At 35.6% G+C, this 288,358-nt stretch overlaps 1 protein-coding gene and 1 pseudogene across 2 annotated transcripts; one reads left to right on the forward strand and one right to left on the reverse strand.

Moving 5' to 3' along the window:
• Window positions 1-16,706: 16,706 nt before the first annotated feature.
• Window positions 16,707-209,840, forward strand: LOC149535017 (putative rhamnogalacturonate lyase B). Of its 2 annotated transcripts, XM_089807207.1 has the most exons (15): window positions 16,707-17,163; window positions 17,238-17,359; window positions 17,441-17,491; window positions 17,770-17,892; window positions 18,310-18,429; window positions 18,505-18,646; window positions 35,196-35,366; window positions 91,391-91,543; window positions 91,713-91,819; window positions 108,758-108,848; window positions 109,028-109,169; window positions 137,806-137,962; window positions 165,505-165,621; window positions 209,219-209,345; window positions 209,449-209,840. In XM_089807207.1, the coding sequence occupies exons 1-15, from the start codon at window positions 17,122-17,124 to the stop codon at window positions 209,689-209,691; spliced, it is 1,908 nt and encodes a 635-aa protein (XP_089663333.1). In that variant the 5' UTR covers window positions 16,707-17,121; the 3' UTR covers window positions 209,692-209,840. The 2 variants fall into 2 exon arrangements, with proteins under 2 accessions (XP_089663333.1, XP_089663334.1); XM_089807208.1 differs by lacking the exon at window positions 165,505-165,621.
• Window positions 112,597-112,715, reverse strand: LOC149535018 (5S ribosomal RNA; annotated as a pseudogene).
• Window positions 209,841-288,358: the final 78,518 nt, after the last annotated feature.

Below are 288,358 nucleotides of genomic sequence, written 5' to 3' on the forward strand. Positions count from 1 at the left end.
CTTATGAAAGAAATGTAGTATAGTGAGCTATACTCATGGCTTGTGTGAGATCATTTCTTTTCAGCATATCATTTCATTTCATTATTTGAAAACGTCAATGTATATTTGAAAGTAAATAAATACAAGGACATTTCTATTTGTTTAAATGAAATGAAAAAATAATTCTATACTTTCATTGCATGCATGCTTAAATTTTTCCACATGTGCAAAAATTAAGTAACAGTGATAATTATAGAGCTCTTATATAATGATGTTTTACATAACAATGTTTCTTGGCACTTGAAATGTCTTTGGTTGCAAATTGGCTTGATTGAATACATGCACTTTGATGAAGAACATCATCAAAGGAGGAGAGAGACTCAATGAAGAGGTAGAGATCAATGAAAATCTTAATAATTGACATATTGACACCTTTTCTATTGATGTGAAAGGTGTACACTCGAAAAGGTGCACTTCTCTAAATCATTCTATCCGAGTTTCTCCATAGATTGGAAAGCTCGAATGCCAACTTAGAGCTCCCTAGTCATGGAGTGCAAGGGGCATACAAATGACCATATAGGAGCTCTCAGCTGAGCCTTAGAAATACAGTCCTTGCTAGTAAACCACAAAATGGGAGATTCTTTAGACAAGAGCAAGAGTGCTAGTGTCAAAGAACTCTTGGATCATGCAATACAAAAATGAAACTAAATTAGGATGAGATGCACAATGCAAGCTATGCTAAAAATGAGATGGGAATGTTACAAATCCAACTATTAAGCTATGTGATCTAATTATTTGCAAAGAAAACTACACTATCATGCAATATGATCTTAAGACTAATATGAAGGAAATGAGAGAATGAGACAAGGAAGAGAATTTCTCCACAAAGCTCCATGGAAACCTGTTAGAAAACTTGCAGCATAACAATATTCAAAAGATGGATTCCCTTTGAGGGGGAAAGCTCTCTCCCTTTTAAAGATGTATGGATGGTGGAGATCAAGATGAAGATGGTGGATGATCAACGGTGGAATTCAAAAAGAGGAGTGATCCATGTGCACACACAAGTCAACCAATAGAATATAAGTTGACTTGTCATATAAGACAAAAGTCACAAAGCCTTTTATTTTAATTGCAAAATAGAAAAAGGACTTTATGTGTGCACTTTAAGTGGGTTAGAAGAATGGGGTCTTTTATTTAATTAAAAGGGGACATGTTCTTTTAATCAAATAATGAACTTAGGATAGCATAGTCAAACTATAGGTTATAATCAAATAAATTGATTATTAGCAATTTGGCTTAGGTAAGTGATTAAATTAATTTAGCCAAAAAGTTGAAAAGGGGGCTAATAGTCTAGATGACCATTTTTAGGTGATTAGATTTGCCCCTCTTTGACTAATGCGTGATCAATCTGGGACAACATTATATCAAAGAAAATCGAAGCCAAGCAGGCGATGATAGATATAGATGTCTAAATCCGAAGAGTGAAATGCAGAAATAGATAGCAAGTCCTGAATGCACAACCTGATAGCAGTAGTACTGAACACTAGGAAGAGATGATATCAGAATTCAAGAAGAATACTAACACTTAGAAAAGCGGATAGAGTGAGAGCAAGTGAGAAGATCAAACAAATGCTCCTAAGCAGTGATAGAGTATTTCTGCCCCCTCGGGATCGAAATTGAAATGAGGTAAGGGAATGCAAAAACTGGCTAGAAATGAGAAAATTAGAATATAGCAATGTCCAAGATGACAGATAGATGATTAGAACCCAAGAATGACTATATAAAAAAATTGATAAAATGCCCCAGTTTGACTAGAGTTGACCTTGAAGGATATAGCATAAAAATAAGGTCGAAATGAGTAGAAAGGTGATTTTAGACATGAAATAGTGAATTTAAGTAGATATGAAGTATGGAAATGATGAAGACATGAATTAATGAAGATGCCCCAGTGATGATTCAAAGATTAGACCTCAAAAGGTCAGCTAACTGCTCAGAAGAAAGTAGAATTTTAAAAGACAATTTTGACCATCAAGATGAACTCGAATTTGGATTTCGATCCCGAAAATGAATCTAGGACGTCAAAATTATTTAAGAGGTCAAAACTTTATATAATGTGATGACCAGATAGAAAAGAGATGAAGCGAAAGATTAAGAAGGTGAAAAGATATGAACAAGAAGAAAGTAAAGAAATATATGAAAGGAGTTAGCTGATATGTCCACAAAAAGATGAAGAGAGAGCTCTCCCCATATGCAAGAATGCAAGACTAAGCTAGAAAATGAACCTAAAATGGAAGCTAATATGCAAAGTGGTTTACCAGCAAGAAGCGCATAACATTTAGACTCTTAATTTCATTATTGAGCATTTATTAGGGACATCATGAGATCATACAACCATCACAAGTATAACTATGAGGATATGAATATGATCGATATCAGATAGGTATGTGGAAATCCAATCTAAGCATCAGAGACATGTAAGTCAAGATAACTACGTGATTAGATTCCCTAAGTTTAATTTAGCAAGATTACACCTATATCAAGGCATAAGTGCCAGGATAAAACCCAAGTGCGATCTTGCGAAACAGTCAAGGATGATACATTTGTAAGTCAAAATGTTGAATAGGTCAAGCATAAATGCTTACAACACTATAGACAAATAAAGTATACCCACAAGTAGAAATCAAGAAAACATGCCCCATGCCCCCAGTCTTCTAGTCAATGACATCCTTGAAAGACTATTAGGGATGGAACACATGGCAAAGAAATCATCATAGACAACACACAAAGTAGATAAAGATTAGCATAGCTTAGTCGTTTAAGTGTTAAAGTGTGTGTGTGTAAGTCACTTGGCCATTTCTTCAAGACTTGATTCTGATAGTGAGAAATATTGCGACATTGGATACCATAGGTAAACTATCTAAAAAGTGTTGAAAAACACTTGATGTCAAGGTGGGGGAAGTGTTGAGAAACACTATTTTGTGAGTTGTCAAAGAAACCCTAATGCACAAGAATACCTCAATAGGCTAAGTAGCTATGCCCCCGAGATGAGGACAAGAAACAATTCCAAGCCAGGAAATGTGTAGCTAAGTAGGTGATTGAGACTGATAGACATGGGTGCAAGGGTTTCAAGTAGTGCTTGTTTCCATGTTTTCACCACTTGGTAGATTTTTTCAGGACTTTTTTTCAATTTTTTGTATTTTTGTGGTGATACATCAAAGCACCTATTGCTAGGTTTTCACTAAGATGATCATTTTTTAAGGACATTTTCTAGTTTTTAGGATTTTTTAGAAGGTTTTAAGAGATTACTAGTTCTCAAGCAAGATCACATCATTTTCTCCCAATGTCTAGCAAGGTATAGGATATGATGGAGCAACGAGCCAGTGGATAAACAAAGATGGATGAAAAAAGAGTATGAAGCAAGTGAAAGTGATCCTCAAGGACTGACTCCTCAAGAGTACCCAAGCTAGGGAAAGAGGTGAAATAGTCATATGAAGCATATTTTGGATAAGCAATGGAACTAATGAGAAAGATAGCATGTAGGATAAGAAATGAAGACAACAAGTGAGATAGCATGAAGTGTGTAGTCCAAAAGAGTAGCCATGTCAAGAGACCTATGAGAACCATGTTTCATTTATTATGATCAAGACCAAGGGGTCAACTAGATAGTATAGCAATGGGATAGATCAATAAGAATAAAGCTCAGGATAGAGGCTATGAGTGAATGGGAGAGCACAATAGAAAATTTGGTGGATAAGATAGCCAATATGCAAAGATAGCTCAACATTGTCAAGATCAAAGAGAGAAGAGGGGATAGATGGACGATGGAAGAATTACGCGTGATGCCTGTTTGCCAAGTTTTCATCATGGTACTTATCCAAGGTGCCACAAGAAGTAGTTTTCACCATAGGATAAATTTATTTCTCTTTATTTTTGCTACCAAGGTGCCACAAGAAGTTTTTTTCACTGAGGCACATTTTCATTTTTCTTTTTTTTTGAATTTTTAGAAAGAGCTGAAGCTGTTTGAATGTAGATAATGCTCCTATAGAAAAGATAAGTCATGATAAGCCAAGACCATAGAAAGGTATGCTCAAAGATGTTGATAGGGTGATGAAAGAGAAATGGTAGTAGGAAGAGTATATGGAGGATAATAGTTCATGTATAGAAAGTTAGTGTAAGCTTTAGAGGATTTCATGAGGGTAGTTGAAATATTGTACAAGATCAACATTGACACACACCTTGAAGGGTATTGGAATGATGGAGGAATCATGGATGAAATAGCTTGAGGTTTAGATGTATGAGGTGGTAGAAGAGATTTGGAAAAAAGTGGAGTGGAAGGCTTTGGAATAATTTTAGGAAGATTTTTGGAAGAAGATAGAATGGAAGCCTTTGGAAGCTTGAATGTCAACTTTGAAGTATTTTCAATATTCAAGTCTTTTAAAAGAGAATTGGGAATCCACATAGCTTTAGATTTTCCTTAGAGCTCGAATGCCGACTTAGAGCTCCCTAGTCATGGAGTGCAAGGGGCATACAAATGAGCATATAAGAGCTCTCAACTGAGCCTTAGAAATACAGCCCTTGCTAGTAAACCACAAAATGGGAGATTCTTTAGACAAGAGCAAGAGTGCTAGTGTCAAAGAACTCTTGGATCATGCAATGCAAAAATGAAACTAAATTAGAATGAGATGCACAATGCAAGCTATGCTAAAAATGAGATGGGAATGTTACAAATCCAACTATTAAGCTATGTGATCTAATTATTTGCAAAGGAAACTACACTATCATGCAATATGATCTTAAGACTAATATGAAGGAAATGAGAGAATGAGACAAGGAAGAGAAGTTCTCCACAAAGCTCCAAGGAAACCTGTTAGAAAACCTGCAGCATGACAATATTCAAAAGATGGATTCCCTTTGAGGGGGAAAGCTCTCTCCCTTTTAAAGATGTACGAACGATGGAGATCAAGATGAAGATGGTGGATGATCAACGGTGGAATTCAAAAAGAGGAGTGATCCATGTGCACACACAAGTCAACCAATAGAATATAAGTTGACTTGTCATATAAGACAAAAGTCACAAAGCCTTTTCTTTTAATTGCAAAATAGAAAAAGGACTTTATGTGTGCACTTTAAGTGGGTTAGAAGAATGGGGTCTTTTATTTAATTAAAAGGGGAACTCATATCGTGATTCATGCTCTTGTAATTGGAGGATAGATACTAAGGTGGCCATAGCATCAGTAGCCTTGTTTTCTGCTCTAGGAATTTGTTGGAATGTTACAAAGGTAAAATAATTCCTTAGAGCATCTATCAACTTTTTATAAGGGATCAATTTATCATCCTTTGTTTGATATTCATTATTCACTTGGTTCACAACCAGTTGAGAATCCCCATAGATGTGTAGCTCAGTTATTCGCCATTCAAGGGCCATTTTGATCCCATTTGTTAATGCTTCATACTCTGCAATATTGTTTGTACATGGGAACAATAATTTGTAGGACTTTGGGATTGTATAACCATGAGGGGAAACAAAGAACACCCCTACTCCTGCTCCATTCTATGTATGGGATCCATCAAAAAACATTTTCCATGTTCTGTCAGTAATGTTCATGATTGAGGCATCTGGAAACTCAATTTGCATAGGTGCTACATCTTCAAGTGGGAAGTCAGCCAACTGGTCAGCTATGGCCTGTCCTTTGATTGCCTTACGTTCAACATACTGAATCTCAAATTTGAAAAGAATCATCATCCATTTAGCAAGGTGACCAGTAAGTGCAGCTTTACTTAATAAACATTTCAAAGGGTCTATCTTGGCAATCAAGTGAACTGTATGGGCCAACATATAATGTCGAAGTTTTTGGGAGGCAAAAACTATAGCAAGGCATGCCTTCTCTATACTTATATAATTTAGTTCATAAGCCACCAAAGTTCGACTGATATAGTATATGGCTCTTTCTTTACCCGTCTCATCACTTTGGGCTAAGAGTGCTCCTAGAGAAGAATCTGTAGCTGAAATGTACAGAATCAAAGGTTTTCCCAGAATGGGTGGCATCAAAACTGGCGATTTTGCCAAGTAGCCTTTGATTTGGTCTAAGCTTTGTTGACAGTCACTGTTCAAAATATGGGTAGATCCTTTATGCAAATTTTTATTGAAAGGTTGAGCCTTATCAGCTAATTGAGAGATAAATCTTCTTATGGATTGTAGCCGTCATTGCAAACCTCTAAGCTGACTGATAGTCTTTGGTGGAGGCATATCCATGATAGCTTGGACCTTTTCAGGGTCAACCTCAATGCCTTTTGCTAAAATGATATAACCTAGCAATTTTCCAGAAGTGACACCAAAGGCACATTTTTTTGGATTCAACCTAAGTTGGAATTGTTTCATACGGTCCAATATCAAACTAAGGTCTTTGAGATGTGTGTCTCGTTTCTTTGATTTCGCCAATGTGTCATCAACATAGTCTTCCATGTTTTTATGCATCATATCATGAAAGATGGTTGTCATTGCTCTTTGATATGTAGCGCCAGCATTTTTGAGCCCAAAAGGCATGACATTCCAGCAAAAGGTACCCCATGCACATGTAAAGGCTGTCTTTTCTTGGTCTGCTGGAGCTATCTTTATTTGGTAGTACCCAGAAAATCCATCCATGAGCGAGTACATCTCATAACCCGCAGTCATGTCCACTATCATATCGATGTTTGGTAGTGAAAAGTCATCCTTGGGGCACGCTTTATTGAGATCTCTAAAATCAGTACAGACTCGTATGGATTTGTCATGCTTGGAGACAGGTACAATGTTGGAAATCCACTCAGCATAATCAATGGCCCTAATGAAGTTTGCATTCAATAGTTTTTCTAACTCTGTCTTGACCAGTAGAGCCACATGTGGATGCATTTTTCTTAACTTCTGTTTGACAGGCTTGACATCTGGTGAGATTGATAAGTGAGGCATGATGAGATATGTATCAAGCCCTGGCATGTCAAAGTATGTCCATGCAAAGTTGACCTTCTTGTCTTGAAAGAACTGAGCAAACTGTGTATTTTCTTTGTCTGACAAAGATTGAGCTACATGGATAATCTGAGGACATTCTTCTGTTCCCAAGTTGATAGGCTATGTAGGTTCAACTAGAACCGAAGATCTATCCTAGAAATAGCTTGGCAGACTACCAAGTACCTCATCCGCAGGTGCCTCAGAGAGGTTTTCACCATTAGATACGTCTTTATTTTTACTTTTTTGAGGGTCAGACACCGCCACAATGTGGTTTTCGCTGTCTGATCGCTTATTTTTCCTTTTAATTTTTTGACTGAGGTACTTGATATCCGATTCTGTCATGTTAACCGCGGGTTCGCTGGTGGAAGAAATAACAGGTTCAATTGCATTTAGATAACAAGCGATTTAATAGTCATTTTGGAAAGACCGTATTTTAGGTCTTTGATTTTGGATAGACCAATCTATGAGATCTGGGTAAATTAGTGAGAGTGAGGGAGAAGTTTCAATGTGATTGATATGGAAGGAGTCATCTTTGGTAACTTGTGAAGTTGAGTCTATAGAAAATGTCGCAAAAGAGCCCAGTTCAGGAATAGTCCTAGAGGAACTAGCGTGATCCATTGAGACATGTTGTGAGTCAAACTCATCCGACCCCATACTAGACCGTTCAACTACATCGGGTTGGGCTGCATAGGCATGAATGACATCCACCCCTAGCTCGCAAGATGCATCAGAGAGGCTTTCCCACTCATACTCATGAGAATCTGTACTTTGACCCTTATCTATGAGATGAGCAATATTCTGCCTAATTCGTCCTCTATTTATGTCCTCAGAAGTAGACCCTTCTTGTTCCTGTTGTTGGGAGGTAGAAGTTTCTTCATTATTAGCAGTAACTATTTCTTCTCCCCAAAGGAGGGAACTGAGAGGAACAAAGTCTTCGTCTTGTGCAGTAGTAGCAATTACGGGAGAGTCATCATCCTCCGATTCACTAGACATGAGTAATCTTCGATTACAGTTTGGTGTATTATTGTCTAGCCCAAAGCCTAGACCAGTGGTGTCTTGAGCATCATGACCTTGAGTGTGACTTAAAGGTTCAACTAGAGCGTTCTTACAACCAGTTAAGGACTCGTGGCCCTGGTAGCCCATTTTTGTCAAAAATTTATAGCCTTTTCCATATTTTTTGGGAGAAATAGGGGTAGTCTTTGTAACCTCCTTGTCTTCCTCTTCTCTGTAGATCCAGTCCCTAATGGCTTGTTCTTCCTTTTCTGCTTCCAGTGGTATGGAAGATTGCACAAAAGTGCCAAAAAGTGTCATAGCAGAAGCAGAAGCAGAAGACTTCTTTGCAATAGTTGGTTTTCTATAAGATCGAGGGGAAATTGGTAAGGCAGCAATAGAATCCAAAGTATACTCGCCCATACCAAGGCTCATCATTTTCAGTTTTTGTTCACATTTTATGAAAGATGGTGCTAGCTCATGAGAAGAGCGATTGTGTGGGACTAGCGTTTCGGCAGCAGATAATGTGTTGATAGACATGGAGTTATCGTCGGGGACAACCACTTGAGTACCATTAAAAGGGAACTTAATGCACTAATGGTATGTAGAGGGTACTGCTTGCATATCGTGAATCCATGGTCGTCCCAACAACAAGTTGTATGCAAGTGGTATGTCTAAGACTTGGAAAATGACATTCTTCTCAACTGGACCAACTCTGATTGGAAGTACAATTAGACCTTTAGAAGGCCTTTCAACCTCATCATAGACCTTTATAGTGATCTTGCGCTTAGGATTGATGGCAAATTCAGACATGCCCAATTGTTGGATTACATTGAACGAAATGATATTTAACCCTGCACCATTGTCTATCAGGACTCGACGGACACGGGTACGAAAGATTTGAACTTCGATATGAAGAGCAAGGTTATGGGGATGACTGAGAGCTCGGTCATCTTCTTTAGAAAAGGTGAGATAGTGAGGCGAGGAGATATGGTTCACCATAGCTTGGAATTGTTCCGCATCAATATCTATGGGAACATTGGCAGCACGTAAAGCTTTCTCAAGGATATCCTTGTGCAAAGGAGATAACTCTAGCAATTCGAAAATGGAGATTTCTGACTTGTCATATAAGACAAAAGTCACAAAGCCTTTTCTTTTAATTGCAAAATAGAAAAAGAACTTTATGTGTGCACTTTAAGTGGGTTAGAAGAATGGGGTCTTTTATTTAATTAAAAGAGGACATGTTCTTTTAATCAAATAATGAACTTAGGATAGCATAGTCAAACTATAGGTTATAATCAAATAAATTGATTATTAGCAATTTGGCTTAGGCAAGTGATTAAATTAATTTAGCCAAAAAGTTGAAAAGGGGGCTAATAGTCTAGATGACCATTTTTAGGTGATTACAAAAGGGAGATAAGATCAGTGAAAAACCTTCTCTAATGAATAAAAATAAAGAAGGTATATACATGAAAGTATCATAAATAATCAATGAAGTTATATTCATGGGTGAAGACTATATATGTTGAGGATATTCAGAAATTTATGTTTCATTGATTTTTTTGGATTGATAGTTTTTTGCCATATGTTGCCATGAATGTCAAAGGGTGAGATTTTTAGGAATTGATGTGTTTGTTGGCATTTGGATGAGACGCAAGGATGTTGTATTGATGACTAGTTTTATTATTGCTAACAACACATGTTATTGTGTTCATGACAAACACAAACTCTGTATATTACAAGATATTTATTAGTTTGATGAAGTTGGTAGTTCACAAAATTATACATGTGAGCTTACATGTATATAGAATAATGAGTATAGACAACATATCCTTGTTTTCTAGTCTTTATGTGATGATTTGGTTAAGTTATAATTTGTGTTCGCAAAGATAGGTAGCAAACTAATAAATAGGAAGTAGTAACAATGGCAATTGCAATCATTCTTCTTATATCTTATTGGAAAACAAGAATTAACCTTAATAAGCTTAGAAGGTGATATATGAGACTTGATTACATGTGTATATTTAGGAGTGAGAAGCATTTGAATGATTTTAATAAGGTTTCTAGTATGAAACATGAGGTATATTTTACTAGCAATTGAATGTGTTGAGCAAGCGTGTTATTTATCATTGGAAAAAATATATAAAAAATTGTAATGTGTGTGAAACTTAATGTAATGGTTATAATAATTCTTATAAGGTATGTATGCCTTCGTATGGTCCTATGTAATTAATTGTATATTGGGGAAGCTCTAACAGCCCGACCTAATTAACTATTTGTAAAAGGTATAAATGAAACATTGTTGTCCTTGATTGAGAATAGGGAGCTTGAGGTTTGATGTTGTATGGACTGATATAATTTAAGATTTTATGCTAGATGATCCAAGTAGAGTTGAGACAATGTTGGTTGGTTGAAGTGAACTTCATAGGAGCTATTTTGACAAGTAAATTGTGGATCAATCAGTTCATGTTCTTGGGTATGCTACCCTAAAAGTATTGCCTTTCACATTTATTGGAGCATTTAGGCAGTGGGTCTATTTGTTTCTTAATAACCTTTATCAAGTTTGGAACCTTCTAACAAGGATTCAAGGTCCCCTAATAGGGATCTTTCCTCTAACAGAGATAATTATACTAAATGAATTGTATTTGACTCCTAATAGAGTCACACCCTTTCATAAGGAACTTATATATTGGTACATTATCTTGTGGGTATCATCCCCACAGTTTTTGCCCCCTCTAATCAAGGGTTTTCCTATTCAACAAATCATCATGTTATGGTGTATGGTTTCTTATTGTCATGCAAGTGTTAGTCATTGGAGATTAGATTTATAATTTTGGGTTTAATTATATTCGCTCACAACTAATTCAGCCCAACCCCCTGTCAATTGTGTGAACATTACTCCTTAACAAGGTGCAACAGTTTTCATATTCCACTTTAGATACTTTTCTTGAAGATCAACCAAGTTCTTTTCTTTTATAACATGCAGCTTCATGATTCCCATCCTAATCTCTTGTTTGGTGGAAAGTTGAGTAGTAGTGTTGACCAAGGGTAGAATCATGTTCATAAAGTTGTTTTGCATAATCAAACCATTGAGAAGTTGAATTTTTTTTCTATCTATTTTTTTCTCACTTGCAACTCTTTTCAAAATAATGTGGGATTATTTTTCCCAAGGAAGACTAGATCTCCTTTGTGAAAATGAAATCTACTTTTTCTTCTCCTCAAATCTTGTTTGTATGCTTTAAGGTGTAATCTTTTCTTGTTTGAGCATTTCAAAGTTCTCCTTTCCTTTTTATATTCCTCATTAAATGAAATTTAAATAGAATACAATTTTTTTCAAAATTCCTATTTTCAACCCCTTTGCACTCAACAAGTGCACTTTGAATATGTTTCTTAAAGTCGTGACTATGAAGACCATGCAGTGGAATATTCTTTTTCTTAAAAAGCTTCTCTAGCGTCATTTTGAATGCAACATAATTTTTAAGTAAAAAGAATTTTACCTTTGACAAAGATTGTTGAAAAATTAAGTTTTTGTCTCGAGTTGCTTCTTTTTAGTCCATGTGATAAATAAATTAGTTTAAGATTAGAATTGAAATTACAAAATTGTTTGCTAATTGAAACTTCCTCTAATTTTTGAAAAAATAATAATAATTTTTTTTGCACAATCCACTACACTTGTACCATGTATTACATGTAAAATCACCATATTTCTCCCACCTACACAAACCATTGCAAATGACCAAATCACACATCCCACAAAGAATCAATGGTTGCTCCCAAAATAAATTGCAACATTTGTTGTCTTTCGAGACTCGTATCCATTGATGATTACTTCATCTATATAAAAAATATGATTTGAAGCTTCCTTATAACAAATAACAATAACATATTAATTTACTGTCCTAGCATTGATATTAGCCACTAGAAGAATTGAACACTTAATCAAGATTATAATGCAATATCCCCCTTTTAAGGTTGCAAAGGGGCATTTTTGGTCAAGCCCCCTACCTTTGTAAGTTTTTAAAACTTATAGAGAACAACAACACATGACAATCCCAATAAGATTTTAAATCAAATGAATTATTTACTGGAGTCTTCTCTTTCTAAATGAATGAAATAACCTTCCCACTAAGATCATAAGAGTCTCTTGTGTATGCCAAAAAGTAGGCACACTTCTATAAACCCTTATACTTGAGAATATCCATGATGAAGAGTATCCCAAGAGGCAGCCTATAGTTCTCTATCTATGACATGCAAAGGTGCAAATAGAAGTATGATGGCTCTCAAATGAATCTAGCTACACAACCCTTGCAAGGTGCATCATAGAACAAGAGATTCAAAGATGAGAGCAAGAGTGTTAGCATCCAATAACCAATATGCAAATGCAATGCAAGCTAAATGAAAGATGAAAATGCAAGCTAAACTAGCAAAATGAGAGTATTACAAAGCTTTCCTACTTAAGCTATGTGAGCTAATCTAGATCATAAAGAAAGCTAAGCTAAAAATGGCATAATGCAAGTAGAATGAGAGTTAAGCTAAAATGCAATAGTGCAAGAATCCTCCAAGTCTTCAAAGCTCCAAAAGCACCTAGAAATCTTGTAGCATAATGTTAGTACAAAGCATAAGGTTGACAATGAGGAGAGAGCCCTCTCTTTTAAAGATAAATGGACGGTTGAGATTAAAAGTCAAGAGAGGCTTAATCAAGGGTGGAAAATACATCTTGAGTGATCCATGTGCACAAGCATCTCACCTAACCAAGATAAATGGTGGAGTTCAGAAAGATGAGAGATGTGTGGAGAAGAATGAAGATTCCACCCACCTTGGAAAGTGTGCACCTCATGTGAGACAAAAAGCTTCTACTTTATTTTTAAAATAGTCATAATATTTTATGTGTACACACTTAGGATAAGTGGGAAGTGTAACTTTTTATTTAATTAAAAGGGAGCAAATTCTTTTAATTAAATAAGAGACTTGGGATAAGGTGGTCAAGCCATAGGTTATAATCAAATAAATAGAAAAGTGACGATTTGATAAAAAATTAGTGAAGGATAAATTATGCAAAAATGCTAGAAAGGGGGCTCATAGTCTAGATGACCATTTTTGGGTGATTACACCATTTTCTTTGTCATTCCCTATTGCCTTGTTCTACACCACCATCTTCAAATACCCTTCAACCAAAGTTTCCTTACATTCTTCATATTCATGTGTTTCTATGAGACAAACAACGTCTCTATCTTTCACAAGTAGTCTTAATCTAGGTCCTAATTACCTCCAAGGGTAACCTCTACGATTCAAATAAACTAAAGGAACTTGAGTAGAACTAGATTTCTATTTTTTGTTATACACGAGTTAAAGTTAAGTCTTTATCGTTATTTGCACATTATAACCTTGTTATAAAGCTTCCCATTAAAGTATTTGCCACCACTTCTTTTCAACCAAATTCTCTTTCAAATTGAGAATGGTACCGAAAAGAGGAAATACTTACTTTGTATTTGTAAAACCATGCCTTTTTGCCCTCATCCATTGCTGGTCTAGCCTTTGACATTTTCTCTCTTCTTTCCTTTGGTTGCTTAGTATTCAAATCTTCGTCTATAAAAAATAAGAGCCTTTTAAGAGTTGTTCCTTATCTAGGAGACTTTAATTTTTATGTACATACAACAGGATGATTTTAATGGGCCTAGTTCCCTCATCATTAAGGTTTCCCACTCTCCACATTTGCCAAATTCATAATTTCCAAAGCATATTGACCCTTAAAAAGTCACTTGCAAGATCAAGAGTATATTCATTTTTTCCACAAAATTTCACCCCCTTTGATAATTTCTTGTGCTACTTAGAATTTATTTCCTTTTTATTTCTCTATCTTGCATAATGTCAACTTGGGTGTTTGATTCTTCCATATTAGCATATTTGTTAATAACTTATGTCCAATTTTTTTTTAAAAATAAAATAAAACCTCCATGCTTTTCTTCTATTTCGTTCACTCCATGGTTGTTTGCTTGATAACAATTTCCCCCTCAACTTGAGGCACTTTAACACATCTTTCATTCACTCCATGTTTGTTTGCTTGATAACCTTTTTCTCCTCAACTTGAGACGCTTTAACTCATCTTCATCTAGAAAAAACAAGAGCCTTTTAAGAGTCATTCCTTGTTTAGGAGACTTTAATCTTTATGTACATTCGACAAGATGATTGTTATTGGCTTAGTTCTCTCATCGTTAAGGTTGCCCACTCTCCACATTTGCCAAAATCAACATTGCCAAAGCATCTTATCCCTTAAAAAGTCACTTGCAAGATCAAGAGTATATTCATTTTTTCCACAAAATTTCATCTGTTTTGATAACTATATGTGCTACTTAGAATTGATTTCCTTTTTATTTCTCTATCTTGCATATGTCAACTCAAGTGTTTGATTCTTCCATATTAGCATATTCGTTAATAACTTATGTCTAGATTTTAGATTTTTTTGTAAAGCCTCCATGCTTTTCTTCTCTTTCGTTCAATTCATGGTTGTTTGCTTGATAACCATTTTCCTCTCAACTTGATTTGTTTTAACACATATTTCTTTTCTATTACTGATTCTTTCATGATTTGCCAAGTAACCTTCATCTCTTTCCATTCATTCTTCCCTACCAAAAGAGCTTCTTGCAACAATGTAACACATTCCTTCAAAAACTAATTATTTTTTGCTAACAACTAATTTGCAACTATTAATGCATTGATTTGTATGTCTCTATCATATTCTTTGACTTCTAAAACTTCCAAATCTTCACTTGGCATTTAACAACTCTTGCACATTAAGTTCAAATAACCAAATTAGAGGTGTGTATGTGGGGTTATAGATGACAGAGCCATCAATTTTTTTGTTGTCTTTAGGAGGGCGAAAATCTTTTTCTCTTGTCTCCTCCCACTCTAGATAAACAAGTCTATGTTTTAGGATACTTTGAAATTGTTTGACATTGATTGAAACTCACTTCTCCATTTTTACTTGAAAATGCTATTTGACCTTAAATGTTAGAAACATGTATCCCTTGCCCATTTTAAAAATATTTTGATGATGGGTGCATTTCCATTGCCCTAAGACAAGAAGAAAAAAATAAAGAGAGAAAGCATAAGTAACTATCTATCACTTTCTTATTTGGACCCTCTCTTGAGATTATTTTATGCCTTAACTAAATCGATGTTTAATTCCATAGCTCCACTAGCATGACAAAGACTCAACAAAAGAAACCTCTCCTCTCGATACCGTTCAAGAACTCTCCTTCGAAGGATTCAAAGCATCCCCCTATTCCACTCAGAAGCTTGAATCCGCCATTTCCTGTCTAGGAATGCTTCCGAATATGATTAGTCCAAATAAGTATATAAAGGGTAGTTGAATGAATGAATGAAGATATTTTAATAATGTCCACGAGACCAGCCAACCTATGGGACCCTTTTCATGTTCTTTTCAATGTCAACTCAGCTGTTATGAATTTGTTTCAAGAAACTAGTTGTTTTGTGTAGTTTTGTCTCCTCGAAATGCTGATGTAATTGGCCCTCCTTCAAATTGTCCTTGAACTATTCCTAGATATCTTGGTAGGCAACACACTTAAAGATGAAGTGCCATTTCGTTTCAACACACCCTTTACTGCAGTAGATGCACTTTCTTTCTTCCCAATCTTCCTTGGGTACCATACACCTATCTATCTCACACTGTAAATGATGAGATCCCATTCATAACTATGCCACTAGCAGCCTATTTTTACCTTTCATGTCTACTCGTAGGTATCTTTAATCTCATGGCACCACGTGAGCTTGAACTCTTTCACATGGTGGCCTTTTTCTTTCCCATTTGTTTAGTCCACATGATTGCTTTAATTTTTTCGAGCATGAGTCTTTTTATCTCTTCATTGGTGTTGGGGTGCTCTAGCATGTTAATGTCCCATTGACTTAGCCATTTTTCATTTTGCTTCTTCTACGTTTTCTTTCTTCGGGCTAGCCCCTCTTCAACCACAAACTTGAGCCAACATTGTGGGTCCATATTTTTCACCTTGTTTAAGTGGCTTAACAGACGAGTAATTGTAGAGGCCTCCATTGGGAACCTCCTTGCTTCATCTAAGAGGATCTTGTATGGTATTGTTAACCTGACTTTAAGGGTATTATAATGATGTTCTTCTGTATTATTCTTTCTATCTACTTCCATTTGTGACTAAATAGGCTCCCCCAAACCTCACATCCATATATAACATGATTGAGTAACCAATAACCTAAAAAGAATCTTTTTAGTTTTCAAATCCAAAAATTCAGCATGTCTATGCTTGTTATGTTATGCAACACGAAGGAAGCCCTCCAACCCCTTAGGGCTCATTTGGTGAGCGGAATACAAGTGGAATAGGCATATGTAAATTCTAAAAATTTTGAATTCCTCGTTTGGATGCACCAAAACGGAATTGGAATACAAAGTAAAATAGGAATACGTATTCCAATTTTTGCCCAAAAATGGGGTTTTGCAAATCCACCCAAATAGGTGTTCTTAGAATAAGTATTCCTATTCCACTTGTTTTTATTTTAGAAAATATAAATTTTGGAGTCCACGAATTCCCATCAAATATTGGCTGAACCAAACAGTTAACAGAAATACGTAGCCCCATTTTCTATTCCAAAATACGTATTCCTATTCCCGCAGCCAAACGAACCTTATATTATCTTAGTTTTACGATTTCATCAGTATTTTATTTGAATGATTGCCTCAAAAGAGCATAGCTATGCCAATTTTAGCATTACGAGGAGAAAAGATAATGTGAATTCACGGGAAAGCAAAGCACGAGTCGGCCCCTCACATACACTTATCCTGTACAGCCTTTGAGGTGCTCCGGATTTGAATCAGTTACCAAATCTCTGAAAGCAATGCAAATCCCTGGGCCCCAGTAAAGCTAACGTGAAATTCCTTTGTTGCCTCCTTGGCCCTGCAGCGATGTTGCTTTCCACTCACAGTCCTAATGCTCCCTCGTCATTGAGTTTCAACGTTAGTGGAGGATTAGTTAGTTTTTCAAGCTCTGGAGGAAAAAACAAATAATTAGGTGTTGAAAGCAGAGCCTACAGCCTACAAATACAGACTAGAGTCCGGTGCTGGTCGGATACAGAGCTTGCATAATTTCCATTCTCCCCCATTGTACTCCACAATTCATCGTGTAATGGAGAGCGGAGACGTGGTGTTGAGTGTTTTCGACAGTCACGTAAGCTTCCACTTTCTCATTCTCGTTTGTTGTTCATTGCTTGGCAGTTACAAATTGACAGTGGTTTTGTGCAGGTGATATTGGACAATGGTATTGCAAGGGTGACATTGTCGAAACCAGGAGGATGCGTGACAGACATTCAATATGGCGGTATAATCAACTTAATGGAGACTCTCAATTTGGAATCGCACAGAGGGTAAACGAATTTCTTCTTCTTCCTGTATGTTTTTTTCAGAAGGAAAATGAGGAGCATGACGAGTAATTAGCTGCAATGCAGGTACTGGGATCTCAATTGGAACGAACCAGGAGGCCCACTGAAATCTGATTTGTAAGTTGAAGCTTTAAACCTTTTAATTCCACTGAAATCCACTTTTTAAGATGAAGCTTTAACATTTTAAGTCCACTGAAATCCAATTTTTAAGACGAACTTTAACCTTCACTGAAATCTAATTTGTAACCTTAAAGGCACTGAAATCTGATTTGTAAGATGAAACTTTTGTCTTCAAGTAAACTGAAACGTAATCTTTAAGTTGAAGCTGAAACCTTTAAGCCTTCTTCAACTGAGGTGAAGAGGTAAAAATCTTATCTCGATAACGTTCCATGCAGGATCCAGGGAAGAGAATTTAGTGTGGTTGTGGAGACACTAGATCAGGTGGAGGTGTCCTTTGTTCGGAACTGGGACTCTATCTCTTCACCGCACACAGATATTCCTCTCAATATAGACATAAGGTACCCCTCGTTTGTTGGATATGCGTGAAATAAAACGACTATGCATTCTAATGTTTGAAATGAAATGAGTAGGCATAGGTTCGTTTGAAATGAAATAATATGTGCATCCTTATGATTGAAATGAAATGATTTGTGCATTATTATGTTTGAAATGAAACTGTTTGTTCACACTTATGATTGAAATGAAAAGATTTGCGTACTCTTATGTCTGAAATGAAACGTTTTGTGCACACTTATGTTTGAAATGAAAAGATTTCTGCATTCTTATGTTTGAAATGAAACGATTTGTGCACTCTTATGTTTAAAATAACAAAAATTGTAGATACTTACGTTTTTAATGGAGTGATTTGTGCATGCTTATTTTCGGAATGATTTGCCTATGCCTTGGCATTTACATGTAACGATTTGCCTACTTAGGTATATTTTACTCCGAGGGAGTTCGGGATTCTACGCGTATGCCATCTATGAACGGCCGTCGGGATTTCCCGATTGCGATCTTGTGCAGACACGAATGGTTTTTAGACTCAGCAAGGACAAGTAAGCTCAGGCCTCGCTCTATACCTCTATCTTCCTCGTTTAATTTAGGACAAGAATAAGGTATTGGTATTTCAGATTTCAGTACATGGCAATAGCAGACGACAAACAAAGAGTTATGCCAATAGAAGACGATAGATCACCAGCGAGATGCCAGACGCTTGCGTATCCAGAAGCTGTTCTGCTCACCAATCCAAAAAACCCAGCGCTCAAGGGCGAGGTGGGTATTTCATTTTGCTACTAACGAGTATTTTTAATTCTTGGATGGTAAACTCATTGTTGTAAGCACAGTTCATGTCTCCTACAATTAAAAAAATTCACAGATAACTATCACGATTCCTTTATTTGTAGCAAATTAAAATGCACTGCACCTTTGAATAGTGAATAACAGGTGTAGCGGGGAAAATCTTAACCAAACAAACTTCACAGTTTACATTTTGGGCACCGCGCACGGGTAGAATCAATGGCTATTTGTGAATATACGCATGCGTAGCATAATCGTCGTATTAAAGCAGAGTTTGGCGGGAATATAGAGTGCAACAAAACAGCAAATTCCATGGAAAATATATTTTAAAAGAGGCGAGGAAGCCCTTCATGAGTAGTGACCTGTCGCTTCACAAAATGCGTGTTGTGTTGTACATTCCAATGCATAAGGGCTCGTTTGGTTGCTGGAATACAACTGGAATAGGAATAGAAAATTAGAATATGATTTGTATTCTTTGTTTGGTGCGTGGAATAGGAATAGGGAATAGGAATACGTATTCTCATTTTAGCCCCAAAATGAGCTTTTGTCCATTCTAAAAAATACCTGTAATTGGAATTGCTATTCTTGCATTCATTTTAACTTTTTCAAATTTGATTAAATTTTCAAATCCGCTTTGACCTGGGGTGAGCACTGAAACTTTGTTTTGAATATTTTCAAATATTTTAGCGATTTTCCAATGCCGCCGATTACATTTTCAGAAATATTTTCAAATGGCGTCGATTGCAAGTTAATCCTATTCCAATTTAAGCTTGCATAACCAAACAAGGGATAAACAAGATTGGATTGCATTTTTCCATTCCTATTCTTCATTCTCCATTCTCATTCAAATTTTCTATTCTAATTCTCAATTCCTACGCTTGCAACCAAATGGGCCCTAAACGTTTTCAAAAAGCTTAGCTTACATTATTATTGGAGAAGGCTAAAAGAGGTGCCGGAAGATAGATAGATAAAATTTTAACGTCCACGAGGCTAAAAATAGCCTATGGGACAGCAAGACAACTCAAGCAAACTTAAGTAACAATGTTCGTTGCTTGTGTAGGATGATGATGAGTCCACCCAATTGCTCAATGTACTCTTCGTTGAATAGGTTATGCCAAGAACTGTCACATATAGTGTCCGCAAATTTATCTCTACTACTATTGTAGGCTTCACATTCTAAAATAAAGTGCTGTTCAGTTTCCACTTTCCCAGAATTGCAGAATTTGCAAATTCTTTCTTCCCAAGCCTCCTTTGGCCTCTTCCAACGTCTGGTCTCACAACGAAGTTGGTGAGAGTTGGTTCTCAGCTGAGCAATAAGAATTTTAGCCCTCCAAGAAATGTTGGCTCCTATGTATGCTTTTTGGAGTTGATCACAAGCGGGGTTGAACTCATTTATATAATATAATTTCTTCCTTCCTATCTTGCTTCTCCAATTTCTCTTGTAGAATTTCTCCATGACAAAGCCCTTTATTTCTTTATTATTTGTGGTGCACATATTGAATTGAATATTCCATTTACTCATCCATTTGATGTTTTGTTGCATCCATGTCCTTTTTCGCTGACATAGTGTGTCACTAAAGACCACTTTAGGCCATCTATCCTCTTCCATTTTTTCGATTCTTTTTAGATAATTTAGAAGGTGAACCATAGCAAGTGCCTCAATAGGAGCAGCCCCCATTTCACTTAGCATGATATCATATGGAACAGTGCTTTTGATTTTAAACTTGCTTGTGATCAAGCGCTTTTGGATTCCTTCGATTTGTTTCCATTGTGCTATAGTAGTGTTGCTGGCCCATTATTCACACCCGTAAAGAACAATTGGCAGCACAAGAAGACCGAACAAGGTTTGAATAGTTTTCCAATCCCACAACTCTGCTTCACGGCACCTATTCTGAAGAGCATAAAAAGCCTTCCACCCACCTAATATCCTTTTATACCTGCAGCTAGACCAGCTTAGTTTTTTGTTGAAGTCGATGTCAAGGTATTTATACTCCGCAACTTCTTCAAGAACACTTCCATTGTAATAAAATTCATGTTGGTGTTGTTTTTTATTATTAGAGAAAATCATAACCTTAGTCTTGCTGATATTGACCTGCATCCCCACCATTCCGCAAAAGCGCTCAAGAGAAGATAGATGATCTTGCAAACCATAGGCAGATTTGGCAATTAAAATGAGATCGTCCGCATATAGGAGCAGCTTTATAACAAATTCACCTAGCTGAATGCCTTCACCCTTTTGCATGTTTAACCACTCTTCCAGTTTGTCAATATATAAACCAAACAAAGTAGGAGATAAAGGGCAACCCTGTTTGACCTCGATATCGCTCCTAAAACATTCTGAAATGCCATCTGAAGTTCTGATTTTAACTTTCACCTCTTCGTACATCCTATGAACAGCAGCTCTGAGATGCATAGGAATCCCCAATTCTTCCATCCTAAACCAAAGCTTGTCTCTCGGGACGGTGTCAAAAGCCTTTTTAAAGTCGATAAAGCAACAAAATACCTCTTCCTTTTTCTCCCATTCTTTTTCAATAATGTGTCTCAAAGTGACAGTGATCCACTGTCGAGTGCTTTGGCCTAAAACCAGCTTGCCCTTTAGCACGTTTATGGTTTTCTTCTGCCCATTTGCTGATCCTAGTTTCTATCATGCTGCCAAAAAGTTTAGCAAAGAGGGGATTGATCATTATAGTCCTGTAGTTGGAGGGATTGTTAACATCACCACTCTTAAAAAGTGGTATTGCAAGGCTGATTGTCCAATCTTTCGGAAACCCTTCTTGGCAAATTTTGTTGAAAATTTCAGTGATGTGCGGTGCAAGAGTTTTCATACCCCACTTCAGATATTCTTCTTGGAGCGCAACAAGGTCTTTTGCTTTACCTCCACCTAACTTCTTAATCCCTGCCTCTATCTCTTGCACAGTGAAAAGATTTGTATCATCATTGACCAAAGGTGGCTGTCCCACTCCAACCTTTTGTTCATAAAGTTTCTTAGCATATTCAAACCATTGGGTGGCAGTAATATTATTATTTTCAGTTTGTTTTCTCCTTGGTTGGAGTTCTTTCCAAAAACGTTTGGGGTTATTTCTGCCCAAGAAAATTAACTCCTCTCTCCTTGTAAACATAAAATCAGTTTTTTCCTTCTTTAGGATCTGTTTGTAGGCCTTAATGTCAAGGTTAGTTTTATTTGACTCCCTTAGGTTTCTTCTAGCCCTCTTGCATTCCTTATCAAACCAAGCATTGGCTGGAAAACAATTAGTTTCAGATTTTCTATTTTTTGCTCTCTTGCATTTTGAAAGAGCCTCATGAATCAAATTTGATAAATCATAACTGTTAACACCATGTTTATACATAGGGTGTCCCATACAAAGTTCCTCAAGAGTAGTTCTGAAAGTGTTACTGTTTTCTGAAGTTAACAAAATTCTACCCTGAGAAGGGGGGTATTGAGGGCCTTGGGTTTTTTGCTCCAATCCGCCTATCCTTTGCCCAATACAAATTTACGTACAGTGGTCTATGATTTGATTTGAGATCCCAAATGTGTTCTCCAATTGCAACTTCTTCAATATTTTCATACAAATTCTGCGAACAAATTACATAATCTACCACACTTGCCCCGTTGTATGTGTTGCAAGTGAAAGTGCCTGACTTAGCCCATCTAGCCAAACCATTACAAATTATGAGATCAAATGTGCCACATAGAGTGATCAATTCTTCCCCAAAATGATTGCAGCCTTTAGCATCTTCGGATATTCTTTCCCATTGATGATTTCTTTCTTCTGTGAGCCAAATAGGGTTATCATTTACTTTGGAGCTGAAAATACTTGCTTGCCAATTTGCCGTCCTAGCATTGAAATCTCCAACAAGAAGAACATCACCATGCTGCGAAAAAATAGCAACATCTTTTTTTAACGCAGCATAGGGGTCATTGTGATTTAAGCCACACTTTTTATAAGTTTTAGATACTTGTGGAGCAAAGTAACAGGCTGCAATCCTGATAAGAGTGTTATTTTCCACAATTTTGAGCCATATGAATTGTTTATTAGAATCAATCTTTTCCAACTGAATGGCACGACCTTCCCTTTCTTTTACTAGAACCATTATACTTCTATAACCTTTACCATTTCCCACTACCTCATTCCACACTGCCATCTTCCAGTAGCCTTCAAACAATGGGGTCTTACACCCCTCATGCTCATGTGTCTCTATGAGACAAATAATGTCTTTGCCTTCCGCAATAGGTCCTAACCCAGGCCCACGTCTCTATGGATAACCTCTGCAATTCCAACAAACTAAACTTAAGGACGCTTGGGTTAAGTTTGATTGCTATTTGTTTTGATGTGAAAGACTCGAAGTTGAGTTATTATCGCTAAGCGTGATTGCTGATCTTGTTGTATCGCTGCATGCTAATGTGTTTGTTGTCACACCTTTGTTGCCTTCTTGCTGCCCTTCATTGGAGCGGTAGCCAAAATGAGCAATAATTGCTTTTCCTTTGAACATCCAAGCTCTTTTGCCTTCATTTCTAGCTATTCTGATTTTTTCCATTTCCATTCTTCTTTCTACTTGCTGTCTCATGGTTAAATCCTCCTCTATAACAAAGCGAGAACCCCTCAAGAGCTGTTTTTTGTTAAGATAAAGATAGTATTTTTTGTGATTCTATTGTGGAAGCTGAATAATATTTTATTGTGAGTGTGCTGCTAAGGGACAATTTATGAATATTTTAATAGCTAGCTTGTGACCTAATTTATTTGACGAGGATTAAATTGAGAAGTTGGAGGCACCCATCATCAACTTGTATAAAAAAATAGCTGTTTTATTGAATTCACCAATGTCCTATAGGCTATGTTCAGCCTCTTGAATGTTAAAATCTTCTTCTTCTAAACAGTGTTATAATTTTTCATATTGCTGAGAATTATTTTAAAATCATAACTTTATTATTATATAATTCGAATAGACTTAGAGTGGCCACATGTTTAAAGATTTCAAATTTAATGGTCTATATGTGTGTCCTTTGCGGGTTAAGATTTCTGATTTCATTCAATTTTTGTATCTTCATCTCCTTTGGGAGATTATGTTTCTTTGTTTGAAAAATAGGGCAAGTCCTCTAGTTGGGTTTGTTGGGATTAAGGTGTATCAACCTTAGAGTCCTAACATGCTGATTTTTTGATTTATCTTAATTTATTAATTTCCTAAGTTGACATTCACTTTTTGGGACCTCTTGGTGAAGTGACATCCTACATGGCAAGTGATGAGATGGCATACTCCATATTTTTAGGAAGTTGATACTCACTCGGAAGTTTCTAAGCTATGGGAAGATAGTCATATATTTCCATTTGGTGTGGAAATTGTTTTGGCAATTTCCTATGTAAACTAAAGAGTCTTGGTTGACAATTTCTATTGTGCATTGGAGTTGTATTTTAGCAACAGCCATTTATGGTGGACTTCACTTTTGACAAGTGGTGTGAGTTAAGGAAGGTGCCTAATCTTGGTCATAGTAATTTCTATGTTGTACTTGCATTGTATTTGGCAAGATGACCGTTATGGATGAGATAGGTGTTGTTGCCTTGGAAGTTACTATGAGCAACATGTCATGGAATTAGCAAGTTTCTTCTCTTGTGAGACAAATTACCTCTTATGCATTGAAGATGGTTTTGGAAACCATGGGAACCTACCTCTTGTTTTGAGCTCTATATATGTTGGTGACTTTGCTGATTTATAAAGTGCGTGAGAGAGTGAAGGAGTTTATTTCACTGGGTTGTGCTGCCAGATATTCTCTAGGATGGAACAAGATGTAAATCTCCATGTGAAGGCTTGGAAGCTGAAAATGTATTGTAACTTGTTGCTAAATAATGCATTGGCTCGATGTTTTGGAGGGCGGGGTTTTTACTTGGAAAGGTTTTCCCCACGTATATCTGTATTCTCTATTCTGTCTCATTCTTCTAGTTTCATGATTGTAGAATAATAAATCCGTATGTCGTAATGCTTTTGAAATTAATTTAGATCTGTAAACTGCAATCACTTTCCTTTAAGGTTTTAATTGTGGGAAATCAACTATGTTTGTTTCCGCTTTTATGGCATAGTAGTATGTACTTGTATTTGCTTATTAGAAGCTATTAAAGAAATCATTGGTTGCAAGATGTGCATACTGATCTCATATGGTTTTCTAGGATGTTCTCATTTCCCTTCAATTGGTATTAGAGCTCAATTGTGATTCGCATGTTGCTTGCATGTGAGGATTCACAGTGTTTCTAGTTCTGGTTATATCTTCTGTTAAAGATATCTTAGCTCGTAGAGCTTGAAGAAATTTGTTTTGAAGGAATTAGATAATAATTAATCCTTTGATGAGTGAATGTCGTGCAGTTGATTTAGTTTTTTATGAGACAACAAACATTTTTTGAAGGATGGCAAAGACAGAGAAAATAGAGTTGGTCTTGTTGAAATGACATTGATCAAGAGCTCTTTGTTGACAGCTGAATAATTCTTGATGTATGGGTATTGGAAGGTGTCTCTTTTGTTACCTGGAATGCATAGAGGTTATGGAGTTGATCATTGGATGATCTAAAAGCTTTTGGTTAGCCTCTCTCTCTTGGATGCATGTATTAGAGGTGGTTGTGTAGTTGGTCTACAAGTGGGCCTAGAGCTCCTGTACTACTTTTTCCTCTTGGATATTTGTACTTGCATGGCTTAAATTCTTGTTCGTTGGATTTGAGGGGTTATTGGATTTTCCTTTAAAATCTATGGTGATGCTCATCTATGATAATCCATTATTTTGGGTTCAGTTGTTTGGTGTTTTCATACTTTTGAGTGTTCCAGATGAGAAGCAGGTGCGGATTTGTTGGAGTGTTTTTTGAACACTATGGTTTTGCATGTCCAGAGAAAAACTTGTAGGTTTTGTAGATCTAGTAAAAAGCTATTTTCTAGACTAGTTCCTCAGGGTGTTATTGGATGAGATAGTTGTAGTTCTACATGCATGCATGATTTGTGCATGACAAGAAGAGGTTTCTTTCTTTCTCTACATGGAGATGTTGGTACATAACCGGTGACTCAACATTTCTGTGGTGATGCTTTTTTGAATTCCAGGACTATGATGCTCAATGCAGACATAATTGGCAAATTATATCTGTGCTTGATTTGGTGTTTGAGTCATGCTGTCTACATGTAATGTTTTGTGCTAGCAATGAAGTGTATAAAACACGATTAGCAAATTGTTTGGTAATAGTGTCTATATATGTGTTCCTGAATGGGGTCTGTACGGTGTGGGAGGCTGCCTGGGAAGTATGTCGTACGGTGTTGAAGGAAGGGATGTGCAGGTGGTGTACAGATGAGTCTGTACGGTATGGATTGAAGACCATACAATGACAGGTGGAGGGATGTAGTACGATGGGGTTGAGGGAGAGAGTGAAGGTACAGTGGAAAACCTTGGAGGCCGTATGATGTGAAATAAGGAGGCTATACAGAGTGAGTAATGAGGGCCGTACAGTGGCTTGAGGAGGGTTGTATGGTGGTTTATGATGGCGTATGGTGGTGATGGAAGGTTAATTGTATGAGGTGAGTGCCAAGATGGCCGTACGATGGATAGATGAAGGATGAGAGGGGAAGTACAGTGTGTGGGGAGATGGTAGGAATGAATGCTGTATGGGTAATGAGGAAACCATACGGAAATGTCCAAATGCCACACGTTTACATATCTGCGCCACACGGAGAATGCAATCTTGCTCCTACATAAATAGATTTAGACATGATAATAGAAAACTTGAATACAAACAATCCTTCAATTAATATATGCCGAAAGATGATACTCCGATTTGCCAGATCTGAGCGAAGTGTTACAGGCGACGGAATAGGGTGAGAGTTTAAATCCCACCAAAATCGGATAACCAAATAGGGAAGGTCTTTCGCTTCCGAAATGGCGAACAACAAAGAACCCCAATAGGAATTCATAGTACAGAGAAAATAATCCAAATTGTGTACCTAATGACTACCTATAAGACGTGCTTAAATACCCATTGGAGATAACTTTCCGAGGGTGTACAAAGATAGCTGACGGCGACACAAACTACGAAAACAAAAGTAAAAATGGGTCCGTGATATATTAAATCAATCGGCCCATTAATAATAGTTTGATTAATGATTTATTTTATAACGGGAACATTACAGTCCTCCCATCCCAAATTTTGCTTGTCCTCAAGCAAATGCAATGCTAGGTGTTGGAGAATGTGCTTGCCCTTCCACGTTGTGTCGTCTAATGACAAGTGTTTCCAATGCACCAAATATTCCTTCACTGTGCGATTCTGCAAGGTCTTCTCATGTACTTCGATGATCTCAGCTGGTTCCAATATGAGTTTTCCTTCTTCGTTGAGCGATGGAAGGTCTGTGGCTACCGTGATGCTCTGCCCTATGGCCTTCTTCGGGCATGAAACATGGAAGACATTATGAATACAACTTCCCTCCAGAAGTTCCAACTCGTAAGCGACTTCACTAATACGACGGACTATGCGATTGGGGCCATAGAAACGCGGCTTCAAATTTTCTTTTCCCTTTTCCTTCAATGAGGATTCTCGATATGGCTGGAGCCTGAGATAAACCAAGTCCCTTATTTTGAAACTCCTCTCCATTTGGTGTCTGTCAGCGTACATCTTTTGTTGATTTTGTGCTCGTTGTAAATTCTCCTTCAGGTATTGTAGAATGTCCTGTCCCTACTAAAGCCAATCCCTCACCCTTGGTGCACAATTGTCTCCCAGCACTGTGTCGATGAAGGAGAGGGGTTCATACCCTTACAGAGCTTTGAATTGTGCTATCCCGATGGACATGTGATACGTGGTATTGTAACAATATTCTCCTATGTGTATCCACTTGACCCACGCCCGTTTTTGTGCTGAAACAAAATTTTGAAGGTAACCTTCGAGCCACTTGTTCATAATCTCTGTTTGTTGGTCTGTTTGAGGGTGGTAACTAGTACTTGGTGACAATTTTGTCCTTGCCAATCGAAATAGTTCTGTCTAGAAGATACTGATGAATCGCCCATCCCGATCGTTGACAACGTTTCGGGGTAACCCGTGCAGATGAAAGATTTCTCTAAAAAATAGATTGACAACTTGTGCAGCCTAAAAATCCTAGGGGATGGCGAAGAAATATGCATACTTTGTCAATCTATCAACCACCACGAAAATACAATCCTTTCCGTTCACCTTGGGAAGCCCTGTTATGAAATCCATCAAGATACATTCCCACTTATATTCTAGAATCGGCAGAGGTTGCAGTAACCCAATAGGTAGAGTATGTTTGGATTTGTTTTGTTGGCAGACCGCACACTCTCTTACATACTGCAACACGTCTCTTTTAAGTCCTTTCCATGAAAACCTCTCCCAAAGACTTCTATAAGTTTTGAGGAAGCCCAGGTGTCCTGCCAAGGGTAAGTCATGTATCTCCTTTAGGATTTTTTGCATCAATTTGGATTTCGGCACTAAAAATATCCGACTCTTATAGTAAATGATGTCATCCACCACTTTGTACCAATCATCCTTGGTGTTGCCATCCAGTTGGCTAAAATCTGGGTTAGTAAGCAGATGGCAAGTTTCCGAGACAAAGCATCTGCAACCACATTGTGCTTTTCTTTTACATATTCAATGTCAAAATCAAAGGCCTGAACCTTGCTTACCCATTTTTGTTGTCTCTCATTCAAATCCCGTTGCTCTAGAAAATATCTCAAACTATTGTGATCTATGTGGACGACAAACTTGGCACCTACCAGATACTGCCGGAACTTGGTTAGTGCATGTACGATGGTCAACATCTCTTTTTCGTAGATGGAATATAGGCATTTTGTTTGCATAAGCTTCCTGCTCTAATAAGCTATGGGATGTCTATCTTGCATCAGTATCGCGCCAATGCCCTCTCCGGATGCGTCGCACTCCAAAATGAACGGTCGAGTGAAATTAGGTAATGCAAGTATGGGACAAGTGCTCATTGCCCGTTTTAGCTTATCAAAAGTGAGTTGTGCCTTTTCATTCCATTGGAAAGACCCTTTCCTTGTCATATCTGTTAAGGGTGCGCTGAATTGAGAGAATCCTTTAACGAACCTCCGGTAATAATTGTATAGTTTGAAAAACCCTCACAAATCTGTGAGTGATTTTGGGGGAGGCCAATCAAGGATAGCCTGAATCTTCTCCTACTAAACTTGAACTCCATATTTACTAACAACATGCCCCAGGTACAATATTTATGTCATATTGAATTCACACTTGGATTGCTTGGTGAACAAGGACTGCTCCTTCATGATCCTTAGGACTTCATCCAGATATTTCAGGTGCTCCTCCTATATCCCGCTAGAAATAAGATCATCAGAAAATATCGATAAGTACTTATGCAATTGTTTGTTGAAGATGTGAGTCATGCACGATTGGAATGTAGTAGGTGCATTTGTTAATCGGAACGGCATGACCAGAAACTCATAATGACCAGAAACTCATAATGCCCTTAGTGACAACGAAAAGCCATCTTTTCCATGTCTTCCTCCCTCATGCAGATCTGATGATATCTAGAACGGTGATCTATTTTCAAAAAATAGATTGCACCAAGCAATTCATCTGGCAACTCCTCTATCCTCAGAATGGGGTATCTATTCTTTATTGTTTTTTTGTTCAATGCATGGTAGTCTAGACACATGCGCATTGTCTCGTCCTCCTTTTTAACCAATACCATTGACGACGTGAAAGGGCTAGAACTGGGACGGATCCATCCTTTCTCTAGCAGTTCTTGAATCGTGTTTTTGATCTCATCTTTGAATTTCTTGGGATGGCGGTACGGTGTGGTTATGACTGGTTTGGCTCCTGCTTCTAATTTGATAGTATGTTCAAATCCTTGATGCCGTGGTATGCCGGTAGGAATGTCTATAAAATATTTATCATGGTTGCTCAAAATCTTCTGGAGATTGTCATTCTGAAAAGGTGTCCTTTTCCCTTTTATAGGTTCTGTCGAAACAAAACAATGTGCGACCCAAGTAACGTCATCATGTCGAAAAATTGCCTCCATCCGATGTGCAGAAACTTCCTTCGGATCCTCATTTTCCATTTTGCGGAGAACAACCTTCTTTCCATCGACAACAAAAGTGAAATCCATCCGTTTGAAACTCTGAGTGTATTCATCCAGTGTTTCCATCCACTGTATGCCTAGAATAACCTCCATGTCATCAAGGTCTACTATGAAGAAATCCTCGGTCACCATGTGATTCACCATTGTGATACTTAGCTGAGGAACAAGGTGTGTGCAGGGTAGGAGAGTCCCTCTGGCAACTTTGACCTGAAATCTTGCGTGTCTCCATAGGTAGTCCTCTTCGCTTCACCAGAGATGAGTTTATGAAGTTTAGATTGGCTCTGCTATCGAGCATTACCATAACCCTTTGTCCTTGAAGGGTTCCCCGTACATGAAACATTGTACACCTTTGGCTACTGGCTAGGGCAATAGTTCCTCCGCGCTGTACCAAAGCTGCAATTCTTTCCATACGGTTCAAACTAACCATGTTGGGGTCATCGTGATGTTGGTTGTCTTCGGCAGATATTTCTTCCTGTTCGTCCTCATCATTGGACATGACCTCAATATAATGGATCTTCCCTTTTCCAAGGCATCTGTGGCCAGCCTCCCAAGGTCCCTTGCAATTGAAACATAGTTTCTTCATTCGGAGCTCCTGTCTGGTGGCTTCGTCTAACGATGGCTTCTTGGGCAAAGGTTTATATCTCTGTCCCTCGAAAACATCGGCAGTTTGGAATGTGAGTAACTTCGTGAGGATGATGCTGATGATGATGCCATACTCTGTGCCTTCTTAGTGGCCTCCGACAGGGTGGCAGGATTGAACCCCTTTACCCAACCTTTTAGTGGTTTTGTTAGTCTATCCATGAAGAACACTATCTGTCTTCTTTTAGAAATGTTTGTGACCAAAACAAAGAGTTTTTGAAATTCCGCAATTTATTGGTCAACCGATCTAGTTTGTCTCAGCTGTGCCAAATCTTTGAAATTTAGTTCTGGATTTTTAGCGCAAATCGATCTATCAATCTCTTAGTGAATTTCGCATAAGTATTTATTTGATCATGCCCTAGTGTGATGGTGTCATGATGCCACCATTCATGTGCAACTCCCTCCAAGTATAATGCCACAAATTTGATTGCTTCTTCTTTTGGCATGGAATTAAGCTGGAAGTAAGTATCAACCTTCATTACCCACACTTGCACAGATATGGATTTGAATCCGTCAAATGGAGACAAATTTACTTTTCTCAACTTCCTCTTGAGATCATCATTAAAATATCCTTTGTTTTCGCCTCTTGAATATCTCATTCTTAGATCTACATAATATTTGTAGGATATATCTTCCTCAAAATTTGCATTCTTCCAGTCTTCTCTTAGTTGTTCTTGCATTTCTTCAAAGGTCGGCTGCTTCCCTCCGGGTGGTGTTTGAAAAGATGACATTGAAGGTTGAGAGCACGCTGGATGAGCATTTGTTTTACCCGTCACTGAGTCCACACTGTGACCATTTTGTTCTCTGGCTATTTTATTGTCTGCCAATTTCTTGAGAGTTTCTTCAATGAGTTGCTGAGTATCATTGACCTATGCCTGATTCTTCACAAGTTCTCTTAGTAGTGCCATGAGTTCGACAATTGTTAGTTTTGGTTCGGCAGCCATTTTCTCAACGAAATAGGTCTTTTGTCTCTTTCGGCTATAAACTCTCATTCACTGTTTATAGGCTGACAGGATCGAAGCACTCTAATACCACTGTAATGTCCCGTGCTAGCAATGCAGTGTATAAAACACAATTAGCAAATTGTTTGGTAATAGTGTCTATATATGTGTTCCTAAATGGGGTTTGTACGGTGTGGGAGGTTGCTTGGGAAGTATACCATACGGTGGAGAAGGAAGGGATGTGTAAGTGGTGTACAAATGAGTCTGTACAGTATGGATTTAAGATCATACGATGATAGGTGGAGGGATACAGTACGGTGGGGTTGAGGGAGAGAGTGAAGGTATGGTGGAAAACCTTGGAGGCTGTACAATGTGAAATAAGGAGGCCGTACAGAGTGAGTAATGAGGGCCATATGGTGGCTTAAGGAGGGCTGTATAGTGGTTTATGATAGTGTATGGTGGTGATGGAAGGTTAATTGTATGAGGTGAGTGCCAAGATGGCCATACAGTGGATAGATGAAGGATGAGAGGGGAAATATGATGTGTGGGGAGATGGTAGGAATGAATGTCGTACGGGTAATGAGGAACCATATGAAAATGTCCAGATGCCACACGTTTACGTATCTACGCCACACGAAGAATGTAGTCTTGTTCCTACATAAATAGATTCAGACATGATAATAGAAAACTTGAATACAAACAATCCTTCAATTAATATATGTGGAAAGATGATGCTTCAATTTTCCAGATCTGAGCGAAGTGTTACAAGCGACGGAATAGGGTGAGGGTTTAAATCCCACCGAAACCGGATAACTAATTAGGGAAGGTCTTTCGCTTCCGAAATGGCGTACAACAGAGAACCCCAACGGGAATTCACAGTAAAGAGAAAATAATCCAAATTGCGTACCTAGTGACTACCTATAAGCTGTGCTTAAATACCCGTCGGGGAAAACTTTCCGAGGGTGTACAAAGATAGCCGATGGCGACACAAACTATGGAAACAAAAGTTAAAAATGGGTCCGAGATATATTAAATCAATTGGCCCATTAACAATAGTTTGTATTAATGATTTATTTTATAACAAGAACATTACACTACGTGATTGTTCTTTTTGAGATCTCTTTTTACATGTCACTGATGTGATTGTGGGTTCTCATGTTGCAATGACTGTATCTACAAGTTATGCAATCAGCTTGGTAGGCCACCCATTTAATTGTAGTGGGATAACTTGGATGTGGACTATTTATATCCACCAGATTTGATTTAGTGTTTGTGCAGACTTGTTAGCTGGCCTTGTTTGTGGTCACTTATGCATTGGTGTGGTTGCTTTGGGATGAGAGGATGGATGATAAGTGAGTACTTGAATAGTCAATTATGGTGTCCTATAGCATGGTGAATTTCCTTAGTTTAGAAATCTTGGTTTCACTTGGTGTGATGCATGGGCCTATGATTTTCAGATTTGGGGGATGGTGTGTCATATGCTTGGAGAGCTCAGTATCAAATTTTTAGTGGGAGCTTTAGCAGTGACTGTGTTTTCATCACTTGGTGATGAAGGATCTTCTTTACTGTTGCAGATGTTGGAGGATGCCTTATCCTGTTGTTGCAAAAAGGTCTTTCACATTTGTTGGTTCACTAGTTGGAGATGGTATTTTCATTTGATTGAAGATATTGACATCTTTAGGATTCAAGTGATCCTTGGCAGAGGTGTGGTTTATGCTTTCATATGATATGATCATATGGAGCATGTTATCTCTTTGGAAGAGATGTTTTAGATCATGTTGTCATGTTTATGTTCCTCATTCTGTGGTTGGAGCTTTGACATTGATCTTGGTTTAGTTTCTTGGTATTGAGTATTTTCTTGATACTTCATGACAATGCTATGTTGCATTGGAGTTTGGCATGGTTGATTGATTATTGGTGCTCATGGATTCTTGGAGACTTAGGTGAGGTTAGAGTTCTCTTGATATGAGAGACATGTTGTTGAGATGTATACTCTTGATGAGATTCAGCTGAAAGTCCGAGGAGCCTACACCTTGGTTGGATGTGAGTTCAATAGAGACCTATGAGGAGATTGTTGTAGAACATCTACTATTGTATTATAATTGTTTTCAATTTAGTCACAATACCGCAAGTTCTACACTAGGTATTGTAACCTGAATTTGTAGATCAGACATTCACTCTGAAGTAATTGTATTTTGTATAGGTGATAATTGAATTTATCTCTTATTAACAAGATATCAATTTTATCATGATTTTTCTACTGCAATTATTTTCTTATCTTCTCTTATATCAAGTCCTTAAGGCTTACAGTTTCTTAAGCATATATAACTCCTCAATTCCCCTTTCACCATTCCGTTTAGTTCATCATGGTAAAACCCTTCTTTTCCTTGCAAACAATGCTCAATATGATAATATGCTTGTGCTCATCTGCCTTATTTGGACTTCATATATCACAAATTGTTTTTTCTTGTCTTTCTCATGGTGGCGTTCCTTTTGCTACTAATATTATAGGATGATAGATTTCAATTTTAACTTCTTTCTTGCAAGATTCTTTTGAGTGATTTGGAGGGCCATGCCAAAAGTTTCCAATTTTAAATTAGGGAATATATTTGAAGGACATTTATTTAATATCGTACAAAGTGAGAGCAACTTTGAAACAATGTAGAGGAATGAAAACCATGTTGGATTGATGAAGGATACTCCCCTTATCAACACAAACACACAACAAATAGAGGAAGGAAACAACAATTTCCAGAGAATAGAAAATGGGCTTGTTATTATCTCCACAAGTATGGAATTACAAATTTCAGAAATGCAATATGCAAAGCCACATGGGCATTTTTCCTTACAATATTCTGTATGTCAAAGCCACCACCAACAACTCCCAAAAGTGTCCTAGACAACCCAACGGGCCTTCTTTATATAGGCGATTTTCCACCACCCAAGAAGGTTCAAAAAATTTAGCCCTAGACCTTGAGGTCGACTAACCCCAAATTATTATTATTTTTCATATTTTATTACAGTAGAGTAGGCCCCAATAACTTTTAGAACTCAAAAGAAATTTCGAAAGAATTTCATTTTCTTTTACTTTAGGTAGCACAACTTCCGAAGACCATACCTCATCAATCATTGTTCCATTTGACTATTATTATCCCTAAACTAGAAATGATACAGTTTGATCTACAATTCTTGACTTGCATAAGCTTGAGTTAGTCGAAGTTTGACCCCTTTTTGGAGCCTCTAAAGCCTTCAAAACTAACTTCAAATTTTTTATACATCTAAAATGAATCTCCATGGATGAAATCAGAACATTCTAAGCTTGAATGACCAACTTACCAACAATAGTAAGCTTCCAGAAATAGCAAGTCTACACTAAAATAGCCTTTATTGAAAAGACAAAATATAAATATTTTTTGGGTGATGCAAGATTCCCTTACACCCAGGATGGTCCTGCATCATGGATAGCTACCAACAGTTTTAAATTTGATAAACTCACCTTGAGTGACACTAAACTTAAGCTTCTCCTTTTTTCAAACAAAATTTAATTAGTCCATCAAACTTTATATATAAAAATTTATTACTAGAAAAAGTTGGTTGTATATGATCATTTAACTAGAAGACAACAAAAGGGTCATAATTTGAAGTAGTACAACTCATAAAGCTCAAAATCTAGCTCAACCAAAAATAATATAGATAATGCAAAAGTTCTTCCACAAAGTACTTTAAAAATTACCATTGGCCCTAATCCAAAGGTATATTGTACTCTTTTACCATATAGGGATTTATTTCCAATGTCACTTAATTCTCTTTATATGTCTTTTTGAGTATTACCATTAAAATTTACATGTTGCTTGTACAAACAGGTAGATGACAAGTACCAATATTCATTGGATAATAAGGATGGAGGAGTTTATGGATGGATTAGCTTTGATCCCGTGGTAGGTTTTTGGATTATTTTTCCAAGTCAGGAGTTTCGAAATGGAGGGCCTACAAAGCAGAGTTCAACACTACATGCAGGACCCATTTGCCTTGTTGTAAGTGTTTCCAACCTAAATTACGATTGTTACCATATCTTGAGCATATCATAAATGTTTAGTTTTGTTTCTTACTTCTTATTTGAGTCTTAGGTTTGCATATCTAAAGTGAAACAAAGTATTTTATATGTAAATAATATTTTGTTTCTCAATTGAATCATCATTATCAGCGATTGGAAATGATCTAAACAATCGATTCTCATTTCTCTATCATAGGTCAATTATTTGGTTTTTTATTAAACTCACTTAATGTGATTATGATCACAACCATATTTAAATATTTTTTTATGTTTTCATTTTCCAAGTTAAATTCACCTTTGGAATTAAATTTCAATTCAAAAACAAACTTTTGGCAGGAGTTGATAGTTATGAAATTATGACATTCACGACTTCTAGAAATATGGAAATAGGGATTCATCACCAATACTTTTAGTGCCAACTCCAATATTCAGTTGTGGGTGTGTAAACACATATTTGTAGGCATTTAGGGTGATGGGTTATTGGAGTGAAATTCTTACTACCTAGAATTTATTTCTTCTTTGATTCTAGGTTCATTGTAGCTTTGGAATTTGTAGTTATAATGGTTTAGTAAAGTTAAATACATTTCCTTTAAACCATTGTAATATTAATTTAATACTTCTTTATGTAGGTATTGAGAGGTAGTGCCTCTAAATAGACAACAAGAATATAAAAATAAGCTAGAGTTAAATTTGAAATATGAAATACTATCAAGGATTAGAATTTCACACAATAGTTCCTTTCTCAAAGAGAGGATGGCTGGATGGATGTCTTGTAGACCTTGCTTGTTTTGTTAATTTCATATCTTTCCAAAATTACTATGAGAGTTTTGTTCTATTACAAGTTTTTTTCTATTTTTCTTTCCATTTGAGCGGCTACCCTTTGTTTATGGCATTAAAACATTATGATGCTAATGTTAATGTTTAAGTGGTCGAATGGGGAGCTATACACAATGGCTCCACCTGGAAGTAAAAAAACTTAGAAATTTTATTTCAAAGGTCTTTCTCTAGGTAAGTATTATAAAATTCTTCTGCATGATGTTCTTGTTCTTGATGTTGGTAATGTGTGCGAATGTTTATAGTAGTTTATGTTCACGGGATACTTCGTTGGCAGAAGAATCTCTAAAAGCATTCTAAAATAATCGGGTCAGTTCAGCTTGGCTCCCTCATGGGATAAGCTACACATAGTCTATAATTTAACCAAAGGTCATTTTCTCTTTTTCTTTGTTAAGCCAACCATGCATACAATGTTCTGAGGCATTACCTTTGTCATGTGCACAACTATATTTCCTACTTGGACTAGGGATTTTGTGTTTGTAGATAAGCAGTCCCTTAAAGTGTTAGATTGATTTTACATTCCTAGTCTTCCTTTACTCTGCTAGCCATTTCATAACTGCATCTCCTCATTTCTTATATAGGTGCTTTGAGTTGAGGTGGATAATTTTGTTCAACTTATCATCAGTTGTTTGTATTGAAGTTCAACTTTCTGTTAACCTTAAAGAATACATTAACATGCACAGTAATAATTGAATCATGTTCAATTTGTGCGTCACAACACTTGTTTCATGTTTGAATCTTTTGACTACAAAACAAGATCCATCTTTCAGTCAATCACAAAATGAATAACCTCCAATCTAGAAAATGATTATGCTAATAATGATGGATTAATGCTAGCAATATAAAAGGTAGCTAAAACAAACACAATAGAGAAGCTAACGTAGGTTCCAAGTTTCCAACAATTGGGGAAGTTTATAATTTGGAGAATCGCCACTAAAACTCTGAACATCTATTCTTAATGCTTGCCCAATTTTCAGTGACAAAGCTTGTAGCTGGTTGTTGCATTGAAAAGACCTTCTAATGAGATTTCTGAGGATTTAGAAATCTCCCATTGCTCTAGAATGCTGCTACGCACAAGTTATTTGTCCTTGTAGAAATTAAGTTCAGGACCTGTTTTATCACTTCTCTTCTTCAGTAAAGCATTATAGGGGCTTTTGTAGCTCTCTTTCGATGGAAGATAGATAAATTAATGAACAACATCTATAACTTGGAGAATTCTCTCTTAAAAAACGTACTAGATTTTTTGCAAAATAGTTACTTTACACTGGAAAGGTTGGAATCCAAGGATATATTTCTAGAAATTTGGTTTCATTAGTTATTCATGGAATAGAAGGGATAGAGCTTTTTCTTGGACATTCTTTGTCTTTAGCAGGTTGGCAAGATGGTTTTTTTTTCTTAATTCTATTCTCTATTGTGTCATTTGTCTAGATAGTTATTTTCTCCTGAGTTATCATGATGAGGGTTATAGAGGCTTGGTGATGTTTGTGTATTCCAATTGGAAGCTCCACCATATTACACATGGTTATGTCCTATCAAGTAGGGATTTGTGAGACCTTTTCCAACTTGGATAACAAAGCCCTTGAATATCTTAACCCCCACCTCAAGGGATGCAGATAAAAGGACTCATAGTGGTGCTGGCAGGTAAATGAGTTGTTTGAGGTAAAATAGGTTTTTAATGGTGACTTTAATATGGTTAAGATAGCATGTGACAAGTAGGGTCATCTTCCACTGAGATGGACATTAACAAGCATAAGGTATGATTCTACATATGCAATATGTTTAGTCTTAATGAATCTAATAGTGGGTTCCAAAAGAATCCTTTTCCATGGTTTACCTCATCCAACTTGCATAGTGGGCTTGACAAAGTGATCTAATGGCTCGATCATATTGTGATTTAAATAAAATAGTACTCCTTTGCTAGCTATTTCACTCTTCTAGTGATGCCTTGAGCTGGATTTTGTGCTTTTTGAACATGTTTTGATATGCATTTGGATTGAATGGTGTTCAAACAATCCCATAGTAGAAAAGACACTATTCTTAACATGTTATTTTGATGCACGAGGCCAATCTTGCTGATATTTGATGCATTTGGAATCTTTTTCCATGCTTGGGAGATGCATTTAGCTAGATTAATTGTTGGGTTGATGGTATGACATGCATGACTTGCTTCATGTGAATCTATGACCACCAAAAGCATGTATCTAATTCAAATGCTTCAGGACCTTTATTTGGATCTCAAATCAATTTATGCATAGTTTGAAGTGATGCACTTTCACAGTCCTTTGCAACTCTTTATGGCCAAACATCATCATAAAGTGTATGTTTTCAACACCTACGTGCCAAAAGGGCCAAACTTCAAGCTAGGCTTCATTGGTTGAAGGTTAGTAACAAATCGTCTAACAAAGTTTTCAAATCCATGATCTTGACATACAATCCAAAAACAATGTAAACGGGACATCATAAGGCCTCATGAGATATTTAGTTTAAAAATGCTTTTGGTAGTGCATTGCAATGGCTTGAATAATTTACTTTGATAGGTTATTTTTTCGGGAGGTTTCCACCTAAAATCATACTTTGTGATTAGGTTGCCGAGACCTAGGCCCCTTATGGTGCTTGTCTTGATGATATCCAAAACCTAACCAGAAGTTTCTTTTTGTTTCGCTTTGCTAAGTCTAAATATGTCCATGCCATGCTCCAACATGGGCCTTGGTATATTCGGTCTTCCCTTCTTGTTTTCCAGCCATGATCATGAGACATCTAATGATAAGAATCTTAAGTTCCCCATTTGGATTAATTCCTTTGCCTTTCCTTGCTTTGTTGGCCATTTCTATAAACCATTATTCAATTCATTGACAAGGCCTAATGAGTTTTTTTATGCTTATCCTTAAAAGAGGATCCATGTTAAAATTGATTTGTCTTGACTCTCGACACTTCAAAGAGACTACTAATGTTCAAATAGGTCTTTGTCACTCTCAAGGAGTGTTATATTTATATTTTCTTAATAATTGTTTTTGATACCGATCTTTAAATCACAAGATTAAGGATTACTCTATGACCACTCCATGGGTTTGTTGGGTGGATATTTTGCAACTGACAGTTTTGGGTAAAATCTAGTCGCAAAATAGGATGAGTAACTACAATGTGTGAGATAGAGTCTCTCCTAGCTTAATGGGAAGGCTCCCCCTTCTCACCGTTCCTTGGATCAACTCAAGGTAAGCAAGAAGTTGAGAGATTGTGTAAAGCGGTGTAGTAATATTCTTTCCTCTTAACTTTTAGGAAAGAATCCACTTACTTGTGGTGTGAGTAATGGGCAAGTGAAATCTCTAACTACACTTCTATCTAATAGTTGGAAATGGTGATACCGATAAACCAACACCAACTCAAAGGCTAGCTGAAAGTGTACCAATTTGGTTCCAAGTCCAGTCGTAATTCTATATGAATAAGCCTTACTATTGGGGCATAAAGACTTCCAGAAGTGAAGATATCCTAATTATGTTGTGAATCAAGAAAGAGATATAAGCTACAGACAAAGCTTCTAGTTTATGTATCTCTACAACCACTCCCAGTCAAAGCTTTGGATCCGGTTGTTTTCTAACTCTTTTTTTTAAACTCAATTATCAAGAATGCAAAACATGTGAATCAAAGACAACAAATGCAAATCACAGTCAAAACTTCTAACTTGCACAAGTAGCAATCTCACTCAATCAAAGTTAAGTCTCAATTGATTCTTTGTATTCACTTTTCTTTCAAAATGGTGCCACACAATCAAAGTTATGCTTGAATAATTTCTCTAGAGCTCTCTTGCATACAATAAAAGATAGACTTTACAATAAGAGATCACTCCTTTATATAGGCAAAGGAGTTGAGAAAAAGATGGAGGAAAAAGTGGGAGCAACTCAACCAACTTTGACCAAGTTTAACTGAAAGATAAATTATTGGATTACATGTCATTACACATGTAACTCGTATTACATGTAATTACATAATATTTTGCAATACATCCTCTTTGATCTACAATTATAAAAACAAAATAACAATCTTAAAGATTGTTCTTTAGTGCCTAGAATTTGATGATAACATCACGCACTGTAGGAAGATCATAAATCTCCATTGTCTTTGATATGGCTTCCATTATAACTGCATCGGCATATGCTGATTTCACAATCTTGGAATTTGCCGCCGGAGAATCTCGCATGTGCTTTGCTAAAGATTTATACAAGGTAAACTTGTTCATTGTATGAGAACCAAAATCTTCAGAATCTAAATTAGCATTGATCCTGATCATATATTCTATAACTCTTCAACTACAACCAAATTACCATGTTCATCAAGAATTTGGCATCCCATTTGTTCTAAGTCACACTTGATCCCAACTTCTATTGCCTGGCAATCTCCTAAACTAGCTTGCAACTTTGCTACAAGCTTTCTCAGTGTCTCTTCCTTGTAACTCATGAGTCCTTGACATCTGTAGAATATTTCACAAGATGGAAGAACGTCACATGTAACCATGGCATCTAGATCAGATTTAGTGATCTCATCCCAATCAATTAGAATTTCTTTCAAAGTATTAGCCTCCTGAGCCAAAGATACAGACAAATCACTTATCATTTCTTCAATCTTGATACGTCCAAGAACTCTAGTCATATCTATAATGGCTTGTACTCCTTCAGAAATGACTTCTCCCATCCAAGAATTAGTAGCTTCTACTACCCTTTCCTCCTTAGGTGTTTGAGATACAACTGCATGTTGTGAGGATTGTTGTTGAATAACCTCGTTTAAGCGAGTAACCCCCTGCATGAGCTGATTTTTCTTTTCCCATAATTCATGATGTTTCTTTGACACATTAGCAAGTGCGTCTTGAGCATCTTGTAAGCAACGTAGTTGTGGCTGTTTTCGAACTTCTCCCTTGGTGAATTTGTAATCAGAACGAGTAAATTCTTCAATTGGCTTGTTCACCGATGGCTCAACAGTTTCAACAAACTTGGTCTTTTCAGAATCAACTAAGATCCTTGAGACAATCTTATCTTTCAAAGATTTGGACTTAGTTTTCTTAATAGGAAGATCATTTTGGGGGTACGACAACCTTTCTTCTCTTCATTGCGATCTTTCTTAACCATGCAGGCAAACTGATATTTTCATTTGTGGAAGTAGGTGGAGTGGAGACCATTGGCATTGATCCTGATTGTATCTCCATTGTGATTGAGCAAGATTCAGTTTGCACAGCTGAGTTCATAGGTGCATGATAGGAGGAATCTGTCATGAACAACTCAAACCAGTCAGGAATATGTCAAGTTGAGAAACTTGGCCTTTTGTAATAGTTGGAAAATCCTCGAACACATTCCCTAAATGTTCACATTGGTCGGCTGTTAAAATGAAAGGAGCTGCTAAAGATATAGGAAGAGCCAATGTACTGACTTTCGAGGTTGGGATAGAAGGTGTGAAAACAGTGGAAAATGAATCCACATCATCATCTATCATACTTAGAAAAGACGCTTCCTGAATGGATGGTTCCTGAGTTTGTGCAGGTCTTGGAGGAGATATGATCATGACTTCTTCCTCCTCATCTTCTTGGTCAAGTTCCTCCTCAAATTCTTCTTTTGATTCATGAACTTGTTTAGGGATTTGGGATGATTTAAATCCCTTTTCACCTTTTAATTTGAAGTTGAGCGATTTCTTTATATCAGAAGAAGATGCTCCATCTTAGCCAACAATTTATAATTGCGACTTTCTTCTAGGAGGACCAAAACTTTCACAATCCAAACCCAACTTTGGATTGTCCCTTTTTAAGACCTTTGATTTTTAACCACTTAGTGTTTGCTAGAATGGATTGAAATCTATCAATGATAGAGGGACCTTCCTTTTTCTGCCATTGAATAGGGAAAGGGCATTGTTTATCAAAACCAACTTGATGATATCTTGGATCAAGAATATTACCATCATCTTCTACTTAGAAATCAAATGGGATCTCAAGCATATTAAGATCAATGATCTGCTACAAAGTCAACCTGTAGTAGTCCATTTTCATTATATCCAACTCCACGCGCATGTCAATCCAAATATCTTCTATACGATGGACATGAGTAAATGCTCTCTTGATTTTTTGAATTCATCTCTCTGTAGTCAAATTTGGCTTTGAACTTCTTCAATGTAACCAAGTAAAGTTCTGCTTCCATGGCCTTCTCTATGTACAAAATTTATCATGTAATGACCAATCACCAAGGGCTTAGCAGAAGAAATACCAAAACTTGGTCTATGCAGAGTATGTTGATCAGATTGAACCTCCATGAGTTGTCTGGCTAATTTCATTAAAATGATCTTGTCGAAGCATACCTAGGTAAGGTATATGGTTCTCCCTTGAAATACCCAACTCTCAAATAAGTAAAAGTTGAAAACTGGATAAAGATGCAACCATATTGATTAATCTTGTCCCAAGCTTCATCAGACACCCTTTTAACTGACAACTTATCAAACAAACATCGAAAATGTCCAAAAATGCATTCTGAACTCTTTTGTAATGGTAATTACTATTAGTCAGAGTAATCTGATCATATTATTCCCAAACTGGAATTTGAAGATTATCTCCTTCGGTTGAAAGCCCAGGGAAAATATCCCATAGCGGCAACGATATAGACAAGATAGGAATTCATGTAAAACGGTGCTGATGTTCCTACATTGAGCAACTGCTCACAAAGTGCAGTGTTGATAAGTTCTCCCAAAAGATATGTCCCTTATTATCAATAATTTCGAAAATGAACTTATACATCCATGGTTCAAAATCATTAGAATCCTTGAGACCACATATCCTGCTGAGAAGGATAATTAGGTCTTTGTATTTTGGCTTGCAACTAGATCTGTGAATGGTTTTGTGGCCATCTTGAGAAGTTTTTTCTCTAGGAATCCAACCAATATAGATTAACATACTTCTGGTAATTTTCCTTATTTGCATTTCATATCTCCAAAGATGTCTCTTTGGTCAAATCCACACACTCTAAACTTTGCAGCACTTTGAAAATCTGCTCAATAACCACAGGATCAAGGCTTATAATAACATCACCATCAACATCCTTGATGGTTTTTGTCTTCAGGCTGAAACGCTTTGCACATTCGAGAACAAATTCCAGTTCCATGACAACCATAGGAAAAAGAAGACACCAAATGAATATTACTTCTTTTAATGCATTTCATTTCATGACTAGTAGGAGCCTATATTTGTCGCAGGAAATCAGTCATATCTACATGCCCGATCTTCGTATCTGACACACTATAAAGAATAGATGTAACCTAGGGTGGAGTTGTGTGAGCCAACTCTTTATTATATTGATATTTCATTTTGCCTTTTGATCTTGTAGATCAGGGCATCCGTTGTGCTTGTGCTGCAACAAGAAAATTCCAAAATGTGAACACATTATCAGAGGATATTGCTTCCATAAAAGCGTCGATTCTTGATCAACAACAAAGCTTTGGAGAATAGATTAGATACTTCAAAGATCTAATGTGATGATCATGAAAAGAGACAATATGCATAAGTGAAAGTTGGAGTATGGCCTAGGAGGATGAAAACATGAAGTGGAAGTGAACCTTTATGAATATGCTTTAAGACATAGAAGTAGAATGCATAGGAATGCTTGTAAATGAAAACTTTTGACTTTTAAAAAGTGACTTAAAGTAAAAAACGGGTTTTCAAGATGTCATTGCATGAAAAGTGAATTCCATGTATATGTGACATGTAATTAGGAATGAAAAGTGAGATTGCATGTAAATGTAGATGAATAGTGAGTTTATATGTAATTGCATGGAAAAGATGAGATGCAATGTATTTTGACATGAAATGGGAAATTACATGTAATTGCTCATGAAGTGTAATGGCAAATACGGAACGAAATGATGCAATGTGCTTTGGCATGTAAGATGGAGGTGGAATGAAATGATGCACTTGCATTTGTTGATGGAAGATGGAGTGAAATGAAACGTGATCAAGCTCTTGGTAAAGAACTTGCAACTTCTTCCAAATGAATAAAAACAAGAAAACAAGCAAGCGAACAAGAAAACAAATACAAAAGAAACACATACCTTCAAACATGTCAACAAGCAAGATACCTCAACATGCAAACTCGAATTTGGAATTTGGGAAAAAACCAAAAGCATGGATATGAGATTTTTCATCATTTTTAAAGGGAAAATGCACTTTCATGGCATCTATATCAACAATTATGAAACATCAAGCTAAAACATGCATCAAATCAGCTAGATAAGCTTGAATTTATTAGCAAAAAGGAAAATGTCCACTTGAAGATTAAAATGCCAAAAATGAAGGGAATGAAGTTCCAACTTTGACAAATTCTCAAACAAACTTGGACCTCTTTAATCTGTCAATGAGGAATTCAAAATGAGCATCCAATGATGCGTTTTTGGATGAGAATGCCCAAATCGTGCCCTAAAATCTCTCCCACTCCAACGTTTTCAATGAATGCAAGTTATTGGGATGTTTTTAATTAAAAACGAGTTTCAAAACTGCCCCAAATGAATCGTTTTTAGCATTTGAAATGAAAAAACATGCTTCCCAAGAGCAAGAATATGTATGGAAACTCCAAAACGCCTCTTTATTAGATAAAAACGTGATCAAAATCACCCAAGAATGGAGGTTTTTGGTAAAAAGCATGACTTCAATCTGCCATTAAATGCATCATTTTTTACAAGGAATCCACCATTTTATCAAGGAGAATGTATGAAAATACAAAAACGCCCCTTGAGGAAGAGATTTCAAGACATCTCATGAATAAATCTAGGCAAAATTATCAAAAACGTGTTCTTGGAAGCCATAATCATGGACATTTTGCCCTTGGAATGCAAAAACGGGTTCTTAGAATGCAATAACATATGTTAACAAGTTCAAACACACTTTAGAGGTGCATTGACATGTTTTAAAAACGTGCATCTTTGTCAAAAATGGGTTTTCAAGATGCAAATGCATGTCTTATAAGCAAAACACGCCTTTTTGGTGCAATTACATATTTTAAAATTTTAAAAAATGACCTCCATAAGGCAAAACACACCTTTTTGGTGTCATGGCATGTTTTAAAATATGCATCCAAGGTAAAATGCACCTTTTTGGTGCAATGACATGTTTTGCAGTTGACCTCCAAGGCAAAACACACCTTTTTGGTGTCATCGCATGTTTTTGCAATATACATGTCTCACCTTTTTGATGTGGTTGCATGTTTTAAAACATATGCAATTACATGTTTTTTGTGCACTTACATGCATTTCCATTCAAAATCGCACCTTTTAGATGCAATGACATATTTTGAATTAAAATGTGCTTGTAGACATGTTTGCACAACTTAAGTGATGAATTAAGCACATGTTAATTTAATTTTTTAAACAAATATTACTCAAATGAGACATAATATTTACACTATATAGTTAATATAGTATATGCAAATATCTTTTTAAAAGTAATATTTGCTAGAGCATTTGATTTAAAACTAAAAAATTAAATCAAACTATATAGTTAATATAGTCACTTAAGTGAAAAATCAAAAAACAACTCAAATAAAAAATATAACATAAAGTGCACTATAGTAACTTTAAGTGAAAAATCAAAATGAAAGTAACTTAAAAACATAACATAAAATGAATTCATGTTATATTTTTCAAAAAGTGAATGTCAACTTAAAAATATAACATGATATTTTTAATTCGTGCACTTGCACCTAAAAGGTCCACTTTTTGGGCACTAAATTGGTCATAACTTTTGATTGCCAATTCCAACTAAGCTTTTAGATAGATCAAATCGAAGGGAAAACCGAAAGCAATGACTTGAGTAAAACCAAAGGACTAAAAGTCAACAAACACATGGTCAAAAACAAGGAAAAAGACGTTGAAAGCTTCAAAAATCAAGCATAGGCTCGAAAAATAGAGAAACTAAAGGACTTGACTAAAGCCTCCAGTAAAAGGATTCATTATGTTAATTGGAATCGATTGGTTGATCAATATTAACCAATTAAATAATGAACTTAACTTAGAAAAATGCGAAACTAAGTTGAAAAAGTTTCATACTCTTACTTGCATTTTGTGGTGACAAAATGCAGGACAACAAGGTTATGATTCCTCTTAGAGAGTTAGAACCTTCATGATCTTCCAAGGACCCTAAGGTCGAGGATGGATGGGCTACAATATCTCGCAGCAAAAAGGGTTCCTTGTCTACTTTGTCTTTTCATGAGCATCAAAGTTCCATTGCTCCATTACTGTGACAACAATTGCAGCCATAGTTGCGACCCATTGTTTCAAACCCATTGGTTATAGAGGATCTTAATGCTCTTGCAATTAGTAAGGTGTTGTTTGCTTTTCGTTGAATTCCTCAGCCTACCTCAGCGTTAACCCTCAGCCGAACACTCTCTGCTTCTCTCACAACCCTTCTAGGCGTGCAGAGGATGATGATTGAGCTCTAAAAATGTGCACGGTTTCCTATCCCAACTTCTAGAAGACATTTGATTTCTTGCTGAATAGCTTCTCCTCTCCCGAGGATGAGGATGACATGCAAGAATTTGAACCATTCATTTCATGTCCAAGGTTTTATTGACATTGCCAAAGAAGTATTTGGTGTGGGATACTTGATAATAGTATTCTAGTATATTTGTATTTTATCTTCAAGAAATCAAAATTGCTTCACTTATGCTTGCTTCTACATGATGGGTTATTTGGCAAGGTGGCTTGATTTTTGCTTCCACTCACAAGGCAAGTTGGGGAGGTGTTGCCACCCTTCTGGTGCAATGTTGGCAATCTTCTATTGTGGCTTGTGGGTGGGATCTAACTTAGTGTCTAGTTTGGCTCCTTATGTCAATTGATAACCATTCCTTTGGGCATTAATGTTAATGCTCCCAAAGATGTTGTGGAGTGATCTTTCACAGCAGTGGATTTGTGATTCTTTATCACCAGCTACTTGGATACCATGTTGATTTTAATATGGCTGAGATGGCCCGTGAAAAAGAAGGTTTAATTCCTTTCCATTGGATAGTTGAAGCAGGAGAAGTGTGGTTTAACATATGCAATAAATTGACGCTTTTTGATTCTAACACCGACTACCACCAGCCTCAAGGTGTTTGAAACACATGGAACAATTTTTGGGCCTGTTCTTGCAGAGTTTTTAATTGGCTTGATCATGGCATGATTATACACAATCTATTTTCTCTTCAAGATCTACCGGTTTTACCTCTCCCCAAGGTAACCTTGTTAGACTACCATCCATCAAGTTTATCATTGAATGGAATGTGGATAGTGTATGACCACCCAAGACTCGATTGTTTGTGAATTCCTCTTTGTTGGGTCATCCGCCCATGATGGCCCACATTCGATGGGTTCGGAATATGAACTGCTGCCCTACTCAACAATCTATTTGGATTTCTTGGTGGAATCATGCTATTCAATGCCAATTCGCTTTCTCTGAATTTATTGTCAACAATTGGCCGTGTACTGCCAATGGTCCTATGATGCTACCACCTTGGCTCTTCACCATGCCATGGAGGCTCTTGCTACCAATCCATTTCTCCCAACCTAGAAATTAGGGTTACTCAACACCATCAACAAAATCAAATTGCTAACAATCATACTGTCATGTCCCCATATTTATAAGGTTTAATAATAAATTAGAAATATAATAGAAAATTAATAATATATAATATGTATTGCTTGATATAATCATACTATATAATCATATGGTTATAATGTGATTAATATGATCAATACCATAATATGAAAATAAATAAATTATAATATAATATATATGTTATAATTTAGTATTATCAATTAATAAAATAATAGTTAACTAAAATATATAGAATTAGCAATTATATTCTAAGTTAGTTGATAAACAACTATCATAGGTACGATACAATAAAATATTAAATAAGTAATCACCTATATTTTATATATTCTAAAGTATAAATATAATATACGTATCAAAGTATAATATGAAAAATAAATAATAACAAATGCATATTTAAATGAACTAAAGTCATTGCCCAGGAGGAGTCGGGACTCTTCCCAGTCACACAAACATATATATGAAGAAGCGGGAGGATCATTGTGGAGGACGAGTTACATAGTAACCAGTGTTAAAGAGGAGAAGTCGATGCCAGATTTATTATAAACATGGCATCTATTACAAGGCAATAACGACAATACTGATCCGTAGTATGGGCTGTATCATTCAACACCAGACCAATACGTACAGGTAGAACGATTTGATAGGAACAAATCATTCAGATTTATTGATATAAGACTCAACAAAAAATGGGAAACGATCATCATATATAAGAGATTGAAGATGTCCGTGGAATGAGTAGAGGAGAGGACATACCCTATAATTTATATCCATGCCAGTAGAAGTCGTACACGATCAAAGAAAAGGAAAATAGAAGAATCATCAGCCGGAACACACAAGCATACAAGCAAAATATATATACATTCAACAATTCATTACAACCACCATACAGCTAATGACAGTAAGGAGGATACGTATATGGATTGATTTAAGTCAGAACAATATATCGACAACATATATTTCTATTTGGTTATTGTGGAAAGACTAATATAGAACTACCGCACGTAGAAACCAAGTACTGGCTATTCAAATGCCATCAGATATACTATCAGCAAGTAAGACATATAGAGGACAAGAGAGGTGACTGCTTGGCAGTTCCAATTAGCATACATGAAAACTTAGAGATAGAATGGAGAAAAAGAGCATTCAGATCAGATATCATAAACAATTTCAGACACAACAGGTAGGAGGCTCAACTATTCAGTAACAATTAGCATTGGATTCAAAATTCAGAATCAAATGAGGGAAAAGAAAGATAGATCCAACGGTTACGGTTAAAGAAATAAAGAACCCAATTGAGAGAGGACGGTGACAAGTACCTTGTATTTTAAGTACATAACTAGAAGATAATAAAGATCATTTTTGAAGGAAACGAATCTTTAGCAATCACCTTTACTAGTGGTATAAGTCACTCATCAATACACAGATCTTAATAATATTTGATCGAGGAAAATGAATTATATCAAATAAAAGACTGGCTTTGTTCAACTCATGATTCTCAGGCCAATAGATAGATCAGTTTGAAGCAAATAAACTTTCTGTATATTCATATTTACCTTTACTGCCTCAATTTACCATTCATCAGAATTTGGAATATAAATCAATCTTAGATGGTGAAGGGGGTCTCTATTGTAAGGAAGTTATAACATCACCAAGGATTCAACACAAAGGATTGTATTCTTATCAAGGAGATTCAGAGATAATTGAGTATCTATATACATGATCAAAATACCAATATCAGAATTCTAAGGGAAGAAGTTTCTTGTAAATTAAAGTTATAAGTAAATAGTCCTCTAAATCCTAACAGATAGAAAGGAGACATTAAACATACTTCTTGCAGTGCCCATATCAAAGCTAGGCTTTAGTAACGTAAGGTGTGGGATTATGCTTCCAAGAAATTATTGGGCATCAAAACAATCGAGGAAGGTCATCCACTGCTCGCTGAGCTACTAGATAATTCTCTAGGCTTTTGTTCACCATTAAGAGAAAGTCTTCACTGCTTAGAAAGATTCCCTAAGCGAGATAGGGCTTTGTACGAGTGTCTCATTGTTTTTTCATAAGCCCAAAAGTTTTTTCATAACCAATTACTCACCATTACGAACCTTAAGGAAGCAATTTTTTTGGCTAATGACGAGGCCCTAGGTTTGATGGCTTTCCTTGTGAATTTTATCCTTATGAATTTTACAAAGCATTCTAGACTTGTGTGGCACTTGATTTGCATAAGGTCTGCATGGAAGCTTCCACTCTCAATCTATTGGTTAGACAATCAACAAAGGGGATATTATGTTCATAACTAAAGTGGGTTATGCTGCTGATATTTGCAATTGCCTAATGTCTCCTAGAAGATTATAGCCTTGGCCATGGCTCCAAAGATTTGTCATTTTCTTTTGTAGACTGTCTATCTTGAACATACCATTTTCATTAAATTTAAATTGATTCTTAGATACTATTGTTGCAGTGTGGAAGGGTATGGAATGGACTCACCAATCTAAACAATGTTATCTTTGTCAAAATTGACTTTGCTAAAGCCTACAACCAGATTGAATGGCCTTTCAATTTACCCAAGCTACGAGTTCTTGGTTTTGGCTGTCATTTCATCTAGTCTGTGAAAATGTTACTTTGGGATACCTCTATCTGTATCACTATCATTAGCCACCAATCTTGAACTTACGGGCTATATAGATCTATCCGATAGGGATGCCCTTTGGATGCTTCATTTCATGCTCTGGTTACTAAAGGGTTTGGGTATTTGTTGGCAAGCTCTGTCTCTGTTGGGCAGGTCAATGGAATTTCCTTGCTTGATTCACCTTCACAACTTGTTAATGATCGTTATGTGGATGACTCTTTTCTCACCCTCATTGAAGATGAGCACAATGTCTAGGAAATACTTTAGAGTCTCGACACCTTGTGTTTGTCTTCTGGGTTGGTGAATCAATGACACAAAACCTAGTGTTATTGAAAATCTTTTCTCCTACTTCCTTCTTGGATGCTTTAGTATGGGTGGAAGTGGATAGATCATGGTGAACTCTTTCAGCTTTTGGGAATTCCTTTTGCTCTCTAGGGCTCTCTAGTGGGCCTTTGGAATGTAGTATTGCTAGAGTTGAGAAAAACTTGGCTTACTAGATGACCAAGCCACTCTCTTTTGTTTGTAAATTTCAGGTTTTCTCTATAATTCTTGTGGCCAGCAATGTTTACTATTTATCTTTCTGGGCTTCCTCAGAAGCTTCTTATAATAAGCTTTTGAGAGACGCTTTATGTGCCTCTTGTATTGATCTATCTTTCAGAGAGGCTCTTGACGTTCTATTGTCTCTTGCATGACTCTGGAGGTCTTTGGCTTCGATCTACTCAAAAGAAATGTAAAGCACTTGTTGATGTGTGCTTTATTCCACTACAACATGCAAAATTGAAGACACAATATTCCAAATGGAATACCAAATATTCAACTCTCTCTTGAACAAACACCGTATATGTTGAAGATTGCAAAGAATGATCACTAAGGTGGCTCCAAGGTTCCTCCAAATGATAGATACTTGGTAGTAATAATGTGATATGTTGTTACCATGACGAGACTTACGCCATTCACTAAGGTTTATCAACTCGACTTTTGAATGATATACCTTAACAATTTACAGTGAAAATATAATGAATTCTAACTTGTTATGAACTTGAACTTACAAATCTAGAATAAATTCTACTTCTATCCTAGGATAGAAAAACTTGTGAATATCTTTGCGACTCTACTAGGTGTAGTCTTGTCATGAACTCCGCCCCCCTTGTACAATCTTCTAAGAGTAAGGTTTTCTTGAAAGATATTCAAATCACTACCATCTCACCATCTCCATCAATGGATGAGAGTCAATGAACAAGTGCGAATTGAAGTTAAGCTTATGATCTTATGCTATTGACCATGCAAGGTGTACTTACGAACAACAAGCAACTAGTGGTTTGGTCTAAATGAGTGCACCAAAGATAGTTTGACAATGACTTTTATCAAATCTAAACTAATTAGAGCAAGTTCTAAGCAAGCGTTTCAGAGAAAATCCTATTCTAATTGAAAGATGTAAAGAACCATGCAATATTTCAAAATGATCATAGGTATCCACCATGCAAACACAATAATGATAGAGATAAATTGTAGTAGTACTCTGGCAAAATTTTTTCAACATAACTCTTTTATAAATGCCGAGAGCAAGCCTTTATATAGAGAGTTCAATTACAATGAATGACCAAGATTAAATCAAAATCAATCACTCAGATTAATCCAAAAGTCCTAATTAAGTTTTCTATAACCATTTCTAACAATAATTAAATGCCCACCCACTATCAATTAAGGATCATCATGGGGGCCCATAGAAAAATGAAATCTCTTTTCAAGGATCAGTGCAAAAATAGAACAGGCATAACTATAAGATAAGGTGCACCAACAAATGGGCCAATGAGAAGAGAGATTATGTAGAGGTTTGTAGATAAGATAAGATAAATTTAGTAATGTCCAACAAGACACCACCAAAAGGGTCTATGGGACTTAGAACTTATAATCAAAGAAACAACCAACTACAGGAGCACCAAACAGTGTCTGGGAAAGAACAAGCACAAAAAAAGAACCGCTAAGACGAGGACTAGGGAACCTTCCAATTCTAAAAGAAATCCAGCACCGATGGGTACATTCTAGGATGCCCGGGAGCCTCAGACTATCATTGAGAACCATTGGAGGAGTGTCACTGTCGAGTAAGACCACTACGAGGTCTCACAGATCTGGAGTGGCAAGCGATAGTAGCACTGGGCAACCTTTTCACACCTCGAGTTTGAGACATGGGCCAAAAAAAGGGTTCTTATGAGTTGATCGAAGGTCTGGCTCCAGGGGAATAAGAGGTGGAGAGTGTGATTGCAGAGCTACATGGTCTCTCAGAGGTAGAGCGCAAGGCACTGCTGATCCATGTAATCGAAGAAGGCCGAGAGGGAATCACAATCTCTGAGAAGGCAATAGAATCTCCCTTTGATCTTGTAATAGATGGGGCAATGGAAAATGAAGTGTGTCTCCTTCTCAACTTGAACCAAAGGTGCACAATCGACAAATCCTATCCTCTATTAGTGTGGTGATCATCTTGGATCCAAAGCCAGTAGGAGCCAACTTTGAAAGATCCCAGAGAGATACGCAGGACATGGCACCAATGCCGAGACAAGTAACTAGGGTGCACAATATTCCCATCTCGGATATCCAAAAAGTGCTCAGCATAAAAGGCCATCCTCAGACATAACCCACCATGAGGCCAATCCATGTCGTGATGATGTACTATTTGTAAATATCAAGTCTCACATGCCCATTCAACTCTTGTCGTGAGGAGAGGAGTTGAGCGGGAGCGTCCAAAGAGAACTGAAAGGGAGGAAGGCGGCCAATATCAATCCCAATTGATCTCAGCAGAGAAGTGGCCTGAGCATAGCAATAACAAGCCCTAGAGGCGGTATCAAAACTTGCAACCACAATTGAGGAGCAATAAGCCAAGTAGGAGTATCTGTGTCGACCATTGGCAGAGTCTGCACAACCACGAAGGCTATGTAGAAACCAAATTAAATCAAAGATAGCTTTGAGTGTGAAGGGATGAGCCTCGAACTCGACCAAAATAGTATTGTGCAAAGTGAACCAAATCTAATAATACGTCATAGAAATAGAGCTTGGATGCGCTCACGAGGCCCAGTTTGAGTCAAGAAGAGAAGGCCCCCAAACTATTAAACCATAAAGAACTGTCGGTTTGACTAAGGAGTTAAGGAGGCACAACTTAGACGTAGTGTTCTAAAAATGACGTCTGAAACACTGTCTCTCCAACATGGTGTGAGAGCCCGTACCTTTGTTGACTCTGGGTTGGATGACAAGTCTCATATTGAATCAGAGCCCAAAAAACTTAACCCTGAGGTACGTGTAAGATGAAGCGATCTCTACCTCTTGGCCTTGAAAGTGGAAGTGAAGATGTGAGGTCTTCAAGTAGTTGAAGACCATGGCCCGAGTCTTGTCCAAATTCACCACCAGCTGCCACTGGTTGCAAAAAGAAGCCAAGCCATCAAGAAGCCTCTGAAGATCCTCCAGAGAGGAGACCAAAAGAACCATATTGTCGGCAAAAAGGAGGATGGGAATCAAGACCTGATGCAAGTAGCCACCATCTCCAAGTAGTGAGGAATCCCTGAGAAAGCCCTTAATCTTGTCAACATAGAAACCAAACAAGGTAGGGGAGAGAGGGCAACCTTAATTCACCCTGATAGTACTTTGAACAAGAATTGAGAAGCCCTTTGGAGTCCTGAATCCGCCCACCACAGTGTCATAATAGCTGTCAGTAACATCTTTGAAATCTCAATGTCTCTAAGCCTTTGGAAGAAAGCCACCCAGGGGATGGATTGAAAAGACCATTTCTAATTAGGAATGCAACCCCCCTTGAGTTGCAGACACCACCAGATGCATGAACGCTCTCTTTACAAATTGACAACCATTGGTATCCAACATATCCTGAAAGAGGACGTACAGGGCTCTCATGAGTCTCAGTGATCACCAAGATATGAAAAACCTCATCGCATCATAAAAGACCGGACAATGACTATAAGGAGCCATTGCCATTCCAATAGTTGACAAGTAGAGAGCATGCAGATGGCTCACACTTGCCTGATTGCTGGTGAGATTGTCATTTGGCCTTAGAGGCTTGCTTCGACTCCTAACCACTGGGAGGGGAGTCACAGATAATTGCACTAAGATTCCAGATAATTGTCAATTTCCCATTGCGCCTAGCCTCAACAACAAGACCTTTGGAGTGTTTCAACTCTACCACCTGTGACTTCGTGAGATCCCCATCCAAGAAAATCTTAGTAGGAAGAGAAAACAACTTCCTCTTCGCCCTAAGAACTCGTAGCCTATTGGGAAGGGAGAGAAACTAGAGAAAGAGGGCACCATCCTGGGTAAACCAACACCTGTCCAATGTGCCCGACTGAAGAGGGGTCAGTAGTGGGAGGAGACCTTGGACCTACAGGTTAAGCTCATGAGCCTGTATGTAATGTCCCTTTCTGGGGACATTAGAAATATTAAGGGGGTCATCCCTATAATATTAAAATTGACTAGGAGAGCTGAAACTTCGTTAATTAAAAGTCAAATTAATATTCCAAGTGGGCAAAAGAGGACAAGGAGAGTTAAGACGAAAAGATAGAAAGGTAGTCGAAGAGTCACAACTGTGAGAATAAAAGGAGAAGAGACCCCTTAATTCGTTATGCTTGATTTTTCTATTCAGTTCAGTTTTCTCTCTTGGAGAGTTTTAGAAAGCTTTAGTTTTCAGCCCATGTGAGGATGTAGCCCCTCGTGTAGGCAGGCAGTGGACGCAAACCCATTGCCCGTGGAGATATCATCCCAGGTGTCTCATTGAGCTTACAGGTTCTTATCCTATCATTCCAACCCGACTGTTGAATCTGTATTTAGGATTGGTGTTCTATGTATAGGTTATTGTATTGCTGTTGTATAATACAATAATGTTTAGTTGCTGGTTGTTATATTGCGGTTGTAAAAGGCAATATCATTGTTTAAGGATTTATAAGAGTTTTCTGGTTTTATCATACCAGTTTGTAATTCATGGTTGCATGTTGATATTCTGAATGTTATAGCAAAATAGCGAGTTATATTTATCAGAAGATTCTTCTGGTTTATTATAGCACTGTGTCTCATTTTTGTGTACTCCCGAATCTGAATGTTATATCTGAGAAAAATGAATTAATTGGAAAATTCTACTGGGTTTCTCGAATGTGCTGTAAATTATCTGCAAGATTTTATCTCTAAGTGTATTGTTAAGGAAAATCCAACAAATATCCTATTCAGGATACTATAGTGGTATCAGAGTTGGTTTTCTTGCTAGCCGGAAGGATTACATTGAGACGAGGATATTCTTTTCTGAATTCTAGAAGGAGAGTAATAATTTACCTATAGAACTATAGATATTGTGAAGCCTATGCCTCTGCATGTACACTCGGTTATTACAAGGATATGCATTTCATACATTGAGCAGGTCATTGCTGGAGGAGTACACTAGAGTGGCTGGTCGAGTTGTGAAAGAATCAGTCATATCCTGCCTGCTAATAGCCCAATCTTCCTCTATTTTGCAGTTTACATTGGTGTGGGCAAGTCAGCAATGGCATGAAACTGGGTAAGTTCAGTGCTTATTATTTCTAGAAAAGAATCGTTGTACACAGGAGAAATTGCAGTACAGTTTAGTGGATTAAATTGCATCTAGATATCTGTATATGACTGAGTTAGAATACAATTAGAAGTTGCACTATTTCTCTAGCCGCAGGTTTAAATTCATTCTTGGGTTGGGCTCACTATTCTGCTTTGGAAGTGGTATTAGCAAGTTGGAAGACACGGCTTAATATAGGGTCCAAACATTGCACAACACTATCTAATCCTTGCGTAAGACACACAAACATGGCATTTCGAGTTTGGCAATGACCCTTACAGCAATACACTTTCAGTACAGTTATTGTGTGCTGACGTCTCAATCAGCCCGTGGTCCAGATTACCAGTCAATTGTGGGTTGAAAACGTGGAATGGCCTTTGAAAGAGAGATACTGGCCGTCAGTTCATAACAACGTTCAAGGAAAAACCCTTTCCGCCAGCAGTACAGGGATCATATCCTACCACAGTCGGAGGAAGTGAGCCAGAATACATGATTATCACAGTCGAATAAGGAGTAAGGGAATGCATTATCATTCGTCATAAGTCAAGGTCGGGTTACTGCCCAGGCATGGACGAGATTGGAGTATCATTACAGTCGGACGTGAGTCAGCATATATTTCGAGTGTAGTCTTGGAATCCTTCCAGTACGGATCATACTTCTAATGCTTGGCAACACTCTTAAAATTGTTCAGGATGCTTAAAGCAGACGCAGTCTGGTTGAACAGGTTATATACGTCAAGCTGGTAGCAGTTTTAATATACCGTGTGAGAGGGCATCTCACGGATTGAACCTAGCCAAATACGACCAGACACGGGTAGGAAAATCGCAGGTGGCCAATGTCCGAACATTGCTTACTTCGTCCACAACATAGGCCAAGACAGTGATTGCCGTGAATAACAGGTTTTTCGGGGAGAAGGAACACAGGGTGCTCAGAGTCGGCATTTGAATGTGAGTCGATTTTTCCAGTGATTGCAGCTTAAGAGTAATAGAATATACGGTGGAAAGAAGGCGTGATGTGATAAAAAACCATCACTATCGATAAGTTTGTAAGCAACACGCTTGGTGTACACTTACAACATTCTAGAGTTTTTGTTAGCATTTACAGCTGTGGTGTTCACATGAGGGATATTTGAAATGTGAGTGCCTATGATTAGTTGTGGCCTGGAAAATTACGAGGAATGTAGACCACGTAGGTGTTGAGTGGCACCCAAGTAGAGTTTTTCGTAAGCCAGAGATATTTCCTGACCGCACAAACACTTGAGTTTTCATCGCGTGAGTTTGGGAAGTGGGGGCCCAGCGAATGAAGTTATCATTCATGAGAGTGTAACCGACGATGACAGATGTTCGAATATTGCCATTGTAGATGAAATGCCATCAAGGGAGGTCAGACAAACATTGCCGTTATAGCTTGTAAGAAATTTTTGACACATCATTTCGACTCCCCATTTTGTTTTGGTGGGAAGTTTTTGGCAAGGCATAAAAACATTACATTCCTCAATTTAATTGCTCAGACGCATTCTCCAAAACACCAATCTCTGAAGAAAAATTGTTCTAGGAATCTGTGAATTCTGATTGATTGCACAAAGATCCTTTATTTTGCCGGAAGATAGTGGTAACGAGGAGGTAGTCAGTAGTATTCAGTGGCAAGTATTGGCTGTTACAAACACAGAAATTGTAATTGAAGTCATACAGGTTATCGTGAATGATAAAATTGCTCATTGCGGGGAATAAGTTCTGAAGATACGTTCATAAGAGAAAGGTGTTATACACATTCTCAAACATAAGAGTGGAAGAAGGGGAGTCGGGTTACCCGAGTCGGGATTGAGAGTTTTGGATAGATGATAGTGAACTTCAACAACAAACACGTTAGCAGACGATGCGGGTGTAGCAATCTATCCGTGTAAGGGCAAATAGCTGGTGGTGGTCATGAAATGTGACATGCACATATGACTGCGTTTGGTCTTTATAATGGCTGGATGATTCTAAACTCAGCAAGAGAATAATATGAGGAATGATGCAACATGTCTTTAATTAATGTGTACACGATATCGGAGATGCTTATAGCCAATACCCCTGAAACATCTCACTGAAGGATTGAAAGCTAGAAAAGCATCGAAGATTGATACCTTGACGAGGGAACAATAATTACAAGGAGTCTATGGGTTACATACTTTTTGAGGTCCTATGGTATTAAGAGGAAGAACATATAGTTGAGTCGCTTTTTGCTCTGGTCAACTATCAATTTAAGCAAATACAGGTTGCAAAGCATTGAGATGGTCGACTTCTCCATCCATCAGTCACAGCAATTGCAGGACTGCGAGGAAATCTGGGAGATACAATGAGGAGTTCTGTACAAAGGGGATAAAGAATTCAAGTGGTGGTAGTCGAAGATCATGGAAAGGTTTGCTTTCCTGTCTTGCTGATCAAGTTTTACAATTTGATGTTTCTATTTGCGCGGGAAACAAGTACTGCATTGAGGCTGTGTAGAGTTGATAAATTTATTATTGTATAAGGGACTGCCAGTAGATACTCCTAATGATGCTGGTTCACCACTAATATGGGCTGCTGACAGTGATAGATTAGAAGCAGTGAAAGCATTATTGGACCATGGAGCAAATATGTCATGCAGTACTGAGGAAGTGTTTGTAGTGAAGTATATCTTGTGGTGTGGGAAGTAAAGATTTTTGAATAAAAAAGTCATACGTGAAATCTTGTGTTGCAAAGCAATTTTAAATTACCTCTTGCTAAATGTAGAGACTGATGATAATGTCACTGCATTTCACTTGATTATGTTGAACTTCTTGTGAAGAGTGGTGTTGATGTCAATGTTACTGCAGGTGGAGCCACACCCTTGCACATTGCAGTAGTTTAAGGGAGAAGACTCAATTATATCAGCAACACGATAAGGAAATAAGTCATGACAACCCTTGATACTGGCCATATAGAATAAAAGATCAGGCGGCATGTTCTGAAGATTGGACATAATTAAGCATCAGTGGCATACTGTTATTTTCAGTTTGGTATAATAGTAGAATAACTCCACCTCAGTTGAAGTAACTCTCAGAATTGCAACTCAAAGATTGATACATTTGGAGCTTCTAGGAAGTAGAAGCTAAATGGTAGGAGGAAAAGTAGAAGGTTGAAACCGTTTTATTAGCAAGTACAATTCCCCTATAGGAGGAAGTTATAATTGCAAGCTAGTAGTTTTATGAGTACACTCTATGCAAGAGAAAAATTAGAGAAAATAACAGTCAGATTTATTAAATCGTGTTCAATAGTAGAGGACTGTTATCGAAGACGCTAGTGTATGAGATCGGATGTTACTGGCAGATGTGGGAGCCAAGGTTGCACAGTTTGCAAGTTGCAAAGTTTCCACACTAAATTTGGCAAGCCCTCTAACATAATAGATTTGAGAATCTCGTGATTTAGTAGCAATATTTGGTAAGCATAGAGTTCGGATAAACCAGGGAGGGTACTATGAAGCTACAAGTACAAATAGGCCAGAATTTTGACTTTGACATAAGAACAAAAATAGTCGGTGTTTATGGAGAGTACAAAGGTTTTCCTACCCGAATCTAGAATGATTTATCATTCAGTGACTACTTAGATTTTTATCTAGGGCAGCTAAATATGACTGATACGACAAAACGAAAGTATTTGGAGTTGGCCCAGGATCTTTTTGCAAAGGAACAACACATAGGAGTGTGTGAAGAAATTTTGATAGGTCAGAATTATCTTTTGGATGATCTTGAAATAAAGGAGCAAACAACTTCTGGAGATGGGCAACCTTCCCCTGATCAGATAGAGGATGTTACACGAGGTACAGGTTTCTTCGTTGGTGACTTGGAGGTGAGCTTGGTCAAGCAAATTAATGAAACAGATTGCACACAAGGTAGTAGCAGTTTGGGACCTTGGTATCATACACCATATACTCATGATAATCAGAACATGAATTTAGAGGAGCAACCTAAGATGACATTGCAAAACAATGAACAGTTTCAGCAAGAAGATAAGGAAGTACATGCTATACAAAGTCAACTGAAGGTTAGTGAAGACATGGTTGTGGCATCCTTGGTGCAGTTTGATAGCACCCACGAGTTGGTCGAGCAGCTCTACAGGAGGGTCCCAAGGGAAGGGGAAAGTGACTGGCATATGGCCGAGTTACGGAAAGTCAAAACAGCCCTCGAAACTATGAAATCAGATTACTTGTATTTGCTGACCGATAGGGATTATATCCTTAAGATTGCTGAGATATATGCTGAACAGTCAAATAGAGGGAAGGATGAGATTGACAAACTTAATAGAGAGCTGAAGCATGAGGCATTGGATGAGGCTCGATTCTCTCTTCAAGGAGCAGAAAATCAGATCAAGGTCATGAATCAATCTCGGGAACATGAGGACAGAATGAGATAGGAATTTTTTATGGAAGTCATCGACGAACTTGAGAGCATTCAGCAAACTTATGACTTGGATAGCTGCCCCAAACGATTAAGTAACAAAACTTCAGATCACTTTCAACTGATAGATAACCCTTTGTTTGAAGTGGCTGCTGACTGGACGTCCGATAACCCACTTTTTATGATAGATGAGGGAGTTTCTCTTGTTTGCCTTGAGGAGGAAGAAATTGATTTCAGACCCTGGAATGTTGATTCAGATCGTAACAGTGATTCAGGGACTCAGCTTGGGAATGATGTTGCTTATCAGTTGATCAACCCCAACATATTTTACGAATTCAACCCTCTCAGGAGTTGGGTGATTTTCCTTCATCAGCTGCTAAGTAATTCTTGGTGGAGTAGCTATATGAGGAATGTGGTTATATTTCCAGCATCTTTCATATTCATAGCACCTATGTACTTGGGAGTTCTCCAGGTTGATGACGATGGTATTGGTTTTGATGTCCTTGCAATACTGGTTTTAGCTTATTAATAGCTCATTTCCTACATCGCCCATTTAGGGCAGGTCTTTACACTCTACTGGGTTACACATGGACCTTTGATATGCTTCTACCTCATCATAGTAGCGGAACGACATAACAAAGTTTGGGATCCAGGTGTTGGCAGATTGTATCTATGGTTGGACGAGGATTTTATTGTGGTCATGGTGCTGATCCGTGCTGATCAGTTTACAGGTGCAGGTGCCAAGTTCTTCCAGAGAGTAATATGGGATCCAAGAACCCGGTTGACAGGTGGTTTACAGAGTGACACCTTGCGTCACAGTTTGGCCGAATCTGTTTTCAATTCAGGTTACAGGGTCAACTGCAGATTCATAGGGGATCCTAGTATTAATTGCTTTAGGGAAAGCAATCATAAGGGGGGGAGACTTGTAATGTCCCTTTTTGGGGACATTAGAAATTTTAAGGGGGTCATCCCTATAATATCAAAATTGATTAGGAGAGCTGAAACTTCGTTAAGTAAAAGTCAAATTAATATTCCAAGTGGGCAAAAGAGGACAAGGAGAGTTAAGACGAAAAGATAGAAAGGTAGTTGGAGAGTCACAACTGTGAGAATAAAAGGAGAAGAGACCCCTTAATTCGTTATGCTTGATTTTTCTATTCAGTTCAGTTTTCTCTCTTGGAGAGTTTTAGAAAGCTTTAGTTTTCAGCCCATGTGAGGATGTAGCCCCTCGTGTAGGCAGGCAGTGGACGCAAACCCATTGCCCGTGGAGATATCATCCCAAGTGTCTCATTGAGCTTACAGGTTCTTATCCTATCATTCCAACCCGACTGTTGAATCTGTATTTAGGATTGGTGTTCTATGTATAGGTTATTGTATTGCTGTTGTATAATACAATAATGTTTAGTTGCTGGTTGTTATATTGCGGTTGTAAAAGGCAATATCATTGTTTAAGGATTTATAAGAGTTTTCTGGTTTTATCATACCAGTTTGTAATTCATGGTTGCATGTTGATATTCTGAATGTTATAGCAAAATAGCGAGTTATATTTATCAGAAGATTCTTCTGGTTTATTATAGCACTGTGTCTCATTTTTGTGTACTCCCGAATCTGAATGTTATATCTGAGAAAAATGAATTAATTGGAAAATTCTACTGGGTTTCTCGAATGTGCTGTAAATTATTTGCAAGATTTTATTTCTAAGTGTACTGTTAAGGAAAATACAGCAAATATCCTATTCGGGATACTATACTATATCACACACTCATTGTCAAATTTCCCTTGGACAATCTTTGCAACACTTGAAAGTGGTGTAACAGTAGCATTGTTACATATTGATGCCCACGAATTGACTTTATGTTCGGTTTCAAATAATAGAGAGGAATGCTTAACAACCATTTTGGTCTCCTTGTCTTTGATGTTGTCTAGTTCGTCCATTTGTCTAATGGCAATACCAGATTAGATTCAATGTCCACAGCCTAGGAAGTGAAAGTGGTGGAGAAACTAGCAAGGAGTGAAGAGTTAGAGCCTGTGATTTGTTTGAGTTCAACAATTGTCTTAGAAAGAGAGTGTACTTTATCTCTAAGTTATTGGTTGTCCATCTCGAGCTTGGTTAGGTGATCAGAAAGCCTCTGATAAGTTAGAGACAAAGTCTATGATAGAGTTGTGTTGACAACATTACAAGTTGCCATAGCAATTTCTTTGTAGTGCTCAGAGAGATTGGCGTGCAAAAGCAATACTACACACACAAAGAAAGAGTCCAACAACAAAAGGTTCATGGTCAAATTCCAAGGGCACAAGGCGCACAGTGAGCACTGGCAATGAGCGACACAACAGCCAGAGAAGAACCTGCACATAAGAAACAATATTGAATGTAGGAGACTGAAAGCCAAACACCATCCACTACACTCAGGATGGACAGAGCTAGTAGAACAAAAATGACAGAAGAGAGTGAGCGAGATAGCCAAGATACCAACACACAGGAAAGAGCTAAAAATGGGAAGAGCTAGTAGAAGCAGGAACACACAACCAACAACTTCCAAAAGCCCAAGCAAGTTGTAGAGAGCGGGAGAAAAAGCTCTGAGCCACAAAAAAAAGTGGTGTGACAACCAAAACAAACGGAACAGACAGAGACGACAACAATCGGTAGCGCACATCAAGCAAGGATAAATAGGAGCATAGACCAAATCAACAACAACAAGCAACTCGCGTTGGGCAAGAACAAATGGAGACATAACCCAAAGGCAACACGGGCAAGAGCAATGTCGAGAAAAGAAAGAGACGCAAACAAATGAGCTAACAAACGAGAAGAAGTCATTAACTAATGGACCAATAAGAAAATCAATTTTCTTTCAAAATCAAATAGAAAGAGGGTTAGGTAGGGACCCTTTACAACTTGGTACTGAATGGGTCCATGAGGACGAAGCATCTATTCATTAACCAATGGGTGAATCCAAAGCTACATGAGCCTATATGAAGTCATCTCCTTGAGAATCGTTCCCTAATCCTCATCCTCTTTTTCATATTTATTAAACTTGGATATTATCTCCTTGATCTCCTCCATGGGGGACACTTGGCACTAATCCAAGCCTATAATCATGGTATCCCACATCCCTTGTACAAGTGGCACAAGTTTTCTTGCAATAAGCTGCATTACAAATACCCATGAAGTTTGGAAACTGTGAAATTGCTTCCAAATGTTCAAATATAAGTGGATTCCTTTCTGTGAAGTAGACATTTTCATCTTTCTTTGTAGTTGTTCAACACTTAATTATTTATTATGTTCCACCTCTATGTGAAATATGGTCCTTGCATAATCTAGTATATTATTTTTGACTTCCAATATAGCATCCCTCGTACATACACAATCTGATTCAATTTGTTTGAGTACATCACCCTTGTGAGACAATACACGATACCAAATTAGAAAATCAACACTGTCCTTTCTTCAATACTTGATTCTTTACCAATGCATGCAATTGCATCTCTATGAGGGCTTGTAAGTGGGAAAGAGATTCTTCTTGACTTGATGAAAAATCTTTACATTGCTTCACAATCCCTTGAACTCATTCTTGAAGAGAGAACATAGTGTCGTAAACTTTGATGAACTTTACAATGAACTTGTTTGTTTCCTCAAATATCAGTGCCACCCATTTCTTGGCTTCTTGCCTTGTTAGTCTTCCTAAACCATCTATTTATCCACTAGAATAAGTGACTAGGGGAACAAATGTTTGATCATCCCATTGAAGTGGATTCATTATCTATCTAATATACTATTTTAGCTGCTTATTCACTTTGTATTTTCTTTTTTTTTTTCAACTTCCTCATTTATCCTTTCCTCTAAAGCTTGAATTAGTCCATGTGCCTTTTCAATATCTTGCTTCCTGGTAGCATGCCTTAACTAGTGTTGCTCAATGTCAAAATCTTGTGGAAGCATATCTCCTCTAGCCCTATTTTACTTTTGGAATCGCAATTTGCACAATGCGCACACGTGTTATTTTTATGAGCTTGTAGAATCTTTAGGTTGGCATCTTGTCCTTTTCATTGTCATTTCTCTTCACAATTTCCACTACACTCTCAATTGGTTGTGCAGTTGTCATCTGTCTCTTCTTTATCCTTTCTATCAACCATGAGTGTGCATAAGCTCTCCCAATTCATCTTCCTCATTTTCCTTTTCTTGGTTTTGATTTCTATTCTTCTTTGCTGATATCTTCATTTGTGTTGACCTCTTGAGGTTAAATTTCACCGTCATCTAAGAGGGCTTTTATGTCAATAATCTTATTTTGCTCACCCTCATGCTCATTAGGAGTAAATCTACCTCTTGCTTATTAAAATCCAAAGGAACATGGCTAGAACTCTTGCTTTCAAATGAATTGTAGTTTTGGGTTGCACCTCCTTTTGTAGAATGGAAGTTGCATTCGCTTGTTTTAACCATAGTTGAAAACATCATTATCAACAACTTACCGTTGAGGGCAATAAAATAGGATATCATCAAATATCATAGATAAGTCGGGAACTTCTTAGGAACTTAAAAAATTGCTTTAATTCAATTAGAAATGCATTGTCTTTTTGCAAAATCCACTACAGAGATGCATCTAATGAAATGAGTAAACAAACCAAACAAGCTGATCTAGATATATATAAATTCAAATAGGATCCAAAATTGGATCTTCATGTAGAATGTTGATGGATTGTAGCCATAGTATGATAGTCTGAAATTTGAAGCAAACTAAAAATACCAAATTGTCTTTGTAAAACTATAAGAAAATACAAGTGTCAAGTACAATATCAAAATTGTCTACATCTTCCTCTTCCCCTTCCTAGCAGCTTTTGTAAAAACTACTGGAATGGGAGGGTATCTAGCCCTAGAAGTCTATTGTGGTTGTGGTTGTGACTTGACCTCCATCCTTGATGTAGATGGTGTTGATATTGGCAACGACTCCTCATCATCCATATCGTCCTCACTCTCAATGCTGTCATCCTCCTCATGAATGTTATCCAAACCCACTGCAAATCCACCCTACTCCATAGCCTACCTCTCCAAATCGTATACCTCATCCTTTGTAAAAAATGGAGGTTGCTCTTGTGATGTCCAATCATAGTAAAGATCTATGTCATCCAAATCAAGTGGACTAATTGGTGCTAACTCTACTTTTTTTATACACAACTTAAGGTTATATTGCACAAAGAAGAGGTCATTTAGGCATTTTCTGCTAGCTTTCCTCTTCTTTGTGTGGATGGCCTCGAATAAGCTTCAATTACGCTCACAACCGAATGAGGTACAAGGCTGACATAGGATGCAAATGTCAAAATTTTGTAAACTTGGGATATTTCCACCCCAATTTTGCCACCAAGCATCTGCAAGATAAATATTAAGGAGTTAGAAAGAAAGGTGAAAACACATTTTTGTAACTTAGGTTTTATCTACTTATCATGCATGTGAAAGAATCAACTATTGTACCTAGAATTTGAGTGTTTCTTCCTCTCCTTGCCACGTCTGAGGAGAATAGCTTGCTTGTTGCTTACTGGTGCACTTCCATCTCAGCCACAATGAGCTCTCTCACCTCAACCTTGGGAACCAAGATTTGAATACAATCTGTAAAGGCCTCCATGATCTCTCCATTGGGATCCACATAGGATGTACAAAAGCTAAAACAAGGGACTAGGAAGTACTCAGCAATATGAATGGATTGATGGAGCTGGTTGTTCGACCTCTTCTTAATAATGTCCCATACGGGGTCAAATTTGAGGTTGCCCCCCTTGTAGTAGTATGTAATGCTCTCTTTGGCCCTATCCATGGCCTCATAAAGATACCTCATTAGGGTTTGATCTCCATCTACCAAGAGAACTTTAACCAAGGGGTCCGTCACCTACAATTGAAAAGTAGAAATTTTTTATCATTAATCACTAGAGACTAGAGATACAAATCAATAATGAAAGATTTGAATGCAAAAAAAAATTCAACTTTTAAAGTTTCCAAATTACTTTCACAATTTTTGTAGCACCTTCTAAAAAGTGGTTGTTAAAGATGATGTATGCAACTCTCTCTGCATCAAGCTTCTTTGAATAAGTTGAGTCTAGCCATGGTTTACTCTCAAATATTTTCTTCAAAGAGGTCAAAGAAGTAATAACACTTCGCAACATTAGGAAAATCGTTGCAAACCTTACAACTGCAATTCTAACCAACTACTTCTCATGTGTGCGTTCTCTCATCAAACAGAGAGCCCAAGGGTAATTATATCTACATATTTTGTCATCTTTCTTGTATCCTCTACATTCGGTCTCACCCAATCCAATTTTCCTATGTCCTCTGAAAGATGTTTAAGGACATGTGATGTACAAGGAGACCAAAAAATTGTGCTTTATGCTGCTGCGTGTGTTAACTTGAAGAATCCTACCTGCTGCCACATATGCCGCTGCATTGTCGGTTATGATTTGTAGCACATTATTAACCCTGACCTATATTCTAGCTTGCTCTAACATTATTGCCAAAGTTTCAACTTCCTTACCTTCTCTAAGGCATCCAAGGATTTCAAGGAGGCCACTTGATCCTTTCAAGAAATTAGAATACTGATAATGGTATTGTTTCTTCCATCCTTCCATCCATTTGAAAGTATGGTGCAACCATATTGTTTCCATTGTGATCATTGGTCTTCTACCTCATCTTTGGCTCTAGAAACATATTATAGCAACCTACCAGCACAAAGTAAAATAAAGTTCACAATTTTGATTAAAGAAACTTACATTCAACAAAGGTAAGTAAATTTTAAAATTTTAAAACATTTAAATACTAAAACAAGTGAACTAACTTCCCACCGAAGTCTGCAAGAGTAGGCACCTTGTAGCCTTTACGTATCACAATCTTTTCCATCACAAATTCGGCCAATAGGGACCTACTGCAACATTGAAGGGGATGTTGCTTAAAAACCAGAAACCAACACATTGAATGTCAACTTGCCAATGCACATCACTATTTCACCTAGTACCCTCTAGTGATGATTGTGCTCTAGGCGTATTTTTTTGCACAAAAAAACTATCTATAGAAAGTGTGTGTGGCTGTGGTCTACTAGGAGAAACAAAAGTGGAAGCCAAAGGGATGGTAGATTTGGGGATCCATGGGCCATGAAGAGAGCCCGCTATGCCCTCAAGTGCTTCTTCTTTTTCTTCTTCAAGGGTTGTTGGGATACTTGGTCACAACCCACATTATTTTATTATGCTCATTGTTTAAGAAAAATCTAAAGTAATGATGGTGATTACAAAATAATAAATGATTCTTAAAAAAGAGATAGTGTGAGATACCTTGCAATTTAAAAATGGCTTCCATTAGGGCTAATTTCGGCCCTTCCCTTTGCAATCGTTTCTCTTCTTGGGCAGCGAGCATGACATTCATCTCTCTTTATTTCATCCAAATTCTTCTCGCAAACCATCGTGTCATGTTTTTTGATTCCTCCAAGGTAGTATTTCAAATGAAATATGCCTCCAGTAATTAGTTTTCACATTTTGTGCATATCACGTTATTCAATTTGCATCCAAAGCATATGTGTAATAACCTTAGCTAGCTATATCTATAACAATCATCAATTTTCCTTTGCTAATCAATAGTCTAACATTTTGTCAAACATTTGGTAGTCTTTATTGTTATTGTTGCAAATTTGATAATTGGATTTTCAAAATTACACTAGAGAATGCAACTGGGCACTTACAATTTCAGATCAATTTAATACTAAGAAGTTTGTATGAATGCCAACATTAATTCATAATTCTGCCCTACGAATTGTGCAGTTATATAATTATGAAAGACAAATGATTTGCTGCAGCTTTAATTCATTACCAACAATGTTTCAAACAAGTAGTAGCAACAATAATATTTAAAATGCCAAAAACCTGGAAATATAGATTGACTTTGACTTTTAATTTGCAGTCCAATGTGAATCTATAGCAGCCCCAATAATATATATCATAGGCCATATAAATTGAATGCAGCTCTTGAAAATCGCAACACAGCCCATGAGAAATGTCACACAAACCCTCTTTAGGTAAACATGACCTTGCAATTGATAAACTACTGCCCTATAGTGAAATGGCAGCCCTGTAACACTCAGATTGAACTCCTGACGTAGAAGCATAAAATTAATAATTCAGCCTTCAATTCGTTCTCCAAAATTCAGTCTTCAGCACTTGTTCAATCAACTTCTCAATAATAGTAGATACAATAGAGAAGCAATTACAATTTTCTTTACCTCAGCAACAAATTGCAAGATAAACTTAATATCTAACCCTTATACTTCAGCAAGGGCACAAAACTATAGACTTAGAATTGTCACAAAGTGAACAAGCAAAGAGATAAACAAATAATCAGATGCTTTACTCATCAAATGGGCTCATATTTATAATTTTCAAATGGCACAAAGTTTCCCAAATGAACTTCACTTAAGAAGCTTCCCACACACAACATTAAAATATAATAAAGTGCCTTTATAAACTAATTTATTAATTTGCTTTTGGCTCCAAAAATGATCTTTTCTACCATAATATTTTGACACGTAAGGCCATTGTTTTTCCCACAATTTAAAACTTTTCGTCACAATTCCAACGAGCTATGATACTGAGGTGACCAAAAAACAACACCAACAAAAACAACCACCTCAATGTATTTAGATGAATAATAATAATAATTCACCCATCTTGCGAAAACAACTAAAGAAGCAACAAAATCAAAATTTGACAACACCAAAGTGATCCTGATGATGAAAGATGATTAATGAACTTGATGGGGTGACTTACTATAAATAGATGCTCTCTCCAAGATTCTTTGAGCTCAAACCAGAAGCCTGAAATAAAAATTGAGAGATCACCAAACTCCTCTAACTCAAGTGAGCTCATCGGAACCAACAGATTAACTTACTATAAATAGTAAGGCCCTCAAACAGAGCCACAATACACCATAGGCTACTGGAAAGCCTATAACCACACAACTGAGACCCTCAAATCCTATTGTCAGCTCATGAGGGTTGCAATAGTGAACTAACCTAGCCAATTGCAAGAACCTGCTAAAAATGGGGACATTACAATATGTGTATACCTTGTCTTTAGCCCTTTTAGGGCGCATGCCTACATATCCAAATGGACGTGTCTATTGGGTCACTAGCAGACTCTGTAGCCGACTTAGTTGTGAGGTATTCTTATTTGCCATTTAATGAAGAATCAATATACGCATACATTGAAGGCACAAACTTAGAAATTTAATAAACAAATTAAATTAGTTTAACCCATTAAATAAGTTTAAACATAGGTGAAACTTGAAGGAAAAAAACAAAAAAAGTGTTAGTTTATGAAATTTTTAAGAAAATATGGAATTATAGAGAAAACTATGAAAAGCTTGTAAAAAATGCTAAAATGTGGTGTTAAATCTTGTTCATTACACTCTAAAATTAGTTAGAGCACATTGGAAATGGTATTATAGAGTTTGTATAAACTTAGATGCAACTAAGACAACACAAAATGATTTAGAAAAAACACTGTCACGGAGAAAATCTGGGCACAAATTATAGTTGTTAATTTGTTGCGATAAGTTCATGATTTATTACTGATAAATTGCACTTTTCTTTGCGATAAGTTATCAAATTATCTGCAATGACTTGACATGTTTCATTGTAGAGTAGAACTTATCGCGATAATTTCATTTATCGTATATATATCTTCAATAATTTGAACTATGGTACCAAGTACCTCAAACTTCTATATGGCTAGAACCCTTGCTTGAAGTTTCTTGTGGTTGCTGACTTGATTCTTCCTCAAGTTCTTCTACATATTTCATCAACTCATACGTCAAAGGCAATCCTTTTGCGTGCAACTTTGCCACTTGTGTAATAATCCTGCTCAATTCTGACCTTAAAATGCTGATTGAAGGCTCAAAGGATTTTGTCAAACACTTTGCATACAAGGGGTCATATGACTGATATAACTTTTCAGATTGCTGCAATGACTCTTGTTCGATTTGCATCAAAGAGAATGCTTACAAAAAAAACTCCAGATTTTCTAAACAATGACCTAACATGAATGTGCAACTAATTTTGACAATATTCAATACAAATATGAGACTTAACTACTTGCAATATGCAGCTACAACAACTAGTGATTATGACAAATACTTTGGATGCAACCTAAGATGGCATTAATGCACTTACAACCAAGTGTCATTAATATAAACACTTAGTATGCAAAATTATAACATTATTTATGCCAAAAAGAGAACTTACAGCCAATTGACATTTTGTCAAACAATTGGCATGCAAACTAATAAGCTGATCATCAAACTCTAGGTTTGCAATATAGATAGTCTAAAAATTACAATGCTCTTTCAATTGCAAAATCGTAGCCTTCCTTTGATACCAATAATGCCAAATGGCAAACAAAGACAAGTACAATGTGAAATAGTGAAGTGCTGAAGGTATATTTTGTACTCAGCTGAAAACCTACATTGCTCAGAAAATATGCCAAATGAGAAGTGAAGAACCTGATTATAGATGGCTGCAATAATTTCCTTCAATGCTGCCCCTTCTGCTTTGTTTTTTTTTCTGATCTGCTTTTTCCACTTGCTTTTTCCGGATTTGCTTTTTCGTATTGCTTTTTCGGCTTGCTTTTTCGGTTATGCTTTTTCGGACTGCTTTTTTGGCTTGCTTTTTCGGATTGCTTTTTCGGCATGCTAAAAATGCCTCTTGAAATGCTGAAATGCTAAAAATGGCCTTAGGCTCGATGATGCCCTAGCTGAAGTGACTGAATCATCACCTCCAAATGTGCAACCCTTCAGAAGATATTTCACTTCCTCAGTTATGCAAATCCAGGAGAGTTTTCGTTCCCAAAGATCAACTAACTATCTGAAACGACTTGGCTCCACAATAGACTATGTGACTGAATCACAATTTGATGTCAAGAGAGAAATAAACAATTGGATGATTAGAATGAAGCCCGGGGTGCCTATTTATTCTATTTTCTCCACTTTCTCCAGAAGCCTCTAGAACATTATTTTATTTGATCTATTAAGTGACTTTATAAAATATTTTATAATTCAAGTGACTTTATTAAATTAATTAAATATAAAGTTACCTTTTAATATTTATTTATTTGATAACTTTATAAATAATTAACTTAATACCACTTATTTATTTAATTAAAATAATTAATTAGTCATCCTCATAAAATATTCATTATTTTGGATAACCTAATTAATTAAATTAATTAAATCAAATTGCCTCCAAAATGGGGACATGATAGTCCGCCCTTCCTGAAATTGCTTGTCCCCAAGCAATGGCTGAACAATAAACCAATCAATCCGCCTGGATCCCAAATGTCGTCATGAACTATACTACTGTCAATTAACACAGGCTCCTGTAATATCCTCTGCAATATAACCAAGAGGAATCCATAATCAAACTGACAATTACAACTCAACCAAACTCCAAAATCACAACTGCCACAGTTAGAAACCCACGAGACACAAACTCTTAGAAAATCAAAACCTAAGTAAAGTGGACAAATCAAACTGCCAACACAGTAAATACCATCAACGCATCCCACTGGCCTATACGGAATGTACAATCCAACTCTACAACAATGGTGAACGCTCCCGAATGAAACTGTACCAAGTATGGAGAATCCACACATTGTACAACTCCTGTAGTCAACACAACTCTGTAGATCACCGGCCATTGTCTCATAACCATAACTCCCATGCACTGCTGATAGTGAAAAGATATCACAAGATAAATAGCAAGAAATGGAACCCGAACCAAATTTTCCTGCCATCAACTCCTCAACACAAGGATCAAATGCTAACTGATGTACATACCCTGTAGTATAATGCTGATAAAAAGAACCAACCTCAGTCAATAGCTCACCATGAACAAGTGATAGAACCCACTATGACTGATCACCAACTAAGTTAGGAGATGTCATAGCCAAAGGAGTAGAATCAATAACAACAACCGCTGAAGCATCGCTCCCAAACTCCTGCTCTAAGTCATGTATTATCAAGCTGTTAACCGCAGAACCTATTGCCATGTCATGCCCATCACAACTCTCATCCCGAGGCGTCAAACCGTCCCATTACTGATGACGAGCACTAGGAACCAAAGTACATCTCTGTATCATCATTTCATCAACATGGTCATCAAAGGTAAATTGATGAGCATACCTCACAGTGTAATGCCGATAGAATGCGCCAATCTCAATTAGTGGCTTAGACTGCAATCCAGATGAAACTAACTGCAATTGATCATTAACCATGTTGGAATTGACTACTACCTCCGAAGATATCACCAAGGGAGTAGTATTACTAGTAGGAATCATGCCAACTGCCGGTCCACCAACATCACACATGATCTTTGATACAACATCTCTAGTCTCCGTGCCATCAGTACTAGAGGCCACCACCATGTCAGGCATATCACAACAATTTGCTGTAGCACCCAACTCAACTGAACCTGACTCTAGTGGGAACGAACCCGATATACCAATGTTAGTATCAAGGATGGATGCATCCCCATCTCCACTGTCTTTGACAATCTCGACCATGGACATCCTAGGATCACTAGACACCACAGCTTGTGACTGTACAGAATCTGGTAAAGACTGCAGTCGCTCTAACTCCATGGTCACCTTAGCCAAATGAAAGTGTGACTCCTCGAAAGCCAACTGTGTACTCTCAAGAATCTCAGAAGTCACCTCGAGTTGCTGAGTAAGCTCACTCACCTAATCTTCCTTGGCTAGTAATGCATCGTATGCTGTACTCCCTCACTCTATAAGATAATCTTTGTCGGCTACCAACTGTATATAATTCTGTCTCAAAATCCGAATAACCTCCCATAAAGAGTGGATCTCTGTCAAGGAAAGATAACTGCCTCCCTGCTCATCACTAGTAGGAGAACCCCATTCATAAACTGCTAACAACTGACGAGCAACATCGAAATGCTGACAAGCTATAGCAATGTCTCGTTCACTAACTCTCAACTGACTAGACACATGATGGCACTGACTAGACTGTCTCCTACAAACATCCTTTGACACACTGTCTAAGGGAGTATCCTCAAAGTTACTGGTCTCTAGAGTATTACCAACCATATCCTACGAATTAACTCCAAAGCTCATATCAACATACGGAGTATCAAAAACTGTAGCACGGCTATCCAACTCCTCTGTACCAAAAGAAACTGCCAAGGAAACTAAGTCTTCAAAACTGCCCACTGCATCCTCCTGGATGTCATCAATGCCAATATGATCCTGGGACTCATCTATACACACTGCCAAATATGAAAGATCATCAACACATTCTAGTAAGAATTGTCGACTGGATATATGAACAAAGCCCAACACCGGTGTATAAAAACTAATACCAACATCGGACAAGCTGCTGGCACAAGAAAAGACAACACCGTGCTGTCTGCTAATCAAATCCATGATAGCACGCAAACAATCACTACTACCAAAAAGTGTTAAAGATCTCCAGTCAACTGAATCTCAAACGCCAATGAAACAATCTTGAGTCCATATCTGTAAACTAGAATCAGCTGGTAACTCAAGCAAACTCCTCAGCTGAGTAATATGACCAATACCAACTAACTCCACATACCTGTCTGACATTGTCCCTGTATCCTGGATGTGAATGCAAGATGAATTCACAACATTATCAACGACTACATATGATTTACGTGCCGCAGAAAGCTGAGTATCAGGAGTGCAAGATGAAACTAAACTCAACTCCATGCCATGCTTATCCCCATGTCTCTCCCAGTCCTGTAATGCCAATGGAGTATTCACCAAAGAAGCTCGAGTGTCCTCAAGCTCGCGAGAAAGCCTGTCCACTTCCTCCTCCTTCCTCCTCAAGGCATTTGAATAGTCTCCGACAAAGCTAAGAAGATGGTCACGATCTAATAGAAGATGTAAATAACTCAACTTCATCGTTCCCATTCCTTCCCTAATCGCCTGTAAGTCAACACAAGAAGAACCTGTTGTGACTCCTTTCTGTCTCTCCTGCAGTTGAATCATCCAAATGTGATTCTCAATCAATCCATGCATCCTGTCATGATGAGATAAAGCTGCGAAAATATCCTTGTCCCTTGTCTTCAGCTGGCTTGCCAAACCAAGTGAAGAGCTACTAGCCTCTATCTCATGTGAAGAAACATCCAATCGTGCTTGATACTCATTTTCTGCAAAGTCCTGAATGCTCACTTTTTGATCAACTGTACTATCCTCAAACATGACAGTATCCTCAACTGCTGTAACTTCATCTAGCCCAATTGTACTGTAATCACTATTTGTGTCAATCACGCAATCCGGTGTGCTTGTGATATCACCTTCTAATGCAACTGGCTCAACCTGCACAACATCTGTAACCCCTTCTACCTGTGAAGATGATGCAGATAAACCATTACTTGAAGATGTGCTAATGTCTCCTTGTATCGAATCCGCATGTTTGTTAAACTCCTCATACAAGTTTCTGCTTGTCATAGGGAAGGTATGATCCTTAGGCCTATCAATCAGGCTCTTTAACCACGTACATGCCATAGGTGACAAATTCCTCTCTTTTGTCTAAACATACCATAAGTCTTTTGCCAAAAGTTTAGAAATTTCATCCTCCTCAAACAGGATTGTGAACATGATGGAGTGCATTTGTTAGCCGACTGGATAGTTCTGGCAGTATTTCTAGTCTGTAGCCGATGGCCCGGCGGTGTTTTTGTATGCTGTAGCCGACGTCGTCGGTAAATAGTCTGTAGCGGATAGAATAATTGTGGCCAACGGACTCCTTCGGGAAGGTTCGGCAGTAGTATTTATAGCCCGTCTGGGATCATTGTAATTAATCAATAATCTACTATTGCGAATACAATTCTGCTGTTCGTGTTCATTGTCTGTATGTGTTCATTTTTTTTACCTGTACGGTAAATAGCATTGATGCCAATACCTTGCTAGGATGAAACTCGTCCATAATATTCCAAAATGTATTAAACATCCTGCGAATGTCACCAATACAACCTATTGCCAGCATAATATTTTCAAATCTACACCTCGCAAATACTTCAAGTAATCTTGCCCTCTGTGTAAAATAAGGGTCCCGGATGTTGTCCAACTTTTTGAAGCTTTTTACCATGGCATGAAGTATCTCTCTCATAATGTGATCGTCATAAGAATCAAGGCCAGCTATTATCCTCATGATTTCACTAATGCAAGAGAGAGCTGTAAGTCTTATTACCTCATCATGATGTCTCAATAATCGGGGCTTAACCAACGAACCAAATGCTGGAGATAAAGTTGTTTGCATAGCATCGGGTCTTGATTGATCAAACTTGCCTAAATAAGTTTCCAACTCCTGCAAAGTTTTTAGAAGGTCCTCTGTTTGCTGAAATGGACAATCTAATTTCTTCTTTACATTGTGCATTCTTTCTTCCAAATCCTTGTCTCCTGTGAAAGCCATACTGATAATTGAATTCAATCTGAAATAACCCAATCAGGCTGGCAGGAAACTGCTCTGATACCACTGTAATAATCTTGCTCAATTCCGACCTTAAAATGCTGATTGAAGGCTCGAAGGATTTTTGTCAAACACTTTGCATACAAGGGGTCATATGACTGATATAACTTTTCCGATTGCTGCAATGACTCTTGTTTCGATTTGCATCAAAGAGAATGCTTACAAAAAAAACTCCAGATTGTCTAAACAATGACCTGACATGAATGTGCAACTAATTTTGACAATATTCAATACAAATATGAGACTTAACTACTGGCAATATGCAGCTACAGCAACTAGTGATTATGACAAATACTTTGGATGCAACCTAAGATGGCATTAATGCACTTACAACCAAGTGTCATTAATATAAACACTTAGTATGCAAAATTATAACATTATTTATGCCAAAAAGAGAACTTACAGCCAATTGACATTTTGTCAAACAATTGGCATGCAAACTAATAAGCTGATCATCAAACTCTAGGTTTGCAATACAGATAGTCTAAAAATTACAATGCTCTTTCAATTGCAAAATCGTAGCCTTCCTTTGATACCAATAATGCCAAATGGCAAACAAAGACAAGTACAATGTGAAATAGTGAAGTGCTGAAGCTATATTTTGTACTTAGCTGAAAACCTACATTGCTCAGAAAATATGCCAAATGAGAAGTGAAGAACCTGATTATAGATGGCTGCAATAATTTCCTTCAATGCTGCCCCTTCTGCTTTGTTTTTTTTCTAATCTACTTTTTCCGCTTGCTTTTTTTGTTTTGCTTTTTTCGAACTGCTTTTTCGGCCTGCTTTTTCGGACTGCTTTTTTGGCCTGCTAAAAATGCCTCCTGAAATGCTGAAAATGGCCTTAGGCCCGATGATGCTCTAGCTGAAGTGACTGAATTATCACCTCCAAATGTGCAACCCTTCAGAAGATATTTCACTTCCTCAGTTATGCAAATCCAAGGGTGTTTTCGTTCCCAAAGATCAATTGACTATTTGAAGCCATTTGGCTCCACAATAGACTATGTGACTGAATCACAATTTGATGTCAAGAGAGAAATAAACAACTGGATGATTAGAATGAAGCCCGGGGTGCCTATTTATTCTTTTTTCTCCACTTTCTCCAGAAGCCTCGAGAACATTATTTTATTTTATCTATTAAGTGATTTTATAAAATATTTTATAATTCAAGTGACTTTATTAAATTAATTAAATATAAAGTTATCTTTTAATATTTATTTATTTGATAACTTTATAAATAATTAACTTAATACCACTTATTTATTTAATTAAAATAATTAATTAGTCATCCTCATAAAATATTCATTATTTTGGATAACCTAATTAATTAAATTAATTAAATCAAATTGCCTCCAAAATTGGGACATGACAACTTGCTTGTTCAACCAAGCTTCTGTAAATGTCTTAACTGTCATCATGATTGCATCAAAGCTTCCCTAATCTTTATCTACCTAATCACTAGGGGGTATGCTATCCTTTCTTTCTATCTCATAGTTTGCTTGAAGACAATTCCCATCATCTTCAATCTAATCAAGAATTTCAAACCTCTTGGTTTTACAAAGAAGTTGTTTGCGAGTCCACAAGATGCGGTTAATGCCATGTAGATGTTGCTGAAGATTGTAGCTGCGATAGAAATCTTTATCTCTAAATTTTCTATATGTTGGGTCAATAGCTAGAAAAGCTATTTATGATGATATTTGAGATAGTATTATCTGAACAAACATGTGTCATGTGAAGAGTTGTGCATTTGGAAATGTTAAGAGACTTGTATTTGGAAATTGAAGAGATCTTTGGTTGTGATATGAAGGGTCTTTCAATTATATATATAAGATTGTCTTTTGTGATTATTAAAATATCAAGTGGAAAGCATTGTACTTGAACATTTATTATCAATAAAGGAGATATTTTTCTAGTATGCATGGGTTTCTCCCTTCAATCTGAAGGGTTTTCCTTCAATAATTTCTTGTGTCCTTTTATTCTACTTTTTTTCTTTTATTGCTGTTTATCACTTATTTCTGGGCAAAACTTTTAACATGTTATCAAAGCCAGGATAGATAACAACATTTAAGGGTTCTAGTCATTGTCTTTATTGTATCTTGGGATCATTATTGGGTGATTCATTCATTCTAGGAAGACGTTGATGTGGTTTTTTGTGTGCTCCTAAATGAGCAAAATGTTCTCTTTTAGCTTTGCAGATTGAAAGTTTTAAGGTTCTTGTATCTTGCTCATGGAGTCTTGCATGTATGTCTACATCAGTTAACAGGTTAAACATGTATTGTTTTGTTTCCGTTTAGAGCTCTCTCCACTTGTATATGATCAGTTTACTATGTTTGATTGTCTTCTTTGTGTGAGTAAAGATAAGTTGCGGTCTGAGATTTTGTCTTTGTGTATCATGATTGATTAAAGAGATATTTCGTATTAAGAACATTGACCAAAGTTTGGTAATTAAGTTCTAAAGATTCCTTTAATTGTAGAGATTTTTGGAATTTGTTTAAAGATTCTTGGCTGATAATTTTGTTTATATTATGTCATTTGTGAAGGCATCAATTCATATAGTGGATTGCCATTTGAAGTATCATTTCATTGTTGTGTATAAATCTCAAGGAGAGCGATTGTGTTTCCCTCAGGTGAATTCAAATTGAAGGCAATATGATGGTAGACTTGAGCAGCTTCTTAGGCAAAAAGTTCGATGCAAAGAAGTGGATGAATGGGGCTTGCAAGGTGCGACATCTGAAAGAAGTGGTTGACAAGTTTCCAGGAGATTTGGACATGAAATTGTAGGTCGCGTCCTAAGAAATCATAGCTTCATTGGACAAATAGGGTGCTTCTTCATTGCTAAGGGTGCCTCGGGCTTCGAGAAATGTTATTCACCTCAAGGACACCACCCTTGTTCTTAGATCTACTGTTTCTAGAATTCTTAACAAGCTTAAAAAGCATGCAAATGTATTTACTACATGTGTCGATGATTCCTTTTAGCTGTTGTAGATGTCAGTTTCAATATCGCATTGCTTCATTTTCTTCTACACAGTCTTTTCTTTTTTTATCATTTTTTGGATTGATTGTGCCATTTGACATGGGCGGTATATGTTTTTTAGCATTGATTGTATTCATTGGAGACTCATGACATATCATAACCTATAGTAAGACTAGGAGGATGAAAGATCCCAAAAGGATCCTTTCACTGAACTTCTGTAAATTTTAATTAAAATAATAGATTTTCTTGTGCTTTCCTTGTGGTCTTAGAGAATTAGATAGAAGTTGCAGAAAGATTGTTTCTTCTTTTTTTGTAATTTTCAGATATACGTAAAACAATAATTAGCAATAACAACAAATAATATAATATTCAGTCAACCAGAATAGCTACAAATTGTACTAGGCAAGATATGTAAACAATCTGCTAGTAAAGGTGTTTACAAACAAGGAATGAAGACACCAACTTCAAGAATGGACCAACCACACACCAAAAGAGTAGAGATGGTTGACGTAAGCCAACCAACAAATCATGTGCGAGTTGAAAGGCAGCCGTACGGATGCTATAGTCATGCCAAGGCAACAAGAAGATCCCAGCATGCCAAACAAGACCCTCAATGTGCAATGCACAAGCACCCGCAAATGCTAAACTTAACAATCTTTGTCAACTACTGAAACGATACTGTAGAATGCTACTGAAACCATCTATTGGGGTTTGCGTCCCAATAGCTAGGCTCTAGGGTTTCCGTCCCAGTCCTCTAGAATCGCTCCTCAGAGAAAAAACAACAAATACCAAGAATGAAGATGTAAAAGATAATGAAAGAATGACCCAACATCTCCTTTTATCTCCCTCTCAAAGCCAATCGAACCCTAAAGGGAGAATATGCCGTTTCGTTTATTATAAAATGACATCTTCTCAATTAAAAGGCCTTTATGTGTAGGAAAAACACCCCTTTCCTCAAATAACATAACTCTAGGTGCCTGAAGGTCTCCGGATGATGAAAATAAGTTATAATAATTCAAGACCTTTCCAATGAGCTATAACACATAGGCCTGTCGGACCAGATGAAGCCAAAATCCCCTTATTACTCCAATTAGCTATATAAATAGCTTTATTTTAATTTATTTAAATGCAAACTTAGGAAATATTAAAAATATTTCGTTTTGTTCAACTGAAAAGCCAAATTCAATTGGAAAGCCAAACCAACCAAATAATCAGTGAACGGGTCCTATTACGTGCCTGTGATTGATGCCAGGCAATGTAGGCCAACTAGTAGTCCCATCCGTAAAAACTAAGGATGCTCCTAGAAACTAGGGAATATGCCCTGTCACCCTAAAACTGAAATTGTATACTGGTCCTATTTGATCACTGCCACACCCTCCTAAATTTTAGGAAAATCCCTAAAATTAAGGAACTGCCCTGACTAGCTCTCAAACTAACTGTAGAATCAACTCTGGATACTGAGTATCCAGTGTGAGTCTCTATCCACCACTGCTAGCCTATGAGACTCCAATAATAGGCCAACTCTCATGACTCTGCTAGTCACACTACAGAGGGGACATGACAGAGGAATATTTCTGAGTATCGTGTTGGAGGATATGTGGCATATTTGTCAACAACACTAGGTGGCAAGCAACCTTTGAATGTGGTCAAGCAATATTATTCTTGTTTTTGGAGTGTCATATAGATAGGATGTGCATGCATGGTGACAATAATATTTATGTTTTGGAAAAAAATTTCTAGGCGACAATTTTTTTCTTTGAGAAGATTTCTTAACCGCTCATCATAAATATGATGTAAGGTTAAAATATTGGGCAATGCCATAGTAATCTTGTCGGGCTTTTTATGGGATGAAATATTATTAACAGAGGCATATTGCTAGTCAAGGGAATACATACTGCTGAAGTTCCTAGGTGTTGTGTTGTTGTTGAAGTTGGCGTGAAGGAATATCTCTAGGTGTGTCTAATGGAAGAAAACCAGTTTTAGGCACTTGTTATTGTAGAAACCAAAAATGAGGAATGCACAATTCTTTTAATTTGTATCTATTTCCTCAGAAAATTATTAGCTTGTTGGTCTTGGGCAATGAAACAAGATTGAGTAGAGTTGGAGCCGATCTGCAAGCTATAGGATAATATATGTACACTTTGTGTAAGCTCTATGTTATTTTATAACTAGTATTAAAGGACTCCATATTGTATAACTTTTTGCTATTGTTAATTTCAAAGAAGGAGAAGGTCAATCGGGTCTCTCTCTTGTGGTAAATAAGAAAGAACAATTTAGAGAAGATAATTTTATAAAGCTACAGGAGGTGTTTCCCAACAGATTATGGATAGGCACCAGCATAGAGATAAGTCTTCTATGATTATACTTTTTAGTATAGATCATAAATTTTTGTTATTTAACTGGAAATTGTGTATGCTTTAAGCATTGATATCTATGATAGGCTGAATTTATTTATCTCTCTTGGTTGTAGGATGCATCAAGAAGCAATGGGACGATGAGAGATTATGTGCAAAAGCCTTGAACATAGGGACATTGCTTGCAATTATGAGATTAAATTGATGATACATATCTTAATTGAAAGAGGAAGATCATATTCAAAGGGAGTCTATTCAGCTTCAGAGAGAGGCTACAAGGGAGAGAGATATGTCTGATTCTTGCATACTTATGTGGTAGTGTAACTGCTAAAGCTCTTTGTTTGGTTAAATTGGAATCAACTATCTTATTACGGTGATCAAAGCTGTCCTTGTTGAGAGGGAGTCTATGTTGGGAAAGAATCTCATTCATTCTCATCCATATTGTTAATGAGGTCTTCTCTGTGAGAGAAGTGCAAGGTGAAATCCCTTGCTAATGATTTCCTCTATGTGAGAGAAGTTCAAGGTAAAATCCCTTGTTAATGAGTTCTTTTGTGAGATAAGTCCTAAGTGCAATCCCTTGTTAATAAGTTCTTCTCTGTGAGAGAAGTTTGAGATGCAATCCTTTGTTAATGAGTTCTTCTCTATGAGACAAGTTCAAGGTGAAATCCCTTGTTCCACCCTCTACGAGTAGGTATGGTGGACCACCCTTTGCAAGTAGGCATGATAGAAATGCATTCTTCTCTGGGAGATGTCTAAGATGAAGTCTAAGACGTCAGTAAAGTTATAGAATAGTTGACGGGTAGATTAGTATCCGAATGGGTGCGACGGTTGAGTCACCCCTTCGAAATGATATATGTACACCGTCTGGAATGGACTTTGGATCATGGTTGTAATCATCATTGGAAGCATTATGTAATCTCTTTGGCATATATGTGAATAATAAAAGGAGTACTGCTGTGTACATGTTCTTGTCTATTGTCTGTATGCATCAAACTATTTACCTCATACGGTAAACATTTGGCACCGTTGTCCAATGGACCTAGAATGAAGGCAGAGGAATGTAGACTAATGCCGAATCAGCTTAACAAGGATAGGAATAAGATAGAGGAAAAAAATGAAATACGCACCACACAAGAAATTTAATTTTGGCACAACAGGCCGAGCATAGATGGAAGTTTTAGTAGACTGCCGACATACACCGAAGCACTGAGGAATTGTTGGAAGAGACCCGACAGTGGTTGAATTTGGTGGAAGAAACAAGAGAATAATTTCTTAACCTGTATATGCTGAGGGAAGAGAATCCAGACGGAAGGGAATTAACTCGCACGGCTCGGAGGGCCGAGGGAGCACAAGTGTGGAGTGAACTCTTCATTCGCGATACACTTCCGAAACGGACAACTTCGCTTGAGGAAAACCCTTTTTCACCAAGTAACGCGGTTGTTGGAAATAAAATGACTGTCCAAAATAGCACGGGTGTGCAGAATAGCGCGGGCACACAAGAAGTACCTCCAACTCGAATAGTAATGGCTGAACCAAAGGAAAAATTGCCAAAGTTTGATGGTGATGGAACGGCCAATCCAATCCGACACTATAAGACATGCGAAACAATTTGGACAGCGAATGGTGTAACCGACACAGATGAATGGGTCTGACAATTTTCAGTAACCCTTAGGGGTGTAGCAATTGATTGGTTTGCCGATGCCGATCCCCAAAAATTGACTTCTTGGGCAATAGTTAAAAAGGAGTTTATCTCCGAGTTTCAATTGCTGCGAAACGACAATGAGATCGTAGCAGAAATCTACACCACAAAGCAAGGGAAAAATGAAACAGTCCGTGTATATGCCAGAAAACTAAAAGAATTAATAAATGAAATAGAAAGTAAGCCGGTAGATGGGCTGAAAAAGAGATGGTTCATTGAAGGACTACGCTTGGAGTTAAGGAAGAAAATGAAGATTGTGCCACCATCATCATACCCCAAAACATACAATTGGGCGATGGACATAGAGAGTGAATAGAAAATGAAAGAGAAGAAAAGTAGCTCATTTGACTTGAATGACTCGTCTTCGAAAGAAGATAACAATGGTGACAAAAATGACAGTAAGAAGGTCCAAGCTCTCTAGAAGGATATGATCAGAATGATGAAGGAATTTAAGAATATGCAGAAAGAGACGAAGGAAAACAAGCTATGGTGCACAGAATGCAAGACAAAAGGTCATACCTTCAAGGGATCCTGTCTGAAGAATCAGTTCTATGATATTTGCCAAATTATAAGACATTCCACAAAGGAATGCCCGTTCAATATGAAGACAAGAGGGCATCCAAAGGTGCTCTTGTCATAGGAAACTTTCACTTCAGGAGAGATCGAAAACACAAACAATGACGACGCCACCTCGGGTGGGTACAGAAACAATAGAAGGGGACAAAACAACAACACCAATAACACCAATAATAACAATAATAATGGGGGCCGTAGCCGAATTCAGTACGATGCGAACAACCGCCCGATGGTTCAATGCCGAGCATGCAATTTGTGGGGCCACTTTGCACGGAACTATACATCAACAAACGCACCAAAGTTGTTATGCAGATGGTGCGGTCTTGGAGACTATGAAGATGCCAAGTGCCCAAAATCAAGAGTGAATTTGATCAGCATCGACACAGATGAAGAAGTCTTAGCAATTACTTGTAAACAAGCAAAACTGCACCCTGACCCGATAGAAGAAAATAAGAGATTGGAAGAAGTGCGGGCAAAAATTGAGAAAGCAACCCAGGCAGAGAAATCACAATTGAAGGACACTACCGGTACCTCAATGAGGAACTACATAGAACAAAACATCATAAGGCAGATATTACAAACTAAAATACCAGTCAAGTTAAACGATCTACTACTTACAATGCCTCAACTTCGATTGGCACTCACAAACATAGCCCCGACTGCTAAACTACTAGGAGAACATGGAAGGGAAAAGGAAAGTGGAGCAAATGCAATGGACCCAATGCTGTTAGCGCTCACATTCAGACGACATCTGGCGGTCATAGAGATGGGTATATTAGGAACAGTCCTCTTAGACACAATTGTGGACGGAGGTTCTGAGGTAAACGTCCTACCAGAAGATACCTAGAAGAAGTTGGGACAGCCAACGTTGTGGCCACCTACGTTCCAATTACTAAAGGCAAACCAACACGGCATTAAACCTCTTGGGGTCCTAATGGCACAACTAGTGACTATTAGAACACAACCATTCTTACTCGATTTTGTCATCATCCTGCTGAAGAGAAGAGGATGACGCCATTCTGGGCCAAGGATGGCTCGTACAAGCAAGGGTTAAGCATGACTGGAAGAAGAATACCCTATCAATGGAGCACGGAGGTAGAAAATTCATAATTGACCTGCACACACAAATGGTAGGTGAGGAGGCAGCGTTGTCGGATTTCGAAGGTGAAGGTGGAGGGGATGATGAGAGGAAGAAGAGAATTGAACCTGATGAAGAGGGAGTATTGAGACTAGAAGGAGGGTCAAATGAGGATGACCTAGACTCGTTGAACTGCCTTTTCGACTTGCAGATGGAGGATTACGAGCTCTTTCCGAGTTGTAATATGTTAAAGGTCGACGAAGGTGAGAAAGAAGAGGGAAATGAATGTCCGAAGGAATATAGAGAAGCGAAAGAAGGAAAGGCAATTAGGACTGAAGCCGAAGGGAAGAACATACATTACGAACCAAGAAAAAGGAAAGATTCCATCATATGGTACACAATAAACAGACCGTGCAGAAAGAAAATGTTACGTTGAACCACCAATATAGTAGAAAGGTGCCGGAAGCAAGGAAAACACATCATACGGTTTGCACAGGAAACAAAAAGGAAGGGTTTAATAAAAGGTTCGGTAGTACGGAGTGAAGGCTCTAAAATCAAGAATATAGTTATTGACGGCAAGGAGTGGCAGTCGATGGAACTCATGGTACCAAGTTTCGAGAACAAATTGGGCAATATGGAAAACTTGAGGGAAAGATCGTGTAACTTAAATAAACTTGATGAGCGACGATTGTAGGTACAATGTGCCATGGAGCTAACACAGAACAGGCACAAAGTGTGGCATGATAAGCACCTAAAACTGAACAAGTTCCAACCAGGACAGCTGGTGTTGAAGTATGGCAGACAGAATGAAATTAAATCGGGGAAGTTTAAAGTCAAATGGGTCGGGCCATACCAAATACGGGAAGTAGGTGATAATGGAGCAATAAAGTTATGGACATTGGATGGGTAGGAAATTCTAGACACAATGAACGGTTCCAAGTTAAAAATGTATCATGCAAGAACTGTTCCCCCTTCGATGAATAATGAGGAGCAGTAGTAAAGAAAAAGAAAAAAAAGAAAAAAAAAAGAGAAGTTGAATATAAGGAAACTAAAAATAAAATAAAATAAAGTGTTATAAAAGACATCGTATGGTTTTCCCAGCACCATACGACAAACATAAAAAAAAAGTGTTAGTGAAAGACACTGTACGGTATCCTAGTGTACGGTCCTTCCCTCACCATATGGTAAACTTAGTATGGTAGCATGAAACCACTGTACAAAATCTTCACCAAGCCTTTCACCGTACGACATCTCAGTGCAACATAAGACCCCGCACGAAATTTCACAAGCCATTTTGTGACCACCGTACAGACCTCTCAGAGCTCTACAAATCCGTATGGGCATTTGGCAAAACAGTATGGGCACTTGGCTAACCATACAGTGCAAAAGTAAGGAGAAATTTATGAATTGTTTTTCTATACCATGTCAGTTACCGTACGGTCACGCTTAAGACAACAGATGACAGGCATTAGCACCATATGGAATATGGATACTGTGCAAACATGTGAAGCATGGAACAGGGTTGTACGACTCAGACACGAGCAAGTGTACAGGCAGTAGGGTATGAGGAAGAAGGGAATAAAAGAAGGCACAGATGGTATACCATATAGCAAGCAATCTTGAGCACCATACAACTACATACAAATGCCTTGTTGTACGACTAAGGGGAAGGTAAAGACATAAACAGGTAGTAAAACATAAGCAGTTGCTAGAAAGAGTGTGGGAATCGAAAGAAAATCACAAAAATGGTATATCCCATGGAATTTTGTGTGGCTTTGAGAGTGCTAATTTGGACCCTGCAAAAAATCACAAAAATAGTGTATCCTCAGGACCCCACGGGGGCATTGCCCCTCGACCTCGCTGGGGGCGTTGCCCCCTAGACCATAAGGAAGCAGTCAGAAGAGGAGCAAAAAAAAAAAAACGATGACAAATAAAAAATGTTTAGAATAAATAATACATTATGCCCAAGGGAAGGGGCAAACATAAATAGGTAGTAAAACATAAGAAGTTGCCAGAAAGAGTGTGGGAATCGAAAGAAAATCACAAAAATGGTGTATCCCATGGAATTTTGTGTGGCTTTGAGAGTGCTAATTTGGACCCCGCAGAAAATCACAAAAATGGTGTATCCTTAGGACCTCGCCGACCTCGTTGGGGGCATTGCCCCCTAGACCCCCAGTCGCTTCAGTAATCAGTCGTGGAAAGTATGACCAATTGATGAGACCTGGAGCTGCTGCAGGCATGGAGCGATTGTGTACCAGAGGTGGAGGGAACAATAGAGCAAGCCTTTCGAGAGGGGTGATACACTTTGAGGCACTCAAAGTAAGTGTTGGATGTGAGGCTGTCTTGGTGGATGCATAGAGAGCTTGGGAGGAGCTGATCGTCCAGTTGAAGATAGCATCGCGACACTTGGCTCAGTTTACCCAAGAGTTGGAAGTAGAGAAAGCGGCATGGATGGCTATCAAGGTCAGCTAAGGAAATAGTATTGTGTTAGCAAAGGTTGTAGATGCAACGTATTTTGGAGACCAGTTTGATGCAGGCATGAAACGAATATGAAAGTGGTGTGACGGAAACATATCTATCTTGTTATAGTCAGTCAGTTAATGTATCCTGTTTTGTTAATTTGTCTCGAATATTTTGTAATTGTCATCCGGAGATGACTTTTCTTTTTGGGGGGACGATGTCGGTAAAATTATAAAATAGCTGACGGGTAGATTAGCATGTTGTTGGTAAAGTTATAAAATAACCGACAGGTAGATTAGTATTCGAATGGGCGTGACGGTTGAGTCACCCCTTCGGAATGGTATATGTACACCATCTGGAATGGACTTTGGATAATGGTTGTAATCATCATTGGAAGCACTCTATAATCTCTTCGTCATATATGCGAATAATAAAAGGAGTACTGCTGTATACTGTAATGTTCTCGTTATAAAATAAATAATAAATCAAATTTTTGTAACGGGCCAATTGATTTAATGTATCTCAGGCCCATTTTTATTTTTGTTTCCGTAGTTTGTGTTGTCGTCGGCTATCTTTGTACACCTTCGGAAAGTTTTCCGATGGGTATTTAAGCACAACTTGTAGGTAGTCTGTATGCATGCTTTTTGGATAATTTTCTTTGTACTGCGAATTCCTGTTGGAGTTTTGGATTGTTTGCCATTTTTGTAGTGAAAGATCTTCCCTATTTGGCTTGTGCAGTTTCGGTGAGATTCAGCCCTCACTCTATGCCATTGTTGCATGTAATACTTCGCTCGGATTTGGCAAATTAGAGCATTATCTTCTAGCAATTATTATTCGCATTCGAGTCTCTATTATTGTGTGGATTTCATCAACATTTTCTATGTTTGTGTATGAACAAGATCGTGTTTTGTATCGGTCTTAGATACCTAACTGTGTATTCTCCCGTGCTGCTCATTCCTCACCCCTACGGCCCTCTTCCATCCATTTGTGCTATTCATCACTTCATTGTATGACTTGAGTTTTCTAATTACCGTACGGCTTCACAGTTCATTCGTATAGCCTACAAACACACTGTACGACCTCCCAATCTAGTCGTACCTCCTTGCATACCGTACGACATTAGTAGTATTGTTTGTCGTACAAACTACCTTAGCCCACCATACAGCTATCACATCCATCATACGCTTGCCAATTGTACGACCATCCACTTGAGGTACATTCACTGCCATGGTATGCCCCCTTCTTACTCACCGTACGACCAACTAGGCCTTCCCTGTGGCACATGTAGATTGGATTTAGACATTCTTCAGGCATATGCTCTTGTTACTGAGCGTCAGAGGACATTAGATACTTCCCACCGTGCGGCTTGGACATTCTCATCGTACAACCACTGAACCTTCCGTACGGACTCTTGGGCAACCATCCCTCTTACTTGCACGGTACACCATCTGTACGACACTCTTGTAGCGCATATACGACATTTTTCGATTGTTTGTTTACCTCAGGAACATTACAATGGTATCAAAGTGCTTCAATCCTGCCAGCCTGTGGACAATGAATGAGAGTTTATAGTCAGAAGAGGACACATTCCGTTGATCAAATGGTTGCCGAACCGGAACTGACTGTTGTCGAACTTGTGGCGCTACTGAGGGAACTTGCCAGGAATTAGGCACAGATCATGGATACGCAATGACTTATGGAAGAAATTCTCAAGAAGTTGGCGGACAACAAAATATCTAGAGAACAAAATGGTCACAGTGTGGACTCAGTGTCAGGTAAATCAAACCCTTAGCCAACATGCTCTCGACCTTCCATGCTGACTGTTCCACTATGGACGGAGGCACAATATGCAGGGAGACAACCAACCTTCGAAGAGATGCAAGAACAACTGAGAGAAGACTGGAAGAATGCAAACCTTGAAGAAGATATATCCTACAAAGATTATGCGGATCTGAGAATGAGATATTTGGGAGGCGGTAATAGAGGATACTTTAACGATGATCTTAGAAGAAAGTTGAGTAAGGTAAATTTGTCTCCATTTGACAGATCTGGTTCTATATCTGCACAAGTGTGGGTAATGAAAGTCGATACCTACTTCTAGCTGAATACTATGCCAGAAGAAGAAGTAATCAAATTTGCCACACTGCACTTGGAGGGAGTTGCGCATGAATGGTGGCACCACGACACCATCACATTAGGGCATGATCAAATTAATACTTATGCGGAATTCACAGAGAGATTGATAGAACGATTTGATGGTAAAGATTCGGAGTTCAATTTAAAAGATTTGGCGCAACTGAGACAAACTGGATCGGTTGATCAATTTATTGTAAAATTTTAGAAACTCTTTGTTTTGGTCACGAACATTTTCAAAAGAAGACAGGTAGTGCTCTTCATGGACGGACTGACAGAACCTCTAAAAGGTTGGGCAAAGGGGTTCAATCTTGCCACCCTTTCAGAAGCAATCAATAAAGCATGGAGTATGGCATCATCATCGACATCATCCTCTCAAAGTTACTCACATTCTAAACCGTAGACGTTTTTGAGGGACAAACCAACGCCCAAGAAGCTGATGTTGGATGAAGCTACCTGACAGGAACTTCGAAGGAAGAAATTGTGTTTCAATTGCAAGGGACCTTGGGAGCTTGGCCACCGATGCCTCGGAAAGGGGAAGATCCATTACATTGAGGTCGTGTTAGATGATGAGGACGAATAGGAAGAAATGCCGGCCAAAGATAACCAACCCCACAATGACACTAAAATTAGTTTAAACTGTACGGAGAGAATTGCCGCTTTGGTACAATGTGGAGGAACCATTGCCCTGGCCGGCGGCCCAAGGTGCACAGTTTTTTGTGTATGGGGTACCCTTCAAGGACAAAGGGTTACAGTGACTCTAAATTTCATAAACTCATCCTTGGTAAAATGAAGAAGTCTACCTATGGAGACGCACGTAGGCTTTCAGGTCAAGGTCGCCAGAGGGACTTTCCTACCCTGCACGCGCCTTGTTCCTCAACTAAGTATCACAATGGTGAATCACACAGTAATTGAGGATTTTTTCATAGTGGACCTAGCTGACATGGAAGTTATTCTTGGCATACAGTGGATGGAGACCCTTGACGAATACGCTCAGAGTTTCAAACGGATGGAGTTCACTTTTGTTGTTGATGGAAAGAAGGTTGTCCTTCGATGAATGGAAAATGAAGGTCCAAAGAAGTTTCTGCGCATCGGATGTAGGCAATTTTTCGGCACGATGACGCTGCATGGGCTGCGCATTATTTTATCTCGACGGATCCTATAAAGGGGCGTTGAACACCTCCTTAGGACGATGAACTTTAGGATATTTTAAGTAGACATGATAAAGTTTTCATGGATATTCCTCCTGGCATACCACCTCATCGAGGGTTTGAATACACTATCGAGTTGGAATCAGGAGCAAAGCCAGTCATAACCACACCGTACGGCCAAGATGTTTCAAAACACGTTACCTAAATTGGCTTCCTTAGATTCAGTGATATTTGCATTTGGCAACACCTCTTTAGCATTAATCCTAGTGATGTAACATGATCCCATACCAGGAAAGATGCTTCACAGTGATCAATGTATACCTATTACCATAAGAATGCATGTAATAGGCCTTAATAGCGGCAACAATAATTTGCAAGAAGAGTTTTAGAAAGTTCTTCAGTCTGAAGGGGATTACATTATCTTTCTGTTGCTATTGGAATTCTATTCAAACTCCAAAAATGTCTTTCTCCTTTTTCTAGTTATTCTTTAGCTTTGTATGCATTTGAACTTTATAATTTTCAAAATATTCATTGTAAATATGTGTACATCATTATACATCTTTGCAGGTGGTTATAGAAGGAAGTCCACCTCTACAAATAGAGGAGGGATATCTCTTGCTGACTTCTCGTTATTAATTTCTGCATTACCAATTATAGGGATAACATTGCTTGAACCTTGTGAATACAATTAAGGTACAATTTGAAGACATGTCATCAACGTCCAATACAATAAACTTTATATCATAAAATGTTGTTTACATAACATGGCCACAACAATACGATTCTCTATTACAGACCTGGATGAAATTTTGTTGATTAATACCTTGAAAATCAAAATGCACTTCTTAAAAATCATATGAAATAGTGATTATTTGCTACTAGGCATATTTAAAGTGGATTATTTAGAAAGCTTTATTTTTATTTTTCATTTTCTCATGGAAAGAATCAAAGCCAATCTTGAAAGATGTAGGATGTATGTTAAAGTCAAACCTTGTGATAACCTAAAAATAGTTGGTACTGTTGATGACTTAGCAGATATTTCACAGTGCTCATTATATTGGTGACAACTCCTGCAAATTCCGCAATGGAGAGACCTGGATGAAGGTTCTTGGTCCATTTTACGTGCACTTGAATTCATCTTCAGATTTCATAGATCCCCTTTTACTCTGGAATGATGCAAAGCAGAAGGTGCAGTTCTTTTACATGAATCATTCAAGTGATAATATATGCAAACAATGATCATTAATTATGAATTAAATATGTTCAAAATTCAGGATTTTTACTGTCTAATTCTTAGTTCTTAGAAGTCAAAATCATTTAATGATAATGTATAGTTTTGTTCATCATAATTCCACAGAAGCTTTATCAAGAACAAAGTTGGCCGTACTATTTTCCCGCTTCTCCTGATTTTCTAAAGGAAGAGGAACGATGTTGCATCTCTGGAAGATTTTTAGTTGATGATAGGTAAGTAATGTTTTCTATTTTAAGACCTTATTTATAGACTGCACATTCTGATATGGAAAATGGTGGAATGATGATGGGATAAAAGGGAAATTGCAGAAACCATGCAATGAAATTTCAACAGATTACCAGAGTCTATATGACGTTAATGACTTATACTGAGAAATTATTTTTTTCGTTCTCCATTGCTTCAGTCATTCTTGATTTTGTGATAGGGACTTTTACATAATAATGTTGTTTCTGTATGTGTTTGAGAAAAGGATCATATTTATAGTATTCTAATTATTATTATGCTTCATGTCACAGTATTTTTTTTACAGATCTTTTTGTTCCATCATGAACTGATTTTTTTCTTTATTGATGTGAGTACATTATTTTCTTTTTTTCCCATTAATATTGATAGTTTGTTCTTTTTTTTCCCCATTAATGTTGACAGCCACGTTCTTTTTAACACCACATTGCCTAGAAATTGAATAGGTAGCTTTGGTATTAATCAGGAGGTATATCCATTCATAACAGTCCATCATTTGAGTTCTTTCACACAAAACATAGTCTGCTTGCATTAGTGGGTAACGTTGTCTCTTATAATCTGATTTCTCACAAGCTTGCTGTATAAAGATAACTCTTATTTCTTTATAAGATAGAATATAGTGAAGATGACTTTGATGCCCTTTAGGCCAAAATGATCTGCATAATCTGTTAGTTGTTTTTACTTGATCATAAAAATGCTCAAGTGTCATCCATTTGTATTCTCTTTTTGGCACGATTCTTGGTGCCATGTCTCAACAGTCAGTCAGTTATACAGTTATACTACACTTATAATTGCAAAATGTCACATCTAGAAGGCCAATAAATGTATGGTCACTAGCCTACGGTGGTCATCAAAGTGCCATAGTGTCTTAGCCCATTTGGCAACCAAGCCTTTGGTACGTTATAGTGGTATCAGAGCTGGTGATCTTTCCAGCCTATTGGGATGATTGAGATAATTTTTGTAATGGACACCCTAGAATTGCCCAAAAACTGAACCAACTGCTGATAGGAATTTAGTCAAATAATTTGCATCCAACTCTTAATTTCTCCGTTAAATGTTTAAACCTTTTTATGGCTCCAGAAATAAAATCTTTGTTTTTATGTCTTTGTATAGATTTGAAACCACATAACATGAACAAGAAGGAATTAATAATAATATGCAAACTGAAGATTGAACTGCTGCTGAAATAATATCAATTTTCAACTTATAAAATCAAATACATACAGACTTTTCAACTCACTAATTACTCCAACATTATAACATAATTTTCCAGTAATGACTTCCCATCTTGGTACTACAGTAGTATGAATAGTGCTGCTACAGTAAAATCTGCTTTCAATCAGTCCAAGACCCTCATAAAATTATCCCTTCACAATGGCATAAGCATCAGACAAGCGAGAATGATATGAGCAAACACCCAATCCGCCTGTAGCTGGAAATGCGCCCAATCTGCTTTTCCAAAGGCCAAACCCTAAGGGAATGACGTCTAGAATGTCACAAGGGAGGATAGATGTCCTCTAATGCCAAGAACAGATTTGCAACTCACACATCAATTTTCTTCCCAATTCCACGTACCGAATGAAGCCAATAACGCTCCCTTTTATTCTTTCTCCAAGTGTCCATTCCACTCACATGAGCAATGTGGGATAAAAGATGTCCGATGTAAAACATATTAAAATAATCACTTATGTCTCCCTTAGGGGCCCTTTTTGATTTGCACACATCCCCATAAAATTTAATATTAAAGTAACACTTTAATATTTTACAACTAAATTAATTGTTACTTTAATAATACTTCATGCGTAAAAATTTATTAGCTATCGGACTCCGAATAGCATGAGTGATAGCTCGTCGGAAATCTCTCGCCGCGAAGTATCAAATTCAATCACCAAAACTAGCCTCCCCTGTGTCCTACTGACTTACTAAAAATAGTATGCATGAAACTAAGTAAATCAACTCTGTTTTGGCCCATATTGGAGATGACTAACAATACAATGATTAGGATTGTGGGGCAACCTGCAAGCATCACACCATGGGCCATCATCAACGATATTCACTTTCTTCAAAGGATCAAGTGTATCTTTAGTATGAGTTGGTCTTTCTGGTTTTCCATCTTTCCAACTCGTGTTGTAAGGCATATCATGAAATCTTACTCTGTCATTTCTATTAAAGGGTGGCCTCTCATTTCGGCTTTGTTTGACTTTTGTCTCCTTCAACATGTCCATTATTTCTTTAAGTTCATCTTTCTTAAGATTTTTTGGATTATATAGTTTTGGATCATCCCTCTTATTAACTCTTCCTGCTGCCTTCCTATCATTTTCAATAGTCATAGCAACTTTGAAAGCTTGGGGCAGCGAACAAGGTCTGTGAGATCTTATTTCATAGCGAGTGTTACTATCAAAGGCACTTAAATAAAAATCAATCAGGAATGAATCCACCGGCCTAGTTTCCCTTGGAATTCTGTTGAGAACTTTATTAAACCTTTTGTTGAACTCTGACACTGATTCATTTGAATTCTTTTTAATGCTTGTTAATTCATGTGACGTGAAAGATGTATCAGTGTGATCTCCGAATTGCCCAATAAATTGATCTGCAAAATTACACCATCAAAAAATGGACCTATCGGGCAAATTTCTATACCATTCCGCGGTGTCTTTGGTTAATGATTGAACAAACAACTTCATGAACACATCTTCATGATCTTCTTCAAAATCTTCAATCACATTTTTTAGGTTAATAACATGTCTTTCAACTGATTTAGTTCCATTTCTTGAAAATTTTGGGATGACATTCCTTAGGTCATTTGATATAGGATTCGGATATCCTTGAATCCAATTGAAATCAAGTTGTCTATAGCGTTCAATTTCCATAGGTTGCCTTATCATTTGATTTCTATTGCTTTGATTTTGCACCACATATCCTTCGATGTTTTGATTATTGTTATTCTGATTTACCCCATGAGGTTGCCTAGTATTCCCACCATTTTGCTGAATTCCTCTATTATTTTGTCCATTGTTCCATGCTCGCTAATTATTATGTCTATTAAAATTATTATCTTGATTTCTCTCTCTTCTGTTCTCATAGAGTGGATTATCATGACTAGTAGCATATTGTGCTTCCAAATTCTTTCTATGAGGCGGGTTGTACTTAGACGGGGTATTTTGATCTGATTTTTCTTTCCTCCATCTATTTGATCTTTGTTCATTACAATCTTTAGGTGGGGAAGTAATAAGGTCTTTTGATAGTCCTATTTTTGCTAGGATACCATCCAACTGCATTTTTAATGTTTTTGCCAATATCACGCTATTACCATTCGTAGTTTCAGCCATTTTCTTTATTATCATGTCCCACTGCATTATTTGTTCTTATTCATCATCGTCCTCTATATGGGTTATTTCACATTGGAGCTCTTCATCAATTCTAGGGATGTGAAAGAATGGATTTTTTCTTCTTTTTCTGGGCTATTATGACTTGACTCACATACTTCAGGTTGTTTGCTGGCTCTTTCCTGAAAATTTCTATGCCCTGTGTAAAACATGTTTGCCTTTTGATTTTTTCCTTTTTTATTTCTTGGTTTCTTATCAAAATTTAATTGTTAAGTCTCTTAGATTGGGGATTAACTGATCTTCTACCCCACATACACTTCAAAATTAACAAATGCTAATCAAAATATATTTTAGAGTCGCCACTTTCTTTTAAACAGAAAGAAATAAAGACTTAGGTTCTTTATCCAATAGAGTTTATGCCAATAACTTGAAAACAATTTTCTGAAAATAAGAAAAGAAATCTCCCTTTATTTGTTAATTAGTGTTTATGTGAAATATATACGATTAAGATTCAAGCCAATACTCAAGATTTTTTGAACACAATTTGAAATTTTCAGAAAAGACTTGTAAATTTTATCCAACTGCTGTTTAGAAATTTGAATATTGAAATCTGAAAGTTATAAACAGCAAATAGAAATAAAAGAAAACTTTCTAATGTTTGTATCGAAAGAAAACAAAATCAGAAAACTCACCTCTAGGCTTATGCCTAAATGAAACTCTAAACTGGTCCTGGAGTAAGTAAACCTTACTTGCGACTTCTCCAACAAAGTCGCCCATTTGTTGGTTCTCAAAATCGCCGATTAGAAACTTACGAGGCTTGCTTGCTCGATGCTGGGTATCTAACTGATTTTAGCCAACTTCACAAGATTGATTCGAATCCTCTGCGCTTTTGGTTCTGCTGGACCAAGGCCTGTTTACCTAAATCCTGGATGGCAAAACTCAATTCCAAGATGATTTATAACGGATTACAGCAATCAAATAAACTCCTCAATTGGCAAGTATCAAGGAAACATTCTGGATTATTTATCTTCAACTTCAATTACTTTATTTAAGATGTTATATGTTGCTGAAACAAAAATAGACAAATTACTAAATGAAATCGGATTGCCAAAAGAAAAGACTAGAGAAATGCCAGCATTGGGTTCAAAACTTATGAGCAATTTTAAGATCAGTGCTGAATTCTATTTGGGCGATAGAGTCAAAAATACATTCCTTACATACAACTTTACAATATTGTTGATGAGATATTTATTAGTAACTTAGTTAATTTGATGCCACAAATTGTCACAACTTAACACATTCAGATTAGTCTATTATGATTTAACCATCACACGGGCATAAAAGATACAAATAATGAGAACAAGATGATATCCTACACTATTTTTATTGATCAAATCTGAATAGCAGCGAACAATTCAATGTACTTATCAAATTAATAAATTATAGACAAATGAACAACTCAACTATAAAGGACGAGTTATGTATGATTCAACTCTAAGAAAAATAAAAATTTCTTACTGATTTATTGCTGGACAAATCGTGATGAAGACACTCAAAATCTTGATGCTGAATCCAACACAACTGAATCCATACAATTTTTGGAAACAATACTCAAAAAATCGAACTCCCCTTTGCTTTGTTCAAATCTCCAACTCCTCTTTCAAACAAAAAGACATCAACAGTATGATAGAAAGTTTTACAGATTTGGAAATGCAGTAGTCTCAATGTCACTTAAAAATAAAATGAATCCTCTCTCTCCTTCTTGATTTGGCTTTACAAACATTTACAAACATTGAGAAGGTGCCGGTTACATTTTAAAAGTTGCACCTTTTCATGACATAAAAACCGACTATTTTCAAAAGATAACATATCTTAAGTGAAATTCATAACAAATTATATATATATATTTATTTGGCCGACGGTAATTTGAATGTCTTGAAAAATTTGCATCACGCACGGTAATATTCTGCTCTATGTTTGCGATGGCTTTTCTCTTATGCTAACGGCTTGCTTGTTGCGAGTTTGCAATTGATGATGACCTGATCCAGATGTTTCTATGTGCCCTGGCTTGTAAATATCCTCCTGCGAGTTGCTGTACCTGCAACCACAAAAACAAAGAGGCAATAAGTATCAGCACAAAATACAATGTTTATGATTCGCTAGTTCAACGCGGACATCAGTAATGACAAAACACGCTGCTCGAAAATGACTCTTCTTTTGCATGAGCCTTCAACAAATTAATGATAACTTCTGAGTCAGGAATTAATGCGCATGTTTTTGTGTATTAGAGCATATCAAGGGAGCCGGAGAAAACGTCCAATGAAGGTATCTTCCTCCTGCCCAAAAATATATCTGATTTCCCGCTTGATACCAATTCATTTCATTTCAATAACTACTCTGACTATGAATAACGTTTGTGAGTGCCGCTATCCCTTCTTCCACAGTCCGTGATCCTTGTATGCTATCAGGTGCATTTCTCCGTATATCTGCATGAGACGAATTTCAACACATATTCCAAGAATATAGCATAGTCCTCCTCTTATTTCCCAGCGGGATTGCAAGATACTTTGCCTGTATGTTCTGCATTATCCAAGCACCGTTTCAAATCCTTTATAGCATCTTTACTCTCGGGATAATCTATAATATCAAATAATTAACTAGTTTGCAAACCTTGCAAAATTTCATATGCAAAATATTCAAGTTGTTAATGCCATCTAGTAGTTTTTTCTAATGTGATTTCTCTTCCACAATAAAGGGCATGAAGCTGGAGATAATACGCAAGCAGATGAATCACTATTCTTATCCTCGCTGAATGGAGCACATAGGTAAGGTAGAGTTATATGTAGAAACTGAAAAATGACTGCCTGAATCCATTTTCTAATGGGTTCTAGTACAGACGTCTGATAATCCTCCCTTGCTAAATAATGAACCTTTATCTTTAAAAGAGAGAAAATAGCAGATGCATAGGCATCTTCAGTCATTGATGAGAATCCAAGCTCTTTGAAGTCATGAGCAATATGGCCAACGTTTGAAATCCCTGTCTTAGAAATTATTTCACTATATTCACTACATGTTCCAGATTCATTTGCATCGTTCATCTCCATTTCATCTATCAAATCAGAAGAGCTATTTTTGGATAATTTCTATTTCATTATCATCTGTGCTATCCCTTTAATCTATTTCTTTTGTCTTCTTCTCCACTGCTGCTGTGAATTCTTCCAATCACGCCATAACCTATTACTTTTGGAATCCTTAAGATGTGCTCTTTGTACACAACCACAATGTATGCTGCATAACATAATATAAGATGGTTCTGTGGATTTTATAATTTTCTGCAGCTATTAAATGGAGTGTAATCCCATAATATAAGATAAGATAAGATAAATTTATTAATGTCCAACGAAAGACCACGAGGGTCTATGGGACTAAGAAGCATACATGACAGAAGGCCACTAGCTACAAAGCACCAAGCGGTGTCTGGGAAAGAGAGCAAACAGGAAAAGCTAGAAATAAAAGAGAAGCAAGAAGCAAGGAGCATACAAACAAGGCAAGGACTAAGGATCCTTCCTCGTTGAAAAGAACTACGGTGAGCAAGGGCCCCAACACACCGCTGTAAAGCATTGGGAGGGTGCCGTTGACAAGTATAGCCACTGTGAAGCCTCATAGATCTAGAGTGATTGGTGGTGGGGGCACTAGAAGGCCACTTAGTCCCATGCATCTAGAGACGAGGGGGAGAAGAAAGTGGTGATGAGTTGAGTTGAAGCCACTCTCTGGAGAAAATGGATCTGTAATGTATGGTCGTGGAACTGCATGGTTTCTCTGAGGTACAGAGCAAGGCATCTCTGGTCCATATAGCTAAAGAAGGCCTCAAGGGAACTACACTCTTTGAATAAGAAATAGAATTTCCCACGTATCTCATAATAGGCGGGGATTGTGAAAGATGAAATGGATTTACGTCTCGGCCGTCCCCAAGGAACACAAGTGACACGTATGGTCCTCTCTATCAATGTGGTGATTGGTTTTAATATGAAGTCAGTGGGAGCCAACCCTGAAGGAGCCCAGAGAGATACATAAGGTGTAATGTTAATGTTCCCATTTTTTACCACCATCAAAGTTTCATGGATTGGCCAATTATTGTGATCCTCATAGGCTAATTATTGAGGATAGAGGGTCTTTTGAGGCAGTGGCTTGGCTTGGGAGGGTCTTATTTTCTCCACAATTCAGTAAGCTACAGGTTGGTCTTTGTTTGGCTTAGATTGGACTTTGTTTGGGCTTCGCTTTGTGTACTTACTTTTGTTGTAAGTTGGGTGTTGATTGAGATGGACCCTTTCTATTTTTGGAAAGTGCATTTGGTCACATGGAGAAATAATAGGTATGACTCCTATTGTAAACAACATATTTAAATGAGGAGTATGTTGGGAGTTATTATATTTTTAGTGGCCAAATTATTATTAAATTATTAAATGGCTTATTATAAAGTTATAATTTAACTTTACAATTTCACTTAAGTTGAGGGTTGAGTTATTATTGGAAAGAGCTATTTATTAATTAGTTAGGCAAAGTCAAGTGAAAAAATCTAATGGAAGCTTCTAATTAATGTTGTGGTGAAGCTTCTTGAGTGAAGTTACATTTTGGCAACAAAAAGGGCATTTGGAGGTTATTTGAAAAAAACATGCTTGGATAATTTATTTACTTTTGTTGCCTTTGTGGCTTTTTCTGAGGTTTTGAATTTTGATGCCTTTGCTAAGGTATAAAGGTTTGGAGCTGAGAAGTGTTGGGTAATTCTCAGCTAAGTATTGTGAATTCTTTTTCCTATAGATCATTTGAAATCACTGCTGAGGTATAGTGATTTGGCAAATTATTTGGAATCTTTCATTATTGTAGCTGGGAAGATTTTGTTTGCTGAAGAATTTAGTGTTTGAGATCATTGACTTGCATGATCAATCATATCGATTGTTGGGTAAGGATTCATGTTGGAAATTGAAATTATTTAATCAGGGTTTGAAAGTCCTATCGGGCTGCTTTATTATATCCTTGGCTAGACGTTATTCTTGCAATTTTTTGTGTTTGTTCATCTGCACAACTGGGTGCCTGGCTATTGAAGATTGGGACATCTTAAACACCAATTTTTGGGCGGCAATAAATGGTGATCAGCGTGCCTGTTTTGGGCTGTAAATTCTCTACCATTCAATCTTCTTGGGATTATTTGCTATCATTTTGATAGGCCCGGTGTTCGCGTGCAAGCAGGGCAAATGTCCTCCTTGCCAGTATCGGTGATTATGTGAGGGAACTATCAATATATGTGTGCATTCTCAGTCTGCTGCGATTTGGAGCTGGTTACCCAAAGTCAGGTTCCTTGTTTAAATTTTTATTGTGAAGATAAATAAAACGTGTCTTTGCTGAGAATACTTATATAGGTTGCAAACTGGTTGAAGTTGTGTACTACTGCAAGTGGCATTGTCTCCAAATTTCCATGCATATTGAATAGCATTTTGCTTGGTCATGAGCAATTGAGATGTACTAATCATAGCATTGTAATAAAACCATTAGCGGTGGAGCAATAATATGTAATATATTTATTGCAAGTTTGAGCATATTTTGACGGTTAACTTAGCTGGTTGTGAAAGTATATTTGCATATGTCAATATTGTGTTAGAAATTTTGAAGAAACTTATTTTCAGCGGCAAGAGCCATTTGGGGGTTGTTACATTGGTATTAGAGTGGTTTCTTGCCAACTTGCAAGAATTGGGCTCAATTTGATTAGTGCTTCATTTCAGAGATTTGGTTTTCAGTGTTATGGATGGTTACAAGAGTTTGGTATTCATTATACCCGTAAAGAGCGTACTTCTCCACCTTGGGATGGAGAATCTGAGATATGAGGTATTGTGAAACACTTGGATGTGCTAGTGAATGAGCTGAATCAAAATCACAATGGATGACCCAACTGATTCCGAATCTGAGATTTGAGCAGAGCATGATATCGCTTTTTCCGAAGAGCGAAATGTGATGATATAGTTGCGGCTACAGATTTGTGGGACATTTCTCGTAAGACACCGCATGAATTGGGCACAATTGAGGTGGAATATAATGAGAATTCATGTCAGGTTAAGTCAAATGATGCAGTTGTTGGTATGAGTTCCCAGGATGATGTATTTGATGGTGATGCAACGATAGTGGAAGTAGGAGCATGTGAGGATATTGTCATATCAGCAACCACTTCTGTGTCGGTTGAGCCATCTACCAAGGAGTTTAGCAGTATGCATGTAGATGTGTGCTCTAATGATAATACACATTTTATTGATGATGAGATGAGTGATGTAGAGATAGACTTATGTTATACTATTGATGTTCACTTTGTGGACAATCCTATGTTTAGTATGGATGTAACATTGTCTTATGACAATCCCCTTTTTGAGATTGATGTTGATCACTCACCTGAGCAGAGTTAGGCTTAGTTTTCACCATCTGCAGATTCGGTATAGTTGTCAACTGCCACAGTTGGTGATGTTCTTGTAGCCACGGAGTTTCATGAGGATGTAGTTACATCCATTGTAGCTACAGATACAGTTGGCATGAGTGCATATGGTTCTCCTATAGCTAAGTCTTTTTCTAGGATTATTTGTGATGTTCCTATGACAACATATTTTGACGTGGCTACACCTATTGTTGATTCAATTTGCATGAGTGCATATGGTTCTCATGTAGCTACATCTGTTCTAGGGATTGTTGGTGTTGATTAGGATTCCAGTCCAATATATAATATGTGGGTGGATACAAGTAAGAAGAGGATGCATAGATCTTTTGTCGAGTTGCCTTCTGGTGATATTCTAACTTCTACATCATTAGCACAAGTTTTGGGTGCTATATTGTAGGACATGTGGTTGGTCTTGATTATGTTGGTTTGCAATTGGTTCAGTGTTGACAGGGATGTTATGCAATTCTTCATTTGGGATCTAGGTGGAGGCTGGAGTTCATTGCGTTGCCAGATTGCTTGAGGACAAGCAATCTTGGGTAGGGAGGACTGCAATGTCCCCATTTTTCTACCACCATCAGAGTTTCAGGGATTAGCCTATTATTGTGATCCTCGTAGGCTAATTATTGAGGACAGAGGGTCTTTTGAGGCAGTGGATGGGCTTGGGAGGGTCTTATCTTCTCCACAATTCAGCAAGCTACAGTTTGGTCTTTATTTGGCTCAGATTGGACTTCATTTGGGCTTCGCTTTGTGTACTTACTATTTGTGGTAAGATAGGTATTGATTGAGATGGACCCTTTTTATTTTTGTAAAGTGCATTTGGTCACATGGAGAAATAATAGGTATGACTCTTATTTCAAATGACATATTTAAATGATGAGTATTTCGGGAGTTATTATATTTTTTGTAGCCAAATTATTATTAAATTATTAAATTGCTTATTATAAAGTTATAATTTAACTTTATAATTTCACTTAAGTTGAGGTTTGGCTTATCATTGGAAAGAGTCATTTATTAATTAGTTAAGCCAAGTCAAGTGAAAGAATCTAATGGAAGCTTCTAATTAATGTTGTGTGGTAAAGCTTCTTGAGTGAAGTTACATTTTGACAACAAAAAGGGCATCTGGAGGTTATAAATACAAGCTCATTTGTTGAGAAAAGCATGCTTGGATAATTTATTTACTTTTGTTGCCTTTGTGGCTTTTTCTGAAGTTCTGAATTTTGATGCCCTTGCTGAGGTATAAAGATTTGGAGCAGAAGTGTTGGGTAATTCACAGCTGAAGTATTATGAATTCTTTTTCGTGCAGATCATTTGAAATCATTGTTGAGGTAAAGTGATTTGGCAAATTGTTTGGAACCTTCCATTACTGTATTTACTATAGCTAGGAAGATTTTGTGTGCTGAAGAATTTAGTGTTTGAGATCATTGACTTGCATGATCAATTATATCAATTGTTGGGTGAGGATTTATGTTGCAAATTGAAATTATTTAATCGGGAGTTGAAAGTCCTATCGGGCTGCTTTATCATATCCTAGGCTAGATGTTATTCTTGCAGTTTTCTGTGTCTGTTCATCTACACAACTGGATGCTTGGCTACTAAAGATTGGAGCATCTTAAATACTGATTTTTGGACAGCAATAAATGGTGATCAGCGCGCCTGTTCTGGGCAGTAAATTCTCTTCCATTCAATCTTCTTGGGATTGTCTGCTATCATTTTGATAGGCCTGGTGTTCGCGTGCAAGCTGGGCAAATGTCCTCCTTGCCAATAACGGTGATTGTGTTAAGGAACTATTAATAAATGTGTGCATTCTCAGTCTGCGATTTGGAGCCAGTTACCCAAAATCAGGTTCCTTGTTTAAATTTTTATTGTGAAGATAAATAAAATTTGTCTTTGCTGAGAATACTTATATAGGTTGCAAACTGGTTGAAGTGTACTGCTGCAAGTGGCATTGTCTCCAAATTTCCTTGCATATTGAATAACATTTTGCTTGGTCATGAGCAATTGAGATGCATTAATCATAGCATTGTAATAAAACCATTAGTGCTGGAGGAATAATATGTAATATCTTTATTGCAAGTCTGAGCATATTTTGATGGTTAACTTAGCTGGTTGTGAAATTTTATTTGCATATGTAAGTATTGTGTTACAAATTTGAAGAAACTTATTTTCAGCAGCAAGAGCCATTTGGGGGTTGTTGCATAAGGCATGACACCAACGCCGAGACAAGTAGCTAGGGGGCATAATAATACCATCCCGGATGACAAGGAAGTGCTCAGCATAGGAGGCCATCTTTGGGCGCAGCCCACTGGCAAGGTTACACCATGTCGTACTGATATACTATCTGTAAATGTCAAGTCTGACATGCCTATTCAAATAAAGAAAATTGCAGATCTATGTATTAATACACCCGTTTGAAACTACAGCAACAAAAGTTCTGGTGAAGTTGCCAGGGAAGCACATGTTTATCTGATAGCTAGTAGAGATGTTCCTATATCCTCAAATAAGAGCTGACCTTCTAGTACAAAAGGTGTCCTCAGAGAAGCGTTCCTCTTCAATCAAAAGCATTTCTAGATTTCTGCTATTGAACAACAAAATCAATTTAGCAGTGATCTCGACAATGATGGTCCAAGTGACAAATTAAGATGGTTGGTGGTTGGTTGTTCTAATGTTGTCGTTGCCTTCATGAGAGCTAGTCGAGAACTCAAAAATTGTGAGTATCACTAAAAAATTTGCATGCTTTAATTGTATTTGAAAAAGGTGTAAAGTAGAATTTCAATCTATTGATCAAGAGAAAAGCACAAGTTTTAAGGGAAAATAGGAGTATAGGCCAATCTCATATTAAGGACGTTGAAGTGGGTTGAAAATTGACATAAGAAAAATATTTCTCAGAGTTTCTATAATGCAATGTCCTCAGTTTTGTGCCTTGCTGATGTAGGGCCACACCACCCTTACCCACTCACAATCAAGAAAGCAACAATATGGAGACCAAGAGAAATAAAAAAAATGCTTCACAAGAAATTTTATTATACTTGAAGATCCTTACAACACCCACAAGATGATATCAAGCTTCTTCTTGAGTTTCTCCTTCCACAAGTTCTACTTCTCAAGCTTCTACTCCTCGAGCTTCTTTACAAGAGATTACATACAAAGAGCTTCTACTTGAAGAGCTTCACTTGAAAAGCTTCTATTTCTCCAACTTGATTACAAATGATAATAAGCCTTGCTTAAATAGGCACTTCTAACCCAAAACATTACAAACACGACCAATGTGGGATAAAAGGTAAATACAACTACTTTTAAATAAATATTAAATTCCAACCCAAATACAACTAAGCACCCAACAAATATTAAATACATGATTTAAGGATCTTTCCACAAACTTCTAAGATGCCACCTACACACCTCGATTAATGGAATGACAACTATTATTATTTTCTATTTATGCCACCCATGCACCTTGAAAATAGAAATTCCTCTTTTCTCCTTTTTTCCTCCATTTTTCTATTTTTTATTATTTTCCTTCCATTTTCGTCACTTTCTCTCTCCACAATTTATTTATTTATTTATTTTTTTTCCCCTTTTTTTTTTTTTTCTCTTTTTTCTTTTTTCTAATAATTTAATTTTCCCATGCAAGATGCTCCTGCATCAAACTCCCTTGGTAGATAGAAAAGTAATTTCAAATAAATAGACTATTATTAGTCTATTTTCTAATAATTTAATTTTATTTGGAGACGGCAGAATTGGAGGTGCTGCAAACAGTTTTCTGAGCATCCTTGATGGCTGCTAGCTTGGTGTTTTCAGACCTACAGGACTTCTGTTTTGTAGCTTTGTCTTCATCAATATTCAGAGGACAATTTCTAGGCATGCTTAGCTCCAATTTCTTGAACCTATTTCTCAACTAGGTTGTTCTCTTTATCAGCATATTTTGTAATTTTGAGACTCAGGAATTTCAAGCTCTTCCGTTGCATAATATTTGATGTTGTTTCAGAACTGTTATTCTCATTGGAAAGAATATTGTTGTTCCTTGTTATCAATAAAACAATACAAAACAAATGCACAAAACCTTACAACTTATGTCTATTCTGAAAGATAAATTCAAGTTCAACCATACAAAAATTATACAGGGAGCAATTAGGTTATTTTCAATTCTACAATATGTCTGTGTCCCAAAATACAGTGGGACATCACATATAATCAACATTGAAGGGGGAAAAACCACAATGCAGGAGGAAAAACACATTAATGTAGAAGAAATATTTGCCATGCATGTTAGAGTATATGAAGTTGACACCGCATAACACAATCCATCTGCCACCAGATTTTGCTATCAATTACCAACTTGTCATTTACGTCTGTTCTTGTCTTTACAACCACACAATCAGCATCTGGATGTCAAATATGCATTGTTCGACATTAATGTAGAAGAAATATTTGCCATGCATGTTAGAGTATATGAAGTTGACACTGCATAACACAATCAATCTACCACCAGATTTTGCTATCAATTACCAACTTGTCATTTATGTCTGTTCTTGTCTTTACAACCACACAATCAGCATCTAGATGTCAAATATGCATTGTTCGACCTTCTTTGTGTCTTGCATTTGGTCATAAGATGTCTCATAGTTATGTTTCATAGGTTTGAATTGTATGATGTTTTCCTTCCCTATCATAGTTAATTCGTAGGAAAGATCCACTATCTGCAATCACAATGGTAGCAATCCTTCATACTTTTGTTCTAACCAAGTTATGACAATTGACTCATACTAACAGCAATGTTTGGAGTCACAAGATCCTGGTGATTTGTGAGTATAGGAACCTCACAAATCTTGTACTCAGAAAGGAGGATAGAGGAAAGACCAATGCAGAAGATTATGACATGATCACAAGGAAACCTTGTTGATAATGAAGTTGTCTTTTGGAGATAATTGATTTTCTGAAGTTCAAAATAAAGACAGTTTTGTGGAGAAAGTTGTGTCATAAGTGCCAGGCTTCAAAAGCAAACAGATCGTTGTTTTTGAGAATCATCTATACTTATCTCAGTTGCACGAAGGAGGTTCAGTTTTAGGTTATATCATGCATCTCAAAGATGTGCATGATTAATTAGTGTCTACGAAGAAAGAGATAGACGATGAAGATATGGTCAACGGCTCAACATAGTACTAAGAGGGTTGACAACATCTAACATAGCTTTTGTTGAATCACTAGTTTTGATCATAGGAACTCAAGTCTCACTACTTGACTTTGACAAAGTTTCATGTTTACTTCTACATAAGGAAAGAAGACAGATGCAAGTTTAAGGTTTTTATTCACAAGACAAAAAGTGCTTTTGCAGCTCAATTCAAGGGAACATATAAATTATAATGGTAGAATCCTCGTTCAAAGATTGTTGTGCATGCTACATTTGTAACAAGAATGATCATATTTATCTCAACCATTTTCAAAGAGCTAAGGACTTACTAAACAAGAGCCTCAAACAAGAAGTATTGATCGCATTTTAAAACATTGAAGAGTGACACTGAAAAAGGTGGTGATGATCCTCAAACATTTGATGAACAATTTTCTTTTTGAAATGTTATTGTTGAGTGTTAGTGTTACTACCGATTTGTAAAAGTTGTTCTAAAAGTGTGTCAATCAGAGTCTATTGTTAAGTCATCTGCTATTCTTGATGGACAATGTAGGACAAAAGAGGTATTGTACCAAATCTTAGTCTAGAAATCAAGTCATGGAATAAGCCAGTAGGAAGGTACAAGGGTGTAAGGTGTACTCTAGATAGAACATGTGTAGTCTGCTAGATAATGAATGATCTTGATTTGATGCAAAGATCAAGGGAGCCTTGACAAGCTTGATAGATTTCAGTATGGATATACTATAAAGCTCTTTGACACATCATGCAACTTGTGGATTTCAAGATAGGTTCATAAGAAAAGGTTGCTTGGTAAATTGTCTTTAGATTTTAAGATGGATGTATAGAGGCAAACTATCTATGGGTTTGATAATGGATTCGTAAAGCGAACTATTATTTGTTCAAGTTCATCACTGAAGTATGTGTGTTTTCAAAATGATGTAATGCCAAAGATATTAGGTTTATCAATTTAGGCAGGGCAGGGGGTTGTATTTGTGTTAGAAATTAGTGTGTTTATGGGTATTAAATTAGTATCATAATAATAAAGTTATTGAGAAACAACTTATTTTTTGTCACTTGGTTAGTTTGAATAATATGTAGGTTAATCTTTTTGTTAGAACAACTCATCTATGAAAAGAGAGTTGTTATGTGTGATATTCATATAATAAATTATAAAATATTAAAATATGATCATTGTTTTATTCTTTGAATTCTATAAACTTCTGGCAAGTTTTCACTAGATTAGAGAAGTGAAATATGTTAAATTTGTAATATGCAGTTTTGAATTATGATGATGATTTAAAAAATTAATCATCACAAATTCATAATAGTTGCTACCTAACTTTTGTATCAAGATTCTCTTGATGATGTGATTGCACACTCAGTTATATATTCAAATGAATTAAACTTAATATAAAATACCTATGTACTCATTTGGGATATGTTGGAAACAAATTGTGAAAAAATGTGCTCTTAAAGAAATTGAAGCAAATTTTAAAGTTCTTAAATTCTTCACAAGCCTTTGTTGAGCCACAAATTTTGGGTCTGTGAGCTTTTGCTTAGTTCAAGTTTGTCAGCTATGGGAGAAACCGTTTTCAATTTCTATGGTGTTCTAGCATCAATGGTTTTTTTATGTTGAAGCTGAATTCTGGATATATTTTTTCTTTCCTTTGTAGAAAAGGTAGTCAGTGCACTACAGTGGTTGTCCTCTTTTATGATTTATATTTTATTCAATCCATAGTATCCAAGTTGAGATGTGCAGTTTGTTTGCAAATATTAACTATGATAATAGAAATAAGTGAAGAGTCTGTCAATTAAAAGAATTCATAGCTCTATTGATATGTATGATAATCACAAGTAGAGATTAATATATGTGGTACCACATTCTTTCAGCTTGTTAAGGCATAGAATTTGCTAGTGGTCAATTTTTTATCATATAGGAACATTAATCTCCAAATATTGTTTTTCAATGAATGATATTCTATAGATTTATTTCTACGAAAGTCTTTCCTGCTGATTCTGCAAACATTGGGTTGGCTGCTCCTGGTGAGGCTGGATCTTGGCAAAAGGAAAGTAAGGTAAATTGGTTAGTACATTTTTTTTAAAAGTTGAAAGATGTCTTTTTTGTTGTAAAAATAATGTTTTTTTTATTAGTGATATGACTATTTGGTGCTTCCACTATAACATTATATTGTGTATTTGATCAATAAGATTTTCATTTGAATTAACTACTGGGCGCTGAAATCTTCTATTTCAGGGTTATCAATTCTGGACGAAGACAGATCAAAAGGGATTTTTCAAAATTGTTAATATCAATCCTGGCAAGTATAATATATATGGATGGGTGCCAAATGTAGTTGGTGACTACAAGAATGAGAGTGTCCTTCAACTCTCACCAGGTTCTCATTTAATTTACCATATTCAACTCACCTTTAACTATTTTCATGCATTACTCGCAAAAATCAGGCTTAGGTCTTATTTTTGTTGCTATCGATTTTTCTTCTTCTTATGTTCTTACAATTATCTTTCCAAATTAACAAATTATATATATATATATATATATATACACACACACACACACACACACACATGTATATATACACTAAGTTACAAGGTTTGAATTCGAGTTCGAGTTCGACAACTATGAAGATTGACAAGTCAAAAAAATCGAAAAAAATTCAACATTAAATTCGCCTAATGTAATTAATATATATATATGAGTATATATTATTTATTATTATATTATATGTTTGAGTTTCACGCAAAGAACTTTTCAATATAAAACTACAAAACAAAATATCTCTCCATGTCCAACAATATATCCAACAAATAATCATAATAGTTTGACATTATAGAGATTAGTAATCATAATGATATTTATAGGTTACAAAAAAATAAGTATAATACTTTTAATATAAATATTTACAATTTAAAAATTATAATATTTCAGTATATAATAATAAATATATAGTGTTTAATATGTAAAAAAAGTAGCAATTTTAAAATTTACAAAATAAAAAAAAAAAAAATAATTTGTATAATGTTTTAAAGATTACAAAATTAAAAAATATATAAAATTTGTATTATAACAAATTAAAATGAAGTAATATAAATTAATCAAAAATAGTAATATAAATAAAAATGTAAATTCTATTCATACTACAAAAATAAAAAATAAAATCACAATCTTATTAAAATAAACCTAAACCTAAAAACTTAGAATCAAAATCTTATAAGTTTATAGCTATTCAAATCTCAAACCCTAAGCATAGGCGAAAGAGTGGAGTTGTAGAGATGGGTTGCTACAACAGATTGAGGAGTTGCAGAGATGACAAACGAGAGTTGCACAACGTATTCGAATTTGCATTCCAAATCCAAAAATAGATAGCCATGATTTTGGTGAACAACTAGAAACAGATGAATGAGTTGCCACCAATGCTAAGAAAAACACAGATGAAAGTCTAGCCATTGATGTCCACAAAAACACAATCTAAAGCCCTAGTCGTCGTTGCTTACGAAAACACAGACAAAAGCCTTAGTCATCGTTGCTCATAAATTATTAGTGCATTCTTAGTATGTAGACAGGCTTTATTTATAATGAAGAATTGGTCTAAAATCTTGAAATATGGGCTGATGAAATACTATTTTCGCAAGACAAGAGCTTTTTACTTGTTCGTACGAATTTTGGACGAACTTTAATGAATTTCTTTCGGTATCGAAATTTGAATCTGAAGCCGTAAATTTGGTGAACCCTGTGACTTAGTATATACATATACATATGCATGTATATCAAAGTACTAAGAGTTGGAATAGGATCAGAATCAGCAAGGCCGAATCAAATCGCGAATTGGCCATGAATCAAAATCGAATCGGCCACGAATTGACAAATATAAAAAACCCTTGAAGTTTAGAGATTTCAACAACTCAAAACTTATTTCATACACCCTTTATTGAATATAACTCAAACACACTATAACATCATCAAATAGAAGTTAACATACATAAACATGGAACATAAATGATAAATCCATCACATACGTAACAATGTTACACAGAAAATATAAATTGTAGCTTGTAGTTGAAGTAAATAGAAATCATAGGATCATAATGATTCAAATCATAGAATGTATGTAAGATGAATATCCATAAGACATCAAATCATAAATGTATGTAAGAATCTAAGATGAAGATCCATGAAATGTATGTCTATCAATATCTATAAACAAAATGAAAAAACAAGGATCTAGCTCAAGCCTCATCATCATCCTCAAGCTCGGCCGTAGCCGTGGCCTCAGTGTCTGAGTATCTAGTCTACCTTTTAGAAAGGCGTCTGAGGTAGGCCCTAAAGGATTGCTAAGCTATAGCCCTCGAATGTAAGATGGGCTCACGAACAACATCACTAGGGACTATATCTATGCGTGTGCGTGTGCGTCTACCAATGCTTGAACATGCTCTAGGGTTTTTCTTTTCTCTTCTTCTCTCTCACTTTTCCTCTCTTCTACTCATGCTAAACAATTAGAAGGCCCTTTAGGGTTAAAACAAAGAGGAAAGGAAAAAATATATATTAAAATAACATGTGTTTTTATTAAAAAAATGTCTTCACTTTTGGCTGCCCGCGTGGCTGATTCGTGCGATTCATGACAAAAAATCAATGTTTCGATTCAACAGCTCCAGAAATATTGCCATGCATCAATCAAATTGCCAAATCGACAATTCTGGCAATTTTAGGGCAATTCTCGAACCTATGATGTATATACATAAATGCATGTACATACATATGTACATGTACACACACACATATTACCCCTAGAGAACATACATAGCACCATAGTGTGCACATAATTCTTTGCAAAAACAGATGGGCAAGATATACAATATTTAACAGCTCCATCCGAAAACAAAAATCCTGAACCACTACTCATTATGCTTGATCATGTCGCTTGTGAAGAGCAACCAGCTTCTAGCATTCTTAATTTGCTGCTCCTAGGTAGACCTCCTTATCACTGTTTGGGGTTCTCCTTAGCTGGGCTCGACTCCCCTTGTATCTAAAAATAACAATCTCTTCAAATATGTAGGCTAAAAATGAATAAAGTATGGTTCATTTAAATCATCTAATTCAAAATTATCTTAGATGTACGTGACATGAGCCATAATTGATAACACAAATATATTCCAAAGATATATATATATAAAGTTTTGTTATTATCTTTACTTAATCACATTAATCAATATTAATAATATCATTAATCAATATAATATTAGTATTAATCAATACAATATTATTGTTGGTTAATAGCTTGCTATTTATGAAGCGTAATTCAATATGGAATCAGTTTGAAACTTTGATACAATGTTCTCAATTGATTAATGCTGAATAGTAAACTGCTAAACCTTATCACTATTCACTATTCAAGTTAGAAGTTTAATATTTATCATTTGCAATATGTTTTTAAATGATTCATGATCTTCTTGTTCATATTTAAAGTCTTCGTTCTCTGTTATGCATTGATATTCAAAACATATAGGACATTTTATTTTTTTATTTTCATATAGCATATATATTGTTTCAAACATATTGCAAATCTGAAATTGAAATAGTGAAAGCTTACACATCTGCAAACATATCGCTGTTCTTGAAAACTCTAAATGTCATGACTCATATTTTCAGGTTTTCTATAAAATATTAAAATTATAATAAAAAAAATTGACAAACCCATACCCCTGTCCCCTGTTTTGAAAAATTGTCGTGCCTGTACCCCCGTACCCCTATCCGCATGCAACTATGATAACATATTGATGATTAACCAACGACCATAGGAGTATGTAAGGGTGCAACATCGGGGCTTCTTGGGAGGTCACCCATCCTAGTACTACTCCGGCCCAAGCGTGCTTAACTGCGTAGTTCTAATGGGATCCAGTGCATTAATGCTGGCATGATCACAACAATAAGATTACAAGTCAATATAAGTAATCGATTCCATTCATAATACTCCTTTAATAGTAATAATGACATATCAATAACGTTATAAGATGAACATCACTTACATATGCAAATAGAAGCATTGGTTGATCCATCCATGGTGGCCTTCGACCAAGGGATGTGACCATTAAGGGTCACACACGAGATAGAGGAAATAGAGATGGCAAAAAATATTGGGGAGGGGAACAAAACAACAAGGAAAGGTAAGGATGTCATAAGCCACAAGGAATATGTTGATAGACATAAAATTTGTCCAAAATATCTATATATTTCAATTTGAATTTAATTTCATAGGAGCAATAGTATAGAGCAATCTTATAAACAAATCGATATTATAAGATAATATTTCAAACAGATATATATATATATATAAACCGATAATGATAATATATAAATATATATAACTTTTATCAATATACAATTGATTAAGCAATTGATAAGTTAGCCTATGTAATTAATTAATGGATTATTAATGAATAAATATAACGAATAATCAATTATAATGTACAACCAATATTAATCCATAATCCAAATGAATAAATATCAAAGAAATTAATGTATTAATTGAAACACTACTTATATCGGTTGTCATTACAAAGTTTCCATACAAATTGTTTCAAATGTGGGGTCAATCAAATGGAATGGAGGAAACAAGATAGAGAATTGCAGTTTACCGGCTCCCCCAAGCTAAGTAGGCCTCTCCAAGGGATGGAATTTTCATAGTGGAACGTTTTGTCCTCTTGTGGACCAAGAGGTGATGGAATTTTCATAGTGGGATGTTTCATCCTCTTGTAGACCAAGAGGTGAGTTATCATGGTGGGACGTTACACGCCTTGGGCAAATGCCCTCTTGATGCCTTCTTACCAAACTAAATCATAATCAATTATGAAAGACACATTTAACATTATTTTTTTAATAAATAAGGATGAACCTAACAATATGTATACTCTGTATTTTCATGCATCAATGTATATGCTTCGTGTCTTCATGCATTAATTTGTATCCTTTGTGTTTTTGTACATGTATTTCATATTTTCAGATGTATGGCCTTAATTTCAAATGATGATCTTATTATAGTTTAGGTAAGTGTAATGCCCCAGCTATCTAAATTGCTTGAGGGTAAGCAATTTTGGAAGAGGCAGTTTGTCACGAGCCATAAGGGGTATATTGATACACATAATTTGTCCAAAACACACACACACATCATTTTGAATTTAATTTCGTAGGAATAATAGTATTGTTGGTAAGTAGATTTGTCACTAAGAATGCTATCTTTTGAATTATCCTACTCGTCCTATGAGCAATGACAATTGTTCCGATAGTTGGAGAGATTGCAATTGGATCATGATCTAAGTGCAATAATCCCTTGCATTTGAGAGGGGCAGCTCCCTTGTTGAGAGGGTTATTTTTCATTTGCATGTACTTGTAATCTAAAAGTACATAGAGGAGAAAGTACATAAAGGATAAAACATAAATCTAAATAAGATGGACAAAAGAAACCCCACTGATAGACATATGAAAACCAAGTAGGATTGCACAAAGGATAACAATTACAAAGGAGCTCCAATAGAGGGTGAATTTGATATGCAACAATGATGAAAGAAGGAAAGCACATTTCTGACGAAGAAACATGCTACCTAGATATATTCAAACCAAGATACCAGAGTATGATTGTATTTCATCCTTTACATATATCAAAAGTACTCAATGGAATTATCAATTTAATAAACGAGAAATTGATAACAATAATTGGAAAACACACCTAAGGCATGCGAATCAAATGGATTTTTGGTTATTCTTTGAAAATATACAAGTTCAAAAACCTTCAAGTACAAATTATTAACATAAAAGTTCTTTACAAAATTGTGCAGAGTTTCTCTTTTGCAAAAAGTCCCCTTTTTACATTGCAAAGCATTTTTTTATAGGTTTCCTTAGCTAACTATCTCTTTTGAGTTAGTAACTCAATGTAGCACAAATTGAACGAGGTTATGAACTCCACAAATTCTGCCCAAAATTGGTCAATTTATTAACTTTGACCAAAAAGCGACAAAAGTCACTATTTACAAATATAGAAAATTAAAATGTATCACATCATAGAGAGAGAGAGGTATTGGTCTTCTCAAAGTGACAAAGTATCTTCTTGCAACAACGAAGAACTTTTTCATTGAAATCCACCTCAATTGCATCAAATGACTAACTTTTCATTCATTTGGAATTATGTCTTCACATCTTGAAAAAGTTGTTGCTTTGAAATTGGAAGAATTTCTCTTTTGAAGTTTGCAAAAAAACTTGAAAAATATCACTTGCAAAATAATAAACATTGTTGGTATAAAAATTTACATTTTGCATCTTTGATACCCTTTGAAGACTTTCTTTGCAAGTCAAAGTTATGTGAACTAGTCCTCATTGTTGCACAATAGGAATTGGTGTACAGTCCACTTTCTTCTCTATCACAATGTAATGTTCCCCGTCTTTTGGGCCCTCAGTAGAGTTCATAGCCTTTCATTCTCCGAAGGCTAAGTGGAGAAATACGGAGACATAAAGTAAATTAAAGTAAAGAAATAAATAAATCTAAAGGTGTTTACCGTACTGGTAAATTAATCAACGCATACAGACAATGATCACGAACAGCAGAATTATATTCGCATATGCCAGACATACATTATGCTTCACAATATCAGTAATAGTAGATGATAGATGATTTACAATGATCCCAGACGAGATATAAATACTATTCGCCGAACCTTCCCGAAGGAGTCCGTCGGCCACAAACATTATGTCCGCTACAAACTATTTACCCGTCGGCTACAAAATACAAAACACCGACGACAATCATTCCGTCGGCTATAGAAACACTGCCGGGACCATCCAATCAGAATGATTGTCGTCGGTGTTTTGTATTTTGTAGCAGACGGGTAAATAGTTTGTAGCAGACATAATGTTTGTGGCCGACGGACTCCTCCAGGAAGGTTTGGCGGATAGTATTTATATCCCGTCTAGGATCATTGTATATCATCTATCATCTACTATTACTGATATTGTGAAGCATAATGTATGTTTGGCATATGCGAATATAATTCTGCTGTTCGTGATCATTGTCTGTATGCATTGATTAATTTACTAGTACGGTAAACATTTGGCGCCATTGCCTAATGGACCTGGTATGCAGACAGGCGGATGGAAATTAAATGTCGAATCTGTTGAATAAAAATAAGAACACAGTGAAGGATAAAGATGACATTCGCGCAGCTCAAGCTAATTTAATTCTGGCACAGCAGGCAGAGCGCCGGAGGAGATTCCAGAAGATTGCTGAAAGAAACCGAAGCGCGGAGGAATTGCTGGAGGAGACTCGACAACGGGTGGAGTTGGTAGAAGAAGCAAAGGAGGCATTCTTGAAATTGTGTTCGCCCAAGGAAGAGAATTCAGATGGAAGAGCATCGCCTCGCACGGCTCGGAGTGCCGAGGGAGCACGAGCGTGGAGTGACCTCTTCGTCTGGGATACACTTCCATGGGAGACAACTTCAGAAGATCCTTATTCCAAGGTTTGCAGCTGTTGAGACCGTTGGTGTGAGAGTGCAGACCTCCGGTGTGAGAATTCAGACCTCCGGTGTGGAAGTGCAGACCTTCGGTGTGGGAATGCATACTGTCGGTGTGGGAGTGCAGACCTCCAGTGTGGGAGTTCAGACCTCCGGTGTGGAAGTGCAGACCGTCGGTGCAGGAGTGCAGACCTCCGGTGCGGGAGTGCAGACCTCCAGTGTGGGAGTGCAGACTGCCGGTACGGGAGTGCAGACTTCCGGTGTTGGAGTAAACAACGCTAGTGTTGCAGGACCCAGTAACGCCTCTCTACCAAATTCAGTTGTGATGGCGGGACCCAAAGAAAAGCTGCCGAAGCTTGAGGGCGATGGTACAGCCGACCCCATCCGACATTGTAAGACATGTGAGACGATCTGGCGGGCAAATGGAATCACAGATGCCAATGAATGGGTCAAGCAATTTTCGGCAACCCTACGGGGTGTGGCAATTGATTGGTTTTCGGATACGGATCCACAAAAGCTAAATAGCTGGGATAACATTCAAAAGGAGTTCCTGGCGGAATTTAAACTCTTGCGGGATGATAATGAAATCGTAGCAGAGATTTTCAATACCAAACAGGGGAAGCACGAAACTGTTCGCGTCTATGCTAGGAGATTAAAAGACTTAATAAACAAAATGGAAAGCAAGCCGGTGGATGGATTGAGGAAAAGATGGTTCGTGAACGGCCTACGCTCGAAATTATGGAGGAAAATGAAAATTGTGCCACCGTCGTCATATGTGGACACGTATAACAGAGCACTGAACCTTGAAAGTGAGCAGAAGACGAAGAAGAAACTAGCTCCTCTGATTTTGATGACGACGAGCCTGCCAGAGATGATAGCAGCGACGACGAAGGCAACAGCAAGAAGGTTCGTGCCCTACAGAAAGATATGGTTCGCATGATGGAGTTTTAAAACATGCAGAAGGAGCCAAAAGGCAATGAACTATGGTGCACGGAGTGTAAGACTGACGATCATACTAAAGGATCGTGTCCGAAGAACCAATTTTGTGACATTTGTCAGATCATAGACCATTCCACAAAAGAGTGCCCCTTTAACATGAAGACAAGAGGATCTCCGCATGTGTTTCTTACACAGGAGGCTTCCCTGTCGGGTAGTAGCGGAAACACGAATACCGCCGGTGCTACATCCGGAGGATACATGAATAATAACAGACGGCAAAATAACAACAATGCGAACAATAACAATAATAATGAGAGCCGAAGTCGAACCTAGTATGATGCAAATGGACGGCCGATCATTCAATGCCGAGCATGTAATTTGTGGGGTCATTTTGTGCGGGATTGTACAGCGGCAAACATACCAAAATTATTATGCAGATGGTGCGGACCCGGCAATCACGAAGATTCCAAGTGTCCAAAGGCTGGAGTAAACTTGATCACTGTCGGCACGAATGTAGAGGAGGTTCTGGCAATTACAAAGAGGCAAGCGGAGGAAAAAGGAAAATTGGGAGAAATGCAGGCAGAAATTGGAAAGGCATCGTCAGCAAGGACATCTCAGTTGAAGGACATCACCGACACCTTGGCAAAGAACTTCGCAGAACAAAACATTGTACGACAGATCTTACAAACGGAGATACCAGTTAAGATAAGTGACCTTCTCACAATGCCCCAGTTACAGACGGCCATTCTGAATCATACACCGTTTTCGAAAGCAACGGAGGACACAGGAAGGGACAGTAGGGAAGTGATGACAACAGACCCAATGCTGCTGGCACTCACATCCGGACGGCATCCAACGGTCATCGAGATGGAGATTTTGGGAAATGTTTTGACAGAGACAATTGTTGATGGAGGGTCCGGCGTAAATGTCTTATCGGAGGATACCTGGAAGAAGTTGGGAAAGCCGATGCTGTGGCCACCTACATTCTAGTTGCTCACGGCGGACCAGAACGGGATCAAACCTTGAGGGCGCAACCGGTAACCATTGGTACGCAACCATTTTTATTGGATTTTGTGGTTATTCCATTGAAAAGAAAAGGATATGATGCCATTCTGGGACGAGATTGGTTGTTGCAAGCAAAAGTAAAACATGATTGGAAACAAAATACCCTATCAATGGAGGGCGGAGGCAAAAGATTCATAATTGACCTGCACACACAAATGTTCGGCGAGGAGGCAGCATCGTCAGATTTAGAAAGTGACGACGAAAGTGATGATGAAGGAAAGAAGAGAATGGAACCAGACGAAGAAGGAATATTGAGACTAGACGGAGGATCGAATGACGACGACCTAGACTCGATGAATGGCCTTTACCATTGGCAAATAGAAGACTACGAACTCTTTTTCGAGTTGTAATATGCTAAGGACCGATGAAGGTGAGAAAAAGGAGGAAAATGAGTGTCCAGAGGAATACAGAGAAGCAGATGATGCAAAGGAGGTTACGGCTGAAGAAGGGAAGGACATACAATATAGATCCAGAAAAAAGAAAGATCCCACCATTCGGTACACGGTGAACGAACTGCACAGGAGGAAAAGAACGCATTGCACCATAAAATTACTTAAAGGGTACCGACAACAAGGAAATAAGCTAGATGTGCGACAACCGCACAGTGGGTAATGGAGGTAACACAGAACAGACATAAGGCGTGGCATGACAAACTTAGTAAGTTTCAGCTGGGGCAGTTGGTACTCAAGTACGACGGTCGGGATGAAATGAAACAGGAAAGGTTTAAGGCAAGATGGGTTGGACCAAATCAGACCCAGGAGGTCAACGACAATCGGGTGATAAAATTGGAGACGTTGGACGAGCAAGAGGTGCCTCCGGTAGTCAACGGATTTAAATTGCAACTATATGGTGCCAGGAAGACTCTGTCGCTGTCACAGAATGGCTAGCTAACTCCGTCGTCGTTGCAGAATGGCGATGCCTGGAGGCAAAATTGAGGTGTTGTCTTTCTATTTTATTTTATTTTTGTCTAAAAAAGAAAAAAGAAAAAAAAAAGAAAAAAAAATGGAAAAAAAAAATGGAAAAAAAAAGAGAAAAAAAGAAAAAAGAAAAAATTGAAAAAATTGAAAAAAAAAAGGCCTCCACGGGAGGTGCCCTGTAGGCACCTGGCCGCGGGAGGTGTTCTGCAGACCTCCTATGCGGGAGGTGCCCCGCGGGCACCTATTCGCAGGAGGTGTTCTGCAGACCTCTTCCGCGGGAGGTGCCCCGCGGGTGGTGTTCCGCGGACCTCCTCGGCGGGAGGTGCCCCGCGGGCACCTCTTCCGCGGGAGGTGTTCCACGGACCTCTTCCGCGGGAGGTGCCTGGCCTTGTTGCGACCTCGCGGGTTTCTCATTTCTGTGGGCTTCTTTTTCAATATTTTTGCCGCCTATAAAACAGTCTCCCACCAGTGTTAAGCAATCTCCCGCAGTGTTATGGTTTATGTTTTTTTTGTGGTGCCGGATGGCAGTTTGCAGTGGGGGGTTGAGATAAGCAACTGTATTTTCTGGGAAGGAGGTTTTTTTTTGGAGGTTGAAGGATTGGCGTTTATTATTCCAACAGATTTTTCGGCTCGAGCGACGGTTTGATATGGATAGAGAATGCACGCTAGAAGGGAGCATGTGCATGTTGTCAATCTAGCAAGCGGCAGCTTTGGCTTTGGGTGAAGGTTTGAATCAGCAGTGGGAAAGGTGTGTGGCGGACTGGAAAATTTTAGTTGGAGGATTGGAATACAGGAGAGGGAAAGAGGTGTGTGTAAGCCTGGAAGCCATGGAAGCAGTCAGAAGTGAGGAGCTATTAATTAATAAAAAAAAAAAACAACGATAGATTCAAGTTGTTCGGAATGAGTAGCAGACGATGCCGAACGGAAGGGGAAGCAGCAATGGTTACTAGAAAGAGTGCAGAATCGACAGAAAATGACAGAAATGGTGTGTTATGTGCAGTTTTGTGTAGGTTTCGAAGTGCTAATTTGGTCTTGGCGCTGCCCCTCGACCCCGTCGGGGGTGTTGCCCCTTGGACCCCCAGTCATTGCAGATATCAGTCGTGGGACTCTGACTAGTTGATGAAGACCTGGAGCTACTGCAGGCATAGAGTGTTGTGTACCAGAGGCACTTGGAGTAGGTGTTGGCTATGAGGCTGTCTTGGTGGATGCGTAGAGAGCTCGGGAGGAGCTGATCGTCGAGCTGGAGGCAGTGCAGCGACACTTGGCTCGGGGTACCCAGGAGTTGGAAACAGAGAAAGTAGCGTGGGTGGCTATCAAGGTTAGCTTGAGAAGACAGTATTGTGTTAGCAGAGGCTACAAATGCAACGGGATGAAGCTGAAAGTGATGTGACAAGAGCAGATTTTTTTTGTTATAGTTAGTCCGTTAATGTATTTTGTTTGTTAATTTGTCTCAGATATTTTGTAATTGTCGTCCGGAGACAACTTTCCTTTTTGGGGGGGATGGTGTCAGCCGACTGGATGGTCCCGGCGGTGTTTTTGTAGCCGACAGAATGATTGTCGTCGGTGTTTTGTATTTTGTAGCCGACGGGTAAATAGTTTGTAGCGGACATAATGTTTGTGGCCGACGGACTCCTCTGGGAAGGTTTGGCGGATAGTATTTATATCCCGTCTGGGATCATTGTAAATCATCTATCATCTACTATTACTGATATTGTGAAGCATAATGTATGTCTGGCATATGCGAATATAATTTTGCTGTTCATGATCATTGTCTGTATGCGTTGATTAATTTACCAGTACGGTAAACAAAAGGTGACTTTGTATTAATTTAATTTTCTAGAAGCACAACTAATTATTGTATTGGAAAGTGGGAAGCTTCATGAGAGTGCATTTTCTACAAGCACTAGTAATAATTGTATTGGAAAGGGGGAAGCTTCTAGAGAGTGCAATTAAATAATATTTTATTTCCTTCTAGAAGGGTGAAGGAAAAGAATAAATAGAGGCAAGAGTTTCATTGTTAAGCATCTAATTATTGTCAATTGCATTTGATATAAACTTGGGAGAAGAAACTAAGGGTTTCTGATTTCAGTTAGCCATTGGAGAGCGTCAATTCTTCAGTGTTGCAACCATTTGAGGTGGTTAAATATCCATTGAATTTGGCATTCAGGAGAGCTTCATTCTGGAGTTCTATTTGTGTTTGAAGTAAAGGAATAACCAAAGAGTTTGAAGAATAGTGAAGGACTAATGAGTGCAGATTTGAAGATTCATCTTTGGCAGCCATTAGTAATCATTTTTTTTCCTTGCTGCTATAGTACACATGAACAGTGCCGCGCTACAGTATTTATGCTTGATTTCGATTGCAACTTTCATCTCCATCCCTGGGCATCACTATTATCAGGTTCCTCTTGCAACTATTAGTAGTTAACATTGTAATGTTAGGCATATAATTTTGCTATTGTAAGTGATAATTCAGAATCAGATTTGGCATTGTTGTAGTCATTATTGTAAGCCCATTTGTCTTGGCAAATTCATAGCAACATTGTGCATGAGAATCAATTCAATAAAGGAGATATATGTTGCATACCATTTGTTTGACGAAATGTCCATTTAATAGCATATATGATCAGCATAATAGTTGTATGTCAATTGTTTGTCAAAATGTCAGTTCGCTGTAGGTATGCATTCCATATCTAGTTTCCATGTATATGCATTAAAAATACCAAAAAGAACTGCACTTGCATATTAGCTCATTGTCAGAGGTATTGTAATATCATTTGCGAACCTTCTAAATTTCTTAGCATCATTCAAACTATATCAAACAATCTAAAACACAAAAAAATTCAGAAAAGAGAAAGGCAACATAAAAGTGTTTGTCAATAGTCCTTGAGCTAAAATCAGCTAGTTTGGGCAAGGGATATTACATTGGTATCAGAGCTTGCTTGCAAAGTGTTCGAGGAAATGTCAAACAACTAAATTTTAAAAGAATTTTCTATTTGATGAAGTTATAACCAGTTGCGGATATTAAACACAAGCTTTTTACAGTGGTCATTCATACACCATCTGTGCACCTACCACATGCAACATCAAGAAGTGACCCTGACAGATAATTCAATAGTTATGACTTTTTGCTCCTCTGTTGCAATTAAATTTGGATTGTTATCTTCATTATTCACTTCAAACTTGTGAAACCCAAGGACATGTCCCTGGCCTAAAAACCATCGTCCCTATATTGAAAACATTTTGGAGACTTGGGGACAGCTACGGGACGTCCCCACCCTATCCCCCTTTTCTGAAAATTCCCAAGAAACGTCCTTGAAACTTGGGGACTTGTGGAATTTTTTTTGGGGACATCCATATATCTCGGGGACGGTTGGGATGCCTTGGAAGTCCCAAGGACGGATGGGCATCCCTGATTTTATAGACGACATCAACACCTATAAGATAGTTTTCTTTTATAAAGCATTTTCCTTTATAATTTTAAAGTGGGCGCCTCCTTCCAAGTTCACCCTAACATGCTTATTAGTGTTTGGTAGTTAATTCCTGCTATTTGGGGCCCTTTGATTAGTATTTGACAACATTATGTTAAGAATCATGGAATTAACATTGCTGTTACAGTCACGCTACACGCTCAGAATTATATCACAAACTGTTTGCAAGGTGTTGGGAAAGTCTAAAAAGTTCATTATAGACCTATAACATGCATCATTATGTCATTTTCTGGCAATACATCACTGCTTGGTTGGTCTTGGGTTGATCTGGGTTCTTTGTGGATAATATGGTGAATATTAAAAGTTGCATCAAGATACCGTCTAATTGTAACAAACCTATGTCATGATCACAATGAATTGGAAGTGTAGTTTCATAATTAAATGATAGTTGTGTGTTTCAATTTCGAAGGTGGGTTATTGTTCTTGTTGCTATTGAAAATGAATTCTGAATTATGTTCTTGGGTATATTTCAAATTTTTATGTTATTATATTAATTTTACATGCACATTGACAATAATTCCAAATTATGAATGCATTATAGCATATTGAGCATTGAGTTTGAAAATTGAAATGTTGTATGTTCAGGTTCTATGATGTTTAAATGGCATGATTTATCCATGTCTTCATATGAATGTAATGTATGTATGCAAATTTCCCAATGTATTTTATATATTCCCTATATTTATATTCCCTATCTTAAACATGGTCATAGGAGCACACACTAAGCAAGAACTGGAGTGGAACAGGTGTGATCTCTACATCATCTTGCTTCCATGAGTGTGATCACCATCATAGGACAATATACACAAATCACATAAATACTTAGTGTATCAAAGGGAACATGTTCAGAGCAGCTACATTTGGTTTGAAGTTGGAAGACTTTACAGCGTGAGAGCCTCTGTGTGCACTCCGCCGAAGCTGCAGAACTGTGTGTGAAGAATTGGATGGAGCTGCATAGACCAAGCGGCAGTAACACTAAGTTTTTTGGTTGTTTTATCTGTGACAATAACTATTGTAATGCTCAGTACTTGTAGTTCCTTGGAAGGAAGAGTTATGTGATTTAATATTTTGTGTTAATTTGTTGTTGCTTTACTATCTTTCTCTTCAACATCTTAAACATTTTCACTCCATGATCTGCAATCATTTAGGATAAAACATGAAGGGTGTACAACACAAAAGATACTTGGAATGTTACACAAACAATAAACTGGAGTTAACAAACCACTGCTAGTTTCTGAGATGTACAGACATATAGAAATAGTAGCCTAGAATAGGGAATAAGCTGGGTTATTACAGTGGGATCAGAGCAGTAACTCTTGCCAACCTTGTGGGTAAAATTATCAATATTACAATTAGTTGAGAGATAAAATGACCGATTTGAGTGTTCAGCCCTTGACTAATTCTTACAATTTAAGAATTACAGCATATTTGAACGCAGGTCAAGAAGAAGAAAATTGGAAGAGCAGTTTCTAGCAGCTGAACAGTTTGTTGATAACATGGGTAACATGAATGCTAGGGATCCGAAAGAAGAGAGATTTGGGCAATTATTGGATATCATAGCACATGGATAGTGATGACAAGCACTTGGAACCAAAGTACATCTCCGTATCATCATCTCATCAAAATGGTCATCAAAGGTAAATTGATGAGCATACCTCACAGTGTAATGCCAATAGAATGCGCCAATCTCAATTAGTGGCTCAGACTGTAATCTAGATGAAACTAACTGCAATCGATCACTAACCAAGCTGGAACTGACTACTACGTCCGAAGACATCGCCAAAGGAGTAGTATCACTAGCAAGAACCATGCCAACTGCCAGCTCACCAACATCACACATGATCTTTGATACCACATCTCTAGTCTCCGTGCTATCAGTACTAAAGGCTACCACCATATCAGGCATACCACAACAATCCGCTGCAACACCCAACTCAACAGAGCCCGATATGCCAATGTTAGTATCAAGGATGGATGCATCCCCATCTCAATTGTCTCTAACAATCTCGACCATGGACATCCTCGAATCACCAGACACCACAGTTTGTGACTGTACAGAATCTGGTAAAGATTGCAGTCGCTCTAACTCCACAGTCACCTTAGCCAAATGAAATTGTGACTCCTCGAAAGTCAACTGTGTATTCTCAAGAATCTCAGAAGTCACCTCGAGCTGCTGAGTAAGCTCACTCACCTCAACTTCCTTGGCCAATAATGCATCGTATGCTGTACTCCCCCACTCCATAAGATAGTCTCTGTCGGCTACCAACTGCATATAATTTTGTCTCAGAATCCAAATAGCCTCCCATAAAGAGTGGATCTCTATCAAGGAAAGATAACTGCCTCCTTGCTCATCACTAGTAGGAGAACTTCATCCATAAACTGCTAACAACTGACGAGTAGCGTCGAAATGCTGGCAAGCGATAGAGATGTCTCGATCACTAACTCTCAACTGACTAGACACATGATGGCACTGGCTAGACTGTCTCCTACAAACCTCCTCTGACGCACTGTCTAAAGGAGTATCCTCAAAGTTACTGATCTCTAGAGTATTACCAACCATATCCTGCGAATCAACTCCAAAGCTCATGTCAACATATGGAGTATCAAAATCTGTAGCACTGCTGTCCAACCCCTTTGTACCAAAAGGAACTGCCAAGGAAACTAAGTCTTCAAAACTGCCCATTGCATCCTCCTGGATATCATCAATGCCAATATGATCCTGGGACTCATCTGTACACACTGCAAAATATGAAAGATTATCAACACATTCTAGCAATAATGGTCAACTGGATATATGAACAATGCCCAACACTGGTGAATAAAAACTAATACCAACATCAGACAAGTTACTGGCACAAGGAAAGACAACACCGTGCAATCTACTAATCAAATCCATGATAGCATCCAAACAATCATTGCTACCAAAAAGTGCTAATGATCTCCAGTCAACTGAATCCCAAATGCCAATATAACAATCTCGAGTCCATATCCGTAAACTAGAATCAGCTGGTAACTCAAGCAAACTCCTCACCTGAGTAATATGACTAGTACCAACTAACTCCACATACCTGTCTGATATTGTCCCTGTATCCTGGATGTGAATGCAAGATGAACTCACAACATTATCAACGAACACATATGATTTACGTGCCACAGAAAGCTGAGTATGAGGAGTGCAAGATGAAACTAAACTCAACTCCATGCCATGCTTATCCCCATGTCTCTCCCAGTCCTGTAATGCCAATGGAGTATTCACCAAAGAAGCTCGAGTATCCTCAAGCTCGCGAGAAAGCCTGTCCACTTCCTCCTCCTTCCTCCTCAAGGCATCTGAATAGTCTCCGAAAAGGCTAAGAAGATGGTCATGATCTGATAGAAGATGTAAATAACTCAACTTCATCGTTCCCATTCCTTGCCTAATCACCTGTAAGTCAACACAAGAAGACTTTGCCTGAACTCCCTTATGTCTACCCGTAACTGAATCATTCGGATGTGATCCTCTATCATATCTCGCATCCTGTCATGATGAGATAATGAAGTCACAATACTGTCTTCGCTCACCTTCAGCTGGCTAGACAAATCATGTGAAGTACTACTAGCCTCAACCTCATGTGACAAAGCATCTAACTGTGCCCGGTACTCTCTCTCAGCAAAGTCATGAATGCTCAATGTCTGCTCATCTCTACTAGGTATCTCACCATCATGCACAACAACATCCTCATAATCATCATCTGAACCCACTACGCTGTAGTCACTGCCTGTTGGAACCAAACCATCCTAAGTACCTGAGACATCACCCTTTGGCGACCTGTATACAACTATATCAACTTGAGTATCAAGTTGACAGTTACTATCCATCAGCATAATATCCTTCACCACCTTGTCCTGTGGCTGAACTGAAACCTCTGCCTGGTTGCAAGCTTGTTTCTCGAATTCCTCATTAAGGTTTCTGGTAACATCCCTCACTGTATCAGTCGGTGCTTTGCGAGAAGATCTGCCAAATAGAAATCTAGTCAACCTATCCACCTTAGCTGGGTCAGACAGCATGCCATTCATTATACGGTGGTGCTTAACCAACGGTTTAGACATGTTATGGCTTATTTTCCTAAGTTCATCTTGAATGTCTAAATAACCATCCTTTCTACTATTCCGACTCTGGATATTGTGTCTATCAATTGTCCAAGATTGTGTCCTCTGAGACTTTGTACTATACCTGTCCATTCTGTGTAAAGTAGAGTGATGATCACTCATGTAATTTAGTTCTCACCCCACAGGATGGCAAGAAAACCGCTCTAATACCACTGTAATGACCCTTACTATAAAGGCCACTAAAAACTCAATACTGAACTGTGGCAATTCGTCAAACACTTGGTGTGCAACCGTTAAATGGGTGAGAATGTAATGTCTCAATCAAATTCACCAAATAAGATGGAAGTAACAAATGCAATGAATAATAATAACAGTACCAACAAAATTTAGGAGATCTGATTGAACTGTTACAATTTCTAATATAAGTGCTTATGGTAATGGCTAGCTTTCACGAAATTGTATAACAGTCCAATTGAAGCTAATGAATAATAACATCTGATTTAGACACAAACTGGACTGCAATAATGAGAACTGGACATCTATAATTTTTACTTAATTTTTGCAACCAAATTAATATCAAGAACCTGAAAATCGTGCCTCACATGTATGAAGTGCTGTTGGTAATCCTGCACTTTGAAATTTACACTCCCGCACCCTGCTATGCAATCTCCTGATACAGGTTGTACTGTATGGCACCTGTACTGAAAATTATGCACAGTAATGACAGCTGAAATCACCCGAAATAGGGACGCCTAGGGTTGCTTGGTAGTCCTTTAAAAGTATTAAATAAACCTCTGAATATTTGGAAAGATATGAGCAAATTTGTGACTCGAGCCCTAGTATGGACCTGTCATGTATGGCACTGTTATTAAATAATCCTGCTTGGTATTGGATGCTTAAAATGTATGTTCTGAACCGCCTAGGGTTAATATATAACCCCTTCAATGCAAGAACTCCAATTCCAATGGAGTGTGAAGTAATGAGTACAAATGTGAGTTCAGTCCCTATATGAATTATCAGAAATTGCACTGAATGACCCCTGAATTTTGCCTACTGATTCTGCAAGAAGATGATGAACTCCAGACCTAGTGCTAAGTCCCTACGATTCAATGTTGATACGGTGGACTGAATAATGGTCTCTGATCTGTTCCTGGTCTGCCCCTCTACAGCCTACCCACACTGCTGCTCTGTACGGCTTAATGCGATTTTTTAATATAAATTGCAACCTTCAAACTTAGTGCCAAATCTGGTGTGGACTGAGCCGCTTGGGTTCAAGGAAGACAATGCACTAGATCGCATGCAATTCCGACCAGGCATGAGGGATTTATAACCACAAATGTGCTTCCAGCTTCCTTTCGAGTTTCTCCAGTTCTGCAATAATTTGTGTAGATGGCAATTAATTCCACTCTAGCTAATCCTCCAATGATCAATGAACCTCAAAATTGGCCTTAGGCCACAGTTTTCTGCCCTGATGAAGTGACTGTAATATCACCTCCAATTTGCAATAATTCAGGTGATATTCCACACCCTCAAAATTGCTTATCAATGGGAGTTTTCGTTCCCAAAGATAATTTGAGAATTTGCAGACCAAATGACTACAAATTGCTCCAACTGGAATAGAAGTCGAATCCACAAAACCGCTTGTCCAAATGGATGCCTCCCGCCCTACATTTATTCACCTTTCTAAGAAGTCACTAGGAACTTCTAGAAGCATCTTTTATAAAATCTTATTATTATAATGCACTTTATTATTAAATAACTTTATAAAATTAAAAGTGCAATCTCAATTCAAAATTAGAACATGTAGGCCCTACTTAATGGATGTAGGCTCAATTATAACTCTTCCGAGAGCAATATACAATCATCTGGTCAACAGGATGACTCTCTCTCCAAAATCATTTGCCTAGAGAGTCAATGATAGGAAAATCTACTGTAAGAATCATGTTGCTAGAAAGGGGACATGACAGCTTAAGGGACACATACCCCTTGTAGCTAATAGCTTTGACGCCATTTTTGGAATGGTCTTAGAGCTCGTTGTGAATCAATGTTAAGGAGGAAGGCAAGTAGAATTAAGCACTAATTCATGGGAATGTTAATAGATATGTAATTGTAGATTCATAGTAGGAGTTTGGACGCATGATAGCATATATGCTCGCATATATCTACAATGAGTAGAGTGAATTGATGACTGTAAGGCACAAAGGGAATTTTGAATGGCATGAGTAGCAACTAAGAGAGAGATAATGGGTGATCAAAGAGGACTAAGGACACAAATCATATTTGAGTGGTGAAAACATTATCTTGAACATGGTGATAGGAGCACATGCTGAGGAAGATTTGGAGCGGAACATGTGTGACGTCTACATCTTGCTTCTATGAGTGTAATCACCATCAGTGAACGACATACAGAAATCACATTAAATACTTAACACATCAATGCAAACATGTTCAAAGCATCTATGTTTGGTTCAAAGTTGGAAGACTTTATTGCATGAGAGCCTATGTGTGCACTCCACTGAAGCTGCAAAGTTATGTGTGAAGAATTGGACAGAGCTGCATAGACTAGGTGGTAGTAATACAAAACTTTTAAATTGGTTTTCTGTGACAATAAATATTGTAATGCTCAATATTTCTAGTTCCTTGGAAGGAAGAGTTATTATGTGAGTTAATAATTTTTGTTAATTTGTTGCTTTACTAGCTTTCTTTGCAACAATTTAAACATCTTCATTCCATGAGCTGCAAACATTGTGGAAAAATGTAAAATGGTGTACAATACAAAGAATACTTGAAATGCTACACAAACAATAAATTGGAGTTAGGAAAGTGCTGTTAGTTTCTAAGATGTGTAAATAGATAAAAAAATAGCTTGAAACAAGGAATAAGCTAGGTTATTACAAAGTAGGGGTAATGGTCAAATTCCATACCTACCTTGAAGCTTGTTAAAGTTCAATCTAACTAAAGTTTGATACATTTAAAAATAGATTATTTCTTCAAGAATTGTGGAATGCACTTGAAATGGAAAAATCACTCCTAGAAAGCACAATGGACTTGTGTTAATTCCGTGACCACATTGCCAATCACTAAATTCATTTGAAAAAGATTGATGCTATCCAAGAAAGCTGGAACTAGCAACAATTTTGGAAACATTATGAATAGTGATGTTCCATGGTTGTACATATTCACGCTGATTCAAACCAAAACGTGTTCTAGATCAACGTCGATCCAAATGTTATAATGCATTAATATAAATGTCTTTTTGCAACATATTTAAGAGCTTTGATATAAAAATGGATCTGGTTTGCTGGCAACTCTATGTCAAAGTGATGATGACTCAAAGGAGTGCACAACTAGTCTCATATTTGGAATCCTCTTGAAACACTTTATAATTTTATGTATGTATCTATGCAAAAGTTACCAGTCCCTGAATAAGGATAGAAATAAGAGTGCTGAAGTCACAAACTCACTTGTACAAAGTAGTGAAAATGTTTTTTTTAGAAAGAACACTTCATTGTGCCTCCACAAATGAAAGATTTGTTGTGGCTATAGCAAACAGTTTGTATTTATCTAGGATACTTGAAAATCCTCCTATCAACTTCTAGTGTTCCTTATGGGGTTGTATGGATGTTGTAGTCTATAAACAAAGATGAGAAACATGAACTTTTATTATGAAGTGGGAAGTTGTGAAGAGTGTTCTTCAGGACTGATTTCAATAGAGAATTAGTCCTCTTATTTGGCCAAATGGCTTAAGATTGCAGTTGTCATAAAATCGTTGATTTTAAGTGCATTATAGCTTGCATTTTGACAGAAATTTCACCCAAACATGGTTATTTCTAGGGTAAATGAATTCTCTTCATTTTGCAATGAATGTTTTGCTCTCATTATATTTGCAAGATCTACATTGTTTTTCATAGAATAAATCAATGTGATGACTATTGCATAAAATACCCCTCCTAGTTAACAAATCAAGTGCCATTAGAGAATTGTTTTACCTTTGTGGAAGTTGTGAATGTTTTATATGTTAGACGCATTGAGTTGTTGTTGGCATTGATTGTCATTGATGTCAAAACATCCATATTGACAATCTTGCTATATCGGTTGGTTGTTTGTAGTTTTGGATATATACCTGTTGGCTATCAGTTATTCAACAAGGGTTTCGGTCATATACAAAACTGATTCAATATGAACATTTTTGGTAAAAAAGGCAAGTATACAACGGTCTACTCATGGCTTATATGTTTTTGGTCCACTTGTATACTTTCGGTGTTCAATAATGCATGGAATGCCCTATCTGTTTCTAGTAATTTCTATGGCTACAATGCTTCTCTAGGTATTTCAAATATTTGGATAGTGGTCTAGCTCATTAGATGGTTTGGGTTTAGTGGCTACATCAGTTTTTGTCAAGATTCATCCTCAAGTGATCCTCATCATTTCATCGTCCATCCTTTGGACTTGGTTCCAAAATTCACATATTCTCGGAAATTGTAATAACCATCGTATTATTTGAAGTATGACCTACCTATGGGACATGTTGTATTGTGTTGATATGTACATCCTAGATTGAGGATTGATGTTATGCATTAAATGTAATTGTAATATCTTTTTCTTTGGGGCCATCACACACACGTGATGTGGGCATATAAATGTGTGAGCAAATACCTATAAAAATAAAAATCTTTTGTATCTGAGATGTATGAGTGTGTCATATGCAAAGGATAGTGCGAATTGTGACGGTGGTGTATGCGAGCAGGAATATTTTATGCAATTGTTTGAAGATCAAAAGGAGGCTTACATACCAATAGAAGTGGATTAAATAATTGCATCTTCTAGTGGTGATTAATCTTAACTATTTAACTATTCATACATATTTAGATGCAAACTCTATCAGTTCATACCTCATTTTAATATCTCAAGTGTATAATGATGGTTGGCCTGGCTAGTAGTGAGAAAAACCGATAGTGACCCTTTGTAGTAATCACCTTAACCGTGTCACCCTAACAGGGGTTCTTTTTCATGACAGATCACAATGAGTGATATTGAAGGTACTAAATCTGAAAATGAGGAGCTGAAAGAAAACCCAAAGGAAGCAAATGCTTGCATTGTGAAATTAAGAGATCAGATTAAGAGGTTCAAAGCAGTGCACAAGGAGTTTAGTTAATAATTGAAGGAATCAAAGAACAAAGTTGCATATCTAGATTAAGAATTAAGAGAATTGAAACAATCAAAAGACAATGGTACAAATCTGGATTAGAAAGTAAAATAGAAGATAGTTAATTTTGAGAGGAAGTTGGATGAAAAGGCTCAAAGGAAAGATTTTATCAAACATGGATTGAAATACAAGTCTAAAAGTGCCTGGTTAGGAAAAGTTGAACTAAAAATGGCAATAGAAGAATGGAAAGAGATTAAAGAAAATTCGAAGGGAATTATTAGAAAGAGTTCAAAACAAAATGAGGAATTGGAGTTGAAAAGTTGAGATTAGAAATAAGACACGTGAAAGCAGTATTATCTTAGATCAATTACTATGCATTTAGAAAGAACACAAGAAGGTCTAGGGTTTATCGATGAATGTTCAAATTAAGACAAAGAGAAGATAACTGAAGAAGATGCAAAGATTGGAGTGACAAGTGAGGTAAAAAATTAGAACACGTCTAGAGAAAAGCCTCTAGTAAGAACACCCAATTCTCAAAGGAATTTATCTTTCAATGGTGGTTGTTATATTTGAAAGGATTTTGGTCATAATGCAGTTGATTGTAGGATGAGAAAGGAACAAGGATGTCATAAGATTGGCCACAAAGCAAGTCAATGCAAGAGTCAAGTTTCAAACCAGAAAAAGAGGAATGCAATGAACAATGATTTCAATTGGCATTGTCATGTGTGTCACAATTTGGTCATAAGACTAGTCAATGAAGAGCTAAAGTTGAATTGGTCAAATTTGGCAAAAAAAATGTTGATTGTTTCAAGTGTGGGCAGATTGGTCATTATGCTAAATCATGCAGATCTAGTAGTGTTCAAGTAGTTATTGGGTGTGATAATCATGTTGTAGGATCTAGTTTTGCTCAAAAGGAGTTCATGAATTGGAGAAAGAAATCAAACAGTGTAGAAGGTTCAGTGATACTAGATCTCAATACTAGCTCTATTGACAACTGTGTCAAGAGCCTTGGATCAGGGTGAGTACTAACAAGTCAAATCTTACATCTCCCTTGTTCTAAAGGGTACTAGTTTCAACTAGGTTGTTACTAACAAATGGGATTAAGTATTAATGATGACAATATTCTTTGATTGATTAATGTGTGAAGTACAATAATTGGGTTAGCAAGAATCAATTCAGGTGGAAATTTTGATTATGGTTGCTAGTGGCTTTAAGAGGCAAATTTCTGAATCATTTGGCATTGTAGCATGAAGAAAAAACTTGCGAATTTGCAAGGCGCTTGAGCAAAAAAAATCGTGAACAGTTATTAGCACCTAAGCCAACTCTTCGTAATGTCAGTGTGTCTACGAAGAGGAAAGAGAAGCAAAAAATTGAGCTAAAGGAATTTAATCATAATTGCATCAAATAGTTAGACTTTGGTTTGCTTGTAGAAGGAATATTGAGAGTTGGAAATCTTGGACTTGATATCAGGGGTGAATTTTCATGTTGTGATGATATTGAATTTGTTTTATTCATGATGAGCTGGTTTCACGGTGAAGCCCTAGTATTAGACGAACCCTATGCTGTGATGAGGTAATTAGGGTAATTACTAGTTTGTGCTATGTTGGAAAATTACCTAGAAAAAAATTATCAGCTATGAAAAGTTGGAAGTCGTGACGGTAATTGGTAAGGATCAACGTGCATTTCAAATCAATACTATAGACCATCCAATTGTAAGATATGTTACATTATACATAAAAGATATAGTTTCAAAATCACAATGGTTCAACTTCTGCTATGACCATATATATGACATGCAAGATAGTAAATGAGAATGTTCAAATGAATTTATGTAATTATTGGATAACTTTATGTTGAAGGTAAAGATGTTAGTTGAAGATGGTTAAGGTATATGTTTTGGAATCTTTTGTTAGGTGCTTAGTTTTCTCTTTTATGAGGTCATTCTTGACAAAGAAAATGTTGAGTGGAGAATTGTCATTCCAACAAGTAAGAAGATTTACATGTACTTGGGTGGATTGGAAAATAAGAGAGATACTTGTAAAGTTATTTCTTGTCATTGTAGGCGATTCTTTGTTCTGGTTCAACTGTTGCTGGTGTTGTACTAGAAAAGAAAATTAAGGAAGGTCCCTCCTTAGGAAAAAAGAGACTAGAAGTTGTTATTGGTGGTTCATCCTCTGAACCAAAAAGGATGAAGATTAGTGAAAAAAAAAATGAAGTTGTCACCATGTCTAGAAGAGACGAAGAAAGTCTACCAAAGGACATATAAGACAAAGAAGAAGATATTGAAAAAGAAAAAGAAGTTGGAGAAGAAGAGAAAATAGAGAAAACTATGCATCTCCAATAGGATGAAGAGTTGTTGATCTTAATGTCGTTTGGGCCATTTTGGATAATGGTAAATATGACAAAGTTGGGGGTCTATGGACCGATTGTTCTTCAGTCAACATGACCTCGATACTAAAGTTGTTGATTGATCATATGATCAATTAGAGAATTTTAGTGTCCAATATATTTGGTATGTTACTAGATGATATGGTTAGAAAAGTTGAGAACAATCTATTGCATTTTAGTGGTGATTATTGGACTATGGCGAATAAAATTGAAATGAAATGTGAAAGTGCGAAGGAAAAATTGTCTCACCTTATTGGTAAAGCAAGAGTATGAATTAGGGGAAATCACTAGCATTTATCAATATTGTCTTCAATGGCCTGTTGTGGTTGATAACCTTAGAGGTTAGAGTGAGGTAATTGAAACAGAGTTGAATGAGCTCGAGAAGACATATGATGTCTTCAACAACAGAGATGTGAACATAGAATCAGAGTTGAAGAGCTTCGAGTAGAACTGTTGTTGCATCAGAGACAAAGAGAGGACTTTATCTGGCCTTTTTGGCTGGTCTAGGATATGGTTGAAGTTAGATTGGGACATGTTGCTGGCATCCTAACCAATGGAGGAAACCATGAGAAGCAGTTTTAATCTTTAATTTGGACAAAGTCTTTTGACAAATCGGTCAATTGTGACAGTTTGTGTGCTCGCATGGAAAAAACAATTGTTGAATGGAAAGAGCTTCCAATTTCAATGGAGAGGTACAAGAAGGTATATCAGTTAAAACTATTGTTTTACTTCAAGTCAATTTCATTTGTTTTAGGCTTTTGCCATTGTGGCAAAAGGGGGGAGTGAAAGGACAAGAAAACAAAAAATTGAAACATTTATCTACAGAGGGAGAGTTTTTGTGAGTTTCAAATTTTTGGTGAATTAGCTTATTCCTAAACTATTTATTTTTGGAGTTTCACCATCAATGCCAAAGAGGGAGATTGTTAGACTCATTGAGTTGTTGGCATTTATTGTCATTGATGTGGAAACTTCAGTCTAGCAGAATATGTTGGTTGTTGGCAATTTTGGATATATTGTTGTTGGCTATTGTTTATGCAATAGGGGTCTCGATTATGTATAGGACTAATTCAATATGAACATTTTTGGTGTTCCATGGCAAGTGTAAAACAATCTTGTCATGGCTTGTACACTTTGGGTATATTGATATGTTTTCAGTGTTTAGTAACACATATAATGTCCTATTAGTTCCTGGTAATTGCTTTGGCTACAATGTTTCTCCAGGTATTTCAGATATCTAGACAGTAGTCCAATTCATGACATGGTTTGGGTTTAGCGGCTACATCATTTTTTTAATCAAGATTCATCTTTCAGTGATCTCTATCATTTCATGGTTCATCCTTTGGACTTGTTTGTGGTATTCAAACATCCTTGGAAACTGTAATAAGCATTGTAATACCTTAAGTATGACATGTTTGTGGGTCATGCTATAGCATGTTAATATATATGTCCTAGATTTAGGATCAATGCTATGCATTAAATGTAATTGTAATATCTTTTGCTTTGGGGCCAGCACACACATTTGGTGTGAGCCACCCGATGTATGAGCAGATACATATATAAATAAAGATCTTTCGTATCCGAGATGTAAGAGTGTGTAGTGTGTAGAGGATATTGTGAATTGGTGACAATGGTGCATGTGAGCAGGGATATTTGAGGCAATTTTGAAAATCAAAAGGGGGCTTACATACAAATAGTAGTGGATTAGACAATTGCATCTACTAGTGGTGACTAATCTTAACTATTGAACTGTTCATGAGCTCTTTCAGTACTTTATTTTAATATCTCAATTGTATAAGGATAGTTAGCCCAATTTGCGGTGAGCAAAACTGACAGTGAGCCTTTGTAAAAATCATGTTAATTGGTGTCACCCTAATGGGTGTCCTTTCCAAGAGAATCAGCTTCTCCATTGTTTTTTATTGTTTGGGCTTCCTCGTAAATTCTGATGTTCTCTGTGTTTTCATAATTGTTTTCATAGTTTATAAAGTGTAGGCATAATTGATTCACCTCAAAACCCCCCTCCCCAGTTATTTGTCCTGTTCAACATTATAGGTTAACAACCATGGCTGGATTAAGTGAGAAATATATATTTCCTTTGCAAAGTGATTGAATCTCATGTGTGGACAAATAAATTTGAAGGCAGTACGAGAGAAGAGATATTTATAAATGTGGAAGGAAGGTTTTTCAAGATGGAAGTGACTAAGCAAGCCTTTCTCAACCAATAGAGAACATGAAGAGCCAAATGAAGTCAGTCAAGGAGAGGTCAGAGAAAAGAAAGACCTACACAATTAAGAGGAGTTTTTTAAGGGTGAGAAAATTCGTCCAAGAAAACCTCTATTAAAAACAAAGACTAAGATTGAGATTCTACGATTCAAAGGAGATGTGGATGGGAGAAGCTTGATCATTGGCTGGAATAATTAGAAATATACCTCGAAAATCACAATCCATGCACTATTTATAAATTTGTTGACAAGTAAAAGTAGAATTTTGTTGCAATTTTTTTTAATGTGTGATTGTAGGAGTTCTCTAAATTAGAGAAAGTGAGAATATGCTGCAGTAGTTTTCTTTTTGGCCCTCATGAAGTAAGCAACGTGTAAAACTGATTTTGCTAGGAGATTCTCACTCTGTGTTTTACACGTTGGGTTTCTCTAGGGTAATCTTTTATATAATCTTTTCTTATGTTGTCTTTTAATCTTCGCTAGCTAAGTTTACTAAATTGCAACAGTTTTCTTTCAGCATTAGTAAAGTATATGATAATAATAGAGCTTGATAGTAGATCGTATTGAAATGTCATATAACATTAGAGCCATGCAATTTCAACAATCTATAATGTTAGTTTATTCTTCTAGATTCAACTGTGTTTATATTTTTCATCATTTATTTTTCTCCTCTCTTACTTTGGTTTCATCCTGATAATGGATCATGTAGTATGATCTGAAATGCTGATAATGATTAATATATACACACTTGAATCGAGAAGAAGAATTAACTGTCAAATAACATACCCTTAAATGTTCTTAAATTAATGATAACACTTGTGTGGAAGGTGTATTTGCAAAGTTTCCAATGGAATATCCGTTGAGGATAGATAGCTGGAAAGCTCCAGTCTTTATTATTTTTACCGTCTTCAATGATGTAATATATTGAATATAGAGATCCTTTAATGGTGTGAGGGATTAAGCACATACTAATTTAAAAGTGTGTAGGACAGTAAGAGAAATTGAAAATCACAGCTATCACCTTAGCATTGAACCTCCAAGGTATTGCTGCTTAAATATAAGATGTCCATGATAGTGGTAATTACCTGATACCAAATTCATGAATAGTGGAATAGTTCTTTCACTTCAATATACTATATATTTTCTAATGATATTAATAAACCTTTTGTTAGTTCATACTTCTTTATTAGAACTTTATTTTGAAATTCAAAAGAACTCGCATGTATGCATTGCAATTGGTGCAGAATCATATTCAAAACAACTTTTGCTCACAGGTTCATCCACTGATGTTGGTGATTTGATATACAAACCACCAAGAAGTGGACCAACTTTATGGGAAATTGGCATTGCTGATAGAACTGCTTTGGAATTCTATGTTCCGGATCCAGTACCAAAGTTTATCAATAGCCTTTATATAAATCATCCTGAAAAGTAAAATTCTCTTCACTCTTCCATTTTACTATTTGTAATTTTAAGCTGATAAGTGATAACATGCTTTTCTTGCTTGGTTACTTATACCTTCCTTTTCTCCTAGTTATTTTCATATAGGTGCACATTGTATAAAATAAAAATTTATATCTCTGTCATTTTTAAGGGAAAGCAAATTTTCATTTGCACAAATTGAAAAAGAAGATTTACAATAGATACATTAAATCTATAAAGCAAAGACTATCAATATATAAACAATAAAATGAGACCATCTGGGCTTGAACTGTGATGTCCCTCTATGGGACTGCCTGGATTTGTCTAATTTCTTATGCTTTGACTACAACAAACCCCTTTTAATATAGCTTGCGCACAATCTTTTTATTAGATATAACTGTTAAGCGGGCATTGGATATTATATACCAAGATATATCTTAGTTCTTTGAAGCAACCGTTTGTACTAATATGTACTAATGTAATGATCCTCAAGTTTAATCTATCTCCACTACTAAGGATTATATCTATGCACTTAGAATTTAGATCAAGGGATCCAAGAGATTGTGTAATGTTGTGAACTTACCACAGTAGTTTGCCTTTCTAAATTATTACTGGAATGGATGCCATGAATAGCCAAAAATATTAATCATAGAATTTTCATCTTCAGTATAATCTTTTAACTCCCGTGTCTGGTGATTCACAGTTCCACTCTGCAGTGATATAATTTCCATCTCAAGTCCAAATTACACACTTGCAACCATACTGATGTAACTGGCAATGACAATATGCTCTTCCAGCGATGATATTGTTTCTTATTATTATATCCTTTAAAGCCTTGGCCCCCAAATTATAATATTGATTCAATTACAATGTAGTCTCTCATCTGCAATGTTTATAACTATTTATTATAAGACAGCTCTCGTAAACCAATGCTGGATATTTCTTTAAGTGATATTCAACAATTAGTGACTGTAGAATATTGATCCTTGGTATGGAATTGATAACTGATATCAAATGGTCGATACTGGTACCTTTACTAACCATAACTGGTAACTTAGACGATCATAAGATCTTTATTGCTGCCCTTTTTCTCCTCCTTTCTTAATTCCCTTGTGCTCTTGTAGATGTATTCTTCCTGCCCTTCTTGTCTATTTCTCCTTCACGATTTCCCATTCTTCTGCCATTCTGAGAATCGTTCTTCTTGCCTGAATATCTCCAAAGTATGCGGGTCTGATGGCTTCTTGTCAATATATTCTTTTTTAATTTATTTGTGTAGATGAAATACTGGATGACTTGATATTTTGTGGGTGGTCAAGTTGCCAGATGTATCTGTGGTGACTGTATAAATGTCTAGGTGTTCTCTTGGGAAATTTAATATGAGTTATGAATGCTTGGTTACTCGCCAATAATTTTAAGTCCTCTGGGTATTTGGATTTTTTTCCGACTGCATAGCTTCTTCTGATTTATATTGAATAAACTCTTCCTCTCCAGCGCCGTTATAGTTTTTCCTATTCACTATGCATACCCGTTTTATATCTCTTTCATGGTCTATTCTTGAATGGTCACATCCTTAGAATTTAATGGATATGTTTTAATTACGTTTACATCTAAAACTTATCTAGTTATAATATATATTACATTTAGTTATAATTTATCTAATTTCATATTTACTTTTACAGTTATTATTTATATTAATATTCTTCTATGGTTATTTATTATTTCTTTTCATAATGAAATATTACATTAGATAATATTAACAATGTTTTCTTTCATCATCATAATAATTTGGATGATAATATATTATAATATTTAATTTCTCAAAGTAAAGCATTTTTTATCAGTTTTATTATATTTATTATTAAATTCTTTTAGAGGAAAATAGGGGACATTACATGAACTCCAAGTGGAAGAGATTCAACATTGATATAAGAAGCATATTCATTTCACATGTTAGGTCAAATATTGCTTGAAAATATCTAGGTTAACAAGGCAATAAGAGAAGCTATATGAACATTTAATCGACTGAAATGCACCTATGAACTATGATAGGATCAAGAATAAACATTTGTTTTGTTATGAATAAGAGGAGGTTGTCCAATGGACAAATTATGACAGAGACCAAAAATCGAGTGGGCATTGACATTGTGAGTGACAAACAAAAGGAAAGGTTAATCCTCCATCGGAGCAAAGATTGTGCAAACCTTCTAGTAACTTTAATGAGCCAACTAATTGACATTATTTCATGTTACCTTTTTCTTTGAAATGTTTCGAATACAACAATAGCAAGTATAGGGTCCCTGATCTCTGTCGTGTGAAACAATGGAGTACGAATTCACCAGAGTTGGGGTCGTACAACAATGTGGGTTGAGGAGAGAGGTACGAATGATTGCAGGAGGCCATATGATTGGAGATATAGTGGTCGTATGGTGGACAGTTGCAAGCCATACGGTGGCAAATGGGAAGCCGTACGGTGCAAACTAGTTAGGCCGTACGGTGGTGATTACTAGGCCTTACAATGAAGATGGATGCCGTACAGTGCACACTAGTGATAGGACAATGAAAATAGGAGGTGGTACGGTGGGTGTGAAAGCCGCACGACTGAGTTGGAAGTCCGTACAGGGAAGTTAGTAGGTCGTACGACAAGATAAAGTGTAGTACGATGAAGGATGGGTGATGGCCGTACCTAATATGGGCCATACGGTGTCAAGGGAAGGCAAAGCGTGGAGTGCAGGCCAAGTACGGATGGAGGGGAGAATGGGCAGGAGAGTGAGAGACGTTGTCAGAATGGAAGACCGTTCAGATGAGGAATGAGCAGCACGGGAGAACACACATAGTTAGGTATCTGAGACCGATACGAAACACAATCTTGCTCATACACAACACATAAAATGTTGATGAAATACACACAATAATAGAGACTTGAATGCGAATAATAATTGCTAGAAGATAATGCTCCAATTTGCTAGATCCGAACGAAGTATTACATGCAAAAATGGAATAGGGTGAGGGCTGAATCCCACCGAAACTACACGAGCCAAATAGGGAAGATCTTTCACCTCCAAAATAGCGAATTACAGAGAACTCCAACAGGAATTCGCAATATAGAGACAAATAATAAAAAAAGCATACCGACTACAACCTACAAGCCATGCTTAAATACTCATCGGGAAACTTTCCAAGGGTGTACAAAGATAGCCGACGGTGACACAAACTATGAAAACAAAAATGAAAATGGGTCCGAGATATATTAAATCAATTGGCCTGTTATAAAAGTTTGATTTATTATTTATTTTATAACGGGAACATTACAATCCTCCCGTCCCAAATTTTGCTTGTCCTCAAGCAAATGCAATGCCGGGTGTTGGAGAATGTGCTCGCCCTCCCACGTCGCATCGTTCAATGACAGGTGTCGCCAGCTTACCAAGTATTCCTTCACAGTGCGATTTCGTAGGGCCCTCTCACGTACTTCAAGGATCTCAGCAGGTTCCAAAATGAGCTTTCCTTCTTTATTGAGTGGTGGAAGGTTGGTAGCAACTGTAACATTTTTCCCTACTGCCTTCTTCAAATAAGAGACATGGAAGACATTATGAATACGACTACCCTCCGGAAGTTCCAGCTCATAGGCAACTTCACCAATGCAGCAAGTTACACGATAGGGGCCATAGAATCGAGGTTTCAATTTCTCCTTTCCCTTTTCCTTAAGTGAGGATTGTCGATATGGCTAGAGCCGGAGATAGACCAAATCCCCCACTTCAAAACTTATCTCTATTCTATGTCTGTCGACGTACATCTTCTGTTGATTTTGTGCCCTCTGTAGATTTTCCTTCAAGCACCTCAAAATGTCTTGTCCCTCCTGAAGCCAGTCCCTTGCCCTTGGTGCGCGACTGTCGCCCAAAACTATGTTGATGAAGGAAAGGGGTTTGTACTCGTACAGAGCTTTGAAGGGTGTCATTCCGATGGACATGTGGTACATGGCATCCTAGCAATATTCTCCTAGATGGATCCATTTTACTCATGGTCGTTGTTGAGCCGAAATATAGTTCTGAAGGTAGCGTTTGAGCCATTTGTTCATAATCTCTATTTGTCCGTCTATCTACAGGTGGTAACTTGTACTTGGTGATAGTTCTATCCCTGCCATATGAAACAGTTCTGTCCATAAGATATTGACAAATTGTCCATCCCGATCACTGACGATGTTTCGGGGTAACCCGTGCAGATGAAAGAGTTCTCTAAAGAACAAATCGGCAACTTGTGCAGCCTGAAGGTGAAAGGGGATGGCGAAGAAATCTGCATATTTTGTCAATCTGTCAATCACCACGAAAATGCAATCCTTTCCGTTCACCTTGGGAAGCCCTGTTATGAAATCCATCGATATACTTTCCCACTTACATTCGGGAATTGGCAAAGGTTGTAGCAGCCTGACAGGTAGAGTATGTTCGGAATTGTTCTGCTAGCAGACATTATACTCTCTTACATACTGTAACACGTCCCCTTTAAGTCCTTCCCATGAAAACCTCTCCTGAAGACTTCTGTAAGTTTTGAGAAAACCTGGGTGTCCAACTAAAGGTGAGTCGTGTATTTCCTTCAAGATTTTCTACTTTAGTTTGGATTTTGGCACCAAATATATCCGGTTTTTATAGTAGATGATGCCATCCACCACTTTGTACGAATCATCATGGGTGTGGCTATCCATTATTTCACAGGCAAATGTATTTTTGGAGTATTCCACTAACAGATGTGCCTTCCAGTAAGCTGAAATCTAGTCTAGCGAGCAGATGGTGGGTTTTCAGGACAAGGCATCTGCAACCACATTGTTTTTCCCTTTCATATATTAAATGTCAAAATCAAAAGCTTGAACCTTGCTTGCCCATTTTTGTTGCTGTTCGTTCAAGTCCCTTTGCTCCAGAAAATATCTTAGACTGTTGTGATTAGTATGAACGACAAACTTGGCACCCACCAGATATTGTCGAAACTTGGTTAATGCATGAACGATGACCAACATTTCTTTGTCGTAGATGGAATATATGCATTTTGTTGGCGTAAGCTTCCTGTTCTCATAAGCAATGGGGTGTCTATCTTGCATCAGTACCACTCCAATGCCTTCCCTGGACGCGTCGCACTCCAAAAGGAACGGTCGAGTGAAATCAGGTAGTGCAAATATGGGACAAGTGCTCATTGCCTCCTTCAGCTTATCAAAGGTGAATTGTGCCTTTTCATTCCACTGGAAAGACCCCTTCTTTGTGAGATCCAATAAGGGTGCGCTAAACTGAGAGAATCCTTGAACAAACATCCTGTAGTAACTGCACAGTTCGAAAAATCCTTGCAAATCCGTGAGTGATTTTGGAGGAGGCCAGTCAAGAATAGCTTGAATCTTCTCCTGATGCACTTGAACTCCATATTTACTGACAACATGCTGCAAGTACAATATTTCTGTCATACCAAATTCACATTTGGACTGCTTGGCAAACAGGGACTGTTCCTACATGATACTTAGAACTTCATTTAGATGCTTCAGGTGCTCCTCCCATGTCCTACTATAAATAAAAAGATCATCAAAGAATACCACTAAATACTTACGCAATTGTTTGTTGAAGATACGGTTCATGCATGATTGAAATGTAGCAGGTGCATTGGTCAATCCAAATGGCATGACTAGGAACTAATAGCGTCCGTAGTGACATTGGAAAGCTATCTTCTCCACATCTTCCCTCATGCGGATCTAATGGTATCCAGAACAGAGATCTATTTCTGAAAAATAGACCACTCCATGCAATTCATCCAGCAACTCATCTATCATTGGAATGGGATATCTATTCTTTATTTTTTTTTTGTTCAACATGCAGTAGTCCACACACATGTGCATCGTCTTGTCCTTCTTTTTGACCAATACCACATATGATGTGAATGGGAAAGAATTGGGACAGATCCATCCATTCTCTAGCAATTCCCGAATCATCCTTTCGATCTCATCTTTGAATTTCTTAGGGTGGTGGTACGGTGTGGTTATGACTAGCTTTGCTCCTAATTCTAACTCGATAGTGTTTTCAAACCCCCGATGAGGTGGTATGCCAGGAGAAATATCCATGAAAACTTTATCATGTCTACTTAAAATATCATGAAGTTCATCATCCTGTGGAGGTGTTCGACATCCCTTTATAGGTTTTGCTGAGATAAAACAATGTGCAGCCCATGCAATGTCATCGTGCCGAAAAATTGCCTCCATCCGATGTGCAGACACTTCCTTCATTTGCCATTCCTTGGAGGACAACTTTCTTTCCATCAAGAACAAAAGTGAAGTCCATCCATTTGAAACTCTGAGTGTATTCATCAAGGGTTTCCATCCATTCTATGCCAAGAATAACTTCCATGTCAGCTAGGTCCACTATGAAGAAGTCCTTAGTCACCGTGTGATTCGCCATTGTGATCCTCAATTGAGGAACAAGGTGCGTGCAGGGCAAGAAAATCCCTCCGGTGACCTTGACCTGAAAGCTCGCGTGCACCTCCGTAGGTAGACTTATTTGTTTTACCAAGAATGAGTTTATGAAATTTAGACTAGCTTTGCTATCCAACATCACTGTAACCCTTTGTCCTTGAAGGGTACCCCGTATACGAAAAACTGTGCACCTTGGGCTGCTGGCCAAGGGAATGGTTCCTCCGCATTGTACCAAAGCGGCTATCTCTTCGTACGATTTAAATTGATGTTGGTGTCATTGTGGAGTTGGTTATCTTCGACCGACATTTCTTCCTGTTCGTCCTCATCATTGGACATGACCTCAATGTAATGGATCTTCCCCTTTGCGAGGCATCGGTGGCCAGGCTCCCAAGTTCCCTTGCAATTGAAACACAATTTCTTCTTTCAGAGTTCCTATCTGGTAGCTTTATCCAATGTCGGCTTCTTGGGCAGAGACTTGTCCCTTGAAAATGTTGGCGGTTTAGATTGTGAGTAACTTTGAGAGGATGATGTCGATGATGATGCCATACACCGTGTTTTATTGATTGCTTCCGACAGGGTGGTAGGATTGAACCCCTTTACCCAACCTTTCAGAGGTTCTGTCAGTCTGTTCGTGAAGAGCACTACCCGTCTTTTTTCTTAAATGTCCGTGACCAAAATAGAGAGTTTCTAAAATTATGCAATGAACTGATCGACCGATCCAGTTTGTCTCGATTGTGCCAAATCTTTGAAATTGAGCTTTGGATCTTTACCATCAAATCGTTCTATCAATCTCTTTGTGAATTCCACATAAGTATTTATTTGATCATGCCCTAATGTGATGGTGCCGTGGTGCCACCATTCATGCGCAACTCCCTCCAAGTGTTGCGTGGCAATTTTGATTGCTTCTTCTTCTAGCATAGGATTCAGCTGGAAGTAGGTATCGGTTTTCATTACCCACGCTTGCGTAGATATCGAACCGGATCTGTCAAATGGAGACAAATTTACCTTACTCAACTTTCTTCTAAGGTCATCGTTAAAGTATCCTCTGTTTTCGCCTCCCGAATATCTCATTCTCAGATCCGCATTATCTTTGTAGGATATATCTTCTTCAAGGTTTGCATTCTTCCAATCTTCTCTCAGTTGTTCTTGCATCTCTTTGGAGGTTGGTTGTCTCCCTCTGTGTTGGGCCTCCATCTGTAGTGGAAAAGTAGGCATGGAAGGTCGAGAGCGTGTTGGTTGAGGGTTTGATTTACCTGACACTAAGTCCGCGCTGTGACCATTGTGTTCTTTGGATATTTTGTTGTCCGCCAACTTTTTGAGAGTTTCTTCTACGACTCACTAGGTATTAGTGATCTATGCCTGATTCCTAGCAAGTTCCCTCAGTAGTGCTACAAGTTCGACAGGGTCGGTTCCGGTTCGGCAGCCATTCGATCAACATAATGTGTCCTTTTCTTACAGCTATAAACTCTCATTCACTGTCCATAGGCTAGCAGGATCAAAGTGCTCTGATACCACTGAAATGTTCCGAATGCAACAATAACAAGTATACGGTCCCTGATCTTTGTCGTATGTGAAACAATGGAGTACGGATTCACCAGAGTTGGGGCCGTATGACAATGTGGGTTGAGGAGAGAAGTACGAATGATTGCAGGAGGTTGTACAACTAGAGATATAGTGGTCGTACAGTGGCAATTGGGAAGCCATATGGTGTAGACTAGTTAGGCCGTATAGTGGTGATTACCAGGCCTTACAATGAAGATGGATGTTGTACGGTGCACATTGGTGACAAGACAATGATAATAGGAGGTGGTACGGTGTGAAAGCCGCATGACTGAGTTGGAAGTCCGTACGGAGAACTTAGCAGGCCGTATGTCAAGATAAAGTGCAGTACAATGAAGAATGGGTGATGGTCGTACCTAATATGGGTTGTACGGTGTCAAGGGAAGGCAAAGGGTGGAGTGTAGGCCAAGTGCGGATGGAGGGGAGAATCGGCAGGAGAGTGAGAGACATTGCCTGAATGGGAGACCGTTCAGATGAGGAATGAGTAATATGGGAGAACACACACAGTCAGGTATCTGAGACCAATACGAAACACAATCTTGTTCATACACAACACAGAAAATGTTGATGAAATCCACACAGTAATAGAGTCTCGAATGCGAATAATAATTGCCAGAAGATAATGCTCCGATTTGCTAGATCCGAACGAAGTATTACATGCAACAATGAAATAGGGTGAGGGTTGAATCCCACCGAAACTACACGAGCCAAATAGGGAAGATCTTTCACCTTCGAAATGGCGAATTACATAGAACTCCAATAGAAATTCGCAGTACAGAGACAAATAATCAAAAGAGCATACCGACTACAACCTACAAGCCTTACTTAAATACCCGTTGGGAAACTTTTCAAGGGTGTACAAAGATAGCCGACGGTGACACAAACTATGAAAACAAAAATAAAAATGGGTCCGAAATATACTAAATCAATCGGCACGTTACAAAAGTTTGATTTATTATTTATTTTATAACGGGAACATTACATTCTTCTCAAGAAAATGACACCCTTTTGTTTATTAATCAAAGGGGCCCTTTCTAATGTACCCCTATATAATGTACCATTTTTTAGTTTTGGAATTTATGGTTGTCAAATAATAGAGAAAAGCTCTAATATGCTCCAATGTTGTAAGTGTTTTTCAAAATACAGGTGCATATATTTATCTTATAAGCTAAAAAGTAAATTCACATAGATCTCATTCAATAAGAACAACTACAATTTTGTTGCCTAGATTTTTAATAGCTCAAAACTGAAAATTTCATGTCAATTCCAAAACATGGTTTTGAAAGTCCTTATGTTGTATTTACATACATTGGTGGTTCAAGTCCTCCGTTTGTGAACTTTATAGTGGGTGTTTTGGTATATTTATAATTTTCCTTGATGCTCACATTGATTGAGGTAATATGTTTTTAATGAGAATAATTAAAATTGTTTTTCAAAATTATTGTTAATATTTTTCATATATATATATATGCCTCAATTATTTCTCCTTAATGTAGGCAATTTCAGAGGAAATGCTTAAAAGCTACTCAAGTTATCTCCTCCCACTCAAAATGCTCAAAATTCTCAAAATTCTAACCTCTTGGGTTATAAATGCTAAACAATTAAGCACAGCCAAAATGATTGAAAATACTCAAAAATTGAGCAAGCAAAACCAAAAATATTTAATGCTAAAAAAAATTAGCACTTAAAAATGAAAAGGCTATGAATGCTCAAAAGATGAGCATTTCTAAATTCTTTATTTAAGAATGTTTGAATTTTAAGCACTGCTAACCTCCATTTATACAATAGTGAAGGAAAAGCCAAAGCCATACAGACTACTGTTTATCAAGGATGCAAACAGTTTGACAAAGAAGCCAAAGAAAATTTATCTTGTGGAATACCTAGATTGTTAGAAGTTCCCAAAATCGATTTGTTGGTAAGGCATTGCAAACCTTCAAGAAAATGCAAGTGGGAGATATAAATCAGATTTTCCACAGCCTTTGCTAAGATTCTAACAGACATGAAAAAAAGAAAACTCTTCACAAGTTATGGACATGCATCAAATTATAACAACTGGGAATCTTTCGTTGACATGGATTCAAAATGCAGAATCGTATATAGTGTGATTGAGATGTTTAATAAAATGCCTAAAAGAAACTACATCTTATGGAGTGGAATGATTGCAAGGAAAGAAAATGGATTTGTTGAAATCAGTTTTGGAATTCCCAAGAAAATACAGTTAGCAAGTATAAAGCCAAGCTTTACAACCTTTTCCAATATCCCCTTTTCTTGCACATAATAGAAGCTACTAAATAGGGTATGGGCTGCCAGCATACATGCAATGTGGAATCATGAGCAACATCTCATTGAATTGTTTAACATAAAGTCTCAAAGTGGTGTTACCATATGAATTTGATGATGGTAGGATATGGACATTTTTTTTTATAATTTTTTTTTATATGCTTGCAAGAGAATGTGATTGAGAAATGAAAAGCCAAATTCAACTGCCTTCTATGATCTTTCTCCTTGTTGCACCACAAGTGAGAACATTACACTATGAAATAAAATAAAATGAAGTTATAATATTTACGAAATAGATTTTGCAAGGAAGCTCTCTAAACTCTTGACTGCATCCAAAAATTATAAGTTTTGTTCACAATTGAGGGCTTCCCATGTCTCAATCACATGGGTCATGTTATGCATATATTTGATGATAGGTGTGATGTCTCGAAGGTGATCTCAACCAGAAAGAAATCTCAACTTGAAGACGACCTCAGCGTGAAGGCAATCTCGACTTAGACAAAATCTTCACTTGAGGGCTATCTCGATTTGAAGGGGATCTCTACCTATAGGCGATCTTGACCAGAATGTAATTTCATCATGAAGACGATCTCAGCCTGAAGGCAATCTCGGCTTGAGGGCGATCTTGGCCTGAAGGTGATCTTGGCTAAAATCTACTCACTGTTGTACTTGGTGGACAGATACACTTTCTTCCTCCACATTTGGTCAGTCTTCTACCGTATGACAATCTATGGATTGGCATCCATACAATAATACTGCTTTGTACGACCATTATGCTCACTCCCTCCTGCACACACTTCTATGCAATGGAATTGGCTTACGTATGTTATCCCGACCAAATATCGAAAAGTTATCGATGTGTAATAGATCCCTCATATACAAGATAAATGCAAGCTAGTCGAATCTATTAATATGTGAGAGATGCAAAGGTAATATAATGATAGCACTTCATATTACTTTAAACATATCTTCAATACAACGATCTCAAATCAAAGGGCACAATATAGATTTGTCTTCGAATGAAGACTTTCACAAACTTGATGTACAATATGAAATATCAGAATGATATTTCTAGTAACAGGCTAGGGTCATTGTGAATCATCGAAACTACGATCACAAAATAGAGAGGATTTTCCACTTCCAAGATTGCGTACAAACCACCTTATACTGAGAATACAAAGAAAACATAAACTTCCACCATGATTATTTACAATGCCCAACCATCTCCTTATAAAGGCCTCCAAGTGATGTTCAAAGACTTACAATTGGTTGACATTATTTTATTTATTTTTGGGCCCGCTTTTATTATTTAAATTAATTAATTATAGGGCCTTTATAATAGTATTTAAATTTTGGGACTACTTAATTAGTTAATATAAATAACTCATTTTATTTAAAAATTTGGGGACATCACAATAGACACTTATGTTTGACCTTTGTTCTTGTGGCTGCTATCTTCAAGACATCATTATTGAGATTTCATTTAAACATATGGTGGTTGTGTTTTACTTGTACTTGTTGGGTGGATATTTTGCAACCGACAATTTTGGGTAAAAATCAAGTCGCAAAATGGGATGATTAGCCATAGTGTGTGAGACAGTCTCTCCTACCTTAAAGGGAAGGCTCTCCCTTATCACCATTCCTTGGATCAACTCAAGGTAAGCAAGAAGTCAGGAGATTTATAAACAAGGTGTCACTATTATCCTTTCTTCTTAACTTTCAAGAAAGGATCCACTTATTCATAAAGCAAATAATGGGCAATGTGAATCTCTAACTACACTTCTATCAAGAGCTGGAAACAGTGATACCAATAAACTTTAACTAACTCAAAGGCTTGCCAAAATGTACCAGTTTGGCTCTAAGTCCGGTCTTACTTCTATATGGTAAAAAGTTTTACAATTAGGGCACAAAGACTCCTAAAAGTAAGAACAATCTAACTATTTTGTGAATTAAGACGAAAATACAAGCTATAGACAAAGCTTCTAGCTACGAATTTTCACAATTGTTCCTGATCAAAACTCGAGCTTCAATTGTTTCTTAACTCTTTTCAATTCAATTCACTAGAACAATTACCAATAACACAAGATGATATGAATCAAAGACAACTTGGATGAATCATAGACAAAGCTTACAATTCACACAAATAACAATCTCACTTAATCAAAGTCAAGTCTCAAATGCTCCTTTGTATTTACTTTCTCTCAAAATAATGCTTACACAAACAAAGATATGCTAGCACAATTTCTCCAGAGTTTTCTTGCATAAAGATAATGATGATTTTACAATGAGGGGGCACTCTTTTATATAGGCAAAGAAGTTGAGAAAAAAGGGGAGGAAAAATGGGAGCATCTCAACCAACTTTGACCAAGTCTAACTATAGAAACTAGAGGGTTACATGCAATTGCACATGCAACTCACATTACATCTTTTGCATACATGCAATTCGCATTACATTTAATTACACTTTTTCATGTAATACATCTTCTTCAACTGCAAACATGAAAGAAGAAGAAGACGAAAGATAGTTGAAACAATCTTGAAGGACCTTGTACTTGACGATGCAATCCTGGATGATCACAGGATCAAAAGTTCATGTACTTTATACTGCTACATTCACCTTGATAACCATGGTGTTACGTCTTTTGATAGCTTGATGTGATTAAACTTTTCTCGTTCAAGTTGTCGTGAATTCTCCTTTGTAGATCAGCACAAATTGGAGTCTTTGACATTTTGAAAACCTTCTTGATGATGTCCGAATGTACACTCGAAACAACTTTCCATCAGCACCTTTAACTCTTTCTTTTTTTTGTTTTAATCAAAGTTAAGTGCTTGGCGCATGGAAATGCATGCAGATGGAGATTGTTGATTTCCAAAATGTGACTTGGGCTTTCAAAATGTCATTGCACGAAAAATGATTACATGTAATGAGGAATGGAAGGTGAAATGAGATGCAAGTGCAAATGAAAGGTACACTTTACGTGTATATGCGGATGAAGGATAACATGTAAAACATGTAATGAGGTGGAAACATGTACTTATTCATGTAAGCACGAATGTATATGAGAAGATGGAAATGAAAAATGGAGGTAAGATAATGAGTTATATAGTCACTTTTGGAGGAAAGAAGAAGTCAAAGTACACAGAAAGCGAAAATGACATCTTTTTGTCTTTTCAAAATGACTTTTGATCAAAATTGGACCTTTTGGATGCAATTGTGCGTAAGACATTTCGTGTAATCGTGTCGTGTGAATGGAAGTGAAAAGTGAGATGGATGAAAATGAAAAAAAAAAAAGAGATTACATGCCTGTGCGGATGGCAAATGAGATGAAAAACATGTAATCGCATTTGTCGGATGAGATGTGAGATGAAATGACATGGAAATGGAAAGGGAAAAATGATAATGCTTTTGCATGTAATTAAAGAAAAACAAGTTTTTGGGAAAAAACTTGCAACTTCTCCAAATGAGAAAAACTGGCAAACAAGCACACAAAACAGAAATAAAAGAAAAAACATAACTTTGAAAATAACTCAAAACATGCCAAGATGTAATGCACTCCAAAGATGAAATTCGAATTTGAAATTTGGGAAAGAACTAAAAACAACAAAATGAAGGAAAACTTCATATTTAAAGGATAAATGCACATTCTAAGGCAAAGATTTTTACAAATGGCATCCATTCAACGATTTCATGCATAAAATCAATAAAGATAAGCATGAATTAAAATGCAAGAAAGAAGAGGTCCACTTACATGAAAAGTAAGTGCCAAAAATGAAGGAAAATATGCTCTTTGTTTGAAATCTTCTTCAAAAATGGTGAGAACTTTTCCAATCTTCAAAATTCGAATAACAAACAAGGAGATTATTGTGCAAGATTGCAAAACGTGCCCTAGATTGTGTACTTCTTGTAACATTTTGAAAATTTCATGTTCTTGAGACATTTTTCGAAAAACGTGTTCTTGCAAGTAAAAACATGATTCACCAAGCAAAATAATTTGATGTTTTAACACCAAAATGATGTCATCAGCATATAAGGTAAAAACGACTTGGTTGCAAGCAAAAAATGTGATCAAACTTTGAAGATTTATGGAGTTCTATGCAAACTCATGCCCTAGATTGGGAGTTTTGAACATGTTTTTGAGCTCAATAAAATGATTTTTTATGAGGGCAAAATGATCACCACTCCAAAATGTTTTGAATGCGAGTGATTTCATCCAAATCCATGGAGAAAATCTCTAGTAATTATCAAAATTGGACGTTTTTGGAGCAAGAACATGTTTTCTTTACAAAATAGGACATTTTTATGTTCATAACATATTTTAAAACATGTTGGAAGGCAAAATCGGACCTTTTGGAGTCCATTGCATGTTTTAAAATATGTCTTTAGACATAATCTCACCTTTTGAAGCTCATTGCATATTTTAAAAAAGACTCCAAAATCGGACCTTTTGGAGTCACATGTTTTAAAAACATGTCTCACCTTTTTGATGCATAAGCACAAAAACTCAACTTTTCATGTCATTGCATCGGAAATGTCCACTTTTACAAGCTTTTGATGTAATGACATGAAAAGTATCCTCAAAATGAGTTTTTATATGCAATCACATGAAAAGTTTCCACTTTTCATAGTTTTTTTACATGCATTTGCACATAAAAAGTCCACTTTGAGGCATTTAAGTTATGTATTTTACTTAATTTTATAAAAATGTCATCAATATGGGTCAAAAATAACAATTATGCATCATATTAATCAATATAATACATAAACATTATATTAAAGTGATATTTATATAAGTATTTGATTTAAAAATAGAAAAGTAACTATATAGTTTTATAGTCACTTTAAGTGAAAAATTAAAAAGTAACTCAACTTAAAATTATAACATAAAGTACACTATAGTCACTTTAAGTTATAAATTTAAATTAAAAGTAACTTCAAAACATAACAAAAAATGAGTAAATGTTATATTTTTGAAAAAGTGAATGTCAAAATGAAAATATAACATCTTTTTTTTTAATTCGTGCTATTGCACCTAAAATGTCCACTTTTGAGGCACTGAAATGACCATATCTCTTGACTGACAACTCCGATCGACCTCTAGGTTAGACCAAATCGAAGGGAAAAACGAAAGGCATGACATGAACAAATCCAAAGGATTAAAAATAAACAAACAAAAGCTCAAAAGAAAAGAACGGACTATGAAGGCTTCAAAAATCAAGCAAAGGCTCGACAAAAGGCAAAATGAAAATGACTTGATGAAGGCCTTCAGTAAAATGATTCATTATATTAATTGATACTGATTGGTTGATCAATACTAACCAATTAAATAATAAACTAAACTCAGAGAAATGTGAAACTAAGCTTGAGAAAGTTTCGTACTGTTACTTACATTTTGTGATGACAAAATGCAAGACAATAGTACTTGTGGATCACTTGTGAATATAGGTTGAGTATTTCCAATGACATTGTTTATTAAGCTAAATTAAAAACCACAAAATGTTATGTAGTTATGTAGAAGATGAGTTGCATCTATATGAATACGAAATCTATGCAAAGTAAGAGAAACTAGGTTGGTGCATCAAGACAATAAGATTGCTCATGATGCTAAATGAAACAATTTGAAAAAGAAATTTTACACTATTATAATGCACATTATATATTAAGATCTTAGTTGAGTTTGTGGAGACCCACCAAAGTACAAATGATAGATGGATTTGCCAAAAATTGAGTTGGAATTGTTCACATAGACATGTATACCAAATGTGGAAACACATAGAAGGCTTGTAAGCTTATTGATGACATGGATGAGATGTTGTCTCATAGACTATTTTGATTGCAGGATATGCACATGATGTGCTAGTTGAAAAGGCCTTGTAGACTTTGAAGAAAATGCAATTGGCAGATGTAAAACCAAACACTACTACATTATGTATCAATTATTGAGTTAGTTACCTATGGTGATCAAGTGCCCTTACATGGTTGAAGGAAATTTAGCATCCTTAATTTTGATTGCAAAGTTTGTATACCTATGGGCATTGTACCAATACGCTACAATGATATAACATTTAAGCATTTTCATCCTTATAGAGAATTCCGAGATTGTCTATTTGTTTCAATGAAAAGATATAAGGCTTACATTCTCAACTATGTTAATAGGGAGGTTGTTACAAGCATCAAAGACAAAGTAGGTGAAGATGGAAAATTGCTCCAACAAAAATGACAATTTTCTCAAATTATAAAAAGTTTCCAATTCAAAACATTATCTTAATAGGGATAAACAACTAATCAAAATGCTTCTTGAGGAGATGCCACAGACAACATTACAATGCGGTTCAAGATGTTTTCATTGTACATTTCCCTTGGTTGCAAGTGGATTGGGAATGTTTGTTTTCTTGTTTTGTATGTAAATAGTGACTTTCATCACGTTTTAATCAAAGTTAGGAAGTTGACTCTTTTTATACAAAATTTGTAAAGTTACTAATCTTGTTCAAATTGCACAAAAATGAGTTAGTTACTAACTTGAAGAAGAAGGTAGCTACAAGGAGGTTATATTGTGATCCAATAAATACAAGGAAATTGGTAATATAAAAGGGACTTTTATGAGGAGGAAACTTTGGAGAAATTCTTAGAGAAACTTTTCATGACTTGGTTTTGTACTTTGTACAAAATGGTATGAAGTAATATATTTTTGTAAAGATAATAAAGGAACCATTTGAATCGTATGTTTTGGATGTCTTATATTATTATTACCAATATCTGGTACATGTTAAATTAGCAATCCTTTCATCTAATTGTGGAAGTGATGACTTATTGATTAAAATGTTTATTCTTATAGTTTGCGCAACTAATGTAATGCTACACTAGAAGCATTTGGTATCTAAGTCTAAATGCATTGGAAAAGTTTATCTTTATTCAACATCATTAATTCATCACCATTGCATTTCTAAATATATTCTTATGGAAAACCCCTTTCTGATTGTTGTCACATATGAAATCCTTTTCAGTTTTTGTATGTCATCCAATTAATAGCATATGTTTTTCTTCATTCTATTTTTAGTTTTATGCTTCTTCCTTTATGTCCTTTAAGGTTAAACATACACAAAAACTTCCATCATATGAGGGAGATGCCCCTCTCAAATGCAAAAGAAGATTTTAGATTACAACAATCTCTCTAATTATTGGATAATTGTCACTCCTCTTTGGGTGCACATGGTAAATTGTAAAGGTGATTTTGTAGTAACAACCTTGTTCATCGATAGATTTGCAGGTTCATTTAATAACAACAACATTGAGGATGAAATCATCTCACTTAGATTGAAATAATTTCTCTCCTCTTTTAGTACTTTTTGTGTTAAAACTTTTGTTGACTAAAAATTGTTTCGTCCCCCAAGTGTTATTGTAGATCATTATTGGCAACCTTAGTAGCTCTAATTTCATGTACACCTAGCTTATATATATATATATATAATACATTGAGAGTAATCATTCTCGAGGTGCCTATTTGCATCAAATCCCAATGTTATTTTTTCTATGCTAGTGGTAGTCACAGTGCAACAATTTTTGTTTTGATAAGGTTAGTATTAGATTATTAATTAATTTTTAATTATAACTGTATATTTTGTTAAAGTTAGCATAAAATTATTCTTCTATTTAAAATAAAAAATTCTATATGTAGTGTTTAATATTTGTAGCTTTAAGAGGTGTTATTAGTTTAAGGATATTGTTATAAAACATGCTAGAGTTAGGAGTAGAATTATGGAAAGGGTTACAATTAGACATAGTATTAGAAATATGATTAGGGTTATAGTTAGACTTAGGTTTAAGGATATGGGCAAGGTTATGGTTATGATAAGAGTCAGGCGTACAATAAGTTAATTGTTAAGGTGATAAGTAGACTTATATTTAGGGTTAGGGTTTTGCTTAGGGTTAGAAGTAGGGATATAGAAAGGGTTATAATTAGAGCCAACATTATAAATATGGTTAAGCTTACGATCAAGATTATTGTTAGGGTTATGATTAAGGTTTAGACTCATAGTACAATTGGGCTTAGGAATTACGATTGTGGAAGTGATTACATTTAGGAGTATGGTTAGGGTTAGAGTAAGACTTATGATTAGGAGCAGGGCTAGGGACAAGATTAGGAACTTACATAGGATAAGTGAAGGGCTATACATAGGATGAGGGTTAGGACCATGATTTCTCATTGAGTTAAGGTTAGATATAGAGTTATAGTTAGGGGCACACTATTGATAGGGCAACTAAGAGGATTATTATTAATGTGAAGCTTAGGAATAGACTTAGGGTTAGGGTTCTGGACTTAAGATAAGGGAAGGGTTAGGACCAAGAAATACTAATTGAGTAGGCGTTAGGTTTACGCATAGGAATTATGATAAGGGAAATAATTAAAGTTTGTACTAGGGTTAGGGTTAGAGTTTGACTCATGATTAGGAGTAGGGTTAGGGCTAGGATTAGGATTAGGGTTAGATTTAAGGCCAAGGAACTACGATTGGGGAAATGTTTACATTTAGTAGTATGGTTAGGGTTAGAGTTAAAATTATGACTAGGATTAGAGTTAGGGTTAGGGTTAGTGTTGGGGCTAGGGTTAGGGTTATGATTAGGATTAGGGTTAGAACCAAGATTACACATCAAGTTAGGATTAGATATAGAGTTATGGTTAGGGGCACACTTATGATAGGGAAGTTGTTAGGATTAGAATTAGTCTTACAATAATGCTTAATATGTTATTATGACATCTACGATTACTGTTAGTGCTATTGTTACACTTAAGCTTAGTCTTATGGGAGCTATTAGTTTACATCTAAGAAGATTTTTATGACTCATTCTGTTATTATGGTTAAGGTTATTTCTAGGTTATTACTCCTCTTACGGTCAATGCTAGTGCTACATTTAAAATAAGTTTAGTTTTAGTGTAAATGCTAGGTTATTTTTTATGTGGATTATTGTTATTGAGACATCTATAGTTGGTGTTAGTGTTATTTGTACAACTAAGGTTAGTGTTAGGGGAATTGTTTTGATTAAGTAAAAACAGGTTTTGAAAGGAACCAAAACCTTTTACAGAGAACCAAACAAAAAAGCTAAGAAAGCCCACAATGAATTGTGCATCAACACCAAAAAACAAAACAGAATATGACAAGTATATGTAATACATCAAATAGGAAAAAAGACAGCAAAAAGACAACATTATGACAACTATAGGGTCTTTAGTAAATCAAAACCTGATCTGCAAGGATATTCATGTTCACAGCAAAGGCCCTTAGCTCATCAATTTCTTTGCCATCCATAACCTTTGTCTTCTTTGAATTTTCCCCTGTGCGTTTACTGCGGCCTTGATCCTCTTTCATATCCTTAGAACCTTGAATTCAACCCTGTTCCAAATTATCCAGTAGAATCTTAATGCTATCTGGAACAGTCTTCAAGATGGAACAACTCTAGTTTGCAGGTTTCTTTACTGCATTCTCGGTATTGTCAACTCTGTTTCCCATAAAATCCATCTTTTTTTGCATCTACTTCATCATTTGCTCCATAGCTTTGTTCTTCATTTCTAAAGGTGGGACCCTATTCATTAAGTTCTCGGCTTCTTCTGCATTACCAATAACATTTGAGAGTCTATCCAAATGTGGACCTAAAGTCCTCTCACCTTTGGTAGTCTTGCTAAGTTGATCAAAATCCCTCCTGATATCTTACATCTGTTCCTTCATACTGCTAATGTCACTTTTCATCACACTCGTGTTTCCAATGATACCCTTCATATACCCTTGTTCATCTTGGGGAATACTCTGATTCAGGTTTTCCTCGTGCATATTTGTATCTTTTTCAACTTTTGCCACCTTGATGCCTTTATCCTTAGCCTTACCTTGAAACAATACCTTACCTCTCAGATCCTTCTTTTTTATTAGAGGCTCATCATCAAAGGGAATGTTCATAACATTGTTAGGCTTCTTCACATTGGTTCTGGTAATAATCCTACCAGTTTTGCCTTTGGTTTTCTTCCCTTTACCCTCCTCAAAATCCTCATCAAATCCCATCTTTGTCTCATAATCCACCTCTTTACTTTTCCTTTTCTTAGCAAACAAGCTCCCAGGTGAAAGGTTTTTACTCTTCTTGTCAACCATCTTATCTTCTTCGTCCTCCATATCCTCTTCATGAACATCATCCTCATCACTGCCGTTTGTATCACATTCCAAAGTTTTTTTATTGATTTGGGGTCTGTCCACCTTTTTAGACTTAAGAAGATTCATAATCAGCACCATCAAACCCTCATGGCAAGCATGATCCCAATTAGGGTCATTTATGGATAGCTAAAATGGTTTTATCCAATGACTACCTTATGTGGAAAGGGAAATTAATTCTAACCCTATGCCTAAAGTGATTTACCAGCAAAAAGTGGTGCCCAAAAATCTTTGTAAAACGACCATCAAGGGTTAAGTATTCAGTCACAACAAACATAGTAAACCTTCAGGGTCTGGAAATGAAATGAGGGCTAAAATAGGAATTGCCAATTTTGATAAACCTGTTTGTCTCCTTGGCCGTCTCCACAAAATCATCGACCGCATGATCAGACACCTTCCTATCCCTGTAGAATTTAATCCCATCCATATTGAATCCAATTGCTTCAACAATAATTATTAGGGGAATTGTTAGGTTACATTCAATAAGTTTGTTAGTATCTATGTTATTGTTATAGGTAAGGTCATTGTTAGGGTTATTTGTCCTATTATGGTTAACGTTAGTTCTTTTAAGTGGGATAATGCTACTGTGACACCTATGGTTAGTGTTAGTGACATGTTTACACCTAACAATATTTTTAGGGAAATTAATACTATACACTTCATGTTAATGTTAGGATAATTGTTTAAGTGGGTTAACTCTATTATAACACCTATGATTAGTGTCATTGTGAGGCTAATGATTACTTTTTTATAGTGCACTCCCCCTCGCCCTCTCTCACATCTCATCTCATCTCAAGATATGCCCCATAATCTCCCTCCCTCCATACTCTCTAGATACACCCCCTAATCTCTCTCTCTCTCTCTCTCTCTCTCTCTCTCTCTCTCTCTCTCTCTCTCTCTCTATATATATATATATATATATATATATATATATATAAAGAGAGAGAGAGACACGCACACACACACACACTCACCCTAATATATAGATATCTCCCTAATCTCTAGATACACCCCCAATCTCTCTCTCTCTCTCTCTCTCTCTCTCTCTCTCTCTCTCTCTCGCACACACACATACACACAGATGCATATCTCTACCCCAATCTCTAATAATATATCTCTATTGAAAACATCCCTCTATCAATAATATAATGTGAGCCCCCTCTTGTCTTTAGATATGTCCCCTAAAATCTCTCTCTCATTACATATGGAGATATGGTTAGAGTTAGAATCCAAGGTTTATAACTTGATTTATATAACACTTATCATTATGGTCAAGATTAATAAGTGGTTAAGTGTTACACTAAAACAAGGGACATGGTTAAGGGAAGTATGAGATTTAGGTCTAGTGTAGGAGTATTTCAAGTAGACTTATGGTCAAAATTGAGATATAAGTTTTATCTTGTTCATGTAAGGGAAATTGTAAGTCCCAACATAACCATTGATAATGTAGAAGTGTGAAAGAAAAGATAAGAACTAATTGTATGGAAAATATTTCTCCATAATGATGTGACAACATTATATATTATTGAATGTTTAATAATGATAATGCAAGTATTTAATAATTAAGAATTGTTATCAATAAATTTGTCTATCATGAAGCATATCAATGCAGTTTTACAAATTTTCATTAAAGTTAGTGAAATAAGGGTTACACTTAGAATAAAGATGTTGCTTGGAATTAGAATATGCGGCTTATACTAAATGTAGTGTGTAGCATATATATGTGGGATGCCCTTTTTAATTAACATATTTAATAGGCACATCTATTGAAGACATCTTTTGTAAAACCAAATTATTTTTCTCATCTTCTCTTCTTCATGAAAGTTACATAAAACAATAGGGAAACACAACTTCCAATACAACTAATTAGAAGAAGTAGAAGTCTGAAACCAAAGACAAGAATGGAGTATATTTAACACATTTCTCCGCAATGGTGTAAATACATGACATGTTCTTCAAACATTAGGATTGTACATCAACCTTTATTTGAGCACTGATCACAAAAGGCTTCTTTCATCATTGAGGGAAACCCATATACTTTTGCAGATGTGTCATGTAAGAAATTTGCAGTATCTACCATCATCAATATTTTTGTTTACTCAACATAGTCAATTGACAATGTTGCATTCTCTACAACTATAATTATATTTGTGCATGGCTCTTTGGTTAATATGTAGGCACTTGTCAAACTTAGTCTCAAAGAAATCATTTGAGGTCACTGAAGCGATCAGGCTAATATCAATAATACTTGATTCTTTGTTAGAGGCATCCATAGCTCAAATAGTAACCTGCAAGCTTATAACCAAACATCAATATATACAAATAATTAGAATAAAAAAAATTAGTAATTAGCAATTTTTAAAAAATGAATAATGCTTAAATAAGATAATAAAATTCAAAACTATTTTAAATGAAACATTTCGGTTGCAATGTTTGAAATATGGTGGCATTTCCTTCCACTTTTTAAACAGTACAAATATAATTTTTTTATTTATGAAATACTTAAATAAAACACATACTACATTTAGTTAAATAATGACAAAATATAAACTAAATATATGGTTAGTCTATTTTTAACTAATCATTAGCTTTTAGTGAAATGCAAATATCATTAACATAATGACATTGCCTTCCACATTAATGATAAAATTTAATAATGAAACTTGAAAATATAAATATTTTGAAACATGCACATTAAAAATATGCAAATGAAAAGTATTATCAAATATATAAATCAAATAGATTTTAAATGCAATTCTAAGTCTAAATGAAACATGCAAGGTGAAACTATTACATGCAAATCTAAACAATTTTGAATGCAATTCAAAATCTAAACAAAACTAATTAATATTAAAATCTCAATCAAAGTATATCATTACAACTAACTCTAAAACTAAATCTACATCTAAAATTAAATAAACAATTGAATCTAAATCTAAATCTAAATCTAAATGAACAACTAAATTTAAATACAAAACTATATTAAATATTTAAAAAAAAACAAATCTCACTTGTAAAATACTTGCTCCAAAACTTCTATCTACTACTCTCCAAAAACTCCAATCTACTCGTCCAAATCTTTTGGCCACCTCTTCCTCCTTGCAAAAACCAAAAAAAGAAAAGGAATAAGGAGCCTTTTATTAATAACTTGTGAGAGGCTCCTCATATCCCCAAATGGACTTCTCTTGACATTCCATGAATTTCTTTCAAATTCCCTCATTCCCCACAAAAATTAAGCATGAATGTGCATGCAAAAATATATCTAACAAAAAAATAAAACGTTTCATATTTGAAATGTTTTAAAGCAATTATTCCAAACCTATTTTTTTAGGTCCTATTTTTGAGGTCTTAATATTTTGGTCCTATTTTTTAGGTCCTATTATTTCACTCATATTTTTTGGCCCCATTAGTTTGGCTTTTCCATTTGGTTTCCTATTATTTTCGGAATGCTTTTTTATTTTATCAATTGATAGTGAACTAAATTGTTTGTAACTATACACCTTTCTTTTTTATTGACAAGGAATATTTTATGGCATATTCCCGTGCTTGGATTTGGATTTGTGCCTTGATTGTATATAGCACCTCTCGATGTAATGATGTTTTTGGGCAAGGGACTTATTCACACATTACCCAACAATGATTTCCCTTCATTTCACTCTAACACACTTCGCACATCACCATGCAAGTATGTTGGTAAACCTAAATTTAACACACAACACTTAAAAGAACTAGGGTAGTCACAACAAATGCAAAAATCTTGATCCTTAAATTGACAAATACAAACTTCTCACGACTTCCTCTCGCAACTTCCACCAAATTCTCCCAATCATTGTCACGCCTACCAACCAACTCGTCTCCTTTACAAAAATGTTTTCCTTTTGGTTTTGTTTATCTCCCCATCGATTTACTCAAACATTCATCAATAAGGGGAGGGAAAATGAGAAGTTGGATTGGCATGACCATAGGCCCCTCTCCTATGGAAGCAGAGTTTAAGTGCCTCTCAAATGTGATTCCCCTTTTTAGCTTACCATGGTCAATGGTTTTGATGAGCCCATCATGGATCATCTTAAGCTAAGTCAAATGATTAGAGGGTTCTAAGTTGGTAGAACGAGAGACTCTTTCCCTTCTTCAGTACTAAAACATTTAGAATTACTCTTTGTTTGGTTCAGTTTAGTAGACTTACTATTTATTGTAAGTCATTTATCCAACAATTCTATATTTTACAAGGCACTTGGACTTGCCTTAGCTATAGTGATGATCTTTGGCCCCTTAGATTTTATTAGATATTCAAAGGTTTACTATTTATACTAAATTAAGGGTTGATAGAGATGAACTCTTATAATATATTATATGTCTAAGATTGAGGGTATGTATAAGAGTCTTATAGTTATTCAACAAGCTCTAGAGAATTGGTTGGTATTACTCCTAAGAGATGTTTTCTCTACAAGTATATTGTAATATGGTATTAATTTCTGTATAATATATTGGGCCTTTTTTGAAGTGTAGGGTTTTTTTCTTTTAATTGAGCTCTTTTAAATGTAAATCATTGTGTTGCAGTGTGCACGTGATTTATATTTATTTTAGTTAAGTTTCTATAATTGTTGTAAAGATTTGAAAAAGTTTTTATGGCCTTTCAAGGTTAGTATAGGAAGTTCTTCCACTTCTTCAGTTTTCTTACAAAGGTACATGGATAAAATGCGAGGACAAATAGATGAGGAAATAGAATGGTATAATGTAGGAATGCCCATATACAAATGAGGAAATTTTATAAATAAAAGCGATTTTTTAGGAATACCATATGGACAAAACAAACAAGGCAGAAAAAAGTTTACTATATTAAAAAATTCAACTTTACTTGGGATCATGAGGAAAAAGCTCTTATATGAGAAAATAATAGTCCAATTGAGAATTAGTTTAGGACATCTTAGATGTGTGACTAGTAGATGGATGATACCTAAACTAGATTCAAATAAGAGAATATGTATATTTCACAACAAGGGGACAATGGAAATCGATACCTCCTCTCAAATTGTTTAACATACAACAATATGTGCACTAGCTGTGAAGTAAACTTGAAAATTGCCAATCTAAGCACCTTGTTTGAGAAACAAGGGTGAAAAAAATTGCTAAATTCCTAATTAAAGTTCACCATTGAAGATCTGATTTAGAGATAAATCTTCAAACTCTATAAAGCTTACGTGTTGGATTTGTGATGCTCTTGGATTATAGACTAAGTTTAGCATTATTAAAAAAATTATCATTTCATTACCCATGGATTAAGAGAATGGTTGGTTCTAAGATTTCCTGCAAAAGGAAAAAGGAAAAATTATGAGTACAAATCCTTTTGGATGGTTTGGGGACCAATGTCATGGTTTAAAACACTTTCCACTCAAGAAAGTCATTGATCCTATCTACAAGTTGGTAGGATAACTCCTTTCTTTTTAAATGGGGATATCTTTTGCATTATTTGAGGCTACACACTAACCCAAATGCCATCTCCAATTTCTAGGGCAAGACAAGGGCAAAGTCTCATAGATAAATTATGACATATATCATAATCTAAGTTGCTGATTGAGATGCGGATCTGAGAATCGGGTATGTGGATGCACGATTTTTTTGGGGGATTTTGGATGTGTTAATATATGTGTGTGTGTGTGTGTGACACACTTATATATATATATATATATATATATATATATATATATATATATATATATATATATATATATATATATATATATATATATATATGAGATGCGGATCTGAGAATCGAGTGTGTGGGTGCACAATTTTTTTTGGGGATTTTGGATGTGTTAATATATGTGTGTGACACTTTTATATATGTATAGACATGTACATGTCTATACATACATATATGTATACACACACACACACACACATATATATATTTATTTATTTGTGTATGAGTGTTAGTGTGTGTGAGACACGTTAATGTGTGTGTGTGGGCATGTGCACACATGTATGTATATACATGCATGCACGCACGTGTGTGTGTATATATGATTTAAGCATGTATATGTATATGTGTGTATGTATAAGGAACCTTTAGTTAGAGAACACAATTGAATTATTCTATATATGATCCTACCTTTATTGATTCAATCTTAATATAGAGCTCATGAAATTTAGAATAGATATCATTACCTGTAATGTGACTTGTTTCGCAATGGTTACTATTTTTGAGTAAGATGAATAAATTTTCTAGCTTGAATTGTTTAACAATATATGTGATACTGAGAACCTCTATTAGTGTCCTATGCATTACATATGATAAATTGTAAAATCAAAGGTTATAAATATTATAATTTTCTTTCTTTTATAATTATTTTCTCCCATAATCAATATTTCAGTTTTTTATTGATGATGTAATTATTTATTTGAGTGATTAAAATAGATAAACACAACATTAAAATATAACTTTATTTTTTCATGATCAACATACATGTTTAAATTAAATAAAAATCATGATAATATATGTTTTTTAATTCAAAGGAATGGAACTTCACAATATAAATACAAAAAAGTTGTGAATAATTATATTTTATTACATTTACTAATTGTATAAATTGAATAATTATGGAATCATAACCTTGTAATGTGTTCATTCCTCGTTTATTTGTTAAAATTATTAAATTTCTAGATATATAGTAGATGATATTGTGTAATGAATATTTTTTATTTTGATTGTGTAAAGTGTTTCATCAAGATTTTGTACTTCATAAATTATCATTGAGATTTGAATTTCTAATCTTGCTATCTATATCTTGATGATGATTTATGAAGTGTGACCAAATATTAATGAAAAAATTATGTATAGTCAAAAAAAAAAAAATCCATTAACTAACTCATGCAAGTTTGGATACCACAAAGTTATAGGTTTTGGTCATGAGTGATGCCATGCACATATTCTATAGTTTTGAATGATTTGTGTATTCTTGTGGATCGAAGTATGGAGATTATTGTCTCATCATAGAATTTTTTAAGGGTTATGCATAATATTTATTACATACAAGATAGATTTAGAATGCTTTTCATTTGCACTCATTATAATGTATGGGTTTGTGAAAAGGTTTCGCCAATATGGACTTTGGGAAAGATATGCAGATTTGTATCCTAAAAATGATCTAGTATATACTGTTGGGGTTAGTGACCACGCCAAAGATTGGTTTTTCGCTCATGTTACCAGGTATTTGCATCTCTTATTCTATCTAGTAGGACAATATCATATGTAAAATCTCTTTTGATGTCTATTATATATTGAAGGCATAAATGTTAATAAAGTGACATCCACAATAGTGCCTTTTTGTAATTTTATATTTTTGATTAGGGGAGAAACAAGTTTTTAAGGGACCTTGAAACCTTTTAAACAATTTTTGAGGAGGATCTAAAACCCCACTACACTGAATGGTTGCAAAAGATAAAACATAACAAATCAACAACCAAAAATCAGAAAATAGACAATAGCTTGAAAGAAAAGATTCATGCTAAGCTCCATCTTATCAAGCAACCTCAATGCTAAAGGCCCAAGCCTCACACCAGAGAACACAAGGATTTAAAGCGTCCCTTAAGTGTATTAGTGATCTAAGTGATTTTTCTAGGCTCCCTTAACTTGAAAGTGAGTGTTGGCAAGGCTCCGATAACCTAAAAATAAGCTAGCAACAAGATACACCAAAATAAACATATTAGACTAAAAAGAGGCTCCCAAAACCTTGACATTTGTTTTTACATGGCTTCCAAAACCATCTTCACAATAAGCCTCAAGAGATTGATTAGGACAAAAACCAGCTGAAAATATGAGGTTTTCATAGGCTCCCAAAATTCTCCTATTATTTCACCTAGCTCCCACAATCATAGGAAATTGGTAGGCTCTCCAAACCTTCCAAAAGGGTTTTGAAATGACACCCAAAACAATATAATCTTCACTAAAAAATGGTGAAACTCGACACGGGGGTTCTTTGGGATGGGGGGACGCCATGATGAGTATCAAGTGTAGAAGAAAGGGCCTCAATTTCAAAGATGACACTTGTGGGGTTCGGGGTGGGGGGGGAGAGATTTGTATATTGTACATATTTAACCTTCAAATGCTAATTTCGATAATATGTTTAAATTTAATGCACCAAATACAATAACTTTAATATAGAAAAATTGCAACATGAACAAGAACCATTAAGAACATTTAACATAGTAACATAGCAACATTTAATTTTTGAAACATACTAAGTTACTAACATAAACATGCATAGTAACATATGATTCATGTTATCAAACTAGAACTTCAATAACATCTTACAAGAACTAATATAATGATAAGATATTATTTACCTTGGCATTGTGTAGATTTTGAAATCTCTGGCCTGTGCTCGTGTGCACCTGTTTGCTTCACCGATACATTTTGCTCCCTTGCTAGCATTGGTGGTGTGTTTTGAGGATCCATAGGTTATTGACACTAGTCGTTTGATTTCTCCTCTTTTTGTGGAGGGGGGAGTTGGTAATTACACTTCTACTATAGTTGGTCCCAAGTTGTCTCAGGCGGGGGGATTGTGAACAAGTCTCTGTTGTCTCATTTTTCTGCTGATGAAGCAATCTTGCAGGAAGATGTGGCATAGAAGGAGGTTGTGGTGGGGGCTTTGGGGGTGTTGAATGGGCCGTCTTACACCCAATCTTTTAAAGGTGAGGGTTTTAGGGCTAGCACTAAGTTGTCTGACATTAAATCCCTCATAACCGATAAACCTATTGCAATCGAGTTGGAAAACTATACAGTTTCAAAGATTGCACAAAGGACTTCAGTCCTTGAGGTGGATGCAGTTATTTTTCATTTCAAGGGCTTCTAGCCCTCTCTCAAGGAGACTCACGCTTGGATGAACCATTCTATGTGACCATTTCTTCACATGGGAGAACCACTTTGCTTTGATGATCAAACCTTGGCAAAAGGACTTCAACCTTGCCACTAAATCATTTTGTAAAATGCCTATATGGGTAGGACTTTGTAATCTCCCTCCTCATCTTTGGCATGATTTTGTTCTTGAGAAAGTTGGTGAGGCTTTAGGTATTTTTTTACTGGTAGATTCAAAATCCTCTAATATTTTGCACTCTACCTATGTTAGGATTCTTGTTGATATTGATGACTCCAAAGGCCTTTTGATGAAGATTAAATTATGTAGTCCTATTGGCTTTGAATCCAGTCTTTAGATTATGAAGGTCTTCCATTCATATGTGGGATATGCTTCAACACTGGGCATGTTTTGGCAAAGTGTGAGTTTGACAAAGTCAAATCTATAAAACCCTAGTCGTGGTGGAAGGGTACCTTGTTGTAACATTATGCGATGTCCAAGAAGCCTTCATCTATTGTGGAAGTTTCCTTTGAGGCTATTGTTGCTCATCAGGAAGGTGATACTGTCCATTCTCCTGATATTTGTTGGTAGTTGATCTAGGTCAAATGAATGTTGCACCTGTGGTCCCTACTGTGGCTAGCTCTGTTGTGATGCCTTTAGAGTTACTCTAGCCACTACTGCTAATCAGAATAATGTTAGTGGCTTTGCCCAAAATGATGTTGTTAAGCCTATTGTTGTTGTAAATGACCAGAGTATTGATTTTGTGGCTTCAGTGGGAAAGTCTAATGTTGTTGGCCTTGTCCTAATTGATTTTGTGAGTGGTGAATCTAGTGTTTTTGGTTGTACTATTGTTGGCCATATTATTAATGGTGTAGAGGACATTGATGCTGATAGCTTTGTCGATTCATTGGTTTGACACTTTGTGGCAACCAAGAGTGAGGAGGGTTGGATTACGGTTAAAGAAAAAATATTCAAAGAAGTTTCCATCCAATTCTTCTTCTAAAGCCCACAAGTAGGGTGCTAAGGGGAAATCTTAATTCTGGTGTCCTTTTCTTTCTGTTGGGTGCTTGGTGCATTAAGGGCTTATTCTTTATTGATCACCAGTCCATGAGGGTGGGGGGCCCTCCTTTGTCTTTTTTTTATAGTGTCTTAGCCATATTTTACTTTGAAGAGCATATTGTATACTTTTCGGTTTGGTTTGTAGGGTGTCTTTCTTTGCATCTGCTATGTATTTGGGTTTAGGGCCCCTTCAAAACCTACTTTACTTAATCAAAAACTTTTGAATTGTGTTCTAAACTTCTATCAAAGGTTAAAAATTCATTGTTCAAATATGAAATATGATATATCACAAAGATGATCATGATTGCAATGAGTAGACTACCATGATATAATGAATCATGATCAATATAAAAATGAGTACAAAATGTCAAAATCTAAAATCATGTAAAAATGTAAAAATGGAAGGCCTCTAATCATCCCCCAAGCTAGAGTCCTCATCCCTAGAACTGTTGGACTCAAAATCCTAATGGTTAATGTCTGCCAAAGGAACATCAATGGACCCTAATTTGGCTTATGTTGGAGTCTCGTCCTCAACGATCTGAGCTATATTCTTTGGCTCTACATCTCGTCGTGTTGTTGGGCTCTCTTTATACCTGCATGTCTTGCGATCTACGATAGGCAAGACACTGTGTACAACAACTAGCTTCTTCACTCTCTTATCGGTAAGTCTCTTCCTTTTAATAGAGTGGATGAACCTATAAGTCGACTTGTTCCTCTCTACAGTTGAGAAAACTAGAAACCCAAGATTGAAATCAAACGGATACTATGAGAAAATCAGAAAACTAAAATTGTAAATATTATAAAATAATAAATTTTAAATGTTAAAAACTTGAATAGGTTCTAAAGACGAGGAACTACAACCTAGAGAAGGGAATGTCTAGTGTAGTAATCTTTGCCCTGTATGATGCATGACAATTCCATCACAATATGGGATGTTTTGTGCCATAATTCTACCAAATCTAAGTGTCTTGGAACATAATAAGTTATAACATAATGTCACATTTCATAAACATACCCAATAGTAAAACCAAAGTTACTAATCTTGAGATAGTGAATATTAATAATTTTCTTACAAATATTGAATTAACAGTTCCTTGAAAGAGTAGCGAATTTCATCTACTAAGAGAAAATCTCACCAATAGTCACAACATCAGACATTTTTACCAATGCATTGAAAGAACTTTACCTTCACCTCATCATCCTAAAGTGGTGTAACTCTAACAAGAGTAGACATGTACCACATCGGATTCAATGCATAGGAAACCATGTGCAAATGAGTGTTTAGCTTCTCTCACTTGCGATGAATGATAGTTTGGATTTCTTAGTATAGAATGCTAGAGTGGGATCCCTCTCATACATAAAAACCCTCATTTGGCTAGGCATGGAATAGATGCACTCATAAACCTCTCCAAGGGTAGGTACATCCCCATCACCATATATGATGAACTCAAAAACTAGAGTAATGATGGAGACTATGAAGTTCACTTCAATTCAAAACTAATCACTCTTCACTGTCTCCTTCACCATCTCCCCCTACTTAGTTTTTGACTTGGCCCACCAATTTCAATCTTGTATCATAACCATGACTTGCCATGGCTATTGCATTTCAATCATTCTCTCCAAGAGAATGTAATATGATGCATATCTGGTCTCAACTAGTTTTAGGAACTCCTTCACGAAGCCCTTGAAGAGTGCATGGGAAGAGTGGTGATTGTAGATAAACATTTGCACCTCTCTCTCATCATTAAACACTCATTTGATCTGACCAATTTTCCTCATGTCCTTGGGTGCATTGTTCATAGCATGCAGACAACATGGAGTCCAAACATGTTTATAGGTTGCATCAACATGCCTCCCAACAATTTTGCACATATTTGTTGCATCTGTCACTACTTGAACCACATTTTATCACTTAACCTCCTCAGTCGCCTCCCTAAGAACGTGAACACAAAAAATAGCATCTTTATGGTGCACTGAACAATCATCTTCCCTTAGAAAGTATGGGCCCTCAATGCACTTGACCATTATTTTGATGAGTGTCCAGCCACCCATGCATGATAATGCCACAACATGACTCTATCCAACACACTATCTACTCCATCAAAACCTCAACCTTGTTATACTTCCTATCCAAGATTGTGGTCCTCAATTTGTGCTCACCTGGTGCTACAAATGATGGCCCTTCATCCTTTGCCACCGTGCACATCATGTTTCTATAGTAAGGAGATTGAGCTACATACAATGGGATGTCATTGGCAAAGAAGAATTCACCAATGACATCATCTAAGTGATTCTTTGCATGCATGCTAAATAAATCAGCAATGGGGTTTGTAGTAGTGGAACTTCCTGCTTTCATTTTCCACATGCTATTATCCTCTACTAAACTCTTAATGGATGAAATAATTGAAGTTGAATCTTACAAAGTCCTTGCTCTCTGATGGAAGATATATGTAGAAGTATCTCACTACCAATGTAACTATTGAATAGCTTAAACATATTGCCTACTAGCCAAAGATTTATGTACTAGAACTGTACATAATCAAGAATGTGACACAATTTGTTTATTTCAATTCTATACTTCGTATTTTCAGCATATGCAAGGAATTTGCATGAACTCACAACATATCTAGTCCAAAAGAGAAGGTGTAAATTAACTCTAGTAATGTTGCCATATTGTTCTCTGCCCCAAAAACTACATTTTTATTTCCTTGTACCATCGTCTCTAGTTGTAGGGAGCAAAACTCTAATTGCAAACTGTTTTAGAGGGGACTTTGGATCATAAGGACTCCTAGGAAATTGTGCTAAACTCTCAGAGGTGATATCAATAGGAGCTCCTAATGCAACTTATGGAAGTTGAGATTTTTCTTTTGGATCACTTCTATGCTCACATCCTTGATCCTCATGCTCAAGTGCATAGTTAGACAAACTTACACTTTGACTTCCCTCGTTCAATTTCATGTCTTCTCCACTTTGACTAGAGGCCATTTAAACACTGTATTTCACAAAATGATAGATTTCAATCTATTTTAAAAAAAACAAATAAATTGTAATTAGTTTCAATCTTAGTTTGGAAATTCAAATAAGTTTCATCACAACTTAACAACAACAAAATTAACATAATACATTTAAATTTTGAAAAACAAATAAAAAATAAACTATCAACAACAATCTTAAAATTAAACACTGCATTCAAATATCAACATTTAGTTTTAGGAAAAGAATGACAAAAATGAAAATCTAAAAATGAATGAAAGAAAATAGTAAAGATCCTACCTTGTGCTTGATGAATCACTTGCAAAATATAATCTTCTCTCTCCTCTCGATCTTGCAATCACTTGCAAAATCACTTTCTAAGCTCTTTCAAACTATCCTTCTCACCTTGCTCTTAGTTGCAAGAAAATGAATGTCAAATGAGGTATATGGGCCTAATGAAGGCTTAGAGGGCGCTTTATGGGACCCACATTCTTTTAGGGTTCCCTAGGAATTAATTATAAATAAATAAATAAAACTTAAAATTCTTTACTTATTCTAACACATTGACTGATCATACCTTGTGCCTTGAGTGCAGTTAAGGGTTGCCTCAAAAGTCCCCAAGTACCATCACCTCGTACCCTTGTTTTGGAGCACCCAAGCAGTATGAGGATGACTATGACAAGGATGTAGACACATTTTAGTTATGCCAAGGGTGCTCATGTGTGTAGTGTACCTGTCTCAAGGACGTCCCCACATTTGGTACTTGAGGGTTTTTGCCCAAGTATGTGTCCCCAAGTTTCATTGCTAAAATGTGAACCAAGATTCACCACCTCAAGAACCATACTCCTCTCCATCTCCATAAGGGTCTACAAGAGTGATAAATAATCTCATTTCCAAGAAGCCAATAGAAGGGGGAAACCACTTGGAACACCACTCTACCTCTCTCAAAATGCAAATGCCCACCTCTATAGAAGCGTCCTCCACCTCAATAGAAGTAATGGAAGATGAAATGACGAAAAGAGATAAATTCACAAAAAATTAATATTCAAAAACCCCATTTAAATAGAGGGAAGCCCTAGCTCTAAAGAGGCCTCATTGACACTAAACCAAAGAGTAGACAATGTTGTTCTGCATTTTGTCACCTCAAAATATAACAACATGAAACTTTTTCAAGCTAGTTTCATGTTTCTGTAAGCTTGAATTTGATATTCAATTGCTTAAATTTGATCAATCGATCCATTTCAATTTGTATATCAAATCTTTTTATTGAAGGCCTTGTCAAGTCTTTTTTCGTTTTGCTTTCTCTCGAGCCTTCGCTTGATTTTTGAAGCCTTCATCATCCTTTCTTTGCTTTTGAGTTTGCATTTGTTGGTTTTTAGTCCTTTGGTTTTTCTCATAGCATGCCTTTCACTTTTCCCTTTCATTCGGTCTAACCTAGAGGTCAATCAAAGTTATCAATTAAAAGATATGGCTATGTTAGTGCCTCAAAAGTGGATTTTTTGGTGCAACAACACAAATTTAAAATATTATATTATATTTTTAATTTGACTTTCTCTTTTTGATAAATACAACTTATATTCACTTTTTGTTATGTTTTTAAGTTACTTTACCTATAAATTTTTAACTTAAAGTGACTATAGTGCACTTTATGTTATAATTTTAAGTTGAGTTACTTTTTAATTTTTTCATTTAAAGTAACTATATAACTATATAGTTCCAGTTAAATTATTGGTTTTTAAATCAAATGCTTATTTAAATGTTACTTTTTAAATAATGTTTATATGTTATATTTTTAAATATGATAGATAAATATTGTTTATAGTCTATTTTGTAACATTTTTATAATTTTAAGTGAATTAAATGACTTAAAGTCTTGAAAAGTGGATATTTTACATGTCACTACATATAAAGTTTATTTTGGTGGACCTTTTTGATGGGATTACATCAAAAGTCCATCATAAGTGGACTTTTTTGATGCTATTGCATCAAAAGTGAAGTTTTTATGCTTTTACATCTAAAATTTGAGATGCATTTTAAAATAGGCATCATCCCCCAAAAGGTCTAATTTTGCTTATGAGCATATTTTAAAACATGTAATCGCACCCAAAAGGTGCGATTTTGATGAGATACATATTTTAAAACATGCAAGTGACCCAAAAAGGTCCAATTTTGATCAAAAACGTGTTTTAATATATGCAATAACACTCAAAAAGTCTGATTTTGAAGAACATATTTTTGCCGTCAAAAAACCTCGATTTTGATTATAAGTGGAGATTTTCTCAATTGATTTGCATGAGATTTCTTCCATGGGAGGCATTTTAGATTGGAAATGATTTATCTTGCATTTAAAAAGGATTCAACAAGCTAAAAAACATTTTTGGAAGCTCTCATCTAGGGCATGTTTTTTGAGAAATCAGCAAATAAATCCATTTTTTGCTTCATGTTTTGACTCCAAAGCAAATCATTTTGGCTCTTTTTGGGATTACATTGCATATTGATGCATATTTTGGTATTTAAACACCAAAACGTTTTAATCTTGCATCATGGGGAAACACGTTTTTTGCTAAAAATGTCCCAAGCATGTTTTCTTTCAAATGTTGGATCTTGGAGTGTTTTTAGGGCACATTTTGGTATCTTTTTACCAACTTCTCCTTGGTTGCTGCCTTCTTTCATTCAACTTTGTGAAAGTTTGAAAGATTCAAACATTTTTGAAGAATTTTTCAAACATTGGAGCATACCTTCATTTTTGGCACATGTAAATGTACTCTTTCTTTTTTGCTTTTAGTTCATGCTTGTCTTGCTGATTTTATGCATGTAATTGCTTGATGATTGTCACTTGTTGAAATCTTTGCCATGGAAAGTGCATTTTTCCTTTTAAAATGAAGAAATTGTTCATTTTTATGTTTTTGGTTCTTCCCCAAGTCCTAATTTCGAATTTGTGTGTTGAAGTGCATTGCATATTGGCATGTTTGAGTCACTCTCCAAAGGTACATTTTTTCTTTTGTGTTTTGTGCTTTGTGCTTGCTTGTCGGTTTTTCTTCACTTGGAGAAATTGCAAGTTCTTTCCCAAGAACTTGTTCTTGCTTCACTTCATGCATAAGCATCATCACGTTCCACATTCTATTTCCATGTCACAACACCTCACCTCTTACTCAGCAAATGTGATTACATGTTTTCTATCTCATTCGCCATCCACACTTGCATGTAATCTCATTTTCCACTTCCATTTTCACTCATCTCACTTTTTGCATCTATTCGCGCGACATGAGTACACAGATTTTCTTACATATAATTGTATCCAAAAGGTCCTATTTTGATTAAAAGTCACATTTTGAAAAGTCAAAAAGATGTAATTTTCATCTCCCATGTACTTTGACTTCTCCTTTTTCACCAAAAGTGACTATAAAGCTCATTATCCCTCTTCCATTTTCTATTTCTGTCCCTCCATATGCATTTGCGTCTCCATGAGCAAATACATGTTTCCACATCTTTCCATGTTTTCTATCTCATTCTCCATTCACTCTTACATGTTAAGTGCATCCTCCACCCACATTCGCATCTCATCTCAAATTTCATCTCCCATTACATGTTGCACTTACATATATTCATTTTTCATGCAATAATGCTTTGAAAATATTAAGTCACTTCTGAAATTAACAATCTTCATTTGCACGCATTCTCATGCATTTTACCTTCATACATTCTCATTTCATTTCATCTTCCATATTTTCACTTTCATAACACTTCATTCCACATTCCGTTCATTTCAATTTCATCCATTGCATATGCATATGATTTCTTCGAGATCATTTCATTGGATCTACCAAGTCTCCAATTTGTTTCCAAATCTTTTTAGGTCACAAATCAACTTGTACGGTGATTCCATCTGATTATATATTTATGTTTTGAAATTTTTGTGTTTAGTACAAACACAGAAATGTCCTCACCATCAAAATCCAAAGGCAAAATGAAATATCAATATGATAAAGAATTGGCTCATGCAGCTCCTTCATCAGTCATATCTATTCTGGATAATGTGACGAACACAAAGATTGATCATGTGGACGTGGCTGATTTTTTACAAAGAGTTGAAACTCCAGCTAATCATAAATGAAGTGTATCAAGAGAAGAAACATTCACCTGGTGTCTACGTTTTCTATGGTGGCTCTAGAACCTGACTTCATTCTCGGATATGCACAACGGTTTACTCCGAAGACAAATACTATCAAAGATGCTAACGAAAAGGTTATCATTAGTCTTGATCCTGAGGTCATTGAACAAATCTTTAAGGTTCCACATAAGGCAGAATGTGTAGATTTGACCAAAAAATCATATTTGGCATGTTGGGATGGACAAAAGGGTGATTATCAGAAGTATGTCAACTTTTACTAGTTAGGCAATAAAAGAAGCAATTTTTCCAAATGGCCAAAGACCGTTCATCAATCTAACTTAAAACAAGAATATAAGGATCTCATCGTCCTTCTCAGTAGAATTTGTGGCCTTAAAGATTCTATTGATTTCGAACCATGGAAGTACAAGTTCATGTTTCAAATTATGGAGAATAAGAACACATCTTTTGGGGAGAGCTCATCAACACTGCACTTTGCTAGCAAGTAGGCAACATGGGAACATTAATGCCCTTCTACATGAATTCTTACCTTGTTTACATTGTTGTTGCATGGGATCTTTCTCTGGTGTTTCTACCAAGGGAGATCATCTTCAGGTTCTTGTTTGGGAGTACTATGACCAAATCACTTTGGCAAATAGTAAATTTCATTACAGAAGAGTCCAAGATGCCTTCTTTGGGCATTTTCGATGTTCGTTCAGTAAACATTTATCTGTCAAAAGAGTATCTGATGCAACATGGGAAAAGGTGAACCAATATGAGTGTATTTTTATTTAGTTTCCCACTTTCACATACTTGAGAGTTGGATATTTCAAAGGTTAGTCGTATACATTACCTAGATATGCTACAGATCGAATTATTATGATGGAGCTAGCTAGACAGCTCATAGACATGCAGAGTGATCAACATGCTATGCATAGGACTGGTTTCGGCATTACCTCAGCTAAACCTTTGGCTATTGGCAATTATTTGATCATTTTTATGCCTAAAGAACAGAACATGGAAGCAGAGTTTAAGTTGATCACCTTGAAGAAGTTCAAGGCCAGATTTGATTTTGACTACCGAGAGATGACTTCTCAAATGAAAAGAGCTTACACTCATGTGCATCGCATCGAGGACATCTGGATTGATATGAGGACAAAACTTGACATCATGAAGATGGACTATTGCAGATTAACCCTATTGTAGATGATTGATCTTAACATGTTGGAAATCCCTTCAGATTTCCAAGTTGAAGATGATGGCGACATCCTTGATTCAAAATTTCATCAAGCTGACCTTGATAAGTAGTGTCTTTTTCCTATTCAGTGGCAACAAAAGGAAGCCATGTCTATCATGGACAGGTTTCAATCTATCTTGGTAAACACCAACAAATTGTTGAAAAGTAAAGGCCTTTAAAGAGTAAATCCTAAGATGGGCTTGGATTGTGGAAGTTTTGGTCCTCCTAGTAGGAAGTCACAACTAGAAATCATAGGGAAAGATGGTGCCTCATCTTTTGATGCTAAGGGTTCCCTCAAATTCAAATTGAAGGGTGGAAAAGGAGCTAATTCATCTCAAATTCCTGAACAAATTGAAGAATCGATGGAAGAAGCAGAAGCGGAATTGGAAACAAAATCTAATAAAGGAGATTCAGATGAAGAAGGGGAAATCATGATCATATCTCCTCCAAAGCCTACACAAGCTTGTAACATCTTCTATACATGAAGAGCCTTTTCTGTATGAAGTAGATGATGATGTGGATTCATTTTCCACTATTTTCACTCATTCCATTCCAGTCTCAAAGGTTAATACCATGGCTCTTCCTATGTCTTCTATTACTCCTTGCATCCCTACACATGAACAATATGAACATGTAGCAAATGTGTTTGAGGATTTTCCAACTCTTACCAGTGGTCAAGTTTCCCAACTTGATACATCTTTAGCAGGGTTTGAGCTCTTCATGACGAAGTCTTCTTAGCATGTTCCTATGCCTTCATTTGTGCAAACTGAATCGTGCTCTGTTACAACAGAAATGCAATTAGGATCAATGCCAATGGTCTCCACTATAACTGCTTATATGGATGAAGGTTTCAGTCTACCTGTATGGTTGAGCAAAATAACAAGGAAGAGGAGAAAAGCAGTTGTTCCTCCAGACAATCTTCTTGTGAAGAATACCAAATCCAAATCTTTGAAAAATAAGATTGTTTCCAAGATTTTGGTTGATTTTGATAAAACTAAATTTGTTGAAGTTGCTAAGCCCTTGGTAGATAAACTTAGTGAGGAACTTACTCATTCTAATTACAAGTTTACTAAGGTTGAAGTCGGAAAGCAATCGTGTTTGAGTTGTTTGCAAGATGCTAAAGATGCATTGGCTAATGTATCAAGGAGCAATCATGAGCTTTGGGAAAAGAAAAATCAACTGAAATAGGAGGTCTCTTGTCTGAACAAGGTCATGCAAAAGCAATCTTCTCAAAGTGTTGTTGTTATGTCTCAAACATCTAAGGAGAGAAAGCTGATTGAAGCCACTAAGTCTTGGATATAGAAAATCATTTTTGAAGGAGTTCGAGCCATCACGAAGACATTTGCAATTCTTAGGCATGTTAAAGAGATAAATTAATTGGAGCGAAACTTAATCTCTTCTTTGACTCAAGAAGCAGATAACTTAAAGGAAATCCTTGGTGATTGGGATGAAATGGTGAACTTCGATCTGGATGCCTTCGTCTCATGTGACATTCTTCAGTTATGTGAAATGTTCTCCAAATTTCAAGGACTCATTGGTTATAGAGAGGAGTCACTGAGGAAGCTTATCACAAAGTTGCAAGCGGCCTTTGGAGATTGTCAAGTAGTTGAAGCAAGTGTTACTTGTGATTTGGAACAAATGGGATGCCATGTTACTTATGGTGCTGGTAATTTTATTGCAGTAGAGAGTAAACTCAAAATATACAATCAGGATCAATGCTAATGTAGATTCTGAAGACTTTGGTTCGCACACGATGAACAAGTTTGTCTTGTATAAATCCTTGACAAAACACTTGTTCGATAGTACAGTAACAAATTCCAAAGTTGTGCAATCAACATTTGCAAATACAGTGAGAGTAGAAGCCATATCGAAGACCATGGAAATTGTTGAGCTTCCCGCAGTGCGTGACATCATTGTCAAATTCAAGGCACTGACAAACAATCTCTAAGATTGTTGTTTTTTTTTAAAATTTCATGTTAGTAGTTGTAAAGGATGCATTACATGAAAAAGTGTAATTACATGTATGTAAAAGGATGTAATGCGAGTTGCATGTGCAGTTGCATGTAACCCTTTATTTTCTCTTGTAGTAAGACTATGTCAAAGTTGGTTGAGTTGCTCCCACTTTTTCCTCCACCTTTTTCTCAACTTCTATGTCTATATAAAGAAGTGCCCCCCCTCATTGTAAAATCATCATTATCTTTATGCAAGAGAGCTCTAGAGAAATTGTGCTAACAAAATTTTGTTTGTGTAAGCACTATTTTGAGAGAAAGTGAATAGAAAGGAGCATTTGAGACTTAGCTTTGATTAAGTGAGATTGTTACTTGCATGAATTATAAGCTTTGTCTACAATTCATTTAAGTTATCTTTGATTCATGTTATCTTGTGTTTTTTGCAATTGTATCTCGTGAATTGAATAGAAAAGAGTTAAGAAGCAATTGGAGCCAAGCTTTGACCAGGAGCAATTGTGGAAATATATAGCTAGAAGCTTTGTCTGTAGTTTATATTTTCTTCCTAATCCACAGAATAGTTAAGTTACTTTTACTTTTAGGAGTCTTTGTGCCCTAATTGTAAAGCTTTTCCATATAGAAGTACGACCTGACTTAGAGCCAAACTGGTACATTTTCAGCTAGTCTCTGAGTTAGTGAAGGTTTATCAGTATCACTATTTCCAACTCTTGATAGAAGTGTAGTTAGAGATTCACCTTGCCCATTACCCGCTCCATGAGTAAGTGAATTCTTTCTTAAAATATTAGAAGAAAGGATATTGGTAACACCCATTTTTAAAAATCTCTAGACTTCTTTCTTACCTTGAGTTGATCCAAGGAGCCATGAGAAGGGGGAGCCTTCCCTTTAAAGTAGGAGAGACTCTATCTCACATGTGGCTGGTCATCCTATTTTGTGATTGGATTTTTACCTAAAACTATCAGTTGCAAAATATCCACCCAACAGACAAAAGAGCTATAATAGCAAGAAGAACAATCAAACATGGGTTTAACCAGGGCCACCACATACCCAAAAAAGAAAGAAGCCCCCAACTGAAAACTAGCATAGGAGAGTGCATGCCCTTGAAAATTGCAACAATTGGCTCAACAAACACAAAATAAAGTCCAAAGAAAGATAACCCAACCAATGGAACACCGAAATGCTCCAAGGAGCACAAGAGGCACAAGCCTTGCTACAAAGACAAAATACCAACAAGGAAAGAGATCCCCTATAAGAGAAATAGTATGAGAGCTAGAAAATGAGCCATCCTAGCAGTTGCAACCACAATAAATGAAACATCACAACTTTTTTTATCTCTAAAAAAAGGGCCAAGCCTCTAAAGCTTACCCAGGAATGGCTCCAATCCCTAAAAATGAAGAATCCAACAAAATAAATGTCAAATCGAGAGAAGCTAGAGAACAAACCCCATCTACACCAACTATACCAAGAGAAAAGACCAACCATCAAAGGAGATTGAAGGAGGCGGTAAGACCCAACAACCCAAAAAAAACCCCATAGCCCACCTCTCTGACCAAGATAGAGGAAAAAGAGGTTGCACCCAACGACCAATAGAGTCCTGCAGAAAAGAAAAAGAAAGAAAACCAAAAAAACCCTTGTAGTTAGGCCGAAACAAGGCCTTCACTTGGCATACAAATTCTTCTCAAAAGTTGCTTCAAATGAAGAGCTTCTACAACTAATTAAGACACCTTAAACACCAAATGCAGGGTCAAACAGGCACCAACTAGGAACTAGACCGTCTAGTGCAACAAGCACCTGACCCACACCATTGCCAACACAAACCATCAAAAAACAACACATTAAAAAACACCGACACCAAAGAACAAAAGAACACATGCCAAACAAGAAGAATGCAAGAGAGAACCAACATTGCACAAGCAGAAAGGGATACAGGGGAATTCCAAAATGACCAAAGAAAAATGTATTTCCAAATTGCAAGAACTACCTCCAAACAAACCAACATACATGAAAGGGGTTGCACCCTCAACCATTGGAACCAAGAAACAAGAAAATGTTGCTCAAAGTAGGGTGACCTTGAACACGAGAGTAGAAAATTAATGGCAACCTAAAACTCCAAAGCTGACAAGGATCATCATCCCCTTTGTCGTTGTCGTCATCCCTGTCACTCAACTTAGAATCTGTAGTAGATAGGCCACGTGAAACCCTAACTAGATCAAGTCTCTCGCCTCTCTCTCTCCATTCGAATCTTATTCAAAATGTCTCCTCCAATTTGTGATGTCTTATGAAATTTATCATTTGTAAACTTGTTTCTAAGTTTGTTTATATAGTATGAAAACTTTGACTCTTTATAAGACTAATCTATTAAGGGCTAATTTTATATACATAATCATCACTATAAAAATAATAGTTTATTAAATTTAAAATCAATGTTACATCAACCTAAGTACTATTATTAGTCTTGGATTTTATTTGAGACAATGTATTAGAAATTATTGTATTTGTTGAGAAATTTTGGATAGTCTCTCTTGTTATTTAACCATGATTTGTAAATAGAAAGAAAGAGGTTATGCGGTTGAATATTTATAAAACATCCTCTCAATTTAGAATTCTAAAGTTCCTCATATAATTATTTAAGTTATTCACTATATCATCCATACTTCATTATACAATATTAATAGAATAGAATTTAAACATGGAAGGAGTTTTATAATGACTTCTAGGATAATAATATCTATGAGGTATTTCAAGCCATAAAAAAGGTCAAACTCTAGATAGTATTAAGCAATTAAAGCATAGATAGATGTAATATGTACCCCTATTATGGTTTTTTCAAGCATGCAGAGAGAAGGTAAAATATAATTGATCTCACAAAATCTTATGCAAATTTAAATAAAATACTATTTTGAAACTATATACTTTGTTTAAAATACTTGGACTTTCCATAGTTCTTAAAAATAGTATGGGTAGAAATGTTCAAAAAAAGTTGCATAAAAGGGTATGCTTGTTTACCCATTTTAACAAATTGGCAACATCAAAATACCGCTCTGATCCTACTGACACCAACCCAAAAAACCAACAATTACAGTACAAACAAACTAGAAAATAGGAACATTACTGTCCAGCCTTCCCAAATATTATTTATCCTAAAACAATGCCAAAACAAACTCCACAATCATCAAACTGATCAAGGATCTAGTCAAGAATGATCCTAGGGTTCCAAGTCAACCTAGGAGATCAATAGTACTGTGTTCTAAAAACACTAGCTTACATGGTAGTTGAACAAATGATATCTTGAAAATTTATCAAAAGAAGAATACTTAAATAGTACACAAACTCTATCAACTCCTTAGGAACCTACATTCCAAAAGAACTAAATTGGAAAACTTTAGGAGTACACTCCATTAGTCAACATTGGTTTCATCATCCCTAAGTTTCGTTGAACTATAAACTAGTGATCATGATCAATTTCATTAAAAAAATAACCATATTGGCATTAAGTCACTCTGATGACACCCAACATGATCAAATTGCATTCTCCTCTCATGTAATATAAAAGTACTAATCATCAACACCCATATAGAAACACCTAAGAGGCCAAAAATCAATGCCATGTAATATATCCTACCAAGATAGTTGATAAAAGACCACATCAAAAATCTCAAATAATCATGATTTGATGTAATAGAATGAATAGTTGATTCATCTAAAAAGTAAAAATGTCTTCACTCATGAAGTCCCACAAAAGAAATCGATCAATCGCTATCAAGGATTCGAAATAGAAGTCTTCATAACCAACCTTGAAATTAGCCAAACAAATAGTACCTCTGCGATCACCAATTGAATTTATATCAGCGACACCCAATATCCATGTGTCAAGGGGAGAAACTAGAGTATGTTAGCAAGCCAAACTCATTGCAATCAACCAATCGTCATCTAGAAGAATGTATACCAACATCATGAATTGCATGTAATAACCAATATTCTTCCAAGTGGATGTGGAAAATAATTGATCTATACCCAAAAAATTCTGCCACAATTGACCGCATTCAAATTGACAAGAGATCAAAATCAATTCGCCCATAAAGCGAGGTCATCAAAAGCAATGTGAAGAAATAAGGGCAATGGTAAAAAAAGTAAGATCTCATTGAAAACATAGAAGATGTGAGTGTGAAAGTAGCTCAAGAGTCACCTCCTATGATGAAAAGCCTTTACTAACTAGGCACATCCTTAAAGTACTTAACTATCCATCATAAGAACCTATTTATCTCATATGTAGGAAAAGGATCAAAATCGTGCATAGGTTGATGGGAGAGTAATAAACAATGGTAACTCTTATCTTTACAACTTCAATGACTCTAAGAGATGAACCATAACACATAGGAATTTTTCTTGTTCCATGCCAACTTTAAGGGTAAACAATGAAATATTTATGTATAAGCATGTGTGAAAAATACAAAGTTGCAAATACTCATTCTTGGAAAACACCTCCAAGAAATCATCAACTAAGAATCTTTGTTGCCTTGACAAAGAATAGTGTGTCAACTCCCTTGAATGTGAGAAAACCAAAAATATATTAACTAATTTGCAACCAAACATGAACCTCCAAACTAAAAAAAAGTGATCTATTTTTTGCTAAAGAATACTCCCAAGGGTGGCCATAGTATCCATGACTCAATCTTTGCTTTAAATCTCTTTTATCCATTTGTAATAAACAATTGCAATAGCAAGAAGACTAATAAGAAATGGATTAACAATATCAACTCTCAAATTTTGATTATCATCCATCCAACACTCACTCCAACCATCTAGAATAAAATTCATCATCATTTGTTGGGAATCAATGCACGGATACCCAAATAATTATGATTTTCAACATTCCTTGAAAGTTGCACAACATAACTCTATGCTCCTAAAAAAAAAAACACATCATGGAATTTTGTGCACTTGTAGCCTATCCATAAAAATAACTAAAACGTAACTGCAAGGAGCAATAGTAGTCTTCAAATCCAATCGTAGAGAATGACTACTATTATATATAACATTACTTAATGCAAAGAATGAATTTTCCAAGTATGTAGATGTCATATTTATGTCCTTTCCCAAAATGCACATAAGAAATAAGTTGGAAACTACCTTTCCTTATTGTAATGAAATTTCTAGCAAGCTCAAGAACAATTTTCGGAAACCATTCAAAATTTGAAATGTTAGAAATATCCAAGAATCAATACTGTTAGATTTATTACATTAATTAGGTTAGTTTCTAAGTTTAGTTTAAATAAATAAATTAGTTAGATATAGTTGCTCAGAAGTTATTCCCGTAGGTAGTTTTTATAAGGGAAAATGAGGTTATCTAATGTTGTTCACATATCAATGTGAAATATTAAATATTAATTATGTATGTATCTGATTGTATCCAAAAAATCTGAGTCAATAAAGTCAGCATTTTATATTTTAGCTCTTTAATTTGGTATTAGAGCGGGTTGATCAATGGGGAGAAGAGTGCTTTTAATGGATTTTGGATGACTAGACCCTATTTTTTGTGAATAAAATAGGAGGTTGGAGGCAATGGAGGCTGGAGGATTTTTATCATCTCAAGCTAGCTTCTCGCATAGAGATTATTACTGCATGAGAAGCACCTATTTGTGTCCCTGTAAAGTTAGGGCTTGGCAAACACATCCCTAAAGATAAGAGGGAACTTGATAGATTTGTGTCCCTGAAGAAAAGATGGGGCTTGGCTATGTGATTGTCCTTCTATGGAATGAGGGCTAGGGGGCATGATTTGAAGAATGGCATTAGAGACACTTGGAGGAGATGTCAATTTTGGAAGGAAAGGCATTCATGTGCAAACATATTAGTGGTGATTGTTTCTACGACACTTGAGGAGGCGTTAGACACACTCGAAGAAGATGTGGACTTTCGAAGGAAAGGTGTCTCATGTGCAGCACCAAAGGAGGCATCAGGCACACTCCATGGAGATGTGAAACTTTGGAGGAACTATGTATCATTGTGTAAGGGAGGTGGAAACAATCTTATTATGAGGACAACTTCAAGATTTGTAGTTTGAAGTTGGGATATGAGGGCAACTTCAGGATTAGGATTTGCAATTTGAAGTTGTAGAGAGAAAATCTACTTTCAAGGATTGGTGAAGGAGCTTCATCAAAGCTTCCAGAGGAATAATATTGGTGAAGGCTTTCACTTTTATTGGATTTATGTAATAAGGGGGGAATTGTTGGACTTATTACATTAATTAGGTTAGTTTCTAATAAGGGAGAATGTTAGATATGTTGGATTAATGTAATAAGGGGGGAGTGTTAGATTTATTAACATTAATTAGGTTAGTTTCTAAGTTTAGTTTAAATAAATAAATTAGTTAGATATATAGTTGCTTGGAAGTTATTCCCATAGTTAGTTTTTGTAAGGGAAAATGAGGTTATGTAAAGTTGTTCACATATCAATGTGAAATATTAAGTATCAATTATGTATGTATCCGAATGTATCCAAAAATTTTGAATCAATAAAATAAGCATTTTATATTTTAGCTCTTTCAAATACATCCCACGAAGAACTGACATCTCCCAATGTCATAATACTCCTTAAGAGCTACCAATTTGTCTTCTTATTTGCATATCTCATTTGGTGGTTTCCAAGGAGAGTAACCAATCATTTCATAATGTAAACCAATAGCAGACTGCAAACTAACTCCAACTCATATCTTGAATCTTCTTTGGGATCCCACACCTTACTATTTTCAGCAAGTGCAACACTACAACCAAGAGTTGTCCCATCATCCAACATCAAAAGTGGATTGTCATATGTCTTCTTTACACCCAACTCAAACAATAGGTTTTCATTTCACACCCCAAATTGATTCTTCCAATTACATTTATTCAAATCAACATAATTTTTTCTATGATGAATAACAAAATAAATATGTTATACATTTCATGAATGATTCCAAGATTGTCCCAACTCTTGTGTGCATCCTCATTATAATTTGCAACAATATATTGTGGATCCAAATCATCAAAGCTCCTAAACTTCTACTTTAAGTCAGCCCAATGCAAATATAAATCAGATTTCATTTCAAGATCTTCATCACAATCATCAATGCTATCCTCCATACTTGCACTATGATATAAAATTTGAACATTATCACAATTAGAATGAAATTCATCTTGTGCAAGATCTCCATTGTGTTAGGAAAGCAACGGTGTGAAAATGCTTGTCGAATGCCAAATTACAAGGAAATAAGCAACAATAAATTTAAAACAGAGATAAGCAATCAAATAAATTATCAAACGCAAGACACAGAGAAAACAAAGTTTAACGTCGAAAACCCTTATGGAAAAATACCCACCACTACAAAATCCCAAGCAACATTGTATTGCAATAACAAGTTACATACAAAATTCTATTTTTTCACAGGCTTAGATTGCCCTTACAATCAACCTGATTTCCAACAACTATCTTCTTTATGAATCTTGCAGCCATTAATACATCCTGCAAATTCATTACAAAATTCGGTAAAGAGACAGTGACATTACAGAACTGTCTACCATCCATCAATCACAACGGGTGCCTTCAGTGATGTGAATGTTTCAGATGCTTCAATCACTATGGAATGTTCCAGTCACGCGAACGCTTAGTCACTCTGAAACGTTTCGGTCACATTGATGCTTATCACCTCCGTAACGTTTCGATCACGCAGATGCTTGTCACTCCGAAACGTTTTGGTAACACTCAGTCACGCACTGAGAGCATCACCACCATACTCGTCACACACTCACTGTACTTTATTTTCACCACCGTACAACATACACTTCGTATTGCACGTTTAAGTATGGTAGAATTTACTGTATGATGATCTCACTTCCACCATATGGTGAGAATCATCGTACCTCATCATCCTTTTACAATCTCCCACTTGATGAAGTGCAAAGTCACACAAGACAACTAACAAAAGTGAGGGGCTTTAAGACTTGTAGAGCTTGTGCACCATTTGAACTTAAGTGTGTTCACTGGCTTTATTAATGCATTTGCAACATTCTCCTAAGTGTCAATCTTTTCTAGATTTACCTTTCCATCTTCAACCATGTCGCGAACAAAATGATATTGTACATCAATGTGTTTTGTCCTGGCATGGAAAGTAGGATTCGTCACCAAACATATTGCACTCCGACTGTCACAAAAAATTGTAATTTTTGCTACATCATAGCCAACATCAGAACACAAATGCTTAAGCCAAACTGCTTCCTAAGATGCATGAGTAGATGCCATATACTTCGCCTTAGTTGTCAAAAATGCAGTTACACTTTGTCATTTGCTCATCCAACTGATAGCACCACCATTTGCCATGAATACATATCGACTGATGGATCTTTTCATGTCAATGTCCTTAGCCCAATCCGCGTCAACATAACCTTGAATGCTAACCAATCTGTTAGATCTCATTGAGTTACCTTGATAACATAACGCATACTATGACGCACCCTTCAAATATCGCAGAATTCTTTTCACAGCATCCCAATGTAACTTGCCCAGATTTGCCATAAACCAACTCAATACTCCCACTGCTTGCACAACGTCTGATCTCATACTGACCATCGCATACATAAGGTACCTACTTCATGTCTTCAATCTCATAAAGAGATTTTGGATTGTCATTGACCGACGACTTAGTTCCATGTAATACTGGAACTACTTGTTACTTGCAGTCAGTTATATTAAAACACTCCAAAACATTGGTAATGTACTTTCTCTAGCTAAGCCAAAGCTTTCTGTCAACACTATCCCTTTTTATTTCCATCCCCAAAATAAATTTTGCTGACCCTAAATCTTTCATTTCAAACTTCAGGGGCAATTGAGATTTTAATTCTAAAATCATTTCATTGCTATTGCCTATAAACAACATATCATCTACATATAGAGCAATAATAAGTATCTAATCACCTTCATCTTTATAATACACACAACAATCCGATTTAGATCTCATAAAAACCAAAGACAAAACATATGTATCATATTTTTGGTACCACATTCTAGGTGATTGTTTCAATCCATACAGAGACTTTTTTAGTTTACATACCAAATGCTCTTTACCTTTTTCTGCAGAGTACTCTAGTTGGGACATGTATATCTCTTCTTCAAGATCACTATGAAGAAACGTCATCGTCACATCCATATGGTCAATTTCAAAGTCATGTGACATTGCAAATGACAACAAAAATTTGATAAATGTTAGCTTAGCTACAGGAGAAAATATTTCTCCAAATCAATCCCTTCTTTATAAGAATACCCCTTTGCAAACAATCTTTCCTTGTACTTGTCAATCCTTCTACCTAGATCATACTTCTTAAACACCCATTTACATCCCATAGGCTTTCTCCCATTAGGAAAGGGTACTAGATCCCAGGTTTGTTCTTCTCCAAAGATTTCATTCCATCCTTCATGGCTGACAACCAAAAATCTAAATCTGGCATATTAATTGCTTCTTTGACAGTCCTAGGCTCATCAAAATCCGTAAGCAAAGCATAGGCACAATTAACATTCAACATAGAATAAGAAAACCTGTCTAGTGAATAACCATACCTATCAGGTTGCCGTCTCTCCCGAGTGATCTCCTCACTTCCTGTGGTGAAGCTTCGTGAGGTTCAACATGAGGTTTAGGATCATATTCTTCTTCACTTATATGATCGCTTGAGCTCTCCTCATCCTCATTCTCAAGTATTTTTGGATTCTCGTTCTCGGCTTCATTTGAAGTATGAAATACCTCCCGTCTAGAAGCTAAAGGGATTTGAATTGCTTCCTTTCTCTTCTTAGTCTTCTCTAGCTGCTCTAATTAGTTAGCTTTCATCTCACGAAAGATAACACTCCTATTGTACAACACCTTTTCAGTGAGAGGGTTCCACAATTTGTGTCCCGTCACACCAATATTGTACTTGATGAAGATACACTTCACTACTTTGTTATCCAACTTTGACCTACCCACTACATAAGTGTATGCCTCATAGCCAAAGACATGCAAATGTCTTAATGAGGGCTTCTTACCAGACCATGCTTCCATAGGTGTCTTGTCAATTAGTGCTATCGTAGGAGAACGATTCAACATGTTACACATTGTTGCCACCACTTTGGCCCAAAACTTTTGTTCAAGACCAGAACTTCCCAACATGCTCCTTGCTCTCTCCATGAATGACCAATTCATCCTTTCTGCTACTTTGTTCTGTTGCGGAGTATAAGGTGTCATCTTATGCCTCTTGATGCCATGATCTACACAGAATTTGTCAAAATTTGCATTGCAAAACTCATCACTATTATCCATCCTTTAACATTTAATCTTTCTTCCAGTTTGATTTTCAACAAGGTTCTCAAATTCCTTAAAATGACTAAACACTTATGATTTGTTCTTCAAAAAATAAATGAATGTTCTTCTCGAATAATCATCAATAAATGATACATAATATCTTGACTTAGACAAAGAAGGAACATCAATAAGACCAAATACATTAGAATGAATATAGTCCAACAAACCAGAAGATTTTTGAGAACTAGAATAAAATTGAACATGATTTTTCTTTCCATAGATACAATGTGTTGGATACAATTGTTCAATTGTGTGTTGTCTTTGATGTCACACAAATGTCATATCAGTCATCAGATAGTGCCTACCGAACTCAGAAGGTCAACAAAGAAAAGGACAGTGTCTACCGAGCTCAGGAGGTCAGGAAGGCAATAGACAGTGTCTACTGAGCCCAAAAGGTTAGTAAAGATAGTTTGTAGTGTCTACCAAGTAGACAGTTGGTTACCGAGCCTTCAAGGTAATCAAAGAAATTTAGTTCTTATCGAGCCCACTCGGTAATCGAAGAAAATATGACAAAAGCAGTTCTTACCGAGCTCACTCAGTAATCGAAGAAAATATGACAGAAACAGTTCTTACCGAGCTCACTCAGTCATCAAAGGTAATTTGGTAAAAGCAGTTCTTACCGAGTAAACTCGGCAGCCAAAGGATTTTAAGATATTGTAATGTTAACCGAGTCAAGAAGGTTAACTCTGGAAATTCTTGGAAGCAGTATTAACCGAGCAGGGTCGGCCAGTAAAGGATGTTTATTTGTTTAAGAATAATATCTATAGCCGACTGATGAATGGTTTATTGGTAAATGTAACATGTAAATGAGCCGACTTGACAATCTGAATGGTATAAGTAAAAGGTCAAGTTGCGAATTCAAAAAAATAAATGTGTGGAGGAATGAGAAGCTAATGTGATATGAAGACTGATTATTGTGGAAGCGTATTTAAAGGATGATCAGAGATCATTGAGGAGTAGCAGAGTCATATTTGATCAAGGAGGATCTAATGATGCTGAACAGAGACCTGTATCCAACAAATTCAGTTGCATCTTGTTCAGGTCAATTCATTGTTGCTTTCTAACTATTGTAATAGTGATTTCAAATCTCTTAATAGAGTTGGTTTAACAGCCATCTTGTAAATCCTCTAACAAGGTGACAGTTCAATTGAATTGTTCTAAAGACCTCTAGCAAGGCCACTCCTAACAGGGTGATTAAATCCTCTAACAGGGTTACACCTAATAGTGTGTATTGTAATCTTTAACAGGGTTGGCTCCTAACAGGGCTCACTTCAGAAGAGTGAAAAATTGGTGACTAGTTACTTGGTGATTTTTCCCATATTGGGTTTCCACGTTAAATCCGGTGTCTCTTGTGTTCATTTTGTTTTCAGTTACATGTATGAATGCTTAAAGATAAGTAATAGTTTAATTTACCGAGTTACAGCATTTGTTTACCAAGTATCAGCAGTAACCAAATCTTCAAGGCATCTAAGGAATCTGTGATTAAATTTTGTTAAGTAACTAATTCACCCCCCCTCTCAGTTACACTATCTTTAATCCCAACAACAATGTTCACAGAAATCAAATTCAAGGTTACAATCAACCAATCCCTCAACCAAGTTTTTGTTCTTCAAGGTTTTTAAACCTTTCCTACCAATATGACAAAGCCTATAATGTTAGAGCATTGTTTTCTCTATAGGATGTTTAAGTTCCATCGCATTTACACCATGTGTTGCCATATTAATTTTATAAGACTTCACAGAGACACTATTACAGCTTACAGGTTTGGCATCTAACTTATAGTGTGTTCCAATGCATTCACCTTTAGCTAAAACAATAGATCCTCAATTCATCTTGCAACCACCATGGACAAATGTTACTTGGACCCCAACAACATTCAACTTACTGACAGAAAGTAGGTTTCGAGCAAAACTAGGTATGTGAAGTACTTCATCAATTCCCTTTACTCTGTTGTTGTGCAATTGGATTCCGACTCGTCCTCTTTCAATGATCTCCAGTGTGGAATCGCTCACCAAGAACACCTTTCCACCATTGTAGGGTTCATATTTTGAGAGATGTCATGTGGAATGATGTTCTTGAATCCTCCAACCATACATCATCAATCGTAGGCATTTCCAAGGCTGCTACGAAGGCATCAATGTCAGTTTGGGAAGACTTAGTGTTGGAAGTACATTTCTTCTTCTTTTTTTTCTCCTCCTTGCAATCCCTTTGGATATGACCTTTCCGCCCATATTTCCAACACTTCACCTTGGACTTCGTTCTAGGAGTGGCAAATCACTCCTGAGACTTTGACTTCGTGTCCTTATTTTTCCTTTTTTCCTTAGATTTGTCTCCTACACTCAAAGCTTCTTTGGCCACCTCAGAGGACTTCTTTCGCATCTCCTTTGACAGAAGTGCAACAACTACTTTGTCCATTTTCAACTTGGTAATCGTACTTCTAATTGTCGTTACCAAATGATCCCAATAATCAGGAAATGTGCATAAAAGTAACATGCACTGATCTTCTTCATCACTAGACACACCAATAGATGTTAACTATGCAATCACCATATTAAATGAGTTTAAGTGATTTGCCACAATCATTCCTCCCTCCATCTTCAAGGAGTACAATTTCTTCGTTAAGAAAATCTTGTTTACCAAAGATTTTCCCTGATATATGTCTCCTAATTTTTTCCACAAGGAATGTGCAATTCTCTCTTCATGGACATTCAATAAAACTGAGTTTGCAAGACAAAACCTTATTAGTCCTCTGGCCTTTCGATCTCTTAGTTCCCATTCTTCCTATTTCATGCTTGAAGGCTTAATGTCAGACGTGACAATCCACAAATCTCAATCAACTAGCAAATCTTCTACTTTAAGTTTCCACAACTCAAAGTTGGTGCCATTGAACTCTTCAATGTCCACTCGTCTTGATGTACCCGTCATTTCAATTTACAAACAACAAATTACAACTCCCATTGAAACCAAATTGACACAAAAAACCAAACCCTACCTGACAAGGATAACACAACTGGCCAGGCTTTGATACCACTTGTTAGGAAAGCAACAGTGTGTAAGCGCTTTTCGAATGCCAAATTAAATGGAAATAAGAAACAACAAATTTAAAATGGAGATAAGCAAGCAAATAAATCATCAAACATATCAGACACAAGACAAAGAAAACAAAGTTTAACATGGAAAACCATTTTGGGAAAAAGTCCACCACCACAAAAATCCAAGCAATGTTGTATTACAGTAACAAGTTACCTACAAAATTTTGTTTTCTCACAGGCTCAACTGGCCCTTACAATCAACCTGATTTCCAACAACTTTTTTCTTTATGAATCTTGCAGCTATTAATACATCCTGCAAATTCGTTGCAAAATTTGATAAAGAAATGGTTACATTATAGAATCGTCTACTATTCGTTAGTCACAACAAATGCCTTCGGTGATGCAGATGTTTCAGATGCTTCAATCACTCCAGAACATTTTGATCACACTGATGCTTAGTCACTTTGAAACGTTTCGATCATGTAGATGCTTATCACCTCCAGAACGTTTCGGTCACGTGGATGCTTGTCACTTCAGAACAATTCAATAACACTCATTGACACGCTGAGAGCATCCCCACCATACTCATCACACACTCACCGTACTCCATTTTCACCATCGTACGATAGACACTTGGTAATGCATGTTTAAGTATGGTAGACTTTATTGTACGGTGATCTCACTTCCACCGTACGCTGAGAATCATTGTACTTCATCATTCTTTAACACATTGTATATAGGTGCCAACACTCCCAAATTCCATGTGTTAAAAGGTTGATTGCTTTGTTCAGAAATAAAATTATTTATGTTGTTATCATGAGTGCTTACCTTTGTTAGAGAGTCGCTTGCAGACTCAGTAACAGTTATGTCATCATAAATACTCATCTCCAATGGTTGTGCATGATCATCCAATGTGTATTTATTTAAACTATCATTAGTGGAATATTTGAACTCAATCACGAGTCTATTGTTTTTTCTTTCCGTTCATGCACAAACTCAAAAACAATAGTTGCATGCATATCCAAAGGGTGTTTTTAAACTCTATTGCAGTTTCTTTAGATAACAAGGAACTAGCTCCATTCGAATGATTTGATGCGAACCTCTTCATTGATTTGTTTGTCATTAGAATCTTTTTCATTTTCTTTTAGTTTATTTTTAAAGATGAATCTTAATCACCCAAGAGCTAATGCAAGTAATGTATATTCTCCTAACTCTTTATATAATTATTTTGTCTTTGGCAACTTTCCTTCAACTCTACTAGCCCTTGTAGAATTTTGTCTTCTAAAGTCTTCATCTTTCTTACTAGACCTTTAATGATGGAAAGATACACCTGCTATGATACCATTATAATATGTAACCCTATTCTAGTCCATTTTTTTCTTAATGTTCGAAGAGATACTATAACAGAATTGAAGAGCATTTTTATATTGAAAAAAATAGTAATAATATGTTGAAAATCTTTTATACATAATCAAAATTTATACTTGAAATTGAAATAAAAATGTAAACTTTGAATATCCAAATGATTAAATCAAATTACAAGTGTAAATTGAACATAACCAATTGGTGGGAATGAATATAGATGTTTGTAGCAATTACAATCGACAAATACAAAGGATTGCAAACTCTATTGCACATTAATACATCACCAAAATGCCACAATTGGGACTATTACTTAGTAATAACAATATATGTAGTTATTAACACACCTTCCAATCTCTCAAAACTTCTCACAACTATGAATGTAAATCAAATCTATAATATTCATTGTTGAAGATTTATGAATAACTCCTAATAGTCTCCAATGTGACTCATGCAGTGAAGCCACTTCCAATTCTCTAGATTGTGTCTCTCAACAATGTAGAGAATGTTGTGTGCAAGGGTTTCCATCCTCACAAACCAATATGAAGAAGAACAATCTCATTCAAGAATCAAAACATAAGCAATAGCAATATTCAACCAAGCATGCAAAATGAGCTCCATAAATTTTCTTTTATATCACTCCCAAGAAAGTAGACCATCTTCACTAATGCACGTGGGACTAAATAAAATAAAATTATTCTCCTCAAATTTTAAGTAGTTTTATTTTTGAAAAATTGCCTTTTTCTGCCTTTTACTATTGCTTTGGGATTTATTTTTTCTATGTTTTTCCGGGAATATATTTGCCCTAATTTTATACAAATGATTTTTCGCTCTTTTTTTAAATGCTTTTTTTGCTATTTTATTCTATGAATACTCTTCTCATATTTTTCCTTGAATTCTTTCATTTAATATTTCCCCCTTAACACATTTAAATATGTATCGTCCTATGTTTTAAGCACCTTATTTGTGTACAATTTAATGATAATTTTTCACCTACCTTAGTGTGTTTTCTATTGTAGGATCTCATTAACACTTAAAGGATTCCTAAATTCAAATATGGGTCCTCTATTTCTTTAAATCTTACTTAAACATGAGGTTTGCCCTTATTTTTAGTTGTGCTCCTCTATTTTTATCCAATCCCATAATTTATTTCCACACTGATGAAGGGTACTCCCCATATTAACAGAAGCACACACAATAGAATATAGAAACAACAACAATTTGCAAGAACAAAAAATGAGCTTCTTATTATCTTCAATAAAATAGAATTACAATATTCTAAAATAGAACATGCAAAACCAAATGGGTATTCTCCTCATAAAATTATGTAGGCAAGAGCCATCATATCATATCTAAAATTTTCCTAGACAACCCTACAAGTCTTCTTTATATAAACAATTTTCCACCACCTAAGAAGGTTATAGAAATTTAGCCCTAAAAATTGAAGTCGACCAACCCTAAGATATCATTATTCTTATTTTATTACATTAGAATAGGCCCCAAAAACTTTTGGAACAATTTAATTAGTGTCTTCAATATTATGAGTTGAACTAGGGCAAGACAAGGGTTGTCTATTGCTTGTGAGCCATTGTTCAATTTTGGTTATCATAGGTAGCATTCAGGCTTGTAAGTCATCTTCTTGTAAACTTCACCAATCAACATCAAATCAACTACCTCTTCGTCAACTTCTTCAAGGACTCCTGAGATGTCAAATTGTAGATTGAAATCCTTGATTTCCTTCAAATTAAGCCTCAATCGCAATCTTTTCCTAACTTCATAATCATCTTGGCAATCTGCCCAGTAGTCTTCAATTTGAGGAGCGTGAGAGGAAGATGAATGCATCTCAAAATGCTTTGATGTAAACTCCTGACTGTCAAAATTGGAACGAGGGGCATAAAATGAGAGGTTCATAGTTTTAAACTCCTTCAAGCTTAGGGCATCTTGAGAAGACTTGCATCTATAATGCCCAACTTCTACTAGAAAGGTGTAACTAGAGCCTTTTCAGACTTAACAATTTTTCTCGACCTCTGCCAGTTGTCTACATACTTCAATTAACACATAACAGTCAAGGCAATGTCAGGGCAATCTTAAAGGTTTCCCTTCATATCCTCCAATCGTCAAGTAAGTGAACTTTTGAAACTGAATAAAGAAACTACCAAAAATGTTGACCAACTGAGCTACCTCCTCTTATAGCCTCATGTTTTCTTTCTCGAGGAGTTTGAACACTAGTTTGGCCAAAAAGGTATCTTGAACTCTCTTAAAACCTTTTGGGTTTGTATCCTTCTGTAATAAGGGGTAATGTTCATAAATGGGTATGTCTTGGTTCCACACTTGGTGAACTAGGCCTTTCCATTATCTTTCACAGGCTAGAATGTACAAGAAGTATGATGACATATAAAAATCGAAGGTTGCAGATACTTGAGAAAACTCCTCTTGCAATCTTGTTGCTATAATGTTAGCCCAATAAATAAACTTATCCTTTCCTAGAATAGTTTGGATGAAAAAGTACATCTATTATTCCCAATGGCAGACATAAGAGTTCCCTTTCACTTTGTTTAGCACAGTTATGATATCTTTAATTTTTGGGATTATGTGCTCTCTGGTCAAAGGACATAGAAGACAAGAACTGCCTCTTTCAGGCTTGAGTAATCAAACCTTGGTAACTACATTATTGTATTCATTGACATTGGTAGTGAATTGGGCATAGGAAGAGTTGATAGTCCAATCTTCATAAACCTTGCATGGGGGAACTCTCAATGCGTCCATAACAACAACTCTATTCACATATACCAAAACTTCACCACTATATGTAAAGATACACCTTTTAGCAACATCATACCTATCACGACACACTAGAGCTAGTTATGGGCAGGGGATAACATCAGGAAAGTCATAGGCTTGCAACAACCCACTTCCTAAGACCTTTTCAAATATTGACCCAGGCTTTTCATTGGAGAATCTAGCCACTAACTTGCCAATGTACTCATTAGCCAGGAATGTATCTTCAATCTCGGGTAGAAAACTACTTATGGCCAACAGTTTTTCTTTCTCAGGTAATTTGGGGAAAAAGGCAACCATGAAGGGTTTGGGATTGACTAACAAAAAGCAGAGAAATGACCAAAAGAAAATACACAAACAAGTAATCAATCTATTAAAAAAACCAAAAGCCAACAAAAAGAAAATGGAGGACTCATCGTGTTGGTTGTATAAGAATTGTTGATACTGTGGCCTATTGCTATCTCCTTATATCTCCAAACAAAACATAATTTGTTTTACCTTAAACAACTAAGGGAAAAAAAGAAAATAAAACAATCTTTTAAGGTATGCAACCTATAGGGAAAAGTGTGCAGATGTAAAAAGTCTAATTGAAAAGACATGGTATTTTCCATCATTAATCGCTCCTTCAATTTTGCACATATCAAAGTGTACCTCGTCATCATTATCATCAATTACCAATAAATGTGTATCTTTCTGATGAGCTTCGGAAAGAAAAGATAAATCCTTTGTACTGCCACTTGCTTGGACATGTGTCTTCACCACGAAGAACCTCTCGGCCTATGAACTATGAACAATTGAACTACTTAGTAACAGTTCAATGCTCAAGTTCGTGGGCCTTAAAATCTTGGAACTAACGCTTATAACAAGATAGAACTCTATCGGGTAAACTATTGAACTTGAACATAAAGTTTTCAAAGTTCAACTCTAATAATGAGCGACAAGGTCTGATGATTGACAATTTAACTTAAGTCTAGATTGACCTGACACTTTGAACCCATGAACCAATGAACTATGAACCTCAGAACACATTGTGTTCAAAGCTTATGTTCAACTTGAGGTTCATGCTAACGATGAAATATTTTAAGGGGAAGGGGTCCAGAGACTGTAAACTAATGAACAACTTGACATCTAGGTTCACATTGGAGACTTGTTTAGGAAAAAAGGGTTTTATTTTGACATGCGACAAATAGATGTGATGTGGCTTATATGTGTGTAACAGTTGGCTCTAACATGGGATTCAGAGTGTGAAGGACTGAAAAGGAGTTTAGATATCTCTTGTTTCATAATCAAACTAACAACTAGAATAAAACTAAGCTAGAATAGAAAGGAGAAGAAAAATTGCACTAAGACACCAAAAAATTGTTATATACAAATGATACGACTAAAGCTGATAAAGCTTCAAAGCTTGCCCATTTTATGACAGGGGCATTTCGGTTCCATCCAAATACCCTAGTTCGAAAGAATTAGCTCCCATCACCTTGCTGATTTTAAAAGGACCTTTCCAGAGTTATTTGAACTTATCATGTGACCCTTTAGGTTGTCTTCTTTTATCCCATAACAACACTTTGTCATCCTCCATAAATTTTTAGGGTCTTGCTCTACAATCGAAGATCTTTTTAACCCGCACTTGATGGGAAGTTATATGGTCAACCACCTTTTCTCTATCTGCTTCAACCTTTATGAGATAACAAACTCACTTTTCCAAAGCAGCATGGAATACTTTGTCTTCAATGACCTTTTGAAATTTGATAGCTGCCAGTTCAAGAGGGAGAGATAACTAAGCCTCAATCCCATCCACTAGTTCAAAAGTAGTCATACCTATCGCTCTTTTAGGGGTTGTGTGGTTCACCCACAATGCTTCATAAAGCTTCTTGTGCCAGTCTTTAGCATTTGCACTCGCCAATGTTTTCATGATAGAGACTAGGTTCTTATTTGAGAACTTGGCTTGTCTGTTTCCTTGTGGAAAATAATCAGAAGAATGAGAAAGACAAATCTTGTTGTCATAATAGAAAAGTTGCAATTCCCTTGAAGAAAAATTCTGAGCATTGTCTGTCACCAACTTTTTTGGGACTTCAAACCTGACCAAGTTATTTTCTATCAAAAACTTGCTCACCAACTCTAAAGTAGTCTTTTTTACAGGAGTTTCCTTGACCCATTTGGTGAAATAGTCAATGGCAGTCAAAATATGAGTATGCCCTACACTAGAAGTTGGGTTGAGAGGTCCTCCAAAATATAAACCCCACTGTTTGAAATTTTCCTCCATAACAAGAAGTCTTAACAGGAGAGCTACTAATTTAGGCTTACCAGAAAATAACTTGCACTTTTCACACCTACCTACCCATTTATAAGCATCTGCAAATGTTCTAGGCTAGTAATACCCGTTTCTTAGTATCTTGAAAGCTGTTATGGTAGAGGAAAAGTGACTGCCAAAAGCTTTATCATGGAAGGAATGAAGGAGTTTATCTTGTTGGTCCTTATCTACACATATTAGTCCTACATACCATCCAAACCCTTATTATAAAGAACATCATCAACAATCACATACTTGGCATATTTTAACCTCAAATTCCTTGTTGCTTTTCCAGTTAGATGCTTGGGACATTCGCCATAGGTAAGGTAATAGGTAATATCTGAGAACCAGTTGTCCTCCAGGCCTATGAACAGTGCCAATGATTCTACTTCTTTAGCTCTTTCTGTATTTTCAGCAATCAAAATTGCATAAACCTTGCCCTTTCACCAATTTTGTTGGCTTAATTTCTAAATCGAATTCTTGAACCTTTGAGACCCAAGCTGCTCTGTTGTTCACAACAACTTCCTATTGAGTAAGAACACTTTTTATAGTTGTTCTCAGAACAAAGACTATGGAGTGAGAGTGTAGGATATAATATCGGAAGTGCTTTATTGCCTTTACTCTTGAAAAGACTTGCTTCTTTGTGAATGAATATCTTAATTCACGATTCTTCAAAGGGACACTCATGAAATATATCGAAACTTCATAACCGTTTTCATCAGTTTCCAACATAATGACAGACATGATATGCTCACTAGCATAACAATGCATAATAATTTATTTCTTCTAATCAGGGTGAGTAAGAATTGGAGTGTTCGCAATAGCAACCTTCACTTGGTCAAAATCTTTCTTGGCTTCATTGCTCCATTTATAAGTTAGCTTTTCACTAAGCAAATTTGCAACAGGCTTGGTAGTTTTAGCAAAATCAGGTACAAACCTTCTTAGGAAATTGATCTCCCTAAAGAAAGAGTGATTGCCATTGCGGTTAGAAGGCATACATAATTGTTGGATCGCTTGAACTTGCTCAAGATCAATCCTAATTCCATCCTTCAACAAAAGGTGTCCTAGAAGTTTCCTTTCAGTTACACAAAATACAAATTTCTTGGGATTAAGGGAAACGCCATGCTCTTTGCATCTCTGAAGAACTAGCCTCAGGTCACGCAAATGCTTCTTTCTCCTCCTTGAGAAAACTGTCATATCATCTAGGTATATATGACTATTATCTTGTTCAACAAATGCCTAAAAGATGATTTCATAGCCTTCTAGAACGTGGCGTCCGCATTGATAAGATTGAATGACATTCTGCTAGAGGCAAAGGTACCCCAAGGAGTAGTGAAGTTGGATTTGTGTTGATTAGGAGCCACATTGATTTGATTGTATCCCGAGAATCCGTCAAGCATGGGCATCATCTCTAAACTCGCTACCATTTGCAAAATGCAATCCATATGCAGTAAGGAAAAATTGCCTTTTAAGCTAGCCTGGTTCAGGTTTCTAAAATCTACACAAATTCTAATTTCTCCACTTTTCTTTCAAATAGGGACTATATTGGCTACCCAAGTAGAGTGATGAATCAGGTGTATTATACATGCTTTCAACATCTCATCCACTTCCTTGAAAACAACATTGGCTACCCTAAGATTATAATTCCTCAATTTTTGGCAAAAAGGAGTCGCTCTTGGCTTCAAAGGGATCTGATGTTTAAACTTTCCTTGTTGAAAGTCTTTTAAGTCTTTGTAAGACCATTCGAACACATCTCCAAACTCTTTCAGTAATCATAAGAATCTTCCTTACTCAGATTCATTTCAACACTTACCTAAGTTAACCAATTTGGGATTATCTTCAGTACCAATATTGATCTTCTCGCATTCCCCTACAAGTTCCTCCTTTATATTGGTATTCTTACTGAAACAATAGCCCTTCCTATCAAATAATGATTCTAAGGTTACCAATCCTTTGAGAATGTGATTACCTTTCAATTGAACAATATCATCATCACAACCCTCCCTTGCTTCTAAAGAGGTTTTCTGACATTCATGACCTAAACCCTAGGGATGAAAAGATTGAAATTGCCTGGATCCTTGGAGAAATGCATTAATATGTAAGTCATCGTCAAAAACTTGTCAGGAGGTCGCATTGTCTAGTACACTACTAGGGCAATGGATTAGTTCAATGGTATACATTGTCAAAAAAAATCAAGATGCAAAATCATTAGAGAGGTTGAACCAGCTAATACATCTGTTGTAGCATTGTATTCCCTAGGCATGGATTCTATGGAAAAGGCTTCAAAACCTTCTAGCTCATCTCACACACTATTTCTATAATGTTTAAGCCTCACATTCTTTACAACAAAGATGTCTCAAACTTTCTTGTCAACTAGTTTAGCATCTCCCTTAGACTTCAGTATTTTAACTCCTCTCCTCTCGGCTTCTTCAATACCCAAAAGCATTGCCTCGTATTCAACAATGTTATTCGTATTTTCAAAGTCAAGCTTAAAAGCCTTTGGAATGATCTTGCTAGAGGGCGTAATGAGAACAACTCTAGCTCCAAAAATAACTAAGGCGCAATTGCCATCAAATTCTAACGTTTATATTTCTTCATCTATCAGCTCTTTTGGTCCTACAATGTCTTCTTTAGAGAGCACAAGATAATTAGCAAAATCAATCTCATTATACATGATATGTGACCTGGGATCTTCAGATGGAAAAGTTGTGTATTTGGCTTTGTTTCCTAGCTTCAAAATAACCTTTTTGTCCCCAATAGGTATAGTGGCCTAAGACCAATCTAATTTAACCTCCCCACCTAAATCTTTGTGAAAGTTTATGCTCAAAAGCATGCCATAGCTAGCTGGGGTGTCGGCAACTAGAATAGTCAATTTGAGTCTTTTGTCAAGGATTTCGGCTAAGGAAACTTAAGCGTCTTTGATCTGACCCACTAGTTGGACTTGCTTGGAATCCATAGCATAACATTTACAAAATGTTTTGGTCAAGTGTAAATCCAACACTTTGCCTACTATAGCTGGCATTATGTTATCAAAAGCTCCAAAGTTAATAATACAATTGCTCAATCTATGACCATGGATAAATAGGGATACATAAAATGGGTTACGTTTTTCAACTATTGAGCAAGTTTGTGTTGTTTCAACATGAATGAAAGACTTCTTTATTTTAGGTTCTTCTATGGGTTTAATGGGTACCCTGACAGTTACCACTAAGTTGCTATGTTGAGCTAACTAGAAGGGACATAGCCTTTAACATATTCAATCAATTTATCTAGCTCATTGGGATTAGATTTCAAATAATCAAAACGAGAAATTTGAATCTTTGAGGACTTACAAAATTTAACAATGTCAAATGTGGGTTCAAAATCGGCCTTCTTAAGAACTTCACCTCCTGAACATGATTCCTTTGAACCTTGAACTCCTCTTTGCACTTTCATGTTTGTTTGCACCACTTGATTGCAAGTATGGAGGAGGATTGACTAGTGGGGGACTTGTCATTGCAATTACTTATAGTAAGCACTATGCATGAAGGATCTTTAATAGTAGTGTAAATGTGGCCACCTCGTTCTAAGTCAAATTCATACTCAAGGAAATAACTTACAGAGTCACCAAGTCCTCTTTAAGACTCTTCATCTATGGGCACCTCTTCTATGGTCTCCTTATTGGCCTGCAATTGTTGATAACGTATCATCTCCGGACAAGAAAGCCCATCATGTTCATATGTAAGATAGAAGATACACATATTTGTTCTCTTACCTAAGGGACCTTCAATAGCCAATTTCTAATTATTTGGTAGCATGTTGGGTTGTCTTCCTCCTACCTTAGGATGTTGGAAGTTCCTAGGGATATCATGGTACGGTGCCCCTGTTTCCAGCATTTTTCTTTTCATCTTTGAGACATCATTCAACAACCTCTAAAATAGATGGTTTGTTGAATCAGAAGTGGATGCCTATGAATTCAGAGTTTGCATATCTTTTCTCTATTTGCATGCGGCAAGGAGATCATTCTCTAACTCAATAGTCAGTCTTTGCAGTGCGTCAATGTATGTTACTTTGTCACACCTTAGAGGGAAGCTTATGTCAGGCAGCATGACATTAACAAATAAACCTTTCCTATTTTCTCCATTAAGTCTTTTTGTAGCAGGGATTTTGTTGAGGATCCTGTTGAACTTTGCTATGAAATCATGCATGGGCTCGTGGATCTATTTCTTGAGCTTTGACAATTGCAACAACAAAGTATGCTCATCATCAGTAGCCTAAAATGTTGCCTTGAAGGAAATCCTCGTAGAGGGCGAGCCAATAATGGCTCCATTCGGGAGATGATGAAACCAATCAGTAGCAACTTCGGTCAAAGTTTGAGCAAACAACTTGACTAGTACATTTTTAGTAGAAACTGGAAGAACCCCACAAGCGGTGTTAAATGCATTCAAGTGTTCATCTGTCAATTTATTCCCATCAATATTGAACTTGGGATGGATGTCCCTAGCTCCCTTTGGAAGAGGATCAAGATTAGTTCCTACGGCAAGAGGTCCTACTTGGGCACCCCAAGGGTTTGCAACCATGTATGGTAGTATGAAGTTCACTGGTTGTGCATTGAAATGCGTTGGAATTAGGGTTCCAGGTTCTACTAAGGCTTGTAGGATTGTAGTAACTGGAGTGGGCCTTTCAAGGGAAGGTAGTCTACTCCTACACTTTGTTATTCTTTTCCTTGTATGGGTGAGGTTAGGGGCGAAGTTCTGCAATTTTACAAAATCATAAGATTCATATATGGAGCCCTTATATTTATCATCGTGAGTTTACTTACTCCTAGCTAGCTAGTTTAAGTTAAAATTTAAGGATTTAGTCTTTGAACTAGATTATTGTTATTTACTTCTGGTTGTTGAACTAATCTTTCTACCACTGCTACTTCTTAGGCTATGGATACACCTCCAATTAGTTATGCACGTTCTTCCTCCTTCTCAAGGACTTGGTTAACCCATAGGTATTGTTCAGTACTAGTTCTGATGTTCTAGGCCAATGAGTTTAGGTCAGAGATGATATCTTTTTGGGTATTATCAAAACCTAAGCCTCGTTGGAGAACAGGGAAAATGACTTAATGGGGTAAGACCATTAATTTTATTTTTTCAAGCTATCTCCCCAGCAGGGTTGCCAAAAATTGTTAGCAAATAGTTTTTCCCTCTTCAGAGTTGTTACCTCTTAATAACAAAAGAAAAACTAACTTGCCACAACTGAATCTCATTATCACTTCAAAAAGGAAAGAAAAGACTATCTCTATTTGAAGGCACAACTCCCTTTCTAAAAGATTAATCATGAAAATAATTTATTATAAAAGAATTTTGAATAATGGTTCTTTTAACTTGAAAGAATATAAGGAAGTAAAAACATCCTCTTATAAACACAAAAGAATGTTGTAGATTCAAAGGATAACTATTCCACAACTTATGCCACACGACATATATCAAAATGCTATTATGATTTCTGAGCAAACTTATTGATCTGTAAAGATAAATACATGCACTACTTTAGCGAATTATGAAAAGAAGTCATCATAGTGAGATTGAATTCCATATGAACTACAACCAAATCAAACAACCATACAATCATATGAGTGATGCCATAAATTTACTATCAAAATGCCACCAAAAATGATTAATACTATATTAAAAAAGGAACTATTATCAGCACTTATGCATTCAAAGAGTCAACCCTAGGGATCTAACCAAAAACAAGCAAAATAGCCAGGCAGGGCTTTTGAAACAGTTATAGAAACTAACTCCTTAAGGAGTTGCCAACGGTTAGATAAACCAAGTCTTCAAAAAACCTTAACCAAAAGAAAATAAAATGCCTATGGCTCATGGCCCCTAGATTCCTAACTAATTAACAATAAGATTGCCAACATTAGCATTATGTTCCTGCGTCATAGGAAAATTGTAGCCAGCTTCCTTCTATGCTTTGTGGACAACCAAAAAGTTCATCAATTCATTTTGCTAAGGAACTCTAGGTTGCTCTAGGCACAACTTCCACATTATCATAATTCAATTGACGTGCTCCACTTTCTTATCCTGTGTGTCCAGGTGATCAGCACAAAAAATCATCATCAAATCAGCCCTGGCGACAATGGTAAGATCCTTAACAACAATTTCTTTCACCTATTCCAATGCCCCTATTTTGGAAAGGAAAGCCGATTCAACTTCTTTAGAAGTCTTACACTCTTGGTCAGTGTTTTCCATGATCTTGACATCGATACCTTTGATGTCGGTAGTTAAGATTTCCTTCAAACAATTCATTTCTTTTTGTAACTCGGCACATTCATCCAGAGATTGTTCAATTACGATGTTCCTCCATTCAAGGTTAGCTTGAGCTATGATCAAGAAATTCGTGCTAAAATTGGCTCCAAATGTTTTAGCCAGAAATCTACTCACTCCATATTCCTCAACTTCTAAAATGTCAATGATGCATTTATCCCATTTTACCTTTTCAGAGCCACATGCATTCATCTCAAATTCTAGAGCGTTCATTAGCTTTTCTGCTTTGGATTTGGTGTTGGTGAAATGGGAGAAATAACTAGTTGCTTGAGTGTTCGCCGCATTCAACCATTCATTATAGGCATGAGAAACTGAGCAGTCCCTTTTTACCTGTTCAATGAAGCCCTTATTGGTGGTAAAAGTAACATCAATTACAGAAATTGTGTTTGGTTGGGTTTTTGTATCTGGATGTTGAAGTTAATGAATATATTCTGCCATTTTGCGCAAAGATAGCTTGAGTGCTTTCTTATCCCTTTTGTCTTTCCATATACGATGAGAGATCCTCAAATTGTCAACACTCCATGTCTTCATATTTGCAGACGTAGAGGTGGGACCAAGGGTGGTCTTTTCCACAGCATAATCGTGAGGAAGTACCTCATCTAAACTCTTACCAGCTGCCAACTTTAGAACATCTACTACCCAATGTATGGTCTTTTTATCAATGTATTGTATAGTTTCAACCTTTGGCTTCTTGATTCTAGGGTTTTTTTCGAAAGCATTTTCTCACTGTATCCTCAACCGGGAGGGTTCCACAAACCAGACTTCTTTTGATGCCTACTGATAAGTCAAACCAATTAGGAACCAAAGAACTATCCTTTGGAGGAGGTGTTTGAAACATAGAAGAAGTGTTGAGGGCCATTGAACTCAAGGTATTAGCCCTTTCAACCACTTCCTTGCTTCCTTGATCCATTTTGTTACTCAAGCTCTCAACTATTGAATTCTTCTTCAGAACTATTTCAATAGGCTTCGTACAAGTTTCCTTGACAGATTTCTACTAACTCAACTTCTTCCTATTGTGTGAACGAGTCTACTTGGCCGAGGGAGGGATTTGAACTAAACTTTAAACAATTATTTCAGGTTCAATGTTCTGCTTCGACAAACTTGCACTGTGAGAGGGCACAATTTCATTAGTGTCTTCAATATGATGAGTTGAACTAGGGCTAGCAGATGTGTCTTGGACGTTAAGGGTATTCAGTGAGGGTCGTCTTTTGCTTGTAGCCATTGTTTAGTTTTGGTTATAACAGGTAGAGTTATGGCTTGTAAGTCATCTTCTTGTAAAGTTGATCAAACGACAACAGGCAGGGAGTATGCTTCAATTTGTTCAATATACACCGAATCAACTACCTCTTCGTCAACTTCTTCAAGGACTCCTAAGATGTCAAGTTGTAGATTGAAATCCTTCATTTCCTTCAAAGTAAGCCTCAACCACAATATTTTCCTAGCTTCATAATCATCTTGGCAATATGCCTAGTAGTTTTCAATTTGAGGAACATGAGAGAAAGATGAACGCATCTCAAAATACTTTGATGCAAACTCCTAACCATCAAAATTGGAGTGAGGGGCATAAAATTAGAGGTCCATATTTTTAACCCTCACCTTTAGGCTCAGCGCATCTTGAAAAGACTTGCATCTGTAATATCCAACGTCTACTGCAAAGGTGTAACCAAAGCCTTTATGGGATGTACAATTTTTCTCGACCTTGTTAGTTGCCTGCATACTTCAATTAACGCATAACAATCAAGGCAATATTGGGGCAATCTTAAAGGTTTCCCTTCATATCCTCCAATCCTTAAGTAAGTGAGCTTTTGAAATTCAATAAAGAAACTACCAAAAATGTTGACCAACTGAGTTGTCTCCTCTACCAACCTCATGTTTTCTTTCCCCTAGAGTTCAAACACTAGTTTGGCCAAAAAGGTATCTTGAACACTCTTAAAACCTTTAGGGTTTTTATCCTTGTGTAATAAGGGGTAGTATTCATAAATGGGCATGTCATGGTTCCACACCTGGTGACGTAAGCCTTTCCATTCTCTTCGATATGCTAGAATGTAAAACATATATAATGACATATAAAAACCAGAGGTTGCAGATACTTGAGAAATCTCCTCTTGCAATCTTGTTGCTATAATGCCAACCCAATCAATAAACTTATCCTTTCTTAGAATAGTTTGGATGAAAAAGTACATCTAGTTTTCCCAATGGAAGGCATGAGAGTTCCCTTTCACTTTATTCAGCAGGGTTATGATATCTTTAATTTTTGGGATCATGTGCTCTATGGTCAAATTTCATGGAAGACGGGGACCACCTCTTTCAGGCTTGAGTAACCAACCCTTGGCAATTATAGTATTGTATTCTTTGGCGTTGTAGTGAATTGGGCGTAGGAAGAGTTGATAGTCCAATCTTCATAAGCCTCTCACAGGGGAATTCTCAACGAACCCATAACAACAACTATGTTCAAATATACCAAAGCTTCACCACTATATGTGCAGATACACCTTTCAACAACATCATACCTATCACAACACACTAGAACTAGTTTCGGGTAGGGGATAGCATCAGGAAAACTAGAGGCTTGCAACAACTCACTCCCTAAGACCTTTTCAGATATTGACCCAGGTTTTGCATTGGAGAATCTAGCCACTAACTTGCCAGTGTCCTCATTAGCTAGGAATATATATATCTTCAATCTTGGGTAGAAAACTAGTAATGGCCGACAGATTTTCGTTCTCAAGTAATTTGGGGCAAAAGGCACCCCTGAAGGATTTGGGATTGACTAACAGCACGCCTAGAAAATGCACACACAAGCAATCAATCTGTAGAAAAGAAACAACAACCAACAGAAAAATAAATTTAAAAATGGAGGACTCACCATGTTGGTTGTATAGGAATTGTTGATAATGTGGCCTACTATTATCTCCTTGTATCTCTAGAAAAAACATAATTTTTTTAAACCTTAAATAGTTAAGGCAAAAAAAGAAAAGAAAATAGTCTTTTATGGCACGCAACCTAGAGGGAAAAGCATGCAGATGTAAAGAGCATAATTGAAAAGACAAGGTACTTTCCATCATTAATCATTCCTTCAATTTCACACACACCGAAACATACCTAGTCATCATTACCTTCAATTACCAATTTGTGTATCTTTCCCATGAGATTCAGAAAGAAAAGAAAAATCCTTCGTATTGCCACTTGCTTGGACTCATGTCTTTGGCATAAAGTACCTCTCGGCCCATGAACTATGAACAATTGAACTACTTAGTAACAGTTCAATGTTCAAGTTTGTGGGCCTTAAAATGTTGGAACTGATGCTCAGAACAAGACAAAACTCTTTCGAGTGTATTGTTGAACTTGAACATAAAGTGTTCAAAGTTCAACTCCAATAATGAGCGACAAGGTCTATTGATCAACAATTTAACTTACATCTAAACTGATCCGACACTTTGAACCCATGAACCAATGAACTATGAACCTCTAAACACATTGTGTTCAAAGTTCATGTTCAACCTGAGGTTCATGCTAACGATAAAAATTTTTAAGAGGAAGGGATCTGGAGACTCTAAACTAATGAACAACTTAACTTCTAGGTTCACACTGGAGACTTGTTTACAAAAAGAGGGTTTTATTTCAACATGTGACAAATAAATGTGACATGGCTAATACGTGGGCAACATATATAATATTCATTGAATATGAATATCAGTGAACAAAAGACCTTGCTTATATAGGCAAGATGAGAGGTGAGAGGTGGGATTAGACAAAATATTGCCATCTTTCTTAATCTTATGCATAATGAGAACAAACAGTGATACATATATTAAATGTCTGATGCAAATTTAAATACTAAGACTCAAAGTAAATAATGAGTCGTGGCTTCATCAGTACTCTCTCACTCCTAAGTAAGCTTAACATGTAAATCAGTGTCCACTAATAATAAATATGAAATAAACCTCAAAGAAAATTATCATTTTTTTGTAAAGTACATGAATGGACATCTTAAAGTTGTGTGGTCGATTTAAAGAAGTAATATTAGGGAATCAAAAAATAAATGATCATTAAGAATAAGATATTAAAGTAAGGTCTTGGGAAATATTTTGAATATGCAAACACAAATTTACAATTTAGGAACCACAAGATAGCTTGAAATCCCCTTTGTACAAAACTTCTAGCATTTTATACTTATCCTTTTCTAAATGAGAAATTCACTTTTTTATCAATAAGAACTATACAATATAATAATTTATCTCATTGAATTTAAAAAATAGAGAAAGGTAGCCATGACCATGAAATCTTCAAGTGATTCTAAATGTTGTATGGAGTGTGGAACTATTAAGTGTTAAAGAGTGGATTTTTCTATTGTCTACTATTGAAATATTTCAATTTGGTATGGTAGCATATAGAATTGAATGAGTTTCAATAAGATTTTGTTTATATATTTACCCATTTAATGTTATTGGGTTTAGATTAAATATATAATAATTTTTTAATACTAGGAAGAGAAATGATGGGACATATCAAGGAACTACATGGCAAATCAAATTTCAACTTAGCACAGTTATTCAAATCGGGTTTTATACATTGTTTATATCAATTGCATCCTCAACACGTTCTATTCTTCAGGTATTTATATCTCTCTACCACATGCTTTATGTCATTGAAATGTCTAAAGGTATAATTTGATCTTTTTATATTTAATTCTATTATCCTTTTCGAATTGTGCAAGGTGCGATGCAATGATCCCAAAGCAGATCCTCCTCATTTTGAGACTCCTCGAATTGGACAGGACAATTCAATAGCTCGACATGGAATCCATGGATTTTACCAACTTCTTATAATGCAAATAGATCCCCATTGGTTGGTATATGGGGATAATACAATATTCCTCACGCAGAGTGTGAACACAGGACCATTTAATGGAATTTTGTATGATTATATACGATTAGAGGAGCCCAATGTGTCATATTAAGGAATCAAGATCAAATTTTATTAATGAACATAAATTATATGGTTAAGGAAAACCTTTGACGGGAGTAAGATATCTTTGAATATTTGGAGGGATCCCTTAATTCTTAAATTTTTATTTTTAAATATAAAACTTAAACCACTTGACCTGAATCACTCAATATAATTAGAGTATTGCAGACCTTAAATCCTCACTTCTCCTTAAAGAATAAACAGCTAGAATATACTTTCAAAATAATTTTGATTGTGGAATTAGATTTGTTTGAGTAGGTTTTGAGGTTGAAATTTAATTTAGAAGGAAAATGTTTGACATTAGTTTTTAACATTTCAAGTGTTTGTTAATACAAATATATGAAGTTGTTTATGAGGAGGAATTTTAAAATAGGATTTAAAAGAAATACATATTTAAAATGATAGTGATACAAAACTTATTATGGTTTAATTATATTAAATTTGGGATATTACTATCAAGATTCAATTTTGTAGTTTTTTTAAGTCAAACTCATTGATGCATGTACATGAGTAGTGGTTCACAGGAACCCATCTCTCATGAGAATGAATGGAACAATTAGCACTCATTGGATCTAGGTGATGCTCATAGGGGTGAAACATAGAACTTTCTAGGAGGTCACCCATCCTTGTACTATTCCATCTCAAGGGCACTTAACTACAAAGCTCCCTCAATTGTTAAACCCACTTTGCTTGTGACCCCATTTGCAAAACCTTTACCAAGTGTTGTGCCTTATGAACCATTCATTAAAAATCCTCTTAAGCTCGTCAATTGATAACTAGGATATATTTTCCATAGCAAGTCAATTTTGATATTTCTATTAGGATTCAACTATGTGGTGTTTTTAGTTAAACCCATTGACCCATGTTTCATGAGTAGTGGTTCATTCATTTTAAGTGTTCCAAAGAGTGATAACTTCCTCATTTATCATTTATAATATATGGATATGTGAGATTGACACCATGGAGATTGATACGTTTTAATCTACATTTAACTAACATGAATGAGATTGATATAAACTCCACATGCCAAAATATTTTGATGATGTCGATATATGCTTATGTGACCTTAGATAGAGGATTTCCCATCCAAGAAGAACATTAACGGGTGCACTCTAGAGAAGACAATGAAATAATCGAGGATGGTTCTAGAATTGATGTTACATCATTGAAAACTTTGTAGGTCCTTGGGAAGGTTGGAGATCCCGATGTAGAGACGTCTTTAAGGTTGGGGTTAAGATAGAGGGTACAATAGTATAGATAAACTTGTTTTGTTTAAATTCGAACATGTATTTTACATGTATTACTGGTCCCAAGTCAACCCTAATAGAGGGTACATTGCATCATTGAAATAATGTCATAGTTAATATCAATTGAATAATTTCCTTAGGGTAATCCTTGGATGGTAAAAAATTAAAGCATTGGTGGAAGAGGAAATGTTTTGAGTTTGTATTACTTGAAGGAAAAAGCATAAGATAAAGTGACTACTCAGAATTAATGCTTACAAAAGAAAACAATCGAATGAAGCCAATAACTTAATGCATTCATAGGAGTCTAAGAAAACATTGAATGTTATAAGAAAGAAATTTAAGGATGTCTAGGAAGTTGTTATGCTATCTAAGTAGGCTAATTGGAAGTTAATGGGAAGTCCAAGTTGAATGAAGATACAAGATAAATATGAAACATGCAAAAAGAAAGAATGTCTTTTTGGGGTACTTTCAAATAATTTATTCATTTCATATTTAAAAACATTAGAAGGATGGAACTAATAAAATTATTTTCAAAGAACCTTTAATAATATGGACATGTGAATTGTGATTAGGTTAGTACCTTCTACGTTTTGATTTTGTATTCCTTTATTTATTTTTTGATGGAGGGCTTTTTGTGACTCATTCAACTTCCGGCCTCACCCTTATGATGTTGGTTTTCCCTAGTGGGCTCTTTGTGAGCCATTCAACAGTAGACCAAGGGTCCATTGACTATTCCTTTATTTTGATCTAAGGTAGACTCTTATAAGTAGTTCTGGGACAATTTGTATGTCGCAATTTTTATTGGCATTTGTGAGATGCACTTGGTTTCAGTTCATATTGATAATATTGTTCATATATATTATAAATTATACTTGTTATTTCAATGATAATCATATATGCATGATGAGCCTACTATAATGTGACATAATGGTATATGATGATATATGATTAATTGTATATGCAAGGATATTATAATTATGTTTATGTGTGCACAATTAGAATAAATGGGAAGTGGAACTTTTTAGAGTAAGGGTATATCAATTATTGGACTATATCAATTATTCCTCTTTAATGGGATGAAACGTCTGTGCATCTCGACCAATGTCTGTTGGACCAGTGTAGTGATCAGAGTCATCCACATTCATATTGGATGTGTGATCAGAGAATACAATACCCCGTGAGTGATTGGCAAGGAATAGGACCCATAAATCATTCTCTCATCGGGGAAAGGCCCCATGGGTATTCTTCAGAATAAGGGTTTATAGAAGTGGGACACTTTTTGTACACACATTTTGGCTCCCACCTTGGGGCTAGAACCAAGTTTTTAGCTCCATTTTCTTGTTTGCATTTTAGTTTCATTCTCATGTCTGATTCTTCTACAGCAACTTATTGGATCTAATCTAGTGGTTTTGTAGGTTTTCCACTTTGTCTTTAAGGCTAACCCTTGTGCAGATTGATTTGAAGACCAAAACCTTAGTTTTTGAAAGATTTAATCATATCATTCAAACTGCTTTAAGTTTGGATCTGAATTTTTTTGGTACGTTGGGGATGTATCCAAGATGCCTTAGTCCAATTTTAAGATTGTTTTGAGTTGATATGCACCAATTATTATTTATTTCTTTGTTTTCCATTAAAAAAAAAAATTTATGGTCACAAACAATGAATTTTTCAAAAATGTCTGCATTTTTGGAAAGGTCTTATAATTTTAAATGAGGTATATTCTTTGTTTTTTGAATTTGGATGTCATATTAGGGCTCAATAACTCAATTTGAAAAAAAAAAACCAATCCATTTTGGGAAGATGGGTCCCTAGGGCACAAATTAAGAGTTAACCCTAAAATTCTTGCATTTTTTGAAAAGCTATTGGATTTTCACTATGTCTCTTCTTTGTATTTTCATTTTTGGGGTCAAAATCATGGCATACAAACCCAATCTTGTTGATTAGGTCAAAAGCCAAAAACAAAAAAAGGCATTTGGTGCTTAGCTTGCACTTTATGTACACAAAGTTTAATGCATGATATGATTTGTCATTTTGTATGGAATCAACTTGTTCAATGTGTTTTATTTGAATTTTCCTATTTCTTCATGATTTCATGCACTTGACTGAATTTTATGAAGGCAACTTGGAGGGCAAAGGAGCATGAAATCAAGGTATACACATTCCAAATCTTCCTATTTGAATTGTAAATAGTGCTCATTTTATTCCTTTTTTTCATTGTAAAATATTTCTTTCTTTTTCTCAACTTGTTTGGTGTGTCTTCTCAACATTGAAAAAAGGGGTTTAAAATCAATCATTCACATTTGGATTTGGGCTTTAAAATGAACTCTTTTGGCTTTTAATCCCTAAGGTTTTCTTATTTGTGTTTTTTTCTTGCATCCTTGTTAAGGAGTTTGAAGGGATCATAAATAAGAGATCTTTCTTTTTATTATTAGGCAGCCTACCTAGAGAAGTGATCACTAGAAGGGACGACCTCAACTCTCGTGTTCTAGCGGAGTATAAATAGTGTGGCTTGAATCTAAAGACAATCCTCTTGGAAGTAGAATATTGTCAATCTTGGCTAAGCCCCAAAGAACTTTATACATTTGGGAAGTGAAGGTGGAGATTGGGTTAACATTTCTTCCCAACTATTTGGCAATATTCTCTTTCATCTACAAATTTGGGCCTCACATACCTTGTGTATATCAAGGACATCCCCTAGTTGAGCTTGTGCATCCTGTAGAAACTTGAATAGATTGTTGGTGTGTTTGAAATGCTTGAATGTTTAAAACCTTCCCCACTTAGAACAAAATGGGACACATCCATCAAATTTAACCTTAAGGATTTTTTTCTTTTTTTGCATGCTTTCATTGTGTGTTTTTATTCATAAAAAACAAAAAAAAAATCATAACACTTCAAGAACACAAAAAAAATTTTAAAAACTTTTATTTTTCTCCAAGTCAAATTAAGTGCAAACATTTTTCTTGCTAAGGGTAGTTTCATCATTTGACTTTGCTTTACTAAGTATCTAATGCTTAACTTGTTTAAATGGCTCTTTGGTATTAGCACTCTTAGTGTTTTCCATCTTCATGGTCTATGCCATCTTACTAGGACCCTCTTTTTTTGAAATTGTTACCTTGATTTCTTGACTACACTCTTGGGTTGGGAAAGTTGTTCACTTATCACCCTACTTACTCTATCTACTTGGCTATTTGGACTTCTTGCCTAGGTCTTGAATTGAGTCGCTAGTGTTGTAAGTTGCTTGGACACTCTACTCGACAAGTCACTCATTCATTGTTACCTCTCTTTGACAAGTGAACACTCTACCTCTCTAGTTTGGACATCAAGTTATCTTGTGTCACATTATTAGCTTCCTCTAGTCTCCTTCATGCTTGATTTTGTATCAACCACTATGGGCTTCAAACCTTGTGCTACCAAACCTCAACCAATTCTAGATGGTCATGAGTTCTTCTATGTCGCTAAAGAGTTTCAAGATCTATATGCTCAATACAAAGTACTAGTAGAAACAAATGATCTTTCTTAACTTCACCTCACTAGGTGCATGATAGAAATGAAGTCTCAAATTGAGAAAAGGTTAGAGGAAAGAATGGAATCATTACATGATATTCCCCTAAGATCTGAATATGCACACGAGTCAATTTCTTCAAGATCATATTCTTCCTCTTCTTCTAATTCTATAGACTCTATATCTACAAGATATCAATTGACTTCATTTATTGGATCTAAATACCTCCTTAGAGAGAAAGCAAATGATACCTCCTTTGAGCCTATGCCAAGATTTCATGATAAACCTATCTTTGATGAAGATATTGATGCATCATATGCACTTGATGAACAACAAGAAGATCCTAGACATATTCTTGAGAGAAATCTTACCCCCTTGGAAGATTCTGATGATGCCATCTTGCAAACACTTCTTGGAACTAAGCTCATCACATTGCCTAAGTCTAGCTTATATGGAAACCCATTCTTGGATATCTATTGTGCTTATCATTGACATAATCAGCATAGTATTTTAGATTGCATTGGGCTGAAATATAAAATCCAAGGTCTTATTGATGACGGGATTATTGATATCTCTAATGACTTGTGGTAAGGATATTTCTCTTAAGCAAGATCATGTTGATGAACCTATGTCTAGTAATGGTTTCCTTGATACCTCCACTTCTTCCAACCCCCATAAATTTCTCAAAACTTCAAAATTCTCCAACATACCTCCATCAAACAAAGAACCTAATGCTTTCCATGTTGACTATGTGTATCCTCGAGGGCTACCTCTAAAAGAAACTCAAGGTTATCTTAACTTGATGCAAATATTTTCTATGCTATTATGACTAAAGATCCTCCACCTCCATGTTATGGTATGCTTACTATGCCCACTTTAACTAGTCCTTCACTATCTCTTGAAGATCCTACCATATAAACCTCACATGCTCCCTCATCCTTAGAAGTGGCTCCATGTTAAGAGGACTCTCAAAAGGCTAAAGATATAAATGTCAAGAAAGATCAAGATCAAGAACCCTTTTATCTCCTTCAAGATGACACCCATCCATATCCTATGTCTTTCCCATATTCCAAATATTATCAAGACACCGCTTCCACTATTCAATTGAGCTTACTAAAAATCATGAGAAAAGTTTTATGCCTATGATATCTAAAGAAACATGTCAAGATCAAAGCATCCCTCATGTTCTACTTCTCCATATCCACTTCAAAACTATGCTCAAGCTTCAAATTCTCCTATCAAAGATGTTGCTCCTATCAAAGATACTTATGAGTCAATTTATTTCCATGGCCACATTGCTCACTCTAAATATGTTGATATCCCTACTCACTATCCATTTGCATCTCCCAAATCTATCCTCGGTCCTTATCCATCTAAGCTAAAGCCTTCCATCCATATTGGGACCACATGTTCCTCTATCTCCTACTTTCACTCCTAGCTCATCCCCTAACTCTCCTATCACACCTCAAAATCAACAAGGACACTCATCCTTGATGAATTTCCATCCATCTATCCATATGAACCATTCATATCAATCTTATTCATCCACAAATCCCAAGTCTTTTGGAAGCAATTTGGATGATCAACTTAAGAACAAACACAAGAATCCATTTACAAATGAAGATCAATATGTCTCATCTAATCGACATGTGAATGCTAAGAAAGAAAAAACATTCAAGAGACCACAAAGATCCAGTATCCAAAGCGCTAAATCAAAGAAAATATGGGTTCCTAAATCCATTATTGAAGAAATGCACTCTAAAACTTCCAAAGGAAAAGAAAAATCTAAAGCTATATGGATTCCCAAGTCTCTTTTAAAAGACTTGAATATTGAAAATACATCAAATGTTACATTCAAGCTTCCAAAGGTTTCCACTCCATCTTCTTCCAACATTACTCTTCTACCTCATACATCTAAACCTCAATCTATTTCCTCCATCATTCCTCCATCATTCCAAAACCTTCCAAGGTGTGTGTCAATGTTGATCTTCCCCACTTTGTCACCTACCCTTATGCAATCTTTTCAAAGCTACACTTAGCTACTATCCATACTCCTACAATCCTTTCAAGGCATGGAGTCTTATCCTCCATATATTTTTCCTACTACCATCGCTCTTCCTTCACCCTATCAGCATCTTTGAGCATACTTATCTATCATATTGGCTTGTCATGACTTATAGGAGCACTATCTAACTTGAAAAAGTTTGACCTATTTATAAAAATTCAAAAAAAATCAAAAAAAAAAAGTGCCTTGGTGAAAATCACTTCTTGTGGCACCTTGATAGTGTTACCCACGTATTAGGCACATCACATCTATTTGCCACATGTCAAAATAAAACCCTCCTTTTTGGAAACAAGTCTCCATCATGAACCTAGAAGTCAAGTTGTCCATTAGTTCAGAGTCTCTGGACCCCTTCCTCTTAAAATATTTCATCGTTAGCATGCACCTCAGGTTGAACATGAACTATGACCACAATTTGTTCAAAGGTTCATAGTTCATTGGTTCATGGGTTCAAAGTGTCGGAAAGGCTCTGGTTACACCTTTTTCAAGATGCTTTGAGCCTAACGGTGGAGGTTAAAAACATGAACCTCTCATTTTATGCCCCTCGTTCCAATTTCAATGGTCAAGAGTTTGCATCAAAGTATTTTGAGATGTGTTCATATTTCTCCCATGTTCCTCAAATTGAAGACTACTGGGCAAATTGCCAAGATGATTATGAAGTTAGGAAAAGATTGTGGTCAAGGCTTATTTTGAAGGAAATCAAGGATTTCAATCTACAACTTGACATCTCAAGATTCCTTGAAGAATTTCATGAAGAGGTAGTTGATTGGGTGTATATTGAACAGGTTAATGAAGCATACCCCCTACTTGTTGCCGATTGGTCAACTTAAGAAGAAGATGACTTACAAGCCAGAACTTTGCCTATGATAACCAGAATTGAACAATGGCTCACAAGCAAAAGATGACCCTCACCAAGTACCCTTAATATTATAACATTGTCGGCCTTCCTCTTAGGGGCTCAATGTGATATATGGTTTTCTTTGTGAGTAGCATAATAGGTCCTCCCTTCTCTTGTTCCTACACTTGGGGGGCACATGAGTCATATCCATCTTTCTCATCCTCTTAAGGATCCACTATCTCATTTTTTTGTGTGTTATTTTTTTATCATGTGACATACAGTCTTTACCTTATTTGCAATTTGGTTTTCATGAGTGATATATCACTTACCTTGGAGCCTCATAATAGTGTATACTTCTTTTTCAAGGATTTCCCTATTCACTTCTTGCACGGTGTCTCATTGCATACTACCCTTCCATGGTCTCATAGGAATTGTGACCTCTTTGGTTTGGATTTGGTGTTGCTTATGGATACTATCTTGATGTTGAAATGGCTTCATTCTTCTTCATAACTTCCTTAAGATGTTAAAATTAGTATTAATTTTTCCATCTTACAGGGGAGGCATACATGGTCCCCTTATTTTCATATATTTTCATCTATTTCAAGCACAACATAAAGAGTGCATTAGCATAATACAACTTGCTAGAGCCAACTACTCTCTCTTTTTACATGTCTTGGATTAGTTGACTAACATGTCAAACACACTTGCTAGACCATTTGACCTATCCTAGCACATTCACAAACTATTCTCATGATATAGGAGTATTATATCATGGGGTTGTAAAGTCGTCGCAAGGTGAAAAATTTGTGGGATTGGTTTTCAGGCACACAAACCTAGACCATTCAATCCTCCCTCTTTCTTGTCTTGGTGGGGTTGATTATCAAAAACAAAACCATTAGACCATTTGATCCTACCCCTCTTTGTTTTCATGGGATTGACTACCGGGCACACAAACCCGCTAGATTATTCAATCATATTCATTTTGTGTGATTCACAATAAGAAACATAAACTTTATTGAGCTAATAGATCACACCTCTCTTTTCTCTCTTTTAGAATTATTTAAAATATTCTAAATCTATAAAAAAAAGTCAAAAAAATATAAAAGTAGTTAAAAAATCAACAATTATAGAATAAATCTCAATAAATACTAATATGTACCCTTTTTAGCTTTTCTAAAAGAAACTTAAAAATAACTATCATATAAAATAATTAACCTTTTTTAATCTTAATCTCTTTTTTAATCTCTTAACAATTCACTTCATTTTCTAGTGAAGATATTCCAAGGCATGAACTCTATAATGTAGAATTATATTTTATGAAAAGGATTCTTTTGAATGCTCAAATTGAAACTTTGAAATGATGGACGAAACATGTTATAATTTTACAAAGGTTCACTTCTAACTCTTTTAAGTTCAATGTTCTCCTTAAAAAATAAAACAAAGGAAAAATGTATATAGAAACAAAGAATAAGAAAAAAATTATGCTTACGTGCAGTTGTATGAAGAGGAGTTAAAGAAACACTGTCAAAGGTGAGCATATAAATCTTCACATCATCAATCTATGGCACTTGGTATTGGCACCTACCAAGATTTATAGGGTTTCACCTGTCTAATAAACTTACATTCATATAAATATATTAACTCCTCGACTATGAAAAGATCACATCAACCACTGGTATTATCTACCACTGTTATTTCTCTAGTATATTGTCAATAGGTGTTGTTACGGACTGATCAACAACTTTGATAACTAAACAATAAAGAATAAATTATTAGCCGTTATAAAATATAGTCTTCATTGAAAAATAACGGAGCCCGATGAGTCAAGGGGCAGGAAAAATAATGTAATTAGTAGGTAACATATAACGACCAAAAAACTAAACCGCCAACTTCGTGCTCGACATTAATAAAATTTGAAAGGCGAACGTGAATTTTTTCATTATGAGTGGGCACGATGGGTCGATATAATTGCTAAAAATGTTTCCACTTAAAAATGTTTGCAAGACCAAAAGTCAAATCGTGTGGGAGGATTTGAAAGTCGGTAAGAGGCAGGTTAAAATGGACCTCGTTTGGTGCTCATTGCAATTTCTCCTCTAGGCAGTAGACATTATTTGTAAAGAAAACTTGTGAAAGAAATTTTGTATCCCTCTTTGGTAAAGAAATACTTATGAAAGCAAATTATGATGTGGTCTATTTATTGATATGAAGGAATTTTATTATCTCAACTTTTTATAGAATGATAATTTGGTTGATTACTTGATGTTTGTGTTGAGTAGAGCAACTAATGCGATCTTATTTGAAGTATATAATTTAAATTTAAAGTCTTAAACTATCAATATTTGTATATCAATAGATTCAATTCAATTTTATAGTGATAATGAAATTCAAATCTATTACATGATAAAAATAATGTTGGGATTGATGTTTTTAGACAAAAATTCTATAATATAATTTATTTTCTTCAAAACAATATTTATAAATTTATATGTACATTGTAGTTGAGTTAAGTATTTGTTTACAAATATTAATTTGGGTACATTTATTTCTATTGCAATAAAGTACAATCATCTAGTAATCTATATGATCATGAATGTAGTTGGCTACTAGCATCACTTGTCCTATCGTCATCATCAACATTGTAGCAGTCATCAACATAATCATTGTCGTTACCACCATTCTATTCGGATTTGGTGTCTTATGTATCGGCATCATCATCATCATCATCACATTTTATGTGATCTGGACAAGAACCATCATATTTTGGATATCTTCTCATAGTTTATATGAAACCACTTGGTAATTTTGTTTACACTTACTTTAATACAAAAAAGAACATGAAAAGCTATTGAAATCCATAATCATAAAGTTCATTTTATTGGTAAGTTTGATTGCACATCTGCGGTAATCTATGTAAGGAGAGGATGCATAGATTGGGATATGGGTTCAGGTGGTTCTTTTTTTATAACAAGGAGTACAATTAGGAAACTTGATGCTTTAAAAATCCATGGATGGAATCTTTGCAAGTGTATTTTTATCTTTTTACGTGAAATATTACATTGAGTATCTGAGTGCTTTTGGAGAGACATTTTTTCCTTTGATATTTTCCTAGGTCGGATCTTGTATGTTGTTGATAGTACGTTTGTATAATCTTTTGCATTATTAATTTTAGATCCCTGTTTACACATTTCTCTCTCTATGTAAATGTTTATCATTGTTTTACTACCCTTTTCATTTAATATCACAACCTAGTTGTTGGGTTGAAAGAATAAACACCTTCCTAGTTCTCAACCCTTGGTATGAGAAGATTATTGTCAATGTTTAAACTTGTGGTATTGCAAACAAGAACTCTAATAGAGCTTGAGCATTGTCTTTCATCAAAAATAGATTTGGTTGATGGTTTAGAATCATAGTTATTGAATAGGATAAAGTGTAACCTGCAACAATACAACTCTAAGCACTAAATAGGAAAAAGTATAAAAGACAATAACACGACACTAAGCATCAAATGTTGATTTTATGTGGTTAATGATATAAAAACACAACTTCATAAGACTGATATGAATAGTCTAGAAATTTAGGATTGATTAAATGGGATTGAATAATGAATGTTTCATTAAATTTATAGAATTGAGATAAATCAAATATAATATTTAGTTTAACTTTTATGTGAGGGAGTGTAACACTCTGTGTATTTATTTATATATGTAAATGATAATACTAGTGATTATTATTTTAAATATTCATAATGTACTAAAAATAGGTAGAAACCCTTGATATTTCACCCAATTACAAAAATTATAATTTTTTTGTCTCTGTGTAATTTTGATAAAATTATTTATTACTTATTTGTTATCCATCTTATCCTCTAGATAAATCAATCCCAAATCTTGTGAAGGCTCACTGGTGTGGCTGGGATCTAAAAGAAGGTTAGTAAATCATTGTGGATAGACAAAATTGGACTATCACATATCTACCTCTTAATTTATGCTAGGATAAACTCTGCCTACCTAAAGAAGGTATGTTCACCGAGGATAAACTATGCCTACCTACGTTGTGCCCTTTGTGAATCTCAAGAAGAATCAATAGACCATATTCTTCTTAATTGTACATATGCTCTAAAATGTTGGCTTTGGCTTCTCAAAAAAATTTACAACTTTAGCTTCTCCTTCCAAATAACATTCTAGATCTATTTTTAAAAATTCCAACTCAATTTAAAAATAAAACTTTTTCAAAATTGTGCACCCCATTACAAACTATAAAAGATCAATAATCCTCATAAAACATTGGATCACTTCTATGTGGGACACTTGGAAAAAAGTGAAACCTCTTAGTTCTAGGTCAGCTCTTGTTTGATATAATCACTTGAATGTACTTGAATCACTCTATAAAAATGAAGGTTGAAAGGGATAGAAAGAAATGTGAAGATAAATCACTAGATAATATAGTACTCAAGGTGATACACCAAGAATATGATAATATCTTGACTCAATGCACATCACACTGTAAACTGATAATAAGTTGAGCATATAAGAAACACAACTTATGGGTGAACAACTAAATAAAAATGCTTTAGAGATAGGTAGCACACTAGTTTTAGAACCTTATATTAATAGGAAAAATGATATTTCCACATCTAACTATACTCCAACTAAGTAAAACTTCACAATTCTGCAACCTATTCAACTATGAGATCTTAACTTAAATATGATTTCAAGACATCACAATGCAAGATTAAAAGAAATCTCAACTTGAAACATCAAAGTGAAAATAGAAGTACACAAAAGTGAATCTCCAAGAAGGTCCTAAAAAATAATGTATTATCAAAGTGATTATAAGGGCATCATAAAAATATTGTGTTACAACTACAAAAAAGACATAAAATTTCTTCAAAGAAGTCTCAAAAGTATTTATCCATAATGCAAAAGAATTGAACTCAAAATAAGCTTCAAAACTCATAAGTACATCCTTCCACCACTTAGGGTTGGGTCCAAGATAAAAGGGCTCAAGAATGAAGTCAAAACCCCCCAAAACTAGGAGAAATGATTGAAAACAAATTTCAAACCTATAGGTACACCCAAAACTACTTCTCATTCAGTTTAAAGAGCCACTTAAATGATCATAAAGAAGACCAAATCCAAGTATGATAAAAAATGATGCATAACCCCTATACTTTCTTGTAATGTCTCCTAACTACTTCTAACTTCAATGAAGAAGTCAAAAATGATTAAGGGTTATTGAAGGGGATTAAATACCCTTCTAGAAACAACAATAAGTTTAGATTTCCCCCTTAACTGCTTTAACAACCATAAGTAGTTGAAATAAAATAATTAACCAAAGTTATTAAACTACCCTTATAAGGAAACAAAGTGGAAATAAATCCTAAGTACCCAATATGATGAAACGCCCAAAAATACATTACATCTCATTTGATAGCTTAAAGAACCCCAAAAATATCATTGAACTCCAAAAAAAATTCAAAAATATTTAAGGGTAGACAAGATGCGATAAACTAAAAGGTTCATCATTTGATTCATTTTTCAATTTTGAAGAATAAAATGAGGTTTCTTAAATAGCCTCCATGACATCTTGGATGCTCCATTATTAAACAAAAACTACTACAAACCTCCCACCACACTGGTAAATGTTATTTTCTCTCCATTTGTGAGATGAATAAACCATTTTTCCATTAAATTATTTTTAATTACTTTTTGTTGTAGTTTTCTATTGAAAATGAACATTGGATTTTTTTCGAAAACTTATTTTTGGGTTATAAGATGAAACCCCAACAATCTCATTATTGATCATGTTGTTAATTACTTAGTAAGCATTTTTTTGTTATCGTATGTCTTCCATATCTCAATGCCAAAATTTGATTGTTCATGTTTGTTTCCTTTTGACGTTGAACTTTACATAAAACATTTTTTGGTGTTTTTCATTTTATTGTGTAAAGTAAGTTGTTGTTAAAGGGTTTTTTTTAATAATGCTCTATCTTTCCATTAATATTACTTACTTTTTTTAGCAGATGTTTTGAACACATTATTACACTTTGAAAGTTCCTTTTGTTGTCGAATGTTCCATCACAATCTTTAATAAAGCTCTGATGATTCATCAATGATTTCTTGAAGTTGTTTGTAGCTTGTTTGCAAGAGTTTATAAAAGATATAGAGCTCAATAGCTATGTTGGACATTCTGTGTAGGAAAAAAATGTTGTTTCTTCTTTTATATCCTTAATGTTGTTTTTTTTCCTTAATTCAAAATCCACAATGGTTTTTCCTCCATCTTTGACAGAACTTTGTGTGTGGACTTCTTTTTAGCAGGTTTTTTTTTAAAGAAATATTTGGAACAACCTAGTTACAACTTTACTTGTTACTCTATCTTTGGCAACCCTTCTTTTTTTCCTCTCCTTGCTATAAATTTGGAACTTAAATCACCCTCAAATTTAACAGATTGATCATGGAATGTGTTATTTCTTTCATTTGAAAAACTTTAAGGAACATATTTGTTATTTGTGTCCTTTTAATAAGGAGCACTATTTTCTTTGATAGCTTACTTCTCTTCAGATAAAGAATGATTTGAAAGTCTTGCTAAAAAGAGTGAATCTACTATACTACTAATGTCTTCAACTAGAAACACCCAAATCATTCATCTTCTTCATGTTATAAATTTGGGACTGCATTTTTCTACATTCATCATTTTCAATACCTGAATTTGGCCTAGTAACCACCATTACCTCAAAGTAATGACATTCAAAATTCTAGACCCTTCATTTGCAAACCTCTAAACAAGTGAGTCAAAATAATTATTGTGAACCTAAAACCATTTTATTCTCACTCAATAAAATAAAATAAAAACCTAATTCTCATATAAGAACTATACTCATCCCTTCATTCATGTATGTTTTGAAGATAGAATCTATAGGATGTTTCTTGTCTCCTCTGTGGATCTTCATTTTAGATCAATAGTTATTCATTAGCATTTTTGTTCACTACTATTATGATGGTTATTATGAAAACATTGTCATTATCATGTACTTGCTTCATTATGTAATCTTCATTGGTCATACTATTAACTTCTTTCTCAAAAGCTACATGCTAATTGAATGCATATTGTTAATATTGTAAAGATCATCATCATGATTGCTCCTATCTCTATGTAGCATTGTAAATTCATTGTTAGATTTTTTGCATTTGAATGTCACTTTAGAAATTTACTATTGTATGCACCTCTTTCATTGCAACTTTATGTTATTCTTGTAGGACTAGAAAACGGGTTAGAACCTAGCATACTATGAGCCATAGTAACATGAATCGAAATCGTATCAAAATCGGCACGGCCGAATCGAATTGTGAATTGAAGGTGAATCATCGGTGAATCAGCGATGAATCAACAAATTTGAAAAAACCCTTTAAATGTAAAGATTTTAACAATTTAAGACTTATTTCATGCACCCTTTATTGAATATAACTTTAAAACACTATAACATCATCAAATAGAATCTAACATAAATAAACCTGAAACATAAAATCCATCACATACGTAACTATGTTATCATTATGTACTAAAACGTAAATTGTATGCTAGCTGAAGTAAATAAAAATTAAATGATCATAATGATTCAAATCATAGAATCAGTAAGATGAAATCATGAAGATCTATAAGACTCAAATCATAAATGTATGTATAAATCTAAGATGAAGATCCATGAAAGTTTGAAACATATGTCTATCAGTGATTCAATATCACTATTAATATCTATACAGTGTAAACAAAATATTAAAAAAAGGCTCCAGCTCAAGCCTCATCATCCTCATCATCATCATCTAGCTCTACTGCAGCCTCAACCTCAGCCTCTGAGTATCCAGTTTGCCTATGAGAAACGCATGTAAGGTAGGTCCTAGAGGACCGCCGAGCCATGTCCCCTGCATGGGCAATGGACTCACGAATAACGTCACTAGGGCCTACGTTTGTGTGTGCGCGTGTGCATCTACCAATGCCTGAACGTGCTCTAGCCGCCTCCTCTGCCCTGGCCATAGCCTCAGCCTCTACATCCACCTAGTCAACTCACGTGCGGTCTTCCTCAGTGAAGACTGGGTCCACGGTCTTTATGATCCACTCTAATTCTGGATCAATCTCCTCTAGAATGATTAGAGAGGAGTCAGCGCCCAAAACCTATCTGATCCTAAGACAAAGGTTGTAATGAACAAAGACAAGATCATTCAACCTCTGCACTATCAACCTGTTTCTCCTCTTCGAGTGGATGTGCTCGAACATGGACCAACTACGCTCACATCTAGAAGCGTTGCTCGGCTGACTAGAATGTGGATGGAATTTTTTTGAAGGTTTGGGGTTGTGGCCCCAAACATTTGCCACCATCTATCTAAAATAAGGAAAAAACAAAAATAATTAGTCTCATTTACAAATTACAACTCTAAAATTAATGCATTATATAATCAACTTTAAGTTTAGAATCTAGATTCATGAACATTGAATATATTATTTAATTTTTACCTAGCTGTAGTGTTGTCTGAGCATTTATGACCGTCCTGCCAGAGAAAAGTGGCCCCTCCTTATTGTTGAACTGGTCTAGCTCAACAATCGCAGCAACGCTATTTTCATCGCTACTCAATCTCTGAATCATTGTGTATAAGCCAGTGAGAACCTCCACATCCGCCTTGAACTCAGGACAAAAATGAAATGCCAGATTCAGATAGTAAGCTACTGCATGGATGGGTCGATGGAGCTAATTCTGCCATCTCCTATCGATGATGTCCCAAATAGGGCCATACCTCTCTTGCACTCCTCCATATTGGGCTCTGATGGCCTCCTTGGTCCTATCCATACCCTCATAAATGTAGCCCATAGAGGGCTTCTCCCCATCAGTAGTTCGTAGCAAAGCTACAAGGGGCTCAATGACCTACATATAAAGTAAAACAAAAAATTTGAGTCAAAACTTAAATATAAAATAATATAACTTAAAGTAAAAGCAAAATACTAAATTTTAAATTGCAATAAATTTACCTTAAGGATTTCTCTAGCGGGTTTCCAAAAACCATCCTCATCAAATATGCAATCTGCCATATCTAAATACCCCCAAAAGTTATTTTTTCTTTACAAAACATGCATTTTGTTTGATATTTGGTTCTTCTAGGAAACTCTTCATTATATTTCCAACATTCATCTTTTTTACCCATTGAAATTTGCAAAAAATGAGAGCAAAGGCTACTGCAATAAAAAAATTTATGTAAAATATCAAAGTTTGAAGCTAATAAAAAATAGAAAACAACAAACCCTAGCTTGCAACTTAGTAAAAATAAAGAACATTCAAGATTTACACTAAAATTTTTGAAAACTATAGAAATTTAACAAAAAACACATAATACACTAAAAATTTAACAAAAAATGCATAATACACTAACATGCAAGAAAAAAAAAGCACTTACCTCTTGCAAATGAGTTGAGTGTTGATATTGGCTCCTTAATGCTCCCAAAGCAATTGATGGGCTCCACAAATGGCCTGTTGATCTCTTTGGTGCTCTTCCTTCTTGCCGGTTGGAAACCTATGGCTTTTCTTTTCTCTTTTTCTCTCTCACTTTTCCTCTCTTCTACTCATGCTTAACAAATAGGAGGCCCTTTAGGGTTATAACAAAGAGAATAGGTCAAAAAAAAAGTGATTTTTTTAAAAATTTCAACTTCCCTTTTTACATGTCGCAGACGATTCATACCCAATTTTAAAGGTGATTTTGGTGATTTTTCCATGAATCGCCTGAATCGGCGAGTCAGGCGATTCATGGCCCAAAAATTGGCGATACCAATACACGATGCAAAAAAAATCGCACAGCATGAATCTGGTCGCGAAATCGTCGATTCAGGCAATTTTTGGGTGATTCTCGTTACTATGCTATGAACAACCACAAAACTCAATCAACATATACTAAACCCTTCTAATCTACCATGAAAACTAATTAAAACAAAGGAAGTAAACACAAGTAAAACCCCCTTTTTAATTGTAGTTCTCATGTCCTCATTTCTTTTCCATTTTGATGTAGCTCCAATTGCCAATAGTGCACACAATTGAAAGCAAATGACACAGTGATAGGATAGATGCTATTAAGAGAACTAGAAGTGTGGTTTGGGCATGATGTTAAGGATAGGGGTTGAAGAAAAAAAATGGGTGCAAGATGGCTCAATTTATAGCCAAAATGCAAGAGGTGAGACATGAATGAGCAAATGGACACTTGTCAATTCGAATGTGCAACTTCGCATAATATTCCTTAGAATATCTATGACAAACATGACACAATATGCCAAATGTAGAATTCTATGACACATAAAAGTCAACATGACTAAATGTAGAAGAGAATCTATGATGTGAATATGAAACATCAAAGTCACTTGTAGAGAAGAATCTATGACAAATGTGGCTTATTATAGTCATGTGTAAGGAATAATATATGTCAAATATGACACATATTGGCCAAGTGTAGAGAGAGGATCTATGAGTATGATGCCCATCTTTCAAGACTAGGTGGATTATTTGAATTAAAAATTCACAATTCCACACAATTGGAGATTAGCAAATTAGAAATTAGAAGTGGAAAATAGGACTTAGGAAATTGAGAATTCCCATATTTTGCAAAGGTGAATCAGTTAATTGAGAATGTTGGTTAGTAAGAATAATTAGTAATGCGGGATAAAAATGATTGGAATGACATAGGAACAAATTATCGGTTATCTAATCCTATAGGGTAAATTATTAAATGATTGACCAATTTAATTTGATAAATGTGAGATTAACCTTTTGATGAGATGCAATGATTATGTGGATTGACTAGGATGATGTTGGGTAGATCAAAGTCATGATCAAATTGATCAAGTGATTATGATTGATAACATGCCAAGGACACATGACATGGGTTGAGGACATGTAACATTAAATCGACATTATAAATGCCACAAGATCAAATTTGATTGATAAGGTTGATCATAATAACATCAATGGACATTGTCAATATTATTAAATTGATTAGGTAAGGCCACGATCCAACATTGAGGGACTCGACAATGTCAATGATCGAATGATGAAAATGAGAGTTTTACCTAGCGCTAACGGACATGACAATGCTAAGGTCACATTTGATAGGTTTGATAGATTGTCAAGGCACTGAGGGACATGGCGATACCTAGGGTTGGACAAATGATGATTGATTTGAGATATTTGACATGTTTCAGATTATTTTGGGTTGATTAAGGATAGTTTTGGGTTGATTAGAAAGGATTTTGATGATATTAATATGATTTAGGGTTGATTGGATGGTATTTTTATGATGTTGAAATGATTTAGATTTGATTCCAAAAAGTTTAGATAAAATGGGAACCAATTCCGAAATGATCTACAATTGATTTGAAAGGGGATACAAATGATGCAGAATGTTGTCGTAATATGTTCGAATGATAATCAAGTTGGCCAAAAGATCAGAATTAGTGAAATGAGAAAATGAGATGTGTTAGCATGAAAATATGATTAAATAGTAAACGCAAACCATTTTTTAGCATCTACAATTCTAAATGTTGAAAACCCTTGAGGAACCATTCATTCCTCTTTATTTCTTGTACTCAATATATCTTCATATGAAATGTTGAAAGAGCACTTGAATAATTTTTCCATCTTTCATGTTGTGTTTGGTCCCAATTGATACTAGGGGCGGGGGTGGGGGTGTAAATCAGTACTGACTGTAAAAACATTTATTCACTTAACTGCTCTAAACAAACTGAGTGATAACTACATAATAGATAAAATAAAGGTAAAGGCAATAAATTAAAAACAAATAACTTCACACAAAAAAGAACTCAGCTAACCCATGAAGATTGATATATGGAAACACTTGATTAAAGGATGAACACCAATGTAGGGATGATGTACCCACTTTCCTAATAATGCATGTAAAGGGTTTCTTAGCTAAGAGCTATTATTGTTTCTTCGGGAAACACATCTTGTTAGGAGTGTCTATAACTTGTCAAGGTTACAAAAATTTGTGAAAGAAACCTTGTTATATGATTTATACGTCTCATTCTGAGAGATACTTTGTTAGAAGAGATTTACTAATGAAGTTTTCTCTGTTAAGAGCTATAATTATATGAAATGGTAAGAAAGAAATCTAAAATATAAGATCTAAATGTAGCACTTGTAGATATTTTTTGTGTATCCTCAAAGATGCATTAATCTCCCTATCTAATTAGTGAGCTCTTTAGTATAACCTATATCGTTGGTTTCTTAGATTAGCATGTCATTGTATCACTTTCCTTCTACAACTACCTATCTTATAGCTTGTTTTATTTCCCACACTCTTCTTTGTCACTCTCTACTTCTCCTTTTCTCCAAACCTTTCCTCTGTAACATTTTCAAACTATAAAATAAATGCTTATATGCACTCTAGAATGTTAGGGCATAGTTACCCATGGAAAATTATCTCACTCAATTTTTGAATTCAAAATATGAATTTCATGTCTAGTCTATTCGTAGGAAACTCGAGATTCCTACTCCTAGGGTCTAGGCTGGTAGCCCTATCATTCCATTCGTGAACCTTTGTGTAGACTTTTCCCTTTGCTTTTGTCACATTTATTCTAAATATTCCTCTATCATGCCATAGCCACAATGGCTCTTTGTCAATGATCTAGATCAACTAACCTTCATAATAGTATGTCAGTGGTGGTGTACCATATATGTGCATACCAATTTACTCTTCTACTGATGACAATGTTACCTTGTAGCTTTTTCTTTCTTCAACCAGTTGCTCAATGATAGTACCTGTTTTCACAATCTTCAGGCTAGTAAAACTTGTGGGATCAAGAGTATCCCCCTTTGACATTGATGGAAAAACCTCCTTTAACTTTTGTTTAGGGGGAAAAGGGAGATTCTTTAAAATAGGGTGTAGATCTCTACTCTCCAAGCTAGTAAAACATTAAGAAAGAATAGGATAAAGGGAAAGAGATAATCTACAAATATGATTTCTCTTTATAACCCAAATTAGATTAGCAATGACCAAAAAGTAAAAGGGTCCCAATTCTGATTTTGAATTATAAATGAGAATGAAATATAAGGACATGCACTCATTGGCACTTATAGGAGAATATGTATCCAAAAATGAACTAATTGATTAAATAATGTAGATCTAGACACTAAGTGTATACAATCAACCCAATTAAGATAAAGATATGAAAGGAAATGAAATAAAAAAGACACACCTTGAAATATGTAGTAGAAGATGTATTTTAGCTCCAAATATTGTGGATCTAAGTCTATTTTTGAAAGTATGTTCGCAGACTTCTAAAAGAAATGACAAATTAAAGGAAACCCTAAATCATTCTTCCAAAAGAGAAAAAAGGTCAAGGTTGACTTGGTCAATCATATTGCCAAGGGGTTGATGTACACCAAGGTCACCCCAATAGGGTCGAACCAAATTCTCTAGAAAACTCTTGGGCAATAATTTCCAAATCCGCATGTGAAATCCTACTATCCTATTCTTACATACAATAAGTGAAGGGTTTTTTTTTATTAGTTGATGAGGGATTGCCTTGGTCAAGCTCTAGATTTATAAATCAACCTTGAAAATGTAAATGTAAATGACTGAAACAAGATAAATTTTAGGATTCATCTTGCTCAAAACCCTTGTCAAGAAGGATTTTTCTTTGTAGAGTGTTGAAGATCTTTAATTTGGTGTATGAATCTAGGGTATCTCCACAATTTGCAATGGATCTATCATAATCCCATCATGGTGCCATGGATGTAGAAGTGCACCAATGTAGAAGATAATTAATTCTTTAATGTAGATCTCCTCCCTTGTGACCAACACTATGCTAGATCTTGAAGAGGAAATACCCACAAAGGATCCTTCAATACTTGATAGATTCCCTTATTATTGCAACGTATTCTGAATGAACTCTCTAAACTTAAGAGGTGTATATTAACCATAGCATTAATAAACTTAAAAGCATAAGATCATAGAATTAAGAAAGCATAGAACTTAAAATGAAAAAATATTATTACTTGTGTTCACAAGGAGTCATAATGATTCACTTACCAAAATTGCCTTAACAAAAGATAGATAACCACTTTTCACTTTTTGAGGATATATACAAAATTTCATCTCTAACTACCCAACCCTTATACATGACATTTCACTTAAACACTAAATATTTTCCCCTTTATAGTATACATCATTGAATTACATTACATCCATCATTCATCTAGTACAAGCATCAAGTACATCATTGATCTTCTTCAACACTATTGAAACATCTCTTTCGAAAGGACTTGAATGCTAAGCCAAGAGCAAGCCTCAAGTTTTACCACCCAATCATGTGGACCCTAAGGAACCACCCCCTAAGATAGGAGACAAACCATGATCCAAAAGGCCCAAGAAAGAACCAGGGATTAATCCAAAGGAAGAAATGACTATATATAAAGTGTAAGCAATCACAAGGACCTAAAAGTATAAGGATAAGGATGAAGGGTGTAACAACCATTAAGTGAGTGTCATTGTGCCTTTGTATCTATTTGGATCCATCCCATGCACTTAGGACCATACTATCACACATGATGTCTTTTCCCTAAGCACTCCAACAAGGATAAGCACAATCAAGTAATGTTGGGAACAACCCCTTGATCTTAGGAAACTATAGTATGTGCAGTGTATCCCTAGTCTAAGTACTCTAAAATAATTTCCACAATTATCTTATTAAGTTTGAATACCCATGCCTAACCCATAGTTACTTTTATTCATGTTATCACTTGATTACTTACTCACATTGGAGCTAGCCTACACTAGGCTCCAGTCTCCTAGCATAGGATTTTCTGACCAAATAAACTGCTTCCCTTTTCTTTGGAGGAATGTGATAGGGAGAACAAAATTAGAATACCCCATTAAAAACCTTTGGTAGTACCCAACCAAGCACATAAAACTTCTCACTTCTGAGATATTGGTAGGAGTTGACTAGTCCACTATCACTTGTATTTTTTAGGGATGGCACATGGAGGGAAGATAATAACTAGGGCCAGAGGCACACTTAGCAATCCAAATCAACCTTGCAGAGTTAACACAAGGAAAGCAAACACAAAAAGAGAATAGCACCAGAGAGAGAGAGAGAGATAAAAACACTTTATTGATTCATGAAAATATCAACATACATGCCCAACTGTAAGGCCTTTTGGGTTACAACCAGATACAAAATGCATTCAAGATCTAAGATCCAACTTTGAATTTGCTTTTTCTAGTTCTACTCTGAATTGTTCTACCCAAAATCTCTCTCGAATCTCTCTACCAAAAAAATTCCCTAACTCTAAGCCTAAACACTCTATTTATACTTGTCAAAATGGCTTAGAGAACATTCTATAACATTACATAAGAGGAAGGCTGACCCAACAATGGTCTAGACACATCCCAAGAAAAGATCATATCATAAATGTCGCGATTGAGATAAATCCTACAAGTTGGCTCGCACCAAAAATGTAGAAAATATGTCCAAAATACTGATGCTTAGCATATGAAGGATAGCTTGGCACATGAAGGATAGCTCAGCACATGAAGAATAACTCAGCACGCACTGCAGAGTGAGATGGGATAACATGTTGACCCGAGTGTTAACATGATGTGGGATAACCTCAACTCAGCTTAAACTACAAAAATTATTGGCACTCGAAATTTGTTGCAACTTGGAAATTAATGTAGCTCGATAACAACTGGTAGAATGAACACAAATGAGCAGGATAACACGTCAACCCAAGATGATCTTGTATCAGACAATCAGGGTAGAAAAAAATGATTTCCTAAATCATGCAAGTGTCACAACCTAAGATGAATCCAATTTAGATTGAGAAATATATGTAGCATCTTCAACTCATTTGTTCTTCCACTTTACCAAATATTCGTAGTGGTCCTTTCCTCTTGTGTTTTTACCAACTCTCTGATCCAATATATGTTCACCTTCTTCAATTTGCTTCTTAGGATAATCATTAGATACAACCACTTCATCATCTGACTCATGATACTTATATAGATCAGCAACATTAAATATAGAATATATATCCATGTCATCAGGTAACTCAACTTCATAAGCATTTCCACTATCAAACTTTTTCAAGATCTTACAAGGTCCAAACTTCTTCATCTTCATCTTAGTGTATGTTCCAATTGGAAATCTTCTTTTCTTCAAATGAACAATCACCTCATCACCAACTTCAAAATTATGATGTCTTGTAGACTTATCAGCATTCTCCTTGTACTTTTGATTACTTTGTTCAAACTTCAGCTTCACTTCCTTATGAAAAGACTCCATTAAATCATCAAACTCTTCTCCTACAACACTTTTCTTTTCTTGATGAGCAACATCTCTTAGATTTGATACTCCTCTAGGCTTCATTCTAGTAACAATCTCAAAAGGTTTCTTCCCTATACTCCTATTCACAAAATTATCATATGCAAACTCAACTTGTGCTAATACTATCTCTCAATTATGTGTTTCAGTTTCAACTAAGCATTTCAACAAATTACCCAAGCTTCTATTCACAACCTTTGTCTGTCCATCATTCTGCAGATGCAATGTAGAAGAAAACTTCAACTCAGTACCCATCTTCTTCCACAAAGTTCTCAAAAAATAACCAATAAACTTATTGTCTCTATCATAAATAATACTTCTCGGTAATCCATGCAATCTAACAATCTCTATGAAGAAAAGTTCAGCAATATGTTGCATCTGATGTCTTCTTACATGGTATAAAATGAGCCATCTTAGAAAATCTATCCACAACAACAAATATAAAATCATAACCCTTTGTTGTTTTAGGCAATCCAAGAACAAAATCCATACTAATGTCACTCAGGGGTTTCTCAAGAATATGAATAGGTGTATACAACCCAGTATTCTAACTTGCTCCTTTTGCAACTTGATGAACTCCACAACTCCTCACAAATTTTTGAAAATCCTTATACATCTATGGCCAATAATACTTCTCCTTCAGCAAACTCAATGTCTTATCAATTCCAAAATGTCTAGCCAATCCACCACTATGTTTTTCCTTAATCAGATTCAACCTCATAGAACTTCTAGGGATACATAACTGAATACCTTTAAATAACATACCTTCTTGAATAAACTATTCATCAAACTTACTTATGTGATCTGTTAGATTTGGTGCTCTGCATTCTCTCCATGCCTCAGAGAAAAATTAGGATCAACGTCATACAACTCTTTCATTTCATCAAAACAGAGAACATCAACCTTCATTTCAATCAACATAGAATATCTTCTATTCAATGCATCAACAACTCTATTACTAACTCCACTCTTATGCTTAATCAAAAATGTAAAACCCATTTCATTTGTCTCTGATTCAATTTATGTTGACTTCCCAAGTACCGTAAAGCTTTATGATCAGTATACAATGCAAACTCTTTAGGAATCAAATAATGCCTCCACTTCTTCAATGCTTGAACAGTAGCATAAAACTCTTGATCATACATAGAATACTTCCTTTTAGCATCATTCAACTTCTCACTAAAGAAAGCAACAGTTTTACCTTCTTGACTTAACACAACTCCTATTGCACTGCCACTTGCATCACATTCAACTTGAAATACCTTATTGATATCAAGCAAAGCCAATACAGGTAACTCAACAAACTTTTGTTTCAAAGTCTCAAAACTCTTATCAGCTCCACATGTCCACTTGAATTCCTTTTTATCTACTCTCATTGTCTTAGTAATGGCATTACAAAAAACACTAAACTTTTTTATAAAATTTCTCTAAAAACTAGCCAAACCATGAAATGATCTTATCTCACCCACATTCTTAGGTGTAGGTCATTCCAATATTGCTTTAACCTTCTCTAGATCCATTCTCAAACCATCAACTGAAGTAAAAAATCCCAAATACACAATTTTCTCTTGCATAAAAGAACACTTTTTATGATTAATCATCAACTTCTCTTTCAATCTCTGCAATACTTGTATAACATGCTCAATATGTTCTTCCTTAGTCTTACTGAGTATCAAAATATCATCCAAATAAACAATCACAAACTTACCCAAAAATCTTTTCAAAACTTCATTCATCAACCTCATGCAAGTACTAGGTGCATTAGTCAAACCAAAAGGCATAACCAATCATTCATACAAACCATCTTTTGTCTTGAAAAAAGTCTTCCATTCATCATCTTCTCTGATGATAGCCACTCTTTAAATTAATCTTGGTAAAATACTTTTCTCCACTCAAACAATCCATTATGTCATCCATTCTTGGCATAGGAAACCAATATTTCTCTATGATCTTGTTAATAGCTCTGGAATCAATACACATACTCCATTCTCCATTCTTCTTACGTGCTAATATAGTAGGTATAACACATGGACTCAAACTTTCTCTAATTAATCTCTTCTATAAAAATTTGTGCACTTTTCTATTAAGTTCTTCAATCTCTATAGGTGTCAATCTATATGGTACTTTGTTTGGAAAACTAGCTCCAGGAATCAGATCCATACAATGACTTATGCTTCTTACTGGTGGTAAACCATCAAGAATATCTTTAGCAACAATATCCTTATACTCATTCAGCAATTCTATAATTTTTTTTGCTACTTAGCTACCATTATCTACTATCACTCGATCATTACCAGCTTTTGTTGTCACTCAGTCATTACTACCGAAATCAATCCTCTAAGAATTATGGTAGAATGAACACAAATGACCAGGATAACACGTCAACCCATGATGCTTCTACATCAAGGGACCTACCAAGACTCCTTCTCCTAAGAATACATGTCCCAAGTATTTAACTTCTACTTGGAAAAAATCACACTTTTCTAGATTGGCATATACTTGGTTTTCTCTGAGGTATTGAAGAACTTGTCTTAAATGTTTCTCATGTTCTTTGATGGTTTTGGAATATAAAAACTAATGTCATCTATAAATACTATAATAATTTTTTCTAGGTATGTCCTAAAGACCCCATTCATTAAACTCATGAACATTGAGGGTGCATTCGTTAACCCCAATGTTACCACTATAAACTCATAATGACCATATTGCATGTGAAATTTTTTTTGGTGGATTTCTACTTCATAAATTTTGAGTTGATGATACCCATATTTTAAGTCAATATTTGAAAATATTTTTTCCCCTTTCATCTGATTGAATGAATCATCAATCCATGGTAGAGGATATCAGTTCTTAATGGTGACCTTTTTAAAATGTATGTAATCAATGCACATTCTTAAATATCCATCCTTCTTGACAAATATTATGGGAGCTCCCCAATGTAACATGCTAGGTCTAAGGAACCCCCTTCTCCAAAAGTTCATCTAACTAAAGCCTTAATTCACTCATCTCTTGGGTAGTCATATGATAAGGTGCTTTGGAGATAGGTTTTGTGCCTAGTATTAGATCAATATGGAAATCTATATCCCTTTTTAGAGGTATCTATGGGATCTCCTTGCGAATACATCTATAAATTCCACCAGCAAGGGATGGTCAAGTTTTGTTTCCACTATTTTTTGTTTAGGGTCATTGACTATTAGTGCAAACAATTGGCATCCTTTCCTCATGCTCCATTTTAACTACATTGTTGTATCATTCACAAGGGGATAGATCTTTGCACCCCTATTATCTTGTTTTCCCTTCCAAAATCATCCTTACGTAGGATCTCCTTTCTACAATCTATGTTGGATTCATGAGCTCTTGACCAATCCATGCCTAAAATTACTCCATAAGAGCCTAGTGGAATAACTCGAAGGTCTACCTTTGTGGAGAAGGGTCCCATGTTTATCTCACAATTTTCTATTGCCAAGTTTGTGGACATTTTAGTTCCTAAGGCCAATTCTACTTGGCACTTTTCCCCTTAGTCTCTAACCCACATAAACTTACTATAGTAAGAGAAATGAAAGAATTTGTAGCACTTGAATCAAACAATATAGATATTGTTTTTGTTCTTTAACACACCTGAGGTTTCTACTATTGTGCCTTGAAATTATACCTTATGTTGGTCAATGTCTATAATAATACGATGTGAGCACCCAATATTTCCTACTATGCGTTCAAAGACTTCTTGTTTATGTGTGTAAGTTTGATTTATTTTCTGTGGACAACTTGTTGCATAGTGACCTTGTTGGCCATAAGAACAACACCTTGTATTTCTACCAAAGTTTCAAGAGGGAGGAGCACTGGATTGTTGGACACTAACTTTATCATTATTTTGAGAGTTTATCCATGAGTTATATTTTCTATCTATCTTATCATTGGTGTTCCTTCCTTTATTACTATGGAACTTTTTCCTTTTTTGAAAATTCTTGCCTCCTTTAAAGTTGAGTTTGCCTAGGAGTCTATGACCCCTTGATTGTTTTTTTTTTAGTGCTTTGGCTACCTATGTGTCCTCACATACCTTTCTTCACATTTATTTCTACTAAAAAGGATTTATACATGACATCCCTAAGTGTCTTAGGCTCAAATACCACTAGCCCTCTAGATATTTGGTCACTGAGGCCCCTTGTGAAGTGATATAACAACATAGGCCCATCTTCCCTATACAAAGAGAAAGGTTTGAGTTCATAAAAAATTTCTTTCATATTCCTCTATTGTCATGTTCTTTTTTTTTTAAACTATTGGAACTCTTTAGCTCTACCTTGTCTCCACTAGTTGGAGAGATATTTGTCCCTGAAAGTTTCTAAGAACAGTTCCCAAGATATGTTATCTACACCTACTTGCAACCTTTCTTCTTCTTGACACCACCAATTTGATGTGTCCTTTCTTATATTCATTACAACACACTTGGAATTTTTATTTTTATAGTAAAACATATTTCTAGGTTAAAAAGCCAAGTTTTTTTATGCTAACCCTCCTTTTTTCCATAGAACTTAGGTATTTGTAACCTTAGAAGGTATTTCATCTGGGTGGTGTTGGAGGTGATGAAATCCAACTCTGAAGATGCCCAAGATCACCTACATGCAAAAACTTGTCAAAGAGAAGCCAAGAAAGGAAGAGTGTGGAGCAAGGGAAAAACCCTAAATGGACATGAGAGACAACAAGTGTGCAAAAACAATGAAATTGTATTTACAATGAAAATGTGTTGTTATGATGATACAATGAGGGAGCCTGAATATAAAGAACTCCAAGAATATTCCAGAACAAGCTAGAAGATGCTAGGAGATAAGTGTGAAAACTAAGCATACATCCACATAAGGTCGAAAGTCCTCGAACAAGGTGAGAGGATAAGTATGACTTAGGAGAGAACAAACTCCCATATTGTCAACAACTTATAACAAACTCCTAGACTACAACTAATTAATGAAATGCATTTACCTAAGTAAGCTTAAGTAATAGAATAATTAATTAATTAATTAATTATTTACTCTAACACCCCCCCCCCCTTAAGTGCAACTTAGGGAAATGCCTTAAGCTCACAAAACTAAAAAATGTAGAAATACAGAATGGGTCCCGACAACAAGGCCATATTATGTACCCATATACAATGCAAAAGATGCAACCTCTGAAAATGGGGAAAGAGAGAAAACCACGTGGGAAAAACCCTCCCCCAAAAAGAGGTAACCTAGTGAAGAATAGAAGAAGCCTCCAACTAGGGAAATGTCCCCTAAAACAGAAACAAGGAGTGATCACGAAGAGCATCATTGAAGCATGAAGAAGTCGCAAATCTCCCATTTGAAAGAAAACTTCTGATCTGAAGAACCTTCATGGAAGAAGAAGGCACGAACCGAGCATGTCTATATGGTAGATGATCCATCTCACCGAAATGCATAGGTAGCCAGCCATTGCAATCGCCTTGTATATAGGATCAACCACTAAATACATAGCTCCCACTAATGAACCATCAAACCATGAATGCATTAGAATAGCATAACTGCCCCCTTAATGTAAATAGGGTGTGATGATAGGAAACTGAGAAGATGGGCCAAAGTCTCCTACAGACAAACCAAGAACGACGAGAGAGGAAGAGGTACAGACACCTATAAACACACGATTACATTGACGCTGCATGGGGCTAATGTCATGGAAGGGACACTCACTTGACAAAGGGAGAAGGCCTAAAATAGAAGACAACTATCCCCCCCATGGTGTTTTATAAAAATAGTGCATGTACAACGGACTTAAAACAATGTTCATGAACCCGGAATGCAAGAGTGGCACTTTATCTCAGTGTGATACATAAAAGTACTTCAAAATGATAGCTACACTGATCAAAATTGAAAACAAGTTGCAACAAAACAAAGTATAGCCAAAAATGAAGGAAACCATGCCAGGAAAATGATCCTCAAGCCTAAAACACTCAAGATATCCACCATATAGAAAAAATGCAAAATATATGATAAAAAGAGCATGGGCCAAAATCTAAGGAAAAGGACTACATTTTTTAAAAGGTGACAAAACCAGCTTTCCAAAATAATAAAGTTTTCAAAAAACTAACATGGGATGTAAAAGATATACATGGCGGAGTCAAAAAACATAACTTTGGACTTCAACTAAAAAAATAGGCAACAAAAAAGCATCAAAACCTAAAAATACCTACACCAATGTCTCTGTCTTTGAACCAGCTTTTCAACAATTCTTTTAGATCGGAAAAATACCTCTGTATGCTCAAGTTATGGCCAAAAAATTGAAGGTAGGTCAAAAAGGACCTTGAAGGAGAGGTGCAAGAAGGTGGGTGATGCAGTGCTAACATCATGCTAACATCAGCATTTTATGGCAAAAATTTGACGGCCAGCGGCCCATCACAGTAAAAAAAAGAGGGCCACGTGGCAAAAATCCAATGTGGTAGCTGACATGGCAGGGTCCACATGGCAAAGTGCCACGTGTCACCCCCAAGTTGTGCCAAGTGGTGGCAAATTGCAGATTAGGCACTAACGTGCTGACAAAGCTACCAACTATGTTGTCTGAAGCAGAGATTGGGTGGAGAACCATTTGTGGACGAGCTAGCAAAGTGGTGAACTGTGGTGTCGCAGCTTGCGACAAGGGAGGCGCTGCAGGAGGAGGCGCTCAGGCGAAGCGCAACATTGCAAGGGCAGAGCCGCCAGTGACTAGGAAGGTGTGAGTGGAGCACAGGCAGCCCAACGATGGCCATTGGGTAGTGTCGTAGTGGCACGCTCTATGCCCTTTTTTTATTTTTTAAAGTGCCTTGTGTCTGTATGATCCGTACGGAAAGCCTTGAAACCAAGAAATTTTTGCTTCCGAAGCTCTGTCTCCAAAAATAAATTTTTTTATAAGAATCCTGACTATAAAAGGCCTTCTGGATCCAATGGCAGCATCCATTTGGGCTAAAAGTGCTTTGAAAATTTGTTGTTCCCCTGATTTGAAGAAAAATGCATAAACAAACTAAGGTTTGTGACTTCAAATCATAGCTTCAAAAATCCTTCAACGCAGCAACAGTAGGGAGGCTCTGATACCATGTTGGAGTTGATGAAATCCAACTCTAAAGATACCCAATATCACCTGCATGTGAAAACCTGTCAAAGAGAAGCCAAGGAAGGAAGAGCGTGGAGCAAGGGAAAAACCCTAAACGGACATGAGAGACAACAAGTATGCAAAAATAATGAAATTGTATTTACAATGAGAATGTGTTGTTATGATGATACAATGAGGGAGCCCGAATATAAAGAGCTCCAAGAATCTTCCAGAACAAGCTAGAAGATGCTAGGAGATAAGTGTGACAACTAAGCATACATCCACATAAGGTGGAAAGTCCTCGAACAAGGTGAGAGGGCAAGTATGACTTAGGAGAGAACAAACTCCCGTATTGTCAACAACTTATAAAAAACTCCTAGACTACAACTAATTAATGAAATGCATTTACCTAAGTAAGCTTAATTAATAGAATAAATAATTAATTAATTAATTAATTACTCTAACAAGTGGAAATAGGTATTTGATGGTCTTTTAAGTTTCTTCTCCTAGGTCTTCTTTCTCATTACCTATGGCCACATGTGTAGAAATGATTAACTTCTTCCCTATTCATCCTATTTTCCATTTGGTCTAATCTTTCCATCAGTTCTTGCATTAATCTCCTAAGTTGTGTTCTTTTATTTTCCTCCTCATGGCTTCCACTGCCTATATTCCTATTTGATTCCCCTCGCTCTCCTTGAGAGCTCAAATGTTCAAATCTTAGGGGTGAGTTCTTTAATCTACCCTTTCTAGCCCTTTGTGTCTTGGGAGGCATCCTTGAGTTCAAAAGTTCATAGGTTAGGTAAGAGATATTTTCCCTAAGGCAAGTTCATTTTACATAGAAATCCCAAGAGCTCCCAGTGTAGCAACCTAGGGCTCTTATACCAAATGTAATGCCTCTATTAGGGAACCTAATGAAATTAAGGTAATCTTCCTAAGGTTTTTACGTTTTTTCAAATATATGATAGGTTCCCTTATTATTGCAACTTATTCTAAATGAACACTCTAAACTTAAGAGTTGTATATCAACCATAGCATTAATAAACTTAAAATCATAAGATTGTAGAAATAAGAAAGCATAACTTACAATGAAAATTTATTATTACTTCATGTTCACAAGGAGTCATAATGATTCATTTACAAAAATTACCTTTACAAAAGATAGATATCAACTTTTCCCTTTTAGAGGATATATACAAAATCTCATCTCTAACTACCCAACCCTTATACATGGAATTTGATTTAAATACATAAATCTTTTTCCCTTTATATTATACATCATTAAATCAAATTACATCAAATTTTATTACATCTTTCATTCGTCTATTCCAAGCATTAGGTACATCATTAATCTTCTTCAACATTGTCCAATCATCTCTTTCGAATGGAAACACTAAGCCAAAATCAAGCCTCAAGTTTTACCACCCAACCATGTGGACCCTGAGGAACCACCCCCTAAGCTAGAAGAAAAACCATGATAAAAAGGCCTAAGGAAAAAATAGGGCTTAATCTCAAGAAAGAAACGAATAAATATAAAGTGCAAGGAATTACAAGGACCTCAAAAGTCAAGGACCTAGAAGAAGTGTGTAACAACCACTAGGTGAGTGTCATTTTACCTTCCTATATGTTGGGATCCACTCCATGGTCTTAAGACCATCCTACCACATAGGAAATCTTTTCCCTGAGTACTCCAATGGAAATAAGCATGGGTCAAGTAATTTTGGGATCAACCCCCTAATATTAGGGACCTATAATATGTGTAGTGTGTCCCTACTTTGAGTACTCCAATAGAAGTTCCACAATTATCTTATTAAGGTTGAATACTCATGCCCAACCCATAGTTAATCTTATGTTATCAATTGATTACTTACTCACATTGGAGCTAGCCTGCGCAACGCTCTAGTCTCCAAGGATAGGATTCTCTTGCCACCACTTTTGGGCCCCAACACCTACGATGAGCCAATTACCTAGGGTTTCTATCCTACTCATCATTTACACTCATAGCATATCCATTCAATAAATATCATCATGAAAAGAAACATGACCTCATTACATGGGATAATAACAAGCATAAATAAAATATTAACCAAAGGATTCACTTCATACATTCCAAAATAAAAAACCATTGTAAAACTACGCATCTTTTAGATATATTGGTGTTTTTGTTTAATACTATTACACTTTTATTAAAATTGTGCATATTCAAAGTAGATAAAAAGAAAAGAGATGATCTTACCGTGAGCTAAGAGATAAAGAAATCATCAAGCCCCCAAGAAACTTGGTCTCTATTACATCCAAAATTACAATAAGAGAGATAAACACTACTAAAGGGTGGAGATACTTTCCCCAATAAGGTTTGTGTGTCTTATTGTGAACTACACAAGAATGGAAAAGAAAAGAGAGGGGAAAAGATCTCTTCAAAAGGTAATGACATTGAATGGTCTAGCAAATGTGTGTGGCATGCTAGTCATTCAATCAAAGAATCTAAATTTAAGGGAACTCCATGTACCAAAAATAAAAATAAAAAAGTGAGTAGGTATAAGGATGTGTATGTCCTTAAGGGGTCAAAACAAGATCAGGCTTCTTAGACTATTAATACTCAAAAGAAGGGTCAAAAACAAGGATTGAGCCTCCCAAATTATCCATAGTTTAGATAGAGATCCAAAGAGACCAAGACCCCATGAACTATCAATAGATCTAAGAAACTAATAATTTGGAGAGAGAGAGAGAGAGAGAGAGAGAGAGAGAGAGAGAGAGAGAATTTATAGACTTAGGAATAACTCATAAATCATACCAAGCATTCATAGAATCTATATTTTATGCTTTGTGATGAAAAGGATGATTTGAGTATATGCCCCTATGTTAAAGAAATTGCAAACCCCTTAATGGGAGAAATGGCTTTAAAAAAATCATACATACTACCACTAGAGAATGTTTCTACTATGAGATACCCCATTAAGATAAACATATCAAGGGAAATGACTATGTGACAAAAAGAGAGAATAAAAAGGGATCTACTAACTTTTGGGTCAGCATGATCATATAATAATATGTAATATTATATCAAGTATGAAATATCATCATTCCTCAAAGGAAGTAGAACTATAATGTAATGGAGGAAAAAACATGTAAGAGTTATGAAGAAAAGTCTTTTTGGGCCACTGTAATGGAGACCAAAAAGAATCGATGCTACCATATTATAAGAAACTAGCAAGGCTACACAAGGTCACCAATATGAACAATAGGATAGGTACAACATAAAATGTAACAACATATAGAATAAAAGAGATACATAATAGAAGAATATGTATGATAGTGTTGATTGCTTTATCCTCCTGTGCTCAACAAAGAAACACAGATCATCTAAAGAAATCTAATTAGAATATATAATTAAATCAAAATAAGGGAGAAAAAACATCACAAGAACACTAAGACTTGCAAGAGGAAAAACATCTAACATAGTAGGAATCACAACACAATAAATTCTAAGAAAGGACTCTAATGAGAGTCACTATGATCATCACTAGAAGTGATTGTGAGTATCTTAGAAACCATGTATTAGCATGAATGTCGATGATACTACTTTGGGGGAGTATCTTGAGCATTGGAGAGTATTGATATGTTGCATTCATGATTGTGTTTGTCATTGATGTCAACATAGTATGATTTATATAAAGATTGGTTGAGTAGCAAACATTTATCTTAATGGTACAAAGAATGGTTTGATTGTTTGGTGATGCACACTCATGGACATATTACACATTGTGTCCTAATGATGTGGTTGAGTGTACAAAGTCTAAGTTGAAGACTTGCAAACATTGTACCTAATTTATAGAGAGCATTTGAGAGACAAAGTATTGGGAAATCAGTTTCTGATGTTTGTTTGTTACCTTACATCTAAGATGTAATGAGAAGATGTGCAGCCAAGAAATGGTAGAGGATAGTCAACCAATGATATCAACAAGTGTGCAAGCCCTAGTATCACACATGTGAATTTTTGTATAGACTATGAGCCGACAGCGCTATTGTAATTGTAATTAATTATCTTATTATAATTAATTGGGAAAGCCTCAAGGCTGACTCAAGGTATTATTTTAAAGATATGGTATAAAGGAAAGATGTTTTCCTTAATTGAAAGAAGTGTCCATTATTGTATGAATTGCAAAGTGTGAAAGGAGTAGAGTGCTTGAGGAATGTGTGTAAGTGATCCAAGGGATTATTGAATGTGAGTTTTGTGATCTGGTTGCAAGATGAAAAGGAGCAGAGGTCTAATTGACAGGACAAAGAAAGAGGAAGGAAAAATATAATTCAATTCTATTATTCTGCAAGGAATAATACAAAGATCATTTGGATAGTGGGTTCATTGGTCTTACCCTTGAATTTGTTTGGACAGTGAGTCTAGCTGTCTTCCACAACTCCTAACAGGCTTGGCCAAACTCCTGCTAGGGTTGGAATCTCCTAACAAGGATTCAAAGTCTCCTAATAGGGACTCATATGTATTGAATGCATTCATAGACTCCTTACAGGGTCCATCCTATAACAAGGAATATTTATATTAGTACATCATATTGTGGGTACCATCCCTACTAGGGTTCTCCCTCTAATCAAATGTTTTCCTAGTTAACATATCTGGTTTTATTATGTATGAGTATCTTATTGTGGTTTCATTTTATATTATTCATATGGTTAGGTTTGTTTAAGGTTGATAAATGGGATAATTGTTGGATAACTAATTCACCCACCCTACCCACCCCCACCAACCTCTCAGTTATATCAGTAGACTATTTATTCTAACAATTGGTATCAAAGCATGAGATCCTTAAAGGATAAGCTTAACAACTTTGGGACATCATTGGCAAATCTTTTCAGAAAATCATAGTCTTAGATTTGATGGGGCCAACTATGGCAGGTGGAAGGAGAAGATGAAGACTCATTTGTTGTGCATGGGTTCAGGATATTGGATCTTAACAAAGAGTAAGAAGAAAATAATTGAAGAATAAAAGCTTGAAGGATGCAGTGAAGATGAGAGAGATCTATTTATGTGTAACATGAGAGCCAAAGAAGCTCTATTATCAACTTTTCCAGAGAATGAATACAAATAGGTAAAGTCACTTGAGACACCTCATAAAATTTGGAAAGCATTAGAATCTACTTTTAAGGGTGATACACATGCAAAGAGAATGAGATTACAGAATTAGATATATGCATTTCAAGATGCTAAAACTATGGAAGATGAATCTATAAGAAGTTATATCGGTAGAATATTAGAAATTGTTGCGAAAATTTGGTCTCATGGTGGAACCAAGGAAGAAGATGAAATGATATGGAAGATCTTGAAAATTTTGACACCACCATTCAAGCAAGTAGCTCAGATGATTCAGCTAGTAATGCCCTGCACTAAGGAATTCATGAAGGAAAGGTTGCTTGGAAGATTAGAATCTGTAGAAGTAGATCTGAGATAGTTTGGAGATCTAGCTAGAGTCAAAATAGTTTTTAGTGCCCTGAACATTCAACCTAATTTGACAAGGAGTGCAAGCACACGTGGAGATTTTTCTAGTAGTAGTAGATCTAATGAAGACAAGAAGATTGAGGAATGAAAAGCCCTTCTTGTGAGAAAAGAAAAAGATGGTAAGAAAATTTTTAAACATTGGACTTGTGATGAATTTGATCATTATGCATCTAAATGTCCTAAAAGTGAGAAAAATTATAAGGGAAAGTTTAAGCCTAGAAGAGATAGAGATAGAAATGTTTTGTATGTAAATGAAGATGAAGAATCTGATGAGAAAGGTCAAAGTAAAACTGATGATGAATTGGGATTTGTGGCTATCAAGGAAGATGATCTTGATAGAGAAATTAAATAAGAAAGAGCTCTAATTTTCCAAGTGGAAAAGAAATATGATTGGGTAATTAATAGTGGTTGTTCACATCACATGACTGGTGATGTGAATAAGTTTTTTAAGTTCAAGAATCATGATGGAGGTATTATTAGAGTTGGTAACAATGCAACCTATCATATAACAATAATTGGATCCATTACTCTTGATGGTAAGAATAACAATGACAATGTTTATTTTGTTGATGGATTGAAGCGTAACTTTTGAGTGTTGGACAATTGGTGGACAAGGATTATCGGTTGAAATTCACTAAGAAGACTTGTACAGATGGTAAGTTAATTAGAACTTGCACTAGATCCAAAGGTAATATATTTTAGTTGAATCCTACTGAAATGACATGTTTGGTAGCTAAAGTGGATAATAGTCGGTTGTGGCATAGAAGATTCTGTCACATAAACTTAGATAATATTGTGAAGGTTAGTAGCACTTTTGCAATTAGAGACTTGCCTAAGATTACAAAGTCTACTAATTTTGTGTGTAAAGAATGTATTTTGGCTAAATAGAAGAAAGTACCATTTCCTAGAAAGAAATTCACTACCATAGAGAAGCTGGAGATCATTCACATAGATCTACGTGGTCCCTCATGAACAAGAGGATACTATGGTGAAAGGTATTTTATGATTTATGTTGATGATTTCACTAGAATGATGTGGGTAGCAATTCTTAAAGAGAAATCTGAAGCTTTTGAGAATTTTAAAATATTTAAGAATAGATTTGAGAATGAATCTAGTGTTAAGATAAAGTGTTTAAGGTCTGATAGAGGAGGAGAATTCACCTCTAGAGAATTTAACATATTTTTTGTAGAGGATGGAATCAAAAGACAACTAACTTCACCTAGAACATCTAAGAAAAATGAGATAATTGAATGAAGAAATAAGTCTGTAGCAGAAGCATCAAGAGAGATGTTGTTTAAGAATGATGTTTCTAAGACATTTTGAAGATAATCGGTCTATATAATAGTATATGCTTTGAATAGAGTACATATCAGAAAAGGTATGAACAAGACACCTTATGAACTATGGTTTGGTCGTTCACCATCAATTAAGTATTTTAGAAGATTTGGAAGAAAGTGTTATATTAAGAGAGATGATTATATTGGTAAGTTTGATCCAAGAGGTGATGAAGATATGTTTCTTGGTTATTCATTAAAAATAAAGGCATACATATGTTTTAACTATAGAATTAAGATAATAGTTGAATGTGCAAATGTAAGGATTGATGAAAAGTTTGGAACTAAGGAAAAGATGATATATTATAATTTAGATGAAGAAGAAGATAATTCTAGAATTGTTAGATAGAATGTTGAAGTTTTCTTTGAGAATAACAATTATTTGCAAAATGATGTGCTAACTATTGAGCAAAGAGGAGAGAAAATATCTAAACCTAGAGAAGAGACAAGAGTTGAGATGTCAACTCCTACCCCTAGCAGGAATCTTACAAATAATCATCCTCCTAAGTAGATAATTGGAAGCAAAGACAAAAGTGTGATGACAAGGAATAGAGTAAATGAGGAGATATGTTTGTTATCTCAAGTTGAACCTAAGATTGCATATGAAGCATGTAAATATGATCATTGGATTCAAGGAATGAAGGAAGAATTAGATCATATTGTGAAGAATGAAACATGAGAGTCAATTCCTAGACCTAAAGACAAGAATGTGATAGGAACCAAATGTGTATTCAAAAATAAGATGAATGAGCAAGGTGAAGTTGTGAGAAACAAGGCTAGACTTGTATGGAAGGGATATTTACAACAAGAAGGCATAGACTATGAGGAGACATATGTACCTATAGCCAGAATAGAAGTAGTAAGGATGTTCCTAGTTTATGCAGCAAATAAGAAGTTCAAGATTTATCAAATGGATGTTAAATCAACCTTCCTGAATGGAGAACTTGAAGGAGAGGTATATATTGAGCAGCCTAAAGGCTTTCATTTATCAAAAGACAAAGACATGGTATACAAACTAAAGAAATATCTATATGGTATAAATCAAGCACCTAAAACTTGGTATGCAAGGTTGGACAATTATTTGGCAAAGCTTGGATTTGCTATAGGTATGACAGATAGTAACTTGTATTTGAAAGAAGTTGAGAATGGTTTGCTAATAATAGTAATATTTGTTGATGACATCATTTTTGGAGGTAGTAATGAAGAAAGTGATAATTTTACTGAAGAGATGAAGAATGAGTTTGAAATGAGCATGATAGGAGAAATGATTTTTTTCTTAGGATTGCAGATTGTGCAAAATAGTGATGGTATTTTATTTTCACAAGCTAAGTACTTGAATGATTTTTTGAAAAGGTTTGGTTTGGAAAGTTGTAAACCTATTAGTACACCTATAATAACTGGTCACAAGTTATCTAGTAAAAATAAGACACCTGCAGTAGAGCAAAAGAAGTATAGATTAATGATTGGAGGTTTGCAATATCTAACTCACACCAGACCAGATATAGCAAATGCAATTGGGATTCTAGCTAGATTTCAAGTTGATCCTAAGGACTATCATTATGCAGCAGTAAAAAGAATATTCAAAGATTTGAAAGAGACATTTGACTATGGAATTTGGTATAACAGTTCAAGTGATTTCACTCTGGTGGAGAATTATTTCTTGGAGGAAGATTGGTTTCTTGGAGAAGTAAGAAGGAAGATTTCATTTCTTAGAGTATAGTGAGGTAGAGTATGTTGCATCATCAAATAACTATAATCAAGTTATGTGGATGAAGAAGATGCTGAAGGATATCACAATTGAGTTTGAAGAACCTATTATCATTTACTATGATAACACAAGCACAGTGAGTATGTCTAAGAATCATGTATTGCATTTGAAGACTAAGAATATATCTATTAAGTATCATGTGTTGAGAGAGAAAGCAATAGAAAAAGAGATCATATTGGAGTATATTAGTACTAAAGATCATATTGCAGATATCTTTATGAAGCCTTTGCCTAGAGATACATTTGAGTACTTGAGAGGTATGCTTGGAGTTATGCCCCTACCTACTTTTGAGTAGGTGTTGTAGAGAGTGCATCAGTATAGTGGTATAGAGCACTATTGTTAGTCTAGATTGAATGTTGATGCTTCCTGTATGGGGGAATATCTTTGATGATCTAACTCACTACGGACTCTTGGTATTTTTTATTGAACACTATCTTTGGACAGACGATTTGATTAAAGACTTGGTGCAATATATTAGAAATTGGTATGTTATAACATTGAGATTGAGAACATTGACATTGATGTCAAGTGGGGAGAGTATGCATGAAAAACATCTCCTAAGTTATGAGGGAGAAGAACTCCTAAGAAATGAGGGGAGAGATATCTGTTTAGAGAGATTTAGAAAGATTCATGAAAGGAAGCAAGAATATGCATCTGATGTATTCTGAATTGTTTAGTCTGAAGTAAAAATTGATGCCTAAGAAGTAGGAGGATGCACCTATTGTGTTGAGATTTATTTAGCATATGAATAACTGATGATGGTTCTAAAATCCAAAGGATTTCAGACTTGCTTGATGAAGAGGATTTGAAAAGATGAGAACAACAACAATAGTAGAGTATTACTTGGTATTCTTAACACTTAGATATTTTTCACCTATGTTTCCATCAATGCCAAAGGGAGAGATTACTAGCATGAATGTTGATGATACTACTTTGGGGGAGTATCCTAAGCATTGGAAACTATTGACATGTTGCATTCATGATTGTGTTTGTCATTGATATCAACATAGTATGGTTTCTTTAAAGACCAGTTGAGTAGCAGACAAAGATCTTAATGGTACAGATAATGGTTTGATTGTTTGGTGATGCACAGTCATGGACATGTCTTACACTACGTCTTGATGATGTAGTTGAGTTCTCAAAGTCTAAGTCGAAGAAGTAAAAATATTGTGCCCAATTTATAGAGAGCAGTTCAGATATAGAATATTGGGAAAGTAGTTCCTAATGTTTGTTTTCTACCTTACATCTAAGATGTAATTAGAAGATGCACAATCAAACAATGGTAGAGGACAGCCATACAGTGGTAGAGGATAGTGGTAGTGAATTTTCATATAAATTGTGAGCCAAAAGTGCTATTGTTATTGTAATTAATTAATTATCTTATTATAATTAATTGGGAAAGCCTCAAGGCCGACTCAAGGTATTAATTTTGAAGATATGTTATAAATGAAAGATTATTTCCTTGATTGAAATAAGTATTCATTTTTGTATGAAGTGCGAAGTGCAAAAAGGAGTAGAGTGATTGAGGAATGCGTGTAAGTGATCCAAGAGATTATTGCATGCAAGTTTTGTGATCTAATTACAAGATCAGAAGGAGCAAAGATTTGGTTGATAGGATAGAGAAAAGGAAGGAACAATATAGTATAATTTGTTGAGAATAGTGGATCACTGATAGATAAAAAATTACAAAATGCTTGTAGATAAATTTTGAATCAAACTATGCATAATATAAGTACTTATCTGTACTATGACTTGCATCAAACTTTTATCAATCTTCCTTCTTCAACAACGGCAAAGACTCTTGATCACTGAATAACAAAATGAAGTTGATAACAATAAATAGTGTTGATACTTATCCGCAGGTACTCAGATGCCTTGAATCGATTCTTTTCCCCAGCGGTAGTGGTGAGTATATATATGCACGGAGAGACATGACTCTAAAGAGTCATGTCTCTACGTGGCCCAAAAGCCATGTAGGGACATGCCTCTTCAGAGGGATGTTTAGTTAATACAACTGCCCAAGCAAATTGTATAAGTCACACCCAATAACAATCAAAGGGCCCAATAATGCTAAATACATAGCAAAGGCAAAGCACGAGGTATGAAACCTAATACAAGTAATAAGTTGCTGATAATATGGAGCCCGACCAATATAGGTTGGTCAACAATATGCTTACCTTGTTGTCAATAATTCGTATGTATGATAGAGGTATATGTATATATATATGTATGCATATGTAAGTATGAATATATGTACATATGCACATATCTTTGTGATACATATTAGACACTGGTAGCATAAATTTGATGCTTATCTCTCTGTAAAGTAAAGAAGATATTAGTAACAAAATATAGATGCTTATAGCTCTGTGAAGCAAAGTAAATAGTGGTAGCATACAAGATTCATGGTTTTCTTCTTCTGACACTAAAAAATAATATTATTCTATTCATCTACAAGGAATAATACAAACATCATTTGGACAGTGGGTTCATTGGTCTTACCCTTGAAGTTGTTTGGATAGTGAGTCCAGCTATCTTCCACAACTCCTAACAAGGTCTAAATCTCCTAACAATGATTCAAAGTCTCCTAACAGTGACTCATATGTACTTAATGTATTCATAGACTCCTAATAGGGTCTATCCTCTAGCAAATAATATTTATATTAGTACATCATCTTGTGGGTACCATCCCCAGTGAGGTTTTCCCTCTAATCAAGGGTTTCCCTAGTTAACATATCTAGTGTTATTGTGTATGAGTATCTTGTTGTGGTTTCAGTTTATATTACTCATATGGTTAATTTTGTTTAAGGTTCATAAATGGGATGATAGTTGGATAATTGATCGACCCCCCTACCCCACCTCTCAGTTATATCAATAAACTATATATTCTAACACCATGCTAGGTAAATTGTTATCCATATCAAATGATTCTTCTTCACTACTTACATGTTCATCATTTAAATTATCTTCCATGTCAAGATTAAAAGAATCTAAAATATGAACTAAATCATCATGTTTATCCATTTGCATAGTGTTACCTTATTTAGCTTCCTCCAAAGACTCAAAAATGGTTTGATCAAAAAAAGGTAAGGGTTGGGATGAAGATGCGGGTTAAGAAGCAAGAGAACGAGATTTAAGATTAGCTTTATCTTGGAGGTTCTTAGAAGGCTGATGTGCATTTTGGTTATGAACAATTTTATGAGATAAAATAGAAGTATTAGGACCGATCACCATAGGTTTGACAAAGGAACAACAATATGATCATGTATAATTGTTAAAGGAACAAGTGTAGAAGGTATAATAATTTCAAAACTAGAAAGGATAGATGAAATAGGAAAGATACAGTCAAAGGAATAAACCTTAGGATGAATAATCTCAAAAATCTTAGCTACCTTGTATTCTTGATAGTTTCTATAAAGATGACCAAGATGATTAGGCAGTTTTTTAAGAAGAGATGGTCATTAGAAATCAATCTCTGTACAATCTAGAGGATCTGATGACTGATAAAGGGAATGACTAATTGTGATAATTTATCCATGATAGAGAAATTTAAGGAACTTATGAATAGGATATGCTACAACTTACATGGACGAAATCTGTGTAATATCAAGCTTAACTTTAAATTATTCAAAAGTAGGAATAAAAATAAATTTAGTAAAAACCTTCCCTAAAATAGTAATAGGTAGAGTGATAGAACCTTGAGGAAATAAAGAAAACCATTACAAGTTTGAATCCATATAGGAGTTGTATCATATGTATCTTCATGAAGCCCTTTATTACAAAGATGCTCTTCAGTGATAACATTAACAATAGAAGAAGGATCAATCAAAACACCACAAGAAGGAATATAAGAAACTCTGGTAATGATGTGAAGAGGAGCGTTAGGTGTCTTAAACATATCAGACTAGTAAAAGATAATATGAGGTGTTTGTTTAGGTTCAGGTGGAGAAGAAATCAAAGGTTGAGGTTGTAACTCAACATGATTAACCACATGATTTTCTTCTTGTATCTTATCATCATAGTCGATATTATGGGTAGAAGAAGAAGGTTGATTAATGACATTTTCTGAATGTAAGGGCAAAGAATCAATATAAATCTATTAGTTCTAATTATGAGGTGCAACAATTTTATTCACATTATTAATTTGAGCATCAATAGATATAAAATTAGAACAAACAAGGTCCTAACTAACATTCTTCAAAGAATAAAACCTTTGAGTATCATCACCAGGTAATGGTATTGAAAAAAAACATATGAATCAAACGACTTAGGCATTTTTTTCTAGTGTTAATAGGACAAATAGGAGAAAGTTTGAGAATTCCAACCTAAATCAATTTAGTCATCATGAAAAATTAAGGTTTAGATAACTAAGTCTACTTATGATTAGGATGATATATAGAGGAAAAAGTGGATGCACCTTTATATGTAGTATCCACTTCATTAGTAACTATATTTGTTGACTTAATTTTAATGAAATTATTAGGTTTAGATAACTTGTTTGAATTAGCTTTGGCATCACTGTTATCACTAGAAATAGGAGCCATTAGAGTATATCTCTCAAGCTAGCTGACTTGTAACTAGTAATGGTGAAGCACTTGATAAAGATGATAAAGAAGGTATACTCAGTAAGAAGGATCTTATCTCTCATGTCTTTATATTAACTAGAGATAAAAATATGTTGAATATCATGATTAGGCACAAGATAAGAAATTTGAGGATACAAATGTTTAAATATACCAATAAAATCAGTAACTTTCTCTTTAACATTTTTTTTATAATGCATTAAATCAGTTAATGAAATATGTGGACCAATATTATTCTAAAATTGTTGAATGAAAGCATTAGTAAGAGTGTAATGCCCCGCCAAGGGATCCAAAGAATTAACCTAGAATTTCACTAAGTTTAGAAACAAATTTTTTTTTCCATGATAGTAAACATCACATATAACTTATGCACAATAATGAAAGCAATAGCAATGTCCATCTGAAAGTAAACATAACATACATAACAAATTACATTCTTTAAGATCCCTTAACGTTGAATTACATACATGAATCCATCTAGTACAACATCCATATGAAATAATAATGATAAATCCAATGATTACACATTACATTTCAAATGCTCATTCATCCACTGTACATGTCACGGGGTATAACAAGCTCAAAAATATACATACATAGAATAAGGTACATCATCCTATTCTAATCCATGATACATCAAAGTAGAGATAATCATATGATACACATGATACATCATCATAGAAGACATATACATTCATCATAAAGATCAAACATAATAAACTAAGTGCACGGTTCCTCCCAACCGTCAATAGCATCATTAGACCATTGTGGATCCTAGCCATCCCTCTGTGCGTAACATTCCAAATCACCGAAGAGATCATCGGTATTACATAGTAGGAATGTCACTCCTAATAAATACAACATCATATGTAGAAAGTAATCTAACATGCAAATAAAAGCATAAGATAACATCATCTAACATATGCTAATCATCAATGAAAAAGGATACATATCCACCATCATGAAGGACGCATCAACATGATGTCTCAATGAATCTCAAAATGATAATAGTGGAAAATACACTACCACCCAACCACATGATACCTAAGTGGTCCACTCCCACCGTGCTAAGGAGATAATCTCAAGTCCCAAACAGGCTATCAAAATCACATAGCACATATCTCTATAAGTCCAGGAATCCTAAAAGTATACTAACTCAAAGATTCCAAACACAAAATCTGACATCTAATCCCAGAGGCACACAATGACATGTAGGAACCTACTATGCAAGCGGGAAAGTATCATCGCAATTATCACGTACAAGTTACCCTACTAGTTAGCTAAACTCCATGGGTCCATACTGATTTCATGCGGCCACTAGTATCCTCTCATACTGACGAGGCATACTACAGAATGCAAGGTCGCAACCATGCGTCTCACTACTCCCATCCTAGCCTGTACAAGCACTCAAGGCATGGACGAGAACAAAACACTTATCTTTTTAGGTTCACTCAGTTAGTATTAGGTGTGAATATTATCACTTGTTAATCCAACTTACAATGAGTTACCCTGGCAGCCTCTTACGGCCCCGACCCCCATTGCAAGCCACTTCCCGTCACTACATGCAAATATCCTACCCTAATGCTCATGGACTCATAAATCTCAAAATCATAAAAGATAATCCATAATAAAATCATCAAATATGCATAAAAGCATCAAATCTCCATGAGCAAACATCCATAGAAAATCATGAACACAACAGCTCTCTATTGGCAACTGAAGTATCACTAATAATCAAATATCCAATGGTTCTCAATAACCAAAATATATCTCAATCAAACTGATCGAAGACTCCAAAAATAGTTGATTCAAACATGTCACAACATGACATCATCAAGAATAAATCCACATCTCAGTCCCATCATGACGACTAGAAAATAAACCAAGGATAACTAATCGATGACCAAAAATAATGGTTAGGTCAAGAGTCTCATACACAAGAATCTCAACTATAACAATCAGTAATCACATCCAATACATAGAGCATTCCATCACAAACCATGGTTGGGTTTATAAAGATCTAGATTAAAACATCATCATGACATCACAATCACATAACCCCCAAGCCTCTGGTAGACGTCCTATACTGGTCAATACTAGTCAACCCAAAATCCAAAACAATAGCATAAAGAATACACAATGTAAACACATGTTTTGGTTTTGCTAAGTTTTCAAATTTGAATTTAAAAGTCTCAGTTTACGTTTTTCCAAATTATATCAAGTGGAGAAATTTCACGTTTTTCCTAACCCATGTATTTGTTTGATAGATAAAAGTTTCTCCCCAAAACTATTAGACTCAATTTTCTAATTGATCTAATAATATTTTGTTTACATAACATTGTTTGAAAACTGACATTCTCAATGAATCAAAACTTCGATTATATATTCTAATAACTAATCTTAATTAAACTGAGTTTAATTAAATTAATTATTAATATCTCTTCATAATTGACAAGCTCAATATCAATATTTTTAAATCATTAAAAGAGTGATCCATCAATTTAGAACTTTATAGTATTCATTTATAATTAATTATATATACATATATACTTATATACATATATCTATTTATATATATACACACACATAAATATATATATATATAATAACATTTAATAATTAATGATATTGCAACAAAATCGAGATTCATATTCAAATCTCATATGAAATAACATTGCAAATAAAACTTTATATAATTTTAAACCAAACTCAAATCGCAAGGCGATTTTAAAATCGTGCAGCCCAATACATCCGCACTACAGGTACACTGCGGTCTCGCAGGCCTGCGGTGGGTGGGGTATATAATACCTACCCAACATCATTTTTTTTTTTTTTAAACGCAATTTTCAATAACGTTTTTATAAAAATGTTCCCATGCGATATGAAATACTATTAACATGAAACTCTATCGCGATTTGACATTCAATTATTATATATTATTTCCACATAAATTCAATTGCCCATATTGAGAATGCATACAATAAAAATATGAAATTCTTCAGAAGACATATGGAAGACACGAAAAAGACAGGGAATGCAAGATGCGGAAATAGCATAAGTAAAATCACAAGAATCTACCTAGATTCTGATGCTAATTCGCTCTTCCTCAAAAAACCCGCAGAGCAAGCTCCCTTCTTCAGAATTCTCGAATCCTCCAATGCTCCAATTGCACTCCAAACGCTATGTCTAAGCTTCTAGGGATGCCTGAATATAAAGAGCTCTTAGGAAACCTCTAGAATATTTCTAGAAACAGCTGGAAGGTGTCACCAACTAAGCATGGGTCTTTTCCAACCTTCAAGATGAGCCTTAGGGTTGTAGACACCATGTGCTTAATTAATGCACAAACCCCCGTGTTGTTGACACATGAGAAATAAAGAAGTGTGTTAACTCCCATGCAAGCTTATAACTCCAATCCACTTTTTATATAATTTCTATTTAAATATTTATAACTTTCATTTTAACTTTTATAACTTTTATTATTATTATTTATTTATTACTTTATTATTATTTTATAATTATTATTAATTTTTAATTTCTAATTTTCTTTTATTTAATTCATTTTCCTCAATAATTCACATTTAATTACTTACAATCAAAATATCAAATAACATGATATTTTATATTAATTTTCTCAAATAATTAATTTATTAATTAAATCCATTTATTAAGACTTAATTAATAAACAATTCACCGTAGACCTCCAAGATAAAATATGAAAACCCATCATAGAACAAATCATACAAAATCAGTCTAAAGGGTTAAAAATCATGAAATATGTCATCCGACACATTCGGTGGGTACTCAACTCTGATACTTGTCCTAACTCACTAGGACAAATGGTTTAAGGGTTTGGGATTTGGACTTGAGAATTTATCTCCCTTCTCTTATCATTGAGATAGTATAATAGGGTACGCTCATCCTGGCAATTCAGGGAAGTCGATACCCGGTACCTGCAACCTGCAAAAAAACCATGCATGTACATACAATATATATATAATGCTAAGCTAAACAGACAATGGCAGGAAGTGGTGCATCGTGTAGATCCCAACTAAGCAGGTGACTGCGACTCCCTTCCTTAACCACATCAGAAACGCCATACAATAAGAAAACACGCACACCATACACATGCAAGTATGGGGTAAGTATCCATAATAAAAACACATAAGATAATATACCATCTAACTAATCATCATTAATAAATGAAAACAATGTAATGATCATCATACATACATGAAATGTAAAGTCTAAATGATCTCATCATATATCAACTGAATCCATATCATAATATCTGATAGTGTCAAAACAATACCACTAAACCATCAACATAAAACTAGTCCATCAAAGTCTGATGATAATAATAGCATCAATGTCCAGAAAAGATGTGAACAAGGGTAGGCACTACAAAGAGTTTGAAAGGAATCAATAGAATAAGGAGGTAGAGAGAAATATCATTGCAATGATCTATCCCTAAAAGTGTGTAGAAATAACTTAGACATGAGCCTATAGTCATGAGAAAAATCACTACATATATAATCTCAAAATTTTTAACATGATTTATGAGATCTTCCTTACCATTATAAGTCTCAAGACAAGGTACCTCAATATTTTGTGGTGTAACAACACAAAGGATATCTAAGGAAAGGGGATTAGCAATGTCACATGTAGGAATGTTATACTTAGATTGAGTAAATTGAGCCACTTGTTGTTGCAATGCAATGATGGTTTGAACCAAGCTACTAATTGTATGGGAGGAAAATGGAACCAATCCACCCCACACAAAAACAAAAGGGGGAAGACCAAGATCCACCCCTTGGATTAGGTTTGATTACTACACAAGGGAGTATCAATGTGAAACATAATGAAAAAGGATGAATAACTCAAATGTATTTACCTCTCACCTCCACCTTAAGAGGGTTTAAGAATGAAGATATGTAATATAGAGCTGAGATATAAATATATGAAAAAGTGATAAAGTATATAGAAATAGAAAAGAGGAAGATGATATACATTGTGAAATACAAACTTGAAAATGGGTTGTCAAACGACCTCCAAAAGAGTTGATTCCTACAAACTAAATTGAAAACTACTCTATGAACATAACCTAGAAATCATTGAGTAGTTTTTCAAGGGAGACTTGGGTAATTAGGGGGGAAATGGAGCATTAGGAGTGCACTACACCCCTAATTAGTAGTATGTGATGTTGAATATAATTTTGCAATTCTAAAGAAATTCAAAAAGGGTATCCATATCTACAATATGTTTGCCAATTCGAGATCCAAAACTTAAAAAATAAAGGATTTGTTTTTTTTTTAAATTTGGGAGGAGGGTGACTTCGTCAATTGATCCCAATCTTAGAAATTAACCTTGAATTCAAAATAAAGACAAAATGCTAGCAAGTAGAAGTGATAGATCTAACATTAAGAAATGTAAGTCTATGAATATGCTTTTGGATTTTGAATGTAATCAAGTGTATAGATGTAATAGCTTTGAATCAAATTCAAAACCATAGAAAGAAAATAAAAGTGACATAAAAACCTTCATGAATTGATAGGCTTGAAATATGTCTTATGAATGTATGTTGATGAATGCAAATTTTGACAAGATGAGTGAAGAAGATACAAGAAAGGTTTTTGAATGTAGAAAGGGATATCTTAAATGTTGAAAATGCAGTAGGATATCTAGCATAAACTCATTTAATAGCTTGAATACATGAATCATTGATCTTCAATGGAGACAATAACTTGAATTCTTGAAGAACACTTGAGGACTTGAGAGCTTGACCACGAGTGCTTGATCATAGAATGCTTGGATATCAGTTTGATGGATAAGAAATGGAGCAAATGGGAGGGTTTATATAGAGCTTGATTTTGACCAACTCCTACAAGCCAACCTACATAGAAATTAACATCTCATAGGTATCTGAACATAGGACCCAAAGAGGGGACCCAAGATAGGTCCCAATCAAGGGCGCACTATGGTCCATATATAGTGCACTATTCCCCTAACAACAAGGTCCTAGAACCTCAAAGATCCCTTTGGGATCTCAAGATAGGCCCCAGAGTCCCAAAATTAGGTACATAATTTAAGATATATTTGTTATGATGTGGAGATAATATTCCAAGTGGATAGATGAAGGGAATAGAGGACATAACACTGTGAAAATAAGATTTTTAAAGAGTATCTATTAGGTTTTACACCAATTCCACCTAGGAGAAAGGATAGAAAAAAGAAGAAGGAATGAAAGAAGAAAATGAATGATGAAGTTACTCTAAATGGGTGCTAAATCGTCATTAAATTAAGGTGCTCAAAAATGGTTCACATCTATGGTTTAGTCATATTCTCATAGTAACTTGTCTCGTTTTCTCATTTCACTTATTTTGATATTTTTCCCAACTTGATTATCATTAAAGCATATTTCAATAATATCCTTCGTCATTTTGTATCCCTCTTCAAATCAATTGCAGATTGTTTTAGAATCAGTTCATGTTTTATCCAAATTTTACAAAATCGACCCAAAACCATTTCAACATCATCAAAATCACATCTAATCAACCAACACCATTTCAAAATCATCAAAATCACATCCAATAAACTCAAAATCATCCCAAAGCAACCCCAATCAACCCGAAATGTTTCAAATATATAAAATCAATCATCATCTACCAAACCCTAGGCATTTTCATATCCCTCAGTGCCTTGAAAACCTATCAAATCTTATCAAACCCATCAAATTTGACCTTAGTAATATCATGTCCCTTAGTGCTAGGTCAAATCTAGCATTTTTAGCATCCAATCATTGGCATTGTCAATTCCCTCAATGTCAGATTCTGGCATTATCCAATCAATTTAATAACATTGACAATTTTTGTCAATGTTATTAGGTATCAACCTTATCAATCAATTTCAATCTTGTGGCATTTACAATGTCTATTAAATGTCACATGTTCTTAATCCATATCATGTGGCCTTGGCATATCAATCCCAATCAATCATTAAATTTGATTATGGCTTTGATCTATCCACCATTGTCCTAGTCGATCTACATAATCATTGCATTTCATCAAAAGATATTATTACATTTATTTTAACAAATCAAATTGGCCAATCATTTACTAATTTATCCTATAGGATTAGACAATCCATAATCTAATCTTATGTCATTTCAATCATTTTCATCCTGCATTTACTAATTAGTCTCACTAATCAACTTTCTCAGTTAATTGATATTTATTAATTAATTGATTCATATTCACAAACTATGGGAACTCTCAGTTTTCCTAAGTCCTATTTTCTACCTCTAATTTCTATTATATTAATTTCCATTTGTGCGGGTAGATGAATTCCTAATTCAAATATTCCACCTATTCTTGACACATGGACATGATGCATCATAGATATTATCCCTACACTTGGCTAAAATATGTCATATTTTATATATTTTATTCCTTTCACATGTCTATAATAAGCCTCCGTCATCATAGATTCTTGGCTACAAGTGACTTTGAGGTGTCATATGCACATTAGATTGTCCTCCACTTTTGGCCATGTTGACTTTCATGCATCATAAGATCTTAAATTTGGCATATTGTGTCATGCTTGTCAAAGATATTCTAAGGAATATCATGCCAAGTTGCACATTCAAAGTGACAAGTGTCCATCCTCTCATTCAATTATTTCCTCTTGCACTTTGGCTATAAATTGAACCATCTTGCTCTCATTTTCAATCCTTAAGAGCAATATCTCTTAGAACCCATTACACTCAAGCCACACTTCTAGTATTCCCAATAGCATTATCATATCATAGTCATTTTCTTTCAATTGTATAGGCACTATAGGCAATTGGAGCTACATCAAAATAGAGAAGAAAGGACATGGGAGCTAGAATTAAAGAGGGGGTTTTGCTTATGTTTTCTTCCTCATTTTAATTGGTTTTCGTGGTAGATTAGAATGGTTTAGTGTGTTTTGATTGAGTTTTATGGTTTCTCATAGTATGTTAGGTTCTATCCTATTTTCTAGTCCTTCAATTATGGGCACTACAACAAAGTTGGACCAACTTCTCTAGAAAGCTCTCAGGGAGTAATTTCAAGATTTGTGTGTGAAATCATACTATCTTGTTCCTACACACAAAAGGTGAAGGTTTTTTTTGTTTGGTGGATGAGGGCTTGCCTTGGTCAAGCCCTATATTGAGGAATCAACATTGAAATGATACATGCAAATGTAAATGATTGAAACAAGATAAATTTTAGGATTCACGTTGATTAAAACCCTTGTCAATAAGGAATTTCCTTTATATAGTGTTAAAGATCTTGAATTTAGTATATGAATGTAGGGTATCTCCACAATTCTAAATGGATATACAATGATTTTATCATGGTGCCATGAATGTAAGTGTGCATAAATGTAGAAGATAATGAATTCTTTCATGTAGATCTCTTCCCTTGATGCCAATAATATGCTAGATCTCAAAGAGGAAATGCCCACATAGGATCCTTCAATGCTTGATTGAAATGTTTCATGCTTCAATGCTTGGAATGTTTGAACTCCTTGAATGAAAATATAGTCTTCTCGAAAAGTGTGGATGTATTTGTAATGCTTGATGTGAGTTGATGTGAAAATGAATCCTCCAAGCCTTCTTATATATGATTTTTTAGGCAAAAAAAATACAAGCCAAATAGAGAATTAGATCAAATTAAATAAACCTCGAAGGCTCTGTGGGCTCTAGGACCTATAAACCTTAGGGTCAAGGTTGGCTAGGTCAACCTTGATCCATTCAAAGTCAAATTGGTTCAACCCTAACCAATCCATGTCAACCTAGTCCTAGAGGAGAGGAGAGGAGAGGCACATAAAGCTCGGGTAGATGCCAAAATAAATAAGAAATAAAGTGGAAGGAAATAAGGAAAATAGAGCACTAAACACAAGTCATCCATGGTCTAGGAAGTCATTATGGAAGCATGCTAAAAGGTATTAAAATGAAAGCGCATCGATTTTAAGATGGTACAACTTTGACCATCATTCTATTAGTATTCTTAAATTTATACCAGTGAAAGTCATTGTATTGATGAATGGATTTGGAATTTCTTTGTTAGATCTCCCCCTAAGCTTTTCCTGTCTATTCTTCTTTATTTCCTCATGTATCTAAATTAGGTATATTCTCTTTTCTTTCTTCTATTATTCTCTCTCCATTCTTTATATCCCTCTTTTATTCATTTCTTATCATTACTTCATCTTCTTTCTTGTGTTCTTCTCCCCCTATCACATTTGCTTTCTTTTTCCTTCCTCCTTTATTTTTTATCTTTTATCTCTATTTAATCTCCCCCTTTTTCTTACTTATATAACCTTTCTCATTTCATTTTTAATTTTATGGTTTTCTCCATCTGCCCTTTTCTGTCAATATCAATATCCTACCCCCTTTTGTCATCAATGGCAAAGGGTTATATAGGTTGTCAAGTACATCCTTGTATTGAGCCTATGTGCTAGCAAGATGGGCTCCCCCTAATGCCATCAAGTTCATAAATGGAATAGTCTCACTCATTATATCTTCCAAGAGCTCTTCAATTCCATCTAGTGTGCTAACCAATACTCTAGCAATTAGTGTGTCTACATTACAAATATGTGATTGTATGATGTTTATCATGGGTGACAGTATGCAACACACTTCCATTAGTCCGATGATTCTTTTCTCTTGTTTGGACTTAATCTAATGGATCATATGTAATGGACCTTATGTCTTGGATACGTAATCAACAACAAGATCAGTTATTGTGCATTCTATTAATTGGAGCTCCTGTTTAGATTTTTGTAACTTCTACTCTAATTTTGGTGTTAATGACCTTGGATCAGACATCTTTTGCATGACCAGCGCTAAGACCTTGAGTGTTTATATAATTTTATCCTTAACTTCTTATTGGATGACCTTCTTTAGTTCCACAACATTTACCAATTTTTTCTAGCCATCTAGTTTCCAACTTTTTCTCCAATAGGTCATTGACACTGCCTAGCTTTTCTTTGATGTTATCAACCAAAGTGGTGAGTTAGTTGATGAGATCCATATCAGGATCATTAGTAACATTTGAAGCTAATTCCATAATAATATCTGTAGTGAATACCAGTATTTTTTCTCTCGACTAATTCTTTCTTATCTTATTGAGCTTCTCTTGTCTCTTTACTAGTTGCATATATTCATTAAGTTCATCTAGATCCATGTCCTTGATCATTTTCTTCTTTTCTTCTATGATGAAATCTAGTGTTTGTTTCTCTTGAATTGTATCTACATCATTTTCGAAGAACTCTCCTTCATCTTTAAAACTCAATGATGATGATAATCATCATGATGATCATGATGATGATGATGATGATGAAAAAGATGTCAAAATATATCTACTTGTCACAGTTGTCATCCTTGATATTCTTGGTGCCCTCTTTTTGCTTTTCATTCCAACCGTCCTACTTCTAGACACTCTAGATCATAAGGATGTTGGTCCTACAACCATTCCTTCTTCCTCTACTTGTTTTCTTCTATGGGTTATTCACCTCCCTTTTGTGGTGACTCGAGCTCTTGATCCAACTTTGGAGGCTTTTCCTCTAGGGTCTCTTTGTCTAGTACCTGTATAAGTTCAAGTGACTTTTCCCTTTCTACTTTGTTCTTCTCTAGAGAGGAATCAATAGTAATGGTAGCAACCCTAATGTTCTGATCAATCTATTGTTAATTCATACCTGTAGGTGACTTGACCCTTTCTTTAGTAGTTTATGTACCATCATGTATGACTAGTCTGGCATCTATTGCTTGTTCGACATCCATAGTTTTAGTTGCAGGTGCCTTCTCCTCCATCAAAGGTTCAGTTGAGTCTCCTTGAATCATATTTGTTTCCTCTTGATTTTCTTCTAATTTTGGCTCCTCCTCTCTTTGAGGACTAGGTGTTTCTTGTCTTCTTTCTTCTATTTATGTGTCATTTTAAGTCTTTACACTTTTTTCTTCCATAGTCTATTTTTCTTTGTCTACCTCATTTCTCTTGGATTTGGACAGTACCTTGATACTTCCTAGTGACTATTTTCCTTTGATATATTCATCTAGTTCATGAACTATTTCTCACCAATGTTGATCAATTATTTATTAGGCTTGATTGATATGATCAGTGATGATATCAATCATATATTTGGTAGAACTAAACATTCCTTTGTATACTTCCATACACATAGTCTTCTAAGCTTAAAATAATTTTGGTCTTATCTTAATCAAAGAATATTGTACCACTTTTTGTGATTATTCACACCAATACTCCATTTTTTATTAAGTATCTCCTTCAATTATTTGGATATCCATATCCCAATATCATTTGATTTCTCACCAATTTCTCTCCTGCTTGTAATAACTGCACTTATGGTGTTGTTCTCATTGTCCTTTGAAAACCTTGAGAATCTATTCTTCAAAATTGAGTAATGATGCCTTTTGACGATTTTTCCTAAAATTTCCTCAATAGAAATAGGTTTATGTTTCTTCTCACCTTTCTTTGGTGACCTTGATGTTTCAACTTTCACTTCTTTTGCCTCTACAATTATTCTTTCTGCAGCTTCTTCATGATTAGTCTCAGTTTCTGATGATTCTTTGTCTAGATGAGCTAGTGGTGACTTCTTTTCCTCCTCCTGAGCTTAAGTCATTTGAGGGAACTCATTTCCAATTCTTCTCCCATTTCTTTAGTTATCATTACTTTAATGGTTCCTTCCTAACTGGTTTTGAGGTTTAACTCCTTATTACCCTCTATGGGGTTATCTCTGCAACTTTCTTATTCTCTATAAGAAGTCTATATATTATCTCAACACAAGTGCCAAACCTTGGTAGGATTGGCATTCCTTCTATTGCTCATAATTTTTCTATGTCAATCTTTTCAACTAGTAAGTTCTTCATTGAAATTCACACACAATGCACCTATATGTGCTTGCAAGAAAATAATCATTCTTGTAGCCTTCCACTAGACTAGTGGGTATCCTTTCTCATTAATGCATTTCCTTATGGAAATCCTTGAAATAATCCCATAGCATGGCATTTCCTTTGTCTTCCAACTTTCTATAAATTTCACATATTTGTGTGGTGACCAGTTGGTCTTCACTCCATTTGTAGAGTGGGGGCCCTAGAAATTCTCCTTTAAGATAGAAAATATACAAACTAGTATTGAACCAAATCTTTGAGTTTGATCATTATGATCATTCATGATCTTACCTAGATTTTCCATCATCTTTCTATGTAGGTACCCACATAAATCAATTGGTGACTTTTTGTGAATAGCTTGGGATGTCTTGTAAGCTATACTATAGGAAATTTGATAGTCCGTACTTATGTGGTGTTGGATCCCTAAATTTGGTAAAAAAATAGAGTTTCTAATATTAGGCCAAATGAATAATATTCATGCTCAAGTTTTTTTCATCAAGAATCTAAAAAATTCCTTTTTTCCATTTTGTAGCAAGGAAGTCGTTAGCCTAGCAAAAAAAAAAAAAATTGATATTTTGCAAATAGCATGTCAAGAGTAAAGTGAAAAGCCAATTTATTGCTATTTCTCAAAGGACCTCACAATGGACTTGTAAAATAGTTATTTTTCAAAGTACAATTGGGGAAGATTGCAAAGTTGGAAAATTTCATAAAATCATGAGCGGTAAGTAGATACAGCTCTAAATCAACAAAAATTAGAAAGGGACAAGTATCCAGGTATGTATTCATAGATAAAAAATTATCCGAGGTAGGCATTATTGGGCCCTAATTTCTTTACACTGCAGTACTTGTATAATAATTTATCTGTTATATCATATTCTATGTATATTCAAATGTCTTCATGCTAAATTACATATTCTAATAATGTCATTTTCTACATTGCATATTCAATTTTGGACAGTTTAACAATGCACTTTTCAAAAATAGAAAATTGTCAACTTTGATGATTAATATATTGGTGCTCATAAAATATCTCTGCAAATCATTTGGTAGAAAGTCTCTTGGTATATGAGACTTGGTACTTGTGTGATTTCATAAAATTCACAAAAGTTTTTCGTATGTCTTAATTATTTCCTCTACTCTCAGGTGTAAAATGCATCATAAAAAAAGTTTAATTTGCAAAATTAGAAGGAAACACACTTAAGATTTTGATGTTGAATGCTTATAGTTTCATTTTCATAAACATCAGAGTTTACATTGTCTGCGACTAGCTCCTATAGCTCGGTTTACAAAGGAGGTACCTGAATTTGGTGGGCTACTTGCAAACTAAAATAGAAACCATGTTATATTCTAATTATAATAAAAATTTGTAAAGTTTCATGGCTTCAGGTTCTCTGATTTGTTCGTAGTGAAATTGCCCCAAAATGAAGACTTGACAAATTAAAATTTCTTCATTTCTCTATAGTTTCTACAAAAGATCATAAGAGAACTTGGATATCATATAAGATTTATTCTTCCATATTCACAAGATATGTTTTATTAGCTCATAAATACATATAGAGAGCAAAATGATCCAACGGTTGGAAAGAAAATAAGATAATATATTCGCTACTAGATTGTTGAATCATGTTTTTCCATTTTTGGGAAATATTTGAATATGATTTTCAACTGTAAATGAAGGCTTATAGCTCTCAAATGGATCTTAGACCTTTTCTCATCATTGGATATCAAGTTTTTGATGTTTTTGTTCATTTTTGTGAAGTTGGCAAGCTTTAAAACGCTCATAAATTGTTAAAAACGGCCCAGCGATGTTTTGAGTTTAAAAATTATTTTGCAATAGCTAGAGATTATTGTTTGATCGATGAGAATGGTATTTAGTGAATACTCAAGACACTTGTTCCCTACAAATGGTTTTTTTTTTTTCAGAAATGCAAAATTGTTAGCATTTCATGTGAATATTGCATACAGGCAAGAACACATCACATAATTAGATTCATTTTATAAGAGAAATTCATCCTTTGCAATTTGTATCAAACCACTCAATAAAGAGAATTAAATGTGATTGAAGACAGAAAATGGAGGAAGAACTCTATTTCTCTGAGTCAATGCAAAGGCATTGAGAAATGACAAAACACTCCATTTCTCAAGGTCACCTTGAGGGGGGTTGAGAAATTACAAAATAGAAATCTTAGTTTCTTAGAGTCAGTTTGAAGCAGCTAAGAAATGGAGAAGTATCTCTATTTATCAAGGTCAGTTGGAAGTGCTTGAAAAATGGAGAAATATTTCCATTTTGCGAGGCAAGTTTGTTGGCCTTTGAGAAATGTTGAAAAGCTAAGACAAAGGTAAATTATGTTTTAATTTTATATTCTTGTCATATCTTTATTTGATGATATCATTTTCAATAAGATATATTTAAAAATATAAATGTTACATTTGATTAATGCATATTTTACATTGAAATCATTTATATTTTTTTCTACAGATCTATCTCCATGTTGCCAAGGTAAGTGCCTTAAACTTTTGAAATAACAAAGAGTTGAGAGGGAGGCAAGTATTTTTTTTTAAAAGTATGTGGGAAATATCATTTTAACTTCTTACCTCTATTATTTAAGATGAAATGTGTAAATTCTAGGCAAGATGCTACAATACAATGGTTAATCGTGAGCCTCTCATTGGCAAGGTCTTGGGTTCGAATATGCTCAAATTTAACAGATAATAATAATTAATCTTAACAATAATAATAAATTAATAATTATTATTGTAGGCTTCGTAAGAATATTTGTGCCCTGAATAAATGTAAAGGTAAAATTAGGCTAAGCTTTATTTTAAAGATATACTTTTTCAAAGCAACATATTTCTAAATAATTCCCTTATTGATGTTTTGAGAATTAATCGAATATTTTTCTAATGTGAAATAGTCTAACAAAGTGTTTATGTGTAAGAAACAATAAAAATCATTTATGACATAAAAGGTAAGGTATTGATTTATTTTAAATTAAAAAGATTTCTTATTTAAAAAAATTATGTGCAGGACTTATTAATCAAATTATTATCAATCTGGAGCATGAAAGTATTCACTAAAAGAAATTCAAAGAGAACAATGAAGCATTTAACTATTGAATATTTAATTGTCTTCTCAAAGCCAAAGGACATAACTTTTTGGAAAGATGGCACATGGCCTTTGAATCAATTATCTAAATGTTTAATCACTATATTGTAATAAATGTGTTTAGTTGCATTTATTTTTTATTTAGGAATAGATGTGATGATCTGAAGCTTGTACACATCCATTGATTTTCTATAAAGGATACCAGGATGATTCGTAGTAGGATATACATAGCGATTATAGTAAAATATTATAGAAATCATGAGATAATTTCTAGATGATTATTGTGATTTGATTAGGTAATGCAACTGAACATCGCTCGATTGTACTTCCTTTTTTGAATCAATAAAAGACATTATTTTTGTCTCAATTTGGATAATTGGTTTTTCAATACTTGCATACTATATTGTCCTTTTGGATCCAGAACTTATTTTTGACAAATCACACTTGATATGCATTCTTGATTATCAGATATTACAGGCAATGTGATGTTTGTCTAATTAATCTCTTTTAGTTAGAGTTAAATTCATTTAGACTAGAGTTCATGTTTTAAGTTCTCAGTCCAAAAGTTGTTGGGTTGTGCATGTAATCTCCAAAGGAGTTTGATGATAAGTTCTTGTAAGGTTGACTCCATTTTCCCAATGTTGGATCAAGGATTGGTCTTGCTTGATTAATTTGTGTCACTATACAATTGCATTTGGTGTGGTTCTTTGCCTTATTCATTTGCATATCATTTATCCATTTGCATCCATATTTCCAATCACCCTTTCAATCATTCCAAAAATATTTAGTTCTATAGTTATGATTTCTCCTTGATACTTACTTGTCATCTCAAGAGTGTCATCTAGAATGCCTGCATTTAGAAGCATTGAATCATTGTGAGAATTTATTGTAAAGGTGCACCCACCTAGGTATCTCAGGGCCTGAAGAGTAGGGTATTTGATTCTTAAAGGATAAAATCCATCTATTGGGCAAATTGTGTCATATTTCCCAACATTGAGTGGGAAAGACTCATAGGAAGAATCTGACCAAAAATTTGAGGAACCAACAAGTGGCACATCTTGTACCCCATTTCCATGGCCACAAACCTTATCTTTTGGTATGGTATCTCTTTCACTATGCATCCTATTCTATCTTGGGTTAGCTTCCCTTTGATTATTGTGGGTATTTTCTTTGTTGACATGACATTCATAGATAGGTCAATTGATATCAGTTGCATTAAAACTAGTTACCTTTGGTACTAGGGCCTTTGAAATCTTATAGCTCATTTATGTATTGTTCATGAATTTGGCTCAAAAGAAATCTAACCCATTCTGAATGGAAGAAATTGGATATATCTATCCCTTTTCTTAGTGTAGAAATTTCAATGTCTTTGTGTTCATCCTTCAATACTCCTTCAAAGCAAAATGATCTATACTACTCACATATCTCTTTGTTGCCTACATTCTGTATATCAAATTCCAGTATCTGCTTACATCTTCTGTAAGAAAAAAAATCATCGTGGAGTAATGAAAATCCCATTTTGTGTTCCATATCTTTTACTTTTAATAATATCCACTTATAATCTAGATGATCACTCTGTCTATTATTGATTAGATTGATCAGATTGATTTATTTTACCATTGTTTTCTTTCATAGGTTTGGATTTATCATTGTATGAGATTGTATGTGATTCTTCTTACAAATAATATTTTTTTAATTCTCTCTTGAGCTCTTAGGGTTTTTCAATATGAAAGCACCATTGATTTCAACTTAGCAAAGTGACTAATGACTTCCAATGTGTATATTTATGTCATAGAATTACAAAATTAGGGTTGTAATGGTTAATAAAAGCTTTACCTACCACTAGACATATGAAATTAATGCTCTTTGTCTATCTTGTAATGGTTCCTTTTCACCCTTTTTTTTTAATGAAAAGGTTATGTTTTCTTGTAGCATCACTGTCTTCACTTTTCTCTTTGAGTTTTATTAGTTTAGAATAGAGGATCAATTTATGATTTGATCTTTTATTTTCTAACCCCTATATGCTTACTAGTCTTAGTTTATTTGTAAAATCTCACCAACAACTAGTGATTTCATAACCTCGTCAAAATTTATTTACCTCATCAGAATTTATTTCCTCAGGCACTTCACTCTTCTTCATCCATGTCTTGTTGAAGTCCTTTTCATGCTACTCAACAACTCTTCTACTACTTTAATAGTCTCTTGTAAGATGGCCAATCGTGTGGCATACGTAGAAGGTCATTGGGATACCCTTCCATAGTTCAGTACAACTTCTTTGGTTCTTAGTCTATACTATGTCGCTAGATGACCATCATTTATACAGGTTGTGTATATTGGTGTGGGAAACCTATCCCTCATAGTGGGACTCGTTACCTTAGGAGATGACTAGTTGTATCTAGCTCTTACTCTACAATATTCTGCTTTATGTCCATACTTTTTGCAATAGTAGAAACACCAATATATTCTCTCTCGTTAAAATGAGATTTTTAAAAAAAATTGTATGGCCAAAAACATGGTAGTTATTGTTGTACCCTTTGAAGGTACATTGTTCAATAGGTGTTATCTATTTAAACTAACACATACTAGATGTATGTCCTTTCTTACTAAAATAGTATCAAGTGGTTTTTGCAGTACCCTTACCTTTTGGATATGTGCTTCATGATCTTCTAGTATCTTGATTCTTCTATCTAGAGGTCTTTTCTTCCTTCGTCTTTCTATCACAATCATAACCAAGACAGATTGTACTTTTGTTTCTTCTCTAAGCCTTTAGTAGTTCATCTATTTTCCCTTAGCTCTCACTGAATTTTATAAACTTTTCATTCCACTCATTCTTACTCCTTATATCTCTTTTTAGCTTGAGATCTTTCTCTATCAGCCAAATGAACTACTCTCTGTGAGGATAATTTCTCTCCTCAATATTTTGTGTGTCCCTTCTTCTGACCAATGCTTCAAGTTCATCTAATAGTATTGATATGGCATTGTCTCGCTCACTTTGAACTTTTCTTACTTTTCTATCCATCTCTTCTTTTTCCTTTCTCATCTAAAAAATGGTGTCTTTCATACTTGTATTATAATTTATTAAGTCAAATATGGCTTCTTCTAACTCTTCTGAATCATTATGCTCTTCTAGCTATTCAATAACCTCTTGAATTTTACTAAACTTTTTCATCAACTTCTTACTTTTAGTCAAGGACTTCCTGAGTTTTTCCTTCAAATTTTAAATAGTGTTAAGTGCTTCTACAAGATTCCTTCTAAGAGACTTCATTGGATATTTCCTCAAGTTGTTAGACTTGTTGTAACAAGGGTGTATGCTCTAATGCCAATTATTGGTTCTAACTGGTATTGAGAGGGATGGGTGAATTAGTACTGACTCTAAAACTAGTTATTCTCTCACCCACTCTAAACAAAATGAATGATAGCCACTTAATAGCTAAAATAAAGGTAAATACAATGAAGTAGAAATAAATAAGTTCACACAAAAGCATTCATCAAATACACAGATATTTATACATTGAAACCCTCAATTAGAGCATGAAAACCATGATGGGGATAATTTACACACTTTCCATTATAATACATGTAAAGGGTTTCCCAATTAAGAATTGTAATTGTTTCTTATAGAAACGTGTCCTATTAGGAGTGTTTATGATTTGATAGGGTTATGCAAGCCTATAAAAGCTACCTTGTTAGAGGATTTACAAATCTCCTTCTAAAAGATACCTTGTTAAAGGATTGACAAAAATCTTACTAATGAATCCTTCTATATTAAGAGCTATAATTAGATTCAATGGTGAGAAATAAATCTAATGTATAATATCTAGAAATGTAGCATTGTCTTTCCTTATAGATCTTTGTTCCATATCCTTGAAGATGCATTGATCTCCCTATCTACTTAGTGAGCTCTTTAGTCCCACCTATACCCTTGGTTTCACAAAACAACCTATTACTATATCACTTTCCTTCCACAACACTACCTCTCTGCTATCTTTCACTATGAACAAATATTTTGATTACTTCATGCACTCTTCTCTCTCACTCAACTTCTTGTTTTCTCCAATGCTTCTCTCTCTAACATTTTCAAAATGTAAACTTAGTGCCTATATTCAAACTATGTAATTTCAAGGAACATTTATCCATGAAAAAATTATCTCCCTTGATTTAGAGCTCAAAATTTGATTTCCATGTCGAGTTTTTTCATAGGAAACTCATGACACCTACTCCTATGGTTTAGACTAGTAGCCCTACCAATCTATCTATGAACCTATGTGTATCCTTTGCCCTTGCCTACTTCTTTCATTTCACCCTTTTATTTGGTCACATTCATTTGGACTATTCCTTTGTCATGTCGCGTCCATAGTGACTCACTTTATTGATGATCTATATCAACTAACCTTCATACTAGTATGTCAATGGTGGTGTAACATATATGCACATTACGGTTTACTCTTCTATAGGTAGCAATGTTACATTGTAGCTTCTTCTTTCTTCGGCCAGTTACCAATCAAAGACAATAGCATTTTTCATAATATTTATGCTAGTGAAATGTGTGGGATCAATGGTTGTTACTTTGCTCATTGATAACTTACTTATATGGGACTTCTAACAACTCTTGTTAGGAAACTAGATAAAACATAAATTCCAATTGCCTTCTTTATTGATATTGAGGATCGTTGCATTCTATTTTTGACCCACGTACTAAAAACTCCCAATTTAAAATACTTTGATGTTTTTTGTTCACTTAAGTCATTGTGTGATCCATAATGAAATTCTCCTCTTCTTTGACCATGATTGATGATCCATTTTGAAACCATTGCTTAAAATTTTCCTTAGCAAACTATTATGATGTTGGATCTATTAAAAACAATTGGTTAATTGTGTATTATCTTTGATGTTACATGAAATGTCATATCTTTGCTAGTTAGTGTATGCCAATCTTACTTGGGTGATGAAGATAGTTTTATGTATCTGTCGAGCATTCTAGAGTTTGCCAAGTTTAGAAGATAGTGTATACCAAGTTCATTTAGGTGACAAAGAGAAGTTAGCAAAAGATTAAGTGTTGATCGAGCTCACTCAATCCATGAAGGAAATGTTGGATGGAACCAGTGTTAACTGACCTCACTCAGTTACCAAAGGAACTTTGTGAAAATGCAATTTTAACCGAGTTCATTTGGTTAACATAGGAAAATTATTTTTGAGTTAGTGTCTATCGAGCAAGGTTAGCTAATGAAGGATTTTATTTTTTTGGCATATTGAATGTAATAGATTTATTTGTTGGTTCTAGTCGACTGAGAAGATAATATTAATTACTCTATGTTGTATTTAAGCTAACCTGACAATGTGTAAGATATACAAATAAGGTCAAGTTGAGGATTGAATGTGTGCAAGTTAATAGAAGATTTGAAGATACTTAGAGGAAGGGAATTAGGAGGATAAGAAAAATATCATTGTGGAGCTACAAAGATACATTTGATCAAAAAGAATCAAGTATACAAGCCAAAATTGAGATCTATAATCAAAAATTTAGTTGCATCAGAAATCAGGTCATCTCATTGTTACTCTCTAACCATTGTAGCAATGATATAAATCTCTTAACAGAGTTGGCTTAACAACTATTTGTAAATCCTGTAACAAGGTGGCATTTCTAGATTGAAGTGTCTAAAGAACTCTAACAAGGCCACTCCTAATAGAGTGATTATATCCTCTAATAGGGTCACACCTAACAGTGTTTTTCTAACCTTTAATAGGGTCATCTCCTAACAGGGCTTACTTTAGAAGAGTGAAAATTAGTAACTAGTTATAATTGGTGGTTTTTCCCAAATTGAGTTTCTACGTTAAATCTTGGTGTCACTTGTGTTCATGCTATTTATTACATGTGTATGAAACTAAATTAAGTAAGGTTAATCATAGATAATATCTTAAGGTTTATAATTTAAGCATTTGTAAGTTACAGTTGCTATTTTAGTGCTTACCAAGTTACAACATTTGCTAGTGTAAACCAAGTACCTATGTGTTTGTTGAGAATCATTATTTTCAGTGAAGATTATGTTCTATGTTGACATCTAAGGGATCTTGAATTTAAGTTAATGGTAACTTATTCACCCCCTCCCCTCTCAGTTACTCCTCTGATATTTCCAATAATTGGTATTAGAGAAGTTTGGTTCTTGCAGAGAAGGTTTCAAGGACCTAAGCTAACGATTAGGATGTCTTACAAAAGGGAGATCCCCAAGCTAAACAAAAATAACTTCAAGGCATAGAAGGAACTCATGAGGCTACACTTGGCAACCATTGGAGATTTAGGGCTAAAGTATCTAGAAACCTAATACATGAAACCTGCTATAACTATGATTGTTGAAGAAATTGTAGAAAAGAAGAGTCATAACATCAAGATGATTGATATTGCTTCATCTCTCAACTGTGCCGAATTTGATGAGGTCAAAGAATATGGAACTACTCATGAAATGTGGATCAAGATGAAAACCATCTATGGAGGAGATGATAATGTTAAAAGAGATAAAGCTGAAAGTCTCATAGAACAATTTGATCGAATAAAGATGAGAGAAGATGAGAACATTGCAGTGTATAGTAACAAAATCAAAGCCAGTGTTTGTGCTATCAAAGCTTCAAGAGGAAAGATTCAAGATGAAATAGTGGTAAGTAAGTTTCTCATAACACTTATTCCTATATATGTAATCAAAGTATCAGAAATTTAAGAAATGAGATGCAATCCAAAGAATGATATAACATTGGATATAGTAGTTGGAAGATTGAAAACATTTCAGCTAGATAGCTATGATAATTATGTTCCTAGTTCTAGCGATCTTGAGTCTACATTTGAAGCCAAGCTATCACTCAAGAAGAATTTCAAAAAATCAAAAACCAAACAATCTAAAAGTGAAGAGAAAGATAGTTATGACAATGATCTTCAAACTATTGAGGCATTACTTGCAAGAAGGTATCCTAAAGGAAAAGGAAAGTACAAAGGAAAGATTCCTTTAATCTATTTCTCTTGTGAAGAAGTTGGACACATTGTTGCAAGATGTCCAAACAAAGAAGATAAAAATGAAAAGAAGTACAACAAGTACAAAGGCAAGAAGGATTTCAAGAACTAAAAAGACTACAAGGAAAAAGGTAAGAAATTGAATTTTATGGCTAAAGATTCAGATAGTAATGAAGACGATAAAATGGTATATATTATTGTAAAAGATGAATCTGATGATGAAGGATATAAAATGGCACTTACCTCTCATGTTAGAAAAAATGATACATGGGTTATTAATGGTGGTTGCTCACATCATATGACTAGTGACAAAAAAAAAATTTGAACATATGGAACACTATCATGGTGGAAGTGTGAGATTTGGAAACAATGAACCATATTGCACAAAAGGAAAATGTTGTATCTCACTGACCAAGGAACTTAGATGTGATAATGCTTACTAGGTTTAAGGACAAAAGCATAATCTACTGAGTGTGGCATAGTTGAATAACATTGGATTCAAGGTAGAATTCATGAATGGGAAGGCCAAGTTGCTAGATGGAAAGGGAAATCTAGTTGGGTCTGGTAATCAAACAAAAGGTAACCTATTCTACCTAGATCTCAGTGAAAGTTCATATTTTGTTGCTCAAGCAGAAGAAGTTGTTTATGGCATAAAAGTTTATGTCATGTGAACTTTGATAATTTGATCAAGATAGAAAGAACAAAGGAGTGAGAGGTATTCCTAGCTTGAGGAAACCTGATATGGGCCTATGCAAAAACTGTCAAATTGGTATGGGCAAGACAAGTTTAAAAAGCAAAAACTATCATTCTAAAGAAGTCTTGGAGCTAGTTCATATAGACTTATGTGGACGTATTGGAATTAAGAGTTATAGTGGAGATAAGTATTTTATTCTTTTTGTTGATTATTATTCTAGAATGATGACTGTAATGTATCTGAAAGATAAGTCTGAAGCATTTCAAAGTTTTAAGTGCTATCTGACAAGAGTAGAGAAGGAAACTAGAAAGAAGCTAAAGTGTTTGAGGTCAGACAAAGGTGGTGAACTCATTTCCAATAAACTCAATGAATTATGCATTGAAAGAGGAATTAAAGGACAAGTATCAAACCCTAGTACACCATAGCAAAATGGTATAGATGAAAGAAGGAACAAATCCATCATGGATTGTGCAAGAACCTTGATGATAGAAAAAAATGTTGCAATCAAACACTAGAAGGAAGCAATCAGTACTACAGTGCGTACCTTAAATAGAGTACAACTGAAGAAAGACTCAAATCAAAATCCTTATGAACTATGATATGACTACAAACCTAATATAAGTTACTTGAAAGAATTTGGTAGCAAATGTTATATCTTGAAAGAATCTAGGAAAGGTAAATTTAATGTCAAAGGTGATGAATGCATATTCCTAGAATATTCCTACAAAAGTAAAGCATATAAATGTTTGAATTTATCAACTCATAAGATCATAGAAAGTGCACATGTGAGAATTGATGAGTTTGCAAAAAAGAGCAAAGAAGAAAGCAACAAGGAACCCGAGGATTACAAAAAGTTTGTCTATTATGAGTTTTTTACATTGCCAAATCCAATTAGAAGTCAACAGACTTCACCTCTTGAGTCCCCAAAATCTCCAAAGGCTACCATGTTGCAACTAGTGCAATCCAAGTCATAGTTTGAAGGATCCAAGTCATAGTCAGAAGCTACCAAGTTATTGTTTGAGAAAATCTAGTCTAATGGACTAGAGTCACAGACAGTGGGACCCAAGCTTGATACAGAAGATCATAGTGAGGCTAGTGGAACAATTTTTAAATCCAAAGTACCTGTGTTAGCAAGATATGTTAGAATACACCATGCACTTGATCAAATCATTGGAGACAATTCAGATGGAATAATGACAAGAAATAAATTGAAAGGTACATGTTTTCTTATTGAATTTGAACCTAGATCAGTTAAAGATGCTTTGGATAATGGAAACTAGATTGAAGCTAGGAATGAAGAAATAGAATAGATAGAGAAGAATAAGACCTAAACTCTTGTTCCTAGACCCAAGAATAAGAATGTAATTGGCACTAAGTGGGTGATGGAGAAGTTTCCATAAACAAAGAAAGGTTAGTATGCAAAGTTTATCGTCAAGAAGAAGGTATTGATTATGGTGAAACTTTTTCTCCTATTATAAGAGTATAAGGTATCAAAATTTTACTTGCTTATGTTGCACATAAAGGATTTAAAGTTTATCAAATAGATGTGAAATCTACATTCTTGAATTGAATTTTTGAAGAGGAAGTTTATATAGAACAACTAGAAGGTTTTGTAGATCTTAGTAAAAAGGATATGGTTTGCAAACTACACAAGGCATTATATGGACTCAAGAAAGCTCTTGGATATTGGTATGAAAAACTTCATAACTACTTGATAAATATTGGTTTGCAAAGAACAAATGATTAAAAAAAATTGGTCTATTAAAGAAGGACCAGACAAGAAGATTATATTAGCAGAAATCTTTGTAGATGACACATTGTTTACAAGAAATGATAACTTATGCAAAGTATTGTTAGAAGAGATGAGTAAATAATTTGAGATGTCCATGTTTGGAGAGGTAAAATTCTTTGTTGGATTGTAAATTCAATAGAGGAAAGATGGTATCTACATTACTCAATCCAAATATATCAAGGTGATACTAAAGAAATTTGGAATGGAAGATTCAAGACCAGTTGGAACACCTATGTCTACTGTACATAAGCTTTCCATGAATGATGATTCTAAGGAGCTAGATTAGACCACATGTAGATTAATGATTGGAAAATTGCAATATGTAGTACACACAAGGCCTAATATTGCATTAAGAGTTGGTATAGTGTTGAGATTCTCAACAAATCCTAAAGAAAATCACATGATGGCAATCAAGAGAATCATGAGGTTTTTGAAGGGTACTAAAGACTGTGGACTATGGTACAAGAAAGGAGGCAATCTAGATTTGAAAACCTTCACAGATGTTGATTGGGCAGGAAGTGTTGATGATAAGAAAGATAACCAGTGGTGGAGCATTCTTTCTTGGTAAAATATTAGTGTCTTGGACAAGCAAGAAGTAGAATTGTATTTCTCAGTCTACACTAGAGGCAGAATATGTGGCAGCAATAGTTAATTGTTCCAATGTTGTTTGGTTCAAACAACTGTTGGTAGGTACAAAGATAGAAATCAAGGATCTGGTGGTTATCTTCTATGATAACACTAGTGCAATTAATATATCAAAGAATCATGTGATGCATACCAAAACGAAGCACATTTCTATAAAATATCATTTCCTAAGAGAATTGGTCCAAGATAAATAGGTAAGATTGCAATATGTGAATACTAAAGAAAAAATTGTAGACATATTCACTAAGCCATTACCAAAGGATTCAGTTTTGTATCTAAGAAGTAAAGTTGGGGGCATTCCCTTATCTAAAGCTCACTAAATAAAATTTATTGATATATCAACTAGGGCATATTTAAGATCAGTCAGCTGATGCAATATTGAAAAAGGCATATTGCATATGAATTAGTACATGAATTACATTGATATTCACCGAATATTGTCTTTGGCATAAGATGTCAAAGAGGGAGCACCTGTTGTCATATTATAGATATAAATTTTCTTTCTAAAGAGGAAGAGTATACATTTCACAAAAAAATTATAAAGAATAGAAAGAACTTGGTCTGATATCAAAAAGATAGATTTTGTTATCAGAAGAAGATGTTGAAGATGGAGTTTTGCTGGCAAAAGGAGAAATTGAAGGCAGAGAGAGTTCACACTGATAGAGGGAGTTCTCATGGATGAGAATCAAAATTAAACTAAGTATATGTTCCTTACTTTATTCTTGCTCTAAATTTTCATAATATTATGACATTTTGTGTTGCCATCAATGCCAAAGGGGGAGATTGTTGAAAATAATTGGTTAATTGTGTATTATCTTTGATATTACACAAAATGTCATATCTTTTCTATTTAGTGTATGTCGAGCTCACTTGGTTGATGAAGATAGTTTCCTGTATCTACCAAGCATCCTAGAGTTTTCCAAGTTCAGAAGACAATGTCTACAGAGTGCACCCAAGAAACAAAAAGAAGTTAGCAGAAGATTGAGTGTTAACCAAGCTCACTCGGTTAATGAAGGAAATGTTGGATGGAACAAGTGTTAACCAAGCTCACTCAATTACCAAAGAAACTTTTTGAAGATGCAATGTTAATTGAGTTCACTTGGTTAACACAAGAAAATTATTTCTGAGTTATTGTCTATTGAGCAAGGTTGGCTAACAAAGGATTTTCTTGTTTTGGCATATTGAATGTCATATATTTGTTTGTTAGTTCTAGCCAACAAAGAATATTAATTATTCTAATTTATATTCAAGCCAACTTGACAATGTGTAAGATATATAAATATAAGGTCAATTTGAGGATTGAATGTGTGCAATTGAATAGAAGATTTGAAGATGCTTAGAGGAAGCGAATTAGAAGGATAAGTAGAATATCCTTGTGGAGCTGCAAAGATACATTCAATCAAAAAGGATCACATATATACAAGCTAGAATTGAGATCTATAATTAAAAATTTAGTTACATCATAAATCATATTATCTCATTGTTACTCTCTAACCATTGTAGCAGTGATCTAAATTTCTTAATAGTGTTGGATTAACAACTATTTGTAAATCCTCTAACAAGGTGGCATTTCTAGATTGAAGTGTCGAAAGACCTCTAACATGGCCACTCTTAATAGGGTGATTAAATCCTCTAATAGGGTCACACCTAATAGTTTTTTTTGTAACCTTTAACAAGGTTGGCTCCTAACAAGGCTCACTTTAGAAGAGTGAAAATTAGTAACTAGATGCAATTGGTGGTTTCTCTCAAATTGAGTATCCACTTTAAATCTTGGTGTCACTTATGTTCATGCTATTTATTTAATGTTAATGCAACTAAGTTAAGTAAGGTTAATCATAGATAATATCTTATGATTTACATGTTAAATATTTTCTGAGTTATAGTTTCTATTTCAATGCTTACCAAATTAAAACATTTGATAGTGTAAACCAAGCACCTGTATGTTTGCCAAGCATTAGTATTTTCAGTGAAGTTTATTTTCTGTGTTGACATCTAAGGGATCTAGAATTTAAGTTAGTGGTAATTGATTCACCCCTCCCCTCTTAGTTACTCCTCTTATATTTCCAACAAGATCCACATTGACATCTACCAAAATTTTATTGCAATAACAAAATCACTTTTTTTGGTTTAACACTTCACACATTATTTCATGATCTAGTGGGTGTTAATATGGATCTATCATTAGATATCTTTTCCTTTGTTGGCATGGATCTTGATTTCAGTTTTAACATCATCATTATTTTAGTACGAAAAGATAAAGCATGCATGGTCAAAGCAACAACAAGTTCATTAATCATTTAGGTAATGGCTGGCCCTTATGACTCTTATGCCTCATTTTCTATTTTCACACATGTGTTCATATTATAAATTAAATTATTGAATTTATTTTCCTTAGCTAGTTTCATGTCTTGTGCGAATCACATTTAATACTTTGATGAATAAGATTTACATTTTCAAAAAAGATATTTTATAGTGTATCAATTTATATCATGTTATTTCTCATTTCTTCATAAAATATAATATCTATGCATGACTAGTATCAAAATAAATGTTTTCATACTATGGCAAAAGATAAACATATTTTAAAATGACTACACTTCAGCAAGCATGGCTTGACTTGATTTGATCTTGTGGATGAAAAATAGGTAACATTTTGGCAACCTCTAATGAGTGGTTGCCTATTAGAAACTTGAGCAGTAGCCTTGATGCATCCATTTGGTTAAGTATATCAGGCAATTCTTTCTTTCTAGCCAGGGGTTAGGTTTAGGATTTATAGTACTGGATCAACCCCTATTCATTATTATGAGTCCTAAACCTGATTTTTGACTTGACAACATGGATTATCTAGTGTATCCAATCCTCTAGATAATCTAGTAATTCAATTTTATTGCTTCACCAAAAATTTATTTGGATATGTGGGTTATGGGAAGGGATACCATTTCCTTTGAGGCCTTTTCATATTTCATATATCAAAATATGCATGGATGTTCAATACACTTGAGATGCTCGGGATGACTTCATACAACTTGCATAACTAAAAAACTTTAAGAATCTTGTTCAACAAAATAGAATAACACTTCAAAAATGAAACAATGTTGAAACAACATTTAGGAAAAACCAAAAAAGGTGCAACAAAACTTATTGAAAATAGGAAATCTAGATGAAGCTATATATAAAGAGGAACCTTATTCAGAATTGAAAATAAGGTTTGATATGAATCTCATTGACAAGTATAGGAAGCACTCCATCTTTAGTAATTTCCATTTAGAAAGCATTATGTTCTTTTTGTTAAGGGAGAAAAGTAAATCAAGGAAATAAACCCTAATTTTATCACATAACCACTCTTATACAACTCAAATAGGGGAGTCAAGGAAATTGATCCTTTCAATTCCAATTCTAAAAGACTATATCTCAGAAGATTAGTGCTAGTGAAGTGAGAAATGAGCACCAATGTAAGCTAGATCCAGGTTTGTAAAATAAGGGAAAAGATACAAAAGTCCTTAAAAATCCTAGTTATAATGATATCTGAGGAAAAATAGGTAAATTTAATAAGTAGATATGCTAAAATGACAAAGAGGATAGAAGAAACACCGTTTAGATTTGATTTTATGCTTGTTGTGTTGTTCCAACTAATAAATAATGTTGGATATGGGCCTAAAATGCTAAAATATGAAAAATTCAAAAATCATTTGATAATCTCACAAGGGTGACTTCCCCTCGTAGAGATGACCTTTGTGGCGTCGCTCAACGAGGGTGACCTATGTGACCTTACTAATTTGTACTTGAGGTTAATTCTAATTTTATAATTCCAAAGAAAGCTAAAAATGTTATTTGAATTTGTAACTTATTCATCAATTCAAGATCTAAAACCTACAATAATAAAGGTTTTTCCTCATTGATGGATAGTTTGCTTCAGTCAAACCTCAGCTTAGGAATAAACCTTGAATTGAAATAATTGAATTGCAAAAATGTAAAGTAAACATACAAATTTACCTTATAATAGTAACATCTCTAGAATCAAATACAATGAGATCTCATTACCAATTGACTTGGTTCAAGAATGCAGATGGATGGATGTAGAAGATGTAAAAAATAACCTCGAGTAGTTTGAAGGAGATTTTGAAGAAAAACTCCTTCAATTGCTTGAATGTTTAAATCCTTGATCTTCAATGGAGGAATTTACTTGAAGGATGATTGAAAACTTGAATAACTAAAAATTTGAGTGCTTGGAGACTTGAGTTCTTGAATACTAGTTCATATGACATCGTGGATGCTTATGATATTATGAGATGAAAAACAGAGCAAATGATTGGGTTTATAAAGAGCTCAAAATTAACTTTCTCTCGTAGGCTGACCCACCTAGAAGTTAACATCCTAGAACAATTCAAACATGGGAACTAAGCAATGAACCTAACATAGGGCTCAATTAGGGATACATTATGTCCTCGATTATCCTATAAAGGGTACATATTTCTACCTCACTCAAAATGGTACACTACATCCCTGCTAACTAAGGCCAAGAACCCTCAAAATTCCCTCAAGGTCCTAAAAAAACCCCTAGACCTCAGAAATTTGGTGTAGAACTCAAGATCTAGCCATTTTAGTGCACAAAGTAGATTTTGACTGATTGGGTAAAGGGAATTGAGGATCTATGTGGTTATATCCTACCTTAAGATTTATGCCATGAAAATAAGATCTTTTAAAGAAAATCAATTATCTCTTACCCTAATTCCACCTAAGAGAAAGGAGAAGAAAGTGGGAGAAAAGAAGAGAGATGCAAGGATTTGATGATATTTCTTTAAATAGGTGATAAACCATTATTAAATTAAATTGATTCCAATTTAAGATGGTATATTTAGTCCCCACTTAAGCAAGAGTGTGGACTTGGTCCAAACTCTTGGTAAAGTAGAGCACAAGACATAAGATAATCTTATCACAATCAAGGAGACAAAGAATCAATCAAGCCCCCAAGGGGTTGAGTCTTTGCTAACTCCAAGATCATAATAATAGAGAAATCACTAACTAAAATAAGTCAAGAGATAAAGGAGATGATTGATTATCCAATGAGAAATGTACATCTCATTGTGAATCACAAAAAAAATAAAAAATAAAAATTGTGCTAGTCAAGAATGGGACTTAGCATGTTGTACTTTAGTGTGTTACCTATATATGAAATCTATATATTCATTGTGTTACCCATATATAAGTTTTAGCATATGAGTCTAGATGTATTACCCATGTATGGGACTTTACAAGTTGTTATTTGTTACCCACATATGAGATTTAACATATGTATGTGCAAAGGAAAGAGAGACCCAATGTCAAGGACTCTCACTTCCCAAATTGGAAGTGTTCATTAAGAATCCATTCTTTAGGATTATGCATAATCCATAAAGGGATTCACAAGATATGTGCAAAAATAAGGAATGGAGTAGTAATGCATACATTTGAGGATAACCTATGAATCATACAAAAGTGTCAAGGGATAAAGTACCCTAAGACATACTCAAAATTTGTATTTTCTACCCCATGATTTGAAATAATAATGAGGAGATTGTATGCCCCAATATTAAAGTCTTTTCTAAAACTTTAACAAGAAAAATTTCTTTAACAGAGTATGTGTTCATCCACTAAGAGATATTTCTACTATGAAGCACCCCCAAGAGAAGATAAGTCAAGGGGAATGAGCACATAACGTATATAGAGCACAAAGGGGTCTACTAACTTTGGTGTTAGTATGATCATATGATAACATGTAAATATTATATCAAGTATGAAATATCATAATTTCCCAAGGGGAGTAAAACTACAACACAATGGAAGAAAGACACATAAGAGTTATGAAGAATATTCTTTATGGAGAACAAAAAGTATTTTGTGCTACCATATCGCAAATCCAAGTAGACAACACAAGGATATGGGTACAAACACTAGTACATGTACAACATAACATATAACAACATGAAGAAGAAGTGAGATACAAAGAGAAGAATTATATGACATTTTAATTCCTTTATCACCTATTTCCAAAAAAGAAAAAAAGGATGTCTAAAGATTTCTAAAGAAACATATAGAAAACACAAGTATGAGAGAGGCACATTAGAATATGAAAACATACAAAAAGATACTATTCTAGAGAACTCACTTAAAATGCATTTCCCTCCTCCCCTATCTCAGTCAATAGTACGTAAAGAAGGTGGACAACTTCCAAGAGGAGAAACATCCAACATAGTAGGTACAATAGCTAAATCTAAAGGAGGACTCCCTTGAGAGTCATTATACTCAAGACTAGATGTAAGCATAAGCTTCATAGTAATCATGTTAGGTAAATAAATATTAAGATCAATAATCTCATGTTCATCATCATCTAATGTATCATTTTCATCAATATTAAAATCAATAGAACCAAAATAAGAATACCACATTTTTCTATCTCATTAGTATGGCTAATTTTCTCTATAGGCATGGACTAATGAGAAGCATGCGTACAAGTTTTAGCATGAGCCTAGTGATTCTTTTGGTGTTCACGAACATGTTGGTTATTCTTAGTCTTACAAGAAATTTCTTGAGAAGAAAAAGAATAAAAAACATAGGTTCCTTAGTATCATTAGACAAATTAATAGGAGGAAAAATAGCAGGCTAAGAACTAGAAAGAGGAACTCCACTAGAAGTAAGAACCATACTAGAAGGAGGAACCACACTAGAAGGATGAACCATGCTAGAAGGATCATTAGATGCAAGATGTGGTTGACCATTATAAATAGAAGAATCAATAGGTAAATGACCATGAGAGATATCCTAGGCATACTCAACTCAACAATATTTCAACATTTATGAGCTTGATAAGATTGGAAAATATAATCAGGTTGAGTAGGATGTGTATTAGGAATAAAAGGCCAAGAAAAATCAAGGGTAGTGCAATTTTGAGGCCTATGAGGATGATAAAGACTATGATTGATCATATTAATCTCACCATCATATGAAAATTTAACTCACTAATAAATAGGAGAAGCAATGGCTTCCATGGTAGTCAACCAAGGTAAACCAAGCTTCACTTTAAAATTATCAGAAGTAGGAACTACAAAAAAAGTAATATTACCACAGAGCTCAATAGGAAAGGAAATGGAACCTTGAGGAGGATACAAGAAACCATTACAAGTCTAAATCCAAGTATCAATTGAATCATAGAAATCGTGATGTATTTTTTTGGCAAACAAATGTTCCTCGATGATAACATTAACCATTTAAGTGGAATCAAAAATACAACTATAAGAAGGATACTTATCAATATGAGTAGTAATGTAAAGAGGACCATTAGGAGCCTTGAAAATATCATAATCATTAAATGAAATAACAAGGTCTCTAGGAATCTTAAGGTTCAATTTATGTTTAGGTTGATAATGAAATGTAGATGGAACTTTCTTCTTAGGTGTAGGTGAAGGTTGACATACACATTTTGTAGTGTTAATAGTATGATTATTCTCTTTTTGCAAGTTATCATATGCAATATTCAAAGAAAGAGAAGGTAGAACAATGTTATTAGTAGTGTGTTGAGGTAAAGGATTGGTATAGATTTGAAGGTTTCAATTATGAGGTTCCACATATTTATTTCCATTATCATGACTATCAATAGATAAAGCATTAGAATCAATCAAATCATGGATCTTATGTTTCATAGTATAGCACATCTCAATATCATGGCCAAGTTAATGATGATATTTTTAAAAGGCTTTAGGATAAAAGTGTGGACTTGATGTTGTACAAGGAAGAAGTGGTTTAATAGGAGGGAGTAGAATAATATTATCACTCACCAACTTTCCCATAATGAAATGTAAAGATTCAGAAAGAGGAGTAAACTTATAATTCATCCAAAAAATAAAGGAAGAAATGGCACCTTGGGATGTAGCAACTACTTGTCCATCTATTGTATTTGTGGCTTTTTTAATAGTGATATAGTTGTTAGATTTCTAAAAAATATTATTATTAGGTGCGACATCACTCTTATCAACGGGTACATGAGCCATTGGAGTGGTGCTCTCAAACTCACTCACTTGTAATTGATAATGATTAAGTGTTGCACAAAGTTGTAAAAAGGAAGTAAAATCAGTAAGTAGAATTTTATCTCTAATGTATTTTTGTAAATTTGTGATATAAATATGTTTAATATCAATTCCAAGCACATGATAAGAAATTTGACCATGAAAATGCTTAAATCTACCTATAGATCAATCACATTTTCCTTAGGACCTTGTTTACAATGCATCAAATCAGTCAAAGACATTGAAGGACCAATATTATTCTGAAATTGTTGGATAAAGACATTAGAAATTTTATGAAAGGAATCAATAGAAGAAGGTGGAAAAGAGAAATACCATTGCAAATATTTTTCATGAAAGGTACAAGCAAACAACTTAGCTATAATCCTATGACCATGAGAATAATCACTACATAGAACTTGGAAAGTTTTAAGATGAGTCATGGGATCACCATTATAAGTATCAAGGTGATGCATATTATATTTTTGAGGATCAATGCTATTGATAATGTCAAAATAAAAAGGACTTCCCATAACACATATGGGAACATTAAACTTTGATTAATAGAAGCAAGTTGTTGCTACAAGGAAGAAAAAGTTTGGGGAAGACTAATGATAGTGGAATTATTAGAGGAAATAGGTGGCATGAACACAATTGATACACTAGAAAGAGTGCATAAATTATTTGGAATAGAAGGTTCCTATAGGTGGAACACTATTATAAACATAAAATACCAAGTGGAGGGGGGTTGTGCATTAGCATTCCACAAAATTTTGCCCAATTATGGATATCATTAACAATCTTTAAACTTGAATGTAAGATGAAACTATAAAGAAAATATAACCATAGCATAATGTAACACATAACACCATTTATTATTAACTAGGTAAATCTTGGATAATGGAAAACCCTAGTAGAGATGGTACCCACAAAATGATTTACTAATCAAAAGTATCTTGTGAGAGATATTACCTTGTTAGTAGTCTATTACATTTGTATAGTGTACTTGTCCTTGTTAGAGGACTAGGTTGTTGAGATTATGGGTATTGCACACATTTCATAATATTATTTTATTATGTAATGTTGTACCTAGGGGCACCTAGATGGATGTGAAACATTTAAATATTCCCACATTGTTGTACACATTGCATAAGGTCAACCTGTATCCAGATAAATGAACAAGGAAG

This window comes from Cupressus sempervirens, chromosome 10, assembly GCF_028749045.1.
Source record: "Cupressus sempervirens isolate cs-2001-9-10 chromosome 10, ASM2874904v1, whole genome shotgun sequence".
In the NCBI taxonomy this organism is placed as follows: Eukaryota; Viridiplantae; Streptophyta; class Pinopsida; order Cupressales; family Cupressaceae; genus Cupressus; species Cupressus sempervirens.

What these genes read in the sequence shown, in the direction of transcription:
- LOC149535017 (XM_089807207.1), top strand. Translation starts at nt 17,122, where the DNA reads ATGGAGAGCGGAGACGTGGTGTTGAGTGTTTTCGACAGTCAC. An exon ending in TTTAGACTCAGCAAGGACAA is followed by an intron (nt 18,430 to 18,504) that starts GTAAGCTCAGGC and finishes TTGGTATTTCAG; the next exon opens with ATTTCAGTACATGGCAATAG. An exon ending in AGATTTTTAGTTGATGATAG is followed by an intron (nt 91,820 to 108,757) that starts GTAAGTAATGTT and finishes GATATTCTATAG; the next exon opens with ATTTATTTCTACGAAAGTCT.